The 243,117-nt window shown below is 37.6% G+C and overlaps 6 protein-coding genes across 13 annotated transcripts; 3 read left to right on the plus strand and 3 right to left on the minus strand.

The window, feature by feature from the left end:
* The first annotated feature begins 11,091 nt into the window (after positions 1-11,091).
* LOC105391512 lies at positions 11,092-158,149 on the plus strand. 3 transcript variants are annotated; one of them, XR_007268319.1, is made up of 11 exons: positions 11,092-11,368; positions 21,062-21,278; positions 85,397-85,547; positions 101,326-101,483; positions 137,929-138,001; positions 140,028-140,195; positions 142,973-143,171; positions 148,712-148,977; positions 150,880-150,970; positions 155,097-155,501; positions 156,261-156,465. XR_007268319.1 is itself a non-coding variant. In XM_048633510.1 (11 exons), exons 2-11 carry the CDS (start codon positions 21,214-21,216, stop codon positions 156,374-156,376), a joined length of 1,527 nt encoding a protein of 508 aa, XP_048489467.1. In that variant the 5' UTR covers positions 11,092-11,368; positions 21,062-21,213; the 3' UTR covers positions 156,377-158,149. The 3 variants fall into 3 exon arrangements, 2 of the variants coding, with proteins under 2 accessions (XP_048489467.1, XP_048489468.1); XM_048633510.1 differs by having other exon boundaries at positions 155,097-155,336; positions 156,261-158,149; XM_048633511.1 differs by having other exon boundaries at positions 11,093-11,368; positions 148,712-148,968; positions 155,097-155,336; positions 156,261-158,149.
* Positions 158,150-158,941: 792 nt separating this feature from the next.
* Positions 158,942-168,542, plus strand: LOC105392047 (intraflagellar transport protein 74 homolog). Its single transcript, XM_048633388.1, has 12 exons — positions 158,942-159,117; positions 162,255-162,381; positions 162,716-162,826; positions 163,424-163,550; positions 163,962-164,158; positions 164,863-165,039; positions 165,490-165,615; positions 165,946-166,047; positions 166,288-166,590; positions 166,874-166,988; positions 167,886-167,995; positions 168,286-168,542. The coding sequence occupies exons 1-12, from the start codon at positions 159,008-159,010 to the stop codon at positions 168,496-168,498; spliced, it is 1,818 nt and encodes a 605-aa protein (XP_048489345.1). The 5' UTR covers positions 158,942-159,007; the 3' UTR covers positions 168,499-168,542.
* Positions 168,541-179,616, minus strand: LOC105395125 (leucine-rich PPR motif-containing protein, mitochondrial). The gene is made up of 16 exons (XM_048633389.1): positions 179,387-179,616; positions 178,969-179,313; positions 178,530-178,686; positions 178,170-178,279; positions 177,787-178,018; positions 177,318-177,524; positions 176,829-177,042; positions 176,229-176,441; positions 174,967-175,187; positions 174,417-174,593; positions 173,855-174,013; positions 172,115-172,329; positions 171,570-171,743; positions 171,018-171,240; positions 170,430-170,652; positions 168,541-169,104 (listed from the first exon to the last, which is right to left on the minus strand). Exons 1-16 carry the CDS (start codon positions 179,503-179,505, stop codon positions 168,923-168,925), a joined length of 3,171 nt encoding a protein of 1,056 aa, XP_048489346.1. The 5' UTR covers positions 179,506-179,616; the 3' UTR covers positions 168,541-168,922.
* Positions 179,617-179,968: 352 nt separating this feature from the next.
* On the plus strand, positions 179,969-211,696 carry LOC105391526 (ADP-ribosylation factor 6). 3 transcript variants are annotated; one of them, XM_048633112.1, is made up of 7 exons: positions 179,969-180,116; positions 182,601-182,702; positions 200,078-200,189; positions 202,588-202,743; positions 207,009-207,155; positions 208,527-208,709; positions 209,914-211,696. In XM_048633112.1, the coding sequence occupies exons 3-6, from the start codon at positions 200,108-200,110 to the stop codon at positions 208,667-208,669; spliced, it is 528 nt and encodes a 175-aa protein (XP_048489069.1). In that variant the 5' UTR covers positions 179,969-180,116; positions 182,601-182,702; positions 200,078-200,107; the 3' UTR covers positions 208,670-208,709; positions 209,914-211,696. The 3 variants fall into 3 exon arrangements, with proteins under 3 accessions (XP_048489069.1, XP_048489067.1, XP_048489068.1); XM_048633110.1 differs by having other exon boundaries at positions 179,970-180,116; positions 200,075-200,189; XM_048633111.1 differs by lacking the exon at positions 209,914-211,696 and adding an exon at positions 209,204-209,232 and having other exon boundaries at positions 179,970-180,116; positions 200,075-200,189; positions 208,527-208,685.
* Positions 211,697-211,894: 198 nt separating this feature from the next.
* On the minus strand, positions 211,895-217,874 carry LOC105391536. The gene is made up of 7 exons (XM_038113038.2): positions 217,337-217,874; positions 214,870-214,971; positions 213,751-213,892; positions 213,191-213,280; positions 212,639-212,771; positions 212,229-212,427; positions 211,895-211,999 (listed from the first exon to the last, which is right to left on the minus strand). Exons 1-6 carry the CDS (start codon positions 217,550-217,552, stop codon positions 212,259-212,261), a joined length of 852 nt encoding a protein of 283 aa, XP_037968966.2. The 5' UTR covers positions 217,553-217,874; the 3' UTR covers positions 211,895-211,999; positions 212,229-212,258.
* An 835-nt stretch (positions 217,875-218,709) lies between these two features.
* On the minus strand, positions 218,710-242,374 carry LOC105395129 (caldesmon). 4 transcript variants are annotated; one of them, XM_048633488.1, is made up of 14 exons: positions 242,027-242,373; positions 237,231-237,497; positions 235,590-235,741; positions 224,031-224,283; positions 223,644-223,759; positions 223,093-223,225; positions 222,565-222,738; positions 221,254-221,387; positions 220,851-221,043; positions 220,376-220,483; positions 219,807-219,915; positions 219,345-219,499; positions 218,792-218,892; positions 218,741-218,759 (listed from the first exon to the last, which is right to left on the minus strand). In XM_048633488.1, the coding sequence occupies exons 1-13, from the start codon at positions 242,264-242,266 to the stop codon at positions 218,824-218,826; spliced, it is 2,103 nt and encodes a 700-aa protein (XP_048489445.1). In that variant the 5' UTR covers positions 242,267-242,373; the 3' UTR covers positions 218,741-218,759; positions 218,792-218,823. The 4 variants fall into 4 exon arrangements, with proteins under 4 accessions (XP_037968871.2, XP_048489444.1, XP_037968870.2 ...); XM_048633487.1 differs by lacking the exon at positions 235,590-235,741 and adding an exon at positions 233,914-234,065 and having other exon boundaries at positions 218,711-218,892; XM_038112942.2 differs by having other exon boundaries at positions 218,711-218,892.
* Between the last annotated feature and the right edge of the window lie 743 nt (positions 242,375-243,117).

A 243,117-nucleotide genomic window follows, 5' to 3' on the forward strand; every position in this document is an offset into this window, starting at 1 on the left:
CAGCCCACATCATGCAGGAACCGCCGCCATATGCTACTGTTTCAGCGAAACAACATTGGGCAAATCGTTCCCCCGGACGCCGGTAGACCCGGCCTCTCCTGTCACTGCCATGCAGACACACTCTGCACTCATCAGTAAACAGGACCGACCGCCATTGCGCAATGCTCCAATCGAGATGCTCTCGAGCAAACTGAAGACGCGCTTGTCGGTGGCCTGCAGTCAATTTGGGGCCTGATGCAGGTCTTTTTGGTGTCAAGTTGGCTTCCTTCAAGCGTCTTCTCACTGTCCACTCGCTGACAGCCACTTGTCGTACACGTCTCAGTTCTTGCTGCACATCAACGCCCGTAAGGTGTCGATTGCGCAGCGAGGTTGAGACAATGAAGCGGTCGTCTCTCTCTGAAGTGCAGCGGTGGCGGCCCGTTCTTGGTCTTCGATTGAAGGCACCAGTCTCTTGGAACCGTCTGTATACTCGGGATACAGCAGACTGGCTCAAGTGGAGCTGGGCAGCGACTGCTCGCTGACTTAACCCTTGTTGCAGCAAGGCAACAACTTGAGCAGCTTCTTCTGGTGTGGTATCCATGGGTTTGCGAAAACAAGGAATACAATGCAACGAGATGTGTACCGGTCAACTTGCAACAAGCGACTGATAAGGTACACCGGATGTGGAAAGGTTTTATAGCGGGATCAGGTAGCGCAAGGCGTGGATTCCTAATGAGGTAATTAACACTGACGGGCAATTAAAATGCGTCATTAAATCTGCGCTTAGTTTTTTTTTATGGTATTGATCTTAATTGAAAGCCTAATTCTTCAGCTTTCGAATGACATATCACTTTTATATTTACCATTTATCGTTTTAGGAAAATCAATGTATATGTGCGCCGTGAAGGCTTGAGTCGATTTGGTTGCTCGCGAGTGTATAAGGATGCTGTTTTTTAATCATTATTCGGCAAAGATAATAAATATTTATGCAAATAGCCCTTTCTATAAATTAATAATTTGTCTAAATTAGATTAACATTCGATAAACATACCGTCGGCAAACCTAATAGTCTGCAAACCACAACCCAAATATGACTAAGCCTTCATAAAAAATAATTAAATTAATTTGACATGGTTTGTTGATTATATTAGCATAAGTTATTGATTAATTTACTACCAAACTTAATTCTCAAGGTGATCGACAAAGACTAGGATTAGGGTATTATGTTTTAAGTTTTAACATAGGTATACAATTTCATCATATGCGACATTATGCTACAGGTGTCCACGATACTGCTAATTAAAAATAACATAACATAAGAATTAGAAAACAGCAATAAAAATTAAAACCCATACCTTATGAATGTGTGGACAACCACTTTGACAGGCCCGGCTATTTTAAATGCATAGAAACTATAGGTTAGAAGGTGAAAGATTAATTTGGACTTTCGCATCAAATTTCACATTTTGTTCGTTATCTCAAGAGTAGGTAGTAACTTGAAAGTTATGAAACAATACCTATAAGTTACGGTTCCCTATGAAGTATTTTTGATAGCTAAATCTAGGAATTAATATATTTTTAAGACATCGCAGTTAATTAAGCGTAGCTATAACTATTTAGCGTAGTGGGCACCTTATATCACCTTTATGGTTTCTTTATAGTTTCTTTATTACAGTACAGTACATTTATATTAATCATTAGCTTCAAGTTAGGTACAACGTATTAGTTACGAAAACTGAACATAAAATGTTACTTACGTATTGATATTATAACTTTACATTAGAACGTAATATAAAATAATATTTTACCAATATTTTAATATGGTTTACGAAAACTAAACAAACCAAATTGCCGACGTAAAAAAATCACACGACGTCGTCTTGTGAAGTGAACCTTTAAAGATGAACTTTGACTCCAGATGTCTAAAATATCTCAAATAAAGGTTCCCGCGGATGACTTCACGATCATTTTCATTGTTATTTATCGACAATAGCTTATTTGGGCCGAAAGTTAAGCTTTCACTTCCTTTGACAGCATTTTTTGCCGGCTCCGATTAAAAAGTGGTAAGTATTTCACAGCTGAGAACTTGACGATTTTGATTTTTTTATAAATAATGCATAAAATGCAAACTACATAATTTACTGAAATTGAATAAATTACATCCAAAGTCGCACCGCACCTATAAAAGAAGAGAATTTATCATATTTTAACACCTAAACATCTTTTCTGATGTCATCTTTATTATTAATCTAAGTATAAATTTATTTATGTTGTTATCAGTAAATATATTTTTACCAAAAGGACGAATATTTTTTTACTGGACTATGACTAATATGGTTATGTTTTGTCGATGATCTAACATTGCAATCTATCCGGTAACAAAATCAAAGGTCTGACAGCTGACATCACATTTTAATTTAAACAAAAACTTTGCATCATCTGGTTAAAATGGGTACCTAACTACATATTTAACTGTGGGATCGTCTTGTCATTTGACTATTGTTTATATCTACTTAATCTGTCCATTATCAAGGAAATAAATTAATAGTGAACTTTGAAATAAGCTGATGTTAACTAAATAATAATGTCTATATTGCATTTTGGATTGACGTTGCTAACTATTGACATAATTATTTAAAGAAGGTTGAAAACCTACCTATAGCTGAGTGATACTTCTCATAATATTTGATGTATACTTAACTATAGCTTACTTATATTATGATCGTGAAGTCGTTCGCGAGCTTATTTTGGTAATGTGTGAAATATGAATATTTCAGACATCAGAAAGATAGATACAAAGTTACTCTTCCTACAATAAAAAAACTAATTGAGCCATTGGGTGTTAAAAACAAGGGGTATCGCAAAAATATTCTGATTATTCATAAATGGTAGATGCACTATGGCAGTACTTATACCAATATGATCTATGACCTGTATTATATTTTTTTATTGGTGTTACTGTGGAAGCTCACTCTACAAAACCAGAGTTTACTAGAGTATGGGTCTAGTTCATCAGCTAATGTTACTTTCAATGTAACCTTCCTGAATTCACTTTCTCAGTGTTTTCTTCTAGCTGTAGGCGTAGTATTAGCATTCTAGTTAGTGTTAGCACAATGTTAGGCATTTAGCGCGCCTCGTTAGACGGCCTAGGTAATTTCTTTGTGGGCGGCTTCATTAAAACCCTAGTCTTTGCAAAAAGACGTGCAAAAAGTATAGCACTTTCTAATTTAATTGATTTAACTTGTTTATAGCTTATTGTTGGATAAAGCCAGGTTGTTTGTAGGGTAAAGTGATGATAATGCGTATTCTATTAATGTAAGTTTACATGATGCATCGCATGATTTTTATGTAACTTTAACTTATAGTTCCCGTCAAATTAATAAGTTCTCACCTTGACACCGTCATTATGTTTCAAAGCTTATTGTGTATTCCTGTGTGGGCTCATGCATAGGAGCTTACGATGACGCATAAGAGCTTTATACTCAGGTATCATTAGAAAATTCATATCGGCGTACATAATTAATCATTTGGCAGTGTTATTTGCTATGTGAATGTGTTGATGATTTATTCAACTTTTGTGTTGTGTTTTCCGGATGTTTTGTTAATGCTTGCTTCCTCAGGACTTCTTTAGATTAGCTTCATAATATCATTTCCGTAAGCAATAAGACACATTCGTTTATAGATTAGGTAGTATATGAATAGGCCATTTATGTTTTCAATGTTAATTCAATTTTAATGAATCTAAGCTTGGAGAGAATCTCCTTGCCAGCAGGGCGACCAAGTCCAAAAGTATTGGAGACTCTGAAGTAGGTAGTTATAAAGTAGCTATAAACATAGTAGGAGTAAAGTTACCTATTTACCTAGTTCCGTCTCATCCTCTTCCCATACATCGGGTGTGGGTGCTAGACGCAGGTACGCACATCGTTCATACAATGAAGTTTCGTGAATCATCTTCCTCCGTTATACCATGACGTTATACATCCGTTGCAGTTCAGCACCGTATATAGAAGTCGGTTGGTAAGGTCCCTGTTATTAGGTATAGGTGTTCCTAAGAAGCGCCATAGCGCTCCATACATTTGCTTTATCCACCAATTATACATGTGAAATGCCGAGTTGCAGAAAGGGACTTTAAGCTAATGTTGACCTTAAATCTATGTCTGTCTGTTTCTGTCCGTATACTGTCAAAGTAAGGCAACAATACATTTAATGCCGACATTAACTTAAAGATCCTTTCTGCAACTCAGTGATCATGTCTTTGGATGGCATGGTTTAAGTATAAGTAGTTAATAAGCCGCTTATGAAAATTATCAGTCATAGGCGTAGATAAATAAGCAGTAAGTACTCCTTTTAAGATTGTATAAAATCTGCACAGCTATTAACTACTTTTCTTCTGAAAATTCTGGTCAGCGATGCAACTTCCACAAGGAAACAATCGATTATGTTTGCCATATCTGCTTCAGCGTCACTTTCTAAATGGCCGGTGCTCGCGACTCACGCGTTCATTCTCTATCGACTGTCTTTTTTGCTTCATTACGATTGCATGAATGAGGAATCACGCAAATTATGCTCTATTGTATACTCAATTTGACTTGTGGCGCGGTTCAATCACATACCTACATAGGTTGTTTTGTGTGTAAAAAGGATACTGCTAATTACATAATAATAATTAACGGAAAAATTACTCCTGTTTCTTCTATTCAAGGGCTCTTACAACAATATACATATACGCCTATGAGACATGAGCACGTAAAACAAGACAGAGTGTCCACTATCTCGCTCTCACTTTCTCAACGGGCATCCGTGCTGACTGCATCGACCATCATTCATTCCAAGAAGTTGGGGCGGAAACGGCCCACTGAACCTCACACGGCCCTACATGTGAGGCGCATGACAATCCCATATCGGTGGCAATGACCCTCATACCATTACCAAAGCAATTCGGGAGTCGAATTAATTAAATTACAATTAACAAGTTTGCTCAAATTGAAATGAGGATGGCCGATTCTTGGGGAGAAAGTAATTTTCTGCATTTTATTGGTAAACTTTTGTCTCAAACATGTTTTCTGCCCATTGTTTGTAAAGCCTACTGCCTACCCATAGTAAGGAATACCACTATGAATAACTGAACTAAATAGACAAAAAAAACTCAAACCTTAATAACCCTTGTACCAAGTTTTATAGCTTACTTATATAGGAAAGTTTTGTTAGTCGCCGATACTTAGGTTTATCAAGAAAAGAACATTAGGGCAATGATTATATATTTGCTTTCACCTATATATATGATTTTCTTATGATGCTTCTCAGTTCTGATAGTCATTTGTAGGTACTCTTGTAGATAGCTAATGTACAAGCTTTCCTAGACATTTATTAAGTCTGTATTAATGGTAGGTACTAATTTATGTAGTTATAGACCTGTAAGTAGGTCTTTCGATCTGAATCGTCTAAACATATAAAAAAACAAGTCTTTAACTTATTCTTAACTTTATGTCGGTTGACCCAAAAACAAGCAGGCATATCCACTCGGCTACGCTACTAAACCACACATTTAAAAACTGGCTCTAGTCACTCATGCTTATAACTGGCCCACACCTTAAAAGTCTAATGTGAATTCGATCACCGACCCCGTATTAGGAAACCTAGGCTTTACTACCAGGCGGTCTCAAGGTCTCTTAAATGGAAAATAGCTTATAACTAGTTACTATATTATCAAATATCAGTTTCTCCTGAAATTTTGTACAATGCTAAACAGTGGATGTGCGGATGCTCAGTTTAAATACGCAACTTGTATTTACTACTTAATTAACTTCTTTGTAATTACCTATACCATCTACGAATGTTATGTATTATATTGTATGTTGCTGCTATGTTTGAAGTCAGAATGGAATCCACGGCGGTTCTACTGGAAACTATCTTATTATCAAGCAGTTAATAAATACCTTAATATACTCTCGTAGTTAGATGGTATTTATTTATAAGGTACCTATTACATCCAATTCAATAGCATTATGAAATCGACTTCAATTCATATTGTTTTGTCTCTCATTATTTATAAGTACATGAATAAAAATAAGGCAGTCGACTAATTTAATTAACTTACGTAATTAAATCAAGTGGTTAAGTATGCTCTGGTAAACGAGTTAATCAACCTGCATGTTGGACATATTTGAAGTTGCTATATTTTGGTACGCTGACCTCGACATAGTTAATTAATAAATAATTAAACCATACCTACATAACTTTAATACAAAGTGTATTTTAGTACTAAGTAAATACTCCAATTTAACGGGCCGATCAGTCCTTCCAGTCAACGATTAGAAGAACGAAATATAACATAATATAATTTTCCTGAGTTGCCGATTTTACCAACAAATTCTTGTGTAAGTATTTAATATATAAAAAAAACACTCACACCTTGTACTAATGTACTCCCTTGCGGGGTAGGCAGAGGTCCATTGCTGCACCCACTTTTCGCCAGTGTTATGTTAGTCCCAATGTAATAGGGGGCGGGCCTATTGCCATTTTACGGGCAAATCCAAGACCCGAGAACAAAATATCAGCGTTTAAACAAATATCTGCCCCAGCCGGGAATCGAACCCGATACCTTCGGCTCAGTAGTCAGGGTCACTAACCACTACGCCATTCGTCGTATTTAATATATATAGCCTCAAATTGTTAGTTCATTAAATTTGACTAAATTACAGAAGAATGCCACGACTCAGCGCGACTTAGCTTACATAACAACACCCAATAAGAGCAGAACATAGTTTTAACAAGTGTAAGTACATACATACGCGATATCCGATACAAATGAGACGTTTGCGTGTCCATACGTAATGTAACAATTTTCGCACGAGCTTTAGTACAGCACAAATATTCCATTCAGTATTGATGCATACAGGAACATGGAGTGGGTCCATATGCCTCATGTAGAAATCGACAGCTTGAATATAGTTTTAACACCGACTTCATTAGAACTCTTTTAGTAGTTATATGTTATCGGTATTCGTCATTTTTTAAGATAAGTATACAATTTTAATCCCTAATGCATGAAATTAAAATCTATCATTCCTAACCAATTATTACCAAGGGAACTGTGCATTTACTTTCAGTCATTACCTGTGGTTTGTATGCCTACTATACAGAGATGAACCACTGTAGTTGACTGCACTGTGTCTGCGGTCAGTCAGTGAAAGTGGGCGCCGAAACTGAAGCGTTTAGCAAGAGATGTGGCCATTTTCGGCTAATTACCTACCATTATGCGAATGTCTTTGTAATTTTTGTTGTATTGATGTTTTCTCCCGGACGGTTGCTTGATTGGTTCATTAGGTTGATTCAGATTCTTCAGGTATGTCAATTATGCATTCTTCTCATATAATGGATATCGAATAACATAATTATTATTATTACTTACCATCCATTGGTTTATGTTATGGACGGACTCTGGCGGAAAGGCAGGCCCAAACGGAGATGGCAGGACAAGCCGGATAAATTCTCGAAGGAAGGAGGCTCAGAAGTCGGAAAACAAAAAGTTGAACAAAAATATATTATACAGTTGACATATTTGTATGTACTACCTAGATAGGTTAGGTAGTTCTGATTATATTATTGAATGTGTTACTCAAAAATATTGATGGAGGCATAATTTAGTTTGAAATAACAAAGTTTATTAAAAATAATATTTGACCTGAATCACATGCATATTCCCTATTGTATATTAGTTTTAGTTAAGTGAATAATTAAATTACCTACTCTTAAACTTCCTGAGTGCTCCAAAGAAAAATGCTTTAAAATCTAGGCGAGGCTCACGCGGAAATTATAGTAACCTCTTATTTTACTAAGGTACTTATACGGTAGGTATGCTATGAGTAGGTATTATACCTAAGTAAGTACGTTAGGTAAAAGTAGTGATAGTGTGGAGATGACAATGCAAACTGGAAAGATGTACGTAACATCTATCATTTGTTTTAAAGTGCTAGGAACGAAATCTGTGACTGATGAGAAAAGTGTCGGTTACCCGCACGTCTTCACACTGCGCTGTGAAAATGTTAGTTTAGTTAGAAAGGAAAACTTGGGTGCGTATTGCGACGTATAACAACGAAATGTATAATTTCACATTAATAACGTTCACAAAATATAATGAACGTTACGTATAACAACAAAATCTATATTTTCATAAGGTAAGATTCAATTGGTATAACGTACATTTTATATAATATCAAAAAATATAATACTTACGAGGACTAATATCAATTCGTATAACATACATTACGTATATCGTTTAAAATATATACTATAATTTAGTATAAAGTTCATAAAACATAATACCTAACATATAACATTAATTACCCAACACCGTCAAACCCCCTAGCACCAAAACCTAAAGATAGGTGCGACGACGAGCAAAGCGAGGAGGAGCGTGTTAGGTGCACATGTTCGTCGAAACCAAAGCGGAGCGCAGCGAAGCGGAGCGGAGCGTCTCCCCACATAGCTCCATTAATAATAATAATAATGTCAAAACCCCTAGTACCAAAACCTAAAGATAGGTGCGACGACGAGCAAAGCGAGGAGGAGCGTGTTAGGTGCACATGTTCTCCGAAACCAAAGCGGAGCGCAGCGAAGCGGAGCGGAGCGTCTCCCCACATAGCGCCAATAATAATAATAATATCAAAACCCCTAGTACCAAAACCTAAAGATAGGTGCGACGACGAGCAAAGCGAGGAGGAGCGTGTTAGGTGCACATGTTTGTCGAAACCAAAGCGGAGCGCAGCGAAGCGGAGCGGAGCGTCTCCCCACATAGCTCCAATAATAATAATAATGTCAAAACCCCTAGTACCAAAACCTAAAGATAGGTGCGACGACGAGCAAAGCGAGGAGGAGCGTGTTAGGTGCACATGTTCGTCGAAACCAAAGCGGAGCGCAGCGAAGCGGAGCGGAGCGTCTCCCCACATAGCGCCAAAAATTATATATTGTCAAAACCCCACATAACGTCAATAATAATGAAAATACGATACGACAATCTTTTATACTTTTTGTGCATTATACATTATGATAATTATATCCGTTGTAGAATATATGTTATAAACGTTATATATTATGAACTTTATGCATTTTAATCGTTATATCAATTGAAATTATACTTTTTGAACGTTATTCTTTACGAAATTATGTATTTAGTAATTATGCCTTTCGTTTGTTATGCACAGTGATCGTTATACTTAATAAATTTATATCATATGAGCGTATACCTTGTGAATTTTATACCATTCGTTTTTATACCTCGTATTACTTACCCGGAAAACTTAATATTTACGAAGTTATTAGTGACAAATTCAATACATTTTGAATCTGGGAATCGCTGTTAAGACAAACTTGCGATAGGTACACAGGTCTGCAAATAAACTTCACAAACAAATTATAATAACAGGTCAGAATTTATATTAATCTGAGTAGTTTTGTTGATGTACTGAGTGTCTGTGGAAGCGACGAAGTACTTAGGTTCCAGAGAAAACACTAGTTTTATACTCTAGGACAAGTTTAGTCAACTCGATGTCGGTAATTCGGTCTACCAAAGCCATATCACTTCAGTTAGATAGGCACTTAATGGGTAATGTGAATGTGCTACCACCATTGCACAGTTCCCTGAACAGTGAAACCTAATTTCAGGTGTTGACATTTTCCAATCAGCGTGCGTTACGTTCGCACATTATCTACGCTATTACACCAACAGGCAGGTACTTACACTTTCTAATAATAATTGGACAATCGACGTGGCTAATTGATAATGTAACAAGCCTGACGTGCAATTTTCAAGTTGATAGGCAAGTAGGCAGCGGCCGCGGGGACTGGTGTCGGCACTTCACCTTTCGACCCTAATTTCTACATATTTTTGACCGCTATTAGCAAGTGACGTAACTCTGTTTTGTTTTGTTTAAAAAAACCATAATGGCTTGTAAATTTTAAATAGCAGATAACTACTATAGTTGAGAAAGTAGAGATTATGCCTTTAAAGGAACAAAATATTCACCTAGCTTCGTCTTTCAAAGGTGACCTGTTTGAAATCATATTTTTTAACTAGAACAGTCATCATCATCAAGACCCATCACGCCCCCCCTGCTGGGGCACGGGTCTCCTTCCAATGAAGGAAGAAACAATCTTTTCAGCCGTCGGAATTGCTTTAAGCATTTGCATGATCACCATTGTTAATACCAGTAGCTGGTCATGACATAAATTATATAAGCCTATTTTAAACTTTGGGATTTAATCAGACGGGTTGGAAATATCAGTAGTAACTTAAACAACCGTTATACTTACCAACCTACACTTAATAATTAACGGTTAGGTCGGTTAGTTAAAAAAAACCGTTGCCACATCCGTATCTTATCATTCAAGATAACTTCATCCCTCTCCTTAAACCGGGATCGTCCATCGACCCTTTCTTGAGACCCAAAAATGTGTTGCGAATTTGGAGATAAATAATCAAGTTTATTCGAGAGGTTAAATTCGTTTATTTTGGCAAAGACAGTTTCTACCTGAGCCTTGTATTGACAAGCTTTAGGAGCTGGCGTGGGCGTCTGCTGCCGCAAGGTTAGTGCAGTTGAAAACACTCATTTTGTACCGATTTGGAGGACTGTTAGAGTTATTCCTAATTTAATTTTGCATATTTGTGGGCTTGTTAAGAACCAGGCTGTACAATTTTAGGTCGAATAATTTGCTTCCTACTCAATGGTTATTATATCCTATAGGTGGGTTTCGATATAGTTTACCAGAAATGGCATGAATGCACATTTTTTACCTAAATACTTGCAAGACATATATTTATGTAATTAATGGTTAGTATTGTCTAATCTTTGCAACCACATGAGAAAAGTTTATTAACAACAAAATTTTAGCAATAACCGCGTTTTTATTAATTGAACACACAAGTTATTATTTTAAGTGAAACATCTAATAATAAGTAATTTAAGGAATACCTACCGTCGACATACTAACGTAGAGTATTCCTAACCAAACCAAAGATGTTTACTAGGTATTTCCTTTTACAAAAAAAACGTATTAGGAAAGAGAACTGTCCAATTTCAGTCACCCACTCCGCGTCGTGCCTGCGCGCGCGCAAACTCGCGGCAAATACGACGCCGCTCGCACGCACACGCGGCGCACATCTCCACGCGCCGCCCCACACGCGAATTTCGACCCTTAGTACAAGGAGCTGGTATCAATTTCCCGTAGCGACAAACGGCGGGAATCAGTGTGTGATTCGATTTTTAAATTTGTTTTTTTTTCTTTGTCACCGAGTGATAGTGAGGTGCCAGTGCTTAATTTCAAGTGATCTATGCATGTGTGTGATTTATAAGAGGTGTTTTAATTGAGGCTCAAATTTGTATTTTATTGTGTAAGTACTTACAATCTATGTACATCATGTTTATAAGTGCATTTAAACGTAACGTATTTTCATAGAATTTTAAGGAACTAAAAAAAATGTATACCTGCCTGGTATTAAAAGTATATAAGTTCATTCAATGGTAATTTGTTTTTCAGGTAGGTTGGTCGTTAGTTTTGTTTTGATAGAGATGTGCAAGGTCCTCAACCAAAATCCGGCTTATGTCATAGGCGTAGTTCTTCGATAATTTATGGACATGCTAAATTTATTGGCACTTTAAGGATTTTATGCGTGTCACTGACTTCTAAAATATGGCATACTGTGGGTAGGGTATTTCGGAGGTGACTCATATCATATTATATTATTACATTTATATTTTTAAATGAATATTGGCTTCAAGGTTGATTTGGTATAAAATTGCGGTTGTTAATACAATATTTACAAACTAGATTTCCAACGACTGATGCGTGCACTTTCTTTAAGTACATTTAGTCTGAAATATTTGTTTTAAATTGGTCGTTACATTTTAGTACAAACCCCATTAATGCAGTTATAAAACATATATTATGGCGGTTGAATTGAGAATGAAACTATAAAGAACCATTACATTACGAAGCTTACGGAACTTTCTAGACTTCTGTTTATTATGTAGTTAAGCAGATCGATTTAAATATAAATTACAAAGCTTGCCGCTGAGAAGTGATCTAGTTGTGGTTTATAACTACTTAACTATATTTTAAGATGTTAACTCTCTTACGTTTTTCACTTAAGTTGGTACATATACTTATATGCATTAGGTATGTCTATCTAGGTATTTTAGGCTAAGGCTTTGTTAGGTTGGCTTGTTTGATTCAGCCACTTGCCGATGATAAATATACAAATATAGGTGCAGATATATATGTATTTTGTTATCCAAATGCAGGAATCGAACATGGGACTCTCGGTACAACAGTCAGTGTTAGGTGTTAGTTATAAGGCACTGCGCTCTAAGGTCGCCCTGAGGTTTAAGTAGGTATATTGTTGAATTTTAATTAGTACGCATTCTCGTTTCATAAGAAAGTGTAAAAGTATTAACGAAAGCAGGGACTAATAAACACGTCACTTTATCTAGCAACATAAATTTCGGCTTATCATATGAGATTAATCTGTTCTTAGAAACTTAGGCATAATAATTATAATTTGTATGTTTTATGTTGGAAGTGTCACATCGCTAGTGAAAGTAAAGCAATGCATATGTATATAGGTATATATATATACCTATAGTTATCGTCATCACCTCATACATTGATACATTTCTTCCTGGTTGATATAGGTAGGTAGGTTACCTACAAGAATTAGAATTAGAACTTCATTAATATATGTTAATTTAATGTGCTACAAGTTTATTGTAAATCAATGCATTTTGCTACATTAGTGCACACATAATGCATGTATATTATCTAATACGCATCAATTTAGTATGTATCTATACACCTACATATTATATCTAGATTGTGCATATTATGGCTTCGAGGTGATAGGTCAGATCGACAACGTAACCTTTCTAACCTACTTGTAGTTTATGTAGATGCATCTGTATTTAGAACTACTTATATTAAATTTGTTTGCTACCTACAGGTGATTTGTTAAATTTAAAACTCATAATTCTCACAAATCAAATTTTAAATACGTTTGTTTTTGATTAAGTAAATACCACGTAAATACCTAGTACCTACATTATTTTAGGCAGGTAACTAAGTAATTTTATAAAATTTCACTATGACGTGTATAGAAAGAAAGAAAGAAAGAATGAAACATTTATTTGACACACTGAACAGTAAAAAACAGAAACAAAAAGAAAAAGAATACTACAAAAATATATATATGAAAAAAAAACAGAGAATAATACAAACAAACAAGGGTGCTGTCCAGAGGGTCAAAAAGGCATCAGCTCAGCGTGTGCTGTGGCCAGGAAGGCCACAGCGCTGGTTTTCAGCTGGCCCTAATGTATATATGCATAAGGTAAAAGTATGTATTTTCAGTCCAAATATCTCCGGTTTCTAATCGGTAAAAAGTTCAAGATTAGAGGGCTGGTCAAGAGGCTCTTAACCTGAGCCGCCAAATGACCACACCTTTAACAAACAAATTGAATTCTGAGGCCACACTTTGGCAATGTGCAAGTGCAAATAATAGTCGCAATTATTCCAAGGATTCTTTGATGTTTGACAGCAAATCAACACCACTGGGCACAATACAAAATAATTATTATAGAGGTAATAATGTTCACTAATTCTGAGCAAAATTTATCGTAAAACACTAGAAAATATGAAACATAATACAGAATATTTAGTAATTATAAGTTAGACCCACTTGTGGTTAGCACATTCTCTATATTATCTACTAGTACCTACCACAAATACCGTAGCTACAGCAACCACGTAGCGTTGCAAAAACATGGAATGTTTCAACGTTTAATAACTAATTATGATTCTGCTCACCGTACTTTTAATATTCTGTACCAGAGTGCACTCTGGGTATTCAATTTAATCAAACTATTTAACCCATTGATTAAGTACATTTTATTAACCAACATTGTGATTAACGGTTCAAGTAACTGGACAAAGAGCCTTTCCTAAACACTCTTAACTGGCAAGTGTAGGTATGTTTTAACCTACATATAAAGTACCTTTCTGTTGTAGTTCCAGTCAAAATCGACTGGCAATATTTTGAATACCAAAATGTCCTACTGTGAGATCTGTATTAAGAGTCGCCCATTGGTCGATGGGATGATAATATGTACCTGCCTCTATAGTAGACGTCCTCAGATGCCACTCTTGCGCAACGATCGAAAGTCAGCATGTGTGTACCTTCGCGAACATGTGGTTATAGTAGTAGCTAGGTACAGATAGCAACGTCACAATGCTTACGTTATAAACATTATAAAATATTACATTACAATTTTTACCTAAAATATGTTTAAATATACCTACTTAACCAGAAACGGCGCGCCGAACTGGAAAATTAGGGATATTAAATGAACTTAGATCAAAATTATGTACTTCAAGTAAAATAACGGAGATTTAAAAAAAATGTTCATCATAATTCAGGTTGTAGGTATACAACGCTTTATTATGACATCTTATTTAAAATGTATCTACATAATTGTGATTTCGATTGAATCCAAAGCGGTAAAATCAAACAGCCGGCCTCCATAAGAGCTCGAGTGCATTAAGTAATTCACAATCTACCAATAACAAGGTAAGTAACTACCTCGTATAATATTTTACGCAACGTGTTTGCTGTCGGTACATAATGGCGGTTGCTCTCGCGAGACGCGAGTCGTCGATTTATTTGAAATTCGAATGCAATCGTCATTTTCGTATTGTCATAGCATAACTCATATTTATAACATAACCGTGGATTGGTCGCGCAACTCGTCAAAAGGCATGTGATGACAAATAACTATGATCGGAACCAGCTGATGGGTGTTCTTTTTAGATTAAAAATATGCAAACAAGATCGTGTGTCACATACAAAATTGTAAGTACCTACTTACTAATGAATAAAGTCACATTTTTTTTTGGCATAGCCTAGTTTGTGGCCCACTGAGTCCCACTGCTGGGCGAAGGCCTCCTTATGTTTGGTCCAACGATCGCGATCCCCTGTAACAAATATTAAAACGAATTAATTTTAAATTTTAAAATCGTGGCTGTATGTGACTCGTGTTGCTTGATTTTTCTACTAAATGGCCGTTTAGTAAAATCATTACATTATGTATGAATCAATCTAAATATGTACCTATACACTTTTTTTCTCAGGACTTTTGATTATTTAGCTTAATAAATTAATAACTTACTTTGCACATTTAGATATTATGTACTCATACATTCATTTCACACATTAACTTATCCAAGTAGGTAGGTGCTACCTTATTCAAGTAGGTAGCAGTAGGTGTCGTAAAGGTCAATTTAGTGTGCCACGATCAGCATTCCTAGGACGTTGTGATCCTCAATAATACCCACTGTTGTAAGAAGTAACGGTATTGTTATAGTTATGGTTAATGCTTTAGGGACTCTCATAACTGTTGTTTTGTAAGTATATAATAAGTACGTCTAAGAATTCCTTGTACACTCACGGACAATGAAAAGGTTCTACTGAGAAAAACACCAAATTTCTCATAAATGGAAAAGGCTAGCATAATGACGCCTTTTGCAACATTGAAGTAAGTACATTTAACACAGCACCAGCATATTACCAACTAAAAACAATAAATAATATTTTGTTCAAAAATTTAACTAAATATTTGAAAATATTGGGGTGGTTTGGTGTCGGCATTTTGTGAGTGGAACTTTTTCATTGTCCGTGAGTGTATATATATATATAGGCATTAGGCACATAATATTGTTTATTTTACATCGTATCCTAACTATAAGATTATAAATGCGAAAGTAACTGTGTCTGTCTGTTACTCTTTCACGCCAAAACTACTAAACGGATTTGAATGAAATTTGGTATACATATGGTCTAGACCCTGAGAAAGAACATAGGCTACTTTTTATCCCAGAATTCCCACGGGAAAACTTTTTCTCGCGGGAAAAGCTAGTTGTCTATATAGCTTAAAAAACATAAAGGTGAGGTTAATACCTAGAACGGTGCTTCTATAATAATTATACTTATTTACTTATTGCGGAACATAATGACTATAGAAGTTTTAATGATGTCAAATAGAAAAAAAGTGGATGGAATCTGTAATAAGTAAACACAACCCAGTTAAAAAGAATTTACTCGGAAATTAGGCACTTAAAAGTGGAGTAAGCATCGTTATGCCGTGTCGTAATACCTCAAACAACACTCCGTCAGTGATCCGATTGTGGCAATTAAACCACGAAACATAATCACCCATAACTACTTCGAGAGCTTTGAATGATTTAATAAGCTTTACTTCATTATGTGTTTCTTCACCGTAGTGTTATTCTAAAAGAGTTTGGGTGGCTTTAAAATGTGAATCGCTTGAGAGAAAACTGTAGACGGGTTCATTTGATTATTTTATGAATTATTTGTACAAAAGATGTTCGAAATGACCCCCTGGCCCCTTTCGGCTTAATTTACCACTTATGCTACAGATCTCTACAGGGTGTTTCAAAAAGGGTATACTAAGCCGAAAGGGGGTGACTCAGGAGGTCATTCTGAACAACTTTTGCTCTACGAGTTTTGGAAAAAGGTCACGTGACCCACCTAGTTTCTATGGAAAAGGATTTTTTTTTCGTGAATTCGTGAAAAGTTGTTCATGATCACCCCCTTTCGGCTTAGTATACCCTTTTTGCAACACCCTGTATAAGAAATTCGCAGACTTTCACAAAATCTAATTAATTCAATTTAATCATTCATTCAATTTATGTTTTAACAAAGGGATTTATCGCTGAGCCTACGATAAAATTTTACAGAGTTAAATAGCAGTACTGTGCAATTCTGCATACCTGTGGCTAATTGTCTATGACCAGTTTCCAAGTGACTCATTTCATCAATATTTGTTGAGCCGACGATTACAAAATATTCGCTACTCACTCTCACTGGAGTTGCGAAAAGCATCTCGAGAATATATTGAAAAGAGTTAAATGTGGTGAAATGAAAATAAACTGTGCGTCAATATTGTACCTAACTACATGCAGTTGACCCGAATGGCCTTTTATAAAAATTGCAAGTTTTTGGGTATTTTGAAATATGACAGCTTTTTCTGACAACCTGCAGTGCAGAGCACCAAGTTTAGGTTTTTCTTAAAATAAAATAAAATGCAATTTATGCACGTGCTAGTCTTGTGTGAAGGTATAAAATTTACTCGTACAATATTTCTATAGGTTTATGTCAAACTACGTAGGTATATGGAAAACCAAGATGTAACTAAAAGTACGGGTCACTTTCATATCATCAGCATCGTCACGTCCTGGAATCCCTAATCAGGGGCATAGGGCTCGAAGAGTATCTACATTTCCACTCAGTCCGGTGCTGTGTCTTCGACTTCTTTCCAGCTCATTCCGAGTACACTTACTAACATAATATAAGTGAAAACGTGTAATTGGCTATTTATCACTATTTCAAAATTCTTATGTAAAACAAATTAGCTGTAAGTTTTCCTATGATAAAAAATATAAAAAATACTTTAATAAGACTAGCTTTTGCCAGCCTACTTTAATCCTGATATACCTTCAACATGAATAAATCTTAATATATTCATATTTATGCTAGTTTGCATGTTACAAGACAATAAAACACCACTTTTCTAAATTCTCATGAGCAAAGATACATTCACTGTGAATAGTTCGTACCAAGAGGTCCAAGAGTCTAATTTGTTTCATAAAATATCTAAAAGCCAATCGAGTAAAGGTGTGGTGTGTGCAACCAGGTTTTTAATTTATTTATTTATTTTATTTTTATTTTTTTAGGAAAACTTCTAAGTAAATATAATAATCTAAAAAGAAACTAAAGATAACTTAGGTCTAACAAGTTTCCACCTTTAGGATTAACATATTTTACGTACGTAACTTATTTAAAAAAAAATTGTTATAATTAACTGACAAAACACACAACACCTTTAATACAAACATGACGAAAACCTATCGACTTAAATATAGCTGTATAATCTACGATCATATTTAATCATCACTAATTGTTGATAGCAAGTTACAAATAAGTGTAAATTGCTGGTTTATTGGACCGTATAACCAAATTATGCTTTTTTTCTATGCGCATTGCAGAATGATTTAGTTGCAAGGTTGCAATGGAGGATGGGTTTAGCAAAACATAGTCCAATTAATCGCATCCTATATATTTTTTTGACGATCGTGTTTTGACCAGATTCATACCTAGTATTAATCTCATTTTGAATATTCTACTTATTTTCTTATTCATCCAAGTCAATCACATAGTAAGTTTAAGTATAGTCAGCCAATTCCATCCAAACATTATTCGTGTATCGAAACTAGAACCGAAAATATGAAACAAAGATTGCTAAAGATTTTATAATTAAATCGAAACTTAGGTAATCTTAGTATTTGTGTGCTGCTACTGCAACGTAAATTTTGCTATGAAATCGTTATCATTATAAACATACCTACTTTATTACTAAAAAGAAACAAGAAAGTAGCTGCCAATGTTTGTAACATTTATACCATAATAACATAATATTTATCTCATATCTTTGCGTTTAGGTAGTGCAGTAACTTATGAATACTTATGATTGGTAGGTACATGTCTAAGTACCCGTGAAGTGCTCAAGAATGCATGCTTAAGATTTTATTTAAATTATCATGTTAATTATTTTGCCTGTCACCGTGCAAATAGCTACTACATATTCCTATTTTACAAATTGAAAGCAATTTTAATGAAAGATATATGCTTCAATTAATATCTGAATACCTAACTGACATTAATTTAATTATTTCACTATATTTTTTAGTTTTAGGTGACTAGTTATTATTCTGTGGTTTTAGTTGTGTTGTTGGCTTGATTTTTTGTTCATGACTCTTGGTTTCTTAATATTTTAAAATGAATATAAACTTACGTATTTTTGCCATTTTCGCAATAAAATGACTGCCTAATAGATATTTATTACATGCTTACAAAAATGTGTAACTGTGCCAAATCAATAAAATGTTATGAATTCATATGTGAGGGACATTGGTTTATAAACCGTTATTTAATTACATTACATGAACTTGTAGGTACTTACTAATATGCAATAATGTAAGTACTTTATGAACTTCTGGTGCAAATAAAATTATTAGGTACTTGCACCATTAATAATCGATCGATTTTCATCAACCTATAAATTCTCCTGTACGTTGACTAGTACAAATTAGATTTAAGTACTTCATCTAAAGTAACGGTTTTACCTTACCACACAAACTTAACACCATCTTTTTTTAAAACCATTTTGTGGTTATACATTCTTAAATATTTGAAATATATATATATGAAAGTGATTAAGGTCTTTAAGGCAATATAGATTATCTCATAATATTGTAACCGCACTAATGTTAGTTTTACATTTTCATTTCACTTAAAAAAGTAAATAATAATTGTTCATGCATAATTTGCATAAAGTAAACAATTAATGTCATTAATATATTTATTGCAATTGCAATATTATTACTACTTTCACTAAAAGGCACCAATACAATGAACATTTTGGCATAAAGATATAAAATGAAAAGAGTGAAAGGCATTTTACTGTTGGTCGTTATCTTTGTTTATACTTCATCTTAATCGTTAAATACACTGAGGAGCAGTGAAAAAGTTCCACTTAAGCTGCGTACAGACCGGCCCAACGAACGCCCAACGAAGGATATTTAGCATACATGATACAGGGCAGATGGGAGCAACGAAGGTCAACGAAACCCGTTCGATGGCGTTCGTCTGGCCGGTCTGTACGCAGCTTTACAAAATGCCGACACCAAAAGGCCCAATTTTTTTAAACATTTGACTTAAAATCTGAAAAAAATAATAACGTTTTCAGTTGATTATACTCCGACGCGCTATTAAATGTATTTAAGCTACCCTTTTCAGTTTAGGAGTAATTTAGTGCTCTGGTCACTGGAACTTTTTCATTGCTCGGGAGTTTATAATTTTTAATTTAACTGCATCTGTTTTAATGCGTATTGGGTCATCTTAAGTGGCCCTTAAAAAGTAGTCCTAAATTGCTAGAAACTGTAAAATATTATCTTATAAACAGGCCTGATGGTTGTTAAAGATCAAAAGTAAGCTGTGTAGGTTATATTGTATGGAAAACCCTGGATTTTTGCAATTTTAGAGCTTTATTGGGTTGGGTCCATTGACTTTCCGAGAGATTTAGAATACACAAGAACATAGGTATAATGCCTTTGGTATTTTAAAGGAGAAAATACTCAACAGAAATGTAACATAAGATAACTAAATTCGTCAATGGCAGGTTTTATTTGAATAACATGTCGTTTAAAATACCTCTACAGTCCCACATAACGAAAGGGAAAACCTTATCTGTCTCGGTGTTTGCTCTCTTAATGTTTTATTAATGAAGGTGAGAGTGCTAATTAGAAATGATTTATTTATAGAAAGTATTACATTATAGTTTACGATGATCACTCGATAAAAAGTGAATCTTTATAATTGACCGGAAACAGATAATTATTTAATTCGATATTTATTATGTTTGCTTTAGATTCATACGGCGCTGATTTTATAAAACCTTGTTTTCAAAATTCAGCTGTTCAAACATGTTTTTCTTTATCTATTAGAAATCAGCTAAATATTTAAGTTATGTTAGTATTTAAGTTATGTAAGTTATTTTCAACCTCGACAGGTTTTTACCTCAATGGCCGAAGGAAGCACATGATCGGGAACGGTGGTCAGTTTATAAGAAGGCCTTTGCCCAGCAGTGGGACACGACACAGGCTGCATAAAAAAAAAGTTTTTTTATGTTTTACAAATAAAGAATATTCTATCTATTCTATTCTATTCTATTCTATTCTCATAGGGGGTGAAGTTCCTGTACGTGGCTCTCTCGAGTGGAACCTTTGTACATATCCCCTTGGTTTCAGCTCAGCCAGCCTAGCTCCCGGGTAAACTGGAGTAGCAGGCCTGGGTGTTGTAATAGCTGAGGTAGGCGCTCTGTTGGTCCAAGAATAGATAATCTTGTTAAATCAAAAATTATATCTATACATCTATCTAAATATTTGTTTTACTTCTTTACAGATCACGGCTGCAGGCAGTTCTAATAATAAGTTGTAAGTGATAGTGAAATATAGTGTACCTACATTTAGTGATATAATAACGTGAAAGTAGTAATTATCAAGTGCATCATATATTTTTTTTATAAATAAAAGTGCTAAGTGCCGTGTGTCAAGATGATGACCTTGTACCGGACCATCAAGGGCACTGGAACGCTGAAGAAGAAGAGGAGGGAAAGAAGGTAAGATTTGTAATTTTAAATTTACACTATCATCATCATCACTATCGTCGCCGCCGCTGAGACACGGGTCTCCATCCAGAGAAGGGTTTTAAGCCTAGTATACCACACGGACTTAGCGGGTTGTCCACCAATAAGCAACCAAGCTTGTGCTAAGAGAGTTGTCGGGTAAGTCAACCCGACTTTCAGATGTTTTCAAGTTATCCGATGTGCTTGTTTAGTGCACTATTTGACTAAATTTTACTTTTGAAAAACCATCAGCTATCATCTATCTAGTGACTAGTTTTAACTAAACCTACAATAAATTACATAATATATATACCTATTGGAACATATGGTGCAGTTAGTACATACTGTTTATTGAACTGCACTGTCAGACTGATTACATTGTACATACATAGGCTCTTAATAATAGATCGGGCAGAATGGGTATAAGTACTTACTTCCGGTAATATTTTAGTTACATTCATTCGTCCTGTTTCTTACAAAACTGGATTCAATTCTATTTGTTACGAATTTTCATTCTAGTGCCAATTTCGAAAACCCCCAGAGCCGCTTAAACATTGTTCTAACACTAACTTTTAGAGCTAATAAACGCTATCCAACCAGAATAGGAAATACTAGTAGTCAACGCCGAAAGTCTTGCCTAAACCATAGACAATTTATGCCCACAATCAGGCTGTTAGGGCACCCGCCTGCTAGGTCTAGACTAGCCTTAGAGATAAACTGCGGTGTTGCTATAGTAAATGCGGAAATACATAATAAGTTGTTTAAGAAATTTATGCATGTCTTTTCTAGCTCAAACTTAAAACTCTTGTCGCTGATTATATCTAAATCAACATTTGTTATGATGTGATAATTAATGATGATGATTAAGGTTACCTGTAGGAGATCTCTCTCAGCGATAAGGCCGCCTATCGTGTAATGATCTACTTTATGATATACATCTCAGGAACTTATAACTACAATAAAATGATGATGAATTTGTTTTCAGACTAAATAAAGTTACGTTTAGGAAGTAGACTGTAGACAAAAAAATACAGTCGCAAAAATAAACTCCACCTACGCTACAAAACTTACTACGATACAATTTTGAGAGTTTTAGGTACCTTAACCTAACATTAGTAACAATAGTGGTCTCAAAACCCGGAAATAGAACAAGGTGGTTGCAGGACTTATTCCGACGTCACCCTGGCAACACCGTGTCTAGCTCAGACCGAGCTAATAGGACATAAATCTAGATCTAAACCAGGTCCTAGACAAGGCGCGCCACTCTCGCAACCACTGCCGCTTGCGATCGATAACGAGATAAACAGATTTTGAGTTTATTTGTTAGAATTGATTAGACCCCAGTAGGTAGGTATATGAAAAAAATGTAATAGTGTATACAAATTAATATGAAGAAATCTTTTAGATCAACAGTATTTGCATGTTGTGGTTGCATACAGCACTAACTAAATACAGATGTATGTATGCCGCTGTACATAGGTATATATACTTGACACTTACCTAAATATGTAATTTGAATTTATATAATACTTTACAGGAAACCTTGGTCAAACGGAAGCAATCTAGAGTGCGGTGTAAAAAATAGTTTATATTTTTGATGAGTACTATATATATTTTGTAAATTTCCTTTTTTAATACAAATCACGTTTTGATTGCTCCCAATTTTTCATATTTTTAATTAGTCAAAAGTGACTGATGACTTATCGTATTAAATCATGCTACCTTTGAACCTATAAGTAGTCATAATGATTATCAATCATACATGTAAGCGTACATACTGTGCCAAAATTATTGAGTGATTGATTAATTATATTTATTTATGTATGTAAACAGTTATTATAATGTATTTTTTACAGTCAGTATCATATTTATTATTATACAATACTAAATGCTTGTTTTACAATCTTTTGTGATGATTTTTTATTATTATTATGCTTACCATAATTTCACGTATTTCCAAAAGTGGTGGAATATAAGTTGTTCAGAATTACAAGCTTGAGTAACCCCCTTTCTACAGTAGTATCTTAGTATACCACTTTTGCAACACCCTGTATGAATTAGACTAAAAAAAAAACCTTTTTTTTAAACATCGATCGATCGCGGATTATCCTGTGAGTTAGCGAACTCTAGCTGCATATGTAAGAACCTTTCACTTTGTAAGCGCAAGGCTAGCGCAACATGTGACCATGTAGTCCATATGTGATGGAATAGATGGCGCTACTATGTAAAAAATAAATACTACAAAATCATAACTCTTTTGGATTTTGAGTTTATCGGTTAAGGAAACTGTTCTATTCTATCGATAAAGATCGGATATGTAAGCAATGTCAAATTAGTACCTACAGTCCTATATAAGAAGGTTAAAGTTCAAGGGTAAAAGTCGATTGTCATACCTACATTCCTATTCTCATTCATCATCATCACGACCCATTACGTCCCCACTGCTGGGGCACGGGTCTCCTTCCAGTGAAGGAAGGGTTTAGGCCTAGTCCACCACGCTGGCCAAGTGCGGGTTGGTGGACCCCAACACAAGCAAGCTTGTGCTGAGAGAGTTGTCGGGTAAGTGGGCAACCCGACTGTCAGATGTTTTCAAGCCGCCCGAAGGCCTCTGACTAGGCTTAACGACTGCTGCCGAAGCAGCAACCGGGACCCACGGCTTAACGTGCCGTCCGAAGCACGGAAGCGTCCAGAAAAGCACCACTTGAAATATTCTCATTAACATTGATTAAAACTAATGTATTGATAAATAATTATATTAAGGTACCTTCTCTAATCTAAAACATGTCATCAAATTGTATCAATGCATTCATGCGTGCAATGCATTTTTCATCAGTGAAATTAGATTACAACTTTTTTTTTTTTAGTTAGCCAATTTGGTTTCCCTTTGCTGGGCATTCTTATTTCTACATAAAAAATAAAATAATTTTACTAATAAACATCCTAATAACGTAGATTTACTTACAAACACAATTATTTTATTATGAATACACATTTGTAAGTTCCGTACTCGCGTTGATGTCTTTTATATGGGCGTTCTGCTCCCTTCGTAATGGGTCTTCATCGTGTTAGTTCTCGTATCATTGTTTGCTGTCGGGTATAATAAAGACTATTATACCCCTCTATTGGTCTGTATAGGAGTCCTAACATGTACCAGAAACATGTAAGATGTCCCCTTTGTAGGTGCATAGGTTGGTTTTAGTTTATTCCTTCTGCCATAGAAGCAGCAATAGTGAGATTTAATTAAATAAAACAAAATAAAATAATAAACAAACACTCACACCTTGTACTAATGTACTCCCTTGCGGGATAGGCAGAGGTGCATTGTTGCACCCACTTTTCGCCAGAGTGTTATGTTAGTCCCAATGTAATAGGGGGCGGGCCTATTGCCATTTTCCGGGCACATCCAAGACCCGAGAACAAATATCTGTGTTTAAACAAATATATGCCCCAGCCGGGAATCGAACCCGGGACCTTCGGCTCAGTAGTCAGGGTCACTAACCACTACGCCATTCGGTCGTCGTAAGATTTAATTTAAGAGAAAATTATACAATAATGATTAGGTAATGAGTCTCACAGTTTCGCTTTGTGTGTGTACTTTCTCTTTTCTACCACGGCGTTTAGTTTCCACCCTGCAGGTACCTACATAGTAGATAGAAATTTTAAACATACACTCACGAGCAAGGAACAAGCTCCATTAAAAATATCTACATATGTGTTAGTATTTAAGTTATGTAAGTTTATTTCATGTGTGTGTGCAAATAAAGAATATTCTATTGTATCTCCAAATTACCTACTCTTTAACGGAAAATATTCCGTCTGCAACATTGAAGTACATTGAACAGCGCATTTGAATATTACCAACTAAAAACTTAATTATTTTGATCTAATTCTAAATTAAATGTTTTAAAATATTCAATTGGGGTCATTTGGTGTCTCCTTTTTTGTTAGTGGAACATTTCCATTGCTCCACTTTTAATTCACTCACGAATTTTAATGTGATTAATTTGTGTCTCTGTAGAACCAGAGAATAGCTTGTTAGTCTTAAATTCCATCACCACCACCAGCCCGCAATCTTCCACTGCTGGACTGTCCACGGCCCTCCTCGTCCAGCCAATATCGGCCACTTATCTAAGATCGTTGGTCAGTCCGGAGGGCGTCCCACGCTACGCTTGCCTATTCGTGCTATTCAAATGTTGTGTGACGAAAATCTTCCACTGGCTTTTAGTTACTCCCAGTTGACTCGTCCTTGTTAATCAGTAGTTAGGTACATAGTTAGGTATTACGTGAAAATATTATAGTGCATGCATGTCGGTTGACCCCCAACTAATATTAGAAATTGTCTAGAACCGAAGTGGCATTGCATGACTACTTGTAATTAGCGAGAAGGCTAAGGTATTTAGTTAATTAGTGTGTTTCTTTGCGTAAGAGTGGTTAAAGATTTACTGTATCAGTAAGTTTTTTTGTTCATACGCAGGGTGGCTTACCTAACAGGTCTATTGAGTCTGTTTTTTAATTAATGACCAGGGAAGGTGATAGATTATGTGACTTTGATCCTTTCAAAAATGCATAAATAATTTTGTTTGTGACACAATAATTATTATCATACTTTCTGTAGCTTTACAAGTAACGAGGATGTCCAAAGTAAGTAGGATATCAAATTCTGTTAATATAATAATATTTTACTTAGTTTATAGTTCCTTCTAACTATCCTTGAAATTAGATAGAAAAACACATAAGTATACCTTATGTACATTCTACCGTAAATATCAATACAACACATAACACTACCAACATAACCATTGAGAGATCTAGTCTGATATTGTGAAACAAGGAAATGTTCTGGTAATAATAGGCCTTATTATTGCGTAATAGGGATTAGTTATTGTCTTGTTTCTGGTAACTGCAGGAGTCTCAAGTTGCGACAGTGTGATTTTGAACAGACGTATAGTAATAAATAAATAAATAAATATGTGGGGACATCTCACACACGGCCATCCGACCCCAAGCTAGGCAGAACCTGTGTTATGGGTGTCGGACAGCTGATATATCTGTCGCAGGCAACTGGTTTAATCTTCTGTTTGATTGAACCACTAGCCCGTTCATTGGATGGCGCTGTCCAGTTGTATGACTAGGCCGAACGTTGATTGTACAAGCGTCACAAAACGTCCAACTAGTTAGCTGACTTAAAATCAGTCAGGTGGTGAATAAAACAAATATGGCGTCTAACAGCTAACAGCTGACACAAAGCACCTATATGTTAGTTTTTTTGCAAATAAATTAGCTTTAAAGTGCGTTATTTGTGTTAAAATAGTGTGACATCATGAATTAACCTATTATTACGCCGCGGGCGGCTAGTTACAAAGAAAAAAAGTGGCGAAACTGGATAATTATGAACAACAATATGAAGGTACGTTTATTGTTATTGTTTAGTTAATTTGTGAGATAAGAGCTTTGTAACATAGTCTTTTTGTTGACTCTTGTCAGGTGATGTTCACCCTAACCACACATTATAAAGTTGCTATACTATATCCCATTCAACGACTTCGCTGAATGACGTTCAGTCAAGACGTCGAACGTTACAATCAACGACTTGACGAGTTGTCCTTTAGTCATACAACTGAATAGCGCCATGCAATGAACGGGCTAGTGGTTCAATCAAACAGGAGATTAAACCAGTTGCCTGCGACATATCTACACAAATACATAGATAGATAGATACTAAATATAAATATCAACACCCAAGACCCGAGTACAAATATCTGTCTTTAAACAAATATCTGCCCCAGCCGGGAATCGAACCCGGGACCTTCGGCTCAGTAGTCAGGGTCACTAACCACTACGCCATTCGGTCGTCAATGTTATCGTCAATAGTACATGTAATCTTTGAAAAGGCTGCTACTTCTTGTACATAGATTATATGAGTATATAGATTATGTGAGTGCAAATATCAATAAAACAAATTATTTATGAGTCTTTATAATCAAATTTATTCTGGGTGGAATTCGAATATTGGACCTTCAGCACGATTCGGAGTTGCTAGCTACTGCACAATATATTATCTGTGCAAAAGATTTCAATTATACAAATCCATATACTGAAAGTAGAGTCGTGACTTACATATTAACTTCAAAGAAACTAGGCCTAATTGTCAATTGTCGTGGGATTATCTCGAATAGCAATTTAAATTAACAGCCTTTTATTTTAAAAGGTGTGAAAGCATTTACCAGCTGATAACAAACGCTTGGTTAAGTGAAAAAATATGTTCGCAAGGACTTGTGAATTTGTGTGTCGGCCTACTCGTTCCCAATAACATGCATATTTATTTATTTGTGCCTCGCTAAAGTATCAATAATCTAAACGAACTCATTGAAATATAAACTTAAAGTGAAAACCTCTTAGACTCTGCAATAATATATAAAAGAAACACAGCGCGGTGCAAAACATTAATGTGAATTTGATATATTTTCAATGAAACGTAATTTTAGGTTTTGTACCGACGAAGTGTTGGCTGAAAATGCAGTTCATTGAACTCGAAAAAGAATAAAGAAAGAAAGTATGAAACCTTTTTATTACCGACCTCTTATGCAGTCAATGATGATGATACGGAGACCGTATTGCAAGGAAATTAAGCGTAATCATTGGGCAGTAAATTTCGCGCGTGTGATCCGCCGTTAAATTAAAATAATGGTATTCACCGGTGTGTCCTTACCCTTAATTCATGTGTTTGTGATAAAGGATTTATGACGAAATTAAGGAAATCATTCTATACTTTAATTCTGCTTTGTGATTTATTAATATGGTGTGCTTCTTTTGACAAGTCTGTTGAAAGAAGCTCACCATATTAAGTGGACCACCAAGGCAGAGATGACTCTTCTAATTATTTATATATTCAGGGTATTATGTTATTGTACCTTAACAGTTTTTTTCCAATATAGGTACCTAAGTACTTATATTTTATAAGTTTTAATTACCAAGAACTAGTCTTTCCATATCTAGGTTTGTTATTATTGAATGATTCAGTTTTAAACTAATGAAAATCATGTATTCATTTGTTACTTTCAGTGCCCTAAAGTTAGCCGTGTATTCGATAATGTCAGTGTCAATACACTCGGGTGACTAACTAAAAAGTGTCGTGAAGCAATTTTTGCAATATTTTATTATTTCCAGGCTTTGGGACATGTTTTGGAAAACGTATTTTAGTACTGTTATTTTTATTGTCATTCCGTACGACGAGACGTTCCGGAGTTGATCTTGATTTTATTAGGTTTCGCGTAATATTGAATTCCGTGTATGTTATTCAGTCCGCTCTCATATTTGTGAGATGGTCAGTATTATTTTCTGAGCACCCAGCCAGATGGCGCAGTGGTGGAATAGGCAGATGGAAGAGACATCGATTTTGATCTGTTGAATGTAACTTGTAATTTATTTGCTAAGCCATAATCTTGTTTTAAGTAAAAAAAACGATTGTCACTTTATATCTGCATATTTCGGTATTACTCAACCACAAACCTGTTGTTTATATACCTAAGTAATAATAAAAAAATCTTAACTGACACAATATTAAAAAATCTCGTAATATCACCAAGAACCTGATCGGTGAGATGTTATCAGTTTTTAGAATAATATTCAACGCAGAAATGCAAATGTGTCTCTTTCAAATAAATGCATGTCTTTACTAATTCAAGAATCATTTATCATCATCATCATCATCAGCCAATTATCATCCACCGCTGGACATAGGCTTCTTCCAAGGAGCGCCACAAGACTCGGTTCTCGGCCATCCTCATCCAACCACTACCGGCTACCCGCTTAAGGTCGTCAGTCCAGCGGGCAGGAGGGCGTCCCAAGCTGCGTTTGCCTGTTCGTGGTCTCCACACAGGAGAATCACGCTGAGCGACTTTATTTGAGCGAATTATTTATATTTTCTCGTAAGTAGGCTACCATTGTAATGTAAGTTATAATTAGTTTTTTTCATACGTTTTTAAAGTTTGTCAAAAATAGCTAGAATCCTGCATAAATATAATATATGTATAATTGGCGTAAATTTCCCCACATTATTATAACTATTAATTGGACAATGTGCTGGTGGCCTGGTGTTCTACTCTTACAAAGAAGTCTAACTGAAAGACAGTCCTGCCCATAATTTCTGCTGATACCATCTACAACAATCACCTCGCGCCCTATTTGCAGAATTCAACGGTAAACCATGAGACTCGCAAATGTCGATTGCTTAAATATGTTTCTCTCATTTTAAGGAAGCGCAATAATACAGAACTTTTTCATTGTCCGTGAGTGTATTTTTCATTGTCCGTGAGTGTATTTTCAGCGTCATACACTCTCAAGCAATGAAAAACTTCCAGTTCCAGTGAGAATTGCACCAAATTATTCCAAAACGGATAAGGCTTTAATGACGGCTTCTACAATATTAAAGTACTACATAACTCAGCGCATCAGAATATAACCGATTTTTTTTATTCAATGTTTTACAAAATTCGAGTCATTTGGTGTCGTCATTTTGTGAGTGGAACTTTTTCATTGCTCGCGAGTGTATATGTCGCAGGCAACTGGTTTAATCTCCTGTTTGATTGAACCACTAGCCCGTTCATTGGATGGCGCTATTCAGTTGTATGACTAAAGGACAACTCGTCAAGTCGTTGATTGTAACGTTCGCCGTCTTGACTGAACGTCATTCAGCGAAGTCGTTGAATGGGATATAGTATATCAACTTTGTAATGTCTGGTTAGGGTGAACATCACCAGAAAAGAGTCAACAAAAAGACTATGTTACAAAGCTTTTATCTCACAAATTAACTAAGCAATAACAATAAACGTACCTTCATATTGTTGTTCATAATTATCCAGTTTCGCCACTTTTTTTCTTTGAAACTATCCGCCCGCGGCGTAATAATAGGTAAATCCATGTTGTCACACTATTTTAACACAAATAACGCACTTTAAAGCTAATTTATTTGCAAAAAACTAACAATATAGGTGCTTTTTGTGTCAGCTGTTAGCTGTTAGACGCCATATTTGTTTTATTCACCACCTGACTGATTTTAAGTCAGCTAACTAGTTGGACGTTTTGTGACGCTTGTACAATCAACGTTCGGCCTAGTCATACAACTGAACAGCGACATCCAATGAACGGGCTAGTGGTTCAATCAAACAGGAGATTAAACTAGTTGCCTGCGACATATATATATGACGCTGAAAATACGCTCACGGGCAATGAAAAAGTTCCACTCACAAAATGACGACTCAAAACAACCCCATTTTTTTAACATTTGATTTAAAATTGAACCAAAATATTACCATTTTTAGTTGGTAACATCCTGATGCTCTGTTAAATGTACTTCAATGTTGCAGAAGGCGTCATTAAGCTAGCCTTTTCTATTTAAGAGTAATTTGGTGCTTTTCTCAGTGGAACCTTTTCATTGCCCGTGACTGTACAATGTCCCCATAATGCATAATTCGGGATGTCCAGGTCAGCGATGTCGTATGTTCCCATGTAATCTTGTTCATTAATCTTGAATGATTGTGTTTTGGTTGAGCTTTTTAGGCCCGGTACGAAAAAGGGGTGTTATACGTATGTATATGTAATACGAAAACAACGCACGTTTGAACGAAAGTGCGCATTGTTCGTTTGATTTGCATTAGGTGCTATTTCAAAAATATATTTTATAATAAATAATATAACATTCCATTATTAAAGAGCAAAAAACGTGGCCTAATGACCGTGAATCGTATTAAAAAAGTAAAAGTATTTTTTATTTGAACTTGATAGTTAATTGATATCGTTGTTAATAGTATTGTTTTAGCAATATCTATTAAAAGTCGATTTTTTATTGAGAAATAAATTAATGTAGAGTTCTGCATTTAGGTTAATAGTTCGATGGTTTCAAATTAGTTCCAGGTAAGACTATTTGACCGTCAATTTAGTAATTACGTGAAAAATCGCTTTTAGTGATAAGACCGCCTTTTTGTACCTATGTGTTTGTATTTAAGCTTTGTATAATCTTTTCTTGTGTACAAATAAAGAATATTCTATCTATCTATCTATTGTTTTTTTTTTATATAAATGTTTATCACTCCACAGACTTTATGTCCGTGCCTTTTGAAGAGTGGTAATTTTTATGAGATAGTTTTTAAATTCTATCTATTGGTTAAATTAGACCAATGTAAGAAGTTCTGAGTTTCTAAATGTTTTTACTGAACAAGAGATTTTTTCCAAAAGGTTTCTTGCTTATAGGCACAATTAACTAAACCTGCACCACAAATATAAAAGTAACTTTCGATTGTACGAGTCGAGGTAAGAGATGTTAATAACATTGTGGCGATGAAGTCATAAATTTACACTTTACATTAAATTATACTAATTTCGATATATCACGGTATAAAATCAATCATGCTCTGTCCTGCACTTACGCCTAAAGCTTTATAAATGTCGATCATTCAAAATGACTGCATAATAGTCCATTATTAACCACATGCACCCTAAAGGTGACGACCGACTATTACTATAATCGAGTCACCTTTTAAATGTTAAATACAAGATCTAAGTCTCGCCGATAAATGCTCCAATAGGTACGCCGAAGAATGCAGTCAAAACTGCGCCTGTTGTTCGAGTGGATCTTATTACGATAGGATTATAGTTGAAGGTGGGTTGTTGTGGAGGCAGAATGGTCTTGGTGGTGGGTTTAGATCGTGACTTATGATACAATTTTGGTTCGTTGGGCGTGTGTCAGGCGCCGCAGTGACAGCGAAGGACACGACTGTGGCGATAAATCTAGCTTTATGTAATAGATAGTTATATGTAATATATAACTAGTTGATAGGCAGTTGGTAAATAAGTCTTTGTTTGGTGATAAGGAGTGATCCCCGAAGGCGTAGTCATGAGCGTCTTGTCTTGCGCTAGAGTCAAATGGTAGTCTTATTAAGTGGTAAGCAGGAAAAAAAAACAAAATATCGAACTAACTTAACTACTACTAATACTAACAAAATCTGCAACAATGAAACAAATGTAATGTTTCAAAGTGTTGTAAAAATCATTAGGGATGTGAATTATAAGAGACAAGATCTTCCGCGTAATAACAATGTTTTACTATCACGATATCATTGTTATCTGCATATGTGCGGTGCCTTGTCTGAATCTAGGCTTCAAGTTAGGCACTAGACAAGCCTAGCCGCTAGCTAAATCATGGAGTACGCAAGTTCGCATTACTTTTGGTCAAGCTGTCCGGGATATCCTATTATATTATGTGATTAAGGTCTGTCTATACTGATTTTTATGGTTTGTTTAATTTTTAATTACTTACTTAGCTTGTCAGATTTTACAAATAAATAAATATTATAAAGTCAAAACGGAAGTAACATTGACGAAGTTATAAATTCAATAAATTTTGACATGTAAGTCTGCGACAGGGGGGGAAGGGTGCAGTTATTTTTTATGAATTTCATAAAATGACCATATAATTATATGAATTTAATATTTTATCTGTATTTTTGGAAAATTATGTAAGTAATATTAGATGCAACAGTGTGCACACGCCGTAGCATTGTGTCCAAAATTGCAATAAATTAAGGGCGAACGCACTGGAATAAATCTGTTTTATTTATAAGGCGGAGGGCCGGCGCCCTGACAGATTGTAGTAGAATGAACACATCGTGTAATTGTATACGATGCGCGGACGGCTGGGGGGCCAATTGACATTATAATAGTACGCGCGCACAAATACGGGATGAAACCACCGAGACAGTCTATTTATTGGTTTTATTTATTTACCAGGACTTGTGGACTCTCTAGAGCCTTTTTGCGCGGTGCTTCTCGTAGGTAGCACAATCGGCGGAGTATCAATAAATGTCGACAGTATTTTGTTGGGACTCTACTGTTCTGTTTCATATTTGTTTTTTTTTAAGATCACTGAGTGCCTTTATATCTGGATGCGTTGTTTTATGCGTTGTGTCAGCAATCTTGAGCGGGGTTCTACTTCATGTTTTGCTAAAAGGTTCGAGCCCCTGTATCGTTGAGTTTAATCTTCAGCTATTATGCCGTATTTTACAGTATCCGCAAAACATTTTAAAGATATTTAGGATGCTTTTGAACGCCGTTTATCTGTTCCCAGCACTAGCGGAGAGCATTTCATCATTTGTTTCTATTAAAACTACAAAAAGAGTCGTGAAACGGCGGCCATTGTCCATCAGTGCGCATGCGCGGCGCGGTGCGTCGGCGGTGAACTCTGGACAGTACGGTCTCTACTTAGGAAGTATACAGAAAGAAATCTGGAAACTTATAAGCGCCTTTTCATACGTTGCCGTACTAAATAGGTATATCCACAGTAAAGTAAGCGCTTATAAGTTTCCAGCTTTCGTTCTGTATACGGTCTTACTATAGGTACAATACTACATATTTTATTAGCCTACACGAATGCACGAAAGGTGCCTCCTCAGTGACCCACCCCTAAACAAAAGTCTCCACCTGGACCTTCCATCTACTATCTTATGCGTGTGTTTCCAAGAGGAGCTATGTAGGTAGTACTTGGCTTGGCGTGAGGCAGTTTTATAAACATTGAATTCAATTCTGTATAACAAACAATTAATTACTAAATTTCTTAACAATCCTGAGCTACCGCACTTCGCCACCAACCCGACTAGTTTATGCGCGCGGCGCGACGCGCGGGCCCTGACAGGCGGTGCGCGTGCGCGTATTGTATGCGCTTATTGAACTGCCTGCGTCAAACGCGCCGCGCCCCGGTATGGCGTGCGCACTATTGTCAGTCGAGAGCGCAAGTGTACCGATTTGCATGTCGCGAGCTAACTTACTGTCGATGTGTGTGACGCACGGTGGCTTGCGAGTAAAGTGACAGTTGCTTTTTGTAGGTAAAATTATAGTAGGTTTGAGTTGGGCCTATTGAACATTTAATACGCTATTTTGTTTATTAAGGGTCACTTTTATCAAACGCTAAATGTATTTAAATCAAATTTTAAATACATTTTGAACTAACTGACAGACGTTTGACAGGCTACTAAATTATACGTTTGGCGTTCGGTGAAATTCCACCTAAATTAAGGATCAAAAATTATGATTAATTATTAATACTCTATTAATTCAAACTTCACTATACTTACATATAAAATATATTTTGTTTTAATAGAAAAGAATAAAATAGGTAATATAGGTATAGGTATGGATATGTATTTTTCGCAAACGCCTTATTTCCCTATTTTAAATCCATGTATGTCAATGAAATACTATTTGTAGAGTCAAGTGTTGCGAAGGGTTTATGCTCTTGTTATATTAATAGTACATATTTTTAATGAGGTAAATGTCTAGAGGTGGAGGAGCACATACTTACTTACATTTATTTTCAATACATAGCAACAAATTGTTATTATAACTAATACTATTCATACTGTCTCAATGTTTATTTATATGCCAGGGATAGTTAGCTCCTCCGTAAACTTTAAAATTGAGGCCTGCACTCTGTTCCCTCTTTGTTTGAACATCTGAAAGATCTGTAAGATTCAGTTCAGTTCAGTTCGACATTCATCCACCTACATCGTACATCATGTAAGCGCCCACTCTAAGGTGCCTATACGTAAGTTACTGCCATCCATCAGGGGGTTCACTCTACATAACGAAAAACTAAATACTGCGCGAGCAAAAACTCTTATCTCGTGGTATTAAACGTGCCGTTTGCACGACGTAAGTTCGTTTTTCGTCAGTATAGAGTAACCCTGTCGAGCGCTATCATGCATCACTTCCTACACGCCACGACAATGCTTCGCGTATGCAATAAATATGGCAGATTGCTCACTTTTCTCTTCATCCGACGTTGACCAAAACCACCTTTAGGTCGTATGTGGTAAGATTGTCGGTGGTAGTAAACGTGTGGTGGTATAAGTGTGAGATACGTCATCGTGCGCACATTCCACGGGGCGTCCGAAACGCTAGTGGACGCGATCCGTGATATCGGATATAATGCCATAAATACTGCGATATGTGCCGAGACACCTACTTGCTTACCCGCGGCGGTGGCTAATGTGTTCTTACATGCATAGTTTTTATTGTTTCCCTCTTATAGTTATATAGACCTACATTCACAAACAATGAAAAAGGTCCACTTACAAAATGTCGACACTAAATTACCCCATTTTTTTAAATCATTAACGTTTCTGATGCGATGTTAAAATATTCTGCAATTTTAAAGTAAATTTAATATTGCAGACATTTAGCTAGTCTAGACCGTTCAGGATTAATTTTATGCTATTGTCACTAAAACTTTTTCATTGCTAGTCTAGTCCCAACATATATGAGTTGTCTATTGCAAATTTTCCTGCACATAAACCGGAGAACAAATCTGTTTTTATCATGATTATTTAACTCCTGATAAACATTCCTTATAACAATGTATGGTGTTCATGTTAAACCAACACTTAATCATTCACACTGAACTCATTAGCAGAAATTCTCATGAAACTGTAACCAAGCGAACTCGGTCAACAGGACTGGGTGTAAAAGTATTGATCTGGACATTATTTACTATCTTCCCGCCTTAATGATATTTTAAGACACAGCCAACTGCATTCAATATCCAATCCTGCAACATCCTATTAAAACACATTATTGCACGCACTGATACAGATATTTAATAACCGTTTAATTTGAACAGCGAATTTTTGCGTTCCGATTTCAAACTTAATTCTTAACTGACATAAGATTGTAAACCAAGTGCAGTATTTTCGGTGGCACTTGTCAAATAACTCAAATCGGTTCCAAAAACAAGTCGGGCATGCATCCAGACCTTGGAGCAGGTCAGATGGCCGGAGGTTGTAAGTTCTTTATTAAACCTCCTCGGTGTCAGTGATAAATACTGCGGTACCGTAATGTTGTTCTTATATAATCAGGGTTTCTCGGTCTCGGCCCGCGATTCTGGACAACCGTGTCATTTTATTAAGATACTCTCATTTGTTTTGACATTGTCGGGTAATTGGTCGATTGAAAAGTGTTTAGCAAAACATTTAATAATTTGCTTACATACATTTTTTTTATACAGTCTATTTATATTTATATATTTTTTTATATACACATAGTAGGCATTTGGTTATGTAGAATTAACCAAAAAATAAGCGACGGATGTATTTATAGGAGCAGGATCCTCTACTGGTTAGGTTTCATTAGTTCAAATACAAGCAACTCAGTGATCTCCTATTTCAGTTCCATTCGAATCGCTTCCTGAATAGGGGCTCGTCTGCCAAATCGTTATTTTCGGGAAGGTTCGACGTCACCCGCCCTCAGCCGGGTACTGTTACTCCTGGAACCCTGTCGAATTTATTGCTAGTGTGCCACAGTCGTATCTCGGTCCGCAGGGGGTATGACACAGTTCCTCCTGACACACTTGCCTTCAGTTTCGCGCACCGAAATTCTGCGATTGTTTGGATAAAGTCCTTTCTGGTCAGCGGGTATCTGGGTCACTGTAAATCATACTTAACACTCGCAAATAATGTCATTATAACGAATATATGTGGTTAACAGGTTGTTAATTGTAATGTTGATTTGCGAACGTGGTAGTTTTAACGGTAAATTTTATTGGGATTTAATGTTTTTTTATCGAATGGAATAGTTTAAGAAAGAGGTTAGACCGCAGTATTTTTGTAATTTTGATTGGTTTAACTATTAACTGACGTGTTGCGTAAAGGCTGCGTTGTGTCTAACAATTGATGCGTCACTCTTCCTACACATTCGTCCATGGTACCTATTAAACTATTAGTACCGACTTACCGAGTTAAATACATGGTAGGAGTCAGTGGGTTTAACAAATAACATAAGATAATTGTTAATCTTGACACCAAAACATCTGCAGTTGCCATATTAGGTCATTTTTAAGGATTTTTGTCAATACATTCGTGATCCACCATAACGGTAACCTTCAGATACCATCAAGTCACAGTTACGGCATAAGACGTAACAAAATACCGCGTTTCCTTTAAAAATTACAGTTTCACGTGGCTTTGAATTTTTTACTATAAGTGTATGGGGTTTGGGTGAATTTTTGCTTGTGAGTGGGTGTCTGGCTGAAGTGGTCCACCGTTTTGTCTCCGAAAAGTGCATTTTTATTTGTCCTGTCCATTAGTGTTGAACAATGGACCGTTACTGGCGCGGCCGCCCGCGATCCTGGGGGTCACTCTCTAATACGAAAAACTAAGTTTCGGAGCTCTGCTGTGCAAGTCACGATTCTATCTCGATGTATTAAACGTGCCGATTGCACGACAGCTTTTGTTCGTAAGTTTTTCGTTAGTATAGAGTAACCCCCCTGCGCCTGCGCCGCCGGGGCTAGTCTCAACATCGCGATGTACTCAAGTATTTGTCAAATTACAGTTTATGAAGTAGGTATCGAAATGATATCACGGGTGCAAACCCTGACAAAATAAGAATGAAAAACTTATTCGTGTAAATTTCTTTTAAAATGTGGAAAATTTTACAGCGTATCAAGGCTCTTTTGCTTATAAAGGTACATATTTCCTTGATTCATCTAAATGTCCTAACAACGTATAAGTAACTTTCGTTTTTTTCTAACAAAATAAAAAGCATCAATATTACAATCAATCCATCTAAGTCGAACGAACGATGCAAAACTCCAACACAAAGATACACACATAAAACTTATATCACAATTTTTTCACAAAAATATTATTTTTTTGTAGAATGGCCCAGTTGCGTGAGGTACAGTCGAGCACATAACTCTCTCGAGGCGTGTGATGCGTAGCGGGACAGTCGCCGCCCAGTTTTACTGGATTGCCGGCTAATCATTTTATTACGTGCAAACAGACGACTTTTTAATTACAATTTGTTTGATTTACGTTTCAGTTGGTAGTAACTTTAAATGCAGTCTGTTTTTTTATGCTTTTTAACTGTGTATTTTAAATCCAAATTCTTGATGTCATTGCTAAGAACCTCACCCAAGCAATGTTAATACTCACCGACATTCAAACACTAAAAGTCGCAGAACTTTGAAAGGCTAAGCCGATTTTGATAAAATATGGCTACGAACACTCTGCGTAACATTACCAATCACCCTAAAAACAAAACTGAAATCGGTTTAGCCGTTACCACAACCACAGACAGATACACAGAAACGTTCACTTATAACACCTCTCTTTTACCATCAGGGGTTCAAAAGGTTTAATTTTAGACTGACCCATATCCCGTGCATCGTAAAGCAAGCCGGCGGCGGCGGCGCGGGGCCCGGTCATGACGTCACGACAACCCGGCTGTGTAATCATTTTATTATTGTGTAAACGGTGGCCCATCAGACTTTCAATTTGGACTTTTAACTGACGATTAACGTCAGTTTGACGAGAATTCGGGAGGTGAACTTAGTTGGTGGGTACTAACTGTTTTTTTTTAGGAAGAGAGGTGTTATGGGTTTCAAGTCCGATATGCGAAGCGCAGTGAAAGAATAAATGTGAATATAAAATGTATTGGTATATGAACGTAGGTATACGAACCTATATATTTTATATATTATCTTTCACGTAAATGTCGATTACCTTATGATTTTAATAATTACAATTATTTCTTTTAAACTGCACTTATGGTAATAGCTCCCAACTGCCATTAACATAATGATTCAATTGTGTTACGAAACGTTTCTAAAGTGTCGTAAATTTATGATCAAACTGAATTAATATTTATGATTTATTAATAAAGACTTGTTACGGTACAATTTCTACAAAAATATTCGCTTTTGTACAACATGTACTTGCCTCAAAGGGTTAATATTATATAAAAAAAACATAATAATAAAATTTAACGAAGCAGATAAGAAAATTTCAATACAAATGTCATCACAAGAGACATTCCCAATTTTTTAAGCCGGCACAGTACATTCATCACCAAAATTAAATCATAAGCGCACTTAAAATTCATTGAAAGAAATCTTTTTATTTTTCAAAACATGAAACGTTCGCAAATGTCTTTATCGGCGCGCGAGTCGCATTCGCGGGTTCTAATAAATCTCCCAGTTTTGTTTTTAATTTTTATTCAATACAAATTGTGCGACGATGAATCGTTGATTTCCGTACCGTGTTAAGAGTAATAGGTTTTTAAACGCACCCCGCCACGGCCATGCGTCTTGCGGCTGTCCATACAACCGCATTCATATCTCGCTTTTAGCTACACTTTCAGGCACTTCCTGGTATGAGGGCAAATAAAAAAAAGGTTTTTGATTAAGTTTATCGAGTGCGTTTTGCCAACATTATGTTTGTAGCTCCGGTAGGTTGAGTATAAAAGAAAGACTTTAAAATATTTTCGTGCGCGAAATAATAATTAATAAATATTTTAAAGATATCTTTACCTAATATTAGGTAGATCTAGTTAGTTAATTCTGAATACTTATTCGATATCATCAAAAAATATTTCTCATTTATGTTTTGTTTTGATCAGGAAGACCCCACACTACAGTACGGAATTTCGATGCAGATAATTGAAATCATGATGTATGGGATCGAAATATCATGTTAACTTCATTCACTGTAAGATTTGTATTTATTTACCGGTATGTTTTTGTCAGCAATGGACAAGCATTGGCTGTTGACAGAGATGGCTGATGATGATTAACTGTTATGAATTAGCATGTACCTTATATGCTTGTAGCATATAAAGTACATCATATATAAAATATACAATTACTCAATTGACAGACCAACCAGTTGCCTAGTTCTACTTTTATTTTTAAAGAAACTGTAGAACTATGGAGATAACTAAAAAGACCATTATCTAGCCATCCTTATACACTTTTGTGGGAACACACCTATTTGTTAGCCTACTCACCGGCCTGTCACATAAGGTAAGGAAAATAACTGCTCAGAACTGAGGGCAATGACTCCTCATCTCTACACATATATATTACATATGTGCTAAGTACGTTTAGATACCTAAAGCGTGTTAGTATGCACAAATAGACCACGGCTATGGCGGATAAGCGTGGGTCTGTATGAACTTTAACAGTTAGATTTCCTTATTTGTGTATATTTGCAAACGTGATACAGACATTACTTAATTGTTTTGCGGTCGCGACATGGCGGTGTCAGTTGGTCTTTTGGTGTCATCAAAATGTGTTTTTTTTTAAATATAAGATAATACATGAATGTGTAATGTGTATGTATATGTAGGCATACTCGTACATAATATATACGTTTTCAGTGCCGTAGACAGGTTGTCCTGCGCTACCTTTTATTTGTTGTATAGTCTATACCTTCGTGCCCTACAATATATATAATAATATAAGTATTTCAGTACTTTTGCATAATACCTTCTTGGCATAAGACGTCGCTGGAATTCATTGGATGACACAGCCTTATTTTGTCGCTGATCAGAAAAGTGTGATCAGAATACTCCCAAAGCATTATTGTCTAGTAGCATGGTATGCCAATTACAATTTAACAGATTAAACATCTCATATCACAACTACACTGAACTGCTTAACATAATAAATTACTCAAAAACACAACTAAAGCTTTGTGCCTCGCCGCTGTCGGTTAAAAAAAGTGTTTCGTTAAATGACTCGGCATGTCTTACATTAATCATTGCATCATTTGAGTAGAGTTGCACCAATTCTTTGTTGGGATTCTTTAATTAAAGTAACGGTTCTGTCAATTTCGTGCACACTAGCGCCGCCTGGTGGACTTGGCTGTGAACTATGGACCCGCTTTTATTTGAATTTTAATTGTTTATTTAGTAGTACTTTACTTGTTCATCTGTAACGAAGATACAAAATGTGGTGTTGAAGATGAGACGAGTAAGTTATGATTTTTACGAACAATTTAGGTAGTTCTTATTGAATTACAGCAGTATGTTTTATCTACGAGTACATAGGCAAGAAAGCCTTACAGCCTGCTAGTGGTGTCAAAATGGAATATTGAGGATGAAATAACATAAATACTATTATATCTAATCTATATTTCTATGTTCCTTAATTCAACTACCTACCATATCGCTCGATTTGAAAATAGGTCAGTAATCTAATATTCTACATTATTCTTTTACGCCAAAACCTTTTTAAAATCTCTCAACCCTGGGGTCACTGGAATGCCCCCAGTTAGTCCCACGTCACAATGTTACAGGCACTTGTGCCGACAACCGACGTGCATCGTTGCCCGTGATGAATGATGCGGCGAGCCCATCATTCGGGGATTATTTTATTATTTCCGCATTAGTAACTTCCTCTATTAGGAAATCATTCGATCTTTCATGTTTGGACATTTAAAATTTGGTTTTTAACATACCTATTTATTGTATTTAATACAATAAAGACGTTTTATATATTATGTGTTATGGTATTTCATACCGCGCATTTCTAAGTTAGAGTAAAGATAATATAGAGGTATTAAGAGGAATCTGAGGAATGCAAACGACAGTTTCTTCATACAGACATAGTCCCCTGTTCCCTCCCTGGATAATGCCACTACAACAATAAGTTTTTTATATTTAATCTATCGTGACCGTAGGTACCTAGGTACGTATGTTTTCTTTTTATCACTTATTAATTTAAAAAAAAGATATGAACCTTTAAAAACTAAAAAAATGGGACAGATTTTCCGCTGTGTTTCTTCTTCCATACAACGAATTTTACGACATTAGGTATATTAAAAAAAGAAAAAAACAACCTAGCCTATACTTTTTTCTTATTAATAATGAAAGAAGTAATTAAATCGATGGAGTATTGGATGAGAAAACAGGGGTATACAAAACGTCGATTTTGTGTAATTTTCCTAGGTATTTTCGGCCCTAGCTGTAGCTGTCCCTGTCGCGCTCGACGGGGAAGGTTCGGGCATGGCGCGACAGCAATAGATCTATGGAAAACCTAGTTTTGAAAACACGCGCTCGTTTGCATCGGTCTTAAGTCAATAAAAGCAGATCGAAAACTTTAATTAACGGTGATGTTATTATTAGAGTATCGGTGTAACACTAGAGTTAGACTAGACTTTGGGGCCTTGATGGAAGAATTGTTCAGTCCGATATGCTGACCGCTCAGAGTGCTAAAGACGTATATTATGAGGAACAGATGAAACGTGTAAACATTTTCACATGAAGCCATATGAACTTAAATGTGTTTCCGTACATTATACAAATAAACATAACTATCGTTTGTGACCACGTCAAGTGTCCACATTAGGCTCGGTCATTACAAATAATACTATCTATAACTATTTCCTATTTCCATAACAGTGAACAATCATCGCCTTATTTTGTCAATGGACTGAAGCGTGAAAAACAACGAATTAAGTTATTATTAGTGCAATCAAAGCTTGGTTCCGTATACCGCCCACAAAGTCAGCTGTGACAACTGACATTAGTTGTTTTATTCACTGGATCTTCAACATGAGTACAATCTACCTAGTTAACTTTAATTTATCCTAATCCTAACTTCCTAACTAATATTATAAATGCGAAAGTAACTGTGTCTGTCTGTCTGTCTGTCTGTCTGTTACTCTTTCACGCCAAAACTACTGATCGGATTTGAATGAAATTTGGTATACATATGGTATAGACCATGGGAAAGAACATAGGCTACTTTTTATCCCGGAATTCCCACGGGAAATCTTTTTAAGGCGAAGCGAAGCTCGCGGGGACAGCTAGTAATCTATATTATAGAAAAAATCTAAAAGTTATTCAGAATGACCCCCAGGGTCACTCTTTTCTGATGCCTGTTTCCTTAATATTACCTTCACGACCAATGATATGGAATGGAAATTGGCAGATCAAAATTTTCATTCATCCTGAGATGTACCGATTGTACCGATAGAACGTAAGGGTAAAGAACGTTAGGTAAATTTTGAAAAAATACTCCCGTGACCTAACATAACGTTTAATATTCGCTTTTACGAAAGATACCTACGTTATCAAAACATTTGATTATTGTAATTTAAAATGAAGTGAGAAAGTTTCGTGTCTAATTATCTTTGCAGGCATCGTGATTGCTCAGAGCAAGGTGTCATGTCACAAGTCTGTCTGAACTGATTGGGCTGTTCCAGTCTGATGCTACTTTTTAACTACTCATAAAAAATACGGACGGTATAAGTTTGAATTTATATCTGTCTCATCTGAGGTGCATAGTAAATATGTAACTTAAAAGCATGTGCGGAATGAATTAAGTTTACCCCGTTATAGTTTTAACGCCATAGAATTTATTGTACGACACTTTACTTATTTATTCTGTTTTGGAACAAGTTATAGCATAATTTGTTAAAATATAGTAATATAATACGCTGTAGTTAAAAGTTTTTTGTTTAGTTATTTTGTTTTTTACAAGTTTGTACTGATAACCATACCAACCAAATATCCATTCAACATACCTTTTAAATGTGCATGTAATTATTAACATCAAACAGGCACCCCCCACAACAGACACATCACCGGTAGAGGGGGGAGGGGGGAGTGACAACGTGTCGTCTCTAACTGGCGGCAATGGCCTACATTCCCCTATCGACTTCATTGCAACACGTACAGACTATTTTATATGCGGAGACGAATTTTGGTGCGCTATTTTATATACCACATGGTTGTAGAGCCAAGAATGAGGTGATCATGTTCATCTGGTGTTCATCATCATCATCAGCCAATAATCATCCACTGCTGGACATAGGCCTCTCCCAAGGTGTGCCACAACACTCGGTCCTCGGCCTTCCTCATCCAACCACTACCGGTTACCCGCCTAAGGTCGTCAGTCCAGCGGGCAGGAGGGCGGCCCATCTGGTGTTATTATAGCCATAATATTATGTATAATTAATTGGGAAATATAAGAAATAGGAAATAGAGAGAAGTTTATACTTACGAAGTTAAATGTAACGTTTTTAGGAACTTACTTATTACGAATTAAGGATGTCTAATTAATTAATCAATACTTAACAAAGTTTTAAAATTATCCATAACAAGCGAAATCACACTACTCTCCTGATATAGTCATTAATACGAAATCCCTTCGTTAGAAAGAACCGCCTTCTTAGATTATTTACATAACAATATGTCGATAAGTTAGTAATAATAATATGTTAGACAAAGTATTGAATGACCAATTATGTAAATACTATATTTCTGCAACATCATTGCTGAAGTGAAATACTCTATCAGTAGTTATACTAATATTTAACTAATTATGTCTGATTTTACACCAAAAATATACACACACATTCCACATTGAGTAGTGAGTAGTTAAAAGATGAAGAAAAAAAAACAACAAAACTCTCACAATATATTGATCTCTCAAAAAGGCACGGACTTAAAGTCTGTGGAGTAAAATTAAAAATTTAATAAAAAAAAAAAACACCAAAAATATCAAACCCAAAGAGGAAAGTCAAGTTTAAACTGTAACGGCATACCAGGGAATAACCTATAGAGAGTGGTAACCGGATAGTTATTATAATTGAATGAAAAAAGGATGCAGTCATCCTACGACCTTGGGGTATCTGAACTCAATATGTAAGTCATCAGAAATATATCTGAACCCAGAGAGAGGATGATAAAATTCAAGCGTTATAGTCATTGTCAATGAATCGAGTGAGTCATGAGGAAATAGCCTGATTGTCATCAAGAATTGAGTACCTACATAGTAAAAACAGTAAGTATTTGGTACTGTTAACTTATGCTTTTAAAGGATGAAGTGGTTGTTTTTTTAACTATATATTTGGTTAAGAGGCTTTACCTCTAACACAATTTACCCACCGTTATTAGTATGTATGTATTATTATTACATAGTAAAAACGGCTAATTGCCTACAAGTACATAAACCTGTTTAAATTAAGGACAGGGTCACCAAAATTTGAATATCCGGTAAAGGTGACAAATATACATGTATCGAACTGGTTTGACGTCACCGATATGTCCACTGTTGACCCTGGGGGTGTAATTTAAGGTTAATTTTTGGTCTGTGAACTAGTTGGTAACCTTGTGAAATGCTTTCGATGCATCGTCATGTGATGACCAGTGCTATGTGACTCTCTTCACGTTGGACCTTGGCCTAGAGCCGTGAAAACGATTCTTCGATGCAATTTCGGCCTTGACTGGGACTTCCCAGTTACTTGCATAATGATGATGAAACAATTTTTGTTAAGATGTTGAGTTTCTTTGATTGTTCAAATTAGTGTTGAATAGTTTATAAAGTGTATGGAAAATATATATTTATTTAACTCTTTAAAGTTTTCGCGATTTTTATGTGACGTGAAATTTTTAAATCTGAATCTAGTAACAATAATTGGTATTGTAATAATATTTACGAATGGGCTCTATTAAGATTTTTAGCACCCTTTTTATAGTCTTGTTAGTGGCAGTGTTTACTCATTAATTACCAATAAAGATTTCTATAAAGTCTAGGTATATCTAAACGCAATTTGCAGACGTAATGCCGTGTAAGAAAGAGACAAAATGCATCAATCGACGTCAGAGATGCCGATCTCAGTTCAACCTGTCGCCTGACCTTCCATTCTGCCTTCAGATTCGTCACATATTACCAAACGCTGATTAATCCCAAATTACATATGCATTATCGCTTGGTGTAAGCGAGAGGAGACGTGGCTATCATCTGCAGAATAAGAATAGGCTATCCTGTTGATTGAGTCATTCAATTTGGGTATTTAGATTTGACCTTCAAAGGAAGTAGAGGACTCCCGTTTCAGATTTTCCTTGATTGTTAGCTTATCCGTGTTTTGGCTGTTATAAAAGTTTGTTTTTTATTTAGGTTATACTGCTTCTAATTGCAATGCAGGTATGAAATAAATGATTGGTAAACAAAAAAAAACACTTGATGGTTCGAAGAAAAGAACAATTCGCAGTGCCTGTCGAGTAGAAATCAAACAATAGACACCCAGCAATTTAGCTAATACTTTCTAAATATTTAGACACCCAAATCACAGTGCGAACACAATCATTTGAGCTAAAAGGACAGATCTCCTATTACTCAGACCTCAAGCATCTCAGTAGAAGGTGATCAGTATTTCGGTGGATGTGAGTGGTGGGAGCGGCGGCCGCAGTCTCCTACCGTCGCCCGCGCCGAGCGCACGACAACGCGCGACAAACGCCGAACCGCGCGTAAATTTAAATTTCAAAAATCGAACCCTCACCGAAACACCCTGTTTTATCAACCCCCATGTGGATTTAATAGTGCTGTGGTGTAACAGTGATATACTCCATCCTGTGAAAAGGAAGTGTTCGCGGGACACTTTCACTCGAGAAGTTTTTTGCAATTGGTAAGTTTTTGCTGGTTTTAATCGGGCGTCGCGTAATTGTCTGTTCGGAAGAATGTTACGCAATGCTCTCCTCTGCTGTTCGGTTATCTGCCGGTGATATTTATTATGAAAGTTGACGTGTGTGCCTTATAATTTAGTTAAATTGCTAGGTGTTGCGATTATGCCTGTAATTAGGTATACAGTTTTTTGTCGCGACAATCAAAGTTGTACTGCAAAAATGCATAATTAAAATTAGTTAAATTTAACGCGGAACTAGACTCAGCGACTGTGTCTAATAAGGACAGAGTTAATTAGTGATTACACCTCAAACCGCATGGAGATTACGAGTGAGTCAGTCAGTTTGTGGAGATGAATTAATTAGTTTTTGTGTAATGTGAGAAAAAGCGCAGGCTTTTTTTTTTTTTTTTTTTTTTTTTCTAAGGGATACCTATTTGTTGCGGTCCTGCGACCTCTGCAACTTTGCCTAACGTTTGGGGAAGGCGTCGTAAGGCGCCTTCTCCCGTTATAAAGCGACTAAGATGAGGTCACTTCAGGAGGCTTGCCTCCTGAAGTGTCCTCAGCTTAGGACGTCGCGGTGGGTGGGGGGTGGCGTGAAGCGCCCTGGCACATGTCTAAATCGATTGTAAGTTTGGAGGCTACGGCGTCTGCGCCGGTTAGCCTCCTCTAATAGAGATGATGATGCCGCTACTCGGACTTGGGAGTGGGGAGATCTGATGTTTAACGGCGCTGTCGCCAACCTAGCAGTGAGTCTGTCATCAGGGTCTGTAAGTATGTTTTTGGGACGTCTCCAGCCCTTTGGAGCGTCCACCCTAGCTGTATAATCGCATGATGAGGATATAAGCGGATTAGGATGCTCCGAACTTTTGTCGAAATATTTTGTTGAGGAATCCTTAATAAATTTCCTGATGGTCGGAATTTGAAGGTCCTTATGCAAGTTGTAATTTCGGACAAAGTAGGGAGCACCAGTGGCACGACGAAGAAAACGATTTTGGATGACCTGAAGTCGAGCAATGGAGGGCGAATGGGCAAACACTACGCTAGCATAGGTCATGACTGGTCTAATGCATGTCAGATACAAGCGTACTTTGCTGCGTAGTGAGAGCTTGGGGTTGCGAATGAGAGGAGCAAGTCGGCATAAATAGAATGCCGCCTTGTTCCTCACTTTGTTGATGTGGGCCTTAAAGTTCAATCTGCAGTCAAGAGTGACTCCAAGATATTTTACTTTGTTAGCCCATGGAATAGGTTTGCCGAACATGCGAATGTTCGGCTGGATCGATCTGTAATAGGCGTTAGTCCGGGAAAAGTACACTGCTGTGCTTTTCTCGGGGTTAACATCCATCCTCCACTTACGAAACCAATCGCCTAAGGCATCGGTTGCGTCTTGGAGTAGTTTGCGGCGAATGGTGTGGTTATGAATGTCTGTGACATAGATAGCCGTGTCGTCCGCATAGAGTGCGAGCGAGACTTGTGGATGTCTCGGAATGTCACTTGTGTAAAGTGAGAAAAGCAGAGGTGCTAGAACCGAGCCCTGAGGGACACCAGCGGTGACCGTCCTGAGTGAAGAGCGAGTGCCTTCGACGCGATACCTAAAAAGCCTATTCGAGAGGAAGTCCTTAATAATCAGAACGAGCCTGTCTGGTAACTTCAAATCGTAGAGTTTGTAGACTAGGCCGTTGTGCCAAACCTTATCAAAGGCTTTGGCTAGGTCAAAGAAGAGGGCAGCAGTGCCCTTTGGCTTTCTCCTAGCAAAGCCCTTGAGTACGTGCTCGGTGATTCGATGCACTTGGTGAGTGCAAGAATGACCGGCTCGAAAGCCAAACTGCTCAGCTGGAATGAGGCCTTTGGCGAAAACGAATTGTTTGAGCCTGGCTTGGATGAGTCTTTCGTAGACTTTGCCTAAGGATATCAATAGGCTTATAGGACGGTAGCTGGTCGGATTTCTCCGGTCTTTACCAGTCTTAGGGAAGCCTATGACGTCGGCAATTTTCCAAATGTCGGGAAAGATACAATTAGCCAGGCAAGCATTGAAGATCGACACTAGCAATATGATGAGAGGGGGCGATAGATTTTTGAGAACTCTGTTGGAGATCCCGTCACATCCAGGAGCCCTCTTTGAGTGAAGGTCCTTGATAATTGTCTTGACTTCAGTGACTGTGACGGGATCCAGAGTATCGACCGGGGGGATAGAGGCCCTTCGCTGTACCTCGTCGTCGACCTTATCAATGTGATATTGGTCTGGCGACTCGGTGGACGGCGAACATTGCGTTTCAAGACTATCGGCAAGGAGCTCGGCCTTGTCATCGTCATTGAAGGCTGGGGGCAGATTGCGATCGGTTCTGGTTAAAGGAGGCATCTCAGAGATGGTATCAGACTTTAGGGCGCGTGAAAGGCTCCAAAAAGCAGTGTGTGAAGGACTGATGTCCGACAGCAGGTTGTCCCATCGTTCTGAGCGAAGCTCTTTGATCTTCTCTTTAACCAGACGCTGTAGCGACCGAAGTCTTGACCGATTGTCATGACTAGGGAAGTAATCATAGGCCCTGGTCGCGGCGTTCTTGGCCCTCAGCAGAGCCTTCATATCTTCGGGCAATTTCCAGCGGTGGTTATCCGTCGCCGGAACTTGTCTAGATGAGTCTTTTACGACTAATTGGAGGTGGTTGCTGAAGGCGTCGATTGCCACGTCTATGTCTGCTTTAGAGCGGATCACGGGTGGTATTCGCTCTAATTCAGGCGACTCAGTTGTACGCTGGAGTCTACTATGAAGGTAGTCCCAGTCGGTGACAGTTTTAAGCAGTGAAGAATCCGAGTTTACACTGCCGAGCCGCAGTATGACCGGTCTATGATCGGAGTCCAGTTCATGTTTAACCGCTATTTCTCTGACTGGGAGGGAAATATTTCTGAGCAAGGCGAAATCCAAGACATCGGGCTGGTGGTGCAAGATCCTCGGATAGTGTGTGGGCTCTAAAGGGGCGATGACATCAAAGGTCAGTCGATCCATAAGGTCGAAGAGCTTTGTGCCGTTTGGATTGAGGGTCTTGCAATTGAAGCTCGGATGTTTCGAATTAAAATCGCCGGCCAGGAGAACATGGTTCCCTAGGCCGAAGAGCGCAGAAATATCCCCTCCCACCAGAGACTTGCTCCCAGGTTGGTAGCAAGAAGCAATGAACATGTCCGGATGTCCGGTCATAGCTATCCGGCATACGGTGGCCTCTAGTGTGGTAAGTTCAGGGGTATCGACTGGGCAGACATGCAGACTTCGGCGGTAGTAGATAAGGGTTCCACCACCCCTTTGGCCCGCAGATCGGTCCAGTCTGATAATCCTGTAGTTACTGATGTTTGGATTCTTCTTATGTGGCTTAAGCATTGTCTCCTGTACGAGAAGAAGATCGATGTCGTGATCCCGGAGAAAGGCTCCAATGAGATCACGTTGATCCTTCATGGAGTCAGCGTTATAAAACGCGATTGTCAGGGCCCTAGGTTTAACTCTTGCAACACAGTTGAAGAGTTATTCCTTATCAAGTTGGCTCAGAACTGTGGCCAACACCTTTAGACAATCCCTAAGGGCAGCATGTAGGTCGGCCTTGTCAGCGGTAACTTTCTTGGCCTGGGGGTGTACAGGCGAAGGTTTGTTGACCGGTGGCGAAGGTTTGTTGACCGGTGGCGCGGCCGGTCGGGGTTTCGCTGCCGACGTCATTGTTGGGGGTTTAACCCAAGCATTTGGCGGCGGCGGCGAATTTTCCACCACGTGCACGGGAGGCGCGGGGGATGTTTGGACAGCCTGTTTAGGCTTTTTAGAGCCTCTGCGAGTCTGCGGGCGAGGACGCTGAGGACAACCTCCATAGGAGGCTGTATGGCCCAGAGTGCCGCACAGAACGCAGCCGGGGGCTTCGGTGCACTCCTTCGGGTCTTTTGGTCGCGGGCAGTCTTTGGTGTGGTGGTCACCTAGACATTTGACGCACCTTGACCGAATGTGGCAGTTCCTCGAGGAGTGCCCGTATGACTGGCAATTATGACACTGGTTAGGGCTCGAGCGCTTGTACGGCTTCTCGATCCTTAGACCAGAAATTTGACATACTGCCTTGATGTCAAAAATCCTTTTGCCCTCCGGGGATAGCTCTAGGATGACCAAGACCATGTCATAGACCGTGGACTTGGAACGACCGTACATGCGGTGTACCTCCAGAGCCGGGATGCCCTGCGAGCGCAGGTCATCCCGAATGAGCGCGGAGTCGATCTCCTTGGGGACCCCTCGGATGACGACGCGAAGTCGACGATCTTCGGGAAGCTCCCAGTGGTAGTATTCAATACCACGCTCATCGAGGTACCGCGTGAGAGAGCGGTGATCGTCGGAGGTAGGCACCGACACTAGAATGCCATCTCTGGAATTCTTGGCCTTGGTGAAACCGATCCTCCTGGCGGCAAGGGCTTGGGAAACGGAGTTCCACTGACCCTTGTCGCGAATCACTAACGAGGGGGGTTTATACGGCTTGGGAGCCTTTGGGGCGACCTGTGCACTCGAGATGGGAGATGTCGAGGGCCTGACTGCCTTCGCAGCGTGCAAGGACGTTGGCGACGGCGACTTAGCCTTCCGCTTGCCCCTGGTGACGGTGGTGAAACCGTCATCAGGAGAGGCGGGGGACTCCGAGATGGAGGCTACTTCCATAGCCTCGGGTGAAGGCGACCTACTATCTGGTTGTGCGCACGGAGGCGACATTGACACGGCGGCAGGCGACGACGAGTCTCCGGACAGGGAGAAAGGTGCTGCTGGCGATGGCGGGAACTCGGCGGGTGGAGCGGGAGCGGGCGACGGCGAGAACTCGGCGAGATGAGCGGGCGACGGCGCATCTGAAAGAGATGACTCAGCTGGCGACGGAGGGAATTCAGCGGGTGAAGCGGGTGCGGGCGACGCCGGACTCAGGCAAAACTTAGCGATTGCCCTCTCGAAGAGAGAGGGGTCCTCGCGCCTAATCCACTCTAAGAGTAGGTCGAGCATGTTGTCCATGATTATGAACAATATGCCCGAAGGGCAAGGTTTTTACCTCCCTGCCTTGCGGCAGGGGGGTAGATAAAGAACCTACTGCGCACCTGTAAACAGGTACGCGTGCCTGACTGACCCTAACAGTCCCTAGGCAGGCGCAGGTAGTGCAATTGCGCCTGCGTGTACCTGAGTTCAGGTAGTTGTCCCTACGGGTACCTGAGTTCAGGTCCTAACGGTCCCTACACTAACAGCCCAAAGGACCGAGAAGCCGGGCCGTAGACCGACTCCAAACAGTCCAATGGGAATAGGAAATAGGGATGAGGAGGGGGTGGGAGGGAGACAACTGGAGATCAACTAGGAGTTCCCCCAAGGCTGATGGTTCCAGTCCCGTCCGGTAAGTTGATATTTCCAAAAGGGAAATATCGGGCAGCCGGGTCAGTGCCCCGTAATCGGGTTCGTTAACACCGCAAGGTATCAGCCGATACGACCACACAAGAATGGTGTGGATTTTCAAAATCGTATGCAAGTCCAGAAACAATAATCGTTTGTAAAGAGTCCGGAAACAAGGAGGTCCGTCCTCGGCGCGCGGCGAGCGGTGACAGGCACCGGTCGACCACGGCGAGGGGTCGGGGGCGGCGACGGCGGGGCGTCGCGGAGAGCGGCGACGGCGGGGCGTCGCAGCGGGGCGGCAGGCAAGGAGACTGCAGCGGAGGTACACGTCTGCTCGGCAGGAGCGCTGAGAGGCGTGTGAAAAAAGCGCAGGCAACGCGTTGAACTCTTTTGTATCGGCGTCCCGCGCGGCGGCGGCGGCGGCGGCGCGCGCGCAACGCTGAAGCGATGCGTTTTCTCTACATAGCGTGATGCGATCATTATGTGTGTAGTTAATAGCTTCGTAATGATAACGTTTATTAGTAATTTCACTTGCCAATCAGATTATGTGTGTAGTTTTGTTGCTATTGGAATTGTGATTTGTGTTATCAGTTCAGTGACCATATACTGAAAACTTGGTATAGATGTCATTTAGGTAATTAAAAACTACTGTACATGAAAAATCTGTTCAGTTTTAATTAATTTTAATGATTGAATTTTTCTGTTGCCGATATTATCAATAACGAGAATGTCAGGCTAATGATAAAATTTACCAAACCTGTTTCATAAACAAGGATTTGTCCACTTAATCGTATGCAAATATTTATTTATATATGTAGACTTCAAAATTATATGTATGATATTAAATAAAAATCTGTTACGAAACTAATAGGTATTATGGTTTATTCCATAAAAGCTTGATTGAATCTTCAGAAACTCCAGTTGAGACATTCTTACATTTATTTATTTGTTTGAATAATGTTCCTTAAACATTCTTGCATGTAGTAGGTACCTACCTAACCTTAATAAATTGGTTTATTTTGCAAGAGTTAATGATTTTGGCTAAAATAAGATAAATAAAAATCACTAATAGTAATTGATGAATTGAAAGCAAGCAGCATTCATCACTGTTACTATAAGTACAAGTAGGAGATACATTAGCACCTTTTGTTAAATATTTAGACAACAACATCACGAAATCAACTACCAAAAGTGGCAAAAGTTGTCATTATCATGTAAATTTGTCTTTTATTAAGAAGTCCTTGGCGACTGGCGGCGAAAGCGCCACTCCCCAGAATTTCATCAGCGCAAATAACCAAACAGATAATTTACATATGAATTCAATAGCTTTGCAGACTGTAGGTAATCATTTGTAGTTTTTATTTGGCACTGCAGTTTTGTTTTTAAGCTCTAATGGTTTGAATGTTGTTTTCTATCGTAATGTAAACTTTAAATTTGGTTGAAGACTGTTATTTATATAAAACAAAGCTTTTGTACAAACACATGTTGCTGTAAAGTTGCTTTGTGAACTCACAAATCACTCAATACAGCGAGTAACACGATCAACATAGAGGTAATATGCATAAAGGCTTGCGTCCTTATTCCACGGGTACGGCACATGTGCTCACCTAATTCTGTGTCCACAAAAGAAAGCCACTGGGCCGGCGCCCGCGCATATTGTTAAGTTCACAATAACTGGCTAACAGGTGATTGTGCAACGCAGATCGTGTGTGAAAAAGTCGGCTATTGTCTGTCTGTTTGTATGTATGTAGGCTTGGCTGTGCGGTAGCCGGTCGGAGTGGCTCGGTAATTCAGTTGTTTAGAAACATAATAGATCTGTTTGCCTAACAGTCAAATACTAGTTGGGAATCGTCGTAACTACCTATGTTTGTTTCGTAGGTAGTATTATACTCAACGAATGATTACGAAAATGAATAAAAAGTGAACCTGTACCCAGGTTTTTATAGATTAAATAAAGGAAAAACAATATATAAATGACATAAACAAAACACAAACAAAGCAAACAAATTCAAAGTCAGTACATAAAATATCATCCAAATAACCAAACACCAGTAGCCTATAACCCTCCATTGTTCCCTCTAGCTGCAAGCTTACCTACTCTGCTTTGTTCACGCCAAGTACTGGTGTTTCCTAAACTAAAGGCCACAGGCCAGGAAGGCGGCAATTGTGGCTCAGTATCTTCACTGGCATCATTATCTGCCTTCCGATTGAACTGAAATGTCGGGAAGTTAATAGTTCCGATTTAGTATACTCGTGTGTGTGTGTGTGTGTGTGTGTGTGTGTGGAATATAAACGGCGATGTCCGCCCGCTGGATACGGAGTTTTCATGAGGTGGCCGCGTGATCGCATGAAAAATTGGGGCTGTAGAATATTTAGTGCAATGGATGTATAATCCAAGATATTTTTTTGATTTTTTTACCTACTTTCATCAATATATAGGTGACAGCAAGGTTGTCTGTAAGAGATCGTTCTTACCCATTGTTCATTGTTCCTAGTTTATAAGTATTTTTTGTTTGTTTTGCTATTAGTGGTGAAAAATAAAGTCCTATTCTATTCTATTTAGGCATGTACAAAAAAATCCTTTAAGCAGTAACGTTTAAAAGTCTTACTTTGCAAAAAAACACAGGTTTCTAAATGAAGTTGAAAAGTGAAAACCGATACGTTACTGCAACTTTAATAAAAAGCTACGATAGAAAATAATAAACCCGAGAGTATCGTCTACACCTGTCATAAGTATTGCAAAAAACGTTGAATGAAACCAATGCACTTAGATTCTCTCAATAGAGAAAACCCAACCTTCCTCCATCGTGATAGGAGCCTTTGCAGCTAGAGAGTGTTTGGACCTCAATTAGTGATCTAAGCACGCGTCTCTTTGCGAAACGAGCCGCGATGACATGTCGAGAATGAAACCTTATAAATTATGTTGGTCTGAAACGGTTTCAAGGCTTTAGTGCGTCTAGAGCTAAGGCTAGATTCATAATTGTGGCAGTTTCTTGTATTTTTGATACAGATGTTACAATATATGTAAATACTAAAGTAATGATAATTATCGGTAACATAAAATTTAAGACAGTATTCCATTCATTCCATTGTTCCAGTATTCATTCCATTTTTGAAAAACTTATCTAACATTCTTTTTTGAACACACAAAAAGTTGCTAAATACTTAAAAATATCAACAACAAAAAAACTAATCGTCCTGCTACATTTCTGACAGATAGCACAGTATGAAAATCGTAAAAATTAATGTTATAAATACTGGTTATTAGTTATCTAATGGCTAAACGAGTTTTGTCACGCGGGCACCTTATGATCGGGCCACGGGTCTAATGGCGACCTGGCCTCATCATTCTAACTACCAATTAACATGCTGATATAAAATTGGACACTGTTTTTGTTTTAATAAAAGTTTTTAGATCCGTTTACACTCTATAGTGTTTTTAATGTTAAGAAACGTGATGTGTTTGGTAGAAATGTAAGTGAAGAACGTAAAAATACATATTTAGATATATTTTTTATTAAAAACTAAGGAGTATTATTGAATAAACTTATAGAAGCACAGACTTATACCTCAAGAGATTTCCAACATTTCTTAACTTATACTACTTTGTTTAAAAATGTACACAGTAGGCCCTCTAATAACAGCTTTACGATCATTTAAAGAGTATGGGATTAAATTGTTTTTGGTCAATTTACTTTCAATCTCTTTGTTGATCTTAAAAATCTTTAATTAAGGTGGTCTCCCAAAATAAAAGCAATTAAGAGTGAATTGGGTCCAATGAATAAATAATAGCTATAAAATTTATGGCTTTTCATTAATATAGATTTTTAATTGTTTAAAATATAGGGTCAAAAGATTAATCAATAAATTGGATTCTTCAAAATATATTTGAATATCTAATTGGGGTACAACCAGTAGCAAACTATTAAAATAATAATATTACTGCTACTATGTTTTTTTCTGACAAAATCAAGTCAGTCAAGTTTTAGTTGTGCAGGTACTTATGCACTTTTAGTAGTAAATATTGGTAAACTTATTATGATCATAAACCGTTAGTGTCTTTTGCAAATTAAAGATTTTTTTATATAACATCTAAATGCCATAAAAAGTCTTTTCATTTTACACAGTAAAAATTATGCAGGTTGCTAGGTATTTTAAGCCTTATGGCATTTCAGAACCAGTTATTTTCGTAAAACTGGTCGACCTTACGACGACCGTCCTTAGCGGAAAGGCGCCAATATGGACAGAAATATATGCAATAGTATTCAAAATAATATAAAACATTTATACAAATAAAAATATATGTATAAACCAGACCTTTTAAATCTCATGACATGTTACATCATAGGTGTTTAAAATTGAAACCTAAGTAGGTATATCGTGCTCATTTCTTAGACAAAAAGTCAGAAATTTCATGCGCGCCGAACAAGTTGTATTGATACATATAATGCGATATCTAGCTACTAACTATTTTGAATAAATATTTACTTAACAAGGATGCATTGAGAAAACAATAATTTTGAAGTACTACAGTCGTGAGTAATGAAAAAGTTCCATTGACATAGCACCGAATTACTCCTAAACGGAAAAAGGCTAGCTTATTCAGGAGAGGTCTGCAATATTGAAGTACATTAAGCCGCGCTTAAGAATATTACCAATGAAAAATATAAATACTTATTGAGTTCAAATATAATTTAAATATTTAAAAAATGAGCCCATTTGGTGTCGGCATTTTGAAAGTGGTTATTTTTCCTAGCTCGCGAGTATTACAAATAAAGAATATGCTATCTATCTATATCTATATATCTAGTGTGACTGTATGCAACTACTAACATTTTTTAATATAAACTTACTTAACAAAGATGCATTGAACGAACGATAATTTTGAAGTACTGTTATTAAAGAGTATAGAATAATGTACAGGTAAATTTTACTTATCTGATATATTTACTTCACTCAAGTTACTCAATACTTATCATCATGAGGCTCTAAACTTTTATTGCCAATCACTTGTAGTTAATAATAGGCATAAATATAGGTTAAAGAACGGAGAAAAATTGTATGGTACACTTATGTATGAATCATAATCATAAAGTATAGTTCTGTTTGAAGGACGAAATCTATAAATAGTATGTACCAGCATTATTTTCAAACATAAGTATACCTACCTATTATATAATATTACATTTTATTTTGTATCGCTAAGATATATATGTATAGGTAATATAGGTATGTGTGTGCAATCAAATAGAAACTACAGATTTATGAAGCCTTGGAACCGTAGGGCAATAAAGTTCTTATAATTAGTAAAGACGGTTGGATTGCAAGAAAGTTTATTAAATTGCCTTTCTATACACATTTATTGTACTATGTAGGACGTGTCTTGTGTCGCAAAATAACTATCGAAGGGCTTTATAGGTTCTCACTTTGTGTTTATTGCATGAGGCGAAAGTGACGCGAATTTATAAGCACTTTAAATACGTTCTTAATGTAAATACGAGTATAATACTGTTTGGCATGTTAGGATATTTATGTACTTACCTTCGTAGTGATAAGTACCTAATGTATTTATGAGGTATCTTAAAAATGATTGTACTATAGCAATTTTCATGAAACTAATAACTTTTAGGTTAAATAATATCGACATTGGTTAAATATTATCATGTAATACCGCTATAAATTACAAAAAATAGTTTAGGTCACATTGCTGAAATCAACTAATCTTTCTGCGTCTAGGTGTAAAGTTACGTAAAATTATGCCACTTAAGTAAATCTTCCAGTTCGATACACACTGCAATCTTATACTGAGGACACGGTTTTTGTAGTCATTGGGGTAACCAAAAGGTAAATACTCAAAGATTAAGTATGCAGAAACGTCTCACAGACATGACACATGTAGGTAAGAAGGAAAGTTTGTTACGGTTGCCATGCCAATTATTTCGCCATGCGCGTCGTTTCACCAAGCCACTTCCTTGTGTCGCAATTTTGTTATATTTTAGCAGAAATATATTGGTACATACAGGCGTAATATTTGATAAATAACATACTTAACATCTGCCTAATATGCTTCAATCGGTGTATAATTATGTAAAGATCTTTTATGATATTTTTATTAATTACATTTGGACACATCTGTCTGATTCCCTAGAACTCCATTATTTATTTCAGTTTAGTAAACAAACTTTAACGTTACTTTTTCAATGAAACTATAATAATGATCATATTTGGGGACATCTGACCTCTAACTGTGCAGAGCGGGTAAGTAATACGAGGTATAAAAACGAATGGTATAACATTCACAAGGTATACGCCCATATGATATAAATTTATTAAGTATAACGATCACTGTGCATAACAAACGAAAGGCATAATTACTAAATACATAATTTCGTAAAGAATAACGTTCAAAAAGTATAATTTCAATTGATATAACGATTAAAATGCATAACGTTTATAATATATAACGTTTATAACATATATTCTACAACGGATATAATTATCATAATGTATAATGCACAAAAAGTATAAAAGATTGTCGTATCGTATTTTCATTATTATTGATGTTATGTGGGGGGAACGCTCCGCTCCGCTTCGCTGCGCTCCGCTTTGGTTTCGACGAACATGTGCACCTAACACGCTCCTCCTCGCTGTGCTCGTCGTCGCACCTACCTTTAGGTTTTGGTACTAGGGTTTTTGGCATTATTATTATTATTGACGCTATCTGGGGAGACGCTCCGCTTTGGTTTCGACGAACATGTGCACCTAACACGCTCCTCCTCGCTTTGCTTGTCGTCGCACCTATCTTTAGGTTTTGGTACTAGGGATTTTGACATTATTATTATTATTGACGCTATGTGGGGAGACGCTCCGCTCCGCTTCGCTGCGCTCCGCTTTGGTTTCGACGAACATGTGCACCTAACACGCTCCTCCTCGCTTTGCTCGTCGTCGCACCTATCTTTAGGTTTTGGTGCTTAGGGGTTTTGACATTATTATTATTATTGACGCTATGTGGGGAGACGCTCCGCTCCGCTTCGCTGCGCTCCGCTTCGCTGCGCTCCGCTTTGGTTTTGACGAACATGTGCACCTAACACGCTCCTCCTCGCTTTGCTCGTCGTCGCACCTATCTTTAGGTTTTGGTGCTAAGGGGTTTGACGGTGTGTGTAATTAAACACAGATTATGTAATTGTATGTTAGTATGTTTTATGAACTTTATACTAAATGATAGTATATATTTTAAACGATATACGTAATGTATGTTATACGAATTGATATTAGTCCTCGTAAGTATTATATATTTTGATATTATATAAAATGTACGTTATACCAATTGAATCTTATACCTTATGAAAATATAGATTTTGTTATTATACGTAACGTTCATTATATGTTGTGAACGTTATTAATGTGAAATTATACATTTCGTTTTTATACGTCGCAATACGCACCCGTGCAGAGCCTGTAATACGTTTGGCAATCGGGCAGCTGATATATCTACACATAATACAATTTGAATCCAATTAAAACCACTCCTACAAACATAGGAAATTGTTATCCTAAAGAGCGTTATAAATAAATATGTAGAGTTTTCCCCCAAAACAGGTTTATAAATAAACGTTTTTAAACTGCCTCTACATCAAACAAGTTGAAAATCTCGACGTGAGATGATCCTCTGTTATTTACAACAAACATAAGTGTTGTAACACAGTCGCGGGTCAAGTCTGCTAAAACAATAGCAGCACAATGGTGTGTTGTCGACTGGTTATAGAATTTTCCTTCTTCTTTTCCGGAATTTAACACTGGGTTAACAGACGTATCGATGTATTTGTCGCGCTTAACTGATCTTTCTTTTCTAAACTTAAAAAAATATCGTATGTTTGATACGGCAAATGTAATTTTCCAGATTTTCCAACTCTTAATTTCAAACTGTTTGCTTCTAAATCAGCCAAAATAATTATGTACCTTTCCATATCCTAACTATAATATTATAAATGCGAAAGTAACTGTGTCTGTCTGTCTGTAACTCTTTCACGCCAAAACTACTGAACGGATTTGAATGAAATTTGGTATACATATGGTCTAGACCCTGAGAACGAACATAGGCTACTTTTTATCCCGGAATTCCCACGGAAATACTTTTTAAGGCGAAGCGAAGCTCGCGGTAACAACTATTATTACATATGTTTAGCAGAACGGCCCTGAACAACAGCTTATCATGAGACAATTTATCACCTCCGTACCACTTTCCCGACCGACTGTTTATAGGAGAAACTGCTTTCATTTTCTATCTAACCCAGAGCACGATGCGGAATTCAGATTTAGATCAAACCTGTACCTCCTAGACTATAGAGATACCTAGGCTAGGTGTGCTAATAATATGCTGTGTCTGAAAATAAATAGATATTTATTTATATGAATTTGATAAAAACTATTTCTATCTGGAATTTAGTAAGTAAAGGGCATGTATAATAGGATGTATCATCCACTTACACCATACTTACAGTTATTTCTTTATTTAAAATGCAAAACCACAATAAACAAGCGCGCATTTAAAGCTACTTAAAAATCATTATATTTTATTAGACGCAGTCGTAAAGAGAAATCATAAGCATTGTGATTACGACCACAAACCATAAGTTGTTATCAATCGTTCGAGGCCATTTCTCTTCAATTTTCCACTCAAAGCCGCAACGCACTGCGGTGGGCGAAATCTTATAATTTTCAGCCTCTATACATAATGGCTAGAAACACCCAATGTGGGGGAAAGTGCTCACCGGCGCGACAAGGAAAGTGTAAAATGTAGGGCTAGCTAAAGTGTAATGAGCGCAAAATGCCTGTTGTTTATAAAATTATCAATACAAGTATAGTTCGATCCACGTAGCTTGAATATTTTATTGTGACTTTTCTATCTGACTTTGTTGAGGGTTGTTTCATGAAGTCGCTTCAGATTAAATTTCGTGTGGTGTAGACGGAAACATCGTAAATTTGCGTCTCGAGAGTTGCTTTTACGACAATATACATATTAACAATAATAATTGACACAAATTTCGATAAAGATACGTAAAACGTACTCTTCCAAGGAACACTGCAGTCATTGAAACCAACTACCAACTGAGCTTCAGTTTTTTATGCAGGTTAAATAAAGCATATCCTAAACATTAATTAGATTTTTAGACCAAAAACTGCAATTTTGCAAACAGCTAACTAGAGCAATGACACATGATTTGCACCACCTAATGCACATAATCAGAATAATAAATTAATCAATAATCGATTACCAATTCACACGTCGCACTAAATATTGACGTAACGAAGATGCGCTAACTGGCGGCCATTCAACCGACTCTGGAAAGTTATACGAGAGAAGAGAGAAATTCACACTAATACCACTATAATAGTCGAAGAGATGCGAAGTGGAACGCATATGGGCCCACACGATGTTAAACTGTAAAATTGGGCAGTTAAAGCCCGTTTTTGAGTGGATAAAAACAGAGTAGACGTCTAACAAGCTGGAATGTTTGGTGTTATTGATTATAATATGTTGATTATTAGCTTGATAGAGTTGAAAGTTATGGTATCACAGCTTTGACGCTGCAGGAAACATCTGCTAGGATGAAGAAAGAAGATTATATACAAAGTATCTTATAAAAGGAAGTGTCGTGAATAAGTTAAGGTTGTCGTGTCGCAAATCCAATTACCAAATCTGTAAGTATTCGTTTTGGAGACCACAAAAGATGCTCAAAAGGGGGGTTTCGACACGAATTCTTCACGGGCCTGGTGAAAGAAGGACGGATAATAGATTTCCCAACGACGCGGTGGAAATTGTAGAAATGACATCGTGACGGACTGGAATACTTTTGTTGAAATTTTTACACAGTTTTGGTGTCACTATGAATTCTTGAGCTTCAACCCGATTGTCAGTTTAAAGCTGAAATTATAGTAGCATAGGTGTAGGTACTTATTGGCTTGAAATAGTTTGAGATAGTATACCATGTGTGAGTGCAACAGAATTATTAAGTAACTAAAGAGCAAATCGAAATACCTATCTTGTTAGAACTTTCTCGCCTCAAACAAGCCAATGAATCTTTAAATTACAAGCACCAATACTTAGAACGTAGTATTTAAACATGGGCACATGCCAAATTGCACTTTAATCTCTTCTTGATAGAAAACAAAATCTTCCACCCAGATAGGGTATAAATCATACGCTTGCATCCATGACGAGGAGTGACGGATCCCATTGGTTGTATAAAAAATGGTTTTATCACCCAACCAGATTTAGACGGCATTTTACTTGAAACAAAACATATGATCTATTCAATCTTGAGTTGACCGGTTTATAGTGTTTATAGCGATAGACTTTACAACATATCGATATTTTGTATTATTTTGTACCTAATTAAATAAAAAGATACTTAAATCTGAAATTAAAAAAAAAAAGATTATGTGCTGAAACTACACCTATTACAGGTAGATACGTGAATTAATATAGGTTATGTCTTAAAATTACTTTGCGCAATCTTTAGTTTCAATAAATATGCTTATAAGTTACATACATAGTTGCATAATCTTTTTTTTATATTCATAATAATTTATAATCTTACAAAATTGTATTGAACGTAAATGTAATGTTAATGGTAAGGATAAAATATTGAAACTGATCCAACTCAATGGACTATCGATATATACAAGAAGGCGTAACTAGCCGCAGCCGCAGTGGTCAGCGTGGCGTCAAATTAAATGATACAGTGAAAGTCTATGTGTAACCGATGTGTTATAGATACGATACAATATATTATAACCCATGTGTGATGGGTAATTTTGGGCTATTTTTAACGAGGTTCTCAATTCATTTGTATATTTTTTTAATCACGTTAAAGTGATTTTCATCTTAAAACAACAGAATACGCCGATCTTAATAAAAATATAAGCTAAACCTTGTTTGTGGAGCAATTTCTTCCAGCCAACCTTTAATTACATATTAATTTTGTGCCTGGATCTTTCTTTTCGGAGTTATCATTAAATTCGCTTTTACACGCATGAATGTATAATAACATTTAATCCATTTTTTATGAATGCAATAGTCATTACTTAACCCATGATTAATGTGTTTCGATATCGGATGTTTAAAAGCAGTTTTTTTTATTTTACCATGCATGAAAATACATAAACTTACCTACTTTATTTTTTGTTTCAGGTAAATATCACAAAAACTTCGAGAGTCATTGGAGCGAGTTACTTTAAGTTTAAAGATATCATTAAGGTATTTGAGGTAAGGCATTTGAGGTAACTTTTACTATAAGGTATTTTGTGATAAAACAAACTTCAGCAAGAAATCTATTCATGCAGAAATCTGCTCTGATATAGCGCAGTTACAAACCACTTTTCTTTGGTGTTCAAATATCAATAATTCAAGGTGAAATATATATGGTGACATAATAAATAATAGTGCCACTATATTTAGCCTAGTCTGTACTGAGCGACGTCCGCGCATACGGTATACAAAACGCGAGTGTCAGCACAGAGTAGTGAACTGCATACTAATTGAGAGAAATTCGAAGCGGACAAAACATAGAGTAATTCACGCCCTGACGAATAGCGCGTTCTAGAATCTAGAACATTCTTGGATACAGTGTAATATTTGTTTATTTATGTACCAATATTAATTGTAATTACTGCTAATAGTCGAATTTTTCTTGAGCATTCTGATTTTAGTATCCTTAATTTCATTACCAGGAAAATGAATTTTACTTACATTAATATCAAGAAAAAAACTCACTGTAACGAAAGTGCTTTCTCATTTGATTTCAATGGAGAAATTCGTGATCCATCTTTTTATAGGAAACTGAATTAAGATTGAAACTGGTTAATCCATTAACCGCCACGACGTTTCACGGACTGAAGCAGATTTGTACGCACGTAGAGACGTCGAGAGGTTAAGATCTTGCCCTTGATTACTTTATTTAGGAAAATCGATTCGATCCATACGTTTTGTTCTTATAACCCAGTGATCTTAATTTAAATACTTTGTTACTTATTGAAATAGACACCAACTATAAATAAAATAAAATAAAAACTTTAACTCAAATAAATCTATTCTTAATTTTTTCTTAAACTTCTAAATACAAACTTTAAATGTTTTTTTTTGTGATGGCTCCTCATAAAGGTCTTTTTTATTAACTACCCACGCTCCCGGATTTACCCATCACACACGTGCCTGCCGCTCAGCTTTACCTCACAACACACGGACAACGCATATTGTTATGTTCAACGCATTCTTTAATACTCTACATGCCTCGGACAGTTCCCATCGTACTGTCAACTCGTATTAGTCAGTCAGTCATTGATGCTATAAATATACTTGAAGCTATTTATTTATATACAGTTGTACAAATGAACACACATACTCACACTAAACGTTACACTTAGCATTGTATGTAGACTACTCACATAGCATTTTGTATACGTTTAGTATGTTTTCTAAAGCTTACTTCTACGTCACACAATTAAAATTTTTGTTTATTTATTTAAACACTTTATTGTATACAATATACATAGGTATAACAGTAAAAAAAGTTGAGATAATTAAACTATACTAGTATACAAGGGCGGACTTATCGCCTCAACGCGATCTCTTCCAGTCAACCCTGGAGGTAAGGACACAAGTGGCTAAACTCTTAATAACTAAATTTATTGTTGTATACAAAAGTATCTAACAAAACCTATTTTCTAATATTTACACATAAAGTAGGTACATATTTTAGAATCATATATACATATTATCTATAATAAATATATATTTACACAATTAATAATATATATTAAAGTCTAACGTTTAGCGGGATACTATAATCGGTATATTATAGAATACATAATTATTTATGTAGTCATATTGTTACATAGACTTCATTACTAGTAAGTCTCTTCGAGTTTAATGACCTGACTATCTTATGTACTTATATTTTATAATAGACAGATTTTGATAACCCTATGCGCAAGCTCTTGCAAATGTCAAAGCTCTGTCATCTATTCCGTGGTCGAATCTCGAATCTATGTCATAGACGGCATTCGATAATTGTGAACAGTTATTTTGAACTAAAAGTAAATTGTCAATACATCAGCTTATTATTCCGGTATCGTCTTCATAACGGGACGGACAAAAATGTTACCTACCTGCCCCCGCGGTCAAGTACTGACACCATTGTTGTGTGTGTGTGTGTGTGTGACACATGTGTGTCGTTAGGTAATAGGTTACAAGTATTACTAAGCTCATGTGTGTGTTAATAAACACAGTTTAGTCCCAGCAAATGCAAGCAGTATGTTATTTAATATAAATACTGGGTTTTAGATTTAACAAGGAACAAAAAAATACTTAGTGAATTTAGAAATTTCATAGACATATCTAGTTAGTCAGTTAGAAGACTAGTTAGAGAGGTACTTTTATTTAGTATCTAATGCATATAATTTGAGGGGCTCTAAAATGGAATTAATTACTGTTCATGATTATCTTTTAAATAAATATCTAAGGTATGTGCCAACATTTAAAACATAGTTAAATTTACTCAGCCAAAATCTTGCTGGGTATTATAAAATATAATGTATACAAAATTTTAAAGTAGATTTTGATTTTGCTGATCTCCATATCTAACCCGTCAACACCCACGTGCATTTAAGAAACCCTGGTCACTTCCTAGTGTTCAATTAGACCGTATTTCTTGGTCCTGTGAAAGGCGAAGTGTTAATCCAAATATGTAGCTAGGTTGCCTAACGTACAGCCTGAGCGTAGAGGCGTTGAAATTTGAATTACTATGGCTTTTGAATGGGCTATTAAACTATCTAGGTATTGATCTCAAAATAGGTAAATAAATGTATATACATATATCTAAATGCAGGGTGTTGCAAAAAGGGTTCCTAAGCCGAAACCTAAGTGTGCAGCATGTTATATCTAAGCCCGAAAATTTAATTAGATTATCTAAATTCGCGAACCAATCCCGATAGATACATTTTCTCATGTACTTGTAAAGTTTAACTATGAACTATGATTATAACAAGTCTCACAAAACTGTTAGAGTACGATTCAAACGAATAAGAAAATTAAACCATTTTAAACGAGTGAAGTATTCAAAGTATGTAAATAAACAATTAATTCAACTAGCTATTAGGTGTTACGAAAGAGATTTCGCCATCATAAATCTGTGGCCAGAAGTTGCCTCTCTTTTCCTTACGAGCCTTACTTATGCGATGGAAAGAGATAGTTGCCTAATGTTACAATGCAATTTAGTTCGGTTAATTCCAAACAGAATGAGTTTTAAAGTTACAACGATTAAAGTAGTATGAAAATTACATGACAATTTAAACCTTAGTCTATAATGTCGTAGGAAAAAGCATAAAAAATGGATTATTTTATGATTCCTCTAAACATTTTTATCTTTTTACAAAAATATCCGGAGGAGCACCGAAATACAAAAAAAAACCTACTAAAACAAACAAAATATACTTAAAATATATTATTATAACTACTTTGAAATTTAATCTTGAACATATTAATACGAACAGTGATTAGAAAGCGCACCGAGCGAGGAAGTGCCCTTCATTTGTAGCGTCTTGGTTAATACGTAAACCTGAAATATTTATGATAATTAGATTGCAATATACACTAATTAAAAATAGTTGCTGGCGCGAACTTTACACTGGACAGTCGTGTGTTGGATAACTGTTACTTTATTATAAAACTTTAGTTAAACATATTTTTGTGCTAAGTAGTTAGTGGCAGTGTGAAGTGTGTGACAATGGATTTTAGAAATCAGAAAATGTTTAGGCTGAATAGGAAAGTTAGTGTTTTGTCACGAAGGTCGTCTATATCGACACCTAGGTATGTAAACAAACTTTTTACATTCACACTGCTGTGTTACTTTTTCTGAAATTAAATAGCTGAAAGATTTCAATTATGTAAAAGACCTTGATATTGTAGTGGTTGTAGAAAACAACACACAATTTAATAAGTAAATCGCTAAATGAAATGAAACAAGAACAACAAACAAACTTTAAATACGTAAATAAGTGGCGCTTAACACCTCTTCCATAAACTAAAATAAGAAAAAAAATACATGAAATTCGTAACAAAATTAAGCTGATGACAGCATTACGGTAAGTAGCCGTCTAGCCGCACGATCTGACATCAATCGTTCGCGTTATCCAACGTTTTATCGAACGTTATCAACCGGTGGGCGCTGCGGGCGCGTGCCTGCTAGATTTATTTGATTGCTGCTGAATATACTCGGATGAGAATAAATTATTTATGTGGCATTAAGTTGTTAGATTGAGTTATTGCTGATATTGAGTACCATGTGATAAGTTTTGTCTCGAAATTGCCTACTTTATTTTAAAAGATACGAGTAGGTGCATTGGCGCAATTGCTTGTCACTAAAAAAATATACAAGAACGAAAGTAAAAATATTCATATAACTCAATATCCCAAAATTTTATGTACATATTATGTTTTTCTCAGACAAGTGCAAATGTATAAATGCTACGCATACAGTACAATTTCACAATAACACACTTACATTACAAAACAATTAGACAACAACAAAGCGACTCACAAGTTATTAACATAGTTGTATCATAAAAATAATTCTCGTATAAGGTTATTTAATCACTATATCCGTTTCTTTTTCTCACAATCTCGTGTAAGTGACTCGAGGCGCGCAAGTGGACACATATCTGAGCACGCTCTGAGCAGGAGGGTTACTCTATACTGACGAAAAAGGTACAAACGAGAGTTATCGTACAATCTGCATGTTTAATGCAACGAGATAGAGTTGTGGTTCGCGCAGCAGCGCTCCGAAACTACGTTTTTCCTTATATAGAGTGACTCCGTAGAGCTTAATGATGTAATCTTAGTTTGAGGCAATTACTTACTTACGCGCCGCCGCTTGTCGCCTAAACAAATTATCGGTTTAAGCATTTTTTACATCTTTTTTTTGAGTTTTATTCTTTTGTTGTTGTTTTTTTGTTTTAGTTTAAAAGTTCAGTATTACAATCTTACCACAAACACTAGACACACGTTAATAAGATGTTCTCGCTTTCAAATACTTTATGTTTTTATTTATTTTAGGGTTATAAAACACATATAAAATATAATAAGTAAATATAGTTCAAAAAATTACCTTCTCACTAAAGTGAAGATTAACTGAAGTAGGATTTTCAACTCAACTTCATAATTTATTATTATTTCACAAATAAGAATAAGCAAGACATCGTGTTAAATTCCCGTTAAACATGGTTTAAACTTTTTGTTGTGATACAGGTTAAACTATAGTTTTATGTTAAGAACCTGCCGACACAACTAACAAAGCATGTTCTAATTTCTTAAGAACTAGACTAGACCATAAGCAGTCTAGACTTAACAAAAACACTTGTAAATGTATTTACAAAAACGCAAAACCAGCAATGCATGAATTGTTTGTACTTGGCCGATTTTCGTTGCTGAAATATTTTGCAAATACCAAAGTGCTAGTAAAAATCGTTTGTCAATGTTGCAACACTGAGTAAACACACAGCTTTAAGGTAAACTATTAGAAGCAATGTAAATAGCTTAAATACATAATTAGCATCGTAGGTGAAAGGTCCTATTATACGATTACTGTGGGCCTGACAGTGACAAACTAAGTTTTGTATTGTGGCATAGATACTTGTAGTATGAAGCACGTGCGAACACCATATTTTTTTGAATACTTTGGTATACCTTTCTACTAGTTTTTCTGTACCTCCTGTAGGTTGGCTGGTAGAAAATGCTTTTAGCATTAAGTCCACCTTTTGTACACTTATATTTCATATTTGTGCAATTAAGTATCAAATAAATAAATATATGGTTTTAAATTTCCATGCATCACTCTTTGAAGCTAGATTCAGAACAATGTTACATTTCATTGCTATATTTATAATTTTGTTTTAGGCAAACTTGCAGTACACTTTTATAACATAACAATAGAATTACCTGTAAATGTTCTTTTACAATATAATATGATCTTACTCCAAAATCTTGTCTCAAGTTGTATAGATGTAAACATAGCTACGTATGGCATTGCACATGCTTGGTAATCGCTCATCACAACAACGAGCTATTCAGGCCGTGCTCCATAAAGCATATCAATTTCCATTCCCTACGGTATTAATGTTTTTCTAACCGCAAACATTTGCCTTCAGCCAATTCTCACGTTTGCTGCATACGCACGACGCAAAATCTCCTTTTTTGGCAAAAAGCACTTAGACTCATGTATAATTGTTGAACTACGTGTACCGAATGTAGTCGCTTATAAACCGCGAAGCCTTATTAGGGTAGCGTTACAGTTGCAGCTATACGCGCCGGCGGAAGCGGCCAAGGCAAGAATTTTATAACTCAATTAATGTGGGAGATATATTGTGACTGGTTGCCATTGACACGGCTTGATTGATATATTTTTTCACTTATTTATTATGTGTGAAACTCATACTCTATTGAATTACACCGTAAAATTGTTTTACAAATACAGCTTCCTTTTATGGCCCACTACAAATATCGCACTTATTAAAATCTCAGCAGCGAATATTTTGAAGTAGGTAAAAACCCATATTCGCTGCCGAAAAAACGTACACGCCACAAAATGACATCTGATCTGCCAACAGATAAGCCAAGATCCACATACAGACTTCAAATTTGCATATAGCACGGTATTATTACGTACCTTTGTGACAAAAACACCGTTAAAAAGCGACGTGACACAGCTACGTGTCTACTCTCAACCTTATGCCCTTGACTTAGGACTGTGTCTGTTTACTTGACCGTGTAACCTTTTATGGCATTTTGGAACTTCTAAGACAATAGCGACCATAATTGAATTTTATGACATGGGGTTTTAGCAGTTTTTATGTAGCTGTCTGGACATCCGATTTAGCTGTAACAAAATATTAGTCATTTTTACATACTCACGTGGTTTAATATATCTTAATTGATACTTAGATACCAAATTGAATTACTTATAGACCATGTGACGTGTATTTTTACCCGACTGCCGAAGGAGGAGGGTAATGTTTATCGATTATATGTAGGTATGTATGTTTGTCTGTTTCCTTGTTCCCTCCTGTTAACTAAACGACTTAATAGATTTCGGTGTATATTTGTAACAACGGTGTTTTAGCTCCATGTTTTTCAAATCGATTCACGTATTAAGTCCTATCTCACACTTCAATCAAATTCAAAGCTTAATCAGTATAGCTTACGTTCTAAACCAATATCGCCCACACATTTTATGACCTTTTATTTGCGAAATTACCCCGTGTGGGTTGCATCTTACTGTGTACGATGTCATCTCAGTGTTGGTATGAAACGGGTGTGATGCAACCAAGATATATTACAAGTGAACATCTAACAAGTAACAAGATTGACCTAACAAGAGAATGCAAGCTTTATTATAATAATATATTATTGGTTACGATCTTACAATGTTATGAATGCGTGGCACATTGGTTAGTATTACTCTTATTAGTACAGAAGGTCTCGGGTTCGATCCACGGCTGGCGCGGATATTTGTTTAAAGACGTTCTGTGTGTTTGTGCTTTAAGATCTTAAGAATGCAAGATGTAGTATACATATATAAATATTGTTAAGAGAGGCACTTGTTTTTTTTTATTAAGGTCCAATTTAATACTAAATTACGCTTTTTTGAGTTTATCTACATACTCGTAACTACTCATAAGTACATAACTATGTAATATGACATTGTTATAACCGAATTAAAATCCCACAATAATTAAGTTACGTATGACGTATGACCTTCTTGTCAAATTTATCACGCTTTTACAATTTAAGAGAGCGATTTTTATTATTAAAATGTATTTTTAACAACAACAAACCAATTCAATCACATTTTGTAAGTGGCCTTTCCGTAATAATCGATTTTATTATTATCATTGCACTTAAACTTTTAAACGCAGTTTTTAAATTTATAATTTGTATGCATTGGTTGGATGAGGAAGGCCGAGGACCGAGTGTTGTGGCGCTCCTTGGGAGAGGCCTATGTCCAGCAGTGGATGATTATTGGCTGATGATGATGCATTGGTAATGTGGGCTTATCTTATTTTGTTAACTTTAAATTAAATAAAAAAATATATATACTCATTTATAGTTTGACCTTGTAGACATCTTATGTTAGCTATATCATCGCCAATCCTTGGTATTCTAAATAAATTGAAAATCCTGACAAATTTTGGTGATTTACTGGCCATTAACCTGTTGCTATCATACTGAATGTAAAATTAAAGATCCTGTTTGGTCTTTGATCGAAATTCAGGGAGGTAAAATGTAAAAATATTTTAGATATTCGGCTGTATTAAAATCTTATTATCAATAAAAATAAAATAATTCCTTGCTGCTCAGTTAGGCAAGTAGAAATATGTATACAATTTTATAATCGCATTCATACATATTTATGAAGAAGGCTATTCAATAAAAACAGCTGAGACATACATGTGCAAATCAGCAGGTACCCACAACTCGCGATCACTCCTTCATTTGGCAACTGTCTAGATCAGTGTTTTTAACCGACTTCAAAAAAAGGAGGAGGTTCTCAATTCGTCGGGATATTTTTTTAATTTTTTTTTTTATGTATGTTCACCGATAACTCCGCCGTTTATGAACCGATTTTGAAAATTCTTTTTCTGTTGTATTGGGTTGAGCTTCCAGGTGGTCCCATTTTTTTTTCAGAATTTTATCTCACCCCTAAGGGTGGGTAAAGGGGTAAAAACAGGGTATGAATTTCCATTTTGGACACATATTAACCGATTCTAATGAAATTAAGAACGTAAATATAGTTCTTATAACAATAAAATATGATGGTGACCTTGAGCTGATCTGATGATGGAAACGGAAGGCAGTCAAGGGAACTCCTCAACGGTATATAGCAACTACCTCGTGTTTAGGCTTGAATGATTCGTATTGATTAGTAGGACTTTTTGGTATCATTTGCATCTTACTTTTGATTAAAAATTATTGCAAATAAACTAAAAACTATAAAATAAAATAATAATTTAAAAAAATAAAAAACCGACTTCAAAAAACCACTAAAATGTAAGTAATAATTTAAGGTTTACACAAATTATATGTGACAGTACAAATATACCTAAGCAGGAACTGTTCTTTTTTGAAGTTGGTGCCATATTTCTTCAGATTACTTTGTCACTGCACCAACATCAAAAAAGAACAGTTCCTGCTTATTCAATCTATCGTCACCGCAAAAAGGATGAACAAAGGTCAAACATAATTTCTGGTAGAGATTGCTATTAGCAATGCATGGCATTTTTATTCTATTCCATTTTTAGGCTGATTTTCGTATACTTTTATCGTTGATGTAAATAATTGTATTATACTCCTATATTATTATTACTCCTATGAACAAGTCACGTGTTAAAAAAGATTGAAAGCCACTGGTATAAAGTCTAGATGAATCACTTGTACCATTTGATAGACAACACATTCAATGCTGCATGTTGAGTTGTCGAAACTGTAATTGTTATCTAGCCCGTGATTGGTCCCGCCTGCTGTAGACATTTCCCTGCATTGTATTCTACTCGGTTCATTCACGCCTTGTCTCTCCACTATGTATGTCACCTTGTACTTATAGCTTTTAAAGCTATCCGTTAAAACCGACTTTTCTTTGTGAGTTTGGGTGGTAAAGGACAAGTCTTTGTGAATGTCGGTGGATGTAGGTGTATCTTTGGTGACAGGATCGCTTCTGGTCTGACAGGTTTTGTCGTTCCGGAACTACCAGTCAACAGATATGCATAATTTATTCATACTTCTCTGTGTATTAAAGCACAATAGTCTGATTTTGCACTCGTTAAATGATCAAACTCGTATGTATAAATGATCATCACTTTCAATCTCAGGAAAAATATGTTGTCTTCTAGACATAGGCCATCAATAAGGAGCGTCCTAAGACTGTATAATATATAATACTGTCTGGGGTAAATGGTCCTACACGCTAGGTTTAACGTATTATTGATAAACACGAACAAAACCAATAGGGGGTTATTTATATTAGAAGAAGACTTAAACTAGTATAAACAGGACACACTTGATTTTCACTTGGTTTAAGTTTCATGTTAATTATTCTGTTTCATTGACATTTGTAGTTATAAATATTTATAAGTAAGTAATAAAACGGCCCAGGACCGGTAGTGTTTCGTAATATCTTCAAATGTGGAGATGTGAAGGCTGAATTGCCGCTCGTCCTCATATTTGTGAAATAACTGAAGATGATTTATTAATAATACCGCCTGTCTGTTACTATCATTACCTAATCTAGATTTAGTATTTTAACATAGTTACCATATTATACCATGATTATTTATTGAGGCAATGAACGTCTTGAAACATTAATTTATTTTTTAACTTTTTCGATTAAAACCAAAATAAAATCCTAATATACTTTTTATATAATTCTGAATAGTTGGTTGAGTAATCGTTACACTTGATATTTAACACAAATTCGCTGGCCATGCACCAATTATACTTTTTTAAACACAGCTGGAGGTAAACGGCAAATAATTCTTTGCGTTCCATTCCACGCATTGTTCCAAACGCATCCTCAAATGGTGTCACTTGACAAAAGCACGGGTCGAAGAAACGAAACGCAACTAATTTGAAAAAGGAACGCTCTTTAGCTGATTACGAAAGGAATTTCGGTCATAGAATGGAAATCATCTGCTCTTGTTTTAGAATAAAAGAAACATGTAAGTACCTCTAATTAGGATCGTAGCCACGTTGTCATTTGACTTGGTAACAAGTGGTTGAAGAATGTCACTGGACAATAGTGTCCTATGGAAGTTGGACGTTTTAAACAGTTTTGTTTTCGTAATGAATTAAGTAGTACGTAACAGTAATTACATTACATTAGCGTTGTAATGGAACGTAACATCAGGTTCTTGTTAATTAGTTGTAGATATTTGGTTCAAAATCAAGCCTGCCTGCGCTTCTTCTGTTAATCCTCTTTGACCGCGCAAACGTAAATAAAACATGTTTGTTAATTGCTCTGTGAATTTACCTAGAAAACATTACAACCTCATTTACGTTCATGCTGTGTAACAAGCCAGCACAACAATGCCTACAACGTTGTCTAACAGAAATAAAAATAAAAAAGATCCATCCACTTTTCTCAGTGGCCAGTCACAAGTTGCAACGTCTCAGGCCCGTTAGAGGATGTTACGTCATCGCAAGGAGGTTCGTAATCTAGCGTATAAAAACACCGCAATAATTGCACCTGGCTGGTCGGGAACCGTTCTATTAATAAAAAGAAAACAAAAGTGCAAACCTGTTACGCTCTGACTCCTGCCGCAGCTAGCGGGCTATTCTGTACACGGCTCTATCTACAGTTTCGTGGGGTAAATACTCACAAAATGTATATTTAGTTTCATCTGTGTCATAACCGTATTAAATAAAATTAAACATCTTAATATGACATAAGATAATTTCATAAAACAATATTACAGAACTTCCATTTGTAGGCACCCCGTTGATGTCTTTTGTATGGAAAACAAAAAGTGCTACGAAATTTCGTAGTAGCGTCAACTTAACTGCAAGACATGACAAAATAGTCTTATTCAAAATATTTATTTATTAAATAAAAGTACCTAGTTAAATTTAGACACTAAATATTGTTCAATATAATTATGCTAATCAATTTAATGAACAATTACAAAATTAACTAAGTAACTCAAAAAATATCTAATAAAATGCAACCAAAATTAAAAGTCTTCAATTGCGTCTTAGCAGAATAGCCACAATAATAGTGCTCCTTCTGAGCGGCCTCAGAGTGCCACGGTCGAGTACCCTGGGCGCTTCGCCCCGCGTTATTGGGTCACTGGGCCGTCGTCCTGGTACCTGTTACATCATAATTGCGCCTCCGACCAACAACTTAGATTACTGGTTACAACGATATTTAATATGGACTAGATGGAGTGTCGGTGCAATAGAAATGTCTGGACAAATAATACCTCGCTTCTACCACTGAGATCTTATTTTGAATTTCCGTTAGAACATTTGTGATTTTATTCATTGGTACAATGGTTGTCATTAGGTTGAACTTAAACCGTTATGACATTAAACAAAATGCAACCAGTTTTTTTTTTGTTTTTGATGTGATACACCATCGTGTTCGTAAATTGTTAGTCTAAGACAGGTTACCTTACATACTGTGCCTCTATTTTCTTCAATGAGTTTTTATAGCTTTCCTCAGTAATAATACAAATTAAGAGCCGTTTGAAGGCTTTTTGATAATAGTGTAAGATCGATAGTTTGAGGTAATAGCGGGCTGGTTGGGGAATGTATTTTTTAAGTACTGGAAGGGTTATTTTTATGTTTGTAATATAATAAACAGGAGTGGAGCGCCTTAATTAACTTTGAAAAGTACGTAGTGTATTCTCATACAGGGTATTTTTTAAATTAGTGATAAAGCCAATGACTATTAGCTAAGCTGTTTTTTTGCACAACCCTGTACTGAATTTACTAATATATTACAAGAAAATGTTTAATCTAATCTTCAATCTAAAAGGTTTGCGTATTATGTAAACATTTCCTCCTATAGTACAGGCTAGACCTAGTTTAGGTGGAATTAAAAATGTAAATAACACATTCCTAGATTACCTAAGTACCTATATTGAGCACTGTTAAAACACCAATAACTTACCTAAGTTTTGCATGCTAACCTAATAATAGTTTAAGTAACTTCTTAATGTACCTATGTTTTTACTGACTTGTGTATTTGTAAAATGTGTGTGAAAATGGGTCAAATAAATATATTTTGTATTGTATTTGTATGTGATTCAAACAGCTACTGTATTAGAAAATGCAGTAGTGAAACTCTATGGTAAGTAGGTCTATTCGCGGAGCAATCCTAATGCACATCCGACATAAAGTTCATTGATGAAACAAATAGAAACCAGATCAAGTCTGCATTTTCACGATAGTATGGAAAGTATCGTAGAAAGTACTTTTGCATTGCTATTTCAATTATGAATCTTAGTGCCAATTTCTCCATGGTCGGTTAGCGCATAACCAGGTATTAGTGGTTGACTTTTGACACATCTGTCAAGAATTTTATATAGAAAGAAAAACTTTATTTGGCTAAGACAGCAATATTAATTTACAAAGAAAGATGGAATGAATAAATATAGGTACTTAATCTAATCAATCTAAATAATATAAGTATATAAATCTAATAATGAGAAAAATAAATAAATATATAAGTATTGGTGATAGGCAATAAATAATATGCTGTCGTCGTCAAAACGGTGGAACAATATGGAGATGACGTATAATTCATAACCAATCTTTGGTCGGTTAGATAACCGACTATTAAGAAATTGGCACTTAGTGTTGTAATTGTTTGGACGACAATGTAAATTTATGTTATTTTAAATTATACTACCTAAACATGAAAAAGTTCAACTTGCCATGTCCTATCCATATATCACTGGAAGAAGTATATTATTGCTTTTGGAGTTGTGCGGTCATGGGACAACACTTAGTGGACTGTATTTAATAGAGTGGCTAGGTGACTTCGGCTAAGGGTATGAGGAATACAGTGCTACAACCAGAGGTAAAGAGAAGGGTCTCCACTAACCTGAGAACCACGCACAATCACGGATAGCAGGCAGCTCCCAGCACAGCATGCGCCACGTGCACACACCGTATGGTGGTATAAGATGCAGTTGCAGCACAAATATTATGCACACACTTAGTTCAAATAGCTAGCTAGCTTCACAGTACACAAATTATGAAGGAAGAAACGTTCTTCAGCAGTTAAGATCAGGGGATCCAGGAGCTCCGCGCGCCACGTGCAAAGGTTGACCGCTCGCATACGAAACTGGTCGCGGCATCGCAGAATTAGCGGAGACAATAATTATCTGTCTACCTCCTTTTTTGAGCAAGGACTCAACATACCCCTCACCGAAATCATTGATGATTTCAAAAGATAGAAAAAATAATAAATAAACTCTACAAGGCTGAATTACTAACTCTATAAGTAAATTGTGCTTGTAGAGACTAATTTAGAAGTCTTTATTAAATATATACTAAACAGATTACATGAAAATACATAAGACCTAACGTAGACCTAGGATTAAAGAAATATCTACATGTAAATTAATTTGCATAAGGTAAAGGGCACACTTTATTTACTGGTCTTTTAAGAAGACCACGTTGTGTTCTTAGTGTTATAACACGAACTACATTGTCAACACCTGGATGAATCTGTTCAACTCTACCCAAGGGCCATTGAAGAGGTCGAGTTTGATGAGATTTAATAAGAACTAAATCTCCAACCTTTAAATTAGATGTAGGTGAAAACCATTTCACTCTCTGCTGCAGAGTGTGAAGGTAGTCATTTGTCCATCTCTTCCAAAAAGACTGAGATGCCTTCTGAACGGCTTGCCAACGTGACAATCTGTTGAGAGGCTCGTCTGTGAGATCATACTCAGGGGGAGCTAATAAGCTCTGGCCAATAAGGAAATGTCCTGCAGTCAGAACTTCAAACTCATTCGGGTTATCCGAGAGTGGACAAAGCGGGCGTGAGTTCATCACGGCTTCTACTTTACAAAACAACGTAGAAAGCTCTTCAAAAGTTAGTGAACGTTCACCAACCGATCTATAAAGATGATGTTTTGCAGATTTTATACCTGCCTCCCATAATCCACCCATAGAAGGGGCACTTGGAGGGTTGAATTTCCAATCTATGTTTCGTGATGATAATTCATTGAAAATTTCATCTTTATTATTCCTATTTTGAAAGAAAGACTGTACATCTTTCAAATGTTTTCCAGCTGCAATGAAGTTAGTTCCGCAGTCAGTATAAAGACAACTGAAAAGGCCTCTGCGACTAACGCAGCGATCTAAAGATGCGAGGAAACATTCACAAGATAAACTTGTCAACACTTCAAGGTGTACAGCCTTCGTAGAAAAGCATATAAATAAGCATAGATATGCCTTATACACCTTAGCATTCCGACGTAGGCTTTCTTTTACAAGAAACGGCCCACCAATATCACAGCCAACGTGACTGAATACCTTATTCGCCTTCACCCGTGATGCGGGTAACATGCCCATCGAGGGCTGAACATGAATAGGTCGAAATTTAAAACAATTGGAACATTTGGATAAAACTGATCTGATAACATTACGAGCATTTATTATCCAATATGTTTTATTTAGAATGCCTTGCAGAGTGCGAGGACCTGTGTGCAAGTAGGTTTTGTGAAAATGTTGTATAATCAAGTTGGTAACATGACACTTCTTTGGAAGCAATACAGGGTGCTTCGCTGAATAGGGAAGGTCAGACTCCGAGATCCTACCCCCCACCCTGAGGAGACCATGGGTGTCTATGAAGGGTGAAAGTTTACGTAGTGAGGCTACGTAACTACTACTTTTTAATGCCTTTAACTCAGCTGAAAAGTGATTAGCTTGAATACAAAGAACAATTACGTCATGACTTTGATTCAATTCGGAAGTTGTCAGTGGTCCGATGTTACGATCAGATTTGTTTTTACACCTCAAATTATTTTTAAATCGAATGCACCATGCAAGGGTGCGTTGCAATTTTTTAAAAGATGAAAATTCATTAAATTTAACTTCAAGTTCATTTGTAAAATTCACGTCAGTTGAGTTAAAATTAAAGGTGTCATTGTTTGACTTTAATTCTGGAATTTGTGAGTCATCCTTTATAAAAAAGGTACTTATAGGCCACTGTTCAGGCGGGCTATATAACCAGGTAGGTCCATGAAACCAATTATCTTCCACAGTTACGAACTGTGAGGGCAATGACCCGCGCGAGCAGATATCAGCTGCATTATTTTCGCTATTTATGTGAAACCAACAGTTTGGTGGTAATGTTTCCACTATTTGTCCCACACGATTAGCTATAAACGTTTTAAGTTTATACGGTGGTGTTTGTAGCCATGATAATACTATACTTGAATCGCTTAAAGCAATAATAGGCAAGTTAGTATTGCAATTTGGCAGTTGCTTTAGGTATTGGAGTACGGACTCCACTAACCCGGCCAGTAGGACGGCAGCGAGCAGCTCAAGTCGCGGTATGGACGTTGGTTTTATCGGCGCGACCTTAGTCTTACTGGTCATCAATCGAACCTTAACATTACCATCACCATCTACGCTGTATAAATATATACAAGCGGCATAGCCTCGTGATGACGCATCACAAAAGGCGATCAGTTTAACATCATCATATTTAGGTATTAACATGTGACGTTCAATGCGCAAGTCTGATAGGCACGGCAAATCAGATATAAATTTAGACCATTTGTCATTAATTTCAGGTGGAAGTTTATCGTCCCAGCATAGGTTAATCTTCCACAAGTCTTGCATAATGCATTTAGCGAGAAATGTACACGGCGAAATGAATCCTATAGGATCAAAAATACTCGCTAAAAGCTTTAGCACTGAGCGTTTTGTTGAACAATCACTCGTAAAATTATAGTTAAAGGAAAAAGTATCACTTGTAGGTAGCCAAGTCAAGCCTAAAACTTTTAATGATGATGATAACGTATCATCTTCGAAGTTGATTGCAGATCGTAGTTCAGTTTGCATTCGAGTAAGTAACTCGGGGCAGTTACTAGCCCATTTACGAAGGTCGAAGCCACCACATTTTAGAAGTGACATTAACTCATCTTGCAAGGCGCAGGCTTCGTCAAATGATGAACATGACCAAAGTAAATCATCTACAAAGAATCCTTGGCGGAGGACGCGTGCCGCATTAGGATACTTAGACTCCTCGTCTTGCGCCAGCTGATGCAACGTGCGAACAGCTATATAGGGTGCACTACGAAGTCCATAAGTATTTGTTTTCAACTCATACAACCGGACTGGTTCGTCGGGTGACTCGCGCCATAATATGTGTTGATATTTACGATCTTCGGGAGCGATCTGTACGCACCTATACATCTTAGATATATCGGCCGAAAAACAAATTTCATGTAAACGAAAATTCGTTATAATTTCAGCTATGTCGCGGTGTAATTTCGGCCCAGTCAGTAATGAGTCATTCAAGGACACGCCAGAGCTCGTTTTCTGGCTTCCATCAAAAACTGTACGTAAGGGCGTAGAGGTACTTGATGGGCGCAGCACACAATGATGCGGAATTACATACTGAGAAGGCTCAGTACCTTTGTATAACTCCATATGATCTAGGAGCTCATACTCCTTCATAAAGTTGGAGTAGGCCTCCTTTAAGTCAGTGGACTTAGCTAGCCGACGCTCGATATGTGTGAGACGTTTAAAGGCCATGTCATAAGACTCACCTAACGGCTCGCGGTCTGGTCGTAATAAGATCGGTGACACATACCGACCATTTTCGTCACGGTAATGATTTTTACTATATATGTCTTCAGCAATCTGCTCCTCAGGACTTAATTGAACACTGCACGGCAATGATTCAATCTCCCAAAAACGTTTGAGGGTGTCATTGATAACGTTATCTTCAATTGTGTACGACACAAAATGACACAATGACGTTGTGGACGCCACAACATTTGCCTCTGAGGGCTGTAAGTCTTGCACGGCAAGTTTACCAGTGATTACGTAACCAAACACGCTGTCTAAGGCGGCTGGCAAGTCATGATTTAAAACATATTTACCTCCGTTATATATGTACGGAAATATGTCACTGCCTAAAATAATATCAATTGGGGAACGGTTATAAAATGTTGGATCGGCCAACATTAGGTGTTTATATTTATCAACAATGTTGCTAGGAATTTGTACAGTCGGCAATTCCGAAGTTAGTTTAGGTAATACAACAGCGTTGATATTAAAACTCGGACTATCACAGTGTCGTGGTATAATATCACACGATATCATTCCGTGGTTATTGACGCTCTCCCCGGCTAATCCATAAATATTAAATGGACATTTTGTTTGCGGCAGCCCTAAACGTTGCATACATGCACTTGAAATAAAGTTAGATTGCGCGCCCGAGTCAATTAATACTCTGCATAACTGGTAATTGTTAAACGCATCCTTGACCTTGATAACAGCTGTTCCTAGCACGACACTACTTATTTTCGATTCAGCATGGTGATTGATCGAGCCTATGTTATTCTCGCTGTTTTGCTCCACAACAGAAGTAAGCGTTTGAACCGGTTTGTTATCAGTGCATTCCGTATGAAGCAGCGAATTATGAGGTCGTTGGCAAATAAAACATTTGAAATCACTTTTACACTCGCTTTGTAAATGAGTAGTTTTTAGGCAGTTCTGGCATAACTTTAGTGTGTTAGCACGGCTAACACGCTGCATCGGAGTGAGTTTACGAAACTCATCGCAACGGAAAATCATATGATTGTCACCACAATGTGCACAGAGGCCTTTTGCGCGAGTGGCAGAGTGATTAACTCGTTTATAAGAGCTATTATTGTTTGGCAAGTTACTTGACTTGTTATCAAAGGTACGCGGCAACCTTTTTTGTTGATTATTATTATTGGCATTGTTTAGGTTTGTAGCAGAGCCAGAATACGATGCCGAATGGTCAAGCACCTTAATTTGGTTTTGAACAAATGAACTAAGTTCAGTAAACAACGGAATTGATTTTTGATCCAGATTTTGTTCGAATAACTTCCGAGTTTGCGGGTCTAATGCCCTTAGCGCGATGTGACATAGTATGTAACTACTTAAGTTCTCAATATTTAATGCTTGAATAGCCTTATAGGAATGTTCAAAGTTCTCAATGAATAAATTTAAATTAGCGGAACTTTCCTTACCCAGGGGGGTAAAATTTAGCATTTTATCTAGGTATCTACCAATGAGCAAACGTTGATCTTGGTATTTATCAACTAGGCATTTCCACACCAGTGGATAATTGAGCGCAGTGACTGGAATTGTCTTAGCAATGTTTAATGCTGGACCTTTTAAACAGCTTAAAAGGTAGTGGAATTTATCTATCGCAGGTATGCACTCCTGATTGTGAACAAGCGAACAAAAGGTTTCATAAAATGTACTGAAATTTTCAATATTTCCGTCAAACACAAAGAGTTCTAGCTTAGGAAGTCTAGGCCGAGATTCCACGGAGGTCGACGAACTTTCCTTCGTAGGTACTTCGTCTTTAGGTTGCAATTTCAATATCGACAACTTTACGCGATAATACAGTTCGTCAAAACTGTTTAACTCGCGAGACGAAAATGAAACGGTAGGGTCAGATTCCCTTTCTAATTCGAATATATCAAAGGTGATATCTTTAAATGAATTACGCAACGATTCAATTTCGGACGCTCGTAACATAAAGTATGTTTGACTGTCATGATCGCTTAATGAGCTTGATAAATCAAATATTTGTTGCATTTGTTCGTAAGTTCTTTCCTTTTTAGCAATTAATTTAGACAACTCCTTAGAAGAGGTTGTGTCCTTAAACTCATCATCGCCCTGTTTATGATTCTTGGATCGGGTCGCCATATTGAAAGTTGAACGTAGATACTTCTAGAACACTTATGCAAATTAATTTTAGACAAATTATTAATTTTGTACGACAAAACTAATATTATTTATAAAGTACTTGTATACCAGTGGATATACTTAACACAATAGGTTGTATTTATATCTAGGTAGTTAAGAGGTTAACTACAATACCTAACGTAGGTATGGGGAATATCTACTACGCCTACTTGTACGACAAATAGAATAGATATTTGGTACTTAGATAATTATGTGATAAATACTGGTAGCTAACTATTATTTAATTAAAGTAAGTAACCTAAATCAGGTTCGACGGACCAAAACTTTATGTGCGGTCATGGGACAACACTTAGTGGACTGTATTTAATAGAGTGGCTAGGTGACTTCGGCTAAGGGTATGAGGAATACAGTGCTACAACCAGAGGTAAAGAGAAGGGTCTCCACTAACCTGAGAACCACGCACAATCACGGATAGCAGGCAGCTCCCAGCACAGCATGCGCCACGTGCACACACCGTATGGTGGTATAAGATGCAGTTGCAGCACAAATATTATGCACACACTTAGTTCAAATAGCTAGCTAGCTTCACAGTACACAAATTATGAAGGAAGAAACGTTCTTCAGCAGTTAAGATCAGGGGATCCAGGAGCTCCGCGCGCCACGTGCAAAGGTTGACCGCTCGCATACGAAACTGGTCGCGGCATCGCAGAATTAGCGGAGACAATAATTATCTGTCTACCTCCTTTTTTGAGCAAGGACTCAACAGGAGTTAATCTAGTAAAAGTAACTGGTAAACATCGTAAAGTTGGTATACATTTCCAGATTTCTTACTTCTATCAGTTAAGTCATTTATACGTATATTACGTATTTACTTTTGATTAGTAACGGCTTGATTTCTGTAAAGGTTGGGATGTAGGAGTTGATTAAGACATTCACCTGATCAGACATAGACAATCAATGACCCAGTTTCTAACATGAGTAAATCTACGTAAACTAGAGATATAGCTCAGAGACAATTTTACTAAGCTAATCAAACGCTGCATTCTAACTCTAGTCCTGATAAGGTGTAAGAATAACACATTTAAATCTGAACACAATATGTGTATGTACTTAATTAAGAATACATAATTAAGTATTTGTTTAATAGCACATAAAACCAGTCTGCATATGCAACAATTACGAACTACCTAAGTGAGCAGTTATCGAATTGAGTATTTCACAAAATGTATAACAATTACTTATTTGACTTGTTACTAAGATTACAATTTGATAATTGTTGCATGTTTATCAGTAATTGATAGAAAGGAATTCAAATTTCAAGTTTAAATTTAGGTAAACAATTCATGCGATTGCGTGACTTTAAATATGTACCAAATTATTATTGTTTACTACGTATAAATAATATGAATCCAATGAAAAAATAACTAAGATTCCCGGGAATTTCCACACTAGAGCAACACCATTCTCTTACCTGCCCAGATTATGGCAATAACCCTCCAGCCTTTTAAGGAGGCTTATACATATCTAGCAGTTCATCATTACGGACTGTGTATTTATTTGAGTGTTTCACTCAAGTATAGTTGTACACAGAGTAGAATGAGAGGAACCGGCGAAGGGTGGTCGTTAGACACGGCGTGCGCGCACCAATGTCGCCGCCAATGCCGAGCATTGTTGCCGCGAGGAAGGAAGCCACTGGAGGGTCACTCTATACTGACGAAAAACGAACGAACTGCTGTCGTGGAATCGGCACGTTTAATACAATAAGATAGAGTCGTGACTCGCAGCAGCGCTCCGGAACTTCGTGTTTCGTCTTATAGAGTGGCCCCCCTGTACGGGCTGAGGTATAAGTGTAGTGTGTAGTGGGAGAATACAAGCAGTGTTGTATTTCTTGTATACACAATAAAGGAAGAATATCTTGTATATGTATAAGCATGACTGTTATCTCTAAGGATAACTGGCCTAGATAACTTCTTGAACGGTTCATTGTATCTTTATACATGTTTCATTAGAACCCTTCATCATTACGATACTAACATCAACATTCAACATGTTTTCCGTTTCTGCACAGTTGTATACGTAAACCGTGATCCACACACAGATCGACCACTCAGATAGTGATACATTCACATAATATTTAGCTAAACAGCCGTATAGCGCGTGTGTTAGTACAAGATATAACAGCTGATATCATTGTCAAACTTTCTATGCGACAGTAAGGCAGAGCCGTGCGTAACGTAACGTCTTATGAAACGAACAATGGTGTTGGTGAAAGCTGAACAACTGCCGTTCATGAGCGGTATATCTTTAATATGATCATCAGAGTTCTATTGAGAGTGAATTGGAGCTATCTGTCACAGCAGCAGAGATAGATTGAGTGAGAAATGTGGCACTTATGATAACAAATAGACGTTCTTACTAGATATGCGATATATGGCAGTAGTAGAAATACCTAGTGTAGTAAAACGTCTTATATCTGCATTTGATACTTGGCTAGTGATTACGTCAGTCTAGGCAGCAGTTTGTTGGTGTCATAATATTTATGATGTGTGAGTGCTGTGAAATGATGGTTGAACTTTGCCACTGAAGTTAGGACAGCATATCATACACAGTTTTATTGCGAATGTTAAAATGTTGCTTTGGAGTTTAAATGTAAATTTATGGCGTCTCAAGGAGCCCTTACATAACCATACCCACTCGATCAAATTTCCAATCTTAAATAATCATCCATTATCGTCGGTCAATTGCAGTATAAATTACCCATTATATTCTTTCTAATTAACATAACATATATACTATTAGTACCTGCTAATGATATGTACACTGTTGGTAACAATGGTAACAACGCAAAGACGCCGACGTACTATTTCATACACTAGTCCTTAATATAATTATGATCGGGATTCGTCATAAATCCGGCACTTTTGATTGGTGCAATATACATTAAATGAGTTTATCTAAGTTACTAGTACACAATTCCTCCACACCTTCATCTTCCCAGCTAACCACCGCCATCTTGTTCCAGTCTAGGCCCGTTCGAAGCGGCGGTCCCAGGTGGCGAGATGGTGTCCCGGCGCCGCATCCTGTCCCGCTCCCGCGACGACCTCACGCAGGCCTTCACCACCCAGCTGGAGGAGGAAGAAGACGTGTGGTACCAGAAGGACAAGCTTTATAAGGTAAGCGAGTTTTTATTCATCGTATAAGTATAAACTTTTCTGATGAATGTAAATGGAGAAGAAAACCAAGTGAAACTTTGGCAGCTTTAGTTTTTCTCCACACTTTTACAAACTCTTTGTGCCTTATTGGTCACAGCACATATTATAACCGTAACGTAAAGGGATCACCTCCTTTTCTTCTATCAACCCGTAGAACGCGAGCTCGCGAACGCCTGGTTGATAAAAGATAAAGAGGCGATCCCTTTACGTTTCGCTTATATGTGCTGAGACCCTAAGGATGGAGGTGTTGTGGTGGTGATCCTCTGTAATGGTTCTAGAATTTTGGTAAAGATACTATATTCTATTCTTTTTAGGAATCTCTCGAATTGAACTTTGGTAAAGACATCTGAAACATTTGATATCTGTAAGAGAATACTTAGGAAAATGGGTGGGAAGTGGGAAGGATTTTTTTTTTCGTGTGACTTAGGCAGACAGCAAGATTGTTTGAAGCAACCGTAGTTTGCCAAATATTATGTAAGTTCTCAAAAACTAAATATACCTACCTATCCAAAAAAAGTTTCAGTGGTAAAGTGAACATAAAATTGTGTAGGTTCAAAGTAAGTTGACTCATACGGCTAGACTATTTTATGGGTTCAATGCTATGCGCTAAAATAACTAGTTTTATTTTGACACAAAGCATACTTATTACTTTTATAATATCTTATAAAAGATTAAGCTTGGACACATACATGTGTTGTATATTCAAATAGGGAACTTCAGACAGGTGTATTTCAAATGACGGATTAGTTAAATGAGGCTAAAGCGAAAGCAATAAGATAACATTAAACTCGGTGTATAATACGGCTATGATACGAGTGCAGCCAAACTTTCTATACATCAATCACAAACTCGTTCAGATATAATAGAAGACTGTGGCTCAATTCATAATATCGACAATGTAATTGAGGTGTTCTTAGAACTGGGAAATTTCGTTCTTAGATACAGAGAGAGAGAGAGTAAACGTTACTCTTTGAATGCACTCACGAGCAATGAAAAAGTTCCGGAAACATATGGAACGTCAATAGCAGATGGTACTTTTTCATTGGACGACCGAATGGCGTAGTGGTTTGTGACCCTGACTACTGAGCCGAAGGTCCCGGGTTCGATTCCCGGCTGGGGCAGATATTTGTTTAAACACAGATATTTGTTCTCGGGTCTTGGATGTGCCCGTAAAATGGCAATAGGCCCGCCCCCTATTACATTGGGACTAACATAACACTGGCGAAAAGTGGGTGCAGCATTGCACATCTGCCTACCCCGCAAGGGAGTACATTAGTACAAGGTGTGAGTGTTTGTTTATTTCATTGCTCGTGAGTGTATTTGGTTCATTGTAAGGGTGACATAAGCGGTGCATGAATTTGACATAGCTAGTCGTATGTACAATATTTCACTGTAACTAACATAGGTATGTGTTATTATTTAAAAAAATACAGTTATTTACGTATTCTCAGCGCAATGTACCTAATCTGAACTATGTTTGATCGATAAAATGATGAGCATAATCTATTAAATTATGCTAAAAATCGCAATATAAAATGTTGGTATTTTGCAAGGCGGTTTCAAAAGTGTAGCATTCAGCCAACAGTCGATTGATTACACAAGTGTCTGTGGGCGATTTCGATAAAGTGAAACGTTCTAAGTATACAGGCACGGCTGTCTGTCATCTCTGTACCGGAGGGTTACTCTACTTTGACAACGAACGAAAAAACGACAGTTTTCATAAGCCGGCGCCAGACATGTAATCAAAGTTTGAACACACTACAAAGTCGCGAAGTGTGGCACTGACATTTGCGTATTTGTGCAAAGTTTGAACACATCTTTGTAGTTTGCCATGTCTTGTCGGTTTTTCCGCGCAAATCAAAGTAAACAAAGTTCAAAGTTTGTTCAGCCTGCCACACTTGTTGCAGTGTTTAGTATCGCGTGTGCAGTTGACCAGAGCAGTTGTATTTTATTTGTTTGAGCGTCAATAATGGAGTGGAGTAATAACGCAGTTATAGAATTCATTGAGCTACTTCAAGCAGAACCCTCACTCATATAAAACAGAGTGACGGAGTCAACAAAATCGTCGTCCATTCTGTCAGCGATCTTTGCGGTAACTGTGTCCGCAAAGCATTTGAAAACAAGTCTGGCAGATACTATTTGTGCACATAAAGTTTATTCAAAGTTTGGAAAAAGTGTGCTCAAACTTTGATCACCATGTCTGGCGCCGGCCATACAATAGGTCTGTACAGTCCTTCTATAATTTCATGAAAACGGAAAGAGTAAGTCTTTGCAAAAATGCACTCTTTGCTTTTCATGATGGATATTGAGATTGAGTCGTCGCTAGCGATACGATAGCGCGTTTTTCATAAGCTAGAGAGACCCCAGCCCTAGCTGATGGTAGCTCTATCTAGCCACAGGCGGATTTCCAGTCAATTCAAATTCTATTCCTGAACTGAAGTTACCAGTTCAAATTATTACCGTGTCACGGCATTCGGCAGTTAAGGCCGTTTGTAAATTTTCCAAAATTGGAATCCTGCCCGTGGCCATACATGCTGACTTACTTCGTGAGTTATCTATTGGCTATTCATTGAATATTAGAAGCAGCTGTGAAGCAACTTTTAAATTGAAAGCTGTCGGAACTCAAATTTGTCTACTGGAAAATTACACGCGTAATTTACAAGATCAATTTATTCGAAATGTAAATAATAATCTTCTTCAGTATGAAAAATGTAGCCTGTAGATTTTTTTACCTATTCACTGCCCAATTCCTTACAATTTTATTACGTCATTCAATAATGTGCAGGTAAAGTCACACTCACACGTAAGTAGTAGTTCCGCTTTGTCAATGTTTACAAGATTTCTTCTTCAATAGCGTTTTTGCAACAGTTTCCGACTGCGCAACTGCGTAGTGTCACACATGTGAGAACGGACTTTGTCGCACAGAATACGTTTATATACCACATTCATTCATTTCATTTGACGACAATAGTGATGATATCACAGTATTCCACGTTCAATGCTTGTCCGCTTCTTATAAATAGTTTGATGGCAATCGCTAAAACAGCAGTGGATACGTTTGGGTTCAATGCATTGTTTGATATGTTCCGACGTAGGGTAATCTCTCTTTTTTAACAAATCTATGTTTCATTGTTGTGAATAAGGCCGTTCTACATACAACATCATCTGTATTCTACTATGATTTATTATCGTAAAGATTCTATTAGGTTGCGGGCACACTTTCGCTTTATGTATTTATAGATTTCACAGTCGTTGGTACACATTCTGCCAACAGCGAAAGTACTTCACGCTTTTAAGATAATCAGATGGGTCGGATCGCCCATTATGTCAGATGATTTATTAATGTAATTTAATGTATAAGATGTGGTGAAATGTTATGTAATGAATCGATTATAATTTGATGCAAATTTAAATTGCCCTTCAACGGAGAAAGTTGTCAACTAAGTGGAATGCGGAAAAATTGTAAGTGGAAATCAGAAACACTACGTTTACCCTGCGCACGCGCCGGTGTTTCCTTCAAAGTGTACTTTCCGGTCACAGTTGCTAGTATCCATATTTACCTATTTCTGATAAGTAATATAAATGTTCTAAAAACTGTTGCCACTGTAGTGTTACTATATTTTTTATGATAATGCGATGTTTTTTAATATCTTACATATTTTTTTTGTAGCTACGAAACAAATGTAAAAATACTTTTATAAAAACATTACCCTCCTCCTTCGGCAGTCGGGTAATAAAAATATTGTTTAAATTAAAATTCAATAAGTATTTTACAGCAAACATCAAGGTTCTAAGTAATTCTGAGAAATATATTTCAAAAGAGCTAAATCTAGAACAAGGTAACCTTAAATTCAGTTCACTTCATTTTAATGGACATTTGATTCTATTTATTATTTCTATGATATTTAATATTTCTATCTTTTTCTTTTAATTCTGAAAGCTTCTTGTCCAAATTACATTTAACGAAATGCATACAACAGAATGTAGTATTTATACTTATAAAGTATCTTGAAAGTGGCAAAAGTAAAGCGTAGTTGCGTGTTTATTCGACTCCTGCGCATGGACAGTGTCCAATGTCGATGTCGCAACGCGCGCTGATTGGTCAACACCTGACGAACCCGCCGCGCCGCCATGTTTTATTTATTTATTTAATACACAATCTGGCTATTCATAAAGTTGTTAATATTTGCTTAGTAAATTGTATGTTGTGTGTTTTGTTTTATCTTTCTTTCATTTTTCTATAGAGTAACGATATGGTATGGTTTTTGTGTTGTTACGAGTATGTTGTATAGTTATAGATGCAAACATTGTCCTTTATGAACCGACTTAACAAAGAAGTAGGTTCTCAATTCGTCTGTATACATATATATTTTTATCCGAAATTCCGGCGGGAAAAGCTTGGTTAGTATATCCTGCAGGAACTCATTTTGATATAATAATTCACAAAGATCACTTCAATCACAAAAGTGATAAAAGTACGAGTCCAATTTGAATCTACCAACCAGTTTTAACATCCAACGCTAAAAGATGGCGATGCCTACAATCGGCTTTGATTAGCAAGTTCACAATTAGAATCTCATAATAACCATTATGTAAGTACAACAAAAAAATCATAACATGCCTAAGATAATCCTCTGTGTTACAACAGCGCATCTCATCCATAATACATGTGCTACAAAATTACAGACTAAAGTAAACGTATAGTTTCTCTTTTGTTAATTTTCTGCATTGGAGATGGTGATGGTTGTCGACAATTAAATTGCAGAGCGCACGAGTCGCGTGCGCGTGCGCGCAGTTCACGACATGTAGAGAAAGAGAAATTAAAATATTCAGAGATCACAAGTACAGGTACAGTCAGCAAAAGAGATGTGTATCTAGGGATACCTAGGGATTGCAATCGAGTCCGGTGGATCTGGGAATCCGACGGATCGGGCAAAGTTTTTGGTGCCATCTAGATTCTATCTTAAGTGAATTGTACTTATCCCAAAACGGCGATATAGTTCGCAACATATCACGTGAGTACAAATGTGCTGCGAAAAGTAGGTGGCTCGCTTGTGGTGTGATGAACCTCTGACTATCCCTTCGGGGATTACAGTCGTGAGTGCATATGTATGTAACTGAGTAAATACATCATGACTGTACATAAGATGTTTAAGTATTCTAAAATTTTCTTCTGTATCCGTCTGAATAGAATAGCTCCAACTATTTAAAGAGATGGAGTGAAATATAATAACGCAATTTCTCAAAATCACCAACTAATCTAATAAACCTACCGAAACACAGTGCATCAACATTTAATGCGATTATAATGATGTTACTAGTTTCATTCGCAATCGGAAGCAACCGGTATTGGTCAACTAATGGAAGCTAGTAGCATCAGCACAACGTGCAATAAGTGTATAACAAAATAGCGTGGGCGTGGCTTATTTAGATTGGATTCGTACACGGCCCACTGTGCTAACAATGATCCAAATCTTAATCAAACGATAACAATAGAACCTAATTGAAATGCAAACATTTTGCAATATCTTTTATTCGTTTATTGTTACTGTATTATTATACTGCTACACTGTTCTTACATAATCGTAACGAGATTTGTCTATGCATTTCTAAACGTTAACCCTATTGGTGATCTATGATATATATAATTCAAAAGTGACCGTATATAGAAGTGTCTTGAGGTAATTGGCAACGATGCAATTCGGTCGGTTCATACGCAGTGTCAAGACAAGTGGTCACATCTTCGTGTCACGGGTCACTATTTGACATTTGAATTGGAGGCAAAAGTTAAATTACATAATAGAACGGTAAAGTTAGTGTGGAGTTCTTGCAAAATTACTTACAGCAGACTGCCACTTAGTATTAAAGTATATTTTGAACCGAATAATGAGACGGCATCAAAAGGTTGAGATAGGCTTGGTGTAATAGAAAGATCGGATCATTTGATTGCTAATCCTGCACTAAATGTCAGTACATGGAAATGTTATAAATTAAATACCAAATTCATTTGTCCCATGTTTAAACTTTTAGCCTTGTCGATTCATGAATGCTACAAAAAGTGTATGAAACCCACCGATGTCCTTGCAACACGAATGCCCCGCTATGTAGACCAACTGGTCTCTACATCCGCCTTGAGGTAAATACAGGGTGGTATTTATACAGGCAGGTACATCAATTTACTTCAGCCTTCGTCGAACAATGCACCCTTCTGCCAAGACCTCAAGCAGTTCGTTAAACTTTTTTTTTAAATACCACTGATTGGGCGCCAACTTTAAAACCCTTGGTATGGATGACATGCATGTTCTCACATCGATTAATTCTGCATCGATTTATAATGTAATGTTCTCAAATCGATCGAGCATCAAAATCACGTTTGACATGTTCTTTTATAATAAGTGGTTTCTAAACGATGCCGAGATCGTCGAACTGTGTTCGCATGACAGTCATCGGCTTACGTTTGAAATTTTACGGTTTTGCCATTTATATACGTATGATCTTGACATTTTGAAATTCTGATTTCCGTCTTCATAATAAGGATGCTTTATGGACAAATTATGGCTGAAATAGTTACTTCGCATGGCCATAAAGGCCTCCCAAATGGCACAATAAAATTTAGTCAGTTTTACAATTGACATAGTTGCACCCTAATCATTTCTTGCAGTAGTACTTAGTTGTGAATCCGAGCTACATTAGAATGGCGTTGGATGAACTCATCTTGACATTTGATTTAGCACATGCAAAGTTCACTACCCGTCGTGCCTCCAATCGCCGGATATTTACGGTTATTGCCTGCCTTTTCAAATTCCCAGATCTATTAAAACCCTAACCGAGATGATTTTAAAGGTCATTTGTTAATAATTGTTAAACTAAATCATTGTTAGAGCCCTTTACGGTTTCAGTCTTGTATTTCTTTACAAGCAACATCTCAAATCATGGCATCACTTGTTTTAAATAGTAGTTATCACCAAGCTAGCAATTGCGTAGGCGCAGGTTCCTGTTTCGCTTATATCTTATATCGTCACTCGAGTGAAAGTGGTCGAAATGAGATTCCCAGCTGTTCCTTTCGTTGTGTCGCGGTATAATATCGCCATAACCGTTGCAACCTGTTTGATGACACTCTTCCGACACAACTCACTGATTTATTGTATGTTGATAACATATTTTACTTGTTACAAACATACTTACTTATTGGTATTTTAATATTCGTAAATTCCATACTGGTCCAATGTTTTGAGATCATTTAATACAATTATTTTTTCTGTTATTTCAAAAGTAATATATTAAGTTTATTGCCTTAATTTATAAATTATGTTTTCCTTAATAAGGTCTAGAATCTACTGGAATACAATAAACATTGAATCTTAATTTTCATTAGTCACTCATTGCCTTTGCTTTTATTTGGTATTCATTATGTTAATACCATTTTTTTCTTCGCTCACTAATGCGACATTTTTCTTCGCATTCGCTCTACATTCTCATTTGTAAGAATGTGTGAATGTCCTTGTTTCTACGTCAGTCCTTTATCCACAGCGGGACCTGAAGGGTTACTCTATACTGACAAAAAACGAACGAACGAGCGCTATCGTGCAAGTTTAATACAAGGAGATAGAGTCGTGGCTCGCGACTTAGTTTTTCGTCATATAGAGTGACCCCCCTGGCGAGGCGAGCGGGTCAGCAGGAAGAAAACAACTTTCAATTTCACGCACCTGTCTTACTAGCTTTGTACACTGTACACCCTTAACGTATACTGCAAATCCGACTTTGTCCTAACGCCAACAAAGTTCACTTTACGCCAATTCCATTATCGTCATAAGCGGTTAACGCTAGTATTTTTATAGAGCCAGATGCTGCAGCGCAAGTAGAAGTAAAACTTATGGTTACGGAAGAGCTGGAGATCCCTTTAAATGATGACCCAGAGTTAGTGGATCGTGCGAAAATTCAACGTTCACGCATTGTGTATGTGGTTGCACGCAAGTCGTGCGCGGAACCGCCGGTTGCGTCAATTTTAGGGCACAAGCGAGCATGCTTCTTTAATAAATGTCATTCTATTGTTGCCGATGCTTATGGGCAATTTTTCTGCGCTTTTGTTGCTTGTTGGAATGTGTTTTGCCATTTTTGCACTGCTGGTGTTTGGATTTGAGTAATGTGACTCGTTATCGTGGGTGTAATATATCATGCATTTGTGAGTATTTTCATTTCTAAATATTTTGACAATCGATAAGATTTGAGTACATAACATTAGAGCTAAAGGCGCATTGATTTCACCTAAGATAGTGTTGTGTTTTCATCGACATAATGCGCAAAAGAAACACAAATTGGTTTACACTTACTATGTTTCAAAGATTTTTGTGCGTATGAAATATACATTTATGTAGTTAGTAATTAATCTTATTCAAACTAGAGGCAGTTTGTCATCCGCTATGGCGTTAACATATGTCGCACGTACTACCATTGTGTAGCCACAGACAATGTAGACTACAACTTACAACACCTGTTCGTCTTAGGCCGGACTCCACTTGATTAATTGAGTGCTAAATACTTTGTACACTTCACTATTCTGTACTAATTAACGTCAGCTTGTTTCGTATCTACTGTTAGGCTATACAATACACTCCACAAAGATAAGAAATCATATTTCGTGTTTGGGATCCAACAAGACCTACCATGACCCTTTGTTGGGAATTCAGGGCATTTATTAAATTGATTTTCGTTATTTAAAAAGCTGCTTGTAAAAATTGATAAAGGATTTGTAATTTTCTGTTAAATTACTCATAAGTTACACAAATTGTTTGGTGCACGCTAAGTAGGAGCTTCGCATATTTTCACTGAATTATTCCCTTAGCGTTTCTCAAGTTATTTCGCAAGATATTTATGTATTTACTTGAATTGAAACTGTAAATTGGTAGCTTCTTCCATCATAATTAGGAACTGTTAAGTCGCTCGTACTTCAGAATTGCAATATTTAAAATAACAGAGTATCGTTTACACCAAAAATACCTGCTTTATATATTTTAGTGCAATATTGGGAAAACTAGTAAGTGCCTATGTAATTTTATTGTAACACATTAACGAATAAAGCTTTTCTAAAGGCATAGAGCTTAGTACTCTACCTTACTAGCAGAATTAGATCATTTCAAAACAACAGTGAATAAAGCCCAATAATTATGGTAATTACAAAATGTTATATTTCTTGTGGCGGCGTGCGCGCAATCATGCAAATTGTACGTCGCGTGCGCCCGCGCATCTGTCGCTGCAACCGTCCAGTGTTCTTTATTTGAATTTGAATCTGTAAATAGAACGCTTTCGAATGGCAAAGATCAAGAACGACATTTGCCCTTTGACTTCTGCTTCTGTCTTTCGTCGATTACTTAATACGTGACACCGCCACTGTTGTGACCTGATTTATAGTACCAACAGCTGTAAATTACATTGTGTAATAAATAAATCAGGTGCATACATGCTTACTTATCTTGCTGACCAAACAACTGTTCTTTAACTGAACCTTAATATTTTGTCACCTTTTCGCGACTAACAAATGCATCAATTTTACATAATTTATAAACTTTATTTTATAGAACAACTAGCTGTTCCCGCGCGCTTCGCTTCGCCTTAAAAAAAATTCCCGTGGGAATTCCGGGATAAAAAGTAGCCTATGTTCTTTCCCAGGGTCTAGACCGTATGCATACCGAATTTCATTCAAATCCGTTCAGTAGTTTTGGCGTGAAAGGGTAACAGACAGACAGACAGACACAGTTACATTCGCATTTATAATATTAGTTAGGATTTGTGCAGCACAAGAGTAATACAATCTGTTTATAATGCAGGAATGCCAGACCGTGACTAGGATTGACAAAGGTCAATACAGTTTATCAGAAAACCTTATAAGATTCTCTTGTACCGGTGAAGGTTCAACTAGAACATTAAATGTGGGAGAACTGGTACTGTACGGTACGACCACCGACACAATAATATAGATTAGTGCCAATTTCTCCATAGTCGGTTATCTAACCGACCAAGGATTGGTTACCAATAAAATTATACGTCATCTCCATATAAAATTCTTGACAGATGTGTCAAAAGTCAACCACTAATACCTGGTTATGCTCTAACCGACTATGGAGAAATTGGCACTTAGCAATCCAAAAGCAGAGTCGCTCGCCTGTCAAACATCTGTCAGATCCATACAAGTTACGTCATATTTGAGAGCGAGCATCTTGAGTTACTGATAACCAATAATTCCACCAATCCACCCAAAAAATGACGACACCAAATATGCCCCAATTCAATTCAAATGGTTTAATCGACGTAAAATTTTACAATTATTTGTCGATAGTCATCTACCACCATTTCACAAAGGCCCCGTCATTGAGAAGGAAAGAAATGGCGAAAGAAACTCCTCGAGCATCTTTTCAACTTTTTCCTTATATATCTATTACAATTTTTACTTATATCTAGTACCTACAATTTTACTTAAGTACCTATATCCATTTCATTTTTTCAATAGCCTTAGCTGAGGTGGAAAAGACCACGCGTTTTTGTCGTTTAAATAATCATTTATACTATAGTAAGCTTTACTACATAATGTAGCTTTAACATAATTCTTAAATTTTTGCTCTACTTTTTAAATATTGTTGTTTTTATTTATTTAAAACTCAACCTTACTAGTTTTATACATACTTATTGCTTGCATATGTGTTACATTGTAACATTTCTTCCTTTTCTTTATTGTTTTATATATTGCTCTCGATTGTCGTATAAATCTTTGTAGTTATAACCTATTATATCATCTTAGGGAGGATATAATTACCTGAACTCATATTTAATTCATATAGAATGTAAGTACTAAGTGTATTCATCAAGGTAGCTTAGCTGATTAACTTACCTTATAAATAGGGTAATTTTAAATATTTTCTTTATTTAATTTAGTATAATAGTAGTATAATAGACTTCAGGGAATTTTATTTTATTTACGACAAATTCATATTTATTTTTTAAATACTGGAAACCCGTAAAACCTTTAAAGCAATTAAAATTTCAAGTACGATATGAGGACTTTGACTCCATTTATTTTCGTATAAAAATCAATGATTCCTAATGGTTTCTTTGACTTCAGACAAGTGGTAAAATTCTCTTTGCTTTTGTAAAGAATTAGAGATGCTGCATCTGATACTTTTTGGGTGCAGCACCAGTTTTAAAGATTTATTTCGAAACATTAATAATGTAGTTAGATTGTTGTTACAAACCCTAGAGAATATTAAATTATTTTGCCTGTCTCACTAAAGCAGTGCAATTTATGTTTTTATCAATCAGTTTCATACTTTTTATAGCACGTTTTTTTTCTTCTTATTAATACAAGATGCTTAATTATCATATGTAGGTACAATTAAATCATTTATTACTGAAGCTCATGTTCTGCCCAGTTATTATAAAGTAGTTATAAAGTAGGTATACTCGTTTCTAATAGTCGTAAAGAATGTTGTCTACGGAAATGAGTGACCTCGCAAGGCCGCACTCGATTTAATACATCTACATATACTATATATTATATTATACTATACTATAGTATAAATCTACAGAAATGTAGAGCGGTCTGCACCTGCTCTTGGTATGCAAAAATAGCATTTATCTTAGCAATCTTAAGAACAATATTCCAACAGCTGTTTTTTTAAATGAGGAGCTACATTTAATGGTGGTTTTTTATTTATAACATTGTATTATATTATAGTTACAAATTCGTATAATATGTTACATCAAAAAAAGATACGAATTTAATTAGCTGCTGACGAAATAACTGATCTAGTTTGTTTTTGTTTCCTTTTAACTAGTTAGGTACGTACTGCTTTTTAATTTTAGTTGACTAATTCGTTTAAGGTATATAATAGGGTGAAGTTTTATCTGTTAACCTCCTGCCTGAAAATTGTTGTTGTTGGAAAAAACTTACAAGCAAAAATCAGTAGTCAATAGTTAATGTAATACATTAATTCGGTATAATATATAAATGTAATAAGTAGCAAGTCAGAAACACGGAACTGAAACAATGGCGGTATTGCGTCGGGCGCTAGATACAGACCACAGATAGTTCGCACACGGCGGCATACTGTTTGGTTCAATATAATTAAATTTGTACTGTCTAATAACTAAAAGCTCATTCCGAAACGGCTGCCGCTACAAGGGTTCGGTATCGACGTTGATAAACGTCACTATATCGCGATTCGCACTAAATACGGAGCTGTGATTCGCGAAACGTGCATGCATAAAACAAGTGTATCCCGTGCCGCGGCCGCTGACCAACTTCCGTCAAATTCGCGGCTTATTAACCCCCGACCGTATAGACGGGGTATTGTAAGTTTGGCGCAAGATGAATAACATGGTGAAATAGTATTGGATTGGAGCTGTCGTGGCGAGCTGATTTTCTTCATTTAGCCTCTGAGGTGGTGGGTGGTATGTGTAAGTAGAGATCCATTCCACCTAGATATGGTGATAGGTAATTATCAAAATACGGTGATATTTACAGACCTCTTTTATGCTAAGCCCAAGTCTCTACCGGTGTTTAGAATTGGTATCTATATTGGTACTTGGTATGGAGTCTTTCTTCAAAGAACAAACTATGCAACTGAGTATTTAATTTAAGTCAAGTAATATTAATAGTCGGATAAGGTAAGCAGGCCAACTTAAGGTGTGGTCAACCTTGCAGAAGTACTGGACAACTGGCTTGGTGCCAATAACCTGACTACTATCTTAATCCTAGGTAATAAATACCATTTTTGCCTGATGCTATTGATATGTACTTATGTACTGGATTGCACCAGTTATTGGTAAAGTGAACTGTTTATAATTATTAAAAAAGGAATAAGAATATTATTTTTATAAAATTAATTTGTAAAAAATAATATTCAAAATTTGGATATTTTATATCATATTAATAAAAAATGATATTACCTATTTAACTTATTCTTACTATTAGAATAGAATAGAATACTCTTTATTTTGCACCATTAAAAAACATAACAATTACACAACTTATAGGTATATAAAATAGTACAAAAAAGGCGGTTTTATTGCTTATTGATTTATTAGCACTCAGCTATCCTTTATTTTACCCCTAAATTTATGGAAATCGATAAAGATTTGATTTTACGCGGAAAAACTACCTTCACAATTATCATACGAATACCTTCTAGATAACAACTGCCGTAAAAACCTCTCAATCATAAACAGACACACAACCTCCAATCAATCTGCGTCCGGCACTCGCAACCACTCGGTAACTCGGTGTTTAACATAGTTGAACTAATCTTAATTAGAAATACTTGCAGCCCACCTCTACGCTTTGCTATTAATAACGAACAACATTTCAAAACACACCAGCCAAAGGTGTGGGTCAAAAACGCCACATCTTCGCTAATAGTAGGAACATGCCAAGTACAAATACGCCGAGACATTCGTATCCTAATGTGCGACGGCTGTTACTAATGGTCCGTAACCTTAGAGTCTTGGACCACCTCGTGATCTACCTTAAATGGTCACAATAAGGATAACACCCCGTAGAAAGGGCCAGTAGGACCCAGCAATGATTAAGCATGACTGACAGCATGAATTTGCAAATAAACACACAAGGAACTGTGCACTAACGAACGCTATTGAGTCAAGTTCTGACGTGAAGAGCTTTGATCAACAACATTGTGAGATATTAAATGGAAACCTCGCATTAGCGAAAGTGAGTTTATCACAAATGACGCGCGTATTGACGCTACAATGTGTGTTCGATATTTGAGTCGGCCAATCAAAGACAGCGATGCGTATCAACAAATGACAGTCATTGTTCTTTTTTCAAAAGTGAGAGCATAAAGTCTTTGTGGCACAGTGGTGGCTTTTTGTAGAAGCGAAGCGACTTGCATTCCTATTGAGAATATGACTTTAATAATAACATTACATACTTAAATATGTGTGTACGGTGGCCTAACTTAAAGATTATTGGATCTATTTGAACCATTGCACGACCATGGCAGACGACATATTGTTTAGAATGCCTATATGGATTTCCCCGATCGGGAAAATATCAATTTCATAGGGAAAATATCGAATCTACAACATTTTTTGCTGCACTGTGTAGCGGTGGTTAGACTCAAGTAGCTGTATCTGTAGTATGTTCGCAGGTCAATTAGCCACGCTGAATGAGAGTAATCAAAATTTTACTTTCGTACAAACGAAACTGAAAGTGGAGCGTTTAGCGATAGCCGGAAATATAAAGATGTAATAAAAATTATTGCGCAACATTATTAGCAAAAAGTAAAGCATTTTTTTCATAAGCTGTTACTGTTACCGGAATCATTTCGAAACGTTTTTGTTTAATGTAACGGTCTACTTATATTACATTAAAATGTTTTGTTTTATTACGTGTTAAGATATACATTTATTAACACACTAATTAAGCTCCATTGTAGTTTAGGGCATGTATCACGAATATCATGACGTTTACGAAACTATTTTATTACTACTTACAAAAGTATTTAGGTTAGAAATGATACCTATTTAATTAAGTCCCATAAAAACAAAAACAATCAAATGCCCCGGTTCCAAACTGGGTCCTCCAGGGTGGTCCCAATTCCGTGCGAATATTCGCGCACTAGTGGGGGACTATTCTCGTAGCGAGTGAGTTAGTCACTCGACAAGTAGAGCGGAACCCGATGCGGTGCGAGCGCCGCGTCCGATGTCACACGCGACCTGTGAGTTGCGACAAGCTAAAGTGGATATGGACTCGTAAGACTATGATATTCGTCTCAGTTATTAAATTAAATGTGTAATTTTAGTGTTGGCATTGGCAACCAATCATGAGCAATACCTACTGCTTTAGAAAAGGTAAAGTTTAAAATGAAAACTTTTACGTGACATATTTTGCTACGAAAATGCTACGTTGCTACGAAATTCGTAGCTCCGTCTATTGAGGACGCAACGGAATGCATAGTATTGTTATGCAGAATTTAACAGTTTAGTACTGAGTAAATTATAATTGAATACCGCTCAGAGCAGACCCTACCAATAAAACCGCGTATTAACTTATAGTAATGATGCAGAATCTATTTAAATAATAAATTGCATACCTCCTTACTCATACTGAGTCTATTAAAAGTAGGTCTATTGGGTTCAAACCTCGTGAAGCAACGTCGAGGTGAGGATTAATATCTTAAGTTTTAGTGTAATAGGAGCTTGCAGAAACACCCCGTTTCACGATGCAAGGTCGGCTTAAGTAACCGCGGTAGATACAAGCGTATTTTATTCACTTTATGACCAGCTCTTGTTAATAAATCATAGGTAGGAGCCATATTATTCAACTGTTTTTGATTGTACGCTGTAAGTCAGCCTAGGGTAGTATTAATTGTAACTATGTAGATCATGCAAGGCCTTTGCCCGGCAGTGGGATACAAAGGGCTTACGTACAAAAATCCTCATATGCAGCAGAATCCTGCAATGCTAATAATTAGTCATCTTTCTCTCTCTAGTATAATTCCATTTTCCCATAATTTTCCACATTTTCATATCGATGAACGAACGAGAGAAAAAAATCTGTAGCGCTAACCTTACTTGTTTCATAAAGCTTATTGATTGTTCGACAATTCTCGTTCGTTCGTTCGTCTATTTTAAGAGTGACCGCCCAGGTCCGTTCTTACCTGCTAAACCCACCTTACACCCCAAAGCCATATCTTCCAGACAACCCTCTAACCCCCCTTTCCCCCCACAGGAGCACATCCAGGAGGTGCTGGACAAGTGGACGCAGATCGACGACGAGATCTGGGCGAAGGTGATCGTGTTCGAGAGAAATCGCCGCGTGGCGAAGGCGTATGCGCGCGCGCCGGTGCTCACCATCAACGGCTCTGACGACGGCTTCGATGGCATGAGGTTAGTCTGCTGAAATAGGTATATAGAGGGTGTTGCAAAAAAGATGTAGTAAGACAAAAGGGTGATATTTTATTTCAAACAATACCAAAAGCCGTAGTTTTTTAAAAATTCATGATGAGACATTTTTTTTTACATTTCTTACCATGGCTTCCTATACCATTTTTGCAACTCTGTATATTAGTAAATTTCATAGGAAAACGGGGACTCGCAAAATACGGTACGAGGAAATATAAAAGCAGGTCCAATGTACTGTATATCAGGAACAACTGTCATTATGACGTATAATCAACAAAGTTAATCATGGTCGTTAAAAAAACGCAAGTAAAATTATTAACAAACATAACGTTGATCGATAACAATGAAAGAGGTAGGTAGTGAACATAGCAGTCAAGAACAGACAATCAATCAATTAAAGAAAATATTTTAATTAGCATGTCAACAAAATATATCATTATTACAAATGAAAAATAAATGTCCTACCATTTTGTAGATTGCTAAATCTACGACAATTGTAGTACATCATGTATTATAATAATTCAGACGATTATCTCTTATTCTCGGTCATTTATAGCCACGATATCATACAATATACCTAATTGCTGATTAATTGTTAAAAAGTTTAAGCGAATTGTGTTGTACCAATTTATGTAAGCATGTATCAATTTAATAATCTTACGTTTCTCACTTAAGGTTATAAAATACCTAAGTCTAACACTAAGCAGGCTTATAAGTTGAAGAAAAGAATCCACAATACAGGTTATTACGTTTGCGGCTTGTGGTGTAAATCACGATTGGTCTACATTTCAGCCCACGGTAGTCACGAATGAGACTACATAATGAAATATATTGATTTAATCTCATTCAAACATTACTTCTCTTATCTATTTGTTTCAATAGCTAGCCGTAGGCGTTAGTCTTACTGGCTTAACCCGAACTAGGTATTAGTTACATAAAGAACCTCCTCCTTTTTTTGAAGTCGGTTAATAAAAGTAAAAGTTTTGAGGCAGCTTTTGTAAAAGGGCTCATGTAGCTAGTAACTATAATACATACTTGTATATAAGCTGTTTACCTTAGGTATGCTACGCTTCATCTTAAAAAATCCCGTAAGAATTCCGAGATGAAAAGTGACATAACAAGCCATATATTGATCCAGGGTATCATCACTGTTCTGTTCTATTCTATTCTGTTCTATTCGCTGTGGGGGTGTAAGTACCTGCACCTGGCTCTCTCGAGTGGAACCTTTGTGCATATCCCCAAGGTCTAAACTGCCTTCCTAAGCTTGGACCATTTCCCACCACGCTTGTCCACTGCGGGTTGGTGGGTTCACATATCTAGATGTGCTAAATCTAGATATGCAGGTTTCCTCACGATGTTTTCCTTCACCGTAAGAGCGATGGTATACATTGTACTTAAGTTAAAAGAACTCATTGGTACATGTCAGCGCCGGGATCGAACCCGCATCTCTTGCGTGAGAAGCGGGCGCTTACCCGACTGAGCTACCACCGCTCTTCACTGAGCTACCACCGCTCTTCAAGGGTATCATCACATTTCATGAAAATCTTTTTAGTAGTTGTTTAAAGAAACAACCATCATATTAGTAAGATAGTGTTGGTAGTGCTCACAGGAGGCGTTTCTAATGCGCAGGCGCAGCCGAGCGCGCCGCGCGCAAGGTTACCGTCGCGCCTGTAGTTTTCACTTGCATTTAACTACTGCTAACGTTTTTTTAACGTTTTTTTTTGGAACGGCTGACAGGACAGTATTTTTCAAAATATGAAATTGTAACTGTAGCTACTTAAATAGTTAAAGTCTGATTACTAAATAGCTGAGTATTTAATTTTATTCGCTTTATTTTATACATATGTAGGTATAGGTTCCAAAATATGAGGAAAAAAGTAGTCTTCGGGTAGCACTTTATTTATTTTATACTACTATCTGCACCTGTTCTCAAAGCGAATCTCACACTATCTGATGGTTTGTAGTGATAGTGAAAGTACGAGAATGCACAGTTTTTCCTCTACCTCTATTGTCATTAACTAGGCAAAATTTAAAATCATTTCAAAATTACTATTAATGCACAAAGTAAACGATATATTTTTTCGAAAATTATATAACAATTTGAAACAATTTCAAAACTTTCTGACCGCAGTCGTGTGACCACACCCGTTTATAAACAATTGAGCAACAAAGTGTGCGTGCTAATATGCGGCCCGGCGCATTTAATTGTGCCTCTCAGTTGCCCAACTTACGTCGTTGAGGTCACGGAATAATACTACAGTTTAGCTTTTATGAGTTACAATCAATTATTCAACAGCCAAGGTGTTTATTACTATCAATTACGTACAAAACAAAGTCGTTTAATCAATTTGCTTAAGGTAGACATAGAAAAGAATGACCTTGATAAAGATTTTGGTATACCTATAGTCATATTTAAGACCTAGAGCCTAAAATGATGATAAAAATTAAAATGATCACCGAATCGGCTTCATCAAAGCTCTATGTACAACTAGGAAATGTCAAACTAAAAAAAAAACAAAAGAAAATTGTCATCTTTTGTTCAAAAACAAAAGTATCTCAGCGTTTAACATCAATATATCACGTGCCCACACCCGGCCGGGAAATAAATAAACCGGCTGCATTGGTTTTGAGACAATGGTGGTAGATGTGATCGCGAGGCCTAACTCCTGCCGTGTGTCCAATAATGACACGGAAGCGAGCACTGGTAGATCACCTACACTTGCTCTTGTTGGGTTGAAAACCTTCGGCAGTGTTGAAAGTCAGGGCATTCTTGTCGCGATCGTTGGTAGGCAAAAATATTAAGTATGGCATTCAAAACTTTTTAATAATATAGCTAAATACATGTAAGTTTATAGACTTAGTTTGTAGGGACTTATATAATAACTAAATAATTATTTTAATTTTTCCTTTATTATTCTTTAGTACACTTGACCCCTCTTTAATCAAAATATCCTTCCACCCTTAGGTTGTCTTGAAAAAATCGCTTTAAGCGATAACACCGCCATTTTTGTACATAGTTTATAGTATTTAAGTTATGTTAGTTTCTTTTATGTGTGTGTGTACAAATAAAGAATATTCTATCTATCTATCTATCTAAATTGCTAAGAGTAAGTAAATAGATAACATACAAAAGGTTTAATGTAGAGTAGGTACATTTATGTACAGCACATTTACAGGATAATATTTTATAAACCAAGCAATATTTCCCAAATCGATTCTGAATTTAGTTAAACCATTCTTAGAAATATGTCCGTACGTTTAATTTCGCACCTATTCCAGAAATATCTTATAAATCGCAGGTGCTGACTCGTAAGCTTGTAAGTAATGTAGTTTATTTCTGTCGCCTGCCAGCTATTGGTTGTTAGGGCGAGTTCACAAACGAGGAAGTGTCGCCGCGGCCGCCTATCTGATGCTCGCACACGAAAATACCCATTTTAATGAATTCCCGCCGCGCGAGCCCAGATTTAATTAGCCAAGATCCTGTGTACACTACCCCTAACTGTGCACAATAAAGATCCGATTGCTCGAACATTCCCTTTGCAAATAATTAGAACTTGTTCCTGAGCTATTGCGCTCTCCGCAAGGAAATTGCGGACCGATCTTGTCCGCTTTATCTTTGGTCTCTTTAACTCATTTTATAAAGTATTTGCTTAGCAAAAAATATAGGCTCTGAGCTCTACATTTTTAAAGTCTAACAATACTGTGCAATAAATAAGTATCATTAAACACAACAAGGTAAAAATATCCTTCTACGGAAGCCCGCCAATAAAAATCGCCATCGCTAACTACTACATAGTATTGTTCCCTGACTTTAAGATAAATATTCAGGACGTCGAATTGGTCGAATCAACATCCCCCGATTCACTGCCGCTCGATCAGATGCGTCTGTCTCATGAGACTCGTGCCGTCCTTATCTTGCCAATCTGAACTCGAACAAGTGTGAGGAAGTCCGAGGGATCAGATCAACTCGTGGAAACGGACGGCAGAGAGATTTTCTGAATGAGAACAAACGATAAGGAAACTTTAGGACCGATAAATAAACCTCAGCTTTCTGTTAAGGTTAACAATCGTTCTATTTACAAAGCAAAAGAATAGCCGGCTTGTCACTTAATTTGCGCAAAAATGGGGTAAAGGTCCCAGTTAGCGACCGGCTCGCTCGCTCACTAGATACGCGATTTATCTGCGCCACATCGAAGATAAGCCTGAGCTGTCAACGTTTCTGATTTTATCGGTAGTATTTTTTGTTGTTTTATGCACATTCATTTTAGTGACGTTGAAAAGCACGATTGTGCTACGTTTCCATTAAGGCAGGAATTGGCACAAGATATGGATCTGACTTGAGAAAAGCGGTTAAGAAACATCGATCCTGTATGCATAAAGGTAGATAAACAAATCGGTGTATTACTGGCGTAGCTAAAGGTACTCTATAGGTGAATGGTACGCTGCCGCCCCCGCGCCCGCCTTCTCCCCGTGGGGTCACTCTATATGACGAAAAACTAAACGACTCTGCCCCTATTAAACGTGGCCATTCCACGACAGCTCTCGTTTGTTAGTTTTTCGTCAGTATAGATAGAGTAACCCCCCTGGCCCGGGCCCGTCACTGGCACGTGCGGGAGAATGCTATTGTTGCTAACTAAATTAGATATCTGCAGCTGTTCCGGTTTCTACTGACTATAGTCCAGTTCAGATTTACATTTTGCATATAAGTAGGTATTTATAATTGCCTATATGTGTCGATTGATTGTAGTCTTCTAAAGTTATAAAGATAAAGAAACATTTATTTGACACACTGACAAGAACAAAAAAACTGAAAATATTACAATACAAAGTAAACAATAACACAACAGGTTGCTGTCCAGAGCGTCCAAAGGGCATGTGCATATTATACCTAAGACTGCTAATCAAATGCGTGTGGCGATTCCAAAAGTAAACACGCGGAGGTACGGTGCCGGCAAATGTTGCAACAGCAATATTACCTGATGTTATTGTTTATTGTCTTCTTATCGAAATGTGCATACGCACGGCTTTGTTCGCGAACGCTCACATGTGTTCACAATGGCGCATGGGCCTTGGTTTTTCTACGAAAACCGCACTCTAATAGAATTGATTTGTCTAACTATTGTTTGCCTAAATGGAAAAATAATTTATTTGAAAGAGGAAATGGTTGTCATTGTTTTGGGAGGAAATTGGCAGATGATGGCAATTTAGCAGAAACTGTTTCCGTAATCGAATGCAATATTGTAAATTGAGGCTTTATAAATCCACATCTTTATTAGGAATTCAGCATTACTGTTACTTTCAATAAGCTAAAATGTATATTTATAGATATATCACTGTTGAATTGACCCCAATATTAATGACTAAAGTAAAGCCTTATCATTATCATTCGTTGGAAGTAAATGTATGGCCTTTATCAAACGCCCACGAAGGCTCAGTTTTGTGATTGTCTCTAGGAACAATTACCGTATATGGCCAAACCACTCTTAAGCCGCTAGATATCCTGCTTTTGGCCTAGTTAGCCTATTGTTATTCTGAAATTTACTTTACATATTGACCGAAGCTGGCCTCGTTATCTTTGTATTAATTGGAATTTCAATAAATACATACAAGTAAGCCAGGGTTTTGTTGATAGCAGGACTTGAGTAGTTTTTGTGTCGCACCAAACTTTGCAATTTCATGCTTCTAAAACTTTAATTAACAAAATTATTTTAATCTTATACTAAAAAAGCTCAATGTTTTCATAGCTAAGCAGTTTTCAGATGCCGAAAGGTGGCCGCTTCTCAGCAAAGTAAATCTACATTGAGTTACGCAAGGGGTCAGTTATCTATGTGGCAGAATGTACATTATATTGCTATTGTCCCAGTCGATTAAGAGATAATATATCGATTTGTACACATGTACCTTGTCCATATAGCTAAGTTCCTTGCATACAGCCATGTTTGAAAGTAGGGCGACATTGAGCCAAGCTTAGCTCGATTGATCTCAGCTATTATAGTGTTAAATTTGTCACGGTGGTTATATAATCTGATTGCACTGTTTTTTTAGCTCTGACACAAATGTTTCTTTGTGTAGTGGCCTATTTGGCAAATACACTTGTAGAATTTGTTTTTCACAACACCTAGAAACACACTGTAAACTTTGTAGGTTTAGATTTTGATGAAAAGAATCTTTCATTTACAAACACGAATAAAAAAACTTGCTCATAAACAAACAAACTTTAAGTCAACCTTTCGGTTTGTTTTTTTATGAATAAGTATACTGATGTCTAGTTAGCAGACGAGTGTTCAACCTATGCACCACACCACAGCTACAGTCGGAAAGAAAATGCTCCTGATTCTATATCTGATTTATTCTTCGTCTCGTATTCATTTAACTCGATTAACTTGTTTAAGCTAGATAATACTATTTGCGTGCTTGATCTAATTCAGAAAAATACCCTCTTTAACGATCTAACACTCCATAAGAATTCAATTAACATTTAAAAATAGACACCGAGCATGCGACTTGTTCGTGCTGACCCTACATTTAGAAGTCACCAAGTTCTAAATACCTTAGAATAAATAATACAACAGGCCATTTAAATGAATGTGAAATGCTATTATACATTTTATCAGTAGAGCAATATGGTGTATTAATAAACGAGTTAATCGAGTGAATCGTACAGTCAATTATTTTCACTGACGTCAAAACACTTAAAATATATATGTATAATTTCAATTTTATGGTCATGACAGTAAGTCACACCCTGACCTTAAAAAATATGTACCAATTTTACTTCTTCTTCTTCTTCCTTGCCTTATCCTTATTTAGGGTCGGCTTTGTACGTCATGTCACGCCATTTTACCCTATCCTCTGTCATATCCCCATTCACTCCACACTCTCTCATATTTTCTGTACCAATTTTACCATTTTAAGTTATTTACCTTGCATTTTGAAACTTAGTTTGTAGCCACGAAATCCGTACTATCCTTCCGTGTCGCCATCTGAACGTCTTCACAACGCTATCGCTACTGCGAACTTCGCATGACTGTCAAATTGCGGTTATATAAAATGCTCCTATAACCGGGCTCCACATTCGCCTCATCTTAACTGTCAATAAATGCAAATCCACCCTTATCCGATGGTAGCAGCACGTGGGCAAGCCAAGTTAGTTTAATAAAAAGATTACTGGTGTTGATTCAGCCCACGCAGTCCTGTCTCTAAGGGAACCTAAAACTGCGGACTTGTATTTCTAACAAGGAATGGTTAAGATGAATGGTTTAGAGAGAATTTTGCGGTCGTCATGAATATGTCATGAGCTTCGCGGCTGATAGGCTTCACGCTTTTATTTGTTCACCGGAGAATGTTTGTTGTAAGTGTGTTGTGTTTGTGTATTTATGGGTTTCTTTGGAGAATAGACTGGCTTCTGTGCTGTGTTGTTTAGAGGTTTCATTTGCTTGTGATGTGACCACCAAATACAATGTATGTGGGTACAAAGGAGATGATTGCTGTCCCATTGGTGATTCGCCCTCAGGGTATCATTACAATCAATATTGAATCAGTCTCTCCCTGCAATATCAAATTCAACTTAACCTTTTCAATCAATTAAACACATAGTAAGTATGTACCTACATACAAAATAAAATATAATATGCATGCAAACATCAAACGAATCAATTTGATGATTAGATTTCACAACAGAGAACTTAAAATGTAATTGACATATACTATCGTACGGCAATGGATACATTAATAATGACCACTAACATGTACGAAGTAATGAAACATTACATTTCAAGTACTGTTAATTGCTAATCTTTGAGGAATCCAGTAATCGGTTTAAAGTGTATTTTTACACCATTATAATACTTATTTTGAAATAGCTAAGCTTTAGCACCAACTAGTTTAGATCCTTAATAAATACGCATCTTAAAAGCGATGTCACAATTCTTACTCTGCAAATTGATCAAGTAACCTTTCCACTACTCATACTCAATCAAGTTTTCAACTAAATTATACATTTTGATGATACCGTCTAAACAGATATTAACATTTATAGTAGAATCTGTACGGTAACTTAATCTATTAATACCTTGTATATAGGTATTAATTAAGTTCAAACATGAAATATACTTAAGTACTTTAATCGTTTTAATGATTTACATCATTACACTAAGAATCATCAAGTACACTAAGAATTATTTTTACAACCAAAAATACTTGAAAATTATCAGACACCACAATCTAAAGTAAAATTTACAAATGAAATAGTGAAAAGTATTCCTTATTTATAATGAACAATTAAAACGTTTGACAATAAAAAGTAGAAATATAGGTATTTATTAACTGCATTTGACAGATAATTATTAAAACACCTGTGTATCTTTACGTTAAAACGGATTAACCTCTAAGATAGGCAACAACAAAATATTGCAACAAAAATACGAAACAAAGGTCAGATTCATGTAAAACGACTGTCTGTACTAAGATTGACAGGTCCGTTACACAAATTGGATCGAAAGTAGACCGATTGTAGGAAAACAAATCAGGGGGGTCACTCTATTATGACGAAAAACTAAGTTTCGGACCGCTGTTGCGCGAGCCACGACTCTATCTCGTTGTACTAAAGGAGCCAATTGCACGACAGCTCTCGTTCGTTTCTCGTCAGTATAGAGTAGCCCTTAGTAAATCAAGGGTAAGCTCGATGGTTTACTAATCGCGCTTGTGAAATACTCAACCAAATAACTTTTTTGTTAACAGGTCGTTAAAACAATATTATATTGACATTATTGTAGTGTGGTTAGTTGATAACGAAAATTGTAGTACATAATACGTACACAATCATACATAGGTATTTCTGAGACTTTGTATGTATTACACACAACATTTTATACGGATAGTGTGTTACATAACTATAAATAAGGTAGCCAAAACTATTATTTATTATTTTATTGCACAATATACAAAAGTAATCATTTACAATCAGGTGGACTGAATGCTAAAAGCATTTTCTACCAGTCAACCTGCAGGAGGTACGTTAAGGTACCTCCTGTAGGTTAAGTTGCAATATAAATCCACATCGAATAAATGTACTTACCTAATTAAAATTTCATTTTGTACTTAATCAAATCATAAATAATTATAGAGAAAGACTCGTTACTCAAATCAACAACTGCGGGCCTTGGTACAAAATGATATAGAGCATAATTTCGGCGAATTATAAGTAAAATTACGAAATAGTGTAATTGTGGAATACAATACCAAATCGGACTTGTAGATTATACTTTAGCTGTTCTAGTTCTTATGAGAACGACCTTGTAGTTACGTGTTTTCTAAGATATGTCTTAGTTCGGAAAACTTTTAGGATTCAAATCGATATACATAGTTGGGTACCTTAGTTTGGTGTCAGATTCATTAACAGCTATAAACTTTCGTACATTGTTTATCTATTTATTATATACCAACATATAGCCACTTTGTTATTATTTGGTACATATTGCCAGTAGGCCAGTTTTAAAAAGGACCTTTGAACTGACTTGGCTTTAAAAAAATCGTACATAATTATATTTTATTACATAACGGTACCCTAAATATCTTGCAGATCATTCTGCTATCTCAAAAATTGGATTATAATAAGTTAAATCAACAATTGTAGTTTTGTAATGAGCACCATGTCAATAAGTGATGGATTAATTATGTACAGACAATCTTACAGAGATATAATCTTAAATAACTCGATTATAAATTTAATATTAAAGAAATGGTTGATTTTTTTTTAAGTTATGATTTTGAATTCATTGTTAGCACGAAGAGAGGTGTAGAATTATTTATGGGACTGGTTTAAGTACATTTTTTTTCCTTATAAAACGTGTTATGGCAGACAAGATAATAATAATTATGTTACCATTTTTTTTACGTTATCTTAAGTCTTACGTCGGGTGTGTTTTTGTATATTAGAACTTTATTAGTTTTCTAGCTCTGTTTTTATCTTCTAGTGCGATCGTAATACATAGGGTATAGGGTAAAATTATACGTTATTATAGTCTTTTTAAATGCAAGGCATTTTCTTTGCAATTTTCTAACCTTAGGCGAATAAACATTTTTTATGTTATTAAATCAATTATATTTTTTAGGCCTCAAATAATATAGATATAATATAGATACATAGAACTCATGTATTATTAAGCCCAAATACCTTACTAACTTAAGTAGCTACCTATTTTTTTAAACTTCTGCTTAAGTTTATAATAATGTGGCATCCCTATTACGCAAAAGTAGAAGGTCATCAAGTTACCATATAACTTAAACTAATCACATTGTTGACGTTATCTCCAAGTTCAATGATACACAATTATAAAAGCATGATTTACGAATATGAACTTAAACTAAGATTGTTGCTAATTTAAAATAGATACCGAGCATATTTTTTTTCTGGGATTACAGTCTTGATTAAATTAGTACCGAAAGTGTTGTATCAAATTTTAAATTGGTTCCATCGGCCCCTGCGTGCTATACAGGGTGCTGCAAAAAGGATATACTAAGCCGAAACCTACATGTGCAGCATGGTATATCTAAGCCATACGCCAAGTATACATAAAATATATGTATATAAAAATTTAAATTACCTCGTCTACCTTACGAGCAGAGATGCACAAAGCTGCATTTACTGCCTCTGTATGTGAGACGGGATATCTCCGATGTACTCTTTCTTGCAAAAATTCTAAGGGGAATAATTGATAGTCCGGAAATATTATCCAAGATAGCATTAAGGGTTCCTTATCACTTGACTCGTAAAAGGCCACTGTTACATGTACCCTCCGCTAACTGTAACTACCGGCAAAATAGTTTCTTGGTAAGGGCATGCAACACGTACAACAGAATTTTCACCGAATCGGAAATTGACCTATTCTGCAGTAGTCTCTCTAAAATTAAAAACTTTTTCATTGATGAGTCGGTTGAACTAAAATAGTACACTACTAATATAAGTATTTAGGTAGTTAGTTAGTTAAGTGAATAACTTTATAAAATATTTTCATTTATTTTTAATTCAATTATCTGGGGGCACACTTGCATTTGGTATTTAATATTCAAATGCCACAAATATTGTAGCTTTCTGTTTTATTATTTTCTTCTAATATTATGTTGCCAATAATAATAAGTCAGTAGGCACTTAATTCTAACTAGGCGTAGTGGCGCTTGCCGCTGTTAGTTTGTAACTAGCGTAGTTTTTTATCTGTATACTTTAAGTTTGTTTCTATATGTGGGAATCTGTTAATGGCCTGTCTAATATTATATTAAATAGCTATTTTAAGTTATTATAAATAAGAAGAAGTTTTTTTTGCTGTGTGTCAAATAAATGATTTCTATTCTAAAATGATTTCTATTCTATATTCTTAACATGCTGTTGATTCTCCATGAAAAATAATAAATAATAAATAATAAATAAAAATAAATACCATTTTTGCAACACCCTGTATAGCCATTTATTATGGAGGGTACCGAGTCCGCGTTGTTCTATGACTATAGCGAACTTATATTGACAACGATTTTAGGTTTCAAAATGTATTCGATATCATACTAATTACTTCGTAAATGTTATTTCGTTTTGATTTCACGATAGGGCCTAGGGCCCCTGTTTCGGTGTTGGTTTTTTTTGTCATAATGTCAGTGTCAGTGACCATTATTTAATTTTAAAGATATCGTATTTTCGTGCGTGTTTCATTAATCTTTAGCATTTTCACTTTCATAATCAACGATGCATATCAAACATCGATACAAGGAGAGTATACTCTCCGTTTGATTTGTGCTTGCCCCATGTCCAATTTTTCACCTACCGAATGCAAAAAAATGTTTCAGGTAACATTATTGGCTAATAACATTTAGTTAACAGATTGAGTGATTTTCATTACATCACATCAGTAATCTCTGTTTTTTTTCTTAAATCAGTTTAATATGCCATTACAATAACTTATATAAAAGTTTTAATTGATTGCTTAGCACCTAGAACAAATCAATAGTGGAACAGCCTCTTGATGCAGTCGACCTTAATGAATAAAGGGCAGTTCCATATATCAGAAGGGCAAACCTACACAAACTGACCTATACCACCCTATATCACGTTACGATTCGCATTAGCAATGTTTGTCGTACAACGTTGTAATATACTGAGATACGATCAAACCCATTAGGTCCGTGAAATGGCACGCATTTGTCGCGAAGGTTTACTGCCGAAGTGATTTGCAACCGCGTCGCTAGATGGCTCTGAACGTTGACTTCCTTTGTTGCGTTCATAAATTGAAATCGTAAAAGAAATTGTCGATATTTTTATCGTTATTGCTACTAAAGTTGAAATTATTGAATCACCGTTTAAATATCATTGAGTTAACATTATAGTACATGCACAAAGAACATATTTATGAAGCATTAACAATGAAGTTATATCGGTAGTCAATCTTAGTCTGTAGTAAATTGTACAACAACTGTTGGTCGTTTCGGCAAATTTATGATACACCTGAACTTTTGATATAAGGTCTGTCTGACTGACGAAATAGGGAACATAGATAGAATTTAGCAGTCATGCCTTGTACCAGACAATGAGTAATGGAAGCATTATCTTGGCCCTATACAGCCGAGTAAGTATATCGTTTGATTTGTTTGTCAAAATAACTTCCTTGGTAAGGCCAAAAATTCTGTTTTTATTGAAAAATAACCGGCATGCCAATGACAGATATATCAGAACTAAAAAAACCGTTCAAAAGTAGATGCTTATTAAGATAGGTGGACAGGTATTCCTCTAGCTATATGATAGGTGTCCGCACGTACAAATCAGTTTGGCAATTCAATCCAAGAATGGGTGTAAACCACTCATATCACGGACTAAAAGAAGCAGGAAGACCAAATACTGACCATTGCCCAAGACTGAGCGATATCTAAGCAATAGGCTTGTCGTAATGTCTAGTCTAGCCGCTAGCCGGCACGCTAGCCTGCAGCTAGTCATTTAGTGCTTTGTGCCATTCTAGTAATGTCTACTTGCTAAATCTGAAACGTGGCAATAACGTTGTTAACTGACTTGTAAACGGGTGGTAGGAAATTACTGGATAAATGGGTCTGCTAACACGGGCTTTGGCGTCTTGACATTTGAAATTGCTTTGGTTACTTAACCGAAAAAAAAGATTCTAGTCTGGCGAATAGAAATCTAGATTCATGAGTTTCATGACACAAACTTACATAACTTCAATCATAGAACAACGCGGACTCGGGTGTAGGTAACCTACTCAATGACATCAATTGATGTTGTTGTTAGGTTAGTACCTGCCAAACAAATTATTTGCTGAGCATTTCACTGCAATCAATATTGAAGCTGTGAAAAACCGATCTCCAATAAGAAAAACATAGCTAGCTCACCAGAACAATCAACAAAACGATAGCCAATTAGCCGGGAAAGTAAATATTTAATTTACACGGCAAAAGAAAGCGTTATTTGTTGACATTTCAACAAAATTGTCACAGATAGCAAGTAGAGCGTGAACAAAGATAGTATTTAACTAAAGGAAAGTGAGTGCAATGCGGAGTGGAGTGAGTGAGGCGATTTTCTGCTTCCACGCGCACCGATTAATCGATTCGGAATCGATGCGGAAACCGATACTGCGCCCGCGCAGTCACCGGTAGTTTCACCGCACACGACTTTTACCGGATCGTCAGTAGCGTCGCTACGACATATATTATTATGCATTTATTTTAATTAGCTCTCTGGTTTAAGATCTTTTGGGCTGCTCACAAGTCTATCTTAAGTTTCCTGGTTATGTTATCACACGCCAATAAACATAAATAGAATGTTTGTTTATATATAAAGTATACGTTTAAAAACGTATAAAAAAGTGTGCGTTTTGCACTCATTAGATAAAATATTATAGAGTAAGTAATGTTCCTAAGTTACATTGACACTAACATACCTATTTTTAGAATTTAAAAATTTGTCATTAACCTTTAAATACCTATTTTTTTAATTTTGAGTTTACACCAACCTTTAAACACCTAGGTATTAATACCAATTTTTTATACCAGATTCTAACATTGCTTCCACTCTAGCACTAGATCGAACGAGCCATCGATCGTCTGACGGAAACCAGATTAAACCAGATCCTAGCGGCAATCACTTTTGATTCCGCTTAAGGCTAAAAGCACGTTAATAACATTAACGATGCCATACCATCTCTGCTATGACCCGGTTCTCTGCAAGGTGACAGGGATCCTCCGGTCTCCGCAGTCCTTGGCACGAAACGTATACATCGTATACATCAGGTTTCACGGATCACAGCGCTCTAGTCCCATTGTGTGGAGAAGCGGACAATGATAAACGTACTCATGTACTCACTGTTTTAAGATGTATGGGAACGGATGACTGAAGGGCAGACGATCACATTATAAAAGATTTGATGGCCAGATCAATTTTGTATGTATAACAAAATGTTTGGATTGATGAAGTATCTGGGTAATGAAGGGTTGCCTATGATTAATTACATCGTGAGAAACAATAGGTGGCAACAGTTGATGCGTTAGGTGATAGATGCGTGATGGTCTTTTGACTAATTATGTAACTTACACTTCCGGTTCGCATAAACTTTTATCATTATATTTGATAGCTCGATGTTTAACAATACAGCTGTGTAGTAATAATTATGATGCGCTCATAAAACGGTATATAAAATAATGGCTTTATAACTTTCTAGCCGAAACTCTTGATCTTTGAATTGACACGACATGGTATACCCTAATGTTAAAGGGGTATAGACATCAATGGACCGTCAAATCAATATTTAAGTACCTAAGAGGTAGTATATGTTAGTGATGTAACGAATGTGTGTTTTTGGACATTCGCGAATGCGAATGCGAATGCGAATATCTGATATCGACATTCGCGAATGCGAATGCGAATGCGAATATTCAGTTTGTGTTAAAATTTGCATGGTTTGGTGACTAGCTAGTACTGGACGAGGTACATTCCGTTCAAGACGCATTCCGAATCAGACTAGCCAATAATTTTCGCAGTTTTTTTTTAAAGTACACTTTAGTTAGCCCCGTAACTGTTACGACACATTGCGAGTGTGTGCGGTTTCTGAGAACGACTTACACGAAACATTTAAAATATTTAAATCTATGGCGGTCTTGCTCTGACACTTCAGGGTTATTGGTAAAGTAGACCTGATCCTTTCAAGAGGTGATAGAGGAAGACATTTTCAGTCGATTTAACCCTATAATGCATTGTCCGAAACTTAACCATTTCTAACATATTGAATATTTAAGTTTTTTTTATGTTTTTCAAAAAATTTAAGCTTAAAACTGAAAATTAAAAAAAACTATTTCAATAACTTTTTTGGTTGTTTTGCATAAATAAGTGACACCTAAAATTAACTTATTAAAAAAATCTATCATCAGCCAATAATCATCCACTGCTGGACATAGGCCTCTCCCAAGGAGCGCCACAACACTCGGTCCTCGGCCTTCCTCATCCAACCACTACCCGCCACCCGCCTAAGGTCGTCAGTCCAGCGGGCAGGAGGGCGTCCCACGCTGCGTTTGCCTGTTCATGGTCTCCACTCGAGAACTCGTCTACCCCAACGGTTATCGGTTCTTCGGCAGATATGACCAGCCCACTGCCACTTCAGCTTGCATATTTTGACAGCTATGTCGGTAACCTTAGTCCTCTGACGGATAACCTCATTTCTGATACGATCCATCAGAGAAACCCCAAGCATAGCTCTCTCCATAGCACGCTGAGCGACTTTAAATCGGTGGACCAGTCCTGCCGTCAGTGTCCACGTCTCTGCACCATACGTCATCACTGGCAGGACGCACTGGTTGAAGACTTTTGTCTTCAGGCTCTGAGGAATGGCCGAGGAGAATATGTGACGAAGTTTCCCGAATGCAGCCCAACCCAGTTGGATGCGCCTTGCAGCCTCCTTGTCGAAGTTGCTTCTGCCTAGCCGAATAGTCTGCCCGAGGTAGACATATTCTTGCACAACTTCGATTGTTGCCTCACCAACGGCGACCGGCTCCGGTTTGATGTGAGCATTGTACATGACTTTCGTCTTGTCCAAGTTCATAACGAGGCCAACACGTCGGGAAGCAGCATTTAGGCCACTTAGCATCCAGCTGAGTTCCTGCAGAGATTCTGCCATAATAACGATGTCGTCCGCGAAGCGGAGGTGTGACATGTACTCGCCATTTATACATATGCCATGTCCTTTCCAGTCCAACGTCTTAAAGACATCTTCCAATGCATTGGTGAACAGTTTCGGAGATATCACATCCCCCTGTCTCACTCCACGTTGCAGTTGGATAGGTCTCGTCTTGTGGTCCTGTACTTGGACAGTCATAGTAGCGGCATTGTACAGGGGTGGATTTCAACAAGTCCTAAAAAATCTTCATTTCCGTGGACTTTTTTATCTTTAGGTTTTTAATATCAAAAAAACGCTTTTATTAAAGTTTTTGTTAATGTTAGTGTTCTTACTTAATGGCTAGCAGATAAGTTAAAAACTTAACGAGATACAGATGATTAAAAATTTCGTGCCACGGCGATGAAACATGCGTTCACGGCAATGAAACAAGCGTCCACGGCAATGAAACAAACGTCCACGGCAATGAAACTAACGTCCACGGCAATGAAAGAATCAATACACTGCAATTTTTAAAGAAGTATCTGTGAGGGAAACGCAAACTTAGACATACCTACTATGTAAGGTAGAAATATTTAGATAGATATTGGAACGAAAAAAGAACGACATACATACATATACTCTCGCCTGTCTTCCAGAGGAGTAGGCAGAGACTATGGATCTCATTATTAATTATTAGAACTACATGATTTTAACTTAAGTACAATGTATACGAATGCTCTTACGGTGAAGGAAAACATCGTGACGAAACCTGCATATCTAGATTTAGCACATCTATATCTGTGAACCCACCAACCCGCAGTGGACCAGCGTGGTGGGAAAATGGTCCAAGCTTAGGAAGGCAGTTTAGACCTTGGGGATATGCACAAAGGTTCCATTCGAGAGAGCCAGGTGCAGGTACTGACACCCCCACAGAGAATAGAATAGAATAGAATACCACCACGGCAAATTAGCAATCGACAATCCTTACGCAGCATCGCTTATCGCTCAAATCTGACGCACCTTTAATGGATCTCAAGATTGTTTATTGCTTATGTGCAGTGGTGGTAAGACAGTAGTGTAATTTCGTATGTAAGGAAGAGAGACCCTCTTAAGGTGTTATCCTCATGTTACAAAAATTACAATGATATTCGTGCCAAAATTTTGAATAATTATTTAAATACAGGCACGATTGGTTACAGTCAAAGTTTGCTTAAAAGGCCCAAAAAGACGTAAGCTAGTGCAAGTGTGAGTATTGCTGCGTATTAATAGAAACAGCGGAACAATGACCGAACACCGGCATCCAGAGAACAAGTTCATTCTCATGTAGTTACCTGGTTCACTTGCGAATAACATAACAATAATATAAAATATATGGATTGTTATAGAAATTTGCTTATAATGCAACATGTGCACCTAACCGCTCCTCCTTGTTTTTCGCGTCTTCGCTCCTATCTCTAGGTTTTGGTGCTAGGGGTTTTGATGGGGGATAGAATATTTTATGAACTTATGCTAAATGATAGTTTAATTTAATTGTTATAATAATAAATATGAAATGTATGTTATCATCATCAGCCTATAATCATCCACTAATGGTCATAGGCCTCTCCCCAAGGAGCGCCACATCACTCGGTCCTCGGCCTTCCTATTCCAACCACTACCTGCTACCTGCCTAAGCCTGCATATTTTGACAGCTATAACCTTAGTCCTCTGACGGATAACCTCTTCTATTCTTATACAATCCATTAGATAAACCCCAAGTGTAGCTCTCTCCATAGCATGCTGAGTGACTTTAAATCAGTGGACCAGTCCCACCGTCAGTGACCACGTCTCTGCACCATACGTCATTACTGGCAGGGCGCACTGGTTCAAGATCGAGAATGGCCGAGGAGCATAATATGTGGCGATGATTCCCGAATGCAGCCCAACCCAGTTGGATGCGCTTTTTAGCCTCTTTGTCAAAGTTGCTTTTGCCTAGCCAAATAGTCAGCTTGAGGTAGACATATATACCTAGTTGTCTCACCTACGATCACCGGCTCCGATTTGATGTGAACATTCTACATGACTTTCGTCTTGCCCAAGTTCATACCGAGGCCTACATGTTGGCAAGCAGCATATAGGCCACTTAGCATCCAGCCGAGATCCTGCAGACATGTATGTTCTATGCTATTCTATTATCTGCTGGGGATGTAAGTACCTGTACCTGGCGATAAAAACATATGTCACGGAAATGAATAAAATGGCCACGGAAATGAATATCCTGGCCACGGAAATGAATAACAAGGCCACGGCAATGAATACAAATAATTTTACAAGACATGGCGATGAAATTTTTTTCATTGCCGTGACTTTTTTTTCATTTCCATAGCAAATTTTGGCCACGAAAACCACGGAAATGAAAGCATGGCAATGAAAATCAAGGCATTAAATATAAATAACAAAAAAAGTATTAACTATTCGAAAAAACAAATCCTTTATAAGGTAAATATTTTCAAAATGCTTTCTTTTGAATGCTTACTCAAGAAGACAAACTTAATTTTACAGAAGTTTTATCTATCCACGGCGATGAAAGAAAAAATGACCAGTCATCAAAAACAAATATGATTTTCATTATAGCGCGAAAACGTGGGCACCTGTGTACCTCTTTCTACGTCGAGCAGTTAGGTCACACTTGTAAGAAACGATTAGCGCACCGAGGGGGGGACCCAAGTTCATAGGTAAAACAATATCCTTGATCATGTTTAGGACACGGCGATGAAATGTAGTTCTGGGACACATGAATTTTCACTTACCGTTCGTTATATTCTTTATTTATTTGAATAAATGTATTCCGTAACCATACTTTAACTATTAAGGTATGAAATGAAACTAAGTTTTAATCTAAATACTCAATATTTTTTCATCAATGAAGAATAATACAAAACGAGATGACCCGGGGACAAACACGGCAATGAAAGATTTGGAGGTTTAATAAAATTTTTTAACGTATCTATCAATCCTATTAATAAAATATTTAATGCTTCACATAGATTACTATTTCACTTAACCGGAAAAAAATAGTAGAAAATTAGAACTTTGTTTTTTAGTACCGATTTCATTGATGCCACGCAATTTTTGGCCGCGGGAAATTCACCCACAGACATCTCAACACCTCGATATAGCGCCAATCGATTTGGCATCTCTGCAAGGATTCCAAAACTGCCCAGGTTTCGATGGAGTCGAAGGCTTTTTCATAGTCTACAAAGGCCAGACACAGAGGCTGATTATACTCTTCGGTCTTCTGTATAATCTGCCTTACTGTGTGGATGTGGTCTATTGTAACCTAAATCGATTTGATATTGAAATATCTTATTTGAAAGCTTATAAGTTGATAATGTTTTAAAGCTGAAGTGCGTAAAAAATTGTCGTATGATATTCTTTTTAAATTAAACTTTTTTTTACGTTGTGAATATAAAAAAAAAATGTTTAACTCTTTTGAGGTAAGTATTATGTATGTCTAATTTAAGTCAATTAATGCACATTTGATTATATTACACTTTTTTATGCAAAACAACTAAAAAAATATTGAAATATGGCTAGTTTTTTTTTTTTTTCGGTGCTTAACACCATAACAATTTGACAAAAAAATAAAATAAACTTAAATATTTTAGAAATGGTTAAGTTTTGGATAATGCAATATAGGGTTCAATCGACTGAAAAAGGCCTTCCTCTATCACCTCCTGAAAGGATCAGGTCTACTTGCAAATAACCCTGTATACTGTCAAAATACGCTTTTTTATTATGTTCAGGTCTTATGAAACTATTAACTATAATATGTAAAGTTTCATTTCCCAAAGTAAATAAATAATACCAAATGATAAAGTAAGACTGGAAATGTGATTAACATGGTAACTTGTAATAAAAAGGTTGTAGACGAATGGATTTAGATTTTGTTAACCTATCTACATTATTTTCAAATAGTTTTTTAATAAGTACTGATATTCGCAAACATTCGCACGAAATTTTGCGAATGCGAATGCGAATGCGAATATCCAAAAAAATGCGAATATTCGCGAATGCGAATGCGAATGCGAATATTCGTTACATCACTATTACACACAATATTTTATACGTATAGTGTGTAACATAACTATAAATAAGGTAGCCAAAACTGTAATTATTACATTATTATTTATTATTTTATTGAACAATATACAAAAGTAATTATGCACAATCGGGTGTAGGTACTTAATGCTAAAAGCATTTTCTACCAGTCAACCTGCAGGAGAAGTTACGTTAAGGAGGTTAGAATGAAATATAAATCTAAATCAAATAAATGTACTTACCTAATTAAAATTTCATTTTGTACTTAATCAAATCATAAATAATTATAGAGAAAGACTCGTTACTCAAATCAACAACTGCGGGCCTTGGTACAGAATGATATAGAGCATAATTTCGGCGAATTATACTTAAGTAAAATTACGAAATAGTGTAATTGTGGAATACAATACCGAATCGGACTTGTAGATTATAATTTAGCTGTTCTAGTTCTTATGAGAACGACCTTGTAGTTACGTGTTTTCTAAGATATGTCTTAGTTCGGAAAACTTTTAGGATTTAAATCGATATACATAGTTGGGTACCTTAGTTTGATGTCAGATTCATTAACAGCTATAAACTTTCGTACATTGCTTATCTATTTATTATATACCAACATATAACAACTATTATTTGGTACATATTGCCAGTAGGCCAGTTATTAAAAGGACCCTTGAACTGACTTGGCTTTAAAAAAAAAGTACATAATTATATTTTATTGCATAACGGTACCCTAAATATCTTGCAGATCATTCTGCTATCTCGAAAATTGGATTATAATAAGTTAAATCAACAATTGTAGTTTTGTAATGAGCACCATGTCAATAAGTGATGGATTAATTATGTACAGGCAATCTTACAGAGATATAATCTTAAATAACTCAATTATAAATTTTATATTAAAGAAATGGTTGAGGTTCTTCTAAGTTATGATTTTGAATTCATTGTTAGCACGAAGAGAGGTGTAGAATTATTTATGGGACTGGTTTAAGTACAATATTTTTTCCTTATAAAACGTGTTATGAACGACAAGATAGTAATATTTATGTTACAATTTTTTTACTTAAGTCTTTCGTCGGGTGTGTTTTTGTATATTAGAACTTTATTACTAAATCTAGCTCTGTGCGAGGATTATTGTAGTATCTTTAAGCTTGTTTTTTCTTATGTATTTTACCTATAATTAAAATAAATAAATAAAATAATTTATATTCTAGTGCGATGAAGATTATCATAATATATAGGGTTTAGAGTAAAATTATCAGTTACTTATTATATATATGTTTTTAATGCCTTGTTATTTGTCTATGCATTTTACTAACCTTAGGCAAATAAGCATTTTTTTATATTATTTAATCAATTATATTTCTTAGCCCTCAAATAATAACAAAGAACTCATGTATTATTAAGCCCAACTACCTGAATACTAACTTAAGTATATAACTACCTTTTTTTAAACTTCTTCTTAAGTTTATAATAATGTGGCATCCCTATTCCGCAAAAGTAGAAGGTCATCAAGTTACCATATAACTTAAACTAAATCACATTGTTGACGTTATCTGCATGTTCAATGATACACAATTATAAAAGCATGATTTACGAATATGAACTTAAATTAAGATTGTTGCTAATTTAAAATAGATACCGAGCATATTTTTTTTCTGGGATTACAGTCTTGATTAAATTAGTACCGAAAATGTTGTATCAAATTTTAATTGGTTCCATCGGCCCCTGCGTGCTATACAGGGTGCTGCAAAAAGGATATACTAAGCCGAAACCTACATGTGCAGCATGGTATATCTAAGCCATACGCCAAGTATACCATTTTTGCAACACCCTGTATAGCCATTGATTATGGAGGGTACCGAGTCTGCGTTGTTCTATGACTATAGCGAACTTGTTTTGACAACGATTTTAGGTTTCAAAATGTATTCGATATCATACTAATTACTTCGTAAATGTTATTTCGTTTTGATTTCACGATAGGGCCCCTGTTTCGGTGTTGGTTTTTTTTGTCATAATGTCAGTGTCAGTGACCATTATTTAATTTTAAAGATAACGTATTTTCGTGCGTGTTTCATTAATCTTTAGCATTTTCACTTTCATAATCAACGATGCATATCAAACATCGATACAAGGAGAGTATACTCTCCGTTTGATTTGTGCTTGCCTCATGTCCAATTTTTCACCTACCAAGTGCAAAAAAATGTTTAAGGTAACATTATTGGCTAATAACATTTAGTTGATTGAGATGAGAGAGATTGAGTGATTTTCATTACATCAGTAATCTCTGTTATTTTTTTCTTAAATCATTTTAATATGCCATTACAATGACTTATATAAAAGTTTTAATTGATTGCTTAGCACCTAGAACAAATCAATAGTGGAACGGCCTCTTGATGCAGTCGACCTTAATGAATAAAGGGCAGTTCCATATATCAGAAGGGCAAACCTACACAAACTGACCTATACCACCCTATATCACGTTACGATTCGCATTAGCAATGTTTGTCGTACAACGTTGTAATATACTGAGATACGATCAAACCCATTAGGTCCGTGAAATGGCACGCATTTGTCGCGAAGGTTTACTGCCGAAGTGATTTGCAACCGCGTCGCTAGATGGCTCTGAACGTTGACTTCCTTTGTTGCGTTCATAAATTGAAATCGTAAAAGAAATTGTCGATATTTTTATCGTTATTGCTACTAAAGTTGAAATTATTGAATCACCGTTTAAATATCATTGAGTTAACATTATAGTACATGCACAAAGAACATATTTATGAAGCATTAACAATGAAGTTATATCGGTAGTCAATCTTAGTCTGTAGTAAATTGTACAACAACTGTTGGTCGTTTCGGCAAATTTATGATACACCTGAACTTTTGATATAAGGTCTGTCTGACTGACGAAATAGGGAACATAGATAGAATTTAGCAGTCATGCCTTGTACCAGACAATGAGTAATGGAAGCATTATCTTGGCCCTATACAGCCGAGTAAGTATATCGTTTGATTTGTTTGTCAAAATAACTTCCTTGGTAAGGCCAAAAATTCTGTTTTTATTGAAAAATAACCGGCATGCCAATGACAGATATATCAGAACTAAAAAAACCGTTCAAAAGTAGATGCTTATTAAGATAGGTGGACAGGTATTCCTCTAGCTATATGATAGGTGTCCGCACGTACAAATCAGTTTGGCAATTCAATCCAAGAATGGGTGTAAACCACTCATATCACGGACTAAAAGAAGCAGGAAGACCAAATACTGACCATTGCCCAAGACTGAGCGATATCTAAGCAATAGGCTTGTCGTAATGTCTAGTCTAGCCGCTAGCCGGCACGCTAGCCTGCAGCTAGTCATTTAGTGCTTTGTGCCATTCTAGTAATGTCTACTTGCTAAATCTGAAACGTGGCAATAACGTTGTTAACTGACTTGTAAACGGGTGGTAGGAAATTACTGGATAAATGGGTCTGCTAACACGGGCTTTGGCGTCTTGACATTTGAAATTGCTTTGGTTACTTAACCGAAAAAAAAGATTCTAGTCTGGCGAATAGAAATCTAGATTCATGAGTTTCATGACACAAACTTACATAACTTCAATCATAGAACAACGCGGACTCGGGTGTAGGTAACCTACTCAATGACATCAATTGATGTTGTTGTTAGGTTAGTACCTGCCAAACAAATTATTTGCTGAGCATTTCACTGCAATCAATATTGAAGCTGTGAAAAACCGATCTCCAATAAGAAAAACATAGCTAGCTCACCAGAACAATCAACAAAACGATAGCCAATTAGCCGGGAAAGTAAATATTTAATTTACACGGCAAAAGAAAGCGTTATTTGTTGACATTTCAACAAAATTGTCACAGATAGCAAGTAGAGCGTGAACAAAGATAGTATTTAACTAAAGGAAAGTGAGTGCAATGCGGAGTGGAGTGAGTGAGGCGATTTTCTGCTTCCACGCGCACCGATTAATCGATTCGGAATCGATGCGGAAACCGATACTGCGCCCGCGCAGTCACCGGTAGTTTCACCGCACACGACTTTTACCGGATCGTCAGTAGCGTCGCTACGACATATATTATTATGCATTTATTTTAATTAGCTCTCTGGTTTAAGATCTTTTGGGCTGCTCACAAGTCTATCTTAAGTTTCCTGGTTATGTTATCACACGCCAATAAACATAAATAGAATGTTTGTTTATATATAAAGTATACGTTTAAAAACGTATAAAAAAGTGTGCGTTTTGCACTCATTAGATAAAATATTATAGAGTAAGTAATGTTCCTAAGTTACATTGACACTAACATACCTATTTTTAGAATTTAAAAATTTGTCATTAACCTTTAAATACCTATTTTTTTAATTTTGAGTTTACACCAACCTTTAAACACCTAGGTATTAATACCAATTTTTTATACCAGATTCTAACATTGCTTCCACTCTAGCACTAGATCGAACGAGCCATCGATCGTCTGACGGAAACCAGATTAAACCAGATCCTAGCGGCAATCACTTTTGATTCCGCTTAAGGCTAAAAGCACGTTAATAACATTAACGATGCCATACCATCTCTGCTATGACCCGGTTCTCTGCAAGGTGACAGGGATCCTCCGGTCTCCGCAGTCCTTGGCACGAAACGTATACATCGTATACATCAGGTTTCACGGATCACAGCGCTCTAGTCCCATTGTGTGGAGAAGCGGACAATGATAAACGTACTCATGTACTCACTGTTTTAAGATGTATGGGAACGGATGACTGAAGGGCAGACGATCACATTATAAAAGATTTGATGGCCAGATCAATTTTGTATGTATAACAAAATGTTTGGATTGATGAAGTATCTGGGTAATGAAGGGTTGCCTATGATTAATTACATCGTGAGAAACAATAGGTGGCAACAGTTGATGCGTTAGGTGATAGATGCGTGATGGTCTTTTGACTAATTATGTAACTTACACTTCCGGTTCGCATAAACTTTTATCATTATATTTGATAGCTCGATGTTTAACAATACAGCTGTGTAGTAATAATTATGATGCGCTCATAAAACGGTATATAAAATAATGGCTTTATAACTTTCTAGCCGAAACTCTTGATCTTTGAATTGACACGACATGGTATACCCTAATGTTAAAGGGGTATAGACATCAATGGACCGTCAAATCAATATTTAAGTACCTAAGAGGTAGTATATGTTAGTGATGTAACGAATGTGTGTTTTTGGACATTCGCGAATGCGAATGCGAATGCGAATATCTGATATCGACATTCGCGAATGCGAATGCGAATGCGAATATTCAGTTTGTGTTAAAATTTGCATGGTTTGGTGACTAGCTAGTACTGGACGAGGTACATTCCGTTCAAGACGCATTCCGAATCAGACTAGCCAATAATTTTCGCAGTTTTTTTTTAAAGTACACTTTAGTTAGCCCCGTAACTGTTACGACACATTGCGAGTGTGTGCGGTTTCTGAGAACGACTTACACGAAACATTTAAAATATTTAAATCTATGGCGGTCTTGCTCTGACACTTCAGGGTTATTGGTAAAGTAGACCTGATCCTTTCAAGAGGTGATAGAGGAAGACATTTTCAGTCGATTTAACCCTATAATGCATTGTCCGAAACTTAACCATTTCTAACATATTGAATATTTAAGTTTTTTTTATGTTTTTCAAAAAATTTAAGCTTAAAACTGAAAATTAAAAAAAACTATTTCAATAACTTTTTTGGTTGTTTTGCATAAATAAGTGACACCTAAAATTAACTTATTAAAAAAATCTATCATCAGCCAATAATCATCCACTGCTGGACATAGGCCTCTCCCAAGGAGCGCCACAACACTCGGTCCTCGGCCTTCCTCATCCAACCACTACCCGCCACCCGCCTAAGGTCGTCAGTCCAGCGGGCAGGAGGGCGTCCCACGCTGCGTTTGCCTGTTCATGGTCTCCACTCGAGAACTCGTCTACCCCAACGGTTATCGGTTCTTCGGCAGATATGACCAGCCCACTGCCACTTCAGCTTGCATATTTTGACAGCTATGTCGGTAACCTTAGTCCTCTGACGGATAACCTCATTTCTGATACGATCCATCAGAGAAACCCCAAGCATAGCTCTCTCCATAGCACGCTGAGCGACTTTAAATCGGTGGACCAGTCCTGCCGTCAGTGTCCACGTCTCTGCACCATACGTCATCACTGGCAGGACGCACTGGTTGAAGACTTTTGTCTTCAGGCTCTGAGGAATGGCCGAGGAGAATATGTGACGAAGTTTCCCGAATGCAGCCCAACCCAGTTGGATGCGCCTTGCAGCCTCCTTGTCGAAGTTGCTTCTGCCTAGCCGAATAGTCTGCCCGAGGTAGACATATTCTTGCACAACTTCGATTGTTGCCTCACCAACGGCGACCGGCTCCGGTTTGATGTGAGCATTGTACATGACTTTCGTCTTGTCCAAGTTCATAACGAGGCCAACACGTCGGGAAGCAGCATTTAGGCCACTTAGCATCCAGCTGAGTTCCTGCAGAGATTCTGCCATAATAACGATGTCGTCCGCGAAGCGGAGGTGTGACATGTACTCGCCATTTATACATATGCCATGTCCTTTCCAGTCCAACGTCTTAAAGACATCTTCCAATGCATTGGTGAACAGTTTCGGAGATATCACATCCCCCTGTCTCACTCCACGTTGCAGTTGGATAGGTCTCGTCTTGTGGTCCTGTACTTGGACAGTCATAGTAGCGGCATTGTACAGGGGTGGATTTCAACAAGTCCTAAAAAATCTTCATTTCCGTGGACTTTTTTATCTTTAGGTTTTTAATATCAAAAAAACGCTTTTATTAAAGTTTTTGTTAATGTTAGTGTTCTTACTTAATGGCTAGCAGATAAGTTAAAAACTTAACGAGATACAGATGATTAAAAATTTCGTGCCACGGCGATGAAACATGCGTTCACGGCAATGAAACAAGCGTCCACGGCAATGAAACAAACGTCCACGGCAATGAAACTAACGTCCACGGCAATGAAAGAATCAATACACTGCAATTTTTAAAGAAGTATCTGTGAGGGAAACGCAAACTTAGACATACCTACTATGTAAGGTAGAAATATTTAGATAGATATTGGAACGAAAAAAGAACGACATACATACATATACTCTCGCCTGTCTTCCAGAGGAGTAGGCAGAGACTATGGATCTCATTATTAATTATTAGAACTACATGATTTTAACTTAAGTACAATGTATACGAATGCTCTTACGGTGAAGGAAAACATCGTGACGAAACCTGCATATCTAGATTTAGCACATCTATATCTGTGAACCCACCAACCCGCAGTGGACCAGCGTGGTGGGAAAATGGTCCAAGCTTAGGAAGGCAGTTTAGACCTTGGGGATATGCACAAAGGTTCCATTCGAGAGAGCCAGGTGCAGGTACTGACACCCCCACAGAGAATAGAATAGAATAGAATACCACCACGGCAAATTAGCAATCGACAATCCTTACGCAGCATCGCTTATCGCTCAAATCTGACGCACCTTTAATGGATCTCAAGATTGTTTATTGCTTATGTGCAGTGGTGGTAAGACAGTAGTGTAATTTCGTATGTAAGGAAGAGAGACCCTCTTAAGGTGTTATCCTCATGTTACAAAAATTACAATGATATTCGTGCCAAAATTTTGAATAATTATTTAAATACAGGCACGATTGGTTACAGTCAAAGTTTGCTTAAAAGGCCCAAAAAGACGTAAGCTAGTGCAAGTGTGAGTATTGCTGCGTATTAATAGAAACAGCGGAACAATGACCGAACACCGGCATCCAGAGAACAAGTTCATTCTCATGTAGTTACCTGGTTCACTTGCGAATAACATAACAATAATATAAAATATATGGATTGTTATAGAAATTTGCTTATAATGCAACATGTGCACCTAACCGCTCCTCCTTGTTTTTCGCGTCTTCGCTCCTATCTCTAGGTTTTGGTGCTAGGGGTTTTGATGGGGGATAGAATATTTTATGAACTTATGCTAAATGATAGTTTAATTTAATTGTTATAATAATAAATATGAAATGTATGTTATCATCATCAGCCTATAATCATCCACTAATGGTCATAGGCCTCTCCCCAAGGAGCGCCACATCACTCGGTCCTCGGCCTTCCTATTCCAACCACTACCTGCTACCTGCCTAAGCCTGCATATTTTGACAGCTATAACCTTAGTCCTCTGACGGATAACCTCTTCTATTCTTATACAATCCATTAGATAAACCCCAAGTGTAGCTCTCTCCATAGCATGCTGAGTGACTTTAAATCAGTGGACCAGTCCCACCGTCAGTGACCACGTCTCTGCACCATACGTCATTACTGGCAGGGCGCACTGGTTCAAGATCGAGAATGGCCGAGGAGCATAATATGTGGCGATGATTCCCGAATGCAGCCCAACCCAGTTGGATGCGCTTTTTAGCCTCTTTGTCAAAGTTGCTTTTGCCTAGCCAAATAGTCAGCTTGAGGTAGACATATATACCTAGTTGTCTCACCTACGATCACCGGCTCCGATTTGATGTGAACATTCTACATGACTTTCGTCTTGCCCAAGTTCATACCGAGGCCTACATGTTGGCAAGCAGCATATAGGCCACTTAGCATCCAGCCGAGATCCTGCAGACATGTATGTTCTATGCTATTCTATTATCTGCTGGGGATGTAAGTACCTGTACCTGGCGATAAAAACATATGTCACGGAAATGAATAAAATGGCCACGGAAATGAATATCCTGGCCACGGAAATGAATAACAAGGCCACGGCAATGAATACAAATAATTTTACAAGACATGGCGATGAAATTTTTTTCATTGCCGTGACTTTTTTTTCATTTCCATAGCAAATTTTGGCCACGAAAACCACGGAAATGAAAGCATGGCAATGAAAATCAAGGCATTAAATATAAATAACAAAAAAAGTATTAACTATTCGAAAAAACAAATCCTTTATAAGGTAAATATTTTCAAAATGCTTTCTTTTGAATGCTTACTCAAGAAGACAAACTTAATTTTACAGAAGTTTTATCTATCCACGGCGATGAAAGAAAAAATGACCAGTCATCAAAAACAAATATGATTTTCATTATAGCGCGAAAACGTGGGCACCTGTGTACCTCTTTCTACGTCGAGCAGTTAGGTCACACTTGTAAGAAACGATTAGCGCACCGAGGGGGGGACCCAAGTTCATAGGTAAAACAATATCCTTGATCATGTTTAGGACACGGCGATGAAATGTAGTTCTGGGACACATGAATTTTCACTTACCGTTCGTTATATTCTTTATTTATTTGAATAAATGTATTCCGTAACCATACTTTAACTATTAAGGTATGAAATGAAACTAAGTTTTAATCTAAATACTCAATATTTTTTCATCAATGAAGAATAATACAAAACGAGATGACCCGGGGACAAACACGGCAATGAAAGATTTGGAGGTTTAATAAAATTTTTTAACGTATCTATCAATCCTATTAATAAAATATTTAATGCTTCACATAGATTACTATTTCACTTAACCGGAAAAAAATAGTAGAAAATTAGAACTTTGTTTTTTAGTACCGATTTCATTGATGCCACGCAATTTTTGGCCGCGGGAAATTCACCCACAGACATCTCAACACCTCGATATAGCGCCAATCGATTTGGCATCTCTGCAAGGATTCCAAAACTGCCCAGGTTTCGATGGAGTCGAAGGCTTTTTCATAGTCTACAAAGGCCAGACACAGAGGCTGATTATACTCTTCGGTCTTCTGTATAATCTGCCTTACTGTGTGGATGTGGTCTATTGTAACCTAAATCGATTTGATATTGAAATATCTTATTTGAAAGCTTATAAGTTGATAATGTTTTAAAGCTGAAGTGCGTAAAAAATTGTCGTATGATATTCTTTTTAAATTAAACTTTTTTTTACGTTGTGAATATAAAAAAAAAATGTTTAACTCTTTTGAGGTAAGTATTATGTATGTCTAATTTAAGTCAATTAATGCACATTTGATTATATTACACTTTTTTATGCAAAACAACTAAAAAAATATTGAAATATGGCTAGTTTTTTTTTTTTTTCGGTGCTTAACACCATAACAATTTGACAAAAAAATAAAATAAACTTAAATATTTTAGAAATGGTTAAGTTTTGGATAATGCAATATAGGGTTCAATCGACTGAAAAAGGCCTTCCTCTATCACCTCCTGAAAGGATCAGGTCTACTTGCAAATAACCCTGTATACTGTCAAAATACGCTTTTTTATTATGTTCAGGTCTTATGAAACTATTAACTATAATATGTAAAGTTTCATTTCCCAAAGTAAATAAATAATACCAAATGATAAAGTAAGACTGGAAATGTGATTAACATGGTAACTTGTAATAAAAAGGTTGTAGACGAATGGATTTAGATTTTGTTAACCTATCTACATTATTTTCAAATAGTTTTTTAATAAGTACTGATATTCGCAAACATTCGCACGAAATTTTGCGAATGCGAATGCGAATGCGAATATCCAAAAAAATGCGAATATTCGCGAATGCGAATGCGAATGCGAATATTCGTTACATCACTAGTATATGTCGTATTTGTCCCCGGATAAAAGTATATCTCGTGTCCAATGATCACAGCTAAGCTCCAGCTAAGTCATTAAGCAATCATAGGCTATGATGACGGGGAAAATATACGTGAAACTTTCTCTACGATATTATAAACATTACTACTACTTGTTTATGATACATCCTGTGATTATACGACATCATATGTGATGATGATGATGAATCAACTTCAACATAATTATTTTATAGTTACCATCAATCTATTTATTGTGCCATTATTATGAAAGTAACTAATTTAATTAAGCTCTTCGATAAATTGAAAACAAAACACGGTTGCCTTTGCCATTAAAAGATGGCAATATTAATTTAAAAAATGGGTGACCTTATAAAATAACTTCATCAGCATTCGCAACGCGTTGATCTGCTCTGTGCAGATCTCGTTGTAATAATTAAGGAAGCTATATGTATTAATACCAAAGGTAAACGAACGAAGCCATTGCCATACGCTGGCCAGTTTGGTGCTTCGATCACACCAGGCGACTTGTACTAGTTCGGTCACTTGTACTAGTAATTATTAGTACATTATGAAAGCAAACTCCTTATTTTACTAATACGTAGGAAAGTATATTTTTTTCGTCTCGGAGCTTCTTCATTTCGTTGGACACACCCTCCCTTATATGTTATCACAATTTTTGTTCCATACAATAAATTATATTTACATGTTCTTAGAAAAATATTACTGAGCTTCCTTGATTGGAGCGCAAGTTTTGAGTACAAAACATAAATATTATTCAAATTATGAATCGATCTTTGAAGTAAACGATCGCGCAAACCGTACGGAACTAGCCAATCAGCTTTTACTTTCGTTGACGCTGCGCGCGCGCCGCCGCCGCTTCCGCCAATGAAAGTACTTTCTCGACGATCTCTTACATTTTAAACACAGGATAAATACTTAATATTATCGATTGTTGTAAACATAATACTTATATTTCAATACAAAAATATAGTTAAATAAATGGTATATACCACGATAGACATGTTTTTTTTGCTGGAATGTATTTCTAAATAGTCATAAAACGCCTCGGCGAAGTGATTAAACATAAAGTAGATATTTAAGCACCTACAGCGCAATGGTTTAAGACGTTAGCACTTAAAACCCCTAGGTATATTGCCGTTAGCAAAGTCAATCTTTTAACACGCACATCATTTTGCAATCATTTCAATTACCACGTCTCTGAGTCCTCTTTCTTAGTCAGGTCAACTGCAGGTTGACTGGTAGATAATGCTTTTAGCATTAAGTCCATCTGATCATCATACATCTACTCTTTGTAAATTGGGCAAAAAAATATTAATAAATAAGTAACCTCTAACTCCATAACTAATACATTTCGAAGTGCAAATTGAAGCATATCGAAGTCTCTTTCAGTTCAGACAATGGCGTTTCTTGCAGATTTCATGGTTCGACTGTCCTTCCGCTGCCAGCTTGATCGATCGCCTGCCTTGAACTTGAACAGACGTGAATGGACTTTCCCTTGCATTTACTATTGTTTGCTATAAGAGAAGCCCCATTCATGGTCAAGTAGAACTGCTTCTGTTAAGCTTTACAAATTTTATTTCCAAGCTTATTTTCTATACCTCTTCTACTAGTCAACGGTTATTTCGAATTCTGTACACAATTTGTTGGGTAACTATTTAACTCTAGGTATGTGATGGTAGGGTTATTGCCAAGTGATACAAGGTAGACGGTACTAAAAACCTGATGCAGTCGCTTGAATCTGAATTAGCTCGTACCCAATACTTATCTGCAAATTTAAATTACAACTGGAAATACATAAAATATTTATATTCTGCTAAGTACCTATACTACACTCAATAATTAAATCAAGACCAACGTAATACCGGATTTGAAGAAACCATTCGTATTTAATTCATTTTCAATTGAACGATCAAATCGGGACATTGTACGTCAACCTGCCAAAAGGCTTTCGCAACGTCTTCATTCGCTAATGATACCACGCTTCATTTTCCGAATCGTGGGAATACACTCGGTAAATGCTACGTGCATGTACACTTTATAGATACTATATAATAAACTAGTGTTTATTAGCACCAAGTTGAGAGCTCGAGCGTGAATGTTGGTGCATCTTTGCATATGACGAAACAGTTTCAAAGTATGTATGTAGCATGTGATGGGAGGTAGCTCTCTGATTGATGTGTTCATATCAGGCCGTGGCAAGTTGGATGGAGAGAACTGGTCTCGTGTTCCGTCACTTGCCGCTGGTATTAATTTTATTTTAGTTTCTACTCTTATTTCATCAATCACATTTTCAATTAATAAATCGATTACAATTTGTTCATATCAAGGGTTATCAAATATTTAAGTTTATGCCTGTAAACGTTTTATCAATTTCACGGGTCAACATTTATAATTAGGTTGCCTTTAAACTGTATTCATTCATACTTGGCAAAAAAGGGTGCTTGTAGTGAGTGAGTGAGTGATGTGAGTGAGTGAATGTGAGTCTAGCTAGAAAAAAATCACTCACATTCTCGAAATTCTCCTGTTGATGTTGTATTATATATATTTACACTATCTATCTCATAGAGGTCCTTATCGGATAACATCAGCATTTTCCAATTTTAAGTTCCACTAGCTGCATCGCCTTCCACTTTTAAGTAACTTGACTATGTATCACTATGGACCACTCCTTTAATACCGAACATTATTGGCACTTGCGTAAAGACTCACTTAACTCATCAAATACCGCTTCTTCCTTTCACCTTACGCACTCTTGCACGAAAATTTAATAAATAAGGCGTGTAAAATGCGATTCAAAGGAATTATTCAACCATTATACATGTCGGATGCTTTATTAAGCTTAAGAATCATTACGCGGCGCATCGGCGTATTTGGGCCATGTAACTGTAGCATGGGGGAAGATAAATGTCGAACAATATTACATTATATATTATTCGGCTGTAGTCATAAATCATCGGATTTTTTTAACGAATCGATAGCGTGATAATTAACAGGCGGGTCCTTATCGGCTTTTTGACAGATTTCGAAATTATTGTGTCTCAAGCGAAGCGGGTAATAAAATGTCTGCGGTCGAAAATTTCCTTTTCATTCTGCGGCTAGGGAATGAAACCGCAGAGCGTTTTGTGGTGACAAATATTTTAATATTGAAATATGATTTATATCATATTATAGCGACCTCAGTACTGACCAATTAAAAATACAGAGTCTAGCCGATAAAGTGCCTACTAATCAAAAAATTAGCCCTGCAATTTACATGCCAATCCGACAATTTCATTATATGGATCGTGACCGAGCCGGTTAATCATGAAATAACACATAATTGAATTAGATAAGGTAACAATATTGCATTAACCATGGCACAACACTCGACAACAAGGTATGTTATTTGGAACCATTTCATTATAACATGACTTGACATATCCTTGACTTCATCACGCATACCACTGTCCACGGTCGTGTAGATCGGACCTGTTCCGATCTGTGATTTGTTATCAACCTTATAATGAAATCATTAAAAAGCCACTAATTATAGTTATAATAATATTTTATGTTGATTCAACTATAGGCACATCATAAGTATATATTTTATCGATTTTGAATGAAGGTCAGTAAATTGAATTCAAATTATTCACACATTAAATCAAACAAATACACAAATTTAATAATCACCTGTGCCACTTCTTCGTGTGGTATTTTCATCATCGCAAGTCGTTTCCTCCGCGCATCGTATATTTTAACTAGCAGCGAATATGTCTTCACAAATCTAACATTAGGTAGGTATATACCTAACGCCTTAGCAAATATAGAGGGCGCTATAATAGAAATTACACAGTAGCTGGGCACGATGCCTGCGCCGGCGCAGCAAGGCCACCGCTCACCGCGCGTTGGACTGAGCTGGGGTCACTCTACATTACGAAAAACTAAGTTTCTGAGCGCTGCTGCGCGAGCCACGACTCCGTCTCGTTGTATTAAACGTGCCGATTGCACGACAGCTCTCGTACGTTCGTTTTTCGTCAGTATAAAGTAACCCGCCGGCTTTCAAATGGACACCGAGTTCCATGTGCAAATAAAACCAGTAATATTATGGATATTAGGACCACCAATTTGATGTTTGTCTTGCCTTGGTCTGGTGGTAATTTTTAATAGGTGTGGCCGGAACACCAACGATGGCTCAGATTGGACTGTGTGTTTGGAAAACGGGATTTCTAATATGTATACTGTAGTAAATAAATATTTTACAGGAACTTATACCCCTAAATGTGTGTAGTATATCACTGAATCTACATTTCTTTTTAACATTGGACACTACACCCAATCTTAATCCCATTCTGGTGCCTAAGTACGTGTCCTAAAACTAAAAACTCTGGTAAAAAATAGAGAGCATGCGGGCCCAGACCTACATTTCTCAGACAATCATCTTACAAAGGTCAAGTTGAAAATGCGTTTATTGAAACATACTTAATGAAATGTTGCCCGCGGCACGTACGCAGGCGCATAGCGCAGGAATGTATCATTATTTCGCGATTTACGCCAAATTATCAGGTTAACAATACTATTTCTATTGTACATTAGCCAAAATACGTAACATAATTGCCACTAATAACTTTGGTATTTAATATAAGTACTTATTACTCCCTACCTTTTCACTTTTTTTTCAATGACACCAACATACCGTACTATGTACCGTATATACTATGTAGTCGAGGTGATACTGACGTAGTGGAACTATATTTTACATAATAGTCTCAGCTGATACATTTGACGGAATAATGAATTAAGTATTAAACGTGGATAACTAAACACAAACACAAGACGGTTATCTCTACATTAAGAATGAAGTAACGAGGATTCATACAATACAATACAAGCCAACAGTATACTATACTAGTCAATAAAATAGAAATTCAATCTATAGGCGGTGTGTTTCAACATGAGTGGTCTTGAATACAAATAAAGCGAGGTAGGTATTCTCAGGGCAATGCCAACTAAACGGTTTTGAGAAAACCATATTCCAGCAGTGGGACGTAATCGAAATACTAATGTTTAGAGAATACCTACCTATGTGGTCATTGTTAACTTTGTCCCATGAGAATTGTACTAACACGTATTTCTGAAGTTCAGTTTTCACTTTTAAATATATTTTTTGTTAGGTTTTTACTTAGTTAAAATGTATAAATGTTGTATTTATCTGAACATAGATAAAAAAAACCTCTCTCTCTATGTTTATATCTATGTATACTCAATTTTGATTATGTACTCAAATAGGTTCTTATTTCTGTAATAGATTTTTAATACATATTCCTAAATTTAAAAAATCGATAAATCGTTTGTGGTTTTCAATAGAATTATTTTTTTAAATTTTTTTTGTTAACAATAGAATTATTTTGCTTCTAGCATCTTACTTACCTACCATGGGGATTTTCCAGCAATTTTGCAGTGGACATTTGTATCTAAATAAAGCAATGCTTTATTGCCTACAGCTTTATTTAAATTTTTATTCGCAATAAAATGGCAAATGAATACATTGTCCACTATTCACGTTCTGTAAGTCATGTATGTAAATTTCAATGTATTTTTCTTTGTTTCAGAATTGGTCTTTGTGGATTTGATAACCCGCACAGAGATCCGAAGACAGAAGAATTAAAAAGACACATAGGACAGGTAAGAATACCATTTGCCTATAATGTTTAAAAATGAACACGAGAATATGGTATAAACTCAAAATATACATACACATGGCCATGAAACAGTACATAAACAGCTAAAGTTCTCATGAGATGGTCCCCTCAATGAGATACCGTCGATTTATAGCGTTTTTGTGCCATCAAGACATGAGATCAAATTAGATTATGAATATATGCCTATTTAGGTAGACATGATGATAGATTTCATTCATTTATAATAAAATATTTAATGGAATTGAAACAAATAAACACATTTTACTATGTCTATCCGATATACAAATTATACATTATGATGATAAGTAGGTAGTTATATTTTTTGTATCGTGTTGTTTTACTTTTGACTTGTCTGAATTAGCAAAACATGACAGAACAATTAAATAATACGATCGATTTGTTGCTGTATCATTATTATGTACATTTGTATTTGTATAATAAAATAACAACTAGTAAGTTATCTTCTTCTTCTTAACCATTTTCGATGTCAAGGATGAGCCACTCATTTCGATATTGAGCTATCTCTATCCATTTGCTACCAGATGTTCTCCTTTTTATCGTCGGTCCATCGCATTTGCGCTCGTCCACGAGAGTGTAAAGTCGCCATACGGTCTCCATTCCAACAAATATAAATATCATTTTATCTTAATTACACGTATCTGATTCTTTGGTTATTAAAACCACTGTATTTATCTACACTAACTCAGTAACATTACCATCCCATTACTGAAAGGTTAATAGGTATTTCAACCATTGGCCTTAAGTCATTTTGGATATTACGGTTTTAGCAATGGCAATGTTTTGGATTTTAAGTTTTAAATAACTTTTAACATTTGTGTTCACTAATTGCCTGTATTCCTAGGATAAAGTTAAGTATTCCAATATTATCAACTGATCAAATAATGAGTTCTGAATGTTTGCATATGAATCTATTAGTGATAGTCGAGTGAACTCAAGTTATTCATGGCGGACGCTTGCAACTAAACTCGTTTCGACAAGCGACTAGCATTTCTACACTTCCCGTTTTTTAATATATAAAAATTATTATATATACTTAATATTAAAATAACCCCAAACGTATGTAAACCAACAATAATAATAATAAACTGAATCATTTATTTTTGATAAAACAAAGTTTTTGTTGCTGTTAAATAACATAAAAATAAACAAATGAAAACTACATGTTCACATATTATGTCATTGTTTTTTGCAAATAACAGAAAACATTTAAAACAAGGAACTCTTTGCAATCAGTTTAAGTATTTCAAACTTGAAACATATCGTATCTCTCAAATTAGAGTGCGAATATGATAGGCATATCATTTGATTTTCTTTATTTGTATTGTTGTATCTCCAATTGACAAGGTTGTTCTCATGAAAGGTTACCTGTCAATCCTTTATAAGATATGTAATTGCTCTTATTGTTCTTAAAATATGAGTCAAGATTGAACTGAGTTAAGTACTGCTGATTTCGAAGAGATGCCTTTGAAATGTCATGATCAATAACATTTTATTGATGCGTCGTCGTTTACAAAATATAACTGTGTTGTTTGTAAATGTAAGTTTACAATTATCCTTTTCAGTGTATGTACCATATTTCGTTCTCAGATTATAAATATGATAAACAATGGAACTCATGCTACGGTTTGACTAACGTGAGACCGATGTGAGGCCGCTGATGTCATAGGTCAGACACTATTGGGTCCGATTCCATTGTTGAAGTTCTGTCATCTCATAAATCAGACGTGTTAAAGTTATGATAAATTGTATCCTCCAGCCAATGACCTTGACGTTGATTCTAAGATAAGGACGACTGCGATGTTCGTCTTAACGGTTTTAGTAGTAAATCCGAATGTACAGTTTTGTCGTTTTGGGCCTCGGCATTTAAACATGGCACGCTGGGACAATGTTAATATGCTGACATATTCGTTGTTTATTCAAACGTATGTCCTCAAATATACCGTTGTAAAATATTCATATAAGTTAACATAATTTGTTTGCTTCTACAGGGTGTAAAAATAAAGATGGATGACGCTGGTAACATACTCATCAGACGCTATTCCAAAAGTAGCGTTTTCGTGAAGAGTACAGCCGCAACTAACAGCGAGGAGACGGCGATAGGGCAAGACGTTATGAAAATGCCGGGATACGCGCTGGAACAGGAGAAAATATTCAAGGTAACGTTTCAATTTATTAGCCTTGTTTCACCTCTGTTAGATCATAAACAACCCTATTACATTGTAATGTCATCAATCATATGTCATCTCCATATTAAAATCTTGACAGATGTGTTAAAAGTTAACAAATAATCCCTTGTCTCTCTATCTAACAGAGTATGGTTAAACTGGGGCTTAGTAAGAAATGGGGTGATTCAGCTAGTCATTCTGAAAAGCTTTTGTTGTACCTACAATGTGCCATTCACACATGGTTCAATTTAGCTACGAAATGTCATTCAAATAATTTGATTACACTTCGACTTGCACAATCGATTGAATACAAATAATAAACATTCATAAAATGTATTAGTATTCCCACGCCTCAGAAACATAATTTTGCAATCTGATTTCCCTCGGTAGTTCGAACCAATAAATGTGGCAAATTGCAAGTTCAGTTGTTCATTTACCCTCCCCGTCTCGCAATGGATTCGAAGCTAATAGATGTTTAGGGAGGCGGAGTCAATCAGTACCGAGATGTAAGCGTTCAAAAATGATGAAACCTTCCAATCAAGAAACAGAAACACTCAAACAGACAGTGCTTTTTTTAAAACACAATCCATTTTTTTTTACGGAATCTATGTTTTCTTTGATATTTCAACATTTCAAAACACTCGAGCTTAAATGTAGAGTACCTATTAGAAAAAAAACCTCAGAGTTAGAGCATTACACTAATGCGCGTTGCATTTTACCCAGTGGTCATTTGTGCATCACGACCACGACCCACAGACGAACTGGCCGTGGCAATGATTTGTCTGCAGTTGAGCAAGACGCGTTACGGAACACCTTTAAATGCGCATCTGCCCACATCTGTGCATCTTCTAATGCATTAAGCACTTCATCATTCGGAGCATTTTCATCTATTTCATTATTCTACTCTTCCAAATCATCAGTTAGATCGTCGTTTTTATTAATATTGATAGAACAATAGACTTCCTAGAGAACCAGCCAAAAAGGTTCGTTAGTAGCTTCATACGCCATTACCTGGTTTTACGTAAGTAGCGTGCAGCCTAGAACAATACAAGTGGATGATGGCTTCGCTATGAAGTAACGGAAAGAATGGTCATTGCCTCATATATTTGTTTCTGCCTTATTATATCCTAGAGGGTGATGAGAGGAGATTCACAGAGAATGGGGCTCTATTGTCTATGGTTGGAGCACAGTGAAAACAATGTGATCTATTAGCTGATGAGTATTTCACGGTTCCCATACTATTTAGGAGTGGGCAATGACGTTCGAAAGTAAAATATATTGTTGCGGGTTACGAGTTAGATTAGAACACGAGAAGAGGTGTGAGATCAATTTGTATGTGACAAACAGTGAATTAAAAGTGTACCTTATTTCCTAACACAATGCGACGTGTTGAAACATGGCTCCTGAGATTTTTTCTGTGCGAATTCCCTTGTGACCAAAATCTGAGACAATGTTGATCTTTCAAAAGGCACCTTTTAATTCAACAAAATGGTTTTATCAAGTTAAAACTGCATGTGTGTTTGTTCAATAAAACGTTTGAAAGTTAAGAAACCCAGCTGGGCAAGACCGGTACTTGTGTAATACAAACGTTTCAGCACATTCCCGTCATAATGAAAACATATTCGTAGAACCTCCTGGCACGATGACGGACAAGTATTGACGGTTCCAAATTAAAGATAGCATCTAACAAAATCGGTTTTCGTTTGAAAAAAAGATTCCTGGTTCGGATGCACGGCGCGGCCTCACGAACGTACATATTCGACGATCTCTTTTTTTATTAACATTGTACTTTCCCAATGTCCGGCGTCGTTTGATGCAACTATAGTGACGTCTCGAAAGTGCATTTGTTGTGTAATGACTTCATAAGCCTCCTCGATGCATCCGATGGTCTGACGTGGCGATTTTTTATTCTCCAATGTCACGCTCCCGCAGCGCCCGCGCCGCTTTGTTTGAACCAACGTTTGTCTTTTCATTATCGAATTTAAACCCATTTTGAAACATTGATTCGATAAGATCACCAAAACCGATTGACTCGTCAATGTCTGTTTGTTTCTCGGGATAATAGCAGGTCGTTACTTGAATTTCGTAGCAATTACGATGTCGGAAACTTTTAGTACTTATCGCCAGGTCGATCTATGAGATTAATCGTTTGATGACCAATATGGTTGTTGCAACCGGATGACTATTAAAGGCTCAGTTGCTTTAAACGAAAACAGCTTCTGTGTATTGATTGGTTTGCTTGCCTTGAATGAGGTTAACAAGGGAAACTCTTTTACTTTCAACTCACATACATACTTATGCTCACGACTGTAATCCCCAAAGGGGTAGTCAGAGGTGACTCGCAAGCGATTCAAATTTTCGCTGTACATTTATACTCACGTGATAGATCGCGAACCATATCGCCGTTTTTTGAACGAGTACAATGCACTTAGGGTACACATCTATAATCTAGATGTGCAGTTTTCCTCACGATGGCTTCCTTCACCGTAAGAGCGATGGTATACATTGTACTCCAAAGAACTCATTGGTACATGTCTGCGCCGGGATACGAACGCTTATCTTTGGCGTCAGAAGCAGACGCTTACCCGACTGAACTACCGCTCTATATACTTTCAACTTCTTCAACAGTTTCTTATCTTCTTCATCAGCCTATGTCTACCCACTACAGGCTATAAGCCTCCTCCATATCACACCAAGTCCCTATGCCACACTTATCCAGATTGGTCTAGCCACTCTTCACCAGTTTTACCATCGTTCATTTGTTTCAGCTATTCGACATGAAGAAGTTCCAGTCGAACGTGAACCGGGAGCTGCGGCGCGCGTACCCGGACCGGCGGCGCCTGGAGACTCAGTGCCTCAGCGCCATCGCCTTCGTCAAGTCTGATGCTGAGCTACTCGAGTGCCCCATCTGGGTCATGATCATCAACGTCGTCGCCATGGACATGCTCAAGTCGAAGCTTCCACCAGGTGAGTTTTGCGCCCGCTTCTTTTGTTCGATGTTTTTTGCAAGCAGCTATGACTGTTTAACTGTTCTTTATTTACTACAGAGACACTATGTTAATAGCTAAAATAAGTAGCTATATGACACTCTGCTTTCTCTTTTCCGTTTTATAGGAGTAATTTGGTGATTTTCTCACTGGAATTTTTTCATTGCTCGTGAGTGTAATATTCTTCATCACTGTTCAAGATCATAAGTTAACTACTTACAGATCTTGGACATATCCAATAACAATAACAATTGAAAAAATATGGTGTATCCTTGACATTACCCATTTGACGAAAATGATTCAAAGAATTCTTACCTGCCTATTATCTTAAAAGCCAAAAACAATGGCTAAGTGTTTACTTATAGACAGTCCCGGAAAGGCTTAACGGCTAATTGTGCCATTAATTTATCCGTCAAAAACTTGGACAAAGTAAACAAACATGAGGGGGGTCACTCTACATATAAGACGAAAAACTAAGGTTTGGAGCGTTACTACGCGAGCCACGACTATTTTGTTGCCACGACAGCTTTTGTTCGTTAGTTTTTCGTCAGTATAGAGTTACCCCCCAGTTCTTGACATTATCTACGTCAGCTTGTAAATCAGGAACTAGACGTCGTCGCGAGTCCGGCTTCGTCACTGGCGGCCTTGGGCGGGCAATACCACGACTTTCTACCGTCAGCAAAATGGTCGCGATTATAAGATTGAAGGCGCAGACATGCCTACTCAATGGGAGAACGATATTTATTATTATAGGTCTGAAATCGTTATTCCTTATCTAACCCTTCCTGTTTATACATAATGCCTAAATACTGTTTATACCTAAATTTGCTCACAATAACTTTATTATTAATGAAACTCCTCTTCCGTGATACTAAAAAGTAAGATTGATAACATCACCTAGGCTTTACAAAAACCAAAGTTTTGTGTTCGTTATAAATTGACCTAGTTTTTGTTGAGGTTTTTATACACTTAATGTTCCTTTGTGAATCTGTCTGGACTTAATTAAACGGAACGTTTTATATTAATCAGTGAGCGCCTATTTAACTGCGTGAGTTCGTTATTTCGTTAGTTTATCAAATTAGTTTGCTGTAATTTTATTATAAACACTTCCTCAACCACACGGTAGGACGAGCGAAGAAGCTAAGTATATAATAGGTATATTATTATGATGTTACTAAAGGTAAACTGAATAGGCATGACTCAGGTCAGTAGATTATTTTCAGGAACTGTTCAACGTCTTTTGATAATGACGAGTTGATTCACCCCTTTACCTCTAACTATACCTCTTTTTCATCAAGACCCTTGTAAAGCAAATTTAGGTCTTCACAAATCCAAAATCTAAATTAGCAAGAATAGGTAACTGTGTTTCTAATATTATTGCTTTTCTAACGAAAGTGATTGAAGAGCTTTTCCGCCCAGAAGCATTCTAAATAAATTTGCATCTGCCACCGCAGTAACATTATTAGGAGTGGCAGAAGAACAAACGGCTGTCCCACGCCGCGAGGGTACAACAATGGCGGAGAAAACAAACAAAACAGAGAAAAATCGCTTAACCGCATCTTAACCGACACCGGCAACACAATACGTGTCATAGACAATAAATAGTTTAACAGAGATCTGCGACACAGACACACTGCTACTCTGAAAACATTAATATTGTCCAGTCCAGTCATCTTAAGCGTATCCTCTTGGCCTAATGACCTCTCTCTCTTTCTTTTCATCCTTAAGTACATATTTCTGTCTCCCTCTGTGTACGAACTGAGAGGTCTTTGTAAAGTGCATAATCTGTATCACAGAAAGATTGCTATTTTAATATTGCACCCCTAATAACATTAATCACTCCTACGCATTCGACTTCGCCCTTTAATGTATGAAGCGCTGGTTTGCGAACATAATCGTATATTGTTGAAATACTTTCTTTTATCAAGCCCATATCGTTATTACACTTATTGAACCCGATAATGGTGTCAGAATGTATCTGCAAAGATGTTTGTTTAAGGGTTGTGTGTTATCTGGGAGCATTTGTTTCTATTCCAGCAATATAATGTTCGTGTACTTCTCACAGTCAGCATGGAGCTACTTGATGCAACAAAATATCAAAAAGTAGACGAAAAGTTGTCATTTTGCTACTTGTAATAAACAAAATAAATTTCTTTACATTTTGTATCATTGCCGTTGAATTAAGCATGATAAATGATATTTACCTTTTTTATACCTTACAGATTAGCATTTATATTTACTTACAGTTTTCAAAACATTTTTTTTTTAATATTTAGATGCTACGCAAACACCAATTTATGCATATAGCTTTTGAAAACCTTGTATGCGACCGCAGTCGCATTATCATTGCAACAATGAAGAACTGGCCTCTACACTTATCATAAACAAATTGTTGGATAAAACACACATTTCATTTGTTTGGACCTTATGACATTCTCACGAAAACTGTTTGCTGAAAACCTTGACTTTATGGCTTTATAAGTATATATAAAATACAATAAATAAGAGATGCACTTGTCCACAATACAGATTCATGGAAAATGGATGAATATGTAGGTACTCATATATAAATTTATAATCATAGTTTTTGCCAGACCCCACTAAAGGAAGAAAGAAAATAAGGTTAATATTTTCTGAAGTACAAAAGAGACTATTTCAACGTCATTTCACATACACATTCATATACGAAGTGGACTCGTTCAAAACTGAACTGGTTTCAATATGGCAAGGTGACCAAGTCGGCTGGTATGCGAACTTGTGCCTGTGCCTTTTTATATGAAAGAGCACTTCCGGGTTATAACTATCAGCTGTTTAACGCATCTTGATGCTACAGTTTACACGTTATGGGCAGATGGTTATCTGTCAGCGAAATAAACAACAAGTTAACTTTCTGGGATATTTTTGATCACATCTTTCATTAATTCAAATTAAGAAACTTTGTCATTATAAAGAGCAGCTGCTTTGTTTTTGTTTTCAACTAACTGTGTTACCTAAATGGTTATCAGTAGATAGATATTTGTAAGAATCCAATTAATATTTTCTTCAACTAGTTACACGCCCGTCACTAACCTTGACATCTATTGCACATTTTCTGCAAAACCTCGACATTGCGGTGCAAATTCAAATTTATATTGAGTTATTAGACTGATTCCGCTCACACCGCGCAACCGCATCAACCATTCAGAGCCCACTCAGTAGTCACCTCAGTATTGTGCAACTATGCAATCTTCTTTCGATCTCAACTTTTATTGCACCTCAAGCAACCATATTGCCAACTAAATAGCCATCAACCATTATTCCAACATTAGCTTTGGTCGAATCATAAGGAACTGACCGCAGCAAGATGGCAGCGATCCCAGGATCCAATCCGGATAAGATCTTCCCTCGATTTCCTCCCGCGGTTCCGCGGTGAACCCGCCACTTATCGGCGAAACAACTCAAATAAATCTCTCGGATAAAGAAGCTAATATTTTCTGTATAAGTCGTGACACCTACCCGTGGGTACCAGTCCTTTACGCGGATCGTATCACTTCAAACAAGCGTTGGGAGTCAACGAACGTTAATTTTAATTCCTATTTTAGTGATGATTAATAGCACGATCGTGCAAATTAGTGACAAGATCGCAATTATTTGTAACATGAAAATTTATGTGTTTTATTAGAATAGCTATACTGATTAATGATTAAACGTCTGACCTTAACACTATTGATGTACCGCCTAAGTTTTAAACATATTGCTTCACGCGTGATATGATCTTCAAAATTTTGTAGCAGTTGAACGCATCAATAACATCTCTTTACAGTTCCGTCGGTATCTTTGTTCATACGCGGTGGTTCCGCAGATCAATTTCGATTTCATCACGGAGGTCAAACACGTCGTGACTGGCTGGGTACATAACTAGATCAATGATTCAAATGGCACCGGTCGCTCGTATCTTTCAGCAAGAATTCACTTTTGAACGATCACCGATCGAACATTATGACATGATTCGTGAGTACTGTTATGCAAAATTAGTTTGTCTTTGTCAAAAGGATTCGGTTCCTGCTGGCAGGCGTAGATAGATGGTATCGGTAGAATGTTACAGTGTAATTTTATTTCACAATTTTCATTATAATGCGATGAAAGAGTAGTGTGGTTAAATCTTAAAAATATTAATAATTCTAAACATCTCTGGAATAAACAGAGATTTAGACAAAATATATTTCATTTAATTTTATAAGTACTTTTATAAGTAAACTTACTTTATGTTGACATTCGTAGGAAACGTCTTAGCTTCACCAATACATACTGAATATGTGCGTGGAAACAATATTTTTATCTTCTATTGATGATTAGTATTCTAGAAGTAACTTGGACTAATCTAAATTCTGCCCCCGTGGCGACATCGTTTGTTTCTTTAGACGTCTCCAAGACAATGCACCACAAGTCCTGGTATACTTGTTATTACTTAAATTCCGAAAAATGGTTCTCAATTCTTTAAAAATCAATGTAAATTCCTATTAAAATAAACAACCTACCCATTAGCCACTTATATCTGAAATAATTACAGTATTAAAACTTATTTCCTGAGCTAAATCCATTATCTATAGTTGACCCAAATCGTTGAATTCTCCAAATTACACACCAATAATTTGGGTTCCAATTATCTTAATACATTAGATACGACTACTGTAATTCCCCGTGGTTTCGACAAATGTTTGATCAAAGGGCTGATTAGAACACCACTTTCTAATTGGTTATCGTTGTCGAGGTCACTTAAGATTATTTCTACTCGATCATTCCGTTTAATTTGATGTTCCTGTCGAGTGTAAACCAACATTTAGGATGTTCATATCGTGACCTGTCGATATTTGATCGATGCTACTATTTTTGATACAACTGAGTCCCTGTCAATCTAGTCGTATACTATGTTTAGGAATTTATGTTTTTATTTTTGATTTGTTAGTCTTCAAAGTTAATTGTGAATAGAAAGATGTTACAAGAATATAATTTTTGATTCAAATGAAATATGGTATCGGTATCATATTATAACTAACTTTTACCATCGTTCTTACCTTGAAGTCTGATAAATTCCTCATCACCGCCGCCATTCGTGTCATCTCTGTTTGTTTTGCCGATTAGCGCAGCCCAAAGATGTTACCATAGACAATGACCTAGTGGTGCTATAATGAAACCCTCAACCTTTAGCGTCGCATGGCTAATAACCGTAGGTTGCTCGAGTCGTGAAGAGGAGTGATTGGGACCCGATCTGAGGCTCACGACGCGAGCTCATGCGGTTGTGCAACCGTCGCTAAACGTTACCAATTGTTGTTCGCTCCAAAGTTCTTATTAGACAATTTTCTGGGACCGACTGTAACAGCAAAATGATTTGCCCTAGCTACCATTACATATATTGAGAAACCAGCCGTTTCTGCTCTTCACATTGGATTTGGAACATTGACGTTGTCGTGCTTTTATGTGAACACGACTCAATCTTATCTGCTACCTAATTGGCAATTAATATTCTCCCTTCGCCAACAGTTCAAAGACCGATGGACATCAAGAACAGGCCGCGCATCCCGATCCCTGACGAGGACCCGTACAGCATCGCCAGCTCCAACGCCAACGGGTCAGGGTCCAGCGGCAGCTCGGGCTACGGGCACGGCAACGGCCACGGCGTGGTCGCCGCCACCAGGGAGCAGCTACTCATGCAGATGGAGAGGGGGCAGAGGAGAGGGGACAAGCCCCCCAAACTGCCGCCCAGAGAAAATGGATACGGACCAGCAGACATACCGAAGGTAAGAAAGGTTGTTATTCCAATTTTTTCTTTTTTTTACTACGTTAAGATACTGGAAATGGATAAGGATAACATATATTTTTATTAAGAAATTATAGTTTATCGTAGGTATACAACGAGTAACCTTCACAGAGATTGTTTTAATAAAATTACCGCGTACGTGTGAAACTCGTTACGTGGCAACGGCGAGTAATTCAATTTGCTACATATTTATTTATGAAATACAACCGACATTTGCCCTTCATATTGAATTAGGCTGATGGGGTCTGGTTAACCTGTAGCTGTGGGATTGCGTACAATATGTGTGTCTGTAATCATTCCAATCCAGTTCGGATTACTTTGTGGGCATTGCCAATTGCCGCGCCAATTTTCTTGAAGGTGAAAATTGCTCTACAAATTGTTTCCCTTTGTTAAAGTGAGATGATGACTACGAAATTACAGTAACATCTCCGTACTTACTTCATATTGTAATCTTCATCTTGCTCTTGACATTTGAAACGTCAAAGTTTGTATCTCAATAACAAATTAAATTCATTATACCCTTTTGGCGGCGTGAATTATTTTCCCTGGGTATTTTTAATCTTCAATAAATAAATGCAATTTCTTAAGACTCTACCAGATAAAATTGTTACTTAAATTGACATTCACAAGCCGATTTAATGGTCCCTAAACCACGAAGCCCTAAATTTAAAACGTGAGTAATGCATTATAGTGATAAAATACAAACTTTATGCAAATCGATCCAGGAAAATGTCAACCGAATAATTTTGAGAGATACATACATTGGCGAAACCAATTCATTGGACTAAGTGAAAACGCATGATGCTGCATACTTGAATATTAATGTACTTATATAATAATATGAAATAAACGTCAGTGATTAATAAGTTGAAATTAAATTATTATTTTCCGATAACATTATGTAATAATTATGACAAAATAATAAGCACCAAAAGTCTAATAATGTCATTAAAATCAACAATATGTTACTTTTTCCTTCAACAATATGATTTAAACTGGTCTTTATTAACATGATTGAATGTTATGTAAGTCTATTAGCTTTCATCGAATCATGTCCAACCAAAATAAAATGAATAAGAATGAGCTGAATGACCAGCATTTTTCAAGTTACGATACTAAGTAATATCTCCATCACGTCTTATTCTTTGTTATATTTTAATTTCTACTTTAAGCATGTTTCATCGATTTACACCTATGTAGCATTATCTAACCTTAACCCAATTGTATTGAATGTAAGCTTTCAAAAGGGAGAGTTAAATTTGCTCGAGAATTAATGTTTTCCGGTCCCTTCCACAAGCCTAGCATTCGCTATCATTTCCCATGAAATTTCATCCCGAGCTGTTGGACCATAGTTCTCGCAGCGGGACCACTATCGACGACAGATCTCCCAGATTCGATCGCACCGCCATGATAAATGATGGTAGCTAGAACCTCCTCCTTTATATCACCAAAACGTATGAGATGAGCCGTATACAAGCACTCGTGTAGCAATCCAACCTTCACTTTTCGCATAAGGACATTAACAAAATAAGGCAAAAGCAATGTCCTATTATTGATCTTTCGTGTGATCGTAATTTGGTCCCGATAAGATCTCATCTGCTATATGAGGCTGGTGAATAGTCGCTGGTTCCGTCGGAGACCACAGACAAGATAAAAGATTGTACTGCGCCCACGTGTCATATAAGTACACGGCCCGTCGATACTTTTTGCGCGATTGCGATAGAAAACCAATGTTTTACACATTTGTAGAGGCACCGACACAGTCTTCAATGGGTGTGGAGCATAGATTAGCTTGTATTGACTCTTTATGTGTATTGCATTTGAGATTGGAAATAATTGCATTTCAAAAGAAATACCAAGTTTTATTACTAACGATAGCGTTTCCCCACAGCCGGACTACGACGACATAGAAGAGAATGGCCGCGCCGTCACACAGTTCCCGAGAGGCAAATCAGACAAAGGGAAAGACAACAAAAAATACGGTGAGTAATGAATTGCCGGCAACTTGTTACTTATTAGCTGCAATAAACTATTAGCCCTTACACCACACTGGAGGAGGAGCCAATTACACGCACGATCCCATTAGCATTTTGTGGGGATTAATTTAATGGACCCATTCGCGTCTCGTAGGCACGCGACTACAAAAGGCGTTGGTAGAAAAATTGCGAGACAGACAATCGTTGCATTAATTACTGGAGACGTATAAATGACTGTTGAATCGGCAGTCCTGTTTCGTCCCACTGGTGGGTCCATAACACTATATTTAAAGGACCTGCTGCGAGGGCGTCTATGGATGTCTCCTAGAATGGATGGAGACTTGTAGTTTTGTTTGGACATCAAAAAAGTTCAATTGGATTGGTGTTACCTTCTACGGTGGCTGTACTTTTATGTGCATGCAATTTACTTCTTATTTGCTATTTAAATGTTGGTACTCTGAAAATGTTTGTTCGATGTTTTTTTACGGAATTCCGAAACACCACAGTGAGAATATTTATCAATATATCAACAACAAGGAACGAGATTTATATCTAGAGCCAGTGTTCGTGAACCGACACATACGGGATGCCTATTTCATGATTTATTACACGTACGGTATTATGATATCTACTTTTTGACTTTGTATAATAATATACAAATACTTATTTATTAAAATGATAATAGGATTGTAATATATGTACCTTCTTATAATATATTATTATGAAGGTATGTTCCTAAGTACTTATACAAAATTGACTTTATTTATACGCATCGCTGGAGAATACAAATTTCACAGTATAAAGTAAATGTGCGAATGATATTTATTATTTTCAATAAAAAATACACCAGCTTAATCTTAAAGTTGGGCCATTATTTATCAATGTACAAAACGTGTACGAGTAAAGCACAGTGCGTCAAGCACTTGGTCGTATATCTTAGATTACACTGGAGACACTCACTCAAACCATACAGACAAAGAGATTACTTACACTTCTATTTAAAGTACTTGAACACATTCTGAAAGAATAATATCTTCGGATAAAAATATGCCGACTATATTTTTATGAGTCACGTCTCCTTTGCACAATTTCACGCATAAGGTAAATATAGCACTGCAGGTCTCGAATTAGTGTCCAATAAAAATGGCAAAAATATATTTGAAGCGTAAATTGTTTCGTAGCAACTCGAATTGGCAATTGTGAAAATGACTGTAGGCATGTTGCGAAATGGCTCTCTAAAAGTCATGATGATTCATATGATAAGTACGTTCCAGCCATATTCAGTCAGGATTTTTCATTATTTTTACACTCCTTTCCCTTATCTTTCAAATCACAAGGCTCGATACCAATCCAATGTTTTATCAAATATTTGATGTACTTCCTTGTTTCTACAAGCTCGTCTGGGTCCCCGTCCCTGTTTGGCAATAAATCGCGGCAGTGAGAAGATCTTGGGATAAACTTGGATGGCGCATCATATGATACGTCTTCTAGTATTCCAAGTCTATGCCATGGATCTAGCTCTCCATTTACGAATATCACCTTCGTAACATTAGGTGTCAAGCCGCCGTATAATTCATTTGTTTTCTTTACAGTTTCTTCAATACCAGCTTCATCATATTCAGGCCCAAAAGAAAGAGTACATATTTTGTAAAAAGTTTCAATTGGTATATTTTTACCGAACGGTTGATTTTCTGACGATGTGCTTTTAGCGTAACTAAATTCGTTACACATCTGGAACACCCAAGATGTGAGCCAGCTACCGCCCTTTCTTATCTCTACAATAATTTCATCAAAATCAATTTCATAGCATTCTTCGTCTCGGTTCCAGAGATGTTTTTTGGAATCTTTGATAAAAATGCTTCGAAGACTATTATTTTTCGCCTCCGATGAATCATCCATTAGCTGTTCACAATGTTTTTTGATTCTTTTCTCAGTTCCATATTGCGCGACTCCCATGAAAGCTGAAGCTTCACTATAAACAAACAGTTGTTGGTTTTCCGGTCTGCTCATATCTGAACTTTCGCATATTCCTTCTTCTTGTTTGAGCTTTCTTATTCCTGCTTTTGTTTTAAAAGAGTTATCGTAGTGCTCAAACTTCTGTTTTATGTAATCCCAACATTGAGGAGTGCCATATTGTTCGTAATCGTCACTTACAGTTTCCAGATATTCTTTGAAGTTTTTCTGAGCCAAAACGGGTGCACTGCTGGCCAAAGCCGCATCAATTAAGTTAGGGTATAATAATTTAAGCCATGCAGCCATGTTTCCAGGATATGACCCACCAATAGCAACTACTTTAGAGTTCTTAAATCCTGGCAAAAGTTTCATACGCTTGAGAAGTTTTTCAATATCTGCCAAAGCCTGTCGCGCACTTAAAAACCTCAAATTCTTGACCCCCCGGTTTTCCAACGGCATACTCTTACCATAATATCTATGTTCGGACATAATCATAGCGCCATTAGTTTCTTTCGCCAGTTCGTATATCATTCCCGCTTTCAGGAAACCTGGATGCGCCTCGCCCTCTCCGCCAATAAATAAGTATATGGGGCCATTCGGTCTCCAAAAGTCTAATCGCTCAAAGTATCTCATCAGCCACATTCTTTTCTCCTTCTTGTCAAAATGATCTAGAGGTTGTTCGATCCATCTAGTTTGAACTCGGCCATCAGGTGCAAAAGTACCAGCCGCGGCGTTCATTTCGCGCACTAAATATCGATATCCATTCCCAAGGCCATAAAACCCCAGTGCGTTTGATTTTAGAGTAAAAACTGAAATATACAAAAGGAGAGCAAAAATCCACATTGCTATGCCGCTTACTAACCACCTAGGTACTAAATGTTTTAGCATAATCGATTAGATTTTATACATTTTTACGTGTGCAATTTGTACGACCTACATTTAAGATATTTTCAGTTATGCTGGTAGCAAATTAGTAGTTAGGGTTCTTCTAGAGTATTTTTCTAAAAACGTAGTTTTACATTTATCTAAATTCGCTCAATTTAGATAAATGTATATTATTATACTTTTCAGAAAACGAATTAGTAAATCTAAGCATAAAATATAATATTTTTATATAGTGCTTTGGTTATGTATAATGTCGTTCAGTTTATCTTTTTACTTGCAAAATAAACCCTACATTATAAGATTTCGTTTTAGCTTGGCAACATGAGCATAAATCACGTCAATATGGTATTTTAGCTTTACATTACAAAGTTAAATGTTAGTTTGTGAGACACGCCTACCTCACGCATATTCTCTACATTTTGGTTTATGTACTAAAATTTACTGCGTTAACAAATTACAATATTTATCCAAGCCTTTAAATTAAAGAACTCGGATAAAAACCTCAAATCCTTTGTGAAAAACTTTTTCGCGACACACTGATCCGAAATTATGCAGCTATAAACTTGAGCATGTAGCGTCTCAAAGACGATAAATATGCGCGCGAATTCGCCACATCGTTCATCGCGATCTACATTTAATCGGGTGTGACATTGCGGTCTATCGCACTCGATCTCGTTTGGGGGTCGTCGCATTCCGCTAATAAAGTCGAGCTCAGAGCAGAGGTTACCCGTGAACAATGGCCTAGTGTCGCAAGCGACGGAGCCTGGCATTTCGGCGCCACTGCATATCCTTGATATTTGAATTGGCGGTATTTGGAACGAGACGTGGCGTAGGATGCGGAATATGTACCTGTGCCACGCCGCGATATTGCCAAGTGTGAACATCCCGCTTCGCTGCATACGAGCCGATTATTACTGTTTCCAACGTTTGAGAAACATGTTAAGATTGCACGATGTTGGGTTAGATGTTTACATGTGGCGAGTACTGTCTTTGTGCAATGATATAACCATAATACCTAAGTAGCGTCGTGAGATAGACCACCCGGAGAGATATAGCCTAGAGTTATTTAATGGTAATCAGGCACTAAACAAATACCTACTGGCTTGAATGAAGCAACTCTTTATGTCGATTTACGGTTTGGGTTTTCCCGAGCGTAGGTTGGAATGTGTACTTAATTGTAACTCAACAGCATACTTTTGACATGATTAACTACCTAATGAGTAGGTACTTAGTTTTCATTAATTTAAATCATCACCGAGTAATAACACTAACTGTTTCCTTTTCTCAATTCCAGATGACCCCTACTACTGCGGCTTGCGCGCGCGAGTGCCCAACTTCGTAAAGACGAACGGCGCCAAGGTCCTCCCGGCGATGGCGGAGCGCATGACTCTGAAGGAGGCGCCCGTGCCCAGCAAGCGCTTCAGCGTGGCGCACGCGCACCCGGGCCCGTTCCCGCCGCACATGGCGCCCTTCGCGCATGCGCCGATGCCGCCCGCGGCGCTCTGGCACGCCCGCTCGTACGAGAGCGGTATCGGTGCGTACGACCGTCCCCCGAAAAAGGAGAAGCTCATGTTCCAATTCTACCCCGACAGGGAGCGGCGGCTGCGCCCGCTGGTGATCCAGCAGCCGCGCTAGTGTACATACAGACTAACCTCGCACTTTTTCCACCGCCTCGACGCGGACTCTTCAAACTTTATTGGTATTTAAAACAGTTCCTTTAATGCCGTAGAGCTTCGCTTGGTAGCACCGTACGCCTAAGCTTCAGTTTCTTTGTGCGATCTTCGCCTCACTTTATTTCACTTTTCATTTCTTTTCCTGTAGCTAGTTGTTTCTGGTTGTTCTGCTCGGTCTATGTTTCCTTTTTCACTGTTTCACAGATTCACTCCGTCTTCTTTCTTTAATGAACTTCATTATATATTTTATTAATCCTTATTGTATAGGTATTTATGTGTATTTTATACTCGTAATTTGCAGTCATTTTAAGTTTTTTTAGTCCTAGAAAACTATATATTTATATTAGGTAAGTCAATATTATTTGTACCAATATGTATGTGTATATCTTCATAATATTTATTGATAAGTAGTTGTAGCAAAATTTTCTTTCATGCTTCCGTACAATAGTATAATCTGAAAGTTTGAGCTTACACCGACAGTCATACAGTCATCAAACTATATCATATATTGCTGCAATTAAAGTAAATCATTTTAGTTTTAAGTCACAATCTGCATCCTTTTATTTTAAATTAGTACATCACACAAAATTCACATTATGCCCAGATGAAAGCTGTGGTATGTTTGATTAGTTAGTATTACTTAATACCACAATAGCACATTACTGGTTCAAAAGTCAAAGCACCAGCCATGACAGAACAAATATATGACAAATTCACACCAGCACCCACGGTGTAATCGAACGCATCCCTGGTAAAAAGGTAACACCCTGTAACTGATATTTCAGATGGCGACCACTATGACCCGTACGCGTTGTATGGACGACTCCCGATCCCCGGCCGCGGCTTCCCGCCACCCCCGGCCGCTCACGCTCGTCATATGTTCATCGGAGAATGGGATTAGATTTTTAGAATTTTTATGTGTAATTATCATATTGGACCTAGCGATCGCGTATTGTCAAATCGACTCACTGATGATTTATAACTTTTTGCGAAAAAAGGGAAAGGATTTTGAATTGTTTTTATAAAGTCAGTTTGCGTTCTGAATTCTTATGTCCGTAAATGACTGATAAGAATATAAGACATCTATCGAAAAGGAAAAGCTAAGTAAAAAGTCGTCTATGTAGAAATATTTCGGTATGACAATATCAATCCATTATTAAATTGTTTGTTGTAAACATGTAAATATTTACGTTTGTTATGTAATTTAATCTAAATTGTACAGGTCTAGAAGGTCGTCGTTAATCAATAAAGATTTTAAGTTGCTCGTTTCCTGTCTGGACTTTTCAACCTTTATTATGTACTTAATTAACATTCCACTGTATGAAACGAGTAGCTTAAGAGCAAATTATAATTAGGTAGGTAGGTATATTAAACTTTAACGATTCATACAGATAATGCTTTAGTTTTGCTTGCGCATTATTTGAAAATTTTGAAAGCTGTATAGGTGATGTTTACCAAGTTTTAGATATAGGCGAGCTGTTGTAAAAATAGTTAGTAGATATTTTATACTGTATTGTATTGTATGAAGCGTATTTTATGCAACCAATCACTGCCACTATGATTCAACGTCAGATTTAGCACCTCGCTATTTGACTGTCGGTTGTTTTAATTATTTATCGACTGCAACTACTGCAAGTCGAATTTTAAAATAAGTGTCAATCCTAGTCAGAACAGGGTTGGGAATGTAAGAAAATTGATGCTAAGGTTTAATATTTTAGTCCGAGTTGAGAGTGAATATTAGTACCTACCTTAACTATTTTCTCTAGCACTAGTTATTGTAAGTGACAGCGCAATAGTAGAATAATTATTGAAAGACGATAGGATTTCGGATCATATTATTAATAATATTGTAGATATGCACTTCACGTCGCGACGGTAGGTAGGTACTCAATATATAATATATCACCTATTATAGGGACTAAGAAATATGGTGATTTTCCTTTAATTATTAATTAAACATCTTAAAATCATAATCATAACATAACACATTATATCCATGATCCATGTTATTTATTACTGGCTCATAATGGGACAAAACGGATAGCGCACCATTTGTAAATATTATTGCTGTTTAGTTAATAGCGTCTTATCTTAAATACTTAGACGTTTTATATAGGTTTTCCTGAATTTTCTTTCTTCGCCAATACTCAATGTTGTTATAATATTTTTTTAAATGTAAGTTTTATCCATTTCTCGATAACGTAATATAAATTATCGTCACTTTATTTACTTAGTTTATGCTTAGTAGTCAAGTTAATGTTTAGAGCACTACTTACTTATATCAAATAGGTAGTGTAAATTTAAGAGGTATAATATTTTAAAATATGCTTTATATTAAAATGAAAAGTTTGTCGTATGGATCAAAATTTTAAGTTTCTAGGTGCTAAGCAGGTTACCATGTAGGTATCTTATGTATTATTGTAAATAATTATAAAGATACTTTTTAAATCAAATATGTCACAAAATACACAAATGCATTTTAATCTTCCTGTTATTTATATATGCTGTATAGTGTATTTAAAATCCTAATAACTATTATTCTTATTCGGTAGTTTTTACTTTTATATGAACATCAACATCCACGTTATATTTTGTAAAGTAGGGTGTTGGTTAATGAGTAACCTATTTCTATTAAGGAATATGTACGAATAAATGTAAAATTATTTTTAAACAATGTTTTTAATTTTAATTGGGTAACCCCTATTCCTAACATGACACGTAGATGTACAGGGAGACAGTGAAATTAACACTGGAAATCATGCCAGTCATCAGACTACGCAATATTGCGTAGGTACGTAGAAGTTCGCAGTGATACTAGGCATTCAAAGGGTTAAATATTCAGACTCCAGATGTTGGAGTTTAGTACCTAAATCTGAGTCTGCATGCACATGCAGATCTTCACACCCGAATCATTAAATCGTACGAGCCTTAAAAAACACTTGCATTTTGCACCTTGAACGAAAGAAATAGGAGTCAATATCATGTGTCACATAATCGAAAACAACCGATCTGTCAAAGATTTCTATGCGCATTATCAATTTTGGAGCACTGTACGTTAGTTTTAAAATCATGTTAAAATTTAGTTGCATATTTCTCAATGCTCTACATTTTGTACAGATATCGTGGTTGATCATATTATTATAATTAAATCAAATTAAACTTTGTAATTCATACGAACATTATGAAAAAAAAAGTTCAATTGAGTCAAGACCTATGGAACGCTTCGTGCGCGATCGAGTCCATCCATCTTTATGTGTATTTTTGTTGATATATTTTCCTAGTATAGTGGGGGTAGTTACATTAAAAATTAATTCTTCGTTAGTCAGTCTCTCCTTCGAACTCGATTGACCCAACATATGCCCAACAACCATACCATAGAACCATCACAACTCTATGGTGAATCGTGACAACGCAACGTGACAAACACTCGAGGGTAACCATGGCAACGCAAAAACAACACACTCACTGCGCGTGACACATAATTATTCCCACCTGCTAATTCCGAGTGCGAAGTGATATAAAAAGTGCTGTTATGGATTTTAGTGAGGGCAGCACACCGTCCAGTGCGGCCAGGCAGACGAGTGCGGTTCGACCGGTGTCCAGGAGAGGCTACCGAGAGTATACCAACTCTGCGGTCACTAGGTGCGCTGTTTGATGTTTTGGATTGTGTTGTTTTGGTGTGGTGTGTGGGGAATAGTTAATTAGGATGAGATATTAAAGGGTGGAGTGTTTGGTGGATTAGTTTAGTTTATACAGTGCTATTTTATGGGTAATTAATGTACCCACTTTACGTGTATTAACATGCAAAACTCGATAAGTGATTAAAAACATTGAGGCATGAACAGGTCGATATAGCGTAGGTTTATTAAAATAATATGGAATTACATTTTTTATTGATTCGTTCTAGGGCAAAACACCCAGTAACTGACCATGTGCCAGTAACTGACCACCTTCCTCTTCAACTCCAATAAATAAGAAATATAGCCAAGCAGGGCCATCTAGTGAACATCCAGTCTATTTTGTGGTTCATTGAGAGCATTACTGATACAAAAGATTTTGCCAGCCGCCAACAGATGGATAGTGAGCGATCGAAAAAGTTCAGTTGGCGCGCGAACCGAGTAAATTGCAGTTGTGACTAACCTATTTGTTAAGGTAAGTGAATTTTTTGATCGTAAAATTTACCATGAAAAAAATTGAAATCAATGAAAGAAAAATTATACCATATAGATTTAATTATAAAGATTACGTTTTTGATAAGATTCAGCTTGTTATTTCCCTTTTGATTGTTTTAATGGGGTGAACAGTTACTCGACGACAAAACAGCGATTTTCCAATAACTGACCACCTATGTCGGTTATTGGGATTTTTGGTTGAAGCTGAATTTAGGTAAAATAAGAACGTAATATTAAAGCTCATATGTGCCATTTTCTTGTGTCAAAATATGAGCATTCTATCTTCACTCCTTCCATTTACTGACATAGGTGGTCAGTTATTGGGTAAATTGGTGGTCAGTTACTGGTATTATTATATATGATATATTTTTACAGCTTTCAGCGAGATGAAGAAGCGCCAGGATAGCAAAAAAAGTATAGAAAAGGCAATTCCACTTGTCTGAGAGAAACTAGGATCAACAAGACATTCCAAAATAATTCAGGGTATCATGCAAGCGCCTTTTAAAATATAGAGAATTCAAACACAAAGTCCAAGTTTGTTCCAGATTCGGTATTAGCTGATGAGGAAGATAAAAACGCTAGCGGAGCATACTATCAGCCTAGGACAATGTGGATTCTCCAGGATAAAGACAGATGTCACAATTTTTCCTTAAAGATAATCCTTGGAGCAGTCCCTTCAAGAATGCAAGACCAGGAGACAAATGGCTTTCACCATCTCACTCTATGAAAAGATACTCAAATGCTATCTTCAGAACAGCTGAAGGCGTACCTAACCAATGCCAGCGCTTGTGAACCAGATGAATTTGGTTCCCCGAGCACAAAAGCACTTGGCGAACAAGACTTCAATGACGCTATTAATGACCCAACCCGAATATACGTTACCGACGAAACGCGCCTCCACATTTTTCCAAAGACAGGAAAAGCCACTTCAGCAAAATAGGAAAAAGAAAGCATCACTACAGTGCTAGCACCCTCAGCCGGTGCACCAACATGCCCTTCAATAGCATTATCAACGGCAAGCGGATTTCAAACAGAACGGTAAAATTGGCACACAAGAAATGGGGCATTCTTCTATAAGTTGTTACCACGACCAAAACCCCAGTCATTTGGAACCGATACCACAACTATCCGGAATCCACTGGCAACGCTATACTATCATTGGCAGACACATTAGTCCAGCAGCGGAAAATGCAGAAAGTACAGCGATGTTCTGCTTCAGTGACGCCTCTTCAACGAGGCAAAGATTCCCTGTCCCCCTTGCTGAAATGACTACTCCTGTCTTTGGCCAAATACTTACCTACGAAAGCACGTTTCAACAGCATCCTAAATATTCCAGTTGAATCCTCAACAAAGTCATTAAAATCCCGTTCGTCAAGGCATCCATCTTTGTATCCTGAAAAACTAACCCCCAATATCTGATTCGGTCATAATTACAATGGCTAGCCTCAATGACTCTTTTAGACGCACTGAAAGTCTCTGGGTGGGGTCTCAGCAATAATGAAAACCATCTGTCTCTGGTCCTACATCCCTGAAAGGACCGGCGCTGAAAGGGCCTACTTTTCCGGCGGGGAATTTATGTTTTCCCAGGCCGACAATACAATCCGCCACGATTCCTCCTCCTCATCAGTTGATACCGAATATGGAAAAGACCGGCTTTAGCGCGTGGATTCGCTACTTTATATTTAAGAAAATGCTCGTTTCTGGCACCATGAATGCTTCATGGGCCTGTCCCACTGATCCTGACTTGTTCCGGACAAACAAAATCGCCCTTTCTGTGACTTATCTGAAGGTACTACATTGGGGCCACTTAATCTCCCTGAAAGCTGTAAATTTAAAATGCGTGTTCACCATGTGCATGTGTGTTTATTCCTTTGTTTTTAGTATTTAACAAAAATGCATAAACTTGGGTTTTTAATAAATAAATGGTTGATTATTAGGATAAGATATCATTTAAATTATGCATTAATCTGATTAATTAATTTAATGCACTTTTCAGTTTAGAAACCTTAAGCAAAAAAGATGTGTCACACATTAAAAGAGACCAGAGGATCGGTACTATTACATGAAGTAATCAAATAAATAAATAATAATAAGATTTAATCATAATTCTATTTTCAAACCATTTTAAATTGGTGGTCAGTTACTGGCATCGAGTGTGGTCAGTTACTAGATTTTAGTGGTCAGTTACTGGGAAAATCACTACTTTTTGTTTGCAAAAATATATAAAAAAAATGAGTAACTTCTACATGTTTGCTATTTACTTAGAAATGTAGCTCTGTTATTCTAGTTTCTAAAACAAAAATCGGATTTAATAATCGATAAGAATTGAGCCCGCTATAGATAAATTACTGGAACAACTCCCTTAAGGTGGTCAGTTACTGGGTGTTTTGCCCTAATTATCTGTAAATATTGTAGACAGCGTAGTACGATAGTACCCAGGTAAGTAACCTAGGTCAGAACTAGATAATAACATTGTGTAGGTAGCAGCAAAGTTTACCTCAGTACTGTCAGGGTCAGAGAAACCTGACCCCACGTTTGTTTTCCCGTGACTGTAGCCAACATCAGCACCCAAAAGAAAAAGTCACTAAACTGCTACAATTCTACCAGAAGCGGCAGCATGCGTCCCACGTCGGCGTACCGGGGCGGCACCGCGTCCCGCCTGGCTACTGCGGGCTTCGGTCCAGCTCCCACCACCGCCAGCCGGCAGCCCACTGCTATGACTGGGTTCTCTATGGTTAGTACCTACATATTTATAAATATAGTTATTACTGATATAATGGTACCAACAATGTTTTTTAAGGCTATGGCTAGTCTACGGCGGCTAACGCTAGCAAAGTATTATGAACTCAGTCGGCGCCCATAAGCATTTTGCCTACAGAAAAACGTTATCGCCTAGTTTATTTTCACGCAGTTTAGCAATGCTGTGATATTGCGACAGAGCTCTGAATATTTTTCAAGGCGCTTGGATGCTTAAATATAAACAAAAAGAGGGTAGATGACCTGATTGCGAGTTACTGCTGACCGAGCAATAAGAAATCGTAAACATAATAACTTTCGTTCCGTTCTAGATCGACCGTCCAATCACGCAGCAGGGCCTGTCGGGGCTGCGCACGGGCACGGCGCGAGGGTTCCGCACCCGCCAGCTGCAGGACAAGCGGTATTGGGAGGAGCTCATGCAGGTACGGTGGCCTGCGCCTAAAAGTATACAGGCGGAGTTTTTAAAATAGCGATCCCTGATGATGAAGGGACCAGCTACATTTTTTATAAATCTGGGGACGTGTTGTGTGTGATGTGTTTAGCAGTGGTGTTTATGTGGATGTGCTTGAGCAGCATGTGAGCTTGAGATCGCTATTTTAAAAACTCCGCCTGTATACTTTTAGGCGCAGGCCACCGTACTAAACTTACTAGTTATTATTCTATGGTAATACCTACCCACCAACATAATCACTGATGCTCGTAGGTGGAGAGCGACACAACATGACCTTGGCCTTCCTAATTCAATCACTTTCACGGTAGCTACCTAGCTACCTACCCATTGAACTAATATTACTAGAATATTAGTTAAATGCCTACCGCGGTTACATATCTTCATTCGTGAACTCGTCTGTCTAAACAGTTTTGAACCCTCAACAAATAATAATATTATGTGGGGACAGGTAGGTAGAAGTCTGAGTAACTACTCGTGGAAAGATGTGCACTTAGTTTTATTTGTAGCTTCCTATTTTGTGACTAGCAACCCCTCACCATACTTACCTAAGTACTTATTCTATTATTAGGTAAAAGTTCGTGAGATGAAAGCCGAGATCGGTCGGCTTCATGAGCAGGCGGACGCGGGTGAGAGGGAGAAGTCCGCCAAGAAACACTACGAGAAGAGAGTCAGGGAGCTGGCGCAGGAACTTACTGGTGAGAGATTACACTTTAACATAACTAAGTATAAATTATTCCCTGTCTAATGGTAATAGGGCGGCCAGGCCATAAATAGGTGCAGGTGCAGGTGTCTATTCTATTCTATTTTTTGTGGGGGTGTAAGTACCTGCACCTGGCTCTCTCGAGTGGAACCTTTATGTGCCTGCAGGTGTCACTTTGAAGAGGAATCTAAATTGCACAGCTGTCATGCGGTAGTGCCGGGGTTCCTTGCTTATCTTTCATCTGCCACCATCGGTGTCATACTAATCAGTTTTAATCGTTGTCCCATCGATCTGCAACTTAAGTTCAGCATAATTATGCGCTTTCACTAAGTAAAAATAAATCATAGCTATCACAAACCCTAATACCTACACGACGTGTCGTTAAACCACTAATCCAACCCCCCAGATCTCCAAGGCCGTCTCTCCGATTACAACACAGCCATCCGCATCGCGAACGGAGAAGCCTCCAAACAGTCAGTACAGGAGCAGACACGCGAGCTGGCGGAGAGCAACACCAAGCTGCAGGAGCTGGTCGAGCAGCTGTTCCTGGAGAAGCAGCGGAAGGACCTGCAGCTGAGGCAGCTCGAGGAACAGATGGAAAAGGTACTCGGTTTATCCATGTTTTTGTCGCTTTAAAAGCGTCCGTCCGAGAGTGTACTGCTCTTTGGGAGTGGCATAATGTATCCAACAATTGAGGGTTATGAACAACGCTCTATAAGGAGAGGAGGTATACGAGATGATGAAGCATCCAAGCAGTCGGTGCAGGAACAGACGCGCGAGCTGGCGGGCAGCAACACCAAGCTGCAGGAGCTGGTCGAGCAGCTTTTCCTGGAGAAACAGCGGAAGGACCTGCAGCTGAGGCAGAGGTTTTGGGATTCTCCATGTTTTTGTTGGCACAGCAACCTCAAACATTCTGACGTGTCGTGCCGTTGTGCTACTGCTTGGCTATGTCCAACAATGCATAATTGTTACCTGATGGAACTATGATAATAGCTCCAGCCTTTCCCTTATGGGCGATCCTGAAGCACCATAAACCTCAGTTTTTGTCTTCCTCCTACAACCGACCTGTCTAGCTGATAACGTTTAGTCAATCCATCTGGTTTTGTGGGTCATTGTATAATTGTATTGTGTTTTTTAATTAATAATAAGACATTGAACTGAACTGAACTGAAACAATCAGATCTTAAGGCAGGGCACCTATTATAGATGTCACTCCTTGAGGAAGCCGTGTTCTATAACTGGCAGTGCTCTATATTTTCCGAAGAAAACATGTCTTCACGCTAAATAACATTATCTCCCATCACCAGGAGCAATCGACAATAACGAAGATCCTCGCAGACATGCCTCCAGAGCAGAAGGCTCAGTACGGCGAGCTGGAGGCGCGCGCGGCCGCCCTGCGCGAGGAAGTGGACCAGGCCAGGTCGCAGCTGGGGCATCTTAGTAGAGAGAAGACGGAGTTCAGCAAGGAGATCTCTGCTTCTCAGGTGAGTTTTATTTACAGACGATTTAAGTAAAATAGAACGGTATAGTCTACGCTTCTTGTAGGTATCTATACTTATACAGGATGTTAAAAAAGGGTTATGTACAGTAAGGGGCAGATAAACCTGACCCCCCTCAGAAGCATTGTTAGTATGAAAGGGGGGTCAGGTTGCTCTGCATCTGACCGTACCTAGTAAGCCGAATGGAAGTGCCCCATTCTGATCAGTACTTACGCCAGTCTGATCAGCACTTACCACTTTTGCAAACTTTGTACTTATGGGAGGGAGCGTACTCCCTCTATTTACAATTAGCCGTCGATACAGCGGTCCCAAGGGCGTCTATAAATCCAAGAACCAACAGAGTGTTATGGCGCTTCTTGGAAGAGGCATATCCAGCAGTGGACGTTTAATGGCCGATGATCTTCATGACAAGTAAAACCTGCTCACCTATTTCAGATAAAAGTCCACCTGCTAGAGCTGCACCGTCGCTTGGCTGAGGCTGAGCTGAAGCGGGACAACTTGAAGAACGAACTGAACAACCGCATGGACCCACAGGAGGAACGGGAGAATCTGCTACGTCAGGTACCGAAAATCTAGATATCTTTTAAACCTTCTATTAGGACTTAAAATTGGTGTGCTAGGTTCAAGTCCGTTGTCAAGATTTAAGGGTCTTTTAAATTCTATAGTCGTAAAAAATAAAATAAAATGTGTAGGTACCTATTATTTATATGGCTCGTGAAAACACATTTAAGTACTTACCTAGGTTCCTACTTGTAATCATACGTTATCCTTTATTCCTATGTAGTTAAGTTCGGGCAATACGGGCATGAACTCTGTATCTAGGTATTCTTGACCATTCGGCTGTGCACTATTCCTTAAGTACTAATTACTAACAACGTGGCTCGTATACAGGTCAGAGAAGACAATGCAGCAATCGCGTCGATGGACAGCAACGCAGCCAGCTTGAAGGAACAGATCAGAAAAGTCCAAGAACTTATCGAACAAGCCGAACAGGTACTTAAGTAAATAACTTAGGTAGGTATAAAGTTTTTTTTAATTTTTATAACTTGTTGATATGAATTTAAATAAATACACGGAAGAAATACCCCGAGTGACTTATAAACGGTATGTTATATCTATCTATACGTCCCGCGCACTCTGTGAAGTCAGCAACTGGCTTTTTACTGACTTAAGTTTTCAGGTAAATACAAATACTTTTTTGTCAAGTCACATTTTAATGCAACAAATTTTCAGGATCTCGAGGAAGGTAATTCAGAACGTCACCAAAAGTACAGGGAACTGAAGAAAAGAGAAGAGACTATGGAGGCTTTCATGTCAACTTACGACGAAAACGTTAAGAAGGAACAAGAAAAAATAGCTCAATATGAAAAGGATATCGTTTTCGCTCTAGAACACAGCAGTTCTAACATTGATCTAGATTTGAGCGAGATAGATTCTCTGAAGAAAAGAGATGGTTATACTTCTTTAGATGATAGCAAGAAGTCTGTTGAGATGCTAACGAAAGACTATGAAAGGTTTCAAGTGAATCTCAAAAAGGTAAGATTTTCGATAATACAAGATGCTCTTTTCTGGCCAGTGCTTAAAAGTTAAGAAAGCTACATTAGTTACAAATACCGACTGAAATTAAAAAGGTAAGTATAGAAAGCCAACAGGTAGCGAACAATCTAAGAAAAATAAAGTTTGCTTCTCCATAGAAGCTTGGTTGCTCATGTAACTTTTTAATTATAGCATGTAAGTAGTTTTTTAGAATTACGTATTGTGTCACTCTTTTTCAGCTTACTATTACTTTTTTAACACCCTGTACTTATACATTTTACAGGCTGAAGCAACGCGAGAGAGGCTCGCCACAGAACTGCAGACGTTCCCGGAGAAAACTAGAGCTATGAAAGAGGAACTCGTTGTCTTGTCTGATATTGAAAAACTTAGAGATGATGGTAATGTATCTGTCGCAGGCATCTGGTTTAATCTTCTGTTTGATTGAACCGCTAGCCCGTTCATTGGATGACGCTACTCAGTTGAATGACTAAAGAACAACTCGTCAAGTGGTTGACTATAACGTCCAACGTCTTGACTGAACGTTATTCAGCGAAGTCGTTAAATGAGATATATAGTATAGCAACTTTGTAATGTCTGGATAGGATGAACATGACCAGACAAGAGTCAACAAAAAGACTATGTTACAAAGCTCTCATCTCACAAATTAACTAAACAATAACAATAAACGTACCTTGATATTGTTGTTCATAATTATCCAGTTACAGCACATTTTTTCTTTGAAACTATCCGCCCGCGGTGAAATAATAGGTAAATCCATGTTGTCACACTATTTTAACATAAATAACGCACTTTAAAGCTAATTTATTTGCAAAAAATAACAATACAAGTGCTTTTTGTGTTAGCTGTTAGACGCCATATTTGTTTTATTCACCACCTGACTGATTTTAAGTCCGCTAACTAGTTGGACGTTTTGTGACGCTTGTACAATCAACGTTCGGCCTAGTCATACAACTGAATAGCGTCATCCAATGAACGGGCTAGCGGTTCAATCAAACAGGAGATTAAACCAGATGCCTGCGACATATCTTTTTAATAATTTCAGTTTATATTGGACAAATTAAAATAATATCTTGAGACATCTCACACACAGCCATACGACCCCAAACCAGGGAGAACCAGTCATATACGTACCGGAAACAAATATCTGCCCCGGTCGTGAATCGAACCCAGGAACCCTTTAGTCAGGGTCACTACACCATTCGGTCGTCATCTGATTGAGCAGTTTTTTTTTTGTTAGAATGGTGTAAATTCTAATATTATACATAATATTTCAGGGGCTGAGCAAAAGAAAGCGTTAGAAACTGAATTGCAACTACTGAAAGAGAAATTGGCTCCCACTGAAAGTGCAGTAGTAGAGGCTGCTAATAAGTTGAAGAAATTGCAAGTAAGTCATAATTATTGGCAAGTATGTCTATGTATATAGAAAATATTCCTGCTGACACATTTGGCTATATTACTAGTCATTTTTTGTTTTTAAGAAAAATTTTGGTTTTGACCGCCATCAAATTAGAGTTTGTGATCATTGTCATCATTATGCCTAGTTTCATCATAGTAAGGTCATTAACCCCCCTGTTACATACAGAGGGGCAGCCTATTACTTTTATGGTCAGGCAAGGCACATATTTAAAACTTACCTATAATAGGTATTTTAACTATCAAGTTAATCTATTTCAGGCCAGCCTTGACGGAAACGAAATGTATGTGAAACTAAACACTATGGAGGATCAGCTGAGCCAACTAGAAACTCGCAAGACTATACTTGAAGAAGACATAGCATCCATCACTTTGAAGGCTGACTACGAACCAATAAAGAAAGAAGCCTTTACTGAGTTAGCAACGTTGAACAAGAAGATTATTGAAGACCTTTCTGCAGTTAAAAGTTATTAGTAAGCTTGGTTTATTTATTTATTAATACAAAAGACAGTATTTGTAATAATAATGGTATTTTATTAACAATTAATAGGACTAATAATTTAATCGTAATATCACAGTTATAAACTTAATAATTTACGCTTGCAACATTTCGGCTCACTTGTTATAAGCCGCGTCTATAAAGAAACGAATTCATAGCGGCTTAATTATTCCACTCTTTTAACACCGCCCTTTTATCGCTTATCTAGCAACCGTGGTTTGCAGAAGTATCGATTTCATTTTACATAGAACGGGCCGCCATTTTACATTCCTTTCTTTATTAGCATTGCTTATAAAAACATACGACAAGTGAGGACGTTATAATTCACAATAATTTAGCTATAAAACGAACACAGTCACTCTAACTTCTTTTTCTACTCACAATTACAGTAACTTCCGGTTACTTGTTAGAGGCCTTGGTTCTGGTTTTGACTTGCAACATGGATAGTTCTGTCGGTATTTCCGTGTTGTTTGCCTTGAGCATGTTGACTAGAATATCTATGAACTTGGGTGACGGTGATATGTCGTTCTCTTGCATCTTGTTCCACAGGGATAGTGCGTCGCGGACGTTGTCGTCGCGTTCTAGGGAAAGACAATCGTGTTTTTGACTAATATACAATGGAAAATAACCGAGGTTGTGTAGAACCGCCGTAATCGGGAACACATAAATTTTGACTGACGATTACGTTTCCCATCTTAAGGCCTAATTTCACACCATTCGGTTAGGTTAAAAATACCTCGGTTTGGTTACATGTTGGACCGTTAAAGTTAGTGAGTGTCCCACCATGCTAAATCACGGGGTTAACTCCCTTGATCGGGTGATAAACTTGATTGTTGCTGTGGGGTTCCGCTAAGACTTGGTTAAGACCGGTAACCAGGCAACGGGTTGTTTACTTGTCACTCATTCTGTCAAGATTCAAGATGGAAAAATGAACAGAGCCTTTGATAAACAATATACGAACTAGATGTTGTGTGACACAAAAAATGAAGCGAAATACTGTCTGGGTTTTATATAATGTCAAACCGAGATAAAAGTTTTAATTTAATGTCCTAACCTAACTTGAAACCGCAATATAGAAACACAAATTGATGGCCCTACCTGGAAATCGAACCCGGGATCCCTGGGTGATGAAGCTGAGCTTCTACCACTATACCACAGAGGTAGATATAAGAAGTTAAACCTAATGACTTAATGAGAACTATTGAATTAAGTGAAGAATCTACTAACAAAATATTTTAAAATAAGACCTTACTTAGAAATTGAGGTGTTATTTGTTGAGTCCTTTCTTTTGCACTGACACTCCATCTAGTTCGTTGTATTGTTTTGGGCATGGCATGGCGTAATGATATTATTTTCAATGACGGATGTCAAAAAACAACCTCGATAGAAATAGTAACCATGGCAACCTCAAAACCAAAAAGTTTGGTTGTTTGAGGTTGTTTGACATTATAGAGACATAGACACCAATTTCAATGAATATGACAGAATATTGAATGAAGTGTGAGTGAATGATTCACATAATGCTTGATTTATGAATGGTCTGTTAGATTTTCGTCATGGGACTCATCCAATTTATTTAACCAAACAAGGGTATTAATCCTTAAACGCGTCGTCAGCAAATCCGCTATTGAGACTGTAACTAACAGAATCATGAGAAACCAGGTCTAATAACCGTACAATTTATAAAACTCCTTTACGAGTATCTACGATCAGAATCAGCTCATTGATATCCTTGATAATGGAATTGGAATTGAATTGGTGCATCCGTTTCGACGAAACTATACATACATACATACATACAGGTATGGTACGGTCAGCTACATAAATGGCTATAAACTAGCTACCTTATCAAACTAACAAACCATCAATGTTTGAAAACTAACAAAACTCCACTCAGTCAACTTACGATGAACGCTCAAAATCAGCTCATATATATCTTCAACATTGAACCCGCGTCGCTCGCGCGCGCACTCGGCTATCGCTTCAAGCGCAGCTAGCTTCTTCTCATGAGCGAAACGCTCACAGCGACGAAGTAAGGCTTCTGGATGGAAGGTCATAGTCGGGTCTAGGAGGAGTTTGCGTAAAGTTTTCTTGTAGCCCACTTCGGCTAGTGCTGCTATTAGTGTTAGCTGTGGAGAGAGGGGTAAATGGGGGTATTTACACTAGCAGACTCGTAATTTTACCTAAGGGTAAAATTAGTAGGACACTTTTTAGGTCCCCTCAGAGCAAGATGAGCCCCGAGTGGAATGTGTAAACTGAGCGACGCATTTGAGTCCTCATTTATTATTTGCCTGCCACTTTGTTCTTATTACATGATACGACGGGTAGCAAAAAAAACTGAAAACTCTGTTTTATTGGAATGTGATATTACGTATTTTTCGATACATTTTTATAACAACTTTTCTCCATGTATCAAGGCTGCGAGCCTTGATATGACAAAGGCAACAGACATTCATTTTATCGATACAGAACGAGAACAAAACACAAATCTTACCGGCACATCGCCCGCCCCATGCACTTTCTTAATCATGTTCAGTGAGGCCTGCAAATGCTTATTCAGTTTGCTATTTGCTTTCTCATTGATCAGGAAATTCTCCTCCGTATGACCATCGCTCATAAGGGTCAGGATCCTCACCAACAGTTCGTGTTTTAGGGGTGTTTTCTTATACTTTGTTGCGATTTCGGTGAATTCTTTTAGAGCTTCTTGGATTTTGTCACTGGAAAATTAACATAAATGTTAAAGTTAAGATCAACAGTAGTGCCACTGCCGTCTACAGCTCATGTTTTTTAACGGCTGCCCTGATTATGATATAGTGTTTCTTGTCTAAGAACATTTTTGATTCTGAATTTGTGCTAGTCTGACAAATTTTCCATGTGAGCAATCCTTTTCCGAAACCAAACGCTAAGGGTGCGCTCATTCAAAACGGATTGGAGAGGATAGCAGATTTTTATCTCTATATGAAATAGAACCTTCAGTCGTTTGCAAGGTTAATTAGCTCCATTATTATTTACAATCCACATGTCATAGTTATAATAGTTCACTTACTTTTTCAAATGCACCCGGATCAAAGGCCCCAATATCGTATTACTTGGCTTGCAGTACCCGTAATTGACGAGTGTGTTGAACATGTTCCGTGTCTCTCTCTCGTTGCCGTGCGCCGCGGTCGCGTCGAGCAGCCGCCAGCAGTTTAGCTCTATGCTGCGACCGCCTATTATACGGCTGTGGGGTGAAATATGGGGTTAGCATTTAGGAGGAAAGGTGAGAGGAGGGGACATAATCACGGCCAATTCCTTGTACTTAATGGTGGTGGAATTGACTTAGGTGTCTATAAAAGTAATAAATCGCTAAGAAAGCGACTAGGACACGGTATGTCTGAAACAATATGTAAAATTTCACCAACGATGGATAGGGCTCTTGTACTAGTACGGGGCAACGGGTAGTAAGGGGCAGAGAAACCTGACCCCCCTCAGAATCATTGTTACTATGAGAGTGGGGTCAGGTTTTTCTGCACCTGACCGTACATACTTCAACAATGTAAAAAAACCCTACGTATAGGCATGAATGACACTATTAAAACCATTTTTTCTTACCGTTTCTTACTCTGGTCATTAATCAAATCCATAGCCTTCTGTATCTTGCCGCGATACACCATTAGGGTGGCAAAGTCGATCACTTTGTACTCATCCAGACTGAAGTTAGGCGAAGACTTGTTCAGCTCGGCGAGACTCATTTCGGCCAACTCTAGCTCGCCTAGCTTCACGTGCAGGTCGAATATTGACGCTTTCATACCGGCTGACAGGAAAATCTGGAAATAATAAATATAAAGATACCTAAATAAAATTTCAATTCAATAAAGAAACATTTGAGTATATGCCAAAACTGAAAACTAAATGTAAAACTAGGTGTTAAACAACATTGCTAGACAACGGGGAGTGGTTCAGGTAGTTCTTCTGATAAGTATACATCTAGAAAGATGCAGTCAGAGTCTACTCCATAATTTTAACATTATGACTCGACCACAAAAAAGAGCTGTCTGTGTATGGCCACGAATCTTTATGTCTGTGAGTGACTAGTGTCTGTATATCACGAATCTGTGTTCATTTTATTTTTTTTCCTTATGCCCAGTGGCGGCTGTACCTAAAGTGCGCCCGTGCAACGCACTACCATTTAAAAACCTTCTAAATATGTACCTTCCTTCTTCCTATACCATACTAGGTACCTACATCTAAAAAAAAACTTCACAAAAAATACCAATATAACAACCATAATACCTACCCTAAACAGAAATTACATCAATCTGATTATCGTTACGACTTAAATTAAATCGGGCTGGCCTATTTTGATTTCTACTGCGAAAGAATTAGATCTTATTTTTGCTTGAACAAAAACGGCCTCGTGCGCTCGGATTGTCGCACGGAGCGAGCTCCTACACATAGTATGAAACAGGATGGAAATCGCCTGGCGCGTGAGACGGAAGATGCTCAGTACAAACTGTATGCAGTTCTAGGATAAATTCGTGCGCCGCACGCGGCGACCGGAAATTGCCGAAATAATACGAATGACGCCACGGGACTCGGGTCGGGAGGCGCGGGCGGCGGCCTTGACCGGTGGCGATGGCGGGGTGACCTACGAACGATGCACTTGTCATCTCATTGTCACGGTTTCACCTTTCGCGCGCGAATACGTAATTAATTTGTTTAATTACTTATTAACTAAGAAAGTAGTAGAGATTTCGTGAGTGTGTATGTGTGTGTGTCAGTGAAAATGAGTGCAAAATATAATATTGACTTCATAAAAAGCAATATTAGGATATTTCAAAATAGACTGGACATTAAATCTGCTGGGCCGCCTCGGTCTTTTCTCATCTTAAAACAGGAGTGCAAAACAAAAAATAAAACTTAGGTATATAATATACCAGACTTTTCAAAAGTGAAATGTACAATAAAAAGAAATGGTTATGTGAATGTGAGAGACTAAATGCTTTATTTTGCTTTCCGTGTGTTGTTTTCGTTTTGGCGGAGAAGCAATTTCGCGTCAAAAAAGGAACGCAGAATTGTATTAAAATATAAATAAGGTAAAATATACTTATATTGTTTTTACTTCTAATTGTAATAATCTATTTTTCTTCCAAAATTTACTAAACCCATAAAGTGCACCACCGGGTATCTGAGGCACCAGCCGCCACTGCTTATGCCGTGTCCTTTCAGCACGCACGACTCACGAGTCGCCCAAATTTGGGGACAAAAAGTGGGGACACGGTTTTATCGTATACTCTCTGCCTGTTTTTTTTTTCTATAGGTACGTATCTTGTATATCTCTGTAAAACTCACCCCCTCCCTCTCGCACTTCTCCCTAATCTCCCTGGCTGCATTGAGGTTGCCCTCCTGGCAGTATCTCTGTAGCAGCTTGCGCAGCACCCCCCGTGTGTTCATGCCCTTCGCTTCGAGCTCGTTGAGGTGGGCTCGGAGGGACTCTTCGTTCATGTGTTTCTGGGGGAATAGTCATGATGAAGTAGGTATATTATTGGCAAAATGAAAGTGCAGCATGCAGCTGGGCAATGAAGATGTTTGCATTAATTATACCTAGACGTAAGGTCGTAAGTCTTTCTAAGGGGAGCCCCAGGATTCACCCAGTTATAACCGGCTATAAGATCGTTGGCGGAGCAGGCTGGATAGCGACCCATGCTCCTTGATAAACACAGATATAAAATGAATGTATACGGGTGGTAAATTAATCCATGCCAATAAGTTTAAGTGCTACAGTTTACCGAAAAAGGAGCGTAGGCAAGACGTGAATCGTGATGTCCCAATGTGTTCAAGATATTGTGATTTGCAATTACTAGCGCCATCTACCTACCAACGCCATACCAAACTACAACAAAAACCAACTCACTGGGTGAGGCATCTGCACAGACACAGTATCCAGTTCATCCACGATCCTCTCATCAGTGCATTCTACGAGGGTGCTCTTGATGACGTCCACAGTGTTGGCTGGCAGGTCGGGGGGGAGACGCGTGAGGCAGAAGTCAGCGGCTGACGTTGATATCTTGAGGTTTCTCTTTTTGATTTCCTGGGATTAAGAATATACATATTTGATTAAACTTTAGGACGGTAATTAGTATTTTAGCTACCAAAACAAAAATACATTGCTTAGTACCATTATGTTTCATGAAATGAGATCAAAATGGCGGTCATCTGCACATGTTGTATGAGCCAATAAAAAAAGCATTCTGAGCGCGGAATGCCCGAAATAGACGAATAGCAACCGATGAGCATAGCGCGCGCCAATGGCATCGATCGTTTTTGCGTCCTTCCAAGGACATTCACATTGACTTGTTTCTTTGTTAAGATAATATATGCAAGCCTGAATTTTGTAACAGATTTTCATAATTGATCCATACCTATTTTATTTTCCTATATGATAAAACTCGGAGCGAACATACCTTAAGCATCTTAACAAAATCGCTGACGTCTGCCGCCATTTTCTTGTGCTGTATGTGTTCGCAGAGGAACCTCCCAACCCAGTCTTTGTCCTTCTCTGTCGCCTTCTTGGTTATGTCTTCTAGAAGGTAGGCAGTGGAGGTTGTGTCTAGCGTTGTGAAGTAGGCTTTGAGGAGCGGCTTCATTAGCTTTTCGCCGTCAAGTTTGCCTTGGTATAGTTCAACTGTGGACAAATATGTATTTCAACTTAAGACACCAGGTGAGATGGTTTAATCATAGACAAGATAGTGTGTCGACATCCACCAACATCCATCGAAATCTTTAAGAAGTGCCAGTTGTTGCTTAACCTCAGTGATCAGTTACGATCTCTCTATCGATCCTCACTGATCGCCTTATGTTCGGAGAAGAATAATGTTTTTTTGTTATAACTATTTTGTTAAAAAGTAGATAGCTTATTAATTATTATACTTACCTAATTATTATCATTTTAAAGTATTATCTCGTTTTTTTAATATAAATAGTGGTTTATTTTTATGTCTTTAACATTAATTATGGAACTGCCTGTACCATCTGAAAATCTGACCTTGTTGGAAAATGACCTAGTTGGAAAATGACGTCGATGGAATCTGACGTACTTGGAATCTGACGTTCATACCCGAAATCTGAATTAACAGTTAAAGTACTTTTCATCCTGGAATACCAACAATTTTTTTTTTGAAGCGGTTTTAGTAGTATTTTGTATAATTTTACCCGGGATTAACAGTTCGGGTAAGTATTTTTATCCCGGAATTACCACAGGATTATGGTTCTTTTACCTATCTCGGTGGCATGTGTCAGCTGTCCCTGGTTCAGCAGCATGTGCGCGACGGGCGCGAGCGCGGCCGCGGCGCCGAGCCCGCACTCCCGCAGCTTGCGCATGAGGCTCTGCGGGGAGCTCAGAGACACGTAGGGCAGGACGTGGTCTGTGGCGGCCTCCGACTGAACCATGTGTCTTCAACTGTTCATCTAGTCATTACGGGCTACTTAACCCTTGACATGGCTTTGGCTCTATAATCTACAACCACAGCATGCCTCTTTGAAGTGTATATGATACCACGATGCATCGTGCTCTCTATACTCTATGGTTTCGGTAAAAAAGCGCCATATTGAATTATACGGTCGGTTGCTATCGTGATCTCTATACTCTATGGTCGCGTGAAAAAGCGCCATTTTGAATTATACAGTCCGTATTTTTCATAGCAACCAATAAGTATATCTATGTTACCTATCTCCATGGCGTGTGTCAGCTGTCCCTGGTTCAGCAGCGTGTGCGCGACGGGCGCGAGCGCGGCCGCGGCGCCGAGCCCGCACTCCCGCAGCTTGCGCATGAGGCTCTGCGGGGAGCTCAGAGACACGTAGGGTAAGACGTAGTCTGTGAGCGTCTCGAAGTCTGCTGGGACCTCCATTTCGACCATTTTCTTTAGTGTGTTCATTATTCCTGGGAAGGAGTGGGGATGTTTACATTTTGAATTAGGTAACAGTTGGAAAGTTATGAGTTAAGTGTATGATAGATGCATACTATTGGACCATATACAGCCTAGGCCTAACACGATGGAAAGAACGAACGTGACTTAGTAGAAAAATGTGACCAATAACTTTCACTACTTCTTCCTAACTAATTAATACTGCAGGTTGTCAGGTAGAAAATACTTCTAGAATTACGTAATTATATAAATAATAGAGTTATCATCCGCATTCTGGCGGATGCTATAAGCCACATTGCAATATACCTGTTTAACACGACGTAATAAAAAAGGAATTTCAACATTAGGAAAAGTCTAATCAACATTCTATAGACGACAAAGAAACTTCAACAAAATCATACCTTTCTCCCCATAGCTAGCCGAGCTATGCAGCAGTATAGGCCAAAAGTAGTGCGGTCTGATCGGCATGCCCATCTGTCTCATCCTGATGAAGAGGTCCAGAGCCATGGGCACCTTGCCGTATTGTAGTGCGGCCTCGCAAGCGCACTGCAGAGCTATGATGTTGCGCCCCGATGACATCAGCTCTTGAGTTATTAGGGTGATTACGCTTGTTGACTGGAAAGCAAAGGATATTGTTATGTTACTGTAGGTATTACATAATTTGGCATATTTTTTTTAGAACGCTTTGGAAGAGGTATGCGGGCGGGTGGCATGACAAAAATGTACGATATCAATGGCCAGAACTATACCAATCTCGTCTTTCGTTCAATATGCCATACCTAGTGAATAGTTTCAATGAGCGTGATGCAGGAATGAATACGCTTCAAATTGGTTTATTAGAGTTAGATCTACTTCAACTTACATTCTCTATTATCTATCAAACCACTTACCAGCGAAGCTTTCACACAATCCCTCACTAAGCTCCGGCCATGCAAGCCCGTATCGTCTCTAGGCCCAAATGAAGGCAGGGGTAAACATTTATAGATCTCCAACGCAGGTAGTGGATGATTCTGGAACACTAGCAAGGTGCACACACTCTGCATGTACGAAGATATTGATGGACACTTCAGTGTAGATTCTGGCAGGAATTGCAGCACCTGAAATCGTTAAGACATTAGTGTTATGCTTCAGGAACTATAATATAATATTGATTACATCATTAAAATTTTTCTTATTTATTTTAGAATGAATGAAAAAGATGAGAGTTATCAAACATGTTGGATTGGGTCAAACACTATGCATGTATAATATGCATATTAGATACAAAAACTAATAAGTGTTCAATGGTGTTGATAACAGGTGATTTGAGCAATAATTTGTGTGTTATACTTAATTTTATAATTATGTTATGTTACTCACCTTAGGTATAGGATCATAGTGAGACAAAAATGCTAGTGTTTTCACAATCTCCATAATGTGTTTCTCATCAAAACTCAATCCCAGAGCAGTGGTTTTATTCATTTCCTCAAGCATTTGCTTGTCTTTTCTGTTCCAAGCGTACGCGCGGGCTATAGCTGTACAAGTGTCTATGGTTTGATCAATCTTCAAAGATTTCATCATTATTAATACTTCAGATATGTTTTGGAGGTTTCTGAAAATATTTGGTGCAGGGTACAGTAATTGTAATAGAACAATTTAATATATTAGATTTTGTCATTTAGCCAACTTACACTGGACACTACAAAACTCTAAAAAGTTGATTGCATACTCTTAAACAAAATTAATATTATATTTTTAGTTACCCAGCTTTTCCTTGGCACACAATGAGGGAGTTGAAAATGCTTTCAGTAGCCGGCAGCCCCTGAGCTTTCATGTTTGATATAACCTCAGTTGCCTGGTTTATATCCCCTGCCTGAGAAAAAATATATAAATTATTTGTGCCCCTAATTCATTGAGTTATTCAACATACTAAATATTAATTGCCTTTAGGTATCTATCTATGTGGTAATTACACCACAGGATATTTTCTAACTTCATATGGTAGGTTTGTACTTTGTTCTAAATGTGTTGTAACTGGTATATTGGTTGAGCCATTACTAATGTGTAAACCATCTTTTTATGAAATGACCTTGTCTGATAAAATGTTTCATAAATTACATTACCTCTCCCAGAGCCCTGAGCAATAATTCATAGGTCTTGCTGTTTGGTTTCACAGGAGACATTTTCGTAATAAAGGAGGCGGCATTCAGGGTTCGGTTGTTTGCAATATACACCCGCAACAGCTCATTATAATGGTCAATGTCAAACTTGGTGTGAGATCTGAAATGAAATGAAATATTACAAATAATCTTATTAGGTACGTGACTAAAAGTAAAACCAAGCATGATTAGTGACACTGACTGATTATTCCATCTGTGTGAAGACTGAAGGATTTCATTGGTATTGGATATAGTCAAGAGATGGCCATAGGCCAGTCATAGTCATACTACACAGTTAGCAACATTAGCAGCCAAATAAAATTACAGAAATGTTTAAATAGTTTGACATTCACCTTGTTCAAATTATGTAATAAATATTATTATGAATAAAATTGGCGCTTACCTCAATATATTCCATATTTCCTCGACCAGCTCCATTCTGCTGGCGGCCGATTCTTCAGGAAGAAGGTGCGTGCAGCACCGGATTAAAAACAAACCTTGTTTTTTAGTAGAAAAATTTGTTTCCTTTATTTTATTCAACACCCTTGTGAGGTCATTCATGTATACTCGGTTTTTTAGGTGAAGATCTGTACTTAAACTGGTCATGTGTTTCTCTAGCAGTTCTTCATTAGAAAGCTTTGGCTGGAAGTCACGGCTTATTGTATTAACTGCTGGTCTCCGGATATACCCAGGGTTCCGGGAGTCCTGCTTCTGATAAGAGCATGAATAGGCAGATGTTGCTACGGATCTGTAGAATTCAAGAGTTATAAGGTAAGTATTTCACGCTTAATTTCTTTACGTAAATACAAAACAAAACTAACCTGTAAACGGAAACTCTATCATATTTCAAAGACATTTTATCAGAAATATGTGAGTAGACCCTTGAGTCAAACGGTAATCTAGACAACCTACGCAGTTTTAGAAAATTTCTGGATAACATCTTAGAAATAATTTAGTTATTCATTAGATAAAATAAAAAAGTAGGAAAACTGAAATTTTCAATGTTTCTGTCTTTGACTTTTGACTCTTCTCTTTATCGTCTGTCATTATTCTGCCAGTGTCAGTTTCTTTGTTTGTGGCCGCCACTCCGCCCGCTAGCGTAGTGCATGCAGCCATGAAACCTTCTCGTTACAAAACTTCTCGTTTTGTGCTGTACTTGCAAGAATCTGTCAGTCAGTTGGTTGTCTGCTAGGCTAAAAACCTGTTTCCACAAACAGGTTGATGTTTTCTTCCTTCTTGTTACTTATGCTGTTCAACATTGGACTCATAATAATATTAACCAAGCGAAAACTTTTCTCGTCCTTTGTTATATCATATCCGTTACGTTATAAAAAAATAACGATAAAGTACGGTTTTAACAACAAAAATATATATTTTTTCTCTATGGTTCTGTCATGTTTTTTTGTTAGGTTGGTATTAATTAATCAAACATTTTCAAACACGTGGTGGCGCTAGTGTCTTGTGTAATGTCAATCGTCGTGGATGTGGAGTGTTTTGTGTTGTGAGTGAACGGTGAATGTGAAATTTATTGTAATCTTTCGTTGTTATGTGGTAAGCATTCAAAGATATTAGAATTTAATACTAACCAACCCATTTATTTAAAAAAACGCGTAGTATTTGAGTGTGTAAAAAGTGCCGCCAACAAGTCTGAATGGCCGTTACTTGACCGCCATCGTCAAAGCTTGCCGACTAGCGACTCCGCCTTTCTGCAAGAAGTTAATTATAATAATACGTTTATCTAAACAGTGGAAACTTTGTTTAGGGTTATATTGACTTTGGACGATTGTTGCTCATGTCGGTAACCTACGACAGTTTGTTAACCATTATATTTGATCATAAAATAAAAATTTAATATCGCAGCTGTATTTAAAAACTAAGGGACGCATCAATGGTGATTTATGCTGTTATGGGTTAATCGAGATGACGGTGTGGCATAGTTTCCCAAGTAGGAACACCATACCTACGCTTTAATCTCATTTGAATAAACATAAACATATCTTTATTGTAATAAGTAAAAACATACAAGGTGGGGTTCCAATCTACTTGCAAAGTAACACAGTATTTACCTGCACACCGATGAGCTCGGTAAAGTATTTGGCTAAACATAAATATTCCATTCCATGGTTGGTGGGTCACCTTGTGGGCAGGTTGGGACCGGAGTTGAGTTGGGACCGGAGGCTTGCTGGAATTCATCCCTGAATTTCTAACCTGAAATGTAGTGAGGAATGCAATACCTAATAGGACTTTATTTTGCCTATTTATTTGTATAAACAAATTTTACACGTCTGGTAATCTAATCATTGGTGAAGGGTTGAGCTATTATAATTATATTAATTTATTAGGCAATTTGTGTGTTTGTCTGCCATTTTTTAGGAGGTTCTCATAGATCTCCGAATTTTCCTTTCTTTATTATCCTTATCTCCTGAACCTCCTGCAGGTTGACTGGTAGAGAATGCTCTTAGCATTAAGTTCACCTGATTGTACATCTACTTTTGTAAATTGTGCAATAAAGTATAAATAAATAAAAAAATAAATCTATAGGAGACTCAGTAGTGGCCAAGAGGGAGATGAGGTAATAATGATAACACAAGGTAAATAATATTAAAAGATGAAGATAACCTTTAAATGAAACCAAGGAACCAATGAGGATACAGAGGAATATTAAGACAGAATGTCAATCGCCCGTAAAAAAGTGGACATAACAAAAAATATAGCATTAGTCGTTGACGGATGAATTTTAAGTACCTATTAATGTTACTGAGGGTCCTCATCTTGGCAAAATAAGAGTATGCTACTGTCCCCCTATCCCGCAAGGGAGTTAGTAACCAGACTGTTCAAAAATTTAATGGGAGAAAAAGTAAAGACTTGGTTAAATATTATGATAATTAAGTAATAATGTTTTGTTCTAAAGTAAATGTAGCCAGACCCTATAATTATGTTTTATATTGATCCACCGGATTTAATACCTTCTAATAAAACATAACTACTAATTAATCAGTCATTCATTTCCTATTCAATGTTAATGTGTTCTATTAAGATTCTCACATTTTTATTCTCTAAACGACTTACCATTCAATATTGTTGTTAAGTTAATTGACACTTTGTTTAGCAAGCATACTAATTTACATGTTGTAATGACATGATAATCAACTAAAAATACATGTTTTTCAAGGTCTTTGCCCTTAAGGAGTACAGTCTAGGTCACACTGATTTGGTAATAGGTGCTAATCTCAATCTGTAGGGATTGGAGGTGTTTTTGTACTGAACTAAACCGCTTAAACTACTGGTAACATTTTGTTGTTTTATTTTGTTGACGAATTTTAGCGAATTTTTTATCCGCCATGAAGTTTTTGAAAATCACGATGTATTTAACGTTAACTACTATAATTCTGTGAACAGACTCTATTTTCGGTTATATGACATCATGTAGGTTTATGATTGACTAGCTTTTCAATAGGTATATGTACTATACATTATACATCATCATATTCTAACCAAAAAGTAGCTGTTGTGCTGTGGCTTCAGCGTTCGAATCCCATATTTTTTATACAATACAATACACTTTATTTGCACCAAGAACAAAAATTACAAAAAAAAAACAAAACTTAAAAATAAAACAGTACCAAAAGGTTTATTACTTACGGATTTTTGCTTTGCTTTTGCTCTCGGATTTTGTTTTTTTTGTTAAGTTTTGTGTTTGTCCCCATTAGGTACCCATCTGAAAAGGTGTGGTTCGTGAAATCTCTCAACTTTTACTCGATAGTCAATTGCCATAACCAATAGATGTACCGTTAGACAGACATTGTACAAAAAAATTTTAGTAGGTACCTACATGAAATTCCCAGTCAAAATAACCTTATAACGAGACACAAAAAGGTATTTTCAAAAGCTGCAAGTTAGACAATATGCAGTTCTTTTAAAAAACAGTAAATTTTAAACCACCTACTATGACAAATCTTCTCGTCTCCTCGTCAATTCTAATAGGTATTATTAGTTTTTAAATATTGACTTTGTAAACATTTTTCTTTGTTTCAGGTTATGTGGATCATTAGATAAGTCACTGTGAAATCTGTGGTTGGCCGTGGTGTTGGCCCGGCGATTGGAATGGTTCCTGAGTGTTCGTGTTTACTTGTTGATGTGAGTTTTTTTATTTCAAGTTATATTTAAGATACACATTTCATGACAAACAAAGTCCTCTTCAACGCACCTGATAGGCTGCCTGAAAACTAAAGCGACGACGCGGGTTGGTGCAGCGGCTTACGCGAAAAAAATCCACCAATAGACTTTCACGGGTTTTAATGCAATTTTATTGGTCGATTTTTGCCTCGCTTACCGCTCTGCTGGCTGCGTCGCCAGTTCTTCTGGAATGGATAGGGAGTCTTAAATAATTTTATTATTTCAGGACTATCGGGTTCAGTAAAATAGGATGAATGAAATCACAGATCAAAGTAAAATAAAATCCAAAGTCAATTGCAGAAGTTCATAAAATCACCTTTCAGATTTCTGTCGGGTCGGTAATCTAATATACATACGATGTCTAATGTGGCTACATGCCATCGGACTGGGTTGAATGGACTGGACAATAGACTAAGCTAGGCTATAAAAACATGAAGAAATTGAGAACATATCTATTACATACAATAGGAGTAATTCTAGACCAGAATCAGAATAAGATAAGAAATAGAAAGATGGACAAAAACTATGACAAAAAGCAGTACTTACATTGTTTTTTTACACTTATAATTTAATCTTCCATACTCACTTTGTATACTTCATACATAGTACACCTCTAACCTGACAATAATATCGTCCCTTGCTTATAAAAAACCCTTGTCAACATTATAATCAACAAACGCAATTAAATGATCGTAATTAGCAATGTTGCGTGAGTATAAAGCAAAACTAAATGTTATAATTATTGCAATGTTCTCCAATCGTACCGTGTTTTTTTTTTTAACTAAACGCTTTTCGGAAAAAAACATGACGTCATAACACTGACCCGATGTATGGCATGTTATTCTATTTGAAAATGTCTGGTCTACAGCTGGGAATAATACACATTGAATTTGATACCTACAGGTATATAATTTTGATATAGCATTTATTAACGGGAATTATATTTCAAGCAACTTGGTTGTAGGCCTCATAAGCCACTCCCCCTACCCTAGCATAATAACAATAAAGTAAAGGCATTTCAGAATGAATAAACTAAGGTATAGTTATACTCTCCTAAAAGTTACCATGTAACATGTAATGTCAGACTGGCCTAAATACAGTTAGATGAAGCTACCTAAATTTTTTTTATATTAACACAACACCGACACCGCCTTACGAGGAGAAACTTGCTCTTGTTTATAAACTTCCAACACGAAAAGTTTTCACAAAGCACTCGGTAACCTAAAAACGACATATGAAATTCATACAGTAGGTATACTATAACGTATCACTTTTTTAATAAAGTTACCGCACCATTTTTCTGATTGGTGCTCCGTTTACACTACTTCAGCGTTTTGGCTCATCAAATAGAATTTTCTTTCACAAGCTTGCTTGTGTTGGGGTTCACTAACTCGCACTAGGCCCGCGTGCTAGGACTAGGTCTAAAAACCCTTCCTTGGAAGGAGACCCGTTCCCCAGCAGTGGGGACGTAATGAGTCGTGATGAAATTAATAATAAATTACATATAATATTCCAAAAAAATATCTTCTTCCCATTGCTCATTCCCAGTTTACTCTCCGTGTCCACTGTCCAGGGATTGGTCGTATGCAAACGAGGCACCGACCCGCCATACGGAGTTGCGTGGTGCGTGGGGCCCGTATCGAACAGCCTTGTATGAATAGTTAAACACGCTCGCATGTCGGAGTGTGTTGTTTGTCCCGTCCAGGGGGTCACTCTATATGAAAAAAAGCGAAGTTTTCGATCGCTGTTACGCGAGCCACGACTTTATCATGTTTTATTAAACTGCTCTCGTTAGTTCGTTTTTTGTCAGTATAGAGTAACCCTCCAATCTGTTGCCAACTGATTCTAGAGACGATCCAACGGCTCTTTAGGTCGGTGAAAGTTTTCTTATTCGAAAACGTATTGTTTCTAGTCGAAGATAGTAATTGACTGATGTTTACACTGCTATAAAACGCTTAAAATTTCATGTTCTACCTACATGTTTATGACTCAAGCCGTAAGCTCCTATACTGCAATTGTACCGTCTATGTTGTGTATTTCCTGTTGTCATGTCTGTGTTTGTGTGCATATCATATAAAAGAATTATCTATCCATCGTACGAAAATAGACGTTTGGCATCCATTCCATGCAACATCTAAATATCTAACATCTATCTAGATTCCATTAAAAACTACATAGGACGATACCCTCTATGCAATATCCAGTCAAAACTACTCAATGCCTCACTGAAGCAGATCCGTTGGCCAATTAATATTCTACGAGTGCGTCAAGAGTTGTAACAATCCCTGGCATTGTTTTAATAAACCTCCTGTTGAATGAATGAATGTCTTGTTGAAAATTTAGAGGCATTTGAATGTCGAAAAATACATGCAAAAATCCGTCGTTGTCAAAACTACACTCGCAAGCAGTGAAAAAGTTCCACCTACAAAATGCCGTCAACAAATGGTCCCATTTTTTATGTATATTATATTATAGCTAGAACGAGAGCTGTGATGAGAAAGGCAATCACTTTAGTTATTGTTTCAGCAGTGCCTAGTCTCTGTTTTCTCTTGAATTCTTCAGATACCTTCCGCTTTCGGCTCTTCTCTCCAATCCGTAATAAATTGGATAGTACCTAATTCAACTTAACATTTCCCTGTTTTTCTTAACCTCTAAAACGTCTGTGGGCTAGCGGTGGATTCTTTAGATAACTTCTGCCTGCAGCTATTCTATATATACCTATCCAATCCTGCATAAATTGGTTAGTAATACAACTCCTAACATTTCTCTGAACAGTAAATCAATCTACAGACTTGTGTGACAAAAGGACTGTCTCTTCCCGGATACAGCACCGTTTCACTGAATAATTGCTGTCTATAGAACACTTCCATCGATTTGTATTCACGGATGTTCGTAGATCGTCTAACAATGGCACCAGGTGGTAGGAGTTATCATTCTGTTATCGCCATAGTAACGCTTTTCCGTCAAACCTCGAGGAAAAACTGCTTTGTAATTATGTAAAATATGTGTTCTTATTGCCCTTATAGACTTTGGACTTAAAACAATTGCAACATTGTTTAGTCATAGCTAAAACTAAAATTAGTGAATACTGTTTACGCACTTCATGCAATTTAGACCTAAAGTTCAAAGATTTCTTTCAAATGTTTTTAATTTTAAAAAATACGACTAGGTGGGTAAAATACACTCACGGGCAATGAAAAAGTTCCACTCACAAAATCACCGGCACCCAACGATCTAAATTATTCAAACATCTAATTTAAATTATGCACAAAATCTTATAGTTTTTAGTTCGTAATATCCTGATGCTCTGTTAAATGTACGTGAATGTTGCAGAAGGTGTTATTAAGCTAGCCTTTGCCGTTTAGGAGTAATTTGGTGCTTTTCTCTGTGGAACCTTTTCATTGCCCGTGAGTGTAGTTCAATAATACCTACTAATTCTGCAATAATATCTATATAGTACCTGCATAGGATTCATACTCTCAAAAGCAACAAAAGTTAAATAATTTCCGCGCTTTCTCTCTTTTTGTTCTGTAACTATCTTGTCTGTAGAAATGGTACTGCTACACTTTGGACAGTATAGTGACCAATTCAGATGCCCAACAATACAGAGTTCATGAGGCTAATGATGTGACAAAACGTCCGACCAACGGCTTCATTTACTACAAATTCCCCTCCACAATTATTGTACGAACCACTTGGCAGCAAAACAGACTGTCAGCTACGAACAATACATGTCATTTTCGCCTGTTACATCTACTTGATTAGCTCTGACTATGAAGTGATAGGGCTATAGTTCTGTCGTGTAAGGCTGTCGGTTTAATTAAGGTACGTCAGTACTACGATTGTATTATTATAGTAGACACTGCGAGTATATTTAAACTGACCTGACAAAGATCACGTTGCTATCCATGCTAGGTGTAATGGAATAATATTTAAAGTTAAACAACAAGTATTGTGTGTCATTTTATCGTAAGAGCGAAGGAATGCATTTTTTTATTTGGCTCAATTCGAGAGTTATCTTATTAAAATCGTCAGCGAGCCGATGTTTTTCTTGTCTTCCGTGTGAGTGGAAGAGTTTCTAAAACAAGTGAACTTCTAAAATTCTCAGTTGACGCTCGATTAGCTAATCTAGGCGGCTGACCTGCCGCGCCGGCCTATATCATAATGGGGTTATCGAGCTATCACCTATATTTATGATCGAGTAACCTCCCGTTTACGTGGAAACTCGGCGGAGTGATTATATTAAGTATACGAAAACATTCTAATGGCTAAATGGTTTTTTATCTTGTTTAAAGAAATCTTGGGTCGATGGATTTGTTACAATTGAAAAGTGTGCATTGGGGATCCATCTAACCCGTGCAAAGAAAAGCTTAGTAGCTTCTCAATTCTATAATACTCACACATTATATTCTCTGTTTTGGTAAATCTGAAAGTATGTCGATTTTTTACTCAGAATTCTTTTGCAAAGTTCATCGTCCCACAGGAGGACTAGTTATAGAGAACTGACAAGTATCCGACTGGTCAGTCAAGCGAAGGGGATACGATTACGGGTAATATTCCCAGGTAGAACCAGATTCGCATCAGTGGGACATCTCTAGTCCCGTGAGACTTACAACAACAGGCTTATTCAAATGAACGAAGTGGACCTCAAGTTTACAGCGTTCATAGGTCCTGTATACGATCGTAAGAAGACGATGTGGAAATAAACTAATAATAAAGAATCAAAAAAATATAGGTATATAGTTAAACGAATAACTTATTTTTTTTTTTAAACTGCACATAATCTACGCTAAATGTATCTTAAGGCTCAGTTTCACATTTGAGTAAATCTACCTAAGCATGAACTTAGGACCGACTCAACGATAATTCAGCCAATCACAGAGCTGCATTCCATACTCAAACTCTACTTATCTTGACGTTCTCAACTGTGAAACTGACAGTTAGTCAATTAAAAGAACTTAAGAATCTTAAGATTATACTCAACTAGTTGCAGACACAGCTTGCGTTTCTTAAATACTTAATAATTATAGGTATTATATTAAATGACTGAGTAAAATAATAAAGATATTATGAAATTAAATTGGAAGTGTGTGAGTTAAGAACAAAGGGTCATGAAGTTCAGTTCTGATTGCATAGGTTTACCAGAACATGTTGCGTCCATAGCTGGTAAATTCCAATCCTCCCACATCCGACTTCTCCTGAGGTCGTCTTCGGCTCTCGTAGCTAGGCACTATCGCTTTGGAAAAGCTTGGGTGACCTGAATAGCAAACTTTTGCCATTGAGTCACTGACTCGCTCCCTTGAGTGTGATTATGTTAGGGCTACCAACATGTTCACATATTACTCGTGTCGTTTAAATGTAATGACACTTTAATGGTGAATTTTTGTGTAGCAGCCAATTCAATAATGAACTGGTCAGTGAGCGCTATAATTTCACTTTTATATCTTTGTTTACATAGTCTCTAATGATTATGATGGTCCTATAAAACCACTGTGTTCGTAAGGTGAACAGAATGGTGAGGAAAACGGTTGTCTTTACAAATTCATCCAGACATATCTCGTCTTTTAGTTAAACATTTCCCTCAATCTGACACCTTGGCAACCCTATAAGTCATCCCAGCTGGTGTCAGTGTCTGCTACTATACGCGGTTATAGTCCGTCCTACTGATGTGGATCAAGTCAATGAGTCCGATGAGGCGCCAACATTACGGTCAGTTTGTTCACCTCAGCGCTGGTCCCATTGTTGTCAGTCGCATACAAACACGATCACTATAGACTAAGGACCAGAAGGGATGGTCTTGCTTGACGAAATATGAGATTACGGAGATGTATCATGGAATGGGTACAGCGTTTAAGTTTTGCCGAATAAGATTCCAAAACTGCTAAGAAGAGATGAACGGAAGGAATTGTACTCTTTCCGTCTGTCGTAAATTAAAAGTTAGTTTAATTTACAGGAGTATAGAGTTAATACTCAGTATATTCTATTTTCTATGAAAAACTATAAAACACATACCCAAGACACTTGCGTTGCGTCAAGATAAAAATATTTGTCTGAACTGTTATCATTTATCACATTATTATAAAATGTTGTCAGCTGGATGTTAAGTAGATAAAAATGAAAAAACTGGCTTCAATTTCAGTGGCAATGAGCTACTTAAATTGTTACATATTTCCATAATAGTTTTTTAATATAATACACACGCGGTATAAAAAATAATTTAAGTATTAAAAAAGAAAGCTAAATATAGAAATTGTGTGAAATCGTAGTTAATAACTAGATAGCGATCACCTGTGAGCCGACACACTTCCAACCGGCCCGGCTGACTGACATAGATATAGCCGGCTAGCACGATAGGCAACTGACCCCTAAGTCCCGAGTCGAAAGGTCGACTTTCGATTGTGACTGCAATAAATTTATGCCAACATAATTATTATCGTGATCGAAACGTAGGTAATTACTAAATAATGATAGTCGTTTATCTTGTGCCTGATTCGTCCATTTTGTGGAAATACGATATTCTTTTTGCGGTTTGCTATTCACGTGTCTTTCTCGTGTTTTTTTTGTAGGTTTTGTTAATAGTGTCTCGTTTATTCTTTGATACACATACAAACATGGTTCCTTCACGCTGTTTGTCCTTCTAACTAAGTAATTTTGCTTGTTTACATAATCATGTCATGTCATTTAAATTTGTAAATATTAAATATTTGTTTTTTTTTAAGTTTAATACGTATGGCTACGAGTAGATAGTTAATGTAAGTACGAGGAATTTATTATGATATATTCATCCATTACCAGTTCAACGCAGTGTAAAATAAGTATACGAGTAGAAATTCAACAGAGACAACTAACTGTCTTCCACTTCTCCACGGGTGTAGTGGAACGGAACTAAATGATTTTGCGTGTCTTACGATTCAAAAACGATCGGAGACTCAACTGTCGTTCTGACGATGAATTATACCAGTACGACGTTGCAGGTATATTATTTTCCCTCTCTTAAATTTGTTATCATCTCTTAAGAAGACTCAGCAGCCAAGTAAAATAGAAATGAAATCGATAGGTCAAGTCAACAACGAGTAGAGGCACACAGACACTCACTTCAGACTTATATCACCCCTCTTCGTTATAAACGGTTAAAGAAAACCTAAATAAAATCAGCCGTGAGAGCGTAGATGTAGAGGGCTTTATATTTCCTCACGTCGTTCACTAACCAGACACATTTACAGTTTGTTTATTTTATTTTAACGCGATCACAGCTGGCGGCACTTCCAACATCCTTTCGATTACACACATTACAGTTAAAGTTATAGCTATATACGTTATATGGGTGTTTATTTAAAAGTTATTTTATTCCCTTCGGTCTCCTTTGGCTGTCTACTGTTGTTCGACGTTTTATTCTTGGCTTATTTTGTTCGCGATATAATAAACTACTATTCAACAATAAAAATTGATAACTTAAAAAATATATACTACTCTGTGTAAAAAGTACCGGGAAAAGATCCTAATATACTAAAAAAATTAAAAATCCGACTTCAAAAAACCACTAAAATGTAAGAAATAATTTAAGGTTTACACAAATTGTACTCGTATGTGACAGTACAAATATACCTAAGCAGGAACTGTTCTTTTTTGATGTTGGTGCGGTGACAAAGTAATCTAAAGAAATATGGCACCAACTTCAAAAAAGAACAGTTCCTGCTTAGGTATATATGTACTGTCACATACGAGTAGAATTTGTGTAAACCTTAAATTATTTCTTACATTTTAGTGGTTTTTTGAAGTCGGTTTTTTAATTATAATTTTATTTTATAGTTTTTAGTTTATTTGCAATAATTTCAATCAAAAGTAAAGTGCAAATGATACCAAAAAGTCCTACTAATCAATACGAATCATTCAAGCCTAAACACGAAGTAGTTGCTATATACCGTTGAGGAGTTCCCCTGACTGCCTTCCGTTTCCATCATCAGATCAGCTCAAGGTCACCATCATATTTTTTTGTTATAAGAACTATATTTACGTTCTTAATTTAATTAGAATCGGTTAATATGTGCCCAAAATGGAAATTCATACCCTGTTTTTACCCCTTTACCCACCCTTGGGGGTGAGATAAAATTCTGAAAAAAAATGGGACCACCTGGGAGCTCAACCCAAAACAACAAAAAAAGAATTTTCAAAATCGGTTCATAAACGGCGGAGTAATCGGTGAACATACATAAAAAAAAAGATCCCGACGAATTGTGAAAAACTCCTCCTTTTTTGAAGTCGGTTAAAAAACAAAAACACAACACATGTTAGTGTGAGAATCTTACATTCGCAATCTAGAGCGGATGGTTTTAAATATAATTTTTACACTATTTCAACGCAAATGTTAGTAAAATTAATATGTTACAGGTTATCTTATGTGCTTTTTCATGTATGGGTTTGGGTATTCTTTTAATTCTCACATGCAACAAAACACACAAATTACATAAAAAAAAAACATTTATTGCTAAGGCTTAAAGTAGAATCAATTTAAATTCATATGACTAGAAAATGTTACTAGGAACAATATTTGTAGATGCGTGTCTTCAGTTGAAGCTACACGAGCCGGCACATTTGATGAATACATCAACACGCGGAGGCGACTGACACAAATTCCTCATAATAAGATTATGTAACAACATCTGGGCTTCGCATTACATGCGTTGACCACTTACACAGGAGTCGTTCAATGTATTAAACCCTATTAGCTCTCACTAGGGCGATGACAAACCGCCAAAGGTCACAATGAAGATGCAGGATGAACAGATAAAATAATTTTAAAACACTTTTCTACGTATGTAAGAACCCACCGCAGGGTGTGAACAAGCGATAAGGCGATAAAACCTAATGAGTTCAAACATGAATGCCACAAACGAAATAAGCGATATACATGCATAACCCAAAATAGACTAAAGAAACGACGAAAAACAATTTATGACTCCGGTCCCCCGTTTTATCATCCACGGCACTCCCATAGGGAACGCTAACATTCTTTGTCGAAGCAAGATACCCATTCTGTGCACGCTCAATAAATTACACCGCAACCGCGGATGTCGCCGGTTCCTGCCTGCCCACCGGGGTTCAACGTGCTTTACTGCACTTGTTTTAAAACAGAGAATCGGGCTAATTCTACCAGCAAACGAAATACTAGTAAGAGAGGAGAAGTACCAGCAAGGAGTAAGAAGACTTACGAAAGAAATTTACTGTGCGGAGATGAATGGTTGTGTCGGTAGGGGAGGTCCTAAGTACTCCTAAGCGAAGTTATGTTCGATGATAACAGAACTGAGTTGCTTCTGCTGTGCCTTTTGCCAAATTATTTACATGTAAGTTTTGAATTTTTGTTACATTTGAGTTTTGTGTTACCGACAATTATTGTGACCTTCACCCACATAGCAGCATTACATGAACGTTATCGGTGTGATGCACGGAAGCCTTCCGATATGCAAAAATACATTCTTTCCCTAAGTAGACTTTCCTATTTAGTCGTTTTTGACTTGTTGGATATGTACTAGGTAAGCGCTGCCAACGTGGTTTCCATTCAACATTAATAAATTATATGCAAGCAACGTTTTCGATTGTTTCGGTTCGCCGCGTCCCGATATTGCGACCTATCAGTTTGTCGCTTCCTGCCTTATAAATGTGAGTTCATATCGTATTTATAATGTACGTGATTATGCCAGCTCTGTTAAATATCCCTGTATACGGGCTTGTTATAAATATTTTTAGCTCCAGTTTCGCCTGGCTCACCCGATAACTCTAAAGCTGCTAAGCGGAGTCATAAATCTCGCTAAATAGTCCCAGCGATTTTGTGAAATCCACGTCGCGACTTTGAAATAAAAATGTCAGCCATCGCATGGAATAAATTAGGTAATGTGCGAGACATACCAGTCCTTTAAATCCAGGCTTTAATAAGGTACGTATTTAGGAGTTTATTCGAGCTGACATCAACAGAAAGCCGTGAAAGCGCGGTGTCCTTTACGATCGCGAACTTCGCCTCCCTTCTTTTACGATCGTTAAAGAAGATCACTGCACCAGGTTAGTATGATACCAAGCCATATGTTAGTAATAATGCTGTTAAAGGATAGCCTGGCTATATTTATAAAAACAGACGATTTACTTATACAACCCTTATAATCGAGTTACGAGGTGACAAGAAAAAGCCAGGTTAAAAAACATATCCCGTTGAAAAATAGACCGTAAATGTGAATGTAAATAGGGACCGTTGTCAACAGAGGCGGTGGTTAAGTACTGGGAGAATTCCTGGCAAGACCTCGTGTCGCCATTCGGGTAACGCTGCGGAATCTAAATCTTCAGTTATAGCTTGGCTATATTTATAAACAGACGATTTACTTATACAACCCTTATAATCGAGTTACGAGGTGACAAGAAAAAGCCAGGTTAAAAAACATATCCCGTTGAAAAATAGACCGTAAATGTGAATGTAAATAGGGACCGTTGTCAACAGAGGCGGTGGTTAAGTACTGGGAGAATTCCTGGCAAGACCTCGTGTCGCCATTCGGGTAACGCTGCGGAATCTAAATCTTCAGTTATAGCTTGGCTATATTTATAAACAGACGATTTACTTATACAACCCTTATAATCGAGTTACGAGGTGACAAGAAAAAGCCAGGTTAAAAAACATATCCCGTTGAAAAATAGACCGTAAATGTGAATGTAAATAGGGACCGTTGTCAACAGAGGCGGTGGTTAAGTACTGGGAGAATTCCTGGCAAGACCTCGTGTCGCCATTCGGGTAACGCTGCGGAATCTAAATCTTCAGTTATAGCTTGGCTATATTTATAAACAGACGATTTACTTATACAACCCTTATAATCGAGTTACGAGGTGACAAGAAAAAGCCAGGTTAAAAAACATATCCCGTTGAAAAATAGACCGTAAATGTGAATGTAAATAGGGACCGTTGTCAACAGAGGCGGTGGTTAAGTACTGGGAGAATTCCTGGCAAGACCTCGTGTCGCCATTCGGGTAACGCTGCGGAAACTAAATCTTCAAATAAAAGACTAGTGGAGTACGGAGGTTTCCAAATGTTTATTCATCTTTTAACTTAACAACATTTACCGGAATAGCTCTTTATGGGTTAATTCTTCAGTCTAGACTCTAAAAACACGACCGTTATCCCCGAAGTCAGAGGTTACGTCAACCGCTATTCGCTGTACATTTTGTACTCACGTGATAGGTCGCGAGCCGTATCGCCATGACAAAACATAATTTCAAAATAAATTTAATCTCTTTATTACCACAAGGGACCAGCAGAATGTCTTCTATTAGAAGTTATAAGTAAAAGCATGCTTTACCAAAGCCTTATAATATTCTGTTGTCAACAAGATGGTGGTGTACCAAATTATGAATGAACGGAAATGACACGTACGGCTCAGCTGTGGCTCTGCGTGTGTAATGTCTATGGTTGGTGGAATGCATATTGCTTTCTGCGGCTTTCCCATGAACGTCGCTTGCACTGTCCCACCCGTGTTGTTTGTGTGATTGCGTACTGTGCATGTGTTACATGACTTATATTATTTGAATGAGAGGCTATCTTTACTTATGTCAATTGTTTGTATTTTTTCATACTACGGGAGGTCAAATTGTCCTGTATGTAAATGTTCTACACCCGTCGCAATTTCTTATGAAGTTAAGTGCTAATTTTTGCGAATGCTTAATCATTATCAAGGAGTACTTTTTTTAAACAACATTTCACAAGTTTCTTCCTCTCACAAACTTTTTCAAATTACTTAAATATTCTTCATAATTGTACAAAATCTCTACTATCACAAGTTATCATAAAGTATCAGTCTTATCTTGTAACTACTGCGATACCACCGATATCTGGCCAATTCACGGTCAAGGCCCGTTCGTCGCGAAGCCGCTATTTTTTCTAACCCACTAAAGAGCCATAAGACTGGTTTTGCAAGAAAAAAAATTAAGGTGAGCGTGTGTGTCCGTTTACTAGTTGATGAATCTTTTATTGACCGCTAGGTACTTAATACATAGTCTGGGTCTAGGTATCTAGTGTTAGGATCTATAATGGAATTGGCACAGTTGTTTTTTTTTGTATCTTGACTTATTTCAACTATTTTGAAATCACTAAGGACAAGATAAGGCAAAAGTAACTCCTCGAACATATATTCAAAATCTGCATAAATCTAATACATTATTTTTTTAATTTTAAACAGTGAATATGCAGCAGGTACATGTGCATGCCATCAATTCATATCATGACTTAGTTTGCCGTAGAAATGATAGCCAAATACATTCAACGTTTGGCGTAACGCCAGGCATAACGTCAATAAATATCCCTACAATTAAATCTTCAATCGAGCTGCTTATTCTATTATATAATTCTGATTGACCAATCATGTCGATGGTAGTCAAGGGTTTGCTATATCTGTTATAAAACCTACGCAAACGCATGGACGTGCTTTGTTTCCATTAGGCTGGCTGATAAAACCTTTTCCTGTTTTATTAGAGAAGTGTCTGTCTAGAACGCTAAAGTAACCATAGTTATTTTTACGTATCACAAGCCATTTAATGAATTATGGTACCTACGTATGCGGTGACGTCATACAACCGCTGTTGGAGTTGGTTGTTGGTTGTAGCGCTGATTCATCCCACGCCTAAGAAATTGTTTGTCTCTAGGTACCTACTTAACGATCTAGGGCGTAGTCCTGATGTTTTGCAGTAACACGATACTGAGTGTGGAGTATTTTGTTTAGATTATATTAAACTAGATATTTTCCTACTAAATCTAAGGTTTCACGACGACGAGGTAGTAGTAGTTTAAAGTTCTAGAAGTTTACATACATAATTCCTCTTTTAGATTTTGTGTAAATCCCCAATACTCCCCATAGCTGGTTCCGATTGGCTGGGCAAAGGAAATGGTGTGGAAATTGTGAACGCCCTCAGCAATGACTTGATGCTAATAGTGTTAGGGAAAGTGACCCCATCATGTCGCACCTGATTGGCCACAGCCGGGGTCCTGCAACCCTTGTATTTATCTGTTATTAAATTAATTTATATTTTATTTAGTTTTTTACCCCACACACACTGGTACTATAAGTTTGAAGAGTGTACCTATCTTTCTGTAAGACCTAAATGGATGGAAAGATTCAATTGCATTTTTTATAGATAAGATAGAGTTGAGTTCCATGAGCTTATCACGAGGAAAAATTCACAACCACGCGCTTCTTGTTTCAAGTGTTAAAATTTATATTTATTCCAAAATCAGTCACTACTATTATTGGGGTTAAAACGCGCCACTGATGGATGACTTTAAACGCGGCTGGTTGAGAATGTCCCCGCTGGGTCTCTATCTCTTCAGCACAGCTCGCAACTTTGCTCACTGAGCCTCAGCCAGCGGAGTCGGCTCTGATAGTTTAATAGTCCACTAATTGTCTTCTGGGACGACTTCCGTACTCGAATTGGACTTCGCTCGTAGTTCTTGCGTCATTATGTTACTCATTTTAGTGTATTCTGGAGTATTGGGCGATGGTAAAGTTTGGTACGGTCTTCTCGGATCTTAGATTAATGGTGTACCACAAAAAAGCAACTATTTTTTGTTTTACATTGCATTTTGTTAACAGTCAAACCATTTTAAGTTTATCCTAATTGTACCAATGAATCATCACGACCCATTACGTCCCCACTGCTGGGGCACGGGTCTCCTTCCAATGAAAGAAGGGTTTAGGCCTAGTCCACCACGCTGGCCAAGTGCGGGTTGGTGGACGCCAACACAAGCAAGCTTGTGCTGAGAGAGTTGTCGGGTAAGTGGGCAACCCGACTGTCAGATGTTTTCAAGCCGCCCGAAGGCCTCTGACTAGGCTTAACGACTGCTGCCGAAGCAGCAACCGGGACCCACGGCTTAACGTGCCGTCCGAAGCACGGAAGCGTCCAGAAAAGCACCACTGGAAATTGGTCACCCATCCAATGGCTGACCGTGTCAGTTGTTGCTTAACCTCAGCGATCAGTTACGATCACTGAGGCCCGCTCGACTACGGACGCTTCAATAATACTAGTACTACTTCAGTAGTAGAGTACCAATGAATAAAGTCACAGATCTTTTAACCGAACTAAAGTCACATCTTGTAATAGAACCTCTAATCATTATTCTCTTCATTAAAATAGTTTAGAACAGCAAAATTTCAATTTACTGCATTCGAGTCTCGCAATCGCAGCATAAACAGCTTGAAGCCTAGAATACAGGTTGTTTTGCTGGCTAGAATAGGGCAGGAGTTAGCTTATCTCGACGCTATGGAATGCGTTGCTAGGCCGCCGAGTTCAACGGTTGTCTAATTTGAATTGTATTGCGGCAATCAGCGCGCGGCGGATACTTGGCGTTCCTCTGTTGATAATTTTGTGTCGTCGGGATAGTAGAGTTTCGTGATTTGAAACGTTTCATGTTTAAACTGTAGTTTTGTGAGTAACAAATAACAATACAGCACGTTACCAAGTTGGTCCATCATCAAATCAATATCCGTAATAATGTATGAGTACTTATAGGTTGAATGAAAAAACTCTTTTTAATTATTCGCGTCCATGTTTAAATGTTACTGCCTGGTTTATTCTTCGTCAAAGTGTCGCGACCACCGACCCAATTTAGAGCTTGTGGCATTTACAGCTTTGGGCAAACCGTAAAAGTTTAAAGGGCCTGAATACAATTAGTTTTTACACCTTTATGTATGTTGCACTTAAACTTAACAAGACTGTTCTCATTTGTTTCGTCTGTAAATAGATATCCTCGTATCTATCCTATCCTATGTATTGTGACCGGTTTTGCTACTGTAGAACGTAATACAATAAGTTAAATTTTAATTAAGTAACAGCCCGTCGTTAAGCCTCGAATTCACTAGGGCACAAGTTCTGAGACTGTTACAGAACATCTACGGTGCGTGTTCTCAGAACATTTTGGTAACATGTCGTGATACATGTTGCTTGTCCACACCAGCAGTCTCCGCCGAGATGTCGCCCGAGGAAGTCAATAAGTTTTTTCTACGGGCATGTTGATGCTAGAAGTCGCGCACGCGTCCACACTCTGCAACAGCGGTCGCTAGACCTAGTAAAAAAAAAAAACCCTATGTGCTAGACTGATGTCGCAGGAAGTTCTGTCTCGCGAGCCAAAACACGGAACCTGTTCTGCGACACGTAGATGTCGCTGTATAGTCGCGTGCGACGTCGCAGAACAGAGCGCGACGTCGCGGCGACACGTAGACGACATGTGCCTAGACAGGTTCTGCGACAATTTGTCGCCTAGTGAATACGTGGCTTTAAAGTTATTGTGCCACATTAATGCCACAATCATTTATAAAAGTTTCAATATTCTTTTTTTTCACGTTAGTAGATACCTACATGTATTATCTGGCCCTAGCCTATAATCGTTTCCTATGTGTTGAAATATTAATTCATAACAAAAGCGGTATCTTAGTACCTTGAATCCCGAAATAGCAATGGATTCATCGTCTGCCCACCGAATACACGTGCCCATTTTAATGAAACTACACGAGTTTAGGCGCCTTCGATTCTTAGCTTAAGACAATAGGAACAAGATTGAGGGTCTGTGAAAAATTTACGTCTCTACAATTAATAACACCCCACTTATCTCAACAACAACAACATCCGAGTTCTTATTTTTAGTTAGTTCGGTTACAAGATTTGCCATCTTATTCATTGGTTCAATAGTTGTCATTAGGTAGAAATTAAAACGGTAAAAAAAATGCGGATAGTTCGATTCATAACGAATAGCGGTGGTGATATGGGGACACACATTCGATGGTCTCACGTCATGCCGGAGTTGCGGTATTTGCTATTATTGATCATCTATCAATCACTTAGGTGGCAAATTCACGTTCGATAGTGGGGGACAGTAATTTACGACGGTTTGGCAGACGCTGAAATATGCGGTCCATATTAAAAAGAGATGCCCTAAAAGAAATGTCCGTTTGGCATAAAGGCAAAGGATTTTTTATTCGCGATTTGGCAACAGTTCTCCTGACAGAATAGAATATTTACTCTTTACTTTGCAAAATAAAATAAGTTATTACAAAATAACTTTTAAATAGAACAGTGCAAAAAGGCGGCCTTATTGCTTAACGCTTTAAATGATTAGCTGAAGTTGGAACACTAATTAAGGTAGGTAGGTAGAAGTAGGTACTATATTAAGGGTTCTACTTCATAATATGAAATAATATCTCTAAACATATTACATACCTATTAGGAATTCCCATCACATACATTTTTTACATAGTCACTCGAGTTTCCCTATTTCGTAGAAGGTATTCTTGTCGTGTTATATTTAGAGCTACATAGCTATCTAGGTCGCTGGATCGAGTGGGCATTGCATAAGGCTTAGTGCTAGAGCCGTAAAGATGAGCTTAGCATGAAAGGGAGCGGGATTAGCCGTCTCCCTAAAGAACGCGATTGGGAGACTTCGTTTAAGTACCGAAGGGTGGCAAAGGAGGCACCTTTTCACAAGTTAATCTCTACCAGAGTGGGGTGCAAGATGTATTTTACCGTAGATATTATATGTGGAGCTAGGTATGGCTAGCACAAACATTTTTGTAGCGTAGTTCAACGTCGACTCGTGATACGTAAGTTAAATTTAATCATGTTTTACTCGAATCAGACAATGATCCAGCTGTTGAGACGCAATAATAGTTGGTAGCCTGGTGTCTCGGAACAAACCACCTACTCTACATTAACGAGTCCACAATAATATTGGTCCGCGAATCATTGGTGAATTCGATCAGTGTTCGCTAACTTTGGTAATTTAAGTTTCAAACTGGTCTGCTGAGCTTAGAATGAGATTTATGTATTATGGTTCTGAATAATAATGGCGTTCCATTGTCTAGAGGAAGTCTAGACTTCACTTGATTATGTTTAAAGTTACATGTTATTAAATCTAAATTCTATGTTATGTTGCGTGAAACAATCTTCTTAGCGTGTCGTGACAGAAGAAAGATAGAGTCTGCGATACCACTGCCACTGAAGTCCGATAGCAGCCGCGCTGTATTCAACCTAGTATTATTAATTATTGACTTTTTGGCTGCACTCATAAAAGTGATTGTCAGATAGTATGAATAAGCAGATGAGTTCCCGTTTTGCCTTACTATTACGGACTCTAGGTCGCTGATTGTCAGGGTTGCGAAGGCTGTCTTTAAACAAATTTCTTCCCTGGCCGGGGATCAAACCCGAAGACCTTTGGCACAGCAGTCAGGGTCACTAACCGCTACACCATTCGGTCTTCAATACGATAATTTGACTATTTTGACGTCACGTGACTAACGTATACCTTCTCCCATTTCCAGTAGTGCGGTTGAGGCGAGCGAGGCACCAGCACCATGGGGAAGCTGCTGTCGAAGATCTTCGGCAACAAGGAGATGCGGATACTGATGCTCGGCCTCGACGCCGCCGGCAAGACTAGTATCCTTTTTTACAATATGACCAATTCACGTGGTACCCCCGCGTTGGGCCGATGAATTTAGATGTTATTCTATGGGATTAAACAAAAGCTACACACTTTATGGCTGATTTTCCACGGTTAGAATAAAGTTATCTGGGATTCGGATGCTGTCGCGTCAGAATGTTTGTATAAGAAAGTAAACAGCAACAGTTTTAATTCCTCAGATATAATTTATCTGTCTATTAAAAAATCTGCCCTTAGAAAAGTAAAGTACTTTGAGTTTGGGTTTCCTAAAGCTTGTAGCGGCAGTAGAGGTGTTATAATTGGAGCTAGTGAACTGAAGGTTGGCAGATAAATAAAACGTTGAAAAGTAAAGTAAAACCCCTCTATCAGACCGCTGGACCGATGACCTTAAATTAGATGATATGCTGTGGGAGTAAACCACAGTAGTTACCTACTAAACAAGACCATGCTCTTTAAATGTGGGTTTCATTCACAAATAATATGTAGCGCCATTTGCGACGTCATAAATAAAGCTAGTGTAGGAAGATAGTAGGATCTGGCACATGAAATTGAAACTTAGCATTTGCGTAAACCTTCAAATCTACAATTTGGGTAGGTTTGATATACGAATGTTGTAGTCGGCCAAACAAAGGTGAAGACTAGAAAATACAACTACGAGAAATACCCATTCCTTTTGTGGGATATAAACCTACTTAAGCCTTTAGGGTTTTGCCATAATCTCAACCCACATTCCTTTGAAGACATACACATCAACACAAAGGGTTTTGCGCTCTTTTTTACACATGTCCGTATTGTTTACAGAAACACAGGTTAAGTGTAGCACAATTTAAATCAATAAGGATCAATGTCTATGTTTTTTATTTCTCTTTATTATGTAAACTGACTAGCAAAACTCGCTAGACGTCTCAAAATTGAATTTCCGATAATACCTACTTTTATTAGTCAATTCCGTTTTGGTCACCGTTTGAATGGGTCAAAGGTTAAATTGAGATGATTATTTGGGTATGTCTCGAGGCCGTTTCATTTACGGCTAGAAGGGCTATAAAATTTACAGCACACTGGGGTTTCTCTGATTCTGATAAATTAAAACATTCTCGCAAAAAGCTTGCTTATGCGATTTTAATTATGGCGAAGGATGGGTGTTGAGTCAGCTTCGGACATGAGTTTTTGCATCCGTCGGAGCGCTTACAATCCACTTATGCAAATTGCCCGAGATATTCAATCAAAGAGGCCACAACAGTACATTAAGCGTAATGTATGCCTAGACGGGTATGCAGTGTGGTGTGTGGGTAATTACATGCATGGTTACCCTGTTTAGTGTGCCACGCATTGCTACTGGATACCTATGTAATGTATGTGAGCCTGGTCATTGATTATATTATTTATTATACATACTTTAGTGTAGTTTAGTGTAGTGCACAGTTAATACGCCAAATAATCAAAATATATGTGTATAATAAATGAATTACTGATTTTTTCGAGCTGCTTTCCTTTGCCGCAACGGCATTAATTGGTAACCAGCTTGGAAAGTATATATATGTATATAAAATTTATATCTTCTATACATGTGCCGGCAAGCTTTTTTGATTCAGCAAGATTGCACAAGAAATGTAAGAGAAAAACAAATCTCAAAGGAAATAGTTAATATCCGCAGATTCCCAAGTAATGAATACAACAGGGGCAAAACAGTCACAGCCAGCTTTCCCCTCTGCTAGCCCGAGGGCAGAGATGTTTTTCACTCGACTTTTTACTTTGAGCATCTGTTTATTTTACGATGCTTTAAGGTGCCGTTTACCTAATCCTTTGACTAACGCGTCCATTTATCAAGCCAGAATAGCCCTTAACGATAGTGCTGCTAGAATCAAGATCGTATGCAGTACGATGCGCTTGTAATAGGATTTGAACCTCACAAATCCTACACAAGGATTAATATCCAATTAACAAGCCGAGCCGATCTTAATGCAATTGGAGAGCACTGTAGCTCTTTCACGGAGATCACCTACATGTAGGTCGCCTAGGTACGCCTAGATCGAAGCTAAAACTGAGCTAGGCTATTAAGTTTACAATTCCAGTGGAATTATGGGACAAGTTTCGCTTATTTTTTTTTTCTGTATGCACATTACATAGAACGAAATGTTTTCATGGAGTTGGTGCAGTACACGTTCATCTAATATAATTATATCGATACCGTTTATACAACTAGAAGGCATAATAACCAAAAGGGAGGGGAGATTCGACCATATAGCTCTTATTTATTTAACTAATTCGAGTGACTTTATTTTTACCCATAAAACAAATAAGTATAAAGACGAACAGTTAATCATTAGTAGCATTCTCTACTAGTTAACCATTTGTGATGTGAAACATGAATTTCCTTAACCGCACACCTTTCAGCTATTTTATATAAACTTAAACTAGGCCAGTCAGTCACAACGATCCCCACCGTCGGCTTTAACGTGGAGACCGTCACGTATAAGAACGTCAAATTCAACGTGTGGGACGTCGGGGGGCAGGACAAGATACGACCACTGTGGAGGCATTATTACACAGGTGAGCCATATTTAGTATTAGCTGTTCCCGCGAGCTTCGCTTCGCCTTAAAAAGTTTTCCCGTGGGAATTCCGGGATAAAAAGTAGCCTATGTTCTGTGAGCCCCTTCGACACGACTCACAACTATAACGAATGCCGGATGGTACGAATCTTAAAAGAAAACACCAGTATTACTATCACTATTCACTTCGAGGATCTCTGGAGATGTTCACTATTCGAGCTTGATGTTTACTGTTTGAATGTTACTATTAAACTGAACTTAATGTGTGCCGGACACCTCGCTTTATATAGGCCGGCGAGCGATCTTCCCGAAAGTGCCAGAGATACCCGAGGTCACACTATTTATTATTATTATTACTAAGTAGGTATAAACAATCCATACTTATCTACTAACTATAAGTACCTAACTTAGCATCTAGAAAGTTCGCGGACGTTGTGGAACATTCCCTAACTATTGTTCTAGAAGCTTCTAGACTATTGTAGATCTATTGAATCCATACTAATCCTTCTAGAACTTTATCGAAACTACTGGAAAGTGATAGAATGTTCCAGAACCTTCGCGAGTTATCTACTCTATCTATCGATTGTCGCGAACATTACTCCCGCCGCAGCTCTTGTAGCTGAACTATCCGCGGTCGCGACATCTTCGTCGATGGGCAGCTCCTCGGTCATCTCCATGGTAGGCGCCCGCAGGATTCATGACGTCTCCTTGCTGCTGAGAATCTCGAACATACTTCTCCATCCATCGTGCCCAATATTTGTCCGTTAATCTCTTGTCTATGAGATCCAGTCTTCTAACTGCCAAGTCACACTTGCTGTTGGACACTACTTTCCGCAGCAGTTCGGTCTCTCCCGCTGGTATACCCTGGAGTTTGTCCGCCAGAAACGGCAGCGCATGCCAATCTATCTCACTATCTGTCGGACTATCGAATTCTGTAGGGAGATGAACCGTTTTTATGGCACTCACACTCATCCTACGATTCTCTAGACTACGATCTTTCATCGTGTCTATGGATGGTGTGAGTGCTCCGACGACTTCAGCTGAGGGCGGCAGTGTAGGCCCCTCACTTTCAGCACTGACTGGCTCACTTGTCGATGTTACACTATTTACAGGAGCCACTCTGTATCCCTGCAGCGGTTGGATCCGCTGTGGCTCCCGCCGGTTTTCACCGGCGACGACTACTTCCGCAGGTTCAGGCGGGAGAAGGCAGGGCAAGATTTCCACCACAGGTTGGCTGACGGCGACTTCTTTCGATTCAGGGTCAAATGATAAGTCTCCTGACGCATAGTTCACCTTTTCTCTCGTCGCCTTTACTCGCACAACTTGAGATGTCACACTGTGTGTAGTCTTCACTGTGTCCGTGTGTAACATTGGGTGATGTGATGATAGGCACCCATATTTATCACATGGCTTAAACTTGCATACGTGGCCGAACCGTCGAACTTTAAGACAGCGGAAGCAAAGCTTATGTGCTTTCGCCAGTTCCCATCTTTCTTGTACGCTGGCTTTCTTCATCATGTAGCAATCGGTGGTACTATGCTCACGTTTGCAGACCGGACACGAAGTGTGCGCGTTAGACGCCGTTGACATGTCTGTGACATGATGAATTCGCTGTGGTTTTCTTGAATGTAACTCCCGCCGGTCTTCAGCAGTGACAATTTCAGCTGAAGCAAATTCACTAACTTCACTGGATACAACTTTGAAGAAGTTGGTTAACGTGATGAGGTTCGGTTGGTCTTTTGGTTGTTCTTTGTTGAACCTGTAGTATTCAAACTGTAAAGCAGACGGCATCTTTTCGACGACTGCCCGCACGACTTCCGCGTTATATAAATGATGCGGCTTCTCTAGTGCTCGTATGGTTGCCGTCACATTCATAATTTTCGAGGCGAACACGCAGATATCACTTGGGTTTGCGGATAACTTCGGTAAGCTGCGCAACTTATTTAATTCAGCCATGGCGATTGCTTCTGGACGGCCGAATCTAAGTTCTAAAAGCTCCATAACTTCACGCGCAGTTGTTGCTCCAACAAAGAGACAATGTACTGCCTCTTTAGCAAGGCCTCGTAAACTCCTGCGCAATCTTGCCAGGTTCTCCTGTTCGCTGAGTTGATGCTCAGATTCCTCAAAGGCTCTTTTAAATGGCAACCAATCTGTAGATGCACCATTAAAGTATGGCAGTTCCACTATTCTCGGACTGGCAGGCTGCATGTAACGTGCAACAGCAGAGCCTATGGCAGCAGCGAGCTCATCGTAGTCGTGCTTCACCACAACAGGTTCATTAACCTTCACGCTAGTGGGCATCTCTGGCGCATGACATGCGCTTCTTCGTTCTTCCATCATGGCTGCTTGTGCAGCATAGCATCCTGGTCCCGCAGGTTCAGGCAGGACTTGGCACGCGACGACGTCTTGCGGTGAGAGTGCGGGTGTACTTCTCCGCACCCACTCGGATGTGCGCGCCACTTTGATGTTTTCATTCTCTTCTTCTATCTGCTCCTCTTCCGAATCATTTTCTAGATCGGCAACCTTGGCTGCAGCCAATTCGACATCAAACATAGCTGCCTCAGCTTTAGCTATGGCCGCCTCTTTTCGTCGCTCGAGAAGTTCCAATCGAGCTTGCGCCAATTCTCTTCGCCGTGCTCGAGAAGCAGTGGAGTGCGATGAACGTGGAAGACGTGATCTTCCCTGATTTGTTGATGTTGACTCGACACTATCTATTGCAGCGCTGACTGCGGCGGTGGGGGCAACGGCAGTTGTGACACCGGCAACGACTATAGGGGAGGGTGGCAACAATGGAGAGTGCAGCGTCTCCGTCGTCAGCTCTGACGGCGGTTGTGGACCTGGTGTACCTCCTGTGGTTGCACCCAATGCCGATGCGTACTCCGTTGCATCTGCAGACCTCGTCGTGGAGACGGCAGATTTCTCGTCCGTAGTCCTCTGCACTGCGTACGACTTCTGAGACCTCGTTGCAGGCATCTTCTTTTCTTCCAATCCGGATGCACGAATGACCATAAATGTAAGGTCACTTCACGAACGAATGCCGGTTCGACTATAACTATCCGGCTCGAAGGACCATAAATGTGAGCCCCTTCGACACGACTCACAACTATAACGAATTCCGGATGGTACGAACTTAAAAGAAAACACCAGTATTACTATCACTATTCACTTCGAGGATCTCTGGAGATGTTCACTATTCGAGCTTGATGTTTACTGTTTGAATGTTACTATTAAACTGAACTTAATGTGTGCCGGACACCTCGCTTTATATAGGCCGGCGAGCGATCTTCCCGAAAGTGCCAGAGATACCCGAGGTCACACTATTTATTATTATTATTACTAAGTAGGTATAAACAATCCATACTTATCTACTAACTATAAGTACCTAACTTAGCATCTAGAAAGTTCGCGGACGTTGTGGAACATTCCCTAACTATTGTTCTAGAAGCTTCTAGACTATTGTAGATCTATTGAATCCATACTAATCCTTCTAGAACTTTATCGAAACTACTGGAAAGTGATAGAATGTTCCAGAACCTTCGCGAGTTATCTACTCTCTCTATCGATTGTCGCGAACATGTTCTTTCTCAGGGTCTAGACCATATGTATACCAAATCCGTTCAGTAGTTTTGGCGTGAAAGAGTAACAGACAGACACAGTTACGTTCGCATTTATAATATTAGTTAGGATTAGGACTAACCTTTTGCGTCCCGTAGTCGCGATATTGCACGAAAAACAATAGATTTTATATTGTGTCTGAATTCACGGAATTCAACCGATTAAAACCAGCTGTCTCTATTGTTGTTTATAAATATCGAACTTGCCTATAATTTATTATGCATACTCTCAATTTCAATTGTAACCCCATACTCTCACTATGTAATCAAAAATATTTTGGGAACTTTTAAAGATCTAAGGAATATGGAAGACAGCGGGAAGCAAAGATCTAAGCATACAAGTATATTATAAAGAAGTGATTATTATTATGTAAAGGTAGTGATTTTTTGTTGTCCGTGTCGCCGTGTACAAATTGTGTAATTTCTTGATAGAACACCTGTTTTGACAGATAGATAAGATAAAATAATAATTAGCTATGTAGAGGCTACGGCTGACAGAGTTCTTGTGAGTATCCCCCGTTAGGGGTTATGCATTATAAATAAATAAATAGTTTAATTCGATGTAGAATAGTAAAAAAATTCAGATCCAATAATATCTCTCCATCACTCGGCAACATATCAACTCACAAACATTTATCTCTCTTCTTCCAGGCACCCAAGGCCTAATATTCGTGGTGGACTGCGCGGACCGCGACCGCATCGACGAGGCGCGGCAGGAGCTGCACCGCATCATCAACGACCGCGAGATGCGCGACGCCATCATACTCATATTCGCTAATAAGCAGGACCTGCCTGACGGTAAGAGAGTATTGTCTATACTTCGTTCATTATCAACGACGCCATCATACTCATATTCGCTAATAAACAGTGACGGTAAGAGTCTGTTCTTTATGCTTTGTTTGGTTTGCACGAGCTACTTGGGATATGATAGTACCCCCGGCCGATCATTGGCCAATGAACAGCTGGGAATGGGGAAAATAGCCAAGTGAAGCTTTGGCAGCACCAGCGAGTGTGCCTTTCTGGTTCTGACGAATTACATTGTTGGCGAGAAAAAATGGCGACTGAACCAACCAATTAGAACTGGGGAATTAGGCACAGTCGCCTAAGGCGCCATCTGTAATTAGCGTTTAGTTTTTCTCCCATTGAACGAGTGGTCGGCCGAGGACAATATTCGTGGTGGACTGCGCGGACCGCGACCGCATCGACGAGGCGCGGCAGGAGTTGCACCGCATCATCAACGACCGCGAGATGCGCGTAAGAGTGTATTCTATGCTTCGTTTGACTCCGGGAGGGCCAGTTAGGACTGCAGATTGTTGCGCATAATTTGCCTAAGATTCTTATCACCAAACCTATCACATAAACTTATGCTCACACATTTTTTTCGCCGTTCCCAAACGGGCGCTTTGAACTAAGTATGTGCACTGAGTACAGATTAACCCTCTTATTCATAGAAAATTTATTAACTATTGAACTGTCCCTGTCTGTCAAAGAACATTTTTTTCTGAGTTACAGAGGGACAAAACAGTTCAATAGCTAAAACGCCCTATAACTTTTAAGGGCCCCTGTGGCGCCCTATACCTTTTAACTTTTATAAATAAGGGCCTAAGATTTTTGTATGAGCAGGTATCCGTGGTAGAGGGCGCCACAAGCGTATTATTGTATTCATATAAATAATTAGGTACCTGGTTAGAAGAATCCAGAAATATGTTCTGTCGTTATTTAACATCTATCACAAGTAATGAATTTCGCGATACATATCACGAAATAATTGAGGTTATTATTCTATTCAACTTGCTTAGAAACAGTAGATCGCTTACTAGAACCTAAATAATACACTCAACACAATAATGTTTAGTACCATAGGTTATCAACTTATCATAGCACCAACTAGTCAATTTTATTATACAAGTATGGCTCGCAAGTCTGTAAAGGGCGAATGATTTGTAAACTTGGTCACGACTTCACATGTGCGGTATCTTAAACCTCGCTGGTTAAAACCAGCTATTTGCATCATAATTAACCATTCAGCTTCCTTTTCCATGTATTATGTGAGCACCCCAGCTAGACTCTACGCAAAAACGTCTTCGATTTTCTTATTCAATTATTTTTCGATATTCAATCCAGCTACCAAAACGTGTGTGTTAATCACAAACCGTCTCCCCATTCCAGCGATGAAACCGCACGAGATCCAAGAGAAGCTCGGGCTGACGCGCATCCGGGACCGCAACTGGTACGTGCAGCCGTCGTGCGCCACCTCCGGCGACGGGCTCTACGAGGGGCTGACGTGGCTCACCAGCAACCACAAGTTATGAGCTGCGGAGTAGGCGGGTCGCGCCGCCAGAATGCACCACGGTAATTGCACCTTCTGTCTTAGTTAGGGGGCAGAGAAACCTGACCCCACTCAGAAACATTGTTACTATGAGAGCCGGGTCAGGTTTCTCCGCTCCTGACCGTACTAAGGGCATAGATTAATTAAACATGAGTGTAGGAGTGTTGCATAGGAGTAGTGTGTAAGAGTATAGGAGACGGGCTGTATGGGGGGTGACCTTGCTCACCAGCAACCACAAGTTATGAGCTGCGGAGTAGGCGGGTCGCGCCGCCAGAATGCACCACGGTAAGTTGTTAGGCTTTTTGTCGTTTGTAATAAGTGTTTTAAGTAGTGGATCCTTATGTCTTAGGTGGTATTCTGAGTGTGGTTATCCTTTATACCTACCGTTTATATTAAGAGTGTTGCATGTAGTAGTAGTAGTGTTGCGTAGTAGTGCGTAAGAGTATAGGAGACGGGGTGTACGAGGGGCTGACGTGGCTCACCAGCAACCACAAGTTATGAGCTGCGGAGTAGGCGGGTCGCGCCGCCAGAATGCACCACGGTAAGTTGCAGCTTGTGACTTAGGTAGGGGGCAGAGAAACCTGACCTGTTTGAAGTATTGTTACTATGAGAGAAGGGTCAGGTTTCTCTACTCCTAACCTTACTCAGGGCATAAATTAACATTAGGGTAGGAGTAGCGTGTAAGAGTATAGCAGACGGGCTGTACGAGGGCCTCACGTGGCTCACCAGCAACCACAAGTTATGAGCTGCGGAGTAGGCGGGTCGCGCCGCCAGAATGCACCACGGTAGTTCCTCCTTGTGTCTTAGGTAGTAAGTAGTAGTAGTAACATTAGTGTAGAGCTGGGTATCCACTAGAGCACTAGAGGCTTAAGTCAGGTCGAGCAGCTCCAACTTGAAGCAAACAGCCTCAGACTGAGGCTGCTCACTCTGAGGGAAAGGTTCGAGGCGAATCGCCGCTCGACACGAGTCTGCCTCTAGTGGAAACCCAGCTTAGGAATAGTGTGCAAGAGTATAAGACATGGAATCTATTATCTACAAATGGGTCGCCAGAACACAACACGGCAATTTGCACCTTATACCTTGCTGGGTTCGCTGCACAGATGTAAAGCGGGCGACTTAGATCATTAACGTGGGTCTCTTAAGCTTTTTAGCATAATACCACCTTACAACTCCATCCTAACAAGCACAGCGACAATTTTATTAATTTTCTTTTGTTTTCACTTCCAGGTGAGGATAACGATGCCATTTAAGTTAAGTAAGCTGCGCCTGCGACGGTTATAGTAATATTGATGTGAACCAGTGTCCAGTGCCGCGCAACAGTGCTCAGACTAGAACATTCGCGAGTGTCACACAAACAAACACTATCTCAGTTACATAGTTACAGTGAACAAGCTTATTGTCACACCAACGAGAAATCAATTCCATTATTTAAATTAGAAGGTTCGTTGTATCGAAATGTTTGATTATGATTTTTTATGTTATTTAAAAATGCTGATTACTTAGAGAGTAAATGATTTTTTTTATAATTAATTTAATGTTTACCTCCATTGTATGATAATAGGGTAGAAATTTGAAGTTTTTAATACAATTTATAGTAATATAGCGAGACTCGAGGAGTGGTATGTGTGAATGCAATATAGTAATTGTAATAAGTTATAGGTAACGCACGCCCATGCATAGCTCAACCGAGCATCGATAACCGTTGGTTCTTGTAAACATGTACATAATTAACCTCTATGTATGTACATAACGTTTATTTGTGGCAATAGGACCCTGCGCTAATGCTAGCATAGTATCCTTACCTATTGTGACTAATTTCCTCCTAATTGCCATCCTTCCTAATTGTAATCCAAAACGTAAATATTATATAAATGTGCAGAAACCGTTGTCCACGATAAACCTAATTAAATTTATAGAATATTATTAGGATCCATTAGATGTTGATTGTTTTATGCGACAAGAGAAAATGGGTTCAAACAGCGTTAGCTTTACAAAATATATAGCTTTCAGCTTTAGATGTGGTACTGAGTGATGGGATGAGAATGATATTGGGACCATCTCATTTTGTTAAGGTTATTTGAGCTACAGCCGTACCGCTAGATGCCGATAAAGCAAACTGCAAAAACTCTGTTTTCATAACGATTATTGTAAGGTTACTGCAGTTTGCGGTTCAACGCCTCTAGTGGCATAAGTCTGTACTAACGTATTATGATTATTGTTTTCAGTTTTTGTCGAAAAGTAATTCTTGCCTTATTTTCGATGTGAACCGTACATTTTAAATTGAATCAATCACGGAAGGGCAACGCTGGTGTTGTCTCCTGCGATTGTGACTGAACAAAAACGAAATATTTTCCTACTCATTTATTAATTGTAACTTCTTTTCATTTGTGATATTTTGTTTCTGTTACATTTATTCAATAGGAATCAATATTTTTTGTCTATTTACTATATATTTTATCTTATCAGCGCCTTAAAAGATGTGTAATGTTGCTTTGAATTTGATTTATATACGGACATGTGTCTTAAAATGAATTGGAGATTAGGTATGTAAAATGTAAAAAGCTAGTATAATATTTCAAATTCACGTTAGAAATACCTACAGATGAATTTGAAAAGTTATGTAAGTTTATAAATGTCAATTTGGTGTGAAACGAGTATTGAGTACGCCTGGCTATCATGATAAAGCATACTTAAATTAATACCTTTTTATTAATTACTATGAATCACAAACAAAAAGGCATGACAATATTATAGAAGTGTATGTAATGTATGCCAAGAGGCAAATTCCACGGTTGCAAAATTTAAGTGCAATTAATTTTTACTAGAAATTTTCTGCACGCGAGATGTAAAAATGATTTTTATAATTTATTTTTGAAATTATTATTTCGCCTTAAAAGAGTATTGGTTTGTTTTTGTATAGTGTATTTGTTTATGGGAACGTGTGGGAAATGATTACAGTCAGCTGTATAATATTGTAGAAAAGTTATTCAATATAAATTCACACTATAAACTATGTTTCATTTATCTTTCGAAAACTAATATTACTTGCGTACGCTAGTCTAGTTCATTATACTTCAATAGCTAGCGAGCCGTGTAGAACCACAATTTAGGATTATTAATATTACATTTTTAAACAGGTATCCAGGAGACAGGGTATCTATTATAGATATCGTGTGTTAACTATCTCGGATAAAATGAAACAATTATATCCTCAAACTCGTTTATTAGACAGAAATACTTAAATCGCTCTAGAATATTTCAAATTTAGTACTTCGCTCCTTTCATCTTACCTGCAACAATTTCTTCTTTCAGCCTGTAAACAAAATACTCTAGTTACAAAGTAGGAAACCAATCTCATTACTATTCAGAGCTCGACGATTATGAGATTCTAGTTTCTTTAAACTACGGATAGTAGTTTCCAAGCATTTATGCATGTATACCTAATAGGTCTCAAATGTGGAGCAACCCCACACATCAGTTGAGTTTTAGCTGTTTGAATGAGCCATTGCTTTGCTGCACTACTAAAACAAAACTCTACTTACCATCCATCAAACCCGCCCATCCACCTGCAACTACATAAGCACAGAAGGGTCACACGACATTGCAGTAGTCACGCTGAGAGCATCGTCCACGCGCGGCGGCAGAATGACCTGCAGCTCCTCACTCCGTTGCACCTCGTCCTCGGGCACCGGGTCTTCCGAGTGGACTTGCTGGTCGTATTCTTCGTTCACTGATACTCCGCTGTGGGGAGATGGAAAGGTTGGCATTTGTCAGGCGATATTGGCAATAGTGACGGGAATGAAGTGGAGTGAACTGGAGTGATCGATTAAATTACGCTACCGCTGGGATTCTTCTCAAACCCTTGAAGAACAATGACACCACGTGGATGTACCTACCAAGGTAAGTACCCCTACCTACTCATGTAATGTTTATAATAAAGAACAATACACACTCAAGCTGATCGCCAGTTTTGGCCGCAGCCAGCACGGAAGTGTAAAGACGAGCTCTCGCCACGTGCAGCCTCTTGCCCGCTGGAATATCTTCGTGGCGACGAGACATAGACACCGGGGGCAGGGTGGAACATACTGGAAATAATGAGATAACAGAGGTTGAAGGGTTAGGAGTTTTGAGCGTTTACCTATCGGTATCGTACCAAATAATGGAGAGGCGTCGGCAATGCCGATGAAGTGAAGTAACTTGTGTGAATTTCTTTACAAATAATACTGAATATGTTACGTTGCACGATGCCGAAAGGTGGACGCTTTTACCTTTTGTTTTGTTGTTGTCGTTTTTTGGGAGAAGCCTATTTCCAGCAGTGAACGCTTCAAACGTAGTAATATGGACCCTTTGTCAAAGCTCACCCGTAAGCTGATTTCGCTAATAAATAGTTAAGTAATAATAAAGTTACAAACAAGTTTTTTTTGGCCTAGTTAGGTAGGTACATAAGTATTAAAGGTAAGTCATCGATTGTTGTAAGGTAGGTGTTGTAAATAAGTGGACTAACAGTCAGTTTCCTTTGCACCTTCTTTTTCTTTTGCCGAGGGAGTTTCTTTAGCTGGTTTCGGCGCCAGTTTATGAGTGTCGTGACGGTGCTCTGGAAATATGGACGTGTAGGTAAATAAATTAGAAAACTAATTATGTAAATTATTAATAAGCTAACAAAGTACAATTTCATATCAAATATAAAGTAAGTGTAATGCACAATTGCACAGCGAAAGCATAAAATATTACACGGGTCACATAATATCATAGCACTCGCTGCCGGGTCCTAGAAAGATGCGTTGTTTCAATGGCTAAAGGACGTGTTTGCTGGTTTTGAGTGGATCGGATTAGACGCGAGATTATGCTGCAAGCCTTCAATGCTTAATATAGGTTAGGCGCCGGGAGCATTGTACGAGAGTCAGCGCGACGCCAACGTAGCGCCTTCTCGACGCCGCCGCCGCTGTGTCGACTACTTATAGCCATGGGCGGAGCGCCATACCCATCGATAAAAAGTAGCATAAGTAACACATTCTATTGAACTCCCTTTACCCTTATAGATATAAGCTACAAAAGCTACGCTACCAGCCCGGCGCTCCGTGGACGGCTGCGGCGGCGCCTCGCAGACCTCCCTGAAGATGCTCTCGAGGTCCTCAGCCCGGGCGCGGCGCAGGCGCGGCACCCGGCGCAGCTCCGGCCGGTGCAGGCAGCGGAACGAGTTGCGGTGCTATATACGGGAGGACATGAGGTAAGCTAAGTGATTGGTTAGTTGGTAATTTTGCTACTGAACCGTTTTTTCCTTAGCCAATCTCACGGGAAAGGTTCAGTAGCAAAATGTGAAATTCGCGATTTCTCGCGAATCGCAAGAATTTGTGCTTAGGGCTTGTACCCAAAACTGCAAAGTAATCAAAGCATTTGCCCTGAAAAACTTTTAAAACAATCGCAGATTTTTGCGATGCGACGTCTCCACGCAGTTTAGTGTACAATTACAATCGTCAATACCTTAGTTAGGTGTCCTCCTCTACTTAATAAATAGGATCCGATAGGTAGCTTGACATACTGCTTTTTAGGTCGTCCGCATCATTATTATTATTTCTACTATTGAAGAGATCCCGCCAGAGCTTGAAAAGCTAAAAGTAATTACGTAACTAGAGGAACACATCAGTGCGGGAAAGGTCGTAAGTTGTAAGGAAAGTGCGTTAATCAGAGCAGAAAATAATTTCTAAAGCAATCTTGAGTCTGCAGTAGCACGGTAGCACTCACCAACACTGCGTGTAATTTGTTCCGTACTCTATTACTAGCAAGCGACGATGCACTGCGAATTCAGCATCACTTTGAAAATGCTTCGTTGGCATCCTTGGGCTATACTTATGCGTCCATATAGAAGCCACCCTTGGAATTTTGTCAGAAGACATGAATAGACCTTATAGAGACGATAGTAAACTATCTCATAGGTGGGATTACTTAGGTAGGGATGGCAAGTCCGTTTTATTTACTATTAAAAACCGAGCTCAGCTTCAGCTGAACTGAATTTTATAAAACTGTAACATACGTAAGTAAATAAATAATTTACACGAATTTTCAAAGGTGTTTAGAATAATTCACTTTCTTCATCATCATCTGCTTTCGCCTTAATAAACCTTCAATTTTTGCAACACCCTGTACTTATAGGTGTTAAAAAGGCCGTGGTATGGTAATACGAACCGTGAACAGGCTGTTGCCAGGGTTCTTCTCGTTGATCCTCAGCAGGCTTTCGTTCCTCACGGAGATGGCCGACAAACCGCTCCTCACCAGCTCTTCGTTGATCTAAAACACACAGCACATTCAAATTAGATAAGTATACTTAATATACTTACAAAAATAAAATTTATACTTAAATAAGACGGCAGGTAGTGCAAGTGATAGGTGTAGGCCGCAGTTGCTCAATAATATTACTTTTTACAGGTCAAAAACCTGTGTCCCCTAGTTGGCATACTTACCTATTTTTTTATATAAAGGTCTACCTACCTAATTTATGACCTTAAAATAAATCCGCATAAGTAACATACTTGGCATAACTTGAAACTGACTTTACTTTTTAAATTTTAAATTGTTCTTGTAAACTCATTTTCACGATATGAGTTTGAACGAAGTCAAGTAAGTATCTATACCTACCTTGTATTTAGTGAACTCCCGTGTGGTTACTATATCGCGTTATTAAATTCCAAGACCGTATTTGTTCTTGTTTCAAGTCACTATATCAGGAAACAACTTTTAAGTTGGGTTAGAAGTTTTGACAGCGTTCAAAGCCACCCAGTAACTTATAAATACCCATAACTTCAATAATACCGAAGATAGCTCGTTCGAACTAGTGTTTCAATAAAATATAGTTTCGCTCTGTGACCCTGATCCTATGACGTCACGATGTCTAGTTTCAATAGTCGGGAAAAGCCACGTGTAAGCCTTAGCTTGGCGTTATTTATTAAACATTGGGAAAATTTTCGGATTTTCTTAGGTGTTTCCAAAGAGGCTTAGGGGGGATTTTCGGCGGTCGCACAGTGCGCAAAGCTTTCACTTCAGCTACCAGTGACTTATTTGCTGGCTACAAGCTCTCTCTTAAATGTAATGATTAGCGACAAATTTCCGTACTCACCTTTAATATACAAAAGAACAAGGGTGGTTTTAGGTATTAAAGTTGAATTATGTGTACCTAAGTATCTGTCTATATGCGACTTTCTGTAGCCTGCATTAGTATCCAGTCCAGTAAGTATTTTGGGGTTTTAAATGTAGATACATAGTAAAACATTTACCTAAGTCCATAGTTAGCAAGTCTTAAATTACGAAGCAAAATAAATACCTCAAATTTGTTTCTATAACTTTCTAACAGCTTACAGATCTGTAACTTCTTCAAACCTTTGAAATAAATAAGAAACCCAGCCATATTCGGATCGCATTCGTCAAACTTTATAACACCACTGATCCAGGATACTTCTCCGAGCGTTCAAGTTTCTTAACGCCCAATCAATCACGCATTATTCAACCAGTAGCGGTGAGCCGTTTAAGCTAGAATATTCCCTGCGGGTGTACAGTTTGATGGATTTCTTCTTAGATGAATAATATAAAAACAAGATGGTATGTCACATACAAAAACAAAGCAAAAAGTGTCAGTTTTTTTTTACGGTAAACCGTTTTAAGGTCAACCTAATGACAATTTGTACCAAAGAATAAAGTCACAAATCGTCTAAACGAACTAAGAAGAAGAAAAGCTTAGTGGTAGAAGTGGCGTGTTTTTTGTCAAGACGTTTATTTTGCACTGACACTCCATCTAGTTCGTATATTCTTTATCTAAGGATTTCTTCCCACTAGAATCTACCGCGTTAGCGTTTATTTACATCGACTTTGAATTGTTCAGTTCCTGTCTTATTTTTATTTTTAGAGCGACAAATTGAACTTTATTGGATAAGCTATACTTAGAACTCGTTTATCAAATCAAAAGTGAGATATATATGCGGTAGATGGGTGCACCTACGAATGTGATCGGTTGGAAAATATCATATTATTATGATTGAAAATGTATATATTGCGTTCCATTTTCTAGAGTCTCATCATTCATATTTAAACGCCCTATTCCATCTAAGACCCGTAAATAAAACTATGAAAACAAGTTTAGCATTACATTATTATATGTACTTATGTTTGTTTTGAAGCTATAAATCTAGAAGCTAACGAAATTGAAACTTAGCTTCTCAGGAAATTATTGTCTAAAGGATCATTCAGTTCAGAACGGTCAGGAAAAACATACTAAAAATATATAAAACAAGGGGTTCTCCAGGTATAGTGTGTTATGTGTTATGGTCAGAAAAGTGTGTTATGATGTGAAGATGATGACGTCTGTTAACGCCAAAAGTATGAGGTGAAGTGGCTTACAAGGTGTTCCAGCTGTTTATCGCTATTATATACATCCTAGGTCACAAATCGTATCACTGAATTGGAATGAATTGCTAGGATAGGAATAGGTAACCCTTACCCGAATAGGCAGTTCAGACCATGGGGATATGCACAAAGGTTCCGTTCGAAAGAGCAAGGTGCACGTACCTAGACCGCCACAGATAATAAAATAGAATACCCTTATCCGACCCGAATAGGCAGTTCAGATCTCGAGAGAGAATAATAGAGAATAGAATACCCTTACCTGAAGTTCCTTGCCCTCACAGCAGGGTATGAGCGGAGGTAATTCATCCTTGAGTGTGGAGTTCCGTCCTGCCGCCACGTTGTCTCCGCTTGCCACTGGGTTCATCACCTTCAGGGATCCATTCGAAGACCTCTTCTCTTCGGAATGACCAGCCGGATCCATTGCCAGATTGGTTTTCCCAACGACGGTAGTGACACTGGCAGAGAACAGCGTCATTACGACAGTATATAGTAACTTGTGGTTGTGTAAGTATAAATGTATTTATTTATTTTGCAATTTTGCGGTAAATTTTCTATGATTGCGTCTATCAAATGTATTTTTTTACTATATTTGGTCACATTTTGGATGGCAGTTGCAGCTGGTTTGATGTGTCGATTTTTAAATTTTGTCGATGGATGTAGCATGCTCCTTGATTTTGTCGATGGAGAATGGCTACCAAGCTTAGAATAAGTAAAATTATACTCGCACATCCTATATAGGATGGGCAAGGAACACAAGTATACTTACGCGATAATCGGTATTGCACCGATCGCGTTAGAAACGTATTTGTTCCTTGGTTATGTTGTAGTAGTTATGACCTCAAGATCTCAACGAGATAGTCGTGGTTGCTTTTCCGAAGTTTCGGAGCGCGACGCTAACTAACGGCTCTATCTCGTCTCGTTGTATCCGTTCGTTCGTCCATTTAGAGAGTTTACATAATTCAAATTCTTTGGCAGAGACGTGTGTGAATAATTTGAAGATAATATAGATCTCCCAAAGGTAATAACCCACAACACGTGCATGTTTAAATATAAACCGTTGAACGTGATTCCGCCTGGATCTTTATTCTCCTTATCGTGAACTAAGCTCATTGAGGAAAAGGGAAAATGGAGTATGTTTTAAGGAGGTACTTTCATCTTCATTATTGTTTACAGGATAAACAGGGAACAAAAGCTACTGAAAGTTTTCGATAGTACTTATAAAAAAGCACGTTCTAATCTGGGGCAATCGCAGGGATTTATTTCTTCTTTGAAGATTTAATTTAACCGACAGTTAAAGAATGTCTTGTTATGCGATAACGCTGCCTCTTGTAGGTAGGTACTCTCCTAAAAATCTACCTTTTACTTTATAAAGTAAAGGTGCCACAATTAGTTTAATAAAAGAAAACCACGTTGGAACAATGTTGTATTAGTATAGTATATTATGTTTGATAAAAAACACAAATTATGTAGTAAAGCAATAGAATTATATCAATCAAATCAAAATATCATAAAGTAATAATAATAATAAAAACATAGAGTTATATCAATCAAATCAAAATATCATAAAGTAATAATAATAATAAAAACATAGAATTATATCAATGAAATCAAAATATCAAAGTAATAATAATAAAAACTTGTAAATAAACTCAGTCACAAAAAATCTTCACATACTACGGACACTACCAAAATTCATTAGCCACGTATAAGATACGCGGCTATTCCCTTCATGGTGTTGCCTCTTGCCTACTTTTCATTACCTACTGGATCAGGTATGTAAAAATCTTGTTTATCCGACGAAATTGTTGCCAATTTCTGTAAAAGAAAGGTGTCGTTATTTACAAAGCCTCTGACTCGTAACTCGCAACCGACCGATCCACATTATTTTACTGCTTCTTCTTCTTCTAGTGCCTCTCCACTACAAAAGGTTGGCGGTCAGCTCTGCATTATATCGACACGCCTCTCTAGTCTCTACTCTGTTCTGCACTGGCCACTCCCGTCCATTCTCTTATATTCAATTTTATTGCTACATTCGGTAAATAGGTAATGTTGGTAAATGTACATACAGCTTAAACAATCCATATAGGACGTATAGGTACCTCCTCCAAGATTCGAGGTAAATTTCCATAATCGACACGTCAGCCAGATTGAATATTATCACACACCGATCGAACCTGGGACCTTCGCCTGAGGCCTCGGTACAACACCAACAGTCAGAATTATTGCAGTCGTAAGTACCTACAGCTAGCTGCCAACAAAATACAGACCTTCTTCTTCTTCTCGGCCTTCATGTCAGCGTTGAGTGTCTTCAGTATCCGGCTGGCGAGGAAGTCACCAGTACGCCGTAGGTCCCCACAGTCGGTGCCCACTCGGCTCTCCACCACCGCCCCCGCCAGACCCTCCACCGCTTCCCCCCATTCCACTGGAACAGGGTTTAGGGGGGGTTTGTGAATATAACAGGGGTAATGAAATTTGATAGCAGCAGGTGTGACTTCTTGTGATGGCGACAGAGGTTTTTATGTATATATTTTTGTCACATGAAGAAAAATGTAGTTGAGTATTAGGCTGCTTCGCTGCGTTAAGCGGACATCCAGAGTGGCCCGCAGTAGATGTCCGTGGTGTAGTTCACTGAAACCTAGCGTCCACTTAACGCAGCGGAGATCGTAATTGAAAAATCACTAAATATTGCATTAGTATTTACTTAAAAATATGGTTAAGTATATACGTACTCGGGTGCCTGACACTCGGCAGAGTCACTTCTCCAGTAGTCACATCCAAGCCCTTGTTGACGCGGGCCTTTACATTTTTCACCAGCAGTTTCGATGCCGTTCGAACCATCTGAAATATTGAGCTTACTTTAAACTGTTCTTACGCAACACGTATCCTCAGATCGCGACGACGTATTCATCTGTCATAAATTTTGATGGAAGGCATGAGTTTACAAATGGTTTACAATGTGTAGTAGATTTATGGTTTACATTTACAGCATAGACTTAGTATATGGTTTACAAGAGGTTTACAATGTGAAGTAGATTTATGGTTTACATTTACAGCATAGACTTAGTATATACTAAGTCTATGGTTTACAGCATACGTGTCACAACGTCACTTCACACACTTTCTATTTTTTCTATGGGATTCATTTGTCGATAGTGATTCGACAGTCGGTAGTCGACGATACTTCCATAGAAACACATTGAAACCAAAATTACGACAAGTGTCTGCTGCAATCTCAAGTCTTCCGCCATCAATAAACACCTACTTTGATTATTTGAAAAGACTGAATATGAATACTAACATTTGCTAATTTGTTTCGTTCAGGTAAATGACCTGCGTGAGCCACAGGGTCCGGCAAATCTTCGTCCCGCTCTTTGAAAGCTACGTCTACCAACATTGTCTTTGATGGCTGCAAACAGGTGAGTTTTATCAATGAAGATATTTTATACTATAGACATGGATACAATTACCAGAAATATTACAAAAATGTATCAACAAAGCATACTTCCTGGGTAAATAAAGTGGGAATGTAGTCATCCTCTACTAGTGCAGAGATACTTCTGAATACGTTGTGTCATTTTAGTGCTCTTCTCAATCAATCTCATCTTATTATCTCTTCAACGGCGGACAACCGTTTTAATGTGTTAGAGCAGTCAACTACATTTTTATGGAGTGATTTACGAGAGAAACCGCTCGCGACCGGGATCCGGTTTCCGCCAGTTGTTGCCATCCTGACCCATTCAAGGCCTATAGCTGTCTAGAGCAACATATCTTACCACAGGTGTAGGGGTCCTTCCCTTGGCGCTCTTCATGGCGCCAGGATCCAGAGTGTCGGCGCCTTCAACAGTGGACACGGGACCGAACGACAGCCCTCGAGACTCGCGTTTTTCACCTTTGCCCGTCTTCGAGGCATCTTTATTTGCATTCTTATTTTCAAGAATTTTCGCCCAACGGGATTTAACGCCTCCTCTGTAACGACCGTATGTTAAATCACATTCTTGTTCAAGAAATAGTTATCGGGCTAACCACAAAAGCTAGGCAATCTAGCTAGACTAGACTTACAACAATAGAAATGTACAGTAAACAATGGGTAGCTCGCTTGCGAGTCACCTCTGACTACCCTTTCGGGGATTACAGTCGTAAGCACAATTAACTATATGTATGTAAATACTGACTAACCGTTTCGTGTGCACATTTTGCCTTGATGCGGATAAGAACTCGTCTCCGGCTTGTTTCTTGACGGCGTTCTCTACCTTGCGCAGAGCGTTGTTGATGTGGCGACGGGAATACTCTCGTATAGCCGAGTCCATTATCTAAACGTAATCAAAAGTTATCTATGATGAACTATGATCATCTAGCCAATAGACGGAAACAATATAAGTACTATTGGAGACTAAAATGTCTTCATGAGTGCCCAACAATCTTCACATTTGCATAAATCGCCGCTAAAATATGCCAGATTATGAGGAATAAAGGTACTTACTTACTGTACGTATAGAGCCGAGAGCCCAGGATTTGAAAATGCTAAATAAAGAACTATAATCATATTATAGGTAGAATAACAAGGATATATGATACTGTTTTGGATGCAAATTTTGCAATGTAAGTCGAAATAAGTACTTACAAAAGTAGCATGCAATCATAACAATCTTACCCGGAATTTAGGCGAAATCTTTTGAAAGTATGCACCTATCCAGTTTTTACCCGACTGCCGAAGGAGGAGCGTAATGTTTTTCGATGTTTGTCTGTTTCTGTGTGGCCTCCTGTAGCCTAAACGGCTTAATAGATTTTGATGTATGAGGTATCGTTAGAAGCGTATATATTGCGCGATGGTTATAAATAAAGTAAATAAAATAAAAATCATTTATTTCAGACAATAATTTACAGATAATTTTAAAAGTTACATTAAATAAAACAAGTTAAAAATAAATTGAATTATAAATTCAATAGATTAAATTAATAAATTAAATTAAACTAAGTAAATTTAATTAAATAAATCATATGACCCTCCTCACCAAACACTTCCACATCGAGGACGTCAGGTCATCAGCCACTGTTTTCAGAATGCTGTTGTGACTGTCCCGCACTCTGTTGATCAGGGATACTTACTGTTTTTTTTCGAATGATGGCGTGGAAGCCATCCGTTTTGTATTCGGCAAACATCCCCGATGTACTGCAGAAGCGAGGCAGTCCCAGCAGCATTCTAAAGATGTTATTGTATTGGATACGCAGGATATCCAGCAATCTTTTAGTATGGCCTACCCACAGACTCCCGGTGTAGAAACTCTGGCAATACGTTTTAAACCGGGTTAGCTTAACCTCTTCACTACACCGGTAGAATCTGCGGACAACCATGTTACCCCTGATCGCTAGAGCCCTACGTTCCTTCTCAATAGCAGCATCGTCTTTAAGGTCATCAGTAATGACGTGTTTATTTTTTGTTTGTTTATACTTTGTGTATTTTTACTTGTCGTTGTTGTCCAGACCTACCTCATCAAGCAGTTTGGCAGGCGCAGCAGGGGTATCTAGAGATTCGTCCATCATCTTCTTAGCTTGTCCGATGTTGGTAAAGCGATCCGCGTCGACTGAATTAGCTTGCTTCATAGCTTCATTGGCTATATCTTGAGCGCGTTCCATTGTCATGCCTCTGGTTCCTCTTGCAGACTATTAAAATGTTGAAGTTAGGTTAGATGGGTCTTTAGAATATAACAACGATGTAGAAGTGGCAGTGGTCTGGTCATATCGGTCTGGGTAGACGAGTTCTCTAGTAGAGACCACGAACAGGCAAACGCAGCGTGGGACGCCCTCCTGCCTGCTGGACCGACGACCTTAGGCGGGTAGCCGGTAGTGGCTGGATGAGGACGGCCGAGAACCGAGTGTTGTGGCGCTCCTTGGGAGAGGCCGGATGAATATTGACTGACGATGATGAACAATGTAGAAGGGGTTTAAGGCACCGTGAGTGACAATAGAACACATCTTGAAATTAGTAAGTTATAGTAGTGGCTGACAGAAAATTACCTTCTCAAAAGCGGAACCCATTTTTTTAACGACTTTTGCTTCTTTTGCGGCGCCGCCATGTATTGCTTTCAAATTCGTCAGTTTTATGCGCTGGAACGCTAGATCCGCATTGTACGCCTGGACTTCCGCTCGCCTGATAACAAAAGGAATAGCAGCAAAAATAATAAAAAAAACGGATTAGAAAATAGTAGCAAGCAATAGTAGAAAAGGATCGTTTAACTTAGAATTGTACAATGTGCGCCCACGTAAAATCCAACAGATGAACTCTACGATCACGATCTTATAAAATGTCAGTACCTACGTAGATACTAAAATACATTAAGTATACAGAAGGTTGCAAAAGTGCTATAGTAAGCCGAAAGCGAGTTACTCAAAAGGTCATCATCCTGATCAACTATTGGTATGCTAGCTATGCATCTGTATAGTAGGTATAGTGACGTTTTTTTTGCTTATATTTTCAAAAGTCCTAGTGCAAATGTTGTTCATAATGACCCCCTGAGCCATTTCCTTAGTAAGACCTGGGTCATATTGTTATGTATAATAATACTAACTTAGTTCGTCTCTCCGCCGCTGCTTTAATATCATCGCAGTACATTTTCAGCACCTTCGCCTCCAGTTCAATCTTTTTATTCTGTGCCTCAATACGGGCTTCCCATTTATTGTTGGCCTGAAATTTTATATTCATTTTATATACAAGTAATTCTAGTAATGTCTAAAATGGACGTAAAACTATATATTTCTTCTCCTCCTCCTTATGGGTTCATAATCAGAAAAACCAAAAATACTTTTGCTTCTGTCCTCGAGCATAAATTAGTAGCATTTTTTTTTTTGCTAGTAACTCCTTTTTGTATGCCATAAATGTTGCAATCTACAAAGCAAACTGTAGGCACTAGACCCTCTGCCCTACTCCACTGTATCCTCAAAACACGTCTACGTACATTCTCCTCCAGCAGTTTAGCTTTCTGTTCTTTTTCCTGCTGCAACCGTTTCAGCCTCTTCCTCTCGTTGGACCTCCACTCGCGGATCATCGTGATCTTCCTCCTCAACTCCAGTTCTGCTGCAGCCTGGAGCCTCTGCTTGATCCTGTCTTCCTTCTCTTTGGCCTTGGCAGCTCGTTCTGTTTTCTGCTTCTCCTTGAAGTCGGCTAGGTAGCGTATGCGGTCTTTCACCTTCTTTTCACGCTCTTTCGCTCTGTGGGTTGAAAGATTTTGCTAGGTTATAAAACTGCTTGGACGATATAACTTCTTTGCATCTTGACATGGTCTATTTCAAAATGTTTTCAAGATCTAACTATGCTTTATTAGTACTCGGTAGGTATGTATAGGTGAAAACAAATTTTACATGCTTGCCTCTTTAACTTTGCCCTTTCACCTACGTACCAATTTGTCTGGTACATTTTGCAACCTTTTTACGTCATCATACCAGCAGAAGCAGAGTAAAAGATTATACAGCTCAAACATTGACATAGAGCAAGAGCTCATTCATTTCCGTGCTTTCTTAAGAAAATGTGATTTAAAGACGCATACACATTACACATACCTAGTGCTAGCAGTAAGGCATAGGTTTCTAGGGCGGCTAGAGCTCAAGCCTCACCGCTCTTAGTTTCTTTAATTAAAACGTACGCTTTGATTTACGTCCGATTTTCACGAGATGAATACGACACCACACTCGAAATGGAACTTTCGAGACTGCCTGAGGGAAACTTTGTAAATTCTGTTAGGTCTTAATCACATTGAAAGAGGATGTAGCATTTTTTTCGTAAATATACTTATGAGTCCACATTTGTATCATTTCCCTGTATCAGATCTCCGTTGCCTAGCGTCGGCGTAATTCATTATTTATTTAAAATAATACTATATTTGAGGCCAGTTTCAGTTTCTTATAAGTTCCAACGAATATCATTTTAATATAGTTGGAAGAAGTATCGACATGCCCAGTTAGCGAAAGTTGCTTTTAAAATCTTGACAGAGCGTTCTCGGAATGTTATGAACCTGGTGAGAGGCTGCACTAACTTTAGAGTGCACCTTCCCCGTGCCGTATTACGTAGGTATAATTTTCACTTAGATTAAGGGTATACGAACTAGATAGAGAGAGTATCATATACAAAAACAAAGTCTAACCGTTTTCAATTCAAACTAAATGACAACCTTTGTACCAATTAATAAATTCGCCAATCTTCTATCTGAACTAATTCTAAATAAGAGCTCAGTGAAAAGTTTATTTATTTTATTGAAAATCCAGCAGCGTTACATTGTATAAATAAGTGGGGTGTTATTTGTCGAGACGTTTATTTTGGACTGACACTCCATCTAGTTCGTACTCGTATTAAAAATATCGTTGCATTTTCACAAGAGTTTCCTTAAGCCGAAACTCCTGCCATATTTGTGCTTGTTTCCATGTTCCAGTAACCGCGAATTGATATAAAAGTATTTTTTTAAAGTAATTAGCTTATCTATTAAAATATAACTTTATGTACCACCTAATGATACAAATATAGGGAAAATTAAACATAAATCTCACGAAGCTTACGGTCTATGAATTTCAAGTTATGCCATAGCCACGTTGAAATACCTTTAAAATCTACATTGTTTTGGAAGTCCAACATTTGCATAGCTCATACAGACCCGTCAAACTTTTGATTTGGCTACGCTATTCGATTGCGTTCGAAAACTAATGTCTGTTTGATGAATGGCTCGCTAAATGGGTTATGCAAACTCGACTTGACGAGATTGCACTCCGGCTGCTACACAGACGCGACGGGAGTAGCGCAGATAACGTACTTACTGAGGAAAAGCCTTTTACACAACAGCACTAGCTCTGCCCTTGAAGTTTTGTAAAACAACGACCAAATATTTTACTCCTTTAATAAAAGTCTTCGCGAGTGGATATCACGATCAGGCAAGGGCAGCGTGGGACTCTATCTAGAAAAACCAGGCCATGTAGCACGGCACGCTATTAAGACGTGACAAAAGTTGTCCGTCTCGCTCGCTCTTGAGGCTGCGCGATGTGAGTGAGCGAGATGCAAAACTCTTGTCACGTCTTAAATGCGCCGTGTGCTAGCCCTTCTGTAGTTGTTCTTCAGTTGTATTTACAAGGTAACAATAGATGTGACTATCCTGGAATCTATATCTCGGTATTAAGATATTTTCAATTTTAATAGCCCTTTGGTCTTAACCAGCGATCTGAATTTTTATGGTCCTTCGAGCCGTACAATGAAAACCTAACGGCAAATGCGCTATCCTGGATAGGTCCTGGGTTCTAATCAGAGTTTATAGAGCCTATTAGAACCATAGTTCTAATCCTAGACAGACCATAGTCAGATATTTTTGTGTTTATCTCCATTGCTTGATATATAGGTATTCAACCTACCAGCCAATGATGGAGATAAAAGAAAGTTACGGGTAGTCTATTAAGTATGATTGTAACTACACTATAAATAACCCAGTCGTATAAAAGTGATGTAACTGCGCTGCCCATAAACTGAAGCAGTCGGTAAATGCCGACAAATGTTGAATACAAACATTTGCACTATTAAATGAATGATTTCCATTCTCGCTGTGGACAGACACATCAGTAATTCCAACACGAACATACTCGTATTGTGACAATGTGACACCCTTTTTAGAGGTTTTAGCAAACGTACAACCTAGGTATATACTTTTAAAGAGCTATCCGTGTTGTTTGCACAGTGTTGCACGTAGCAATAACTAAGGTCGACTCTAAATCTATTGGACTTGGCCAGTATACGAACATTACGAACATAAACAGACATATTAGAATTAAGATCGTTCTAAGACATTTAAACTATACTTTGCTGTCCACATGTTTTAACTTACCGGTTTCTTGGAGGAACCCTATGTTTAGTACTGACTTCTTTTTTTCTTTAAAGAAGAAAAGAAGAAGAAAACAAAGAACGAAGAAGAAGAAGTACTTACTTTATTAATAGTGGAATAGTGGGATAAGTATATAAGGACTAAGAGCATCGATTTCATTAATATTTTTATATGAACAGTGTAACTGTAAGTATTCGATAAATAAGTATAATTTAAAAAAAATGTAATTCGTATATACTCGTATACGTACTTTCCCGGTGATCTTGTTATTGAAAATATATGAGTTCAATCGCAACCATTATCATACAGTTTCCACAACCATGACCCCGATTATATTGCATTTAAGTTTTAAAATGGCGGTTTAAAATAAATTCACATTTATAAATGCTATCGTACAAATAAAACTGAAGTGTTTGGGTGCCAGCGCGCCTCTCGGCCGGAGCTTCCTGATAAATGAACGTTGAATATTTCAGTACCGATTTGCGAACGCTATTAAATTCTTTCCTTTTGCATTTGCTACGCCATTATGGAATATGTCAAGCAAGTATAGTACGCCTGTAGTTTACTAGATAAGTAGATATAAATAAATTTAATGAAAATTTTGAATACTTGACGATTTACATACCTATTTGATGATTTTTTATATCAATATGATAAACTGTCTTAACTACCTACTTTAGCTAATCTCTAATCTTTAATCTCACGGAATTCTGACAGTTATCCATTTTTGCCATGTCAGAGATCACAAACCTTTTTTGGCTGGGTACTTTTTTCAATACGAGTCTGAACATCAGTTGTATCTGGACAATTTTCTATATTATATTTTTAAATATTTAGAATGATGGTCTTTACGTTAGACGCAAAAGAACCACGAGGACGCTTCTTTCTGGGAGAGAGAAAGTCTGACTCTTGTGCTCTGTCAGATGGGGCCGCTTCCTGGGATGGGCCAGGTTGTGGCTCCATAACGTTTATAAAAATCAACAAACTATCACAACGCGAAAGGTCAACGATAAGAAACCGGCCAAGTGCCAGTTGGACTCGCGCACTGAGGGTTCCGTACAAGTCTACTTACCTGAGATATTTTTCCTTTTAATTTCATAATTATGTACATCTATATGAAATATTAGCTTGATATCTTTAACCGTTTCTGAGAAAAAGGGTGGTGACAGACAGACGGACAACAATAAGGGTTCCTTTTTTCCTTTTCAGGTACGGAACTCTAAAAAAGAATAGTAACAATCGGATCAATCATCATCATCATCACAACCCATTACGTCCCCACTGCTGGGGCACGGGTCTCCTTCCAATGAAGGAAGGGTTTAGGCCTAGTCCACCACGCTGGCCAAGTGCGGGTTGGTGGACCCCAACACAAGCAAGCTTGTGCTGAGAGAGTTGTCGGGTAAGTGGGCAACCCGACTGTCAGATGTTTTCAAGCCGCTCGAAGGCCTCTGACTAGGCTTAACGACTGCTGCCGAAGCAGCAACCGGGACCCACGGCTTAACGTTCCGTCCGAAGCACGGAAGCGTCCAGAAAAGCACCACTTGAAATTGGTCACCCATCCAATGGCTGACCGTGTCAGTTGTTGACGCTTCTATCGGATCAATCGTTTCCGAGATATTTGTGGACAAACATACATACCAACAAACATATAAACATACTTATACAATAAAAAATGACATATTTGTTTATTAGGCTTAATAGATTGTCATATGTTAATATGGTGCAGTTCCAATAATCTTACATAGGTACCTACCGAACATATTATGTACTTACCGAATTGAGAATCTTTTATATGAAATCGATAAAAAAGGTTTGTTATCCCTGAATTTAGTAGCAAGTGATGCCATGCTAAAGAATAAAATAAAGTAATTAAAATTAATTCGATACAATGGTCGTGAGTCGTGATTTTACTTAATATTATAAATGCGAAAGTTTGTGAGTATGTGTGTATGTGTTACTGTAAAAGCCCGAACAACGGTAAATCCTAAGATTTACGCGTAAAACCTAAGATTTATCAACTCTTAATGGTAAAAGCCCGAAAGATTTTGCGATTCGCACTTTTACCACTATTCACTTGGTAAATCTTAGGATTTACATTAAGGCACGGTAAATGTTGAAAAAGCCAGGTTATAACTTATAACCTCCGTAGTCGAACAAAGCGTCCGTAGTCGAGCGGGCTTCAGTGATCGTAACTGATCACTGAGGTTTAGCAACAACCAGCATGGTCAGCCATTGGATGGGTGACCGATTTCAAGTGGTTCTTTTCTGGATGCTTTCGTGCTTCGGACGGCACGTTAAGCCGTGGGTCCCGGTTGCTGCTTCGGCAGCAGTCGTTAAGCCTAGTCAGAGCAGGCCAGAGGCCTTCGGGCGGCTTGAAAACGTCTGACAGTCGGGTTGCCCACTTACCCGACAACTCGCTCAGCAAAAGCTTGCTTGTGTTGGGGTCCACCAACCCGCACTAGCGTGGTGGACTAGATCGAAACCCTTCCTTCATTGGAAGGAGACCCGTGCCCCAGCAGATGGGGACGTAATGAGTCGTGATGATGATGATAACTTATAACTAACCGAACTTAAGAAATATTTATTATTGCAATCTACTTTACTCGACGTCAACAATAATAATATACGTGAAAATTATTTTACTTCCGGTTTCCGTGTTTAAATTATCGTTCAGTGAATGAGTGAAAATAAAGTTATTTTCCAATAATCCAGCATTCAATTATAATTCGCATCTATTACTATACACATAAATATCTTTGTTTTATTCCCAAAACCAACTTTTACTAGGTGTCAGTGGTAAAACCTAGCATTTACCAAATTCTAATGGTAAAAGCCCGAAAAAAATGACCCATTTTCACAAATCCTTACATTTACCAATTCATGTTGGTAAATCCTAAGATTTACTGGTAAATCCTAGGATTTACCGTTGTTCGGGCTTTTACAGTAACATATGTATGTATGTGTATACCTTTGTTACTTCTTCACGTCAAAACAACTGAACCGATTTTAATGAAATTTGTAATGGAGTTAGCTGACACCCTGGATTAACACATAATAGCTTAGGATATATAATAATTCCGCGATAAAAGGCTACTTTTTATCGCAGAATTCCCACGGGAAAACTAATTAAGTTGAAGCGAAGCTCGTGCCAACAGCTAGTATTGAAATATTTGTTATTTTTGTATTACCTACTTCACTTGAGCAAGTAAATATTTAGATTTATGTTTTTCTATAAAAACATTAAAAAAAATATTGCCCTTAAATGGATCCAAATTTTACCTTTTTTCGGTGAAGAGCTTTTTTAGTGGTATCACTAATGAAATGTCAGAATTCCGCGGAATTAAAAATAAGAGTATAGTCTCTGTTATATTGTATAACTTGTATAAGTAACTTAATTATACCTAGTGCATAATTACCAATTACCTATACCTATGTAAATGACTTGCAATATTATTTAAGTTATTACCAATAAATGATTGAATTGAATTGAATTGAATTGTCGTAGTTAAGTATCCTAACTAATAAATGCGAAAGTAACTGTGTCTGTCTGTCTGTTATTCTTTCACGCCAAAACTACTGAACGGATTTGAATGAAATTTGGTATACATCAGTATGTTCTAGACCCTGGGAAAGAACATAGGCTACTTTTTATCCCGGAATTCCTACGGTAAAACCTTTTAAGGCGAAGCGAAGCGCGCGGGAACAGCTTGTATTCTATATTTTAAATGCTCATGGACTGTACATACATACATAAGTACCTACACATACATAAGGAAAAATTACTAACATAATGTACCTGCCTAATTATCACCGACCTAAATGGTATTCAATTCTATGAATACCTAATAAGTGGCCTTAATAATATTTTGAATGAATGCAGTGTTTAAATGGGGTGCGTATTGCGACGTATAAAAACGAAATGTATAATTTCACATTAATAACGTTCACAACATATAATGAACGTTACGTATAACAACAAAATCTATATTTTCATAAGGTATAAGATTCAATTGGTATAACTTACATTTTATATAAAATCAAAATATATAATACTTACGAGGACTAATATCAATTCGTATAACATACATTACGTATATCGATTAAAATATATACTATCATTTAGTATAAAGTTCATAATCTGTGTTTAATTACCCAACACCGTCAAATCCGCTAGCACCAAAACCTAAAGATAGGTGCGACGACGAGCAAAGCGAGGAGGAGCGTGTTAGGTGCACATGTTCGTCGAAACCAAAGCGGAGCGCAGCGAAGCGGAGCGGAGCGTCTCCCCACACAGCGCCAATAATAATAATGTCAAAACCCCTAGTACCAAAACCTAAAGATAGGTGCGACGACGAGCAAAGCGAGGAGGAGCGTGTTAGGTGCACATGTTCGTCGAAACCAAAGCGGAGCGCAGCGAAGCGGAGCGGAGCGTCTCCCCACATAGCGCTAATAATAATAATAATGTCAAAACCCCTAGTACCAAAACCTAAAGATAGGTGCGACGACGAGCAAAGCGAGGAGGAGCGTGTTAGGTGCACATGTTCGTCGAAACCAAAGCGGAGCGCAGCGAAGCGGAGCGGAGCGTCTCCCCACATAGCGCCAATAATAATAATAATGTCAAAACCCCTAGTACCAAAACCTAAAGATAGGTGCGACGACGAGCCGTTTAAATGCAATACCGTACTTTGAATAGAGAAACAACTCCATCAAATTCAATGTTTATGAGGATTGTACTGCAGTGTATTAGGTAAAATATTAATAAGTGCTTAATAACTTCACTGACGGCCTTAACGCTGCTCAAACGGATAGTCAATTATGACCAATTATAATGCAAAAATATAAGCTAAAAAAGCTATTAAGGCATTTAGATGTCATGTACTCCTTGTATACAACCTCCAAACTTATTAACATTCTAACTAATGAGGCAGTATATCACTGTAATGACCAGCTTTATAACAACCTTCTTGTAGTGTGTGTACGCGTAAAATTACAAAAGGACAAGTCGGTAGTTATTTGGACTTAGTTATTTAGTTTTCAAAATTATGTTTAATTCGATAAAATATTAGGTTATAGCAACCCTATGTTGGTCCATGCATAAAAAAATAAGCATTGAAAATGGAACCTAAAAATTATAATAAAATTGTACTGTATACTGTTTAAGTAGTAAACTTTTCACCACAACTCGCATACATTTTGTTAATATTGTCTCTTTCCTCCAAAGATTATCTGGTAGAGATTACTTTAAGCATCAAGGCCGACTTTTTTAGGTGTTTTTGGAAAAAGCACTTTATGGTGCAAAATATACAGTATTCCATGCCATTCTAATTTTGAGACAGCAAACTACGCAGAAGTTGACTAAGACTACTCTCCAACTCCAACCAACCAGTCGGGTCCAACCAGTCGGGCCGTGAATAGCCACCTCAGGGTGCGTGCTAACTAACGCCCATAAATCACTCTGTCACCATCTCACGTACAACTTTACCTATATCCCAAACTTGTTAAGTGTAACGCTTAAATATATTTCCCTTTAGTGCTAAATGAAAAAAATAAGCCCCAAGTGCTCTTGTGTACCGTGCAAAATTACTTTTTGTGCGTGAAACTGGGCTAATTGCTTTATTTGTTTTGGCTACATTCGTTTATTTCTACTGAAAATGTGAAAGGTGAAAAGGTATTTCACATATCTGGGGGCACGGCAGTGCCCCCACCAAGTAAATATAGGCGCACGGTAGTAGCAAAAAATTCCCGTCATGCAAATGGTCCAGTTTTCTAGATAGGTACATAACTGCTTAAATAATTTCATAATCACATATCTGGGGGCACGGCAGTGCCCCCACCAACTCGAGTATTTTTTTTCAATTTTGGTCCAGTTTTCTAGATAGGTACATAACTGCTTAAATAATTTCATAATCACATATCTGGGGGCACGGCAGTGCCCCCACCAAGTAAATATAGGCGCACGGTAGTAGCAAAAAATTCCCGTCATGCAAATTAAATCCGCAAAGGATGGATTACCTACCTACGGACAAAGCACATCAGGCTACCAGTGCTACCACTTATAGTCAAATTTCTTAATGTACAATGAACTTTGTGTATTGGAAACTAAGGTTGAAATTTAATTACAGAAATTTGATGCAGTACGAAATATCAAAGTTACGTTTATTCTTTACGTACATTACGTAGCCAAAAATAAAGATTCTTGATTCTTACCTCAAGTTTGCGATTTATGTACGTATGTAACCTACCAAACTAAGTTAACGCACCTACGTACCTAGAGGGTACCGAAAAGAAAAAAAAGTAGAACTGTCTACAAAATACAAAAAGAAATGAGATCCCATCAAAAACAATACTTGTCAAAAAAACCAAGTCTCGTAACTCAGTTGTTCTACGGTAAAAAGTTGTGAGATCCATGTAATACCAAGTCTTATCACACGCACGTGTTATATATGTACTTATAGATATAATTATAATGATTAATTTTAATATAGATAAAATGTATACATTTAACAACATAGAAATAATGTATTCACACTTCGTATTGTTGGTTCGGTACAAAGTACGGAGTGGGATTTTTACTATACATAACACACGCATCTCAATCTTAAAAATATTTAATGTTTTATATAAATATATTGACTTGGTCATCGCACTAAATAATTTAATTAACACGTGTTTACATGGATCTCACAACTTTTAACCGTAGAACAACTGAGTTATGGTTTTTAATTAACACGTGTTTACATGGACCTCACAACTTTTAACCGTAGAACAACTGAGTTATGGTTTTTTTGACAAGTATTGTTTTTGATGGGATACAAACTTACCTACATCGAGACCGCTGCAGTGGTCCAGTGGCAAACTCGTTTAATGCGCGTTCCACCAATCACAGCGCGCAATTTATGGCGAATCGCGATACAGTCATGTTTATCTACGTCGATAAAGAACCCGTGTAGCGGCACCAGGCATTCTTAAATTAATAGTAATAACTCACATCCGTTTCTTCTCCGCCCACTCGTCCTTCCTGGCCTGGGCGGCCTCCAGCTTGTGTTCCCGCGCGCGCTCCGCCCGGTTAAAGGCGAGCTGTCTCCGCGCCAGGTCGCGCTCCACACGCCGGAGCAACAGCTCGTCTTGAGCTCGCTCGTCCTGGGAGAAGGGTTAATGCTGCCCGCATCCAATCAATAACTGACCGTGCCGAGTGTTGTTTAACTTCATTGATAGTTACGATCACTATAGCTAGCTCGACTACGGACGCTTCGAATTCTTTAGTTAATAATGAATAGTATCTAATAACTCACGAGGGTGTGATGCCAGAAGCATGGGACAGAAGTGTGGTGGTGTTTTTGTTCAAGAAGAACGACAGCTCTTCTTAAGAATCATAGGCCTATGTTCAGCAGTGGACGTCTTATGGCTTAGAAGATAATGATGAATAACTCACGTCCGTTTCTTCTCGGCCCACTCGTCCTTCCTGCCCTGGGCGGCTTCCAGCTTGTGTTCCCGGGCTCGCTCCGCCCGGTTGAAGGCGAGCTGTCTCCGCGCCAGGTCGCGCTCCCCCCGCCGCAGCAGCAGCTCGTCTTGAGCTCGCTCGTCCTGGGAGAAGGGTTAATGCTGCCCGCATCCAATAAAAAAACTGACCGTGCCGTGTGTTGTTTAACTTCATTGATAGTTACGATCACTGAAGCTAGCTCGACTACGGACGCTTCGAATTCTTTAGTTAATAATGAATAGTATCTAATAACTTACGCGGGTGTGATGCCAGAAGCATGGGACAGAAGTGTGGTGGCTTGGTGCTTTTCTTCAAGAAGAACGACAAGGCTCTTCTTAAGAATCATAGGCCTATATTCAGCAGTAGACGTCCTATGGCGCAGAAGGTGATGATGAATGACTCACGTCCGTTTCTTCTCTGCCCACTTTTCTATAACTATAACCATTTCGCATTCTTAAGTTAATAATTAATAGTAATAACTAACATCCGTTTCTTCTCGGCCCACTCGTCCTTCCTGGCCTGGGCAGCCTCCAGCTTGTGTTCCCGAGCTCGCTCCGCGCCAGGTCGCGCTCCACACGCCGGAGTAGCAGCTCGTCTTGAGCTCGATCGTCCTGGTAGAAGGGTTAATGCTGCCCGTATTCAATCAATAACTGACCGTGCCGTGTGTTGTTTAACCTCAGCGATAGTTACGATCATTGAAGCTAGCTCGACTAATAATTAATAGTAACTAGCAACTCACATGCGTTTCTTCTCCGCCCACTCATCCTTCCTGGCCTGGGCGGCTTCCAGCTTGTGTTCCCGCGCGCGCTCCGCCCGGTTGAAGGCGAGCTGTCTCCGCGCCAGGTCGCGCTCCACCCGCCGCAGCAGCAGCTCGTCTTGAGCTCGCTCGTCCTGGGAGAAGGGTTAATGCTGCCCGCATCCAATAAAAAAACTGACCGTGCCGTGTGTTGTTTAACTTCATTGATAGTTACGATCACTATAGCTAGCTCGACTACGGACGCTTCGAATTCTTTAGTTAATAATTAATAGTATCTAATAACTCACGAGGGTGTGATGCCAGAAGCGTGGGACAGAAGTGTGGTGGTGCTTTTCTTCAAGAAGAACGACAGCTCTTCTTAAGAATCATAGGCCTATGTTCAGCAGTAGACGTTCTATGGCTCAGAAGGTGATGATGAATAACTCACATGCGTTTCTTTTCCGCCCACTCGTCCTTCCTGGTCTGGGCGGCTTCCAGCTTGTGTTCCCGGGCTCGCTCCGCCCGGTTGAAGGCGAGCTGTCTCCGCGCCAGGTCGCGCTCCACCCGCCGGAGTAACAGCTCGTCTTGAGCTCGCTCGTCCTGGTAGAAGGGTTAGTGTAAAGTCAGTGCAGGGCAGATTTAGGCTTGTAGAGAGGTAGGCCAGAAAGAGCTAGCCCGCAAGACGCGCACGCCAAGACGTGAGAAAAGTCGTCGTGCTTAGTAACACTTGTTACACCTAATGAGTAAAGTGGTCGAGATAGTATCCTCGGCGTAGCAGTTGGTCAATTGCAAGCCGTTCATTGACCGAGGATCGGCCGAGAATACTTAGATTGAGATTTTACGAGTAAGACGTGTAAAAAACGCACATAAGTTGGTGTGATCTGTCTCTATTATAATAATAATAAGTTTATTTGCCAAAAAGAACACAAGGCTCGGGCTTGGAAATGACTGGCAGCGAAACTTAATTTAAGAAAAAATCCTTCAATCCATTCAACAAATCTAACAGAAACGAACGTGCCTAAAATATTTTTGGCATTTTGTAAAGTAAATTTAGTTAGGTTTATGTTATAAATTGTATATTTTCGCTCGAATTTCACGTGCTGATTGAACCTTCACTCGGTTAAAGGCTGTATTGGGTTACAAAGGGCCGAGAGCAAAAATTTACTTTATCATTCCACCTTTGATTGTGTTATTATTTTTGTATTCGAGTCTCGAGTACGACTTCTAGTTATGGTAGAATCTGAAATCGTTATATTCACATAATTAATTAAGTATTCATAAATTTTATATATTTATTTATATATTCTATTTTTTGTATCCCTATTTTTTGTAAGCATTATTACTCTAACGTAATTTTGTTAACACTAAAAACCTATAAACCTAGCACGGTATATTTTTAGGGTTCCGTAGCCAAAATGGCAAAAACGGAACCCTTATAGTTTCGTCATGTCCGTCTGTCCGTCTGTCCGTCTGTCCGTCTGTCACAGCCGATTTACTCGAAAACTATAAGTACTACAGTGATGAAATTTGATGGGAATATGTGTTGTATGAACCGCTACAAAAATATGACACTAAATAGTAAAAAAAAGAATTGGGGGTGGGGCCCCCCATACATGTAACTGAGGGATGAAATTTTTTTTTTCGATGTACATACCCGTGTGGGGTATCAATGGAAAGGTCTTTTAAAATGATATAAAGTTTTCTAAAAAACATTTTTCTTAAAGTGAACGGTTTTTGAGATATCAGCTCTCAAAGTCGTAAAAAGTATGTCCCCCCCCCTCTATTTTTATAACTACGGGGTATAAAATTCTAAAAAAAATAGAGGTGATGCATGCTAATTAACTCTTTCAACGATTTTTGGTTTGATCAAAGTATCTCTTATAGTTTTTGAGATAGGTTGATTTAACTACGGAACCCTTTGTGCGCGAGCCCGACTCGCACTTGGCCGGTTTTTTTAAACCTTTGATATCAATTTTCATTTATAGGTTCTCATAGAATCAACTAGCAAAATGTAAATTGATATAGGTACGAATTGATTCTTGTTATTTTGTTAACTCCCATCTACGTAATTACACAAAAACCAGCTTACCAAGGCCTTCAGCTCCTCCCTTATCTTATCCATATAGCGACTGTACAGAAACTTCCTGTACTGGTTGAACTCCTTAAGAGAGCACACAGCTCTTCCATCCTTGGCCACGAATCCGAGGTTGACCATACGGGCCCGGTGGTGGGGCTGCTTGAAGTGGGGGTCCAAGTGGGGGTCGTGGACTGGGGCGTATTCGTAGGAGACATTGAGGCAGTGAGGGTCGGAGAGGTTGAAGGATGGCTTGGTGCCACCGATTTTGATGCGACGGACCTGGGGAGAAAAATTAAGATAAGAAACATAAAGAAAAATTAATTTTATACACTGAAAACAAAAATATACTATAGATAACAAACAATAACACAACAGGCTGCTGTCCACTGCGTCGAAAAGGCACCAGCTCAGCATGTGCTGTGGACAATAAGGCCACAGCGCTGATTAAGGTGAATGTTTTATACAGAGTGTTGATAAAGTGGTCTAGTAATCCGAAAGGTTGTATTTCAGGAGGTCATTCTGAACTACGTTTGTGCAAATTTCGCATAAACAATATACCTACATATTATTATATTTTTTCTAAGAAGGCTTTCTAGCTTGAAAATGTTTCGGTTATAAAAAGGCCTCGCTAACTTTTTAACAGAATCACATTGCTTTTAAGACATTATCGCGTCACACTGTTTGTGTTGGCGCAGACCTAATTGGGTTATAATTTAGTCAACACACTTTCCTTGACAAACTGGTTAATTTTGTGCCACGAGAAATTTTCTAAAAAGGTTCATTGTTTACGCAAACAGTGAGGAAAACCACAGTGTCGCTTATTAAGTTATCCAAAAATAGAAAAGCAGGTAGACATATACATTCATACTATGTACCTAAAAGTAAAGAGATATTACGTAAGTTGTATATTGCTAAATTTGCAATAGAATCAAGTGCCAACACGAAAAATTTATTATATCTCAATAAATTTAATCATGGTATTAAGTACTTTATCTTCTTCATTAATTTAGAGATATCAGTTAAATATTGATCTTATACCCGTTTCAAGGCTAGCAATGTCTGACTCTAGAAACAACATTAAAAAAGCCCTCTTAAATTCATGTTATTCATGAAGAACATTCGTTTTTTAGAAGTTTAAATCATTAAAAATCTATTCATATGTAACTACCTACAAAGATGTGCGGACGCACGGTGCAAAAACGGACAAAGACCAAAGTATTTATCGAATACAAAATAAACCCAATAAATCAGCCTATACTAGCCATAAATTCTTTAGTACGTTTGGCCAGATTAATAATGTTAACCCCTTAGTTACCCTAAGCGCTGATTTAATTCGGGACGTGCTTGCATTTACACGGGATAGCCTAGCTAGATTTATTGTTTCTTGTGGCCTATACGTGACGACATTATAAAGGTAACAGATTCAGCGACGATTGGTTCGTGGTAGAAATTAAGTATCCAATCTGAAATCCAAGTATTTGATACTGAAAATTGAACACATTTAACTAAGCACTTTACAGGTGTTGCAAAATTGATATACCTAATGCGGTGCGGGTGGTAGGTGGTAGCACAGTCGGATAAGCGCCCGCTTCTCACGTCAGAGGTGAGGGTTCGATTCCCTAACATGAAATAATGAACAAAAACACCAGCTAGTTTACGGGTGTTTAATATCGTGGTTAAATAAAATATTTACTGACCTACCAACCACATCAAAACGCGTCATTTTGGATCAACTTTAATTAACTAAATGAGCTTCGCCGTCAACGTCCCCGTGTGTTGATGATATATTTTTTTACTCAACACCATTCTATGAAAAGACACGAAATATTTTTGAATCATTTTTTGCAAGGCTTTTGCTCTTTCGTTTATTCCTACGAGGTTTTGTACCGTGTGAAATCAGATTATGTTAAATTGCATCTACCCATGTCGGTCTACCAATCAGGTTATGGTTTTTCAGAAGTGGGACGAAGCCATTAAAAATAACCGTCAACAAAAGCAAAGGAGCGGAAAGAAGCTAAGTGATGCTAAAAGCGAGGGGAAACTTGTATCTATACAGTTAGTGACTCAAACTTAACAATCTGGCTACATCAATACTTAGGTACTAAAACTAAGTGCTTGAAAATGTTGAACTCGCGGGCGCGTTAGTGGGTGCAGGGGGTCACTCTACGGGGTGTTGCAAAATTGGTAAAAGTCACGTGACCAACAAAGTTTCTATGGAAAAAAAAAATTTTTTTCGCCAATTTTCAAATTCTGGTTTCAGTTTCGGGCTTAGATATAACATGCTGCACATGTAGGTTTCGGCTTAGTATACCCTTTTTGCAACATCCTATGACCAAAAACTATCTTACAAGACAAGTTAGCTCTCATCCGTTCGTTTTTCGACTGTATAGACTATAGAGAAACCCTCCAGTCTCCTAGGCGACACGTGCGTTTCTATGTGAACACTTTTATGTTACGTCATAGTTTGATATTTCGTTACTGCGGATAATCACTAAATCCTGACTATTACATAATCGCGAGTAAAAATTGTGAAACAATATTATTCGTGAATATCTTGACTCTATGTATGTACATCATTTAAAGTTTACCTACGAAAGAATTTTCTCAGTGATCTCACAGAATAGTAATATTTCTTCCTACAGCCTTATATTCGTATACCTATATGTAGGGAATCTGGGTATTAGCATTAGCATAATGAATTCTGAAGAAGCTGTTAAAAGGATTTTTAAATATGGTTTTTCAGCATCTTTATCTCTCCTTTGTTAATCCCTCTTTTGTTTGTATAAGGACCCTAATACCTTGAGTATCATTTAGGAGGATTAAGTAAGTACTTTTAATGCTAAGGAAATCTTAGATACAGTTATTACATTATTATGATTAAGTACTTAAATATATTATTTTAGGTTGAAGTTGTGAACCTTACTAAAAATAGTTTAAATAACCAAAACATTAACATACATGAAATAAGTACATAAATGAATAAGGTCAGACAACTTCACATTCAAACCTAATATTAATTTCAAATTGAAACTTTTCCCAACTTGACGGAAATTAACCACTGAAAGGGTGCTTAGCTGTGTTTAGAATGCTTTTGACGAAATCTGTCTGTATAGAATACTAGCTAATATTCTAGAATGATCAAAGCGCTGAATAGCTAATCTGAAATGCTAATACTTTCCGATTAATACGAATGGCTAAATTTCAGTCTCATGGAATATTTCCGCCAGTATTCATAGAAGATTTACAAAGGGTTTGTGGGAGGGTATTAATTTAGCGGGGAACACACGAATTTCGATTTTTAACACACACAAATATTATACAGAGTTTTGCAAAAAGGGTATACTAAGCCGAAACCTACATGTGCAGCATGGTATATCTAAGCCCGAAACTGAATTTTTTACTATGTTTTTTTTTTTGCGAATTTTGATTTTCTGATTTCAGTTTCGGACTTAGATATACCATGCTGCAAATGTAGGTTTCGGCTTAGTATACCCTTTTTGCAACACCCTATATATCTTGTTGGTGTTGGTCCACACATATCGTACAAACTTTAGTAAGTTCTCTGAACATGAATTTTAGGGTATGTCGAAATAAATTATTTTGCACTTAAATTAAATATTCCGAAATGTACCTATTTACAAGTCAAGGCTCAGCTCAGCCTAAACCGCAAAGAGTGCTTACCTATGAGCGCTATGTGCAAGGAATGAGAGCTGATAAAAAATACTCTCCTGGAACCAAAGCATTCCGAGATTTCTAGAACACGATATAACTTACCTAGAGGTACTTTTACAGGGAGGAATTTGATTTATTGCTCTTGGAGGCTCTCGGCAAAGGCAGTTGAAGAGCCTGAGGTATCCGTGGAAACAAACATTGCGTCTGTGTTTGAGAGACTGATAAAATGAATAAATAATAGGAGATTCGTATGGATAAAATGTAGCTTATTTTCATAATTCATCACGAGAATCACGACCCACAAAACACAACATACACATTAGTACACTTGACCCTGACTGAACATAAATATTCTTCCACCCGAAGGTTATCTTGAAAAAATCGCTTTTAGTGATAAGACCGCCTTTTTTGTACCTATGTGTTTGTATATAAGCTTTATAAATTCTGTTCATGTGTACAAATAAAGAATATTCTATCAATCTAACAAGATGACGTCTAAAAATACTAAGGAAAGCTTGCTTATCAAGAATAAGAATAACAGATTGTGTGAAATTTTCATGAGGGAAGTAAACAGAGACATTACTGGTACTTTGTCTTAAAGTTAATAGCTTCCTCCAGTTTTCTGGGTTACCCAACTTTATATAATGCTTAATGAAGGATTAGCATGCCACAATATAATGTTAATATGGTAATAAGTTTTAGCTTTCAGCTTCAGGATCATATGAATAGCGCAACTTTTCTTCGCTAAGAGGAAACTTGGTAAAATATTTAGAAACGGCGTTAGTAGGTATTTGTTGAATGTAGGTATTTGTTGAATGAATGTTATCTCTTTAAAGTTTTAATTGTTACAGAGCTTATATTTTTATAGTAAGTAGGTACCTACATTAAGGTTAGACGTTCTGAAATCATTAAAAAGTTGTAGTTATTATTATTTCCATCTCCAACCATGTAGCGTGTAATTCACAATTTTTGTACCTAAATACCTAAACTTTAAATGTGTTGCAGTTTCCATGTGCAATTAAATTAATTAGATCCTTTAAAATGAATAAATACTGAATATACTAATAGGTACGCCAGGTAAAGGCCGGTGTGAAACCCTAACAACTTCCTACAAAAACTACGCACAAACTACTTACATCCTCTCCAATCTTGCCCCTTGAGAACACGATCTTGTCTTTAGGAAACTGGGGCACAGGCAGCTTGCAGTCCAGGCCCAACTTGTACCAGGCCGGGAGCCCGTTCTTAGGAACCGCTCGGGCTGGCTTCGGCACTGAATCGAACACCCTGTGAAGTTCTGTCGGCTTCCGGAGCGTCAGCAAAATGGTGTCGATGTCCTCGTTGAGTAGAGCGTCGTCTTCGTCCCCGTTTGAAGACATTGCTCAGGTTCAAAAACACAGTTAAAAAATAATTTAGAAGCAAATGAAAATATTTCGACGTGATTTTGGGTTGTGATGACACTTAAATTTTGACAAATGGGAATACAGGAAATTATGTTATTTTGACGGAGTTTTGACGGTTTCATGGGTTCAATGCTCAGGATAATAACAGTTCGCGCATAGGTGGGCCCAAAAAAAAAATATTGGTCGATATCAGGATATTTTCACGTGCCTTTACTTTAATCACTAATAAATTCCTCTCAGAATTATTTAAACGACGAATGTAGACTTAATACACATTTTATTATGTGCATTTAATACATATTTGCAGCACAAACGCTTGTGAAGTCTTTACGTTTATTGATTGTATTTAAATTTGGTCATAAAATGTACAAATAAAAACATCAGCTGAAACCCAACCGACTATTTGCACAGGTGGTATTCAAATCAACCGACTACTTAATTATATATGCGGCGCGAGTACCTTTACTTACACGTTTTTAGAATATTTATTGCATTAACCGAGGCATTTACTTAAATTAATCACGTGGTTCTGGATATCATATGACCGGTGAAGTTTTAGAGGCTATTGACAGGATGACTGCTGATCTCGAGGCTGTCAAAACATGGACAGCAGCTTACGGTCTCCTAGTTAATCCCACTAAAACCCAAGTTATGTTTGTTGGCAGCAGGTATCACTTGGCTAGATTGCGAAACGGCCCACTACCACCAGTAACATTTGATGGAGTTTCCTTGAGTTACTGTAACAATGTTAAAAACCTGGGTCTTCACATTCAGAATAACCTGTCATGGGAATTGCAAGTTTCAGAAGTTAGTCGCAAGATCTATGC

The sequence above is a fragment of the Plutella xylostella genome, chromosome 5 (assembly GCF_932276165.1).
Source record: "Plutella xylostella chromosome 5, ilPluXylo3.1, whole genome shotgun sequence".
Classification (NCBI taxonomy): Eukaryota; Metazoa; Arthropoda; class Insecta; order Lepidoptera; family Plutellidae; genus Plutella; species Plutella xylostella.

Coding starts and splice junctions, on each gene's coding strand:
- LOC105391512 (XM_048633510.1), top strand. CDS start 21,214: ATGATGACCTTGTACCGGACCATCAAGGGCACTGGAACGCTGAAGAAG. Junction 85,548..101,325: donor AGAAGGACAAGCTTTATAAG/GTAAGCGAGTTT, acceptor TTCCCCCCACAG/GAGCACATCCAGGAGGTGCT. Junction 150,971..155,096: donor GAAAGACAACAAAAAATACG/GTGAGTAATGAA, acceptor TCTCAATTCCAG/ATGACCCCTACTACTGCGGC.
- LOC105392047 (XM_048633388.1), top strand. CDS start 159,008: ATGGATTTTAGTGAGGGCAGCACACCGTCCAGTGCGGCCAGGCAGACG. Junction 165,040..165,489: donor AGGAGATCTCTGCTTCTCAG/GTGAGTTTTATT, acceptor CACCTATTTCAG/ATAAAAGTCCACCTGCTAGA. Junction 165,616..165,945: donor GGGAGAATCTGCTACGTCAG/GTACCGAAAATC, acceptor GCTCGTATACAG/GTCAGAGAAGACAATGCAGC.
- LOC105395125 (XM_048633389.1), bottom strand. CDS start 179,505: ATGTTATCCAGAAATTTTCTAAAACTGCGTAGGTTGTCTAGATTACCG. Junction 179,314..179,386: donor GATAGAGTTTCCGTTTACAG/GTTAGTTTTGTT, acceptor TGAATTCTACAG/ATCCGTAGCAACATCTGCCT. Junction 172,330..173,854: donor AGAAGTGCGAGAGGGAGGGG/GTGAGTTTTACA, acceptor TATTATTTCCAG/ATTTTCCTGTCAGCCGGTAT.
- LOC105391526 (XM_048633112.1), top strand. CDS start 200,108: ATGGGGAAGCTGCTGTCGAAGATCTTCGGCAACAAGGAGATGCGGATA. Junction 200,190..202,587: donor CGACGCCGCCGGCAAGACTA/GTATCCTTTTTT, acceptor CACACCTTTCAG/CTATTTTATATAAACTTAAA. Junction 202,744..207,008: donor GTGGAGGCATTATTACACAG/GTGAGCCATATT, acceptor CTCTTCTTCCAG/GCACCCAAGGCCTAATATTC.
- LOC105391536 (XM_038113038.2), bottom strand. CDS start 217,552: ATGACGCTGTTCTCTGCCAGTGTCACTACCGTCGTTGGGAAAACCAAT. Junction 213,893..214,869: donor CTGGCAACAGCCTGTTCACG/GTTCGTATTACC, acceptor TCCCGTATATAG/CACCGCAACTCGTTCCGCTG. Junction 212,428..212,638: donor AAAACTGGCGATCAGCTTGA/GTGTGTATTGTT, acceptor ATCTCCCCACAG/CGGAGTATCAGTGAACGAAG.
- LOC105395129 (XM_048633487.1), bottom strand. CDS start 242,266: ATGTCTTCAAACGGGGACGAAGACGACGCTCTACTCAACGAGGACATC. Junction 221,388..222,564: donor CTGCCAAACTGCTTGATGAG/GTAGGTCTGGAC, acceptor GATTACGTTTAG/ATAATGGACTCGGCTATACG. Junction 220,484..220,850: donor GAAGGACCCCTACACCTGTG/GTAAGATATGTT, acceptor ACCTGTTTGCAG/CCATCAAAGACAATGTTGGT.